The sequence below is a fragment of the Lepidochelys kempii genome, chromosome 24 (genome assembly GCF_965140285.1).
Source record: "Lepidochelys kempii isolate rLepKem1 chromosome 24, rLepKem1.hap1, whole genome shotgun sequence".
NCBI lineage: Eukaryota > Metazoa > Chordata > Testudines > Cheloniidae > Lepidochelys > Lepidochelys kempii.
This window is the reverse complement of record NC_136403.1, coordinates 3,630,123-3,892,685: the sequence shown is the minus strand read 5'-3', so window position 1 is coordinate 3,892,685 and position 262,563 is coordinate 3,630,123. Positions and strand designations below refer to the sequence as shown.

Sequence of the window (262,563 nt, the reverse complement as noted above, 5' to 3'; positions counted from 1 at the left end):
GCATAGACAAACTCTGTACCTGTGCCGACAGCAGGGTTGTTGGGTTTTTTTTAATCTTGCTATACAATTTTAGTGGAGACAAGGCTAGGCAGTTTTTACTGCCACCGTAGCAATGTGATACCTTCCTGGCCTGGCTGTGACCTCGCCTCGCTACACCGTAAAAGCCACAGAGCTGTGTCACCAGCAGGAGTTTGCAGAGAGAGAGCGAATGCCTTCAGAAAACACGGCCTGGGTCTCTCTGTGCATGTTTCACGCTGGGGGCGGGGGGTGAGCAGACAAACTACACTCAAGATTAGGAGGACGTGTGGCACCTTAGAGACTAACAAATTTATCTGAGCATTAGCTTTCTATGAGCTACAGCTCACTTCGTCGGATGCATTCAAGATTGTGAGGTGCGCTGCTGCTCCAGGCATGAGGTGGGGGGGTGGATAGACAGGAGCTTCGCTCTCTTGCAGGGGAATTTAAGCACTTCTGGATCTGTGATTGCTGTTCCGGCAGGGCGTAAAGGCTCTGTTCATGGCTTGGGGCACCGGCCTGCTGAGCGTCACAGCCACAGAAAGCACAGACGCTGGGCTTGCCCCAGAGAGCTGAGATCTCAGGCTGCTTTCCTGTCGCTCAAACGTTGCCATTTGGAAGGAGGAACCTCAGCTGCTGGCTGCCAACAGCCAAATAAAGGGGAAAGGGATCCTTCCAGTGGGGTGCTAGCTGCAGGAATGGGGCATCCTGGGTTCCCAGCTCCTGCCACTCACCGTGGGCAAGTCACTTCCCTGCTCCGTGCCTCAGTTTCCCCATCTGCAAAGCAGGATAATGACACGTTCCTTTATAATGTGCTGAGCATAATGGGGGAGGGGGAGAAGGGTCAGGAAGGGATCTGCCCCTTGAACAGGCTGCCAGCTACACGTACGATCTCCCCAGCCCTCCTCCTGCCTGGCCTTCGTCCCACAACAGGGTGTTACCATGGCGTTGGCTGTATCTGGTACGTGGGCCACCCCGTGCCACCAGAGCAGCAAGAGCTATTGAGAGCTGGGGGGAAACCGTCTGAGACATTAATCTCAAGACAACTGCTGAGCTAGCCCTTGGGCTCAGAGGTTCCTTCTACCCCTTGGGGGCCCAGCCCCAGAGGGTTCCAGTGACCAGGGTCGCTGCCCCAGCGTCCCTCTGGGCTGGTTCTCCGAGGCTGCAGAAAAGCTGATCGGCCATGGCCTGCTCGGCCCTGGGACAGGCGGGGGTAACCCCTGGGGAGTGTGTGTGGGACAGGCCCCATTGTGAGCCCGAGCCGCGGAGGATGGACAGCTCCAGGGGATTGGGTGTTCAGCACACGCTGTTCGCTCCAGTGGGCCCTGGTGTGTTGGCCAAGGGGGTGGCCGTCACATAGGCACCAGCCCACCGGTGCCATGAATGTGTCTCCTTTGACAACTGCCCATTGGATGTAACTGCAGGGCTCTTAGCAGTGGGTGGTTGCGATGTAACAGCACTTAGTGCTCCCCGGCCCCCCAGGCCGGACGCAGCAAGAGACAGTCCCTGCCCTGAAGAGTTCACAGGCCGAATAGGCTGCTCTGCCACTGACTTCTTGGATGACCATGGGCAAGTCATTTATTTCTCTGGGCCTTGGTTCCCCATTTCCTCTGTCTTGTCTGTTGAGACTGAATTCTCCAGCCCAGGGAATCTCTTTCACTAGGTATTTATACAGCGCCTGGTACAAGGGGCCCCAGATCGCAGCTGTGTGGCGAAGGCCAATAACCATCCCCTCCCCGCCCCCCCTGGGGTGACTCAGAAGCACCTCCAGTGCGTGTGATCATAAAGGCTTGGGACGTGTTCCCTTGGCTTCCAGCCCCGCTCCCCTCCCTTCGCTTCCAATAAAAACGCCTTCGCTTCCCCAGGCCGCTAATGTTGTTACTTGCAATTGACGCGCGTCACGCTGGTTTGCAGCCTTGCTTCGTTGCGCCGGCCCCAGCCACCTCGCAGAGCCCTCTTGCAGAGGGGCAGGCGGCCAGCGGCCAGCTGTCAGTGGCATTCGGTTTTACTTTACTCTGCAACCTGAAAGGAGGCCCAGCCAGCAAGAACACATGTGCACCTTCATCGAATCAAACGCCTTATCGTATCCCCGGCAGCATCCCCATAATCACATCTGCGGGGTAATGCTGGCGCTAGCCTGCTGCCTTGCTAATGTTCGGGCCCTGGATCTGACTGTAATGGAGGTGAATTGATTTCATCTGGGCAATTAGTGACTGCAGCCTTGGTCACTGCAGGTACTTTGTTACCCACTGAGACCTAAGATAAGAAATGGGGACTGCAGCCTTGGCAGGGTCAGGACAGTGGCTTCGGGCACTGAACCAGGGCTTGAACTTTTCCAGATTGGTGGGGTTATGAGTGGGGAAACTGAGGCACAGAGCCAGGAGCAGGGGTTGGCCACACTCACCCAGCAAAGTGAGCGGCAAAGCCAAGAATTGGACCCAGGGCTGGTGGTACACACCCCTTTTGGTGCTACCATGAGCCAGCAGTGAATGTAAACAGAGCAAAGCCTATACTGAGGCAGGTCTAAACTCCTGGTCTCCTGACCCCAAACCCAGTGCCTGGCCCACTCAGCCACCCCTTTCGAGCCTTGTCCTGGGGCACAAGAACAAGGGGCCCTGCAATGCAATTAAAAGTGACCAATGCAAAGCTGCTAAAAGGAAATACCTTTTTCATGCAAAGCATGCTTAGCCTGTGGAACTACCAGCCACTGGAAGTTGTTGAAGCTTAGCAAGACCCAAAGAGTGGCCTGGCCATTTCTGTGGCTCACAAGCATAGCCAGTGCTGATACAGTGGGTGCTAACAAAAAAAATCAGCAGGGCTATTAAACCTCCTAGTTCAGGGTTTACCTGCCCCCTGACTATTAGAAACCAGAATGGCACCTCATGGTGTGGGTGGATTACCCCACAGCTGCCATGCAGGGTGCTTATGCCATCACAGGAGCAGCTGATGCTGGCCACTGTCAAAGCTGGGATCTTTGGCTAGCTGGGGCTGGGGCCTGAGCCACTCTGGCAAGCCCTATGAGCCCCTTTGGCGTGCAAACAGGGCACCACGTATCTGACCCCGCCCCGCCCAGGGTGGGAGCAGGGCATGAGCTTAGCGTGCGCTGCACAGTAAGGAAAGTTAATCTGCTTGCACTGAACTGTCTCACAGGAGGAATGCCTGCGTTTAGTTACTCCCTCTCGACTCCCATAAAACTCAGCTCAGGCCTGGCCACTTCTGGTCAACAAAGGAGGGGCGGGCGGGGGCTTAAAGCCAGCAGGCTGCCCAAATTCCAGTGGTGGGTAGTTTCCTTCTGCCTGTCTTTATAAATGCCCCCCTCTGCAGTTTGGACTGGCGCAGCTGCATGTCCCACCCGGACTGTTGCAGCCTGGCTGTGAAGTAGGCTGGCTGCATTTCAGTGCCGGGTGAGCGATCCCTGGGCAGGGTTGCTGGGTGCCATTCGCCAGCTGCCAGGCGTTGCTTCGCAGCGGGCGCATTGCTGTGTTGGGTAATTGTTCCCTGTGCAGTGTTGCTGGGTGCTGTCAAGCAGCAGCCACCTTCCACCTCAGGGGAAGCTGCATTTTAGCTGCCAGGGTGAGATCTTCAGGCAGCTCCGTTCCCCTGGCACCAAGTGAGCTGGGCCAGTCTACAGCAGGCCCGGGCTCCAAGCCGGAGCATTTCAGTTCCAGTTCCCAGAGCTACAAGTGTCCCCAACCAGTGAGCTGGAAACAGTCTTGATTTATCGCTGCTCAGTGCCCCGCTCTGCTGGAGGAGCCAGGTCTGCCCGATGTCTCACGGGTCATTCGTGGTGTAACACCCTGAAATCCAGGCAACCTGACCCCGCGTAACCTGACCGACGATGCTTAAGGGCGTTGGATTGGAACCAGCGCCCCTTTGAGGGGAAGGGCCTTCTACAGCCAGTCTGAACCAGATAGCAAGTACCCAAAATTGACACTGGAGGTGGGGGGTAATAGGTGGCTATGTGAGAAAAAGACTCAAAAATCGGGACTGTCCCTATAAAATCAGGACACCCCAGAACCAGCCAGCCCCCTCGTGCCCCTGTGCTCCGCGCGTCCACACACGTGGGGGTGGTGCTGAATCCAGTTCGCTCCCTTAGCCCCAGCTGTCTGTACCCAGTTTGCGGCACAAACGAAGCGCAGCCGGGGGCTGTTTGCTGCCTGGAGAGACCATCCCGGAAACTAGCCCCGTCCCCAGTGCCCTTCGCCGCGTCAGCTGGTCTCGGCTGGTCTCCCCCAGGCTCGCTGGGCTGAAATCAATCTTTAATCCATTAGCCCCCACCGCCCTCTCTGCTTGGCAAATAGGCACCGGGAAGCCATACGGAAAAGACGCCCCAGCCAGGCCCCCTTGGGAGTCAGAGTGCCCGTGGAAGGACAGCTGACCTGGAATGCGGGGAGACAGAGAGGATCCGGAGTGGTGGTGGTGGGGAATGAAGAGGAGTTAAGTAGGACAAAAAAACAGAGCAGCCCCCTCGGAGGCGTCGTGGGAGGCGGGTGCGGGGGACGAGCTAGCGCAGGGATCTGCCGGGGAGACAGAGCGCTGGGAGATGAAACGGGTGCCGAGGCAGTGGCCTGGAGGGCTGAGAGTCAGGCCCAGAGCGAAAGCAGAGAGGCGAGACAGAAATGGCTGGGGTAGCCCAGGCGGGAGGAGCTGCCTTGCGAGCACAGAAGGGAAAGAGCGATGACGTCTGCCCGGCTGGGCGATGCCATGACGCGCTGCCTGGTGGGGCGGGGGGCCCACACGCATCACAGACTTTAAGGAGGGAGGCAGACCCATGGCGGTGCTACAAGGGGTAGTAATTTGGCAACATAGCCTGAGACGGTGGTTTCTGTTCTGGAGATGCCTGGAAACCTGAGCTCGGGGCCCTGTGGTGCTGGGCGCTGCATGGGCAAGGGCAGCCCGCCTTGAGCCACTTACTGTACAAATTGACAAAGCCTGGGAGGGGAAACTGAGGCACAGAGTGGGGCAGCGACTTGCCCAAAGTCACCCAGCAGGTCAAAGGCAGAGCTGGGGATAGGTTTCCCACGTCCCAACCCAGCGCGCCACGTGCTAGGTATTTATTAATCAATCAGGTTGTGGGTTGTGGGCGTGTCCTAGGAGGCCAGTCGCGGCCCCCCGGTGCTAGGCACTGTACAGACACAGACCGAAGAGCAGGGACCTGCCCCAAAGAGCTGACAATCTGTCCCATGCTGCTTCCCCCCGCACCCCACCCCGGAGAATAAGCCAAAGGAAAAGGAGGCAGGACGTATCTGGCGGGGGTGGATTGGGAGCCCCATTGCTGGAGTGAATCCGAATGAGACTGCAACAGCCTCTTCTCTGGCCCCGGCAAACGTGATCTGGCCCGACTGGTCCCGTTCCGAATGCTGCTGAAAAGAGCGTGGTCCTAGCCCGGCGCTTTGCCCACGCCACCCCCTCTCTCTGCAGCCCTCCGCCGGCTGCCTCTTCTCCAGCACAGCCAGCACCAGCTACACGTCTTCAGGCTCAAGGCCCTTCAGGGTTTATCCCCACCTGGCCTAGCATCTCGCAGACACTACCGAGGTGTGGGATTCTGCTTCCCGTCAGTCCAGGATCCCAGCCTCCCTCCAGCGTTTTCAAACAACTTTGGTGCTTTTCCCCTGGCTGCTTCTGCGTGGGTCTCCAGAACCAGCCACAAAGCTGCCTCGTTCAGATCCCTCCCTCCTTTTCCAGGACCCCGACACAAACTTGCCCCCCTGCGCACCAGCCTGCCCACGATTGTTTCCTTGTGCTCTGTCCTCTGGGTTTCATCGTCCCTTTGCTAATTTACGGGACTCTCTTTATTTAACTGGAGTTTGCAACGTGATTAAAAGGTTGAGTTTCCCCAGCCCTGCGCCATCCTGTTTGTCAGGAAATTGCCTCTTTGGCCAGTACAGGAGCTTCTGGGTTCGTGCCGTTTCTGGCCTTTGTGCGCAGAGGAGAGAGGACAGGGCATGGCCTTCCGCACCACTTGGCTAGTCATTTTGCTGCAAACTTTCCCCCGGGCTGCGTCATTCCCCCTCAATCCCAAACCACAGCCCCTGCTGCCCCTCCCTGGCTACTCCATTCCCGAGCAGCTCTGCCGATAGCTCTCCATCCTGACCCACCGCCCCGCCGACATCAGTGCTGGACCAGAACTGCCAGTCAGGATCAGAGCCGTCCGAGCCTCTATCCTGCCTTTGCGCCCTTGTCTGCCCTGAGAAGGACATTGCTGATTTGCAGCCATGCCAGTGACTGCAGAAGCCCCTCTGTGTGCCACATACCGGCCCTTTTGCCCTGGCGTGCTCCCCCCCCACTCCGGGCATACAGGGGAAGGGCAGGCAGGTGGGTACAGAGGACTATTTTGTCCGGTGCACTGAGAAGCAGGCCCCATAAAGCCTATTCCAAGCTGTTTGCTGGATCTTCTCTCATTCCAGCAGGAGTGACCCCACCACGGCGTGGGCTGTGTGCTTCCTTCCACGGTGTGAAGTGCAAGGCTTTGCATCCGCACCGCGCCTGCCCTGGGATCCATATGCTGCTTGTGGTTTATTGCTTAAATAACACTTTCTCCCGCTAATGCGCGGCCGGGCCAGGAGCCGCAAGCACTGGAAGCAGAGCTGCCATAATCACTGCCTGGCTTCACAGGACCCCCATCAGCCTCCCCCCGCCACACACCGTCATGTGACGGCAGCCGGGGGTTTGATCCATGCTGGGGGCAGCGCGGAGGGCTGAATGCAGAAGCGCGGCCTCTCCAGTGAAGGGAAGAATCAGCCCCACTGAGTCTGCAGCACCTAGGGTTTTATAGTGTGCAGGAGTCCAAACGCTCCCACATCGGTGCGGCTACCTCTGGGGTGGGCCACGGCAGCCTGTTGAACAGCACATATTAACGCCACGCCAGCAGTTTGGTTCCCCCAGAGCTCACAAGAGAAATGTTTCTAGGATCAAATTGGTTGCGTAATTTTTAATTAGGGGAAGGCTCTTGCCTAAGTGAGCAATTGCTTTGGGGAACATGTGTCTAGGGTGCTGGGGATTCTGGGTAACAGGGGCGCCCCATGGGTATTCTCTTCTGATTTCCTCACCTTCAGGCACTAAGCAGAAACAGCAACATTATAATAGGTAGAAGGAAATGCCATTTTTTTTGTTTTGCCTGTGGAACTCCTTGCCACTAGGTGCCACTGGGGCTGAGAACATAGTGGGCTTTAAATGCAGGCCTGGGCATTGAGCTGGATAATGAGAATAACCAGATCTGTGACAGGGAGGATTTAAAGACTAGCCAAGAGTCTTGAAAGGGATAGAAACTCCCAGGCTTCAGGGCATCAGCCTAGCTCTAATTACTGGGGTCAGGAAGAAACCTTCCCCGTGGGCGCTGTGGTGAGGCAGATGACCCCACCACCCACCACCAGTCAAGAAGGGGTTAAAGAACTCCCCGTGGCCCCAATCAGCCCCACACCCGTTCACATCTGTGAGGCTGATCAGGGCTGGGGGTGATAAGGGCCCAGCCCAGCTGTGGGGATGCTCAGAAAAATGCGGAGCTAGAACTGGGGAATCTGTGCTGGAGAGCAGGGTGAGAGGCCTGCCGGGCTTATCCCTCTGAGGGCAGGTGATGGGCTGGTGTGTTTCTTTTGTTCACACACACACAGGCTAGCTCCTGGCCATGAAGGATGGCAGGAACTGAGACTTCCAGTGAGCTCTGAACCTTGCTTCTCCTTGAGGTCCTGAAACCACTGGACTAGGTTGTACCCCTGGAAGGGGGTGGACTTGCTAAGAGGCGTGGCTGGAGGGCTACACCCCAGGACTGGACCCTGGGACTGCCGTCAGCCAGGGAACGATGCGTGAGGTAAGTGAGGTATCCGCCTGCACCCCCACGGGGGTGACCTTGAGACATAACCTTCGAGCGCGAGTGACCCCAGAGCTGCCTTCTGGGGAGTTTCTTGCACCTTCCTCTGGAGCCGGGCTACGGGGCTAGACATAGAATTTCCACCTGGCTCTAAAAATGGGCTGCAGATTCCCAGCTGCTCGTGCCTGGACCCCGGCTTCCCAGGCTGTGATGCAGTCTGCCCCCCGAAGGGTTAAGAGTGCAGGAGTGCCCTGTTCCCTGAAGTGTTTAGAACAGATTGATTTATTTCCCGCCCCTGCCACAGAGCAAGGGGCTCCGGGGGGAGCAGTAATGGACTCTGACAATGAGGTAATTAACGGCTCTGCTCCCTGGAAAACTCGCTGCTGCCAGCCGAAGGCCTGGCCTCAACCGAAACCCTGGGCTCAGTGTCCCTGTGTGGGAAGAGCAGGGTGAGGAGAGCGGAGCTGGGAAGAGGAGAAGGGACAAGGGAGGTGTCTGGAGTCAGAGGGAGATGATGTTTTAGCACAGTGGGGTTATGAGCCTCTAATAACCCTCCCCCTGCCCCCCAATTCTCTGGGCCGGCCTCTCTGCCCCTCATACAGTTGTTCCAGGCAAGTGTGTGATGCTGCCTGATCAGAATGGCAGCACTGCACTTCACACCCATTTTGCACTCATGGAAATGAGATCAAATCGAGAACAAAAAGTGGTCTTGCAAAACCAAAAAATACTCTGTCAAATCTGTGGCCCCTTGGGACCTCATGACAGGAGTGGCGATAGAACTCAAAGCCTCCTGCCATGCCTCTGAGCTATAGGAGACTCCTCACTCCCTGTTAGCAGTACAGGGCCTATGACACATGCCATTGAGCAGCTCTTATTCCATCTATCCAAGGGCAACGCTGCATGTAGCCAGCTTGTTCCAACACAGTGCAGCTGGGCAGTCCGAAGTCTGACAACTTCCATTATTCCATCAAAACCAAAACACGTTCCACTCAGATAACAAACCTGGCGCGACGCATTAAGCCTGAGCTGAGATCAGTGGAAATATATATTTTTTTTTAATCCCCCGTGCCAGCAATTTCCTACCAGAGGTCATAAGCCATTGCAGGACTAAATGTAACCCAGCTGATTGGCACAGCAGAGATGCAATGCTAATGACTGTGTCTCCCAGCGCAGGAGGGCAATGGAAAAATCTCAGGCTGTTGGGATTTTTTCCCCCCCTTATGCAGGGAGCAGTCATAAGCTAGGTCTCCTGCCTTGGTGAGCTGGATGGACTAGGTGACCTTTTGAGGTCCCTTCCTGTCCTGCAGTTCTACGGGTCTAGAATGGGAGTGACTTTGATGTTCGCTGCAGGGTGCAAAGCAAGGAATAACAATTGTCTCCCCAAAAGGAGAGCGTGGTGTGTGTGACTCGCCCTGCTGCACCGCCAGGTAATAATCAGTTCTAGCTCTTACCTAGAGCTAGCTCTCTGTAGAGCTTAACATGTCTGAACCAAGGAGCTCCGCCTCATTCTCCCCATGGGACCGATGGGGATGCTACTGCTCTGCAGCGGTCTCCTGAATCCCAGTCCAGTGCTCTAACCACGAGTCCACGCTGTTTCCCTAGATGAAAAGCAGAACAGGTGAAAGGTGTGGCTGACAGAGAGTCTGATGCTCATTGATGCTGGGGTGGCTGTCAGCGTTCTGGCAGCTGTTTAAAGGGCCATGACTCTCATTTAAAGATGAATAGGCAGCAGGTTTAAAACAAACAAAAGGAAGTATTTCTTCACGCAACGCACAGTCAACCTGTGGAACTCCTTGCCAGAGGATGCTTTGAAGACCAAGACTATAACAGGGTTCAAAAAAGAACTAGATACATTCATAGAGGACAGGTCCATCAATGGCTATTAGCCAGGATGGGCAGGGATGGTGTCCTTGCCTCTGTTTGCCAGAAGCTGGGAATGGGCTACAGGGGATGGATCACTTGATGAGTCAGTGTTCTGTTCATTCCCTCTGGGGCACCTGGCACTGGCCACTGTCAGCATCCAGGACACTGTGTTAATGGACCCTTGGTCTGACCCAGTGTGGCCGTTCTTGTGTAACCCTAGAGCAGTGTGCAGAGCTGAAAATCTGCCCCTAAGTATTGGGGCATTTCTCCTACCTCCCCCCAGTTATACAGCCCAGCCCCTGTTGTCTGTCCCCATGTCCTGCTCTACCTGTCCCAGTTCCTCTCCCCACCCCCAGACCCCCATTGTTTACTGAGCTGCCTGCCTCGCCCCCAACTCAGCTGCCCCCTTCCCTGTTTAATTTTTAAACGTGTTGACATTCTGGCTGCAGCGATTAGGCTGCCCCAGAGAGACCGCCCTTGTCACCGCCTCTGCCAGGGAGCCAGATTTACAGCCCCCACCCCCCCGGCGAATATGGATCAATGCTAATTAAAGCAGAGACCTCTGGAGCGAGCGAGTGAGGGCAGCCGGCGTGCCAGCTGTGAAATACCTGGCGGCGTTTCTCGGGACACACCCGGGGCTCGCCGGAGGGGATCAGAACCGGGGTGTGCCTAGCCCACTACTGAGCACGGTGCACCATGGGGCCTTGCTCTGTGAGGGGCTTCTCTATGCCAAGAATAAACAGGAACGGTCGGTCTCCACCAGCTGCTTCAGAGAAGGGTGCTGTAACCCCTGCCGCAGGTGGTAACGGGCTCACCTGACCCCAGGGAATGTTCCCTCCTTACCCCCAGTGGCGATTGGTTCGTGCCCAAAAGCAACAGACTTCTAGGCCTTTTTAACGCCCCCCCCCCCCCCCGGAAGGGTATCAGTAGCCAGCTAAATAGCCAGTCCTTTTTTTAATTAACTTTGTGAAGCTCTTGGCCTCTGTGATATCTGGTGGCAAGGAGTTCCAAGGGCTGATGACCCCAGGCGTGGGGGAGGGGGATCAGTCCCTTAGATCAGTGCTCCCTTTTTGATCTCTCTCTCTGCTCTGCCGTCACCTACCCCTAAGCTCCTTACTTCTCTGCTCCTCACCCCACCCCACCTTGCTAGCCCCCTCCTCCCATCCTGTGATAGGGTATAAACCCCACCCGGGTGAATCCAGGGGACACAGGAGGCAGAGAGCTCAATCAGCCCACCCTGCTGCACCCAGAGGGTGGGTCAGGCTTGATTTGTTATAAGGCCCAGCAGGGTAGAAGCTGGGGCCGCCTTGGTGAGGGGAAGAAGAGACGGCAACAGGGGGGCCCAGGAAAGGAGTGGGTGGGGGCTCCCTCTCTAAAGCAAGGGCCTGATTGGAGGAGAGCTGGGGAAAGACAGGGGGTGGGCTTCTGTGGTGGGTTTTGAAATAGGGGCAGAGCTGCGGGGGGGGGGGGGGGCAGAGCTGGGGAACCCCAGGGTGAAGCGTTCATGCTTGCGGAGGGCAGAGGCTGCCGCTGGGATTTGGGTTTTTTGGGGGGAGGCTCTGGGGGAATGCTGGGAGCCCTGGCCCTGAAAGAAGGGTGACCCCAGAGAGGGAGGAAGATGGGGGCACAGTGGGCCAGGGAAGGGGGCTGTGCAAACAGGCAGGGTAGGAAGCAGCCCAGAAAGGAAGCATGGGCCCAGAGAGATGTTGCCCCCATCCTTACTAAAGAGTCCCTGGGCTGGATCCCAGAGGAGGGGGAGGGCTGGGTTTCCTCCTTCTGCCCCCCCCCGCCCCCCCAACCCCCGAGGAAGGTGGACAAAGACCCTGGAGAACAGGGGTGGCAGGACCAGTGAAGCTGGCCTGGATCAAGGACTCGCTGTGAGGCTGTTAGAGCAGCTGTCAGCAGGGGGCGCTAGGGGCCGTGGGGCACAGCGGGGGGGGGGTGAGTTCATACCAAAGTATTGCCTTAGGGGGCAAAGCTGCCCCTCATTTAAAGCCTGGTTTCAAGGGAGTTGGAGCCAGCTGTTCCGATGACCGAGCAGCTGCAGCCGCAGGGCCCCTCCTGCTCTCCCCACATGGTCCAGCCTAGAGAAAGGAGCAGTGGGGTCAACAGGGGTCAATTGGCTCATTTCTCCCCGCACCCCCCAGAGGTGATTCCTTCCTTCGGCATTGGGCATTCCCCATAGTCCTGGAATCTTCCCAGCGGTCCATAGCCTCTCGCTGCCTAGGAAGAGCCCAGTGCTGCCGGGAATCATCCCCGCCGGCCCCTCGGGCTCGCTCCTGGTGGAGGTTCTGCCCATAAATAAAGGCCTGGCTGTAATTCATGTAATATTCATAGAAGCAGTAACCGTGTCTGTTGCAGATGCTCCGTAATGCGCGTAGCGAGCGGCCTGTCCATCCCCATTAAATCGGCCTCACTTACTTTTAACAGCTGCGTTGCTTGGACAGGTGCCATTCTTGACGTGAATGGCAGCCCCCCCCCCCCCGTTAAAACTGAGGCTGTGGGCTGGGTGAGGGGCTCTGGCCTGCACTGCCTGGGTCAGACTGGATTGTAATGGTCCCTTCTGGCCTTACACACCCTGAGCTTGGGTGGTGGTTGGCATGTTCGCAGGCCAGCATGGGATCTGTGGCAGGGGGAATGGGCAAGGGTGGGGAGCTCCCAGCCTTCCGGCCTGGCTCTCTTGGGAGGAGCTCTTCCTTTGTCAGGCATTTTTTCCTCTCCAGTGAGGTTAGCCAATATAGAACGCTGTTTGCGTTGCCTACTTCCATGCTTTGCCACAGTGGGGAAACTGAGGCAAGGGGCAGGGGAAACAACCTGATATCGGGGTCATATAATGAGTCAGTGGCAGAGCTGAGAAGAGAACCAAGGAGTCCTGGTTCTGCCCTTCCCTCCCCCGCCCCCGCTCTAGCCACTAGTCTCCACTTCCCTCCCAGAGCTGGGCCACAAACCCTCTTCAGAGTCCATAACCTGGTGGGCAGTTCATTTGCCTCTCCCTAGCCAGCATGCTCTGCTCAGAGCTGGGCTGAGCACCAGTGCCAAAGCCAGGGGAGCCCATGGCTGTAGATGGTCTGAGTGGTTTTCTGTGGGGCTGATAAACCAGAATCGCAGGAAGCTTCACCTTCCCTCCCCTCCTGGGGGTTTGTCAGACTCCCTGCCCTGCAGGTCAAACCCCCTGTTTCCTCTTCTGGGCCGGATGAGGTCTGTCTTTCCCATTACGGCCTGACTTCCACAGCCCCGGTTGAGTGCTCCCACCGGGCAGCCCAGCGGATACAGGCAGGGGCTTTCAAACCCAGCGGACACCATTATTGCTTCTCTGAGCCCCTCCTGGGGGAGGTACGGGCGGGGGGCAGAGATTTCCTTTTCCCCAGGTTTGCTACCATTGCATTGCAGAGGACAGGACAGAAGGGGTGAGGCAGCTGGAGTATGGAGCGAGGGTTGAGGAACTCCCTCTGTATTGATAAGCATTGGAAGGAGGCTGGCCACCCTTAGAGGAAGAGGTTACACAGATGGTCACATCATTAGACCCGGGGTTCAAATCCCAGCAGGCTGGCTTAGTTCACCTGCTTTGGAAGGCTTGACCTGAGCTGCAGTTTGCTTGGCAGGGGAGATTGGCCCTTCGGGGGAGGCAGCAAGATCTAAGAATGGTTGTCAGGGAAAGACTCTTTCTACTTAGCGAACAATGCTGCAAGGTCTTGATTTTGTTTCGCGCCAGAGAAGAAAAATTCAGAAACCACAAAATCCGTCCTGAACTGGAAACCTCCTTTTCCAGCCAGGCTGCCTCAGAGCTTGGAGCCTCCCGCGATGGACCCAAGAGCGACAAACTGGAGTCTCCGGGATTTCTCGAGAGAGCCCCGGAGCCCAGCATGGCCTGGCTGGTTAGGGTACTCACCTGGCCGGTGGGAAAGCCAGGCTCAGGCTGGGTGCCTTTCCCACGAAGCTATCCTGGTGTTGAGGGGAGGGGATCTCCCTTTCTCCCACCTGGACCTGAGAAATCTTCCTGATTTGTCACAACCACTAACCCGTTTTGAGGAATCAGCATTTTTCTGGCCGCCCCCAACCACCAAAAAGAAAGTTTCACTGGAAAAATTCCCAGCCGGCTGTAGCTGGAGGCCCCTGAATGAACAGTAAAGATCCTGGGGCACTTCCAATAAAAGTTTGGTCCATTGTAACTGGTCAAAACTCCCACCATTGCTGGGAAATGTAATGGGTGCTGGTCTCCACCCCAGAGGGGGCTGCATTTCAAAAGCATAGCACAGGACCCCTCTCTAGCATGAGCTGGTAGCTAAGGCATCGGATAAGGCACTTAAGGGACCTAAGTCCTTATCCCTGCATTGCCACCGCATGTTGGCTCAGTCCCTGCCCAGCTCTGTGCCTCAGTTTCCCCTATCTGTGATGCAGGGGCTAGTGCTATTGATCTATGGCTGCTGAGTGCTAATGGGCAGCTTGTGGGATCCTTCTGGATTGAGAGGAAGATTTATTACTACACCCGGCCCATTTGCTCTGAGACTATTTATCCCCCAGCGACTACTGCTTTGTGCTCCCAGAGTCTCCAAGCACTTTACAAGCATTAATTAATGAAGCCTCACAAAGCCCTGCTGGGGGATAGTCTCCTCCCTCCATGTCACAGAGGGGAAACTGAGGCACTGGGGAGGGGAGGCTTGATTTTTGAAAATATCTGTCACTTGCGTGTTCGGTGCTGGGAATAGAACCCAGGACCTGGTTCCTGCTCCTATGCTTCAAGCACAAAGTCATCCTTTGTCTATCCAGCAAGGGCTGTTTCCCTGGGAAAAGCCTACACAGCGCTTAGCCTTTGGGCTAATGGTGGCCTCAGGCCAGCCTGACTCCTGGGTTCCCCTCCCGCTATGTTCAGAGTATTTACACAGCTGGTTCTGGCCAGGATGGTTCCAGCAACCACAGCTTCAGGCCAGTCAACGCTCCTCCACTTAGCGGCTGCAACCTCTGGTGAGCCGCTAAAGAACGGAAGCTGTCAGGAGCCCGGCAGCCTGTTTCTCTTCACACCTCTCTGGGCCATGGCTAGCCACACAACCAGGGATGGAGAGGGCACCCCAGTGGCTTACTGGCCCTTCTGCTGTAATGTAAGGAAAAAGGAATAACTTTTGCCAGGGAGCTGGAAGCACCATGATAATGAGTTGGGCTTCCTCAAATTGCTGTGAGGGAGTATTATACCTGTTTTGTAGATGGGGAAACTGAGGCACTGACAGGCAGGGTCTTGTCCAAAGCAGACCCATGAGAGTATCAGGACTACAAACAGAACCCAGGAGTCCAGACTCCCAGCCCCTGCCTGCTCTAACCACTAGATTGCAGCAGTTGAAAACCAAATGTTTTGAGGTTTCCAGCAGAAGCCAATATTGTCACAAACACTTTAATTTAGTGACAATCCAATGTTTTCCACCGAAAAAAGTTTGGAGGGAGGATTTTCAACCAGCCCTAATTTAACTAAATACTTTGGATGAACAGATTAAAAATGAAAAACATTTCCTTTGGGTTTTTAAAAACAGGGTGTGGGGGGAATTATTTTCAGATATTTGAAACCCACCCCCTACCTTACCTTGTCTCCACTGGAAGGGGCATAAAAAGGGGCACAACAGTCCCCCGGGGCCCCTTTTTTAACCTTCCTCTTTCCTACCTTTCCCAGTGGGGAAAGAAGTGGAGAAAAGATTCTGTTTGTTTGTTTTAAAAAAAGAGCAAGAAACAGAGAAAATCCCCCAAAAAAGAGCAAGAAACAGAGAAAATCCCCAAACCAACGAAGCTCTAAATGAATTTTTTTTCAAAATGAAACAAACTTGAATTCGAAAAGGGAGGCGAATTCTTGTTGCATTTCAAATGTCTTCAGTAAAAAAAAAAAGATTTGAAACATATATTGTTCCAATCCAACTGTTTGCAGGGGTGGGGAGAGGAAATGTTTGTTTCCACTGAAAAATAGATGGAAAAAGCTTTTTCGGATAAAGATTTCCCCCGCCCCCCTGCTCTGATTTCATCCGAGCCAAAGGATTTTGATTGTATCTGAACCAGTTCTCCTTTCCCTGGCGAGATGGGTTCAGGCGCAAGGCGTTAATTCCCTCTGCCTACCCAGCTGGTTCCACATGTGTATCCGCATCGCATCGATACTCTCCATGTGGCTCTTTGCAGCCATGTGCCCTGTGGTCTGGGCTAATGCACTTGGCGTGGAGGCCAAGAGAGGTATAAAATTATTAATGTCTCTGAATTTGAGGGGGGAATATTGATTGGCGCGTCAAAGAATTCAATATAGTTCACAGAGCGATGGGGCCGGTTATTTACACGCCTGCTCCTCCCCATTCTTGTCAATGGCTGTTTCCATAGCAGCCACTATTCCAGGACCCACGAAAAAAAAAGAAAAGAAGATACAACGGGATAATTGAGAACCCAAAGCAAAGAGAGAGGCTGCACCGAGAGGAGAGGTTAAATCTGAGTTTAAAGGGACACTGCTCTAAACAACCCCCCGCTGTGTCTGCGTCGAGTTGCTCCTGACGGGTTCTCTGTGGGAACTGAACCTTCTGCTCTGCCTCTGAAAAGCAGGCACCTATGCTGGGGGAGTTAAAGGACCAGCTCCACTAATATGGAGGCATTCAAACCTCCGTACAACCACTGGAGGGGGACAAAGCTACCTCGAATTCGCATCTGCTATGCCGGGGGGGGGACAGAACGGCCAGCGTCCCTGCTGGAATTGAGACTGGGATGGGTGGTGGGCTGGAGGAGTGTGTTCACAGCACCTCCAACTGGCTGTCACGCAGAGCAGCTAGCAGGCTTGTTGTGAGGCATCGGCACAGTGCGTCTATTGGCTTCACCCACCCCAAAGCATCCGAAAAAACAGGGTTTAAAAATAGTTGCAGGGGAGGGTTTGCCTGCTGAGTTTTGAGCCATTAGAATCATGATTTTAAGATATTTTTTTCCTCCACAACCATGAGTGCTACAAACCAATCTACTTAAATAGCTGACACCTCACCACATGACTCCAGGAGATGGGGATTTATGAGAGACTCATAAATTTTCAAGAGTGCTGATTTTTGTCCCTTCTACTGCCAGACCCTTTAAAATCTAGTGGTGCTTCCCAGCTAATGCTCTTTACCTTCAGTCACAGAGACTTGTGTCTTTAGATCCAGAGGGCCTGGGCTCCGTCTCCACAGATGACCCATCCAGGGATGTCCAGCCAGAGCCGGACATGTGCCCAGAAATAGCAGTCACCGATGTTCTCAAAAATTAATCCCTACGATTTGCTTCTATCTGCCGACATTGGGGAGAATGGTTTTTAATTCTGTTTAAGCTGCAAGCTCGTTGGCAGAATCTCCATCCAGGAGTATGAAAGGAATGGGTGCATGAAATTGCAAGCCCAATCGTGAGGATTTTTAATGAATTTGTAAATGTGGGGGCTGTACCCTATGATGGGAGAATTGCAAAAATAGCACTATATTTAGGAAGCAAAAAAAGTCATCCAGGAAGCTACAAACCCATTGGTTTGACCTCAGTTGTATGCAAGGTCTTAGATCAAATTTTGAAAGAGCGAGTAATTAAAGACATAGAGGTAACAGGTAATTGGGATAAAGTCCAACATGGTTCCACTAACCCGATCTCTTTCTTTGAGAAGATAACTGATTTTCTAGACAAAGGAAATGCAGTAGATCTAATCTACCTGGATTTCAGTAAAGCATTTGATGCAGTTGCACATGGGGAATTAGTTGTTAAACTGGAGAAGATGAGAGAATGAATATAAGAATCAAAAGGTGGGTAAGGAACTGGTTAAAGAGAGGCAACCGTGGGTCATGCTGAATGGTGAACTGTCAGGCTGGAGGTAGGTTACTGGTGGAGTTGCTTAGGGATTGGTCTTATTCATGTTTTCATTAATGACCTTGGCTCAGAAAGTGGGAGTGTGCTAATAAAATCTGTTCATGACATGAAGTTGGGAGGTATGGCCAATACCGAGGAGGATTGGAATATCCCACAACCTTCAGATGACCTTGAAAACAGGAGTAATAGAAATGGGATGAAATTTAATAGGGAAAAGTCATACATGTAGGGACTAACACCACGAAGTTTTGCTATAAGCTGGGGAGGAATCAGCTGGAAATGACAGAGGAGCAGAAAGACCTGGGTGTTGGTTGATCACAGGATAACTATGAGCCACCAAGGTGATGCAGCCGTGAAAAAGACTAATGCAGTCTTAGGATGCATCTACTGTTTCCAGTAGCGAGAGGGAAGTGTTACTACCATTGTACAAGGCACTGGTGGGAGCTCATCTGGAAGACTGTGCAGCTCTGGTCTCCCACGTTTAAGAAGGATGAATTCAAACTGGAGCAGGTGAAGAGAAGGGTGACTAGGATGATCCAAGGAATGGAAAACCTGACTCATGAGGGGAGACTCAAAGAGCTAGGCTTGTTTAGCCCGACCAAAAAAAAAAAAAATGCAGAGGGGAGATAAACAGCAGGGAGGGAGAGGGGTTATCTAAGTTACACCCTAATGTTGGCACAAGAACAAATGGATATAAACTGGCCATCAACAAGTTCAGGCTTCAAATTAGACCAAGGTTTCTAACCATCAGAGGAGTGAGGTTCTGGAACAGCCTCCCAAGGGCCAAAAAACCCAACTGGCTTCAAGACTGCATTTGATACGTTCATGGAGGGGTTGGGATGATGGGATGGCCTACAATGGCATGTAGCTGATCTGAGACTGCTAGGAGCAAATACCTCCAACGGCTGGAGAGGGGACACGAGATGGGACAGGCTCAGACTTATTACAGAGAATTCTTTCCCAGGTGTCTGGCTGGGTCTTGCCCACGTGCTCAGGGTCTCACTGATCAACATATGTGGGATCGGGGAGGTTCTCTGCCCCGGTCAGACTGGCAGAGACCCTGCGGGGTTTTCACCTTCCTCTGCAGCATGGGGCACGGGTCACTTGCAGGTTTAAACTAGTGTAAATGGTGGATTCTCTGTAACTTGAAGTCTTGAAACCATGATTTGAGAACTTCAGTGACTCAGCCAGAGGTGGGGTCTGTTACAGGAGTGGGTGGGTGAGGCCTGCGATGGGCAGGAGGTCAGACCAGATGATCACAATGGTCCCTTCTGGCCTTAAAATCTGCATCTCACATGCTGTCATGTCATCAGTATTACGGTAATAGCCAGCAGCCCCACTGTGCACAAACTGGGCCTGATCTTTGAGCCCTCTGCACCCAGGCCGACGCCTAAATGAAGTGGGTTTACAGGAGGGCTGAGCTGCCGGTGGTGTACGCTGCTGGCCCATGTTCATTAACTGTCCCAGGATCGGGCTCCGAGTCAGTTCCACTGTCCCTGAGCCAAGGAACAAAGACAAAAACAAGTTAAATCGGGAGATTTCAATAATTGAGGGCAAGGGTTTCAATTTTAAGCATTTTTTTAAACTTAGTGCTGCTTTCACAAGGACTGGTCACAAACTCTTATTTCTAACCTCCACCACCCCTCCCCACCCCCTGCAGAAAGCTGGGTTTCCAGCGGAATGAGCATTGGAGGAAAGTTTGAATTCTTTGGGTCAGAAACCCAAAGGTTTTCAGCCGAACACTTCAAAAAAGTTTTTCAGTTCTGGGGCCCCCAAATTGTTTGGCTTCTAATGGCCTTTTTTCCAATGAACCCCCACCCCAAATTTTCCACTGGGGTGAGGAAAAAAGAACCCCAAACCTGGCCCCACCTTTTCTAACCAGAGAACCGAGCCCGGGCTGTAAATGCTGCCATGCAACTGGAAGCTCAGAGCCGGGCTGATGCTACAAATGCACTTGACCAATTATCTCCCTCCCTGCTTCCCCACCCGGTTCTCGTTGCACTAAGTAGCTCAGTGGGGCGGGAGAGGCCTCTCTGCTCTAATGAGACGCAACTTAAGTGGTGCTTAACTGTCCCTGAACAATATTTCACTCCTGGCTTTGGGGGATGGGGAGGGAGAGAGCTCGATTTCTCTAAGGCCTCTCAGCTGGGCTCTGGTACAAACCACATGGTCCTTATTTAAGGTTTCCACTGGGCTTTTTCCTCCAGTTCTGGCCCCCAGCAGAGGAGAGCAAAGAGGTACCAATGTCTGAAGGCGGGATGCTCCCTGCTGGCTGCTGTTGGCTGAAGGGAGAGTTCCCGTTGCACAAGGAGGGTGGACGCAGCCGGCCTCGGGAACAGGGCTGCCCTCGGCTATGAAACCGTCGGCTGCCACCGCATGCAGGCGGGAGGCCATCTGTCCTTTTCCTTGAGGCCTAGATGGAAGGGTGGCCTTCTGGTGTCATGGATGGGCTGGAGCTCAGGAGATCTGGGGTCCAGGCTCTGCCCCAGCCTTCCTGTGTCGCCTTGGGCAAGTCTTTTAGTCCCTCTGAGCCTCAGTTTGTCCATCACGTAACATGGAGATGATTTGTCTGTTTGCACTGGGAGCTCTTTGGGGCAGGGTCTCTGTGTCTGGGCAGGGCCCGGATCTCAGTTGTGGCCTCTCGGCGCAACCATAAGACCAGTCCCTGGAATATGGCTGGGCCCGGCACCCCGAACACGTCTCCCCTGAGCATTCATGCAGCATCTGCCATCTCTCCCCTCTGCCACCTCATTCTGAGCCCCCTGCACATTCGCCTCCCGCTGGGAGTAGCATTTCCCGTTACCAAGAGCCCTCTGCGCTGGCTGAAGGGGTTTCTCAGGGGTCTTTCTGCTGCCAGAGGGGCCGCACAGAACCCCTTTGATGGCAAGGGAGCTGGGTGCAAAGCTCATGCCAGGGCCCCGCTGGTCGTCCAGGCATGGCGCAGGGCCCTTTGCTATGAGGGCAGCATGTTTCTGTGGCAAGAGCTGCCCGCAGCCTCCCTCCCCTGGGATTCTGGCTGAATCCAGCTCAGTGGCTCTCGGCCGCTGCCCGCTAGAGGCAGGAAGCCAAGGGCTCCTCTGCTTGACATCACCTCCTGCCGCTCTGAGGCTGAGGATAGCACCAGCCGGAGAAACCCAACCGCACTGGCCCCAGATCAATAGATTTGCTCATTCTTGCTGGGTTTCTCCAAATCATCTCTCACTGGTTGGTGGGGAGAGAGAAGCAGGTATGAGATGAATAAATGAACTTCAGCAAAGGACTGGTGATGAATCCTGCCTGCCTTGGGGCAAACGGCGCCCAGCCAGGCCCTCTTATCCCCCTGTCGAACAGGCAAGACGCTCCAGAGGGCAGAATCCAAGCCGGGGACCTCCATCGCTCTGCAGCGGCTAAAGGCGATTCCCAGCTAGAAAGGCAGAAGTCCCCTCCACCCAGGGGCACCCACCACGTGGCCATCTCCCTCTCTCCCCGGCGCAGCTGTACCGGACCCTGCATTCCCCAGAGGAGCTGGGTGGGTCCCAGGGAGCTGCGGGGGATTGATGGGTGCTCCACTGCTGGGCCATAGCAGCTGCTCGGGAAGGCTCTGAGGATGTGCGCCCCTAGCCGGAGACGCTGCCCTGGCAGGTGATCTGTGGGCTTTGTACAGCTGGGTCGGTACCTTCTGCTGTGGCCCTGAGTGGGGTGTGGGGGAAAAGAGGCTGGGAAGTGGGCTTTGGAGGCCGCTTGGTAACCGGTTCCCACTTAGGGTGACCCGACGTCCAGATTTCATAGGGACAGTCCTGATATTTGGGGCTTTTTCTTATATAGGCGCCTATTACCCCCCAGCCCCTGTCCCGATTTTTCACACTTGCTATCTGGTCAGCCTATTCCCACTGCTCCTGTCCAGCAAAGCCCCCGTGCCGTGGCCTACCCTGAAGGGGGAAGGGGCTGGGAGAGAGACAGTGCCACGGAGACCACAGCCCCCGTGAGACAGGCCCCGGCGTCTCCTTCCGGCACATGGGCCACGCCAGGGGCAGCCAAGACTGAAGGTGGGCATCGGCTGTGGAGTCCAGAGGGGAGCTTCCCTGGCATCCAGAGGCACTGCTGCGGGGGGTGTTCCCAGAAAGAGGCAAAGTTTGGATTCAGGCCCTCCCTGGAGCCCACGGGACCCTTCAGCTCTCAGGTCCTTCCTCCGGGCTGTCTACATCCAGAGGAGCCGTCTGCAAAACCCTGGGATCCTTCGGCCTGGCTGCGGCCTGTTTGGGCTGAACTCGCTCGCTGCTGGCCCGGGGCCAGATTTGAACGGCCGGCCTGAAGGAGTTGCGTGGGACGTGTCCTTCCCAGGAGCAGCGGCTCCATGCGGCGCTGGGCCCCTCGCCTGCTTTTCCGCAGTCCCTCAAGCTCCTCGTGCTCAGGAAGGAGTGTGGCAAAGCAATTGCTGCCTCCCCCCCGAGCCGGAGCCGGCCAGCATTTGGCTAATGCGGTTATTGGCAAGTGTGCAGGAAACGCAGGGCTGCAAAAACACGGCATCTTCTGCGGCAGCTTGTTTACTCCCCTGGGGCCTCAGGCTGCTGCTGGAAAAGTCCAGGGAAGCTAGACCGGGGCCCCAACCCAGGGCCTGATCTTCAGCCACACCCAGGGCTTGGTAGGCCACTCCGGCAGCTTAAATGGGCCTTCAGGTGGGTGGAAACGGCCCCTGAGAATTCCCCCCGCCCCGCCATGCAGGGTGTCAGCTGGTGTGGAACTGGCATAAGTCCCAGCCTCTGGTGCAGGAGGCAGATCAGGGCGGGGGCGGGATGACTGAAGCGCATGGCATTATGGGTATTCTGTGCATCCCAGGGGGCAGAGTGTCAGTTAGAGCAGCCCAAAGGCTGCTCTCGCAACAGGGGCTGGGCACTGCCCCAGAGTATCAGGAGGACGAAGGTGGCTTCCAGCCACCTTAACCCTGCCCCAAGAAGGGAGAGACTGAGAGTGGCCCCAGATCTGCAGGGGAGTCGGGCCCAGCCCAGTCCTAGGGAGGAGGCCGTCGGGGAAAGGGGTACAGGGAGAGGGCAAAACGGATGCCCTTGGTTTGCAGGAGGCCCAGGCAGAACAGCTGCCCCCAGCTGCTGGACTAGGGGCATGGGGATGGGGAGTATGGCCCTGGGGCATCATGGCCCACCAGGCATTCACTGCTTCCCTCCCAGTGGGCACCTGCCTCACCAGGGCCTAATGCCGGCCCTGCCCATGTCTGGATGCACCCATGCCGAGCCAGGGAGGCGATGGAGCATGCGTCTCTGCCTGGGGCAACCCACCAGCACCCTCAGCGGAGCGGCTGGGGCAGGCCGCGGGCCCCTTCTCTCATCCGTTGCACCAGGGTGAGTCGACATCCTCCCACTTGACGGAGCAGCCTTTGGCTGCGGGAGGAAATGGTGAGGAAATGGACAGCCAGGAACTGATTGGGCGGAGGAGGGGGGGGTCTCTTTAAACAGCTCCCCAAAGACTCCAAGACTCCACTCCCCCAGTTAATTTCCACCATTTAATAAAGGCCAAAGGATGATGAGTCAAAGTGATCAAACCAAACCTTTGGCACCCCTGGGAGCTTAGCCGGAGCCCTCTCCCCCCCCACCCCCAGGCCAGGGCCTGGGCCAGGAAGCGCCCCACTTGAGTCCATTCATCACAGGGCTCTCCAAAGAGCTATTTAGCCGGGCTCCTGGGTAACTGGCACTGATTTAAGGCATGCTGGGGACTGGGAGGGGGTGGGGGGTGGATGCTTTTCTAATGGAGCTCAGGCCGGGGAGGGGGGGTGGTGCGCCCCGCTGGAATGTGAAAATCATTATGAGTGATTAGAGTTATTAGTGTAAAGAGGAGAGGCAATTAACGGTGGCTTGACATCAATTGAAGCCGGCTAATGTACTTACTAGCTATGAATAGCTGAGAGCTTAGCAGGGGCCTGCTCTCGCCTCCATCCCGCCAGGGAGTCACTCCAGCCCACCGGCGTAAATGGAGCGATGCCCGTTTCCAGCAGCTGGGGCTCCGGGCCAGTACGGTGCCTGGTGGTGGGTGCAGGAGGAGAACCGGGGCTTGGGGCAGGTGATGTCTCCTTTCTTTGCACCTTGGGCCCCCTGCACCGTGGGGCACCATCAAAGCAAGCTCTGTCAGCTTCACTCCATCAATGCTGACCCACAGGTGGTCGGAATTCAGCTCCCCTACGTCCTTCAGAGCTCAAGAGTTTGGAGGAGAGGGTTGCCTTTGGGTTCAGCGGGGCCAGAACCCAAGAGATTCTGACGCTCCGCTCCAGAACGCTCTGTCAGAAATGGGCCAAAGCACAACCTGGATCCAAGCCCCCCGACGTCTGGCTGCTGGGAGTCTGTTTCTGCCCATTGGGAGAGATTCCACCCAGCTCCTGCTCTTGAGAAATACACCCCGATGGGGGATCGGCGGGGAAGCTGGCAGAGACGCAGAGCCCGGTCCCCCCAGTTTGCATTGGACGCTGCCACTCGCCTCCCGCTCATCCCAGGGACAGTGTGTGGCATCCGCTTTGCAGAGGGGGAACTGACTGCACCGGCTGCAAGGCCGCGGCGAACCGGGGAGCAGCCGCGGATCTGAGACCAAACCCTGAGCTGGTGGGAGACACCAGAGTGGCACTGAATTCAACAGAGCGGGGTTGGTTTGCAATGGACATACCCCCCTTCCACACACATCCCTTGTTTTCCACCAGACAAACCAGTTTGCAGAGCGGAAGACAGGCGGATGGACGCAGCCCACAAACCCTCTCTTGCAGACCCGTCAGCAAACACCAGATTTACATCATCTGTAGCAACATTGCTTCCAAAGAACACGTTCCCCGCGCGGCTGGGTTGGAATCCGGCAGGAGCATCGCCTGGGCCGGCCCACAATCCAGCAACACAAACCTGCCCCAGCCTGGCAAAGACTCTTCTTGCCCCAGTAAAGCCTATAGGGTACCCGGTGTGCAGTGGGAGCAAAGGAATTCTAGGGATCCCCGGTGGGGCCTGCCTGTTACTCTGCCCGACCGCTTTTGGAGCTCCAGAGGCAGGGTAGGAGGGTCATAAGAAGTGAATTGTCGGTGCCCGTGCTGTGGCGTGTCATTGCTGGGCTTTGGTTTTGTCTGCCCTGTGCCTTGAAATCGCCCCGGTTCTACCTGGGTGTAAAATGTGGCCCCCCAATTGGCATTTTCTGCTCTCAGCCTCGTGTTTCACGCTCGCTTTGCACCACGCACGTGGCACAGCAGGGGAGGAGCAGCCCACGCGAATTTCTGGGCCGGTCTGAGCTCGGTTGCACCACTAGAGTGAATCCGGGGTGACGCTGCTCATTGCAATGGAGACACCTTGGTCCTGATTGTCACTTTGGCTCTGGCCACGTGACAGGTGCCTTAGAGTGGGTGGGTGGAGCAGTTGCACCCACTTTTAAGGCCCCTTTGTGCAGCCAGAGCAGTGAAAAGGGGCCTTAGGGTATCTGAGAATCAGGCCCTCTGGATTGCACTGGTGCAGCTGGGATCAGGATCTGGCCCTCCCTCTATTTACCTAGTAGTTGCCTCTCGGAAAGTTGACTGCAGCTGTTCCGTACCTGGGCTGATCCCAGCTCTGCGGCCTCTCCTGTCTGTACACATGCAACCTTCCCAAGGCACCAAGATCTCGGTGGGACGTGAGGCAGGAGTTCACAGGAGCAGCCTCGCGGCTGGATGCTTCCCTCAGCCACTTGCCCCTGCAGAATGGGGTAGTTGCATGGGACTCATCTCGCAGTGTGTCCTAACGGGTAGAGCAGCAGAGTGGGGCCTGGGTTCTGTTTCCAGCTCTGCCACTAGCCAGCTGGGTGACCATGGGCCAGTCACTTCCCCGGGCCGGGCCTCAGTTTCCCCATCTGTAAAACGGGGACAATGACCCTGAGCGCCTGTGTAAAGTGCTTGGAGATCTACAGCTGAAAAGGGCTGGGCGAGAGCTGATTGTTGTCGTTCCGTTCGGCAAGTGGCTTCAATGAAGCTCTGAGAGAAGCGGCTCTTCGCACCAGCCGCCACGCTGCTCTGTGCATCACAGACCCTGACTGCCCCCTGGTGGGGCACTTTATAATTTCACAGAGAACCAGCGGCTCTCAAACTTTCCAGACGACTGTCCCCCTTGCAGGAGTCTGATTTGTCTTGTGTGCCCCCAAGTTTCACCTGTCTTAAAAACGACTTGCTTATAAAATCAGACATAAAACCACAGAAGTGTCGCAGGACACCGACAGTAAAAAGTTGCGTACTTTCTGATTTTTACCATATAATTATTAAAGAAATCAATTGGGATATAAATATTGTACTTACATTTCAGTGTGTCATATATAGAGCCGTCTAAACAAGTCATTGTCTGAAATTTTAGCTTGCACTGACTTCACTAGGGCTTTTTATGTAGCTTGTTGTAAAACTAGGCTAACACAGAACAAAAAGATGGTCTCTGCCCCAAAGAGCTTGCTGTCCGATGGCTGGACCGTTCTTATTACGAATATGGTCGCACCCAGAGGCCCCAGCCAAGCTCTATGGCTTTGACTAGGTGTCTACCTGTCATAGGTTCTTATATGGCTCCCGTCGCTGTAGTATGTGAGTGTCTCTCGATCTTTAATGTATCCGTCGCCTTTCGAATGGGGGTTGGGCTAGATGACCTCCTGAGGTCCCTTCCAACCCTGATATTCTATGATTCTATGAATTCCCAGCCAGCCGGGGAGCTTGGAGCCAACGGATCTGTCCCAAAATGGGTTTCTTTGGAGTCTTTGGAGAATTTTCATCTTGTTGAGACTTTCTATACTAATCACCTTCAATGTGAATAGACCATCCTCCCTCTATGAGATCAGCATCATCACTGCTGCTTGACAGGTGGGGAAACTGAGGCGCAGAGTGTGTGTGTGGGGGAGTAACTTGCCTTGGAGCATGCATCGAGTCAGCGTTCGATCCCAGGAGTGCTGACTCCCAGGCCTATGCTCAGACCACCCCTCTGTTTGCATGGAAGTCCTGACCACCCCTGCATCCCTCTCACTGCTTTGCAGTTTGCTGTCTGGGCCACCAGATGTTGCTGTTCAGCAGAGAGAAATATCTGCTGGGAATGCTGCCCCTTGCAAGCCGCCCTCCTTTGCTCCAAGCAAACCCGGATCATTGCGCTCCCCCTGCTCTCGCTGACCCCGCTCCAGCAGCGCTGCTCCCGATTTACACCAGTGTAAGGGGAGACTCAGAACCCAGAGTATCCTCAGCTCAGAGCCTCACTGGTATTTAGGTGCCTGTCTTCTATTGACAGCAACCTCTGAGGATGTGGACCCCCGACCCACGCAGGCTGGAGGAAAAGCCCCGGCTTGCTCCCCTGTCATCCACCACCTTGTCCAGTCATTTTACATTCATGCAAAGTGGGGAGGGGGAGCACACAGCTCCACCCGTCTGGCTTGGGAGCATTTACCACCCCCAGCACAAGGGCCCGAGCCTCCCTGTCACCTGTTTTGTGCCCCCTTGATGTTGCCACTGGGGTGAAAAGGGGCCTCAGTGTAAACTCAAATCAGGTGCAGGGCAATGGAGAATTGGACCCACTTTGTCCTGGTGTGCAGGATTTTACAAGGTGCATCGGGCCCTCTGTGTTTTTCGGCCTGGCTTTGACCAGGCGTGGGAGCAATTCTGCTGGGTTTGAGAACAAGGGGATCCGAATGCTTCTGCCCCAGCGTAAAAAAACCCATTTCTTTGGGCAACAGGTCCAGCGTGGAAATGGACGGGGAAGCCAGGCAGTTCATTTTAGAGCCTAGTGATTGCATGGTTTCATCCACATAGCTGTTTCCTCCCCCCCCACCCTCCGCAAAGTATTAATACATACTCTGGATTAATTAATAAGTAAAAAGTGATTTTATTAAATACAGAAAGTAAGATTTAAGTGGTTCCAAGTAGTAAGAGACAAAACAAAGTGAATTACCAAGCAAAATAAAATATAACCCACAAGTCTATGTCTAGTATGGTAATAAAACTGAACACAGATAAAAACCTCACCAGTTCCAGCAAGCTTCCTTTTACAGACTAGTCTTCTTCTAGTCTGGGTCCAGCAATTGCTCACACTTCCTGTAGTTACTGTCCTTTGTTCCAGTTTCTTTCAGATATCTTTGGGGGTGGAGAGGCTCTCTCTTTAGCCAGCTGAAGACAAAATGGAGGGGGTCTCCCAGGGGTTTAAATAGACTTTCTCTTGTGGGTGGAGATCCCCTCCTCTCTCCTATGCAAAGTCCAGCTCCAAGATGGATTTTTGGAGTCACATGTCCACGCATGACTCAGATTTTTACAGGTAGCAGCCATGGGTCACATGCTACCTTGAATGTCCTCAAGTAGACTTCTGATGTGGATTGGAGCCTTCCAAGATTCATTGTCCTTTAAGTGTTTCTTGACTGGGTACCTAATTTGCACATTCCTTTCTCCTGAAGCTGACCAAATGCTCTACTAAGGCTGCTTAGAAATCAAGCCAGTATTCATAACTACGAATACAAAAATGATACATGCATACAAATAGGATTAATATATTCAGTAGATCATAACCTCTACAGAGAGATGTTACATGGCATGTGTAGCATAAAACATATTCTAGTTATGTCATATATACATTCATAAGCATATCTCCATAAAGCCTTATGGGAGGCACCCTCACAGCGTTGATCATTGTAACAGTGGGGAGGTGTCTGCAGGTTTTGTATCTGTTGTTCTGGCCGGGAAGGTATGACTTCACCCACCCTGTCTCTCTAATATCCTGGGACCCATACGGCTATAACCAGGCTGCCTAGTGACGATAAGGCAGTTGTAGTCGTAGCTTTAACATGAGTGCGGGCGAAGGAAGCCCGAGGTTGCTCCCGAGTCTTTAGCTCGTGTGAAAGCTACGAACTGCCTCGTCTTCATTCGGGTTTCACCACGTGGGAGCCGACCCACCCTGTTCCCTAGTGAGGACGCAGCCCCGGGGGGCTGGATCCTGACCACAGAGCTCTGTGTGATGGGTTCTGGTTTAACGTTTGTTTTGCAGCTTCTATTTCACACACGCTGGTTCCTTGCCAAGGGAAAAGTGGTGTGTGTGCGTGTTTTTTTCTTCTTCTTCTTTCTTCCTCCAAGCCCAGCGCCCTTACTAGTTTCCTTGTCAAAACTTCCTGAGTTGGTTCCCAGCCCCTTTCCTGCTCCCTCCCCCTCACACTTAATGGCCCCTCCCCGCCACAGCCTCCTCTGACCCACAGACTCAGTGCCCACCCTGCCCCGAGCAGGAGACCAGACCCAAACCCAAAAGTGGGCTCGTTGCTTCTTTTTTTCCTGGAGAGGGAAATAAACTCTCCCTTGCCAATTTTTTTATTCCCCCCGCCCCAAATTCTTTCAGCTGCTTCCCACGGCCCATCTGCTCCCTGCTAGAGGATTTCTTGGGAGGCTGCCGTGAGAGAGACCTTGCCCAGGACAGAAGAAAGGTGAGTACGGTGGGGTTTACCCACAGCAGATTATTGGATGGCTACAGATCGGGGACTGTCAGGGCGCTGATCACTGGAATCCGAGCACCAAAAGCCGAGCCAGGTGTCCGAGTTACAGAGGTTGTTTACGAGAGATTTCAAGGGGCATTCTGGAGCAGCCTGCTTTGTACAGAGGGGCTTGGCCTCTAATGTTCGACCCCAGTTATCAGTTATTGGCGGGGGGCTCCTCGGAGCATCCAGGGCCCAGCGTCTAGGTAGCTCTGTCTTCCCAAGGGGTCTGAGGCTCGATTCCGGTCTCCGTGACGCTGGTGCAAATCTGCGGGGGGTGTCAAGAGTTGGGGCCAGATTCTGCTCTCAGTTAAATCGGTACAAACATGGAGTAATTCTACGGGAAACAATGGACATCGGTTCAGATTCTGTTCTCCGTTACAGTGACGTGAATCCAAAGTAACGGGGGGGGGGGGGGCGGTAGGGGGCAAAGGAGTCCAGCCCATGTTCTGCGGTCGGTGATCCCGGTGTAAATACAGAGTCACTCTGCTGGAGTCTGAATCGACACCATGCCAGGGAGGGCAGGATCGGCCCTGTGGTGCTGGAGCTGAGACCTGGCTGACAAGGGCTTGGCAGAGGCTGGTTTCTGTTCAGATGGACCCGGCGCGGGGGCCTGGAGCCAGGGCAGGTGGCTGGCATCTCTGCGGGGAAGGGGGGTCAGGCGAGTCGAGTCCAGCATGGCGTTCAAAGAGATGGACGCCCCCATCCCACCCTGCACCAGCCAGCAGCAGGAAGATTTCCTCCTCCCTGACCTAAGTCCTGGAAACAGCTGGGCAAGCCCCCAACCCGGCCATGGTACCTGTTTCTGCGAGCGGCCCGTCTGGGGAGAGAGGGGTGGTGGGAGCGAGGGGGGGGGTTGGAGCAGAGTGGGATGGGGGTCGGGGTGGAGTGGAAGTTGAATGGGGCATGGCAGGGCGGGATGGGATGGGATGGGATGGGATGGGGGAATAAGCCATGGAATGGGACAGGGACAGTGGGCTGGGCTGAGCTGGAGTACGGCGTGGGAGCTGGGCTGGATAGGTGTGGGGGGGATCTTGGGTAAAGACTAGGGGCTGGAGTAGGGTATGGGGGCTGGGCAGGCTGGCTGGGGTCGGTCTGGGGTAGATCTGGGATCTGGGGAAGGGTCTGGGGGCTGGAGTGGATCTGGGGCAGGTGCTGCAGGGATCTGGGGCCTGGGTGGATGTGGTAAAGAGTCTGGGGTGGATCTGAGGGTCTAGAGCGGATCTGGGGGCTGGGTGGATCTGGGGTAGGGCCTGGGGGCTGGGTGGACCTGAGGACTAAGTGGATCTGGAGCAGGGGCTGGGCTGGGATCAGGGCAGGGCAGGGATGGGGCAGGCCAGGTATGATCCCATCTAACCCCATCACAGCACAGGCTCCCCTTGTCCCGCCCTGAACAGCTTGGGTCCCAAGTTGGCCAGCTCCCAAGAGGGCTCTGGCTGGGGCTGTAGGGCCGGGTGTAGCCTCCCAGGGCCTGGCTGGGCCAGCGGTCTCCGGGCCAGCTTGCCATCCACTCAGCCCCGGGAGGAAGCACGTCAGTGCCGGTGACACTGCAGCGGAAACTGGAGGGGCAGAGATAGTGGCTCCTCTCCTTCCCGGGACAGAACGCCCTTAAAGGGACATCGCGAAGGGCTGGAGAGAGACACTGGGTCTCGGGACAGCCCCCTTCCCACCAAACCAGAAGGGACTTACACAAGGTCATAGAGAGAGTCAGCATGAGAAATGGGAACAGAACCCAGGAGTCCTGGCTCCTAGCCCTCCCTGCTCTAACCACTAGACCCCACTCCCCTCCTAGAGCTGGGGATAGAACCCAGGAGTCCTGGCTCCCAGCCCTCCCTGCTCTAACCACTAGATGCCATTCCTCTTCCAGGGCTGGACTAAAACCCCAGAGTCTGGACTCCCGGTTCCCTTCACTAACCACATCCCCCTCCTTCGCAAATGGTGACGTTTAACTTTGCGGGCCAGGGGACAGCCTGGTCCTTGTGGCATTTCACCCTGACCAAGGCAGTGTGATACCAAAGCGAAGGCGCCCTTGATGTGGTGAGGGGTGACATCCGTGGCCCACGCTGCATGCGGAGGGAAAGGTCACCATAGCTGTCATCCTGCCTCCTCCTGCAGAAGGGAACGTGCTGCGTCCTGGATGCTCAGCGGACGTGTCACCCCAGCGGGCTCCAGACACTCAACATCCACCCCTGTGCACTGGGAATAGGTCGGGCTGGGGGTCCTGGCATAGCGCGTCCCCTCCCGGGATCTCAAAGCATTTTATTTATGAGCTAATCCTTCAAACCTGCTCGGGAGGTGCAGGTGTCACTGTTACCCCCATTTTACAGATGGGAAAACTGAGGCACAGCGCAGGGAGGTGATTTTGCCCAGAGAGTCAGTGGCAGAACAGAACTCAGGAGTCCTGGCTCTCAGCCCTCTGCTCTCATCACTCGATTAAACTCCTTCCCAGAGCCGGGAATGGAATCTAGGAGCCCTGCTGCCCAGTCGCCTGCTCTCACCATTAGACCACACTTCCTCCAATAGCTGGGAGCAGAACCCAGGAGCAGTGGCTCCCCATTTCCTGCTCAACGCTCGGAGATGGGCTGGTGGTTAGAGCGGATGACAGAGATGGGCGGTCTGGGTTCTACATGACTTTGGGAAGGGAGTGTGGTCTAGTGGTTAGAGCAGGGGACTTGCGAGTCAGGACTCCTGGGTTCTATTCCCAGCTCTGCTCTTTGCCCTTGAGCCAGTCACTTCCCTGTCTCTGTGCCTCAGTTTCCCCATCAGAGCAGAACTGACCCCCCCCCTTCCCACCAGAGGGATCATGTTGAGGCTTTAATCATCACGCCCCACCCAGAACTGGAAATAAAACCCAGGAGTCCTGATACCCTCCCTCCCTGCGCTGTGACCACTAGACACCTCTCCCCTCCCAAAGCCATCAGTAGAACCCAGGCGTCCTGACTCCCAGGCCCCTGCGCTCAGCCCGCCTTTGGGGTAGCTGAGATGCAGCAGTGATGCGAGCTAACCTCCCCCTGCCGCACCAGCGGGCCGGAGCCGTGACACCACCTGGAGCATCCTTCTCCCAACCCCCTTGCTCTAACCATTAGGCACCGCTCTGCCCCGTGACTCGGCCTGCCCGGATGTCAGCGGGAGGGGTGGCAGCACAGGGGCTAGGGGGGAGGGTGCAGACCCCGCCGGGCAGGTGTGTGACTGCTCTGCTGACTGGAGCGTGGCTTAAAATAGCTGCAGAGGCTTTGAACCCCTCTGTGGCCCGGCCTGGCCCCACATTGCCTCCAGGGCTGGAGCTGCCTCCTTCTCCCAGCTCTGGGAGGGGAGTCGGGTCCAGTGGCTAGAGCAGGGAGGGAGCGGCTGGGAGGCAGGACACCTGGGTTCTGTGCCCAGCTGTGGGAGGGGAGTCGGGTCCAGTGGCTGGAGCAGGGAGGGAGGGGCTGGGAGGCAGGACGCCTGGGTTCTGTGCCCAGCTCTGGGAGGGGAGTGGGGCCCAATGGCTAGAGCAGGGAGGGAGGGGCTGGGAGGCAGGACGCCTGGGTTCTGTGCCCAGCTCTGGGAGGGGAGTTGGGTCCAGTGGCTGGAGCAGGGAGGGAGGGGCTGGGAGGCAGGACGCCTGGGTTCTGTGCCCAGCTCTGGGAGGGGAGTGGAGCCCAATGGCTAGAGCAGGGAGGGAGGGGCTGGGAGGCAGGACGCCTGGGTTCTGTGCCCAGCTCTGGGAGGGGAGTGGGGCCCAGTGGCTAGAGCAGGGAGGGAGGGGCTGGGAGGCAGGACGCCTGGGTTCTGTGCCCAGCTCTGGGAGGGGAGGGGGGCCCAATGGCTAGAGCAGGGAGGGAGGGGCTGGGAGGCAGGACGCCTGGGTTCTGTGCCCAGCTCTGGGAGGGGAGTGGGGCCCAATGGCTAGAGCAGGGAGGGAGGGGCTGGGAGGCAGGATGCCTGGGTTCTGTGCCCAGCTCTGGGAGGGGAGTCGGGTCCAGTGGCTGGAGCAGGGAGGGAGGGGCTGGGAGGCAGGACGCCTGGGTTCTGTGCCCAGCTCTGGGAGGGGAGGGGGGCCCAATGGCTGGAGCAGGGAGGGAGGGGCTGGGAGGCAGGATGCCTGGGTTCTGTGCCCAGCTCTGGGAGGGGAGTCGGGTCCAGTGGCTGGAGCAGGGAGGGAGGGGCTGGGAGGCAGGACGCCTGGGTTCTGTGCCCAGCTCTGGGAGGGGAGTGGGGCCCAGTGGCTGGAGCAGAACTGGCCCTGGAATCCGGACTGAAGGAATGTTGTGCTAGGGCAATGGACTCCGAGCAGGACGCCTGGGTTCTACACTCGGCTCTGGGGTGCAAAGTGAGCTGTGGACTTGGAGTGAGGCCCGGGCGGGGAGGGGGGAACGTGGCGCAGGGCTGGAGAGGGATGTGGCCTTCCACACTCCTGCAATCTGCTCCTTGCCCTGGGGCTGATGCGTGCAACCTCGGCCACCGCGCTTCCCCACATGTGCTGGCCCCTAGAGTGGCCACCCTGCGGCTGCACCCACCTCCCCCCCGGGCAGGTTCCCTGTGGAGCGGCTGAGCCCCTCCTAGAGGCCTTGGGGGTCCGTCTCGCCTCCGGGCTCGGCTGCACGCTTCGCCTGCAATGGAGGAAGCAAGGTCAAGCGACGGGTGCCGACGCCCCGTGGTGGGGGAAATGAGCGAGGGGAGGGGCTGGGTGACTCACCGCGGCCTTCCCCGGCGTGTGCGGAGAGGTGCTGACATCACCCTGGACTCCCCCCGGAGGATTGCGGAGCGTTGTTCACCCCTCTCGGGAGACAAAGCGCACTAATGCTTATTCCGGTGCCTGTGACCCACACGGTCCATCCCCTCGGCCAGGGCTTTTCCTTCATCACACATTGTTCCTTCATCACACACTGGCCCATCGTGTCTCTTCCATGACCAGATGCCTTGGGAGTTTGGGCAGGCAAGAACCTGATTAGGGAGATAGCTTCTATCCCCCTGCCCCTATTTGTGGAATATCTTGACTTCAGTAAGGCTTTCGATACTGTCTCTCTCATGACCTTATAAACAAGGTAGGGAAATACAACCTAGATGGAGCTACTGTAAGGTGGATGCATAACTGGCTGGAAAATCGTTCCCAGAGAGTAGTTCTCAGTAGTTCACAGTCAGGTTGGAAGGGCATAATGAGTGGGGTCCCGCAAGGATCAGTCCTGGGTCCGGTTCTGTTCAATATCTTCATCAATGATTTAGACAACAGCATAGAGACCTCGCTTACAAAGTTTGCGGATGATACCAAGCTGGGAGGGGTTGCAAGTGCTTTGGAGGATAGGATTAAAATTCAAAATGATCTGGAGAAATGGTCTGAAGTAAATAGGATGAAATTCAATAAGAACAAATGCAAAATACTCCACTTAGGAAGGAACAATCAGTTGCACACATACAAAATGGGAAATGACGGCCTCGGAAGGAGTACTGTGGAAAGGGATCCGGGGGTCATAGTGGATCACAAGCTAAATATGAGTCAACAGTGAAAACGCTGTTGGAAAAGAAGCAAACATCATTCTGGGCTGTATTAGCAGGAGTGCTGTAAGCAAGACACAAGACGTAATTCTTCTGCTCTACTCCGCTCTGATTAGGCCTCAACTGGAGTATTGTGCCCAGTTCTGGGTGTCACATTTCAGGAAAGATGTGGACAAATTGGAGAAAGTCCAGAGAAAAGCAACTGAAATGATCAAAGGTCTAGAAAACCTGACCTGTGAGGGAAGATTGGAAAAAACTGGTCTTGTTTAGTCTGGAGAAGAGAAGACTGAGGGGGGCATGAGAATAGTTTTCAAGTATGTAAAAGGTTGTTACAAGGAGGAGGGAGAAAATTGTTCTTCTCAACCTCTGAGGATTGGACCAGAAGCAACGGGCTTAAGTTGCAGCAAGGGCGGTTTAGGTTGGACATTAGGAAAAACTCCCTAACTGTCAGGGTGGTGAAGCACTGGAATAAATTGCCGAGGGAGGTTGTGGAATCTCCGTCATTGGAGATTTTTAAGAGGAGGTTGGACAAACCCCTGCCAGGAATGGTCTAGATAATACTTAGCCCTGCCATGAGTGCTGGAGACTGGACCAGATGACTCTCAAGGTCCCTTCCAGTCCTACGATTCTATGACTATTGACCTGGAGCAAATCTATTGCTTCTGTCCTGTTCCCCGTCTGGACAACGGAGATAGCACAGAGATCCTGCTTGCTCCCACCCATGTCTGTTTACACTCTGAGCTCTTTGGGTAAGGGCTGTCTTGCTCTGTGGCTGGGCAGCGCCTGGCACAAAGGGCCCCCGATCTCAGCTGGGGCAGGGGCTGTCTCTCGCTGTGCGTCTGTGCAGGGTCTGACACATGATGGGGTCCTGGTCTCAAGAGGGACCTTCCGTCTCCCCGTGTCTGGGCAGCGCCGGGCACAAAGGGGCCCCGATCTCAGCTGGGGCAGGGGCTGTCTCTCGCTGTGGGGCTGCAGCGAGCATCACGACGGGGCACCATTGTAGCTGGCTTTCTTAGCTGCGGCTCTGCCCCAAACAGGACTGACAAAGGATTCAGAGACTTTCCTTCTTAGCTCCCGTCAATACTAATGAAATATGTTCTAGTGATGCTCTTTATAATGGGGAATAGAAACCTATTCATCACGCCAGTAAACACAGTGGAGATAACGTTCGTCCGGTGCTCTGGGAACACACTAGACAATCAATAGACGCTTTTTTTGGTAAGTGAATTTCGTGCTGGACTTGACAGATGGGTGTTGCTGTGCCCACGCTGTAGGGAAACAGGCACTAGGCAGGTTCCCCAACCCCCCCGCTCCCCTCCCCCCGGCTCTGGGGATGGAACTCCTTCCTGAATGGCAGCACCCCTTATTCATGTCCTGAGCGCCCCCCGCCCAGTCCCAATCCACAGCCCCACGGCTACTCGTACCCTGAGTACTCTGCTATTGCCCTCCAGTGCCACCCCACAGACCCCCCCCGTTAATCAACCCCTGAGTTCCCCTTCCCATGCAGCTCTGCCGGTGTCCTTCAGTCCCACGCCGTGGCCCCCCTGCCTTTCCAGTGCTGGGCTCCCCACACACCCAGCTCTACCAATAGTTTTAGCCCTGACCCCCAGCCTCTGCTATTCCAGACCTGGCAATAGCCGCCTGCAACCCCGGGCGCGTCCCTGTCCGCTGCAGACAGCGCGGGAGCCTTGGTGCAGAATCGGCTGGGTCTGGGTGTCAGTTTCCACCAGTTTTTTAATGTTCTGTTTTTCACACGGTTGGATTTCGAATGCAGTGCTCTGGCTCTGGGGCGAGACAGGCCTCTTTCCAGTTACTCGTCTGGGGCCCGGGGAGTTGATTTCCCAGGAGGGGGGTCGTGCCTGGTGGTTTCAAAGTGTCACCATGCGTGGGGAGCGAAGCCAGACGGGCCTGGTTCAGGAATCTCTCTTGTGGTTCCCATTTGCCTTTAATGACTTTCCTGGCTCCTCTTGGTTGCCAGTCTGCCTGCCAGTCTTTCTTGCTTTTTTCCAGTGTTGTTGTGGTTATGTGGGTCCCAGGATATTAGAGACACCAGGTGGGGGCGGTCGTCTCTTTTCTTGGACCAGCTTCTGTGGGTGGAAGAAGGGACACGCTTTCGAGTTTCACAGAGCTCTTCTTCAGGTCTGGAGCAAGTATCCGGAGGGTGTCAGCTAAATACAAGGTGGGGCAGATTGTTGAGCATAAAGAAAAGGACAACTTGTGGCACCTTAGAGACTAACAGCATAAAGGTTTCACATATGCGCTAAGAGGCCACTTAAAATGCAGTTGGCCAATTAAGGATTAGCCAGTAGTAGGGTATGTTGCAAATTGTTGTGATGAGCCAGGAAACCACCCTGGTCTTTAGTCTCCAGTAGTTATGAATTTAAGCTCCCGGGCACCTTTTGTGCAGGTTTCCTTTGAGGACTAGGACTGAGGGTACGTCTACGCTGCAAAAACGCCCCTGCAGCAAAGAGGCTCAGAGCCTGGTCATGCAAATAGCAGTGTAGACATTCCCGCTGAGGCTGGGTGCCGAGACCCTCCCTCTCACCAGCGGTCAGAGCCCAAGCAGGACGTCTACACTGCTAGTTTTAGCCCTGCGGACCTGAGTCATTTGACCCAGGTTCTGAGGCTCCTGGCTGCACGGTTTTGTTTTATCTTTTTTTGCAGTGTAGCAGTACCCTGAGAGGTCAGATATGGAGTGATTGCTTTGTCGTCTAATCGATCTATCTTGCCTTTATCCTACGCTCATAATTGTTTCTGGGCACCTCGCGTGTCCTCTCCAATATACCGATAAGGCCCATTGATCCCTGTCCCTGTTGGAGTTTAGCTGCCTTTGCCCTGGGGAAGCGTAAAGTGACCATGCGATTTTTACGTCTCACCCTGAAGGTGCTGAGTGAGGCCCATGGTGGTTCTTGTTTCCTTGGGCAGTGAGTTCCACAAGTGCTGGCCTGCTGCTAGGAGAGATCTGATTTCCATGTGCTTCAGGGTGGGGTTGTAGAGTCCATCGTTTTGGGAATACTGATTTAGTGGGGGTCAGGACCAGTACCTGCCTGCTCCCCTCAGCCCCCTGAGATGGTGTGTTTGGTATGTGCATGTCAGAGTGATGTACTTGGTGGTGTGTGTGTGTGTGTGTGGGTCAGTGTCAGGAGGGTTATGGGATATGTTTGGTGTATGTGTGATGTGGTTGTGTTTGGTTTTCGTGTGACTGATGTTTTGGGATGTGTGTGTGGTGTCTCTGATGGGTGTGTGACATGTGTAAGGGTGTTGTGTAATATCAGTTTTGTGTGATGCGTGTTGTGGTTGTGTGATGTTTCTGGTGGGTGTATGATGTCAGCGTGTTGTGTGATGTTTCTGGTGGGTATGTGATGTGTATAAGGGTGTTGTGTGATGTGATGTGTGTGGTGGTTGTGTGATGACTCTGGTGTGTGTGTGATGTGTGTAAGGACATTGTGTGATGTCAGGGTGTTGTGTGATGTTTCTGGTGTGCGTGTGTGTGTGTGTGACATGCATAAGGGTGTTGTGTGATGTGTGTGGTAGTTGTGTGATGTCTCTGGGGAGTGCGTGATGTGTGTCAGGGCACTGTGTGATGTCAGGGCATTGTGTGATGTTTCTGGTGGGTGTGTGACATGTGTAAGGGCATTGTGTAATGGGATATGTTGCGATGTGTCTGGTGTGTGCATCTGCTTCCCCCTGGCTCTTCCCCGGCCATGCACCCCCCCTCTCCACTCAACCAAGGCCAACTCTTCCTGTCTTTCTTTGGCCAAGAGCCCTCCGGATCGGTCCCCAGTACAGAAAACATGCCCCTCGCTTCACCAGTGGTTGGGAGCAGGTGTCTGCATGTGGCTGTTGGCAGGGAGCCTGGCTGGACTCTTTGTCCGTAGGGTGTTTGTTGGGTGTGTGTCTGATGGGTGAGTGTGTTGGGTCTGAGGCTCGTTCTGGTGTGACTCTATTTGCACGGTGAGGTCCATCCCGTGAGTGGCGGTGTGTCTGTAAGGGGGGCACGCATCTGCTTATCGGCCAGGGGACTGCCTGGGTGTCTTATGTGTCCGCTACAGGGATGTGGGCTGCTGCGTGTGTTATGGTGTACCTAGAGCATCTGCAAAGTGTGTGGGGGGGAGGGGAGAGCCCCTGACCGCGAGGAGGAGTGTGTTTCCCTGCTTGCTCTGGCTCTTTTCCTGTCCCTCACCCAGAGGAAGCTCGCTTCTAGCTTCCGAACTCCCTCCCTGTCTGCGCGATAAACAGCAGCTCTGCTGGCCACTGGCCGGCTTGTTTCTGGAGAGATGGAGCCCCGCGAGAGGCTGAGAGCGCCAGGGAAAGCATGGGGCATTACACACTGACGGCCAGCTGGCTGGCATCGCTCATTTCTAGGGATCTGGGCCAGGCACCTCAGACCCCCCTCAGAAAACAAAGCTCCTTCTCTTGATTAGGAGTAGTCTATGGCAGCAGCTAGAGGGCACTGACTGAGATTGAGCGCCGGGGGCTAGACATACACAGAGCAAGAGACAGCCCCTGTCCCAAACTGCTCACCGTCTAGATAGGCCAGCTAGACAAAGGAGGGTTTATTACCTCCATAAACCCATAAAGTGGGGATAAGAGCCACTTGGAGACTGTGTGCCTCAGTTTCCCCACCTGTACAATGGGGATAATGGCACTGCCTGTTTCACAGGGGTGTTGTGAGAATAAATCCATTAAAGATTGAGACGCCCAGACACTACGGTAATAGGGGCCATGCATACACACACACAAACAGAGATAGACAGACAGACAGACACACACACACAATAAGATGTCATTATAGTGGCATGCATGATTCCACTTCTGATATGAATCTCTGTCCTTTTCAAGGTCCCCGCCTGCCCCTCCAAGAACTAAAAAAGAAACTGGAAGTTCCTGCAATAAAATCTGTCTCATATTTATTATTGCTAAAGTCGATCAGGCTAGAGAAGCAAAGAGATAGATTGCAAGTGCTTTTGGGGTATGGCCTGTCTCTTTATTCTGTGTTGGTGCAGCCCCTCACACCATGGTCTTGGTCTGTGACCGGGGCTCCTACGTGCTACTTTCCTCCTGGGCCTGGCTAGCAGAGTTGTTATTATTAACATATGGATCCATCGCCGGACACATTTTGATGACTCTTCAGATTTCCCTGCCAACAGCTCCAGATAATACTTTGTTTCTTATTATTCCATTTGGCTCCAAAAATTCTACATTCTCCCATTAATTCCAACTGTGCTTTTCAGAGGGGGCGGAATTTGGCAAGCACTTGGTTTCTTTTCTCCCTCGTGTTATAAGAAAAGGAAAGAAAGAGTGTGCTGTTTCTCGTGCAGTTGTTTTTGGATGGAGGGTGTGATGTCTGATCTTCCGAAAGAAGAATGCAATAAAGGAAGATCAAATATAACGAACATGGATTTGTAGGCGGGGCCTTTCAGCGTGAATGAGGCCGACAGTTTATAGGCGACGGGCTGCATTTATGACTGACGTGAGCAGGTGCCATGCATCTTACTGTCCTGGTGTTGATCCTCAGGGCTGTTACCCAACAGTTCTTGGGGGCTGGGGCATTCGACTAGAGAATCATTTCCAATTCTGGGGGAATTTAGGAAGGTAGAAAGGAATTAGCCGCACTGGAAAGGGGTGTATGTAGAACTGGTCAAAAAATTTCGGACAAAAGATATTTCCCATCGGCAAATACCATTTTGTTGAAAATCAAAACATGTCCATTTAGGTTTGGGGGGGAAAAATGAAACGAAGCGAACTTGTTGGATTGGAGCATTGCGAAATTTATTTTATTTGATATTATAAAATAAAAGCTGTCAAAATTGGGACAAACATTGCAACTGAATCCAAAGGGGATATTTCAACTGACCCCCCCCCCACCCTGCCCCGATAATATTGTTTTGCTGGAAATGTCAAAACATTTTGTTTTCATTCTGATTGGCAAAGTGTTCTCAGGGCTTTGGTGTCACAGCCCGGCTGAGAGATGCAAAGATTCTCTTAAAAAGAACAGGAGGACGTGTGGCACCTTGAGCATGAGCTTTCGGGAGCTACAGCTTTTGCTCAAATAAATGTGTTAGTCTCTAAGGTGCCACGAGTCCTCCTGTTCTTTTTGCGAATACAGCCGAACACGGCTGCTACTCTGAAAAAAGATTCTCGTGTGGCACTAGAGAGGAGACCTCGCCACTAGGCAGGGGACAGCGGGATGGGAATGGAACTGTGAATGTAGCCAGGAGGAAGCGACTGTAAATCCAGCTGCCTGGGTCAGGAAATCTCTGTTTCCTCCTCCCTAACACGTGTTTATCTGAGGGCCATAAAACACACAACCCTGTAAACACGAGGCTGCGGTTAACTTAAAGCATTAGGCAAAGAACATCAGCACAACCACCCTGTATGGTCCACATTAAGATTACAACAGGGATGAGTTGGACCCAGCAGCCCAGATTCCCAAGTGGTGTAAATCCACATAGCTCCGTTGATTGAGAGCTGAGAATAGAACCCAAGAGACTCTCCGTTGTTCTATCCACTAGCTCACACTCCTGCTAAGAGCTGGGAATAGAGTCTACATCTCCTGACCTCCTCTCCTTTCCCATCTCATCTAATGTCTAAGCCACCTCCTTCCCAAATCCAGGGACAGAACCCAGGAGTCCTGATTTCCAGACTCTCTGTGTGTGAGTATGAAACACCCTCACTAGGCATCAGATCCCTTTTACTACCCTGCGCTTTGGTAGCCCTTTTAAAAATCATCTCACTGCGAGAAACAGGTTGTGCATCGCTAAACTAAACAGAAAAATGGCAGCTCCAAGACACCAAACTGCAGTACATTTTAAAACCGTTGAAACTTGGTCCCATGAAGAGTCTGCCAGACACTTCAGAAAAAACTGGGGTCTTCTTTGCTTAACTCCTACTCTCCTGGTTCTTCTTCGGCAGCACACCGTAACGTATCTTCAAAGCCATATGAGGATGTGCCTGTGACACCCAGCAGAATAGCAGGTGTGTTCTCCTTGGTACCTGCAGTGTTCAATATCCCCATAGACAAGTTCAACCGGGACACACCTGACATTTTCAGAAGCTCAACAGGTGTCTTCTACTGGATGTACCTAGAACATCCAGCTCCACAAGTGTCTCCTACCTAGGTGTATCTAGAACATCCAGCTCCAAAGGGGCCTTCTACCTAGATGTACCTAGAACATCCAGCTCCACAAGTGTCTCCTACCTAGGTGTATCTAGAACATCCAGCTCCAAAGGGGCCTTCTACCTAGATGTACCTGGAACATCCAGCTCCACAGGTGTCTCCTACCTAGGTGTATCTAGAACATCCAGCTCCAAAGGGGCCTTCTACCTAGATGTACCTGGAACATCCAGCTCCACAGGTGTCTTCCCCTGGACGTACCTAGACCATCCAGCTCTGCAGGTGTTTCCTACCTAGATGTGTCTAGCACAGTCCATTCCAACAAGTACATTTGACAAACTTGTTGATCTCTGTCTCACACATACTCGCTTCCTGGCTGTCTCTTCAGTTATGGACTGTCCTGAAAGGGACGTTTTCCTGCAATTAAACCATCGTGTCAAATATATGAGTGAGCTCATGCTGAAAAGCAAACCACACACCAATTTCATGTAGCTGGGGAGTGGCTTTGTTTGAGACACAACAGCAGTTCTGATCAGGAACAACATGTGTTCCATCCTCTCTCTCCCTATCCTTTGTTCTGGGAACCAGCATCACAAGGCATGGAAAACACATCACTTTAAATAAATGCAAGGAGCGGCGTGCAGTCTAATGGCTAGGGAGCCAGGATGCCTGGGTTCTGCAGGGCTGCTGCTGACTCAATTTGCCTCTCTGTGGAACTAGGCTGATAACACAAGTGAGTCACGCGGCTCAGCCAATTAACACGGAGCTGCTTAGGTGGAAGGTGCTAGACTTGCAAACTACTAGACAGCCGAAGAAATGAATTGCTGTATTTAGAAGAATTCTCAGTGTGTGCCAGTTAATATCCGTAGGGTTTGTGCTTTTTGAGTATACGGTAAAGGCCAGCTTCTGCGCTCAGTTACACCAGTGTGATTCCCCACTAACTGAATGTTTTTACACGGGTGGAGACCAGAATCCGGCCCTGACAGTCTGTAAATGTCTAATTGGCTTTCTCATAACCCAAGGCTTTGGCTGAGCGGAGATGGCGGGGGTGGGGGTGGGGGCTAATGAAAACCATCTTCACGTGCAGACTTAAGTCCCATGCTTATTCCTGTGGTTTGGAGCTTGTCGCTTGAAGCTGAATTAATCAAGGCTGGTGCGGGACGCAGAGTGCAGACATTGCTGTACTGAGGCGTGGCGGCCCGGCAAAGCCTGTGACCTAGGCTCCAGTTTGGGAAACCACTCAAGCTCTTGGGGGTCGGAGCCTTTTTATTTGCTCTGCATTTGTACAGCACCTAGCGCCCTGGGATCCACGCACATTGTCACCATACCGCAGGCCTTTAACGATAAGATTGTGCTTCAGACCCACTGAAGTCAATGGACCTGATTCACCTCTCGACTGCTTCTTTACACCCCCCACTGGCAGTGTAAAGGGGTCGTGAAGTGGGTGCAGATGTAATTTATTTTATTTCATTAGTGTAAATGACCCAATGGGACTTAAGCATGTGCCTAAAGTTAGCCACATGCTTCCCTGCGTTATTATTATTACTTATTTGTATTGAGGTATTGCCCAGCAGCCTCTGTCCTGGACCAGGACCCTATGTGCCCGATGCTGTACAAACCCCAGACAAAGGCCTGCCCAGAAGAGCTGACAAATTCAGGGTTCCTCTGCATCAATGGAACCTTTGTTACCTCTCCCCTGATTTTAGCACCAGCCCTTCTTCGTGACTAGGGCCCTACCAAATTCACAGCCATGTAGAACATATCACAGACCGTGAAATCTGGTCTTTTGTGTGCTTTGACGCAATAATATACAGATTGCCCTGGGGAGACCAGCGTTTCTCAAATTGGGGGTCCTGACCCCAAAGGGAGTTGCGGGGGGGTGGTGTCGCAAGGTTATTTTAAGGGGGTTGTGGCATGGCCACCCTTACTTCCGCGCTGCCTTCAGAGCTGGGCGGTCGAAGAGCAGTGGCTGTAGGCCGAGCACCCGGCTCTGAAGGCAGCAGCCGCACAGAAGGAAGAGGGGCCATACCCCACCGTGCCTTCAGAGCCGGGATCCCAGTCAGCAGCCGCCACTCTCCGGCTGCCCAGCTCTGAAGGCAGGACCACCGCCAGCTGCAGCGCAGAAGTAAGGGTAGCCGTACTGCAACCTCCCCCCCCCCGCAATAACCTTGTGACCCCCCCCCCCACACACACACAGTGCCTTTTTGGGTCAGGACCCCTACAATTACAACACCCTGAAATTTCGGATTTAAATATGAAATTTACGATTTTTAAAATCCTAGGACTGTGAAATTGACCAAAATGGACTGTGAATTTGGTAAGGTCCTATTCATGAATTTCCATCTGCCGCTTTTCCACCTGTGAAACTGGTGCCTCAAGAAAGCCAGCAGCTCACAGATGTGCTGGGTTCAATGTTTGGTTGTCAGGTTTCAGCAGAAGTTTCTGAAGTCAAAGCCACTGGGTCAGATGCATGAGGGCCTCTGTCTTGCAGCTCAGGCATCAGCTGGGGGACCAGTCAGTGTTAAGCAGTGGGACTCAGTGAATTTCATCTTGGAATTCTGGATCACAATTCTCTCAAGTTTATTTTTATGTAAAATTAGTTGCCTAATTATTCCCCGTGTCGCTAACCCCCCAGGGTTCAACAAGTCACGAGTCCGGCACCTCGCAAGCATGAGATTTTAAATTCAGGGGGCCTTGGGGTTTATATTTTTTTCCTTCTGGTTTCTGAGCCTTTAAGGGTGCACTTGAACCATGTTTTCTGAGTGGTACTGTTAGCCCAGTGGTTAGAGCAGAGTACTTGGGTTCTGTGCCCAGCTCTGAGCGGGGAGTGTGGTGTAGTGGTTACAGCAGGGAACCGGACGCCGGGGCTCTGTCCCTAGCCCTGAGGGGGGAATGCGGTTTTGGGTGTATATTTACTGCAGAGTTAGCCTGGGTGATTAGCACCTGGGTTGCAGCCACCCGACAAAACCCTGCTGCTGAGTTACCTTGTCTTCACTGATTCCGCGTGTCCCCCGTCTATGCTGCTAGCACTTCTCGGGGCACATCCTGTGGTTCTTTGTGCTGCTGAGCTGGACTCTGATTTTATTTCCCTTGTGGCAGAACTTGTCTGTCTTTCTGGGAATATGGAGGGGGGGCAGGGGATTGTGGGAAGGTGCTGGAAGGCTCGGAGCGATGTAGCCTGCATTGGGTGACCAGCCTGAGTGAAAGCAGCGTCAGACCCAGTGTAGACCCAGCTAGCCTGGGCTGAGTGCCGCACAGATGCAGGTGAGAGGGTTTGTGTGGACGGAGGGGAGGGGAACACCCCTGCAAGAGCCTGGGTTAACGCTGCAGGGAAGACCTACGCCGAGCTTTTTAAAGCAGGGAACAGGGCGTCAGGACTCCTGGGTTCTATTCCCAGATCTGGCGGGCCGGGCAGTTTGATTAAGTGGTTGGGACAGGGCTTTGGGGGCCAGGACACCTGGGTTCTACCCCTGGCTCTGCCACTAGCCCAATCTCCCTCGTGGAGAAAGGGCTCCCCTTGTCCTGAGAGCTCCCTGTGCCAGATTCTGATCCCTTCTAGCTTTCCTCCCAGGCCAGGGGTTAAGCGGCAGCCCGAGTCCTCCTGGATCCCTTAGTCAGACCAATTACCCAAACACCAAACACCAGCTGAGCCTCCCGCAGCTCCTCAGCCATGCAGGTGTTCGGGTGCGTTCAGAAAAATCCAAACATCCCCCCCCACCCGCCCGAGAAGCCAGGCTCTGGCCCTGGGAGCTGCCTCCCCCGCAGCAGTAGCTGGGGGCTCTGGCCCAGGGCCTGGCTCCTGATTAGAACCAGGACCTTTGCTCTTCCCAAGTGAGTGCAGCAGTGGGGTCAGGGTGGTGGATGGATGCCCCAGCCGTGGAGACTTCGTCACCCCTTTTAGGGCGTCGGAAGCTGGGCGCCCCAAAATCATGAGGTGCTTTTGCACATCGTGGGGAACAGCGGTAGCACGTATAAAGCAGCTGTTCAGTCCTACGTCTCCAAGAACTTAACAGAGGTGGGTCAATATTGGGGCACTGCTCCCTCCCCTCGCTGCTCCACATGTATGGGTAGGGAAACCGAGGCACGAGGCGTGGAGAGGGGCTGAGCCTTGCCCCCAGTCGCCTAGGGAGTCGGTGCAGAGCTGGGAACAGAACCCAGGCGTCCTGAGCCGCGGCACTGAGCTCTGACCCATGTTGCCTGGGGCAATCCCAGCTCCTGTCTCGACCCAATGGGATCTGCTGTCCCAGGATGGCTGAGCCCTTGATTGCTGAGATGCTCCCCTTTCTGCACGGGGCCAAGCATTTAGCTCCTCGTCCTGTCAAGCGCTGGGATGAAAACGGATGCTGCAGAAACCCAGCCCCGGTGCCACACTGAGGAGAGACGCTGCCCGGGGCCAGGGGCGTCGCTGGGGTAAGCAGCAGCTGCTCGGCTGTCGCTCTATGCTGGAGCCAGCCGGAATTATGGTGCGGTTTTAACTTGTGGCACGAGATTTTGGCACAGCGAGGTCGGGAAGCCTGGGAAAATGCACTCGGGTTCCCAATAGGCCCCAGAGATTCACATCAGCTCAAATTCCCTCTCGCATCTTAAGCAGAGAGGTAGGGAGGAAGAGAGGGTAGATAGAGGGATGGATGAATAGATGACTATCTATGGAGATACATACGTAGATCGATAGGTGTGCGGTGTGCATGAGGATGAATGGATGACTGTGTCTGGCGATAGCTAGACAGAGAGAGAAGAAGGATATTTTCTGATCCATCCACTAATTCATATTCGTTCTTTAACTAGAAATCAAGGAAGCGGGCCCAAAGAAAGGTTAGATGGATAAATAGATACATAGGAAGACACTGATGGATAGGTGAAGGAGGAAGGTTCTTCTCTGCTGTACATACAAATTTACTCTCTTTTTTGTCAGCTAGCACGCAGCACAGGGAGGGGAAAGGAAAATAGATAAACAGACAGATGGAGAAGGGATGACTAGATGAGACCAGAGGAAGCGTTTTCTGCCCTCTCAGGAGAGTTGGGACGGCAACGCCCTGTCCTAGGGGTGATGCGCACCGTCCTGTGGGCCCTGACTGCTCCAGGATAGAGCAACGGCAGGTGGATTGCTAAACCCGCTGTCCGGATGCTGCCTGGTGCCGCCTTGTCCCCGGCGAGGGTCTCCCAGACCTGGTGTTGATGATCTCAGTCCACTGGGAACATAATAGGCTGGCGTGGGGGTGGGTGGGAAAGACCCAGGAGAAGGGGACATTTGCCAGACAACTGACAGCCTCCAGCCATCCCAGTAAAAGCTCTTGCAGATTATAAATGCTCCTGGCCCAGGCAACTCCCTTCGGAGGAACAACGCCTGTGGAAATACCTAGGGGCTCATTAAGAGCATTGGGAAAGCGCTTGCTGCGGGCCGGTTTCACAGCCCACGCTGCGGCGGGAAGATGTCGTTCCCGGGTCACGTGGACGTACCCACACGAGCTTGATCAGACGCGCCCAGAGCCTGCAAGCCCTGCTCGAGGTCAGTGAGGGGAGGGGTTGGCTTAAGTGGAAGTGGATAAAGCAGCGTCCTCAGGGGATGGAGTGAATTGTGGGCAAGCCCCCACTTATGTGGCAGTTTTTGTCTTGGCTGATGCAGTGGGAGCTGAACCAGGGCCCTCCAGAGCTAAACACCAGAGCGATTTCAGCTTGAGCTGGAGGAGAGCCAAGGCCATAGGGGGCTGTTACAGCCTCATTCTCTGTGGATTGGGCCAAGCAGGGACTGGGACCTGGACACACACTCAGCAGTGGGTTATGCTAGGAAAAGAGGGAAGCTGGCCCTGTTGTTAAGGCCCCAGCCCCAGACTTGGGAGATCTCAGTTCAAGTCCCATCTCTGCGACATGCTCCACCTGTGGCCCTGGGCCAGTCACTTCTGTGCGCACCTGTGTGTAAGAATCCTGTCTGGACTGGAAAAGTCTTCGGAGTCGGAGACCCCCTCTCCCTATGTCTATGTGCTGTGCCTAGGGCAGCGATCCCGGGGGCGGGGACCCCCAGGTGCTCCTCTGGTGTCGAGTCAAACCCAGGGCAACCCCAAGGTGGGGTTAGGGAAGCGTCTTCCCCACAAGTGGGGGGGTGCCTGCTGTGGGGCACGTGCTACGAAGATTGGCCCTAAATCGGGCTGGGTTAGCGTTCCACCCCCATGTGGGGTCAGGCCTGTTGGGGTCCACCCCCTATGAGCCTCATCTGACAACCCATTGAAGTGGTAGGTCGGGTGGGTTTTGAATCAGGCCCTCTATAAGCTAGACCAGTGGGAATGGCCCAGCGGCTCAGCGCACAGGGTTGAGTGGCTGTTTGTGATGCAGAGAATGGGAATGGGGGAAATCCCAGCAAATAGTGATTCCCTGGAAACAGGGAATAGAGTGTTTCGGCTGGAGAGAGCAGGGGCACGGGATGGCCGTGCTTCCACTTTGAGAGTCCGTCGGCTGGCTTTTGGCGAGTGTGACGGGGGCTGCATGGATGTGTCTGGTCATACGCGCTGGGTGTGCATGTGATGGGTCTGTTGTGTGCACACGGGTGGGTCTGAGGGGTGGCGAGTGTGGGAGCAGGTGTGTGTGAGGAGTGCATGGTGTGTCGGTGTGTCCATGTGAGTGTCGTGTGAGCGTCTCCAAGTGTCATGTGGGGGGGGTGTCTGTGTCTGATGTGTCATGTGTGCGCACGTGTGTGTGTGGGGGTGTCTGTGTCTGATATGTCATGTGTGCGCACGTGTGTGTGACGAATATGGCTACAGGGGCTGGATGGATGTGAGCAGTATATGGAGGGGCGGGGGCGTTGTCCGGGTGACATGTCCCTGTGCAGTGGATAACACACAGGTGCCGGGTGATGTGACAGGTGTGTGTTACGGGTGGAGTGTCTGTCAGGACGTTGATGGATGTTTGTGAGTCTGTGTGCACACGGGGTGCTTCAGCCTGTGTGTGTGTACAGCCTGTGTGCGTTCACGAGGAGGTGTGTGGGTGGATTGGGAGGGGCGAATGTGTGGACATTAGTGTGTGCGTATGGGTGAGTCATAGGGTGCCCTGGGCGAGAAAAACACACTTCCACGCAGGAAATGAATCAACACACAGATAAAAGGGCTGCAACTGACCAAAAACCATAAAGTGCAGAACACAAGCCCCTGGCAGGAGGACCCCCTGTGCCCTCCCCTGCTGCGAGCGAGGCCAGGATCTGATGGAGAGTCCTTGGTGGCAAAGGTTTCTTTGAACTGGGCCACTGTCCCGTCGCCGGACAGCTGGGCCGTGTGCCCGGCCCGCTCAGAAAGGCCCTGTGGTCGGGAGCCCATTTCAATGGTAACTTTGCCGCTGCTCTGCTGAAATGCCCCTCACTTTACGACTCTTTGTGTTGCCAGGATGGCAGATGGTCTTCATGTCTTTATTTATTAGGGGTATAACGGTAGCACCTTGCAGCCCCAGTCATGCACCGGGACCCCATGGTGCTAGGCCCTGTACGGACACAGGGCAAAAAGACAGGCTCCACCCCAAGGGCCGTGTGAAGGGGCTTTCCGTGTAAATGAGAACAAGGCTACTGGGCTCTATTCCCAGCTCTGCCATGTGACTTTGGGGAAGTCACTTTCTCGCTCTGTGCCTCGGTTTCCCCTCCCACCCATTGTCAATTCAGCCTGCAAGCTCTTTGGAGCAGGGACTGGGCCTCGCTCTGTCCGGGCAGCACCTGGCACAAGGAGGGGCTGAGCCTGGGGGGAGCTACTGTGACACCAAATGATCCCACTGCTGAGAAGGGGGCCAGTTGCAGGGGGTGGTTTTTTGCGGGGCGGGCTTTGGCCTGCTAGGAAACGGACTGAGACCCCTTGCCTCATCTCACGCAGGCTGCTGAACAGATCCTCAAAGACCTAATGCCCGGGCTCCCTAAATACCTCGGAGGGACAAAATGCTCATGTCTTTTGGGCCCTACCCACCTGACCCCAACTTGAACTGGTACCCCATATAGCTGATTTTACCCCAGCTGGGGATCTGTGCCAGCCGTCCCTTTGTCCTTCCAGCAGCGGTGCCGATGGCCGTGGCCGAGACAGGGAGAGGCAGGGGAGTGACATACCTGGCCCCACCACCTCGGTTCGCGGGGACTCAAGTGCATGTCCGGGGACCCAGATTTCCTTAATTGGTTGTACCCATTCTAGGCTGGCAGCTGGTGGGCTCAACAGGCAAAGGCCAGTGGGGTGGGGAAGGAGCTCTTTCAAAAAGAAACAGGGTGTTCCTGGCCCTGGGGGGACAGTTTCGTGGTGTCGAGATGTGGTTTGTTTGAAGCAAAGAGCATGAAAGGGCTGAAGGGAGACTGGCCGGCCGGCCGTGCAGCTCGTGGCCTCCCTGCTGGAGTTGGGACTGCAAATCACCCTTGTAGTTAGTAAATAACAGATCCTTGACCCTGTCCGTTCCCACGCTTCGCTCACGTACTTGTGGCCTCTGATGGTTCCCATTCGCTCTCCAGCTTGGATCCTTCCCCTTGTCCATTCCCATCCCTGGAGGGAAAGATTTCCCCCAGGCTAAAGAATGAGCAGTGGCAGAGTTGTAGGAATTATCTGGCTGAATCAGACCTCAGGTCTGCCTAGCATCCCGTCTCTGCCAGCAGCTGGCACCAGATGGCTCAGAAGAAGGAGCAGGGTTTCCAGTTCATGGCTAGAGAGGAAGGATGGTTCAGTGGTTAGGGTCCCTGATGAGGCAGGTGGGTCTCAGAGTCTGAGGGGGAACGTCTGCAGGGCGTTTCTAGCCCCATCACACAAGTCCGAGTCGGCTGACCTGGGTGCTGAGACTCGCTGCTGCATGATTTCATCCCGTAACAAGCAGCACACGGGGACGCTCTCATCCCAAGAACCGCTGCAAACCCTCTTAGGCCAGCTTAGCGATGAACAGGGCCAGGGACACCTTGATTCTTTTTGAAAGAGCTCCTTCCCCCACCCCACTGGCCATTGCCTGTTGAGCCCGCCAGCTGCCAGCCTAGAGTGGGTACAACCGATTAAGGGAATCTATGGCCTAGCAGACAGATTTAACCAGAGCTGAGCTTTGAACCAAGCATCCTGGGGGTTCTGGAATCAGTTAGAGCTATTGCAGGTACTGGAAAGGAGACGTGCTTCCTATGCTCTTTGGGTAGAGAGAGCGGAGCGCGTCTCAGGTGGACACAGACCATGCAGCGTGCAATGGAATACAAGGCAACAGCTGAGAAGAGTGGGGTTTGGTCGTGGGGAAAGTAAGATCTCATCATGCAAAGTGCTGAGGGCCCTCAACCCCTTTTGACTTCAGTAGGACTGGGCCCTGGCAGTGGAATCTAATCATATCTATCTATCTATCTATCTATCTATCTATCTATCTATCTATCCATCCCCATCCACCCCATCTATCTATCTATCTATCTATCTATCCATCCCCATCCACCCCATCTATCTATCTATCTATCTATCTATCTGTCTATCTCCATCCACTCCCTCTATCTATCTATCCCTGCATACCCCCCTCTATCTTTCTATCTCCATCCCTATCTCTCAATCTATGGTGTTATAGTGACCTTGGCTATGGGAATTGCTCGTCCCACCCACGCCAGCTCTGCTGAGATCCACATAATTAGCATCATGATCCCGAATGATTTCCCATCCCTTGCAAAGAACTGCCAAAGAAATGAACAAGCTAACAAACACCAGTCTTCCTCCCAGATCTTGGCTCCAACCCGACGTGCAGGCCGGGGGAATCTGTGTCTGACGTTACTCGCTCTCCCCAGGGATGTCTCCGCTCATGCTTGGCAACCTATCTTTTTAAGTAGGCTCTTGGTTATTTCTGATGACTTTTTTTTCTTCAAAGCTGGGGACTGGGGTCCATGGAGTTGCAGAGACTTTCCCAGGGTCCTACAGTAATGCCGTTCAAATGCAGCAACCCCCTAGATCCCAGTGGATCCTTTGCTGGAATCACCGGATCCCACTGGATTGTACCAAAATCCATGTAGTAACCAGGGTTCCTTTGGAGTGAATTAAGCTCTTCGGGGGCAGGGACTGTCATTGTTCTGTGCTTGTGTAGCCCCGAGCACCAAGGGGTTCGGGTCCAAGGGGTGCCGGGAGCTCCTCTAGCCGGGGAAGTGTTGTGTGCTACTGTAATATAGACAATAGATGGAGATGATGAAGAGTTTCTAACAGGCCCGAGGGAATTATCCCCCACTGAGATCCAGCTGGGGCAGGGAGTCCAGCGGTCACTGACACCCGCTGTCAGGCCCCTTTACGCCACCAGAGCGCTATAAAGGGGGCTTAGTGTCGATGAGAATCAGGCCTTTAGAAGAGAGTTTTCCAATCAGTTCAAAAGAGACGTAGCGTCCGGCTGCCAGTGAATGGGATCTGGGCCTGGCGCACCCTCTGGGCCCTTTGGAAATACCAGCCATAGATAAGGTATGCAGCTGTGGGGAGGTCTCTAGCAGGGAGATTGGGGATGAGCTGGGGGGTCTTTAGTGGGGGAGCGCGGGATTGAGGGGAACTTGGGGGGTCTCTATGGGGGGTACACCAGGGATTGGTGGGAAGCTGCGGGATGTCTCTGAGGGCTCCCGGGAATTGGTGGGAGCTGGGGGGATCGAGGGCAGCTGGGGTTCTCCAGTTGGGGAAGCGTCAGGCTCCTTTGAGGACAGGTCTGATTGAAAATGCTGATCGTCCGGAAGAAGGAATACAGACCTTTGGAGGAGGAGCTGCAAACAGCACGCAGGACAGGTGGATGGTACCAAGGGGATCTGGAAACATGGCCAGGAAATGACTAAATGAGATTCAGTTGAGGGCTGGGGTGACACAGCTAATCCAGCGTGGGGAAACCCGACTTTGAGGGCCAATGGCCAATGTCAATCAGTGCAGCTGCACTGAAGGCAATGGAGATGTGCCAGTTTACACCAGACCCTGCTAGCACACCGCCTTCCCAGGATTTGATCCAGGCTGCCGGGTGGATTGTCACCCCGCTGGGCCGGAGTCACTATGTTGCCACTGACCAGCTATAACCTCTAGGGCCCCTAGTGAGTGAGAATGTTCTTGGGGCTGCCGGGAAACCCCGAGTAACCTTAGGACAAACTGGCCCCCGGGGGCTGACATGTCAGCTGGTTTGACACCACATTCCCGCGATCGGCGACTCAAGGGACACGATTTCAGCGTCAAAGCTGGGTGCTTCAGAGTCCCTCTCTGGCGTGAATCCCAGAACCCTCTGGGCCTGATTCTCAGTGACGTTAAGGGCCCTCTAGGCCACCCTGGTAGTGTGTAGTGGCCTTAAAGTGGGTGGAAACAGCCACCTAACAATCTCACCCCCTTGCAGGGACCTGGGGTCAGCATGCAGCTGGCTTAAGAGCCCTGAGCCCCGCCTAGGGTGACCAGGCAGCAAGTGTGAAAAATCAGGCCAGGGGTGGGAGGTAATAGGAGCCTATATAAGAAAAAGACCCAAAAATCAGGACTGTCCCTATAAAATCGGGACATCTGGTCACCCTAGCCCCGCCCTGCTTCCAGCCACCAGTGCAGGGGAAAGTTCAGGCCTGAGGCTGGAGGAGCACACCACGCTGCAGCCACTTAGTGCGTCCCAGAATGTAAGTTAGAGCAGCCCTGAGGCTGCTCTAACTGACTTTGGGGCCTGCCTGGCCCCAGAATACAGGGAGCCCAATGGTGTCTTAAAACAATACCCCATCCCAAGCGCAGGGAGGCAGTAACTGGGAATCAGGCGGTTGGCGAATCTCAGCAAGGGGGGATCAGCTCCTTTTCCTCCCTGACCCCCTTAGCACCTCTAGGATGGGGAAAGCCAGGGCACTAGGGCTGGTCTGTGTGTGTCTGTCTGAGTGTGTGTGTGTGTACGCGAGGGCACCACTTTCCCACACTACCTCCAGCTGGTAACAGGGAAGCTCCAGGGGTCACTTCCTGTTTCCAGCTGGTTTAAATAAAACCCCACAGCAATGTGGAGGCCTTGCCGAGCCGAGATTAATGGGGAGGCTCGTTCTGTTCAGCTATACTGCCTGATGCAGTCCAGATGCATGCTTTGCGCGGCATGCTCCTGCCCTTAAAGGGCCAGCGAGCCATTCTGCTGCTGGGCCTCAGACCGCTCCCTCCGCATGCCGGGTGACCTGGGACCAGCGTCCACGTGTGTCACCGAGCCTTCAGAATGCTTGGGGTGCCCCACCGGAGCCTTGATCGGCCGCACCCTGCCTTCTGTCGCACTGGCTTAGAGCCCGCTGGTCCACCTGGTACCTGCCACAGCAGATCAGTGCTCTGGCTGGAGGGCACAGTAGGCCCACTTGCTGCCCCAGATTAGACCCCTGTGCTCAGCCCCACTCTGTGCCACGGTGGATCAAGACAGTGTAACTGGCTCGAGGAGCCATAGAAATAAATGCTGCCATAAGAACAGTGCCCGGCTGCCACTGCGAGGCATTCAGAGTAAACTACCTCAGCAGAATGGCAGAGGGTGGATATGGTTGATGGAGGGATAGGTGGATGGATAGTTACTGCGGATGGAAGAGGTGAGTATATGGATAGGTAGACATGTGCTGGAAATGGAAGGCTTGATAGATTAGATACATGATAGAAGGTACATGGGGGATGAATAGATTGATAGAGGAGGTGTATGGGGCTAGATAGGTAGGTATATAGATGTGTACGTATGGGGCTAGGTAGGTAGATAGAAGTGTAAGTATGGGGATAGGTAGAAAATTGTTTCCATCGGTACATTTTTGGGCAGATGAGAGCGGAAAGGACAGGACCTGACCTACACAAGCACATAGTAACTCCAGAAATGTCCTTTATTCTGTTCTTTATCAGCAGGTCTTGCAGACAACACAAGTGGGGATGGAGCAGTGGGAGAGAGGTCCAGGGGAGATATATAAGACCTAGACTAATTAAAGGTGTGGTTCCCTGTAGACTTGGGAAGGTTACTACAGGTTGATTGGAGCACCTGTAGTCAATTAAGTCCCTGTCAGGAACCTAATAAAACCCCCCTGCTCCCTGGTAGACCAGGGGAGAGGATTGGAGGGGGTGTAAAGTAAAGTAAAGTAAAGTAAAGTAAAGTAAAGTAAAGTAAAGTAAAGTAAAGTATTGAAAGACTAGAGAACTGAAGGAAGGGAGACTCCCTCCCCCAGCCTCAAGAACCAAGGGTAACCCTACTCAAGGGGTAAGAAACCTGCATGGGTTGGGAGGTGCTGGGGCTCAGAATGAGGAGCAAACCCAGACCCCTTCCCCCCGCTTCTCTCCTTTACCACCTGCAGTGGGCTGGTTCCCAGTCTTTGCTCTGTTCCAGAAGGCTGGGGCCTTTCCATTAACAGCCATTACGCTCCCTCTTTGGCCCCATCCCCTAGCTGGCTGAAGGAATAGCAGATCATATGCTAATTGCACTGGGGACTCCGTCTCTTGGGCGGAGGAGCTGTGGGCCAGTTGGCTTCCTAACCTGAAGCTAAAAGAAAAGGAGTACTTGTGGCACCTTAGAGACTAACCAATTTATTTGAGCATGAGCTTTCGTGAGCTACAGCTCACTTCATCAGATGTTGTCAGCTGAGTAAAATGGCATCCCTGGGGCAAAGCAAGGGGAGTGCCCCCGTCTGAGCTTTGCACGTGGCAAGCGGACAATAAGGGCCTGGAGAGGATTTGAATCTTTGCTGCGAGCCGTGCTGGCCTTGTGTCCCCTCTCGGGTTAACCTGCTCAGCCCTTGCGGGTGGTGGGGTGTCTAAGGAGACCCCTGAGTAGTACAGGAAGTGGGGCTCTTCCTCCACAGTTGAGACTGACCCTGAGTTTCGGGTAGTGGCTGGGGTGCTGTTTTGGGGATGAGATGTAGAACGGTAGAGAATCCCAATTCTCTTTTTATAAGCGCGGGTGGCAGACCTGATGTCCTGGCCAAATTCCAGTTGCCGTTGCACTTTCAGTTAGATCCTGGGTTCTTCTTCGCTTCCTGCCCTGCATTGTTGTGCAGCGTTGCTGTGCGCTGTTACGCAGCAGGTGTGTTCCACCCCAGCGGTGGCTGCATTTCAGTGCCGGGTCAGTGATTCTGTCCAGCGTCACCAATAAACAGCGGCCACGTTCCGTACTTTGGTGCTGGGTGGTCGCTGTAGGTATATCGACAGCAAAATCCTTCAGGATGTAGGGTGCCAGGCATGATGTATCCACAGGGAATCTGTTGCATTGATCGGGAAGGGAGGGGTACCGACCAGCCATCAGCGTGGTTGGAGCTGCTACCACCAGTACTATTGAGCAAGCCTCTTCTCTCTGCTGAATTAAAACGTTCCATCCATGCCAAGAAAGGGCGGGGGGGAGAAGTTTTAAACTGCACAAATCTGGTTGTGATTATTAAGCCACCAAGGGCGCTGCGGCCCTAGCTGCTGCATGCTCACCAGTCCAGCCCAACCCCTGGGAAGCCAGCAGTGAGTTCTGATCCAAGCCATCCTGTCAGCAATCCAGCCTGAGGGGTCAGCGCTCAGACGGGGGTGGTTCATCCCCACTTCCCCCACCTGCCTCACCTCGCCGTGTCCAGGAGGGAGGGAACTGGCTCGTTCCAAGCTGCTGCTGTTATGGAGGGGGTCCCACGACGGGGGTGGTCTATGGAAATGGGGCGGGAGAGATCATGAGTCATGTGCAGAGGGGAGCAAGCAGGAAGCAGCATCCTCTGGCCTCAATCAATTGCAGGTGCCTCCAGGGGCTGCGTCTTCAGTGGTTGGGAACGTTTTAAAGGCACCAAGCGGTGACTAGCTCTGCAAGTAGACCTATGGAAGGCAGCACAGCCTAGTGGCTAGGCTATTCTGCTGGCCACTGGGAGACCTGGGTTCTATTCCTCGCTCTGTCACTGACCTGCTGGATGACCTTGGGCAAATGATGTCATCGCTCTGTGGCTCAGTTTCCCTTCCCCACCCTTTATCTGTCTGGTGTCTCGTGCAAGCCCTTTGGGGCAGGTACAGTGTCTGTGCAGCGCCTGGCACAAGGGGGCCTTGATTTCAAGGTGCTGCTGTAATGCAGATAGTAATGAGGGGCCTAAGGCTGGAGGAATCTGGTCTGGTGTATTTCCTTTGTCATGCTTACCTATTGCCTGACCCAGAACCCCTGGATCCAAACACCCATCACACTTCGAGAGAGCTCGGGTCTGGATCCGCTCCCGTCCCCTCCAGATACCAGGAGCATTCGCAATCTGGATCTGAATTTTGCCGCTGGCCCCTGCTATCTCCAGGCAAAGCCACAGATTCAGCCCTACTCCCACCTAGCTTTGAGGCAGTTTGCATCTAGACCCCTCCCCACACAATCTAGACCCCTCTTCATTTTGGGGGTGTCTGAAAGCTGAATGCAGGCTGGATCTCGGTTTTGAAGCTGTCTCCGATCAGAGCTCTGGATCCAACCCCCTCAAACGCCAGACCAAGAGCATTTTGCTGCTCGGGGCCCATCAGGTCTCCTTGATCCCGAGGGTAAAAATGAAACACACTGGAGCTGTCCCACTTTTTCTGTCTCATCCTCCTCTCTCCTAACCCCAAACAGGACAGATTCCCCCCCTGCTCCCCACTCCCTTCCACCCGCCCCCCAGGGGATGATCTAGGGACAAAATCTGAACACCCCTGTCGCCGAGTGAGTGGGGGGCAGGATGGAGGAGGCAGGTTGGCGCTGGCGGTTCCCAGGGGCAGGGTCCCGCCCTGACTCCCTGCGTCATCCGGGAACGGTTCAGGCAAGCCAGCGGCTCCGGCCTGGGCCGGGGGTCGTGGCAGAGCAGAGAGATCAGCCCAGGGGGTTGGGACGGACGAACAAGGAGGGCGCAAGCGCAGCTGGAGGTCCCTGCGCAGGACGGGGCCCTGGTGGGGCAGTGGAAGGAGGGGAGAGGCCAGGAGGCCCCCAAAAGCGCCTGCCCCAGCCAAGTGCCGAACCCTCAGGGCGGCTGAGCTCCCTGCTCCGGCCAAAGGGAAGGGCTGGGAGGCCCTGGCACAGGAGCCAGGGTTGCGGGTGGATCCCTGCGGGTGGATCCCGCTCCCAGTCTTCTAACCCACCCTCCCCTTTGGGGGAGGGGGTGTGTGGGGCTGCTGACAGTGGGGCAGTCCTATCCCCTCCCATCCTGCGGCAGGAAATGCAGAGCGTGGTCTTTCTGCCTTCCCCCTGCTACAAGGAGAGGAGGAGATGGGGTGGGGTGGGGGGGCTTTTCTTTAAAGGGAAACACGCAGCTCGTTAGAGCGCCTGGGATCCACCATCATTAATGGACTGTGATTTCGTGGGTATGTTGAGCGGAGGAGCAGGGCCCCTCCGTGAGGACACTGTCCCCACACCTAGGCCTGGCTGTGCACCCGGGTTCTCCCAGCCGAGTCAACGGGGGACAGCCCCCTGGTGTGGGGGCAGCTGTACTGGTAGAAAGATGTTTATACTGGGATAGTAATTCCTGCACAGGAAAGGGAGTCAGCTATACTCAGCTAGCTATGCTGGTCCAAGGCTGCTTTATACTGGTTTAACTGCGTCCACACTAGAGGTTGTGCTGGTCTACATCGGGAAGCACAGGAAAGGTTGTCAGCTGCCAGCTCACCAGCAGGAGGAGCGCTGTCTGGCTCGGAGTCATCGTCGGTCCCAATACCAGTCACTAAAAGGCATCCCCACCTGAGGGCTGCCTACGTGCAATGAGTTTGGAGGGCCTCAGCCCGATTCCTAGCAGACAGGTGCCCACCGCACAAAACCATTATCGTGGCAGGCACCGACTGGGCATTGTTACGCACACGGGCACAATGTCTGCGGCACATAGCCCTTTCTACTGAGCTCAGCATGGCAGTATGAGGCCACTTGGGTACAGTAAGAAACCAGAGAGAGGTGGGAACAGACCCAGGGTTTGTCGGAGGAGCTTCTGTGGCCCCCGCCTTCATCACCGTATTATCTGGGCACCTTGGACCCTTTAATTTATCCTCACAATACCTCCGGGAGGCAGGGCAGTACTGTTAGCCCCATTGTCCTGATGGGGAAACTGAGCCACAGAGTGGCTAAGTAACTCACCCAAGGTCACACGGAGTCTGTATCAGTGTAGGGAATTGAACCCATGGCTCCTAAATCCTAGGATGGCTCCCTAACCACTGCTCTGAGCCATCTAGTCCAGGATTCTGTCTCTGATGCTGGCCAGCACCAGCTGCTTCAGAGGAAACCTTGCAGGAGGCAGCTATGGAAGAACTTACTTCCTGACCCCTATCAGGGAGACGTCGGCTCAGGCCCTGAAGCAGGAGGGTTTATAGAGCCCTTCCTGTCTAACTCGGCCTCAATTAGAGAAGTAACCTTCCCAAGCTCGATCTGAGGTCTTTCTTCTCCAAGCCATCTTTTCCTGCGGCCAGGCAAGACCAGCTCCGCGAGGAAGGGGCTGAGTGTCTATCGGACCTTGCGACTTAAAATCTGAGCTCAGCCTGTCAGAGCCAGATGGCTTCTTGATTTAAAATCTAAGCAAATCATTTTCTAATTATAGATTCCAGCCAGGGGCGGGCCTGCCCCTGGGGGCTCCGGATGGGCCCGGAGTTGTGTGGTGTTTGCACGGCCAGCCAAACACTCATCAGGGGATTTGGGAGCCCGCCCCCACTCCAGCTTTCTTTCTTTTTTTTTTTTCTTTTTAGAAAGCTTATGTGATTTATTCTAGTCTCTCGCCCTCCAGCCGGCCAAAGAATATCTCAGCCTATGCAGGAGCATCGCCCTGCCTTACGCAATCCGAGACAGCCTTGCTAGGGAGAGGCAGCCGTCCTGGTGGTGGAAGGAAGGCACTGGGAGACCAAACGTCTGGGTTCTCCCGCATCACCAGATCACTTGTAAAAATACGGGTAATGACATCTAATGTGGCTCAATTGGTTAAGGTTTACAAACCCCATTGAACTCCTAGTGTGAACAGGGCTGATGATTATTCTAAGATTATATATATTATAATGCATGATTCTTTTGCTCTCTTGGAACCCCATGAGTCTGTCTGTCCCACTGCAGCAAACTCATTTTCCCTTGCCTTTGAACCTGGGAGTCTCAGCCCAGCCCCCAACTCTCCCCCTGACCCCACTGCCCCAAAGCCTGGAGCTGGATTTCCGCAGTGTGTCACCCTCCACCGGGACTGCTTGGCTAGCCAAGCATTACCACCATTGTGCAGGTGGGGGAAACTGAGGCACAGAGGAGGGACGTGACTTGCTGGGGTGACGGAGCCAGGAATAGAACCCAGGAGTCCTGACTCCACAGATCACCACATGCCCCGCGGGGTCTCTGCTTCGCTGCAGAGCCGGTGCTTTGAATGTTCTGCGCCCAGCTCCTACAAGGCTTCGTGTGACCTGCCACTGTGCCAAGTCCAGCCTGATGCACCGGCGTATATAACAAATCAAGGCCCAGCACAGCTGTGAGGTAGCCTCATAATTGTGTGAGGGGAATGAGGCCAAAACGCAGACTGTCCAGCTGAGCTGCGTGTCTTACCCTCCTGTGCTGGGAGATGGGAGCGGTTCTGCAGTCGCGCTTGAGGTTTCCGTCAGAAATCAGGAGCAGAGCGAGGCAAAATGTTCCAACTGTGACCTCTTTTCCCGCGAAAAGCTCAGATTTGTCGACGCCAAAACATTCTGTGACTTCGCGTCTGTTTCATCGAATCGTTTCGTCAGGGAAAAGAAGAGCCGTTCTGGAAAAATCCAAACCTTTCGTTCTGAATATTTGTGCAAGGCAACATTCTGGGGTTTTTTCGGTTCAAAGCAGCTTGTCATTCAGCAAATGCCTTTCATTTTATTTTTTAAAAAATGAAGGGAAAAAACCAGGAGAAAATGCTCCGAATCGTAACAAAACTTTTTGTGAAAGCGGCGACGAGTCCTGGGGCCCCTTATAGACTCTCAGACGTATTGGAGCGTGAGCTTTCGTCCAACGCAGTGGGTATTCACTCATGAAAGCTCATGCTCCAGTGCGTCTGTGAGTCTATAAGGGGCCACAGAATCGTCGCCGCTTTCACAGATCCAGACTAACACTGCGACCCCCCCCACCCCCGATCCAAAACTTTTTGTGTGACCCAAAGTGAATTTTATTTTCCCCCGGGCTTCTTGATTCGCTGAAAATGTCAAACCAATTTCGGCTCCGCCTGAAACAAAATTTTTAAAAAACTTGTTCGGACTAGCCAGTGAGCCAAAAGCTCCAGGACTTGCCCAGCTCTAACCAGGACTGCGCTACCCCTGGCTGCTGCACGTGCATAGAATGAAACAGCTCCTGCCCCAAAGAGTTTGGCGTCTACATACCAGGTGGTATATATAGAGCAGCTTGAGCAGTAATTGCAGCTCAGGTAGCTGTATGCCTGCTAGCTTTGATTGAGCTCGCTTGCTAAAAATAGACCCGCCCGAGGCCCACACTTGGGTGGCCAGCCCGCACTGCCAAGCCCACAGGGCTGAGTTTCATAAGCTAGCGCGGACAGAGCAAGCTCACGCACGTCTGCCCAAGTGCACCTGCAGCGGCCGTGTAGACAGACCCTAAGGCAAGAGGCAACGAGCGGCGTCCGACTGAGCGGGGTGGGATGTAACGGCGAGCTCAGGCCCGACGGCACGGACCGAGCAGGCCTGCTTTCTTTCCAGCCAGGACGTGGTGTTCTTAAAAGTCTCGGGCTGACGCGGCACTTTGCTGTCTGCCCATGTGGAGGTGCCATCAGCCGGGGCGGGAGGGAAGCATCCTCCACACAACCTGCTTCCTGTTTTCACACCGCGCTTCCTGCTCCGAGCTCCCAGCTGCCTGGCGGGGAAGGGGCTGGCGTCGCACACGAAAAGCCAGCTAAGAAAAACGCCGGTCATACTGGGGAGATGGGCTTGGCCTTGTACTTTCGTCGGCCCCGGCGGCTTTCCCCTCCCGGTTTGGGGATTGTCAGTCTGGCTAGAATGGAAGGATGGGGCTTAGAGACCAGGGGATGCGAGGATGGTGAGAACCTACCTGGTGTGAACGCAATGCATTGGAACAAGGATGGCCCAATGAGCAGGGGACTGCAGCGGGGCTGAGGTTCTGGGATCTGTTTCCGGATCAGCCATGGATTCCCTGGGTGAGATCTTGGACCAGTCACTTAGGGCATATGTGTCAAGGTTGGTAGGTGTCCAACATCCCATTGCAGCAAGAAGGGAGGGGTCAGTACGTACTTTGGAGGGTCTGGTGTGATGGGGACCATGCGTGCAGGTCGGTTAAATATTCGGCGACGCTCGGATTTGATTTTTACCCTCAGCACAGACACGGGCTGACCACAAAGGTCACATCCAGATCTGAACTCCTCAAAGCTGGAGGAGGGGATGGGTGGCATCGCATGTCAATATGCGCAATCCAATTAATGTTGTAGTTAAAGAGGTTCTAACTAGTGGCCAGCCCCATTAACTTCAATGGCCTGCTACTGACTCACCATGGGGGGATTTACCCCTTTAGCCCAAGTGGTAGAAGCTTGTGCTTTTGGTGCCTTAGCTCTGAGTTCGATCCTTGCTATCGGCCAGGCTGTCCAGGTGGACGTGGTTACAGCTTGTTCTGTTTGGACCGGCAGCGTTGGTTTGGGTCCTTCTCTGGCTCGGTTTCAGGCCTGAATAAAACAAGATGTGCCCCCTTTCCAGGGGTGCAGAGCAACCTTGCATGATTCCCAAAGCTTCTGGCAACATCTGCAGGGCTAACACAGAGTGGATAACAACCTACTACTGCTACCAGCTAACAAAGTTTGTCCTTTAGCTCAAGGAGCAGAGCTTTTTGCTTTGGCCTCACTGCAAATCCCATAGCGTGGACAGCCACCTCTGTGACCCTCTTGATGGTTAGCAGCTACGAGATGCTGGCTGCGGCAACAACCTTCACCTGCTTGTAAACAGCAAAGCTGTAGGAGTCGGGCCGTGTGGCCGACTGACCCCATCCATGCTACAGCACCAGCCAGCCTTGTGCATCCTTCCTTCCTCGCTGTCAACTCCTCTTTGTTTCTCTCTCCTCCCACCAGGATGAAGCTGCACGCGGTCCTTCTGCTGGGGCTGCAGATGCACCTGGCAACTCCTCTCAACCCCAGCGACCCCAATGTTTGCAGCTATTGGGAAAGGTAAGGAGTGGGGGAGCCCCGGGGTGAAATGGGTGTGTGGTTCTGGGCCTTCCGCTCTGCCCCCCGAGACCTCTTGGTGGGGGTTCATCGCTGATCCTTGCAATGGAGCCTTTCTTCCTCGCTTGCTTTCTCTGTTGCTTTACCTTGCTCACACTTTTCTTTTCATCTCTATCTCTTTCTCTCGCCCTTTTTCTTCTTCTTATGTATTATTTGTATTGTGGTCGCACTTGGGAGCCCCAGTCAGGGATCGGGACTCCCCCTCCCCCCGGTGCTAGGTGCTGTATAGACACAGAACAAAAAGACTGTCTCTCTCCCAAGGAGCGTAATAGAAGACATGAGACAGAGACAGTCAGATAGGGAGTACAAGGAACCAGTTAACATGTTAACCCCTTTTGCTTGTGATCCCGTCAGCTTTGGTTACAGCTGTGAGGGTGTCTGGCCACCGGACCCTGTTCAGGGCTGGGTCCGTGTCTGTAAAGAACTCTGTAGCGACAATGCATGGTAATATCTGGAACACGGCAGGGTTGGCCTGACCAGCATTTACACTGTCAGTCCCAGAGCTGTGGTTATTAACCTGAGGGTGTCTCTGTATCTACTTGGAAAATAGCCTTTTGCCAGGGCCTGAGAAGCTCCAGGCTGTAATGATCCCTTAGTGCTTCTCGAGGTGCTGGTACCAGTGTTGCCAACCCCCAATCATTAGTCAGGACCCCCCCCCCAAATCATGAGTGGTGTAAATATCATGAGATTTTTTAAAATAATAATTTGTCTCCTGGTGTCTCAGCCTTTAGGGGTCACAATTTCGAGCTTTGCTCCACAACCATGATGGCTAGAAATAGCCTTAAAAAAAAAAATGAAAGCTGTGTTTCCCCCATAATCTCATGACTCCGGGAGCTGGGGCTTGATGAAAAGCACCAGGAGTTGGCAGACCTTGCTTCATTCCAGTCTGTCCCCAGGAAGAGGGCAGGTACCTTGTGCCTCCACTCCAAAGGCACTGGCTGCTGCCATGAGGATGCTGGGAGAGGGACTGGACCCCAGGTGTCCTGCATGGGAGGTGCAGAGCCCCTGTCACTGAGCCACGGCCCTGCCACAATGGGGAGAGTTGAATCAGCTATTTCCCTTGGCTGTCCTTGGGCTGCCACCAAAGTGGCTCTGTTTTTCCCCTGGCAGCTTCACCACGGCGACGAAGGAGTCCTACGCTCACCCCTATGCTCAGGCCTCCAAGGACTCGTGTGATGGAACCTGGAGTTTCCTCAAGCCGTGCACCCAGCACAAGTAAGGAGTGCCCCTCTGCCTAGGGGACGTGGCAAACGTCCTCTGAGCCATCACTCGCTGTCCCCAACAGTTCTCTGGGAATCCCACAGGCTTACCCCAGCACAGCCCCCCAACAGCAGGGTCCCACAAGCTGACCCCATTCCTAACAAGCAGCAGTGAGCTCCACTGTTTTGACCCTGCTACTAACAAGCATCAGTGAGTTCCAGAGGTTAAGGTTAGTCCGTTCTGATTTCGGTGAGCTCACCTGGAACCAGTCTGAAGCAGGGAGTCTCACAGGTTAACTCCAATATTATCTTGTTGCTGTTAGCTCTGCTGGTTAGGAACATGTGGCAGTGAGTTCCAAAGGTTATCACCAGTATTGGATACCAATGAACCCCTATTCTATCCTGGTAGCTGGGTAACCCAAACTCTGTCCATATCAGTCAGTGTCATATATAGCACGTGGCAGTAACCCTGACATGACCTCACCGCAGTAAGTTCTCTGGATGAGCCCTAGCACACTCCTGGGGCGGTGAGTTCCCCAGGTGTGGTTTGTTCTCTATAAATGTTCTGCATGTGGGGGGGTCACTCTGCTTTTTATTCTGTGTTGCACAGGATTGTGTACAAGACAGCGTACCGGCAGGCAGTGAAAATTGACTACCGGAAGAGGTACCGCTGTTGCCAGGGCTACTACGAGAGTGCAGATGTTTGTGTCCGTAAGTCTGTCCCTGACAGTCACTAATGGGCCCCAGGGGCGGAATGTGTGGCATTTGCGTCCCTCAGTCCAGTGCGAGACGATGCTTCTGCAGAAATCGAAGGGGTCTGGTGGGGTTATTCTGCCTGGTGGCCCGTAGTCAGAGCAGGGCGCAGGGCTCCTGGGTTCTATTTCCAGCTCTGCGACTGATTTGCTGTGTGATCCTGGGTGATGTTCCCTGCCCCCCAGCTCTGTGCCTCAGTTTCCCCATCTCTGAAATGGGGGTCATGGTTCATTTTTCTATCTGCTTAGCCCAGTTCTCATAGCCCCCTCGTTCCCCACTGTGTGTCCTGAAACACATCCCAGCTCCGCTGTGCTCTGAGAAATCACACCTTTGTAATGGATTCAAGAGCGTGGCCATCTGCCAGGACCCACCCCACAGGGGACGCACATTCTTTACAGCTCGTTGCTGTTTGTCCTGTCTTGCACTCTTTGATCCTCCCCCATCCTTCCGGCCCTCTCAGATTTCTCTCCAGGCCGCTGGGGTTTCTAGCCCTTCATGTGCAGGCTTAGTTGCCAGCTCTCCTGCAGACACATGGCTCCAGGCCACCTGGCTACCATGGGACCCTTCTTGGCCACTTTCAGCTGGCTCCGTGCTGGGAAGCCAGCATGCTCTGGGGCTGATTGAGGCCAGGCTGCCTGTCCTCTGGCAACTTTCCCTTGATCCCCGCAGACGGCCCCCCTCATCCCACCCCCTCACCCCAGCAGACTCAGACCAGACCATAAGTTGCTGCTGTGTTTCATCATCTTTGCATCCCTTCCGCCAAGCCGGGGGTGGGGGGGTGATTGACTCTGGGAGGAAGCAGTGGAAGGCTCCTCTGTGGACTGGTCACTGGAGGGGGTGCCCACACTTTCCTGCAGTGGGTTGCGCTGTGATTCAACTCACTGGTGTGGTCCCCTGCTCCAGGTCAGGGATTAGGGAGACTCGGGTGAGTGATCCCTGGTGCTGAGTGGCTATTAAACAGCTTCCGGGTTGTCTCCCACCCAGGGGGGTTGCATCTCAGTGCCGGGGGAGCAATAGCTGTGCAGTATTGCCGAGCACCCTGCAGGGGGCTGCATTACCTGTGTGATCTCTGGGCAACGTTGCTGAGTGCTGTTTTTCAGCTGCCATATTCCACCCCAGAGGTGGCTGCATTTCATTGCTGGGTGATACCAGTCTGTAGCATTTGGGGGTGAAATGCCAGGTTAGACATTGTTAAAACAAGATCTTGGAGCAGCCCAACTGAATCCTTCTGCCTGGTGCCCTCCCTGCAGCCAGTTGTACCAAGGAGTGCGTCCATGGGAGGTGCGTGGCTCCCGACCAGTGCCAGTGCGAACAGGGATGGAGGGGCACAGACTGCTCCAGCGGTGAGTACTACAGGCCCGGGCCCTCCACGGCGGTCTGGGTTTGGCGCACCGGAGCCATTGCCTTATGGCCGAAGGGGGTGGCTCTGCCCCCAGGAGCCTGGCCGGTGATTTGAGGGTGGGGGAGTTGTCACTTGCAGACACCATTAGGGAGTGTGAGCTGGCCGGCCGGAGGCAGCAGGCGCTGGGGTGACCGCTAGTCGATGTGGGGTTCTGGGGGTGGGCCCTGGCTTTGGACTGACAATGCGGAAAGTGGCAGAGGAGAGCTATGGTGTGAGGGAGAGGGGCAGAGTGGTGGGGGGTGGGGATGGAGTGAGGAATTGGGGTGTTACGGAATAAGCGAGGAGGGGTTATGGGGGAGAGGCTGAAGGGGGAAAGGGTACGGAGGGAGGGGGAGGGGACCAGGGGGTTTTGAGGGGGGAGGTGGTGGGTGGGCTAGGATTTAGGGGATACACATGAGGGGGAAGGCCAGCCATCAGCATGCCACGTGCTGGCGTGAGCCAGGCACTGTAGGTATTCGTGCTAAGGCAGGATCCCGCCTGGCCAGCCCTGGCCCCTCCTCAGCCCCTTGGCATCCTGGTCTGGGCCCAGGGCGTGTGGGGCCTCCGCTCCCCCCTCCACCTGCAGCCAAATTAAACCCAGACTCCAGCTGCTGAGCCGCCCTGTCCTTCCCCAGGGCCCAGGGGCCCGAGGCAATGGGTTCCCACGCACCAGGGGCGGCTCCCGGGAGCTGGGGGTCACTGGCTGCATAGGGAATGCTTGGGAGTGGGCCCTAGCCCATGGCCCAGACGGGAGGGGAGGGGGTTGCTCAGGGTACCCTCAGCGAGGGGCATCCAGCTGTGGGCAAAACCCCCACTGAGTCGCTGCATCCCTTTCTCTGTCTGCCATGGCTTGCTTTCTTTCCAGCTATTCATGCCACTCTTCCCAAACAGCAGCCCCCGAGCCCCTGCATCAGGGGGAATTGGAGGGGGCGCAGGACCAGGGGCCTTTTGCTAACAGCTGATGCCCAAGAGTTTAGAAAGCACCTAGCTTTTTTGTGGGGGGTAGGAGACTCAACTTGTAATGCCTTTAAAAGCGGCTGGATCTGGGGAAAGGGCCCCGCGCCCTCTGGCGGTCAGGTAGCTTTAAGGGGTCTTGTGTTGGGTGCCCCCCAAAATCGCCAGGGGTCTGAAATGATCCCAAGGGCTTGTCCAGTTAGACTTGGTGGCAGATAATCTTGAAATCTGAAGCATGGGGGTCTCACCCCACCCCTTGGCAAGACTGTTCTGATCCGTCTTCCTTAGGAAGATTTCCCTGGATTCAGAGTAAACCATCCCTGGTTAAATTCCCTCCCCTTAACCCGAGTGACCGCCCTTTGTCTCCTGCTGAATAATGCCACCACTTAAAACAATCAAGCAAATTTTTCCATGTGGCAGCTTCCGGACAAAATAACTAGGAAATGGTTTGAAAGACGCAATAACGATTAAGCCCTCATTAACTGAGCAATATGTTTAATGGAAAGCAGCAGGGTCTAATGGGTGAGAGTGGGCAGGACTGGGAGTCAGGACGCCTGGATTCTGTTCCCAGCTCTGGGAGGGGAGCTAGTGGTTAGAATAGCAGGGCCTGGGAATCGGGACTCCTGGGTTCTATTCCCAGCTCTGATGGGGGGTGGGCAGAGTGCTTAGAGCAGGCGACAGGAAGCCAGGACTCCTGAGCTCTATTTCTGGCTCTTGGGATGGCATGTCCCATCTATGTGCCTCAGTTTCCCTCCCTGTAAAATGGGGCTGAAACTCTGACCCTTCTTCCCAGGGCTATTGCAGGGCTTCATTCACCAGGGTCTAGGATGTGCTTAGAGATTGTCTGCAGAAGGGCAAAGGGGTTGTCAATGCTACAACAGTCCCTTCCTTCTTCCAGTGTGTGATGCCCGGTCCTGGGGGCCCCGCTGCGAGAACCCTTGCCAGTGCGGCGATGGGGGAGCTTGTGACCCCTTCACTGGAGCCTGTGTCTGCTCGCCCGGATACAAGGATCCCGTGTGCAAAGTCCCCTGTGACCCACGCACCTACGGGGAGGGCTGCCAGCTGGATTGCCCCTGCAAGAACGGGGCCAAGTGCCATCGAGAGACCGGGGCATGTCTGTGCCAGCCAGGATTCACAGGCGCCTAGTGAGTGCGGGGAATGGTTGGCTGGCCTCGGCAGTGGGAGGGTGGGAATGGGATCAGGGGGCCTTTCCTCTCTGGGGGGCGCCGGTTCCGACCCAGCCACAGGGTGGGATTTCTTTAGCCTCTGGCGAGAGAGAGAAGACTCTGGGTCCGTCCTCCTTCACCCCTTTCTCCCTGTCCTTCCAGCTGCGAGCTCCTGTGCCTCAATGGCTCGGACGGGCTGCGTTGCCCGGCTCACTGCCCCTGCCAGAACGGGGGCATCTGCCACCCCCCAAACACCACCCGCTGTGTCTGTCCTCCAGGATGGATGGTACGTATTTGGGGTGGGGGGGATTCAAACCCAGGCCCATCCAGCCTCTGGAGAGCAAAGGATCAGGCTGGGACAAACTGGGGGCAGAGGGGTCCTGCCCCACCTGTGCCCCGGCCCTCACACCCATGGGACCCGGCTGGGCTGGAGTGGGCCTTGAGCTGGCTCTGTGCATCGGCGTGAGGTGGAGCTGCCTCCGGCAAAGTCATGTTGCCGTGGGGTCTCCGGATGATCCGGCCCTGGCGGCGTGAGCCTCGCTCTCCATTCAGCCTCCTCGGGGCTGCGAGATGCCCCCAGCAGGGCGAGAAATGGGCTGTGAGCCTTTCCCGCTCCCACACGTGCTGCTGACCCGTGGCCGCATTCAGGCGTGGGGTGGTCTGGGGGGCACTGAGCAGGGACCATCCCTTCAATTTGCAGGGGACGGGGGAGATCAGACTCCATGCCGCGAGCATCCCACCCCGTCCCCTGGCTTTCCCAGAGAGGGCATTTCCCTGACGCTGCTGTTCCGTTGTCTGCAGGGCGCCATCTGCTCCGTCCCGTGCCCCCAAGGGTGGTACGGCTCAGGCTGCCTGGGGGGGTGCCAATGCCACAACAACGGGCTGTGCGACCCAGTCACCGGGCGTTGCCAGTGCGCGCTGGGCTACACCGGAGAGCGGTGAGTGGGGTCTGGCAGAGCAACTCCCTGCAGCGCTGGGGTGGGGGCCGTGCCATGGAAAGAACCACGTCCCTGTCGGGGGCTAGCAACTGGCATGGCTTAGAGGGAGATTCCTCAGTTGGTGAAGCCTAGCTAGAAACCTCAGTCACAAGCCGCCCCTCTGTGAATCACACACATTTTCCGGGTTTGTCTACACAGGGGAGTTAATCTGGATTAAGTTAGGGCAGGAATTTAAAGTGTTATCTGTAGCTATTCTGGAGTAATTCCCTGTGTGGACACTTTTATTCTGGATTAAGAGTAGAGCTGCTTGGCAAACTGATTTTTCATCCCGTAAAAACATGTCAAGGTTGTAACAAAAAAGCACCTGAAATTGGGATAAGAAGCCAACATTTCGACATTTTTTTTGCGAAACGAAATTCAACACAAACGTTTTGACCATTTTTTATTTTGTGCATAAAATAAGTCATATCAAATAAAGCACCTTTGGAAAGGAAATGTCATTCCAATATGAAAAATCAAAACTTTCCGTCCCAGAAATGTCAAAATGGGACACTTCAGTGTTTTCAAAATAATTTTTCCAGTTTGTTTTACAAAATGTTGTTGACATTGACACGATTTGGTGAAAGCAATGGGTTTTGTCAAAGGGGCGTTTTCTGACAGAAAGCTGCTTAGACGCAAAATTTTCGACCGCCTCAAAGTGAGGCCATGTGTCCACTCAGGGCGCAGAGCGACAGAGCTGCGCTGTTCAGCGCCCAAGTGTAGACACTTCCTGCAGCAATCCCTGTAGTCGGTCCACTTCTCCAAGCGGCGGTAGCTGGGCCATCGGATGAATCTTCCATTGATCTAGGTGTGTCTACACCCGGAGTGAGGTCAATTTAACTACAGCGGTCGGGGGGGGTGAATTTTGCACACCCCTGAGCGGTGTAGCTATGTTGACCTAACTTTTAAGTGTAGACCAGGTGTAAGAATGATTTTTCCAGCTGAACTTAATCCGTTTCCAAAGTGGATCAAGCCAACTCAGGCCTGGTCTACGCTACGGGGTTAGGTTGAATTTAGCAGCTTTAGGTCGATTTTAAAAGGCACTCTTATTCCGGAACAGAGTGTCCACACAGAGAGCTATTGCAGAATTTCTTTGTGTAGACAAACCCTCGTGCGCACACCTGCTACGCTTCTTCACATTTTTACTGGTATAATTTACCGAGGGCTGTGCGGGGATTCTCCATCCCGGGCGGCTGTTAAATCTAGATTGGCTGGAGTTCACACAGGAGTTCTCTGGCTTGTGCTACGCAGGGTGTTGGACTGGACGATCACAGGGGTCCCTTTTGCATAGTCTGAAGTCAATTAGCAAGGTGGGTTGTGGGTTTTTTGCCAAAACAGTGCTACTACTATGGACTTAGTTATACCAGTGTAAAGATGCCTTACCCTAGAATAGCTTATTTTAATTCCCAAACCAGAGTAAGCTTTATCAGTATAAACACCTTCATGCTGATGTAATTGCATCCATATTGGGAGTGTTGTACCTGGTTAACTGTACTGATCTAGTTAAAGCAGCGAAGTTTTTAAGTGTAGATAAGGCCTCACCCTCACACAGGCTCGGTGCCCGAATTACAGGTGAGCTTGGAGTGGGGCGGGCCCCTCACTACTTTGCTCCTGTCTGAGCCCCGGACTCCTCACTGCGGCCACTTGACATCCACTTCCCTCATAGCGGGGAATGCGTACTCCCCTCTGTCCCTGTCCCGCGCAGCCTCCCTCAGGGGCTTTCAAACACGCACATGCGCCAACGCCCTGTCCCTCACACCCTTCCATGTCAACCCACCCACGCACTGGCTCCTGGACTCGCACACTCTTGTGTTAACGTGTGTGCATGGGGCGGGGTTACAAGCTGGAGTGCGTGCCATCCTAGCACTTTGCAGTCCCCTAAAAGCAGTGTGGACTGATGGATCGAGCACTGGATTGGGACTTAGGAGACCTGGACCCTCCTTCTCAGTTACGCCAGGGCCCCTTTATGCGGCTCTGCCCATGTAAAGGGGCCTTAAAATGCTTGTCACTGAAATTTCCCCCGCTTTAAGGCTGTTTTGCGCTGCCAGCGTGGTGTAAAGGGCCTTACTGAGAATGAGGCTTCTGATTTTATCCCCAGCTCTGCCATGTGACTTTGGCATGTCCTCACCCCTCTCTGTGCCTCGGTTTCCCCTCCCACCCTTTGTCCTGTCTATTGAGAAGGAAGCTGTTTGGGACAGGGACTGTCTTTTGCTAAGTGTATATACAGTGCTTACTGCTATCGTAATGCTCATAATGTAATGCACCACATGAATGGCCACTGTTACCGTAATGCCTGCATATAATACTCCAAGCAATATGTTGACTGCCTGGCTGTGCTGATTTTTGGCTGGCTTACGGCACAGGAGGTGCCCTGCCAGCTGGGGGAGCGCCAGTTCAACGCTGGGGTGAGGGATGATCTCCCCAGCTGTGCTGCAGGGAAGTAAATAGCAGCTGGGCCAGGGTGAGGAGGGAAATCAGTCGGAGTTTCCCACATGGAAAGGAGAAGGAAACAAGGGGTTTTTCCAGCTTTTAAGCTGGTGTTCCAAACAATGGAGAGGAAAAAATAAACCCAGAATCAAACAGGAGTGACCAGCACTACATGGATCCCTAGGAAAGGGTTTTGTTGGTGTTTTAAAAGTCTTGTGATCTAGAGGTTAGATTAAGTGAGTGGGAATCCAGGATCCTGGGTTCTTTCCCTAGTACTGGGAGGGGATGTGGTCTATTAGAGCAAGGGGGACTAGGAATCAGAACTTCTGGGTTCTATTCCCTGATCAGGAAAGGAATGGGGTCTAGTGGTCAGAGCCAGGACTCTCCCATAGACTTAATGTGTGACCCTGGGCAAAGCACTTGTGCCTCAGTTTCCCCATTTTTAAAATGATGATCCTTTGGCAAAGGCTTTGAGCCCCTCCGCTGAGCGGCACTTTAGGACAGTCGTGTTGTTATTGCCTAAATAAACAGCCAGGCCTGGCTGGTAGAACCCCATCCCTGCCCTGCTCTGGGCTTGCACTGAAGGCTTCATTCACAGTCTTGGGCCTGGGGATTTTTGCACCAGCGCAAGCCCCTTGCAGCCCACGTGTGAGCCAGGGTTTACCCTGGTGCAGCTGGCCCGCACGAGGAGTGTGCGCCGATGCAACGACCGTGGTGCGCCCACCCCTGGTGCAGATATGGCCCCTGTAGGTTAAATCCAGCCGCTGAGCAATGAGACACAACCGGCTAAGATGGCCAGCTGCCGCCTGAAAGGCTGTTCAGGGTGTCCTCCCCGGGCGCCCCCAAGAGGCAGATAGGGGAATAGCTTCCTTGTGCAGCAGGCCCCATGCTGGGAGTGCCCTGCAGAGCAGCTGGTGGGAGGGTCCTCAACATTTTCCAGGGTCTTGCATGGAATGAGTTTGGCGGCCTCAGCCTACAGAGGACACCCGGATTGAGCAGGTGAGAGATACCAGCCTGCACAGGGACAGCGACCCCTGTCTGCTCACCCCAGCACCGGCTGGCTCTCCTCTCCTTGGCGTTGGACTTGCCCTGGGTCTGACCATGGGGGCATGTCCTTCTCTCCCCCCTCCCTCCCGCCCGTTCCCGAACAGGTGCCGGGAGGAGTGCCCCATCGGCAAATACGGCCAGGACTGCGGCCAGCCATGCGACTGTGCCAACGGGGGCCGCTGCTTCCATATCAACGGGGCTTGCCTGTGTGAGGCCGGCTTCCTCGGGACGCGCTGCGAGGAGCGCAAGTGTCTGGACGGCCTCTACGGCTTGGCCTGCCACCTGCCCTGCCTCTGCAGCCCCCAGCACAGCCAAAGGTAGGGGCGGGGAGGGACTCCGCCGGCAGCCACCTGAGCGGGCCCTCGCTCCAGCCGCTCATGCATGCGGGCGCCTGGAACATGCCAGCGCCTTAGGGGTTAATAGTGTACAGGGGAGGGGGAATACCGTCCCTATTTCCAGTCCTGTGGGTTTGCTGCCCTCTGCGGGGCATAAGGGGAATAACATGGCACCATCCTGCCAATGCCCCCCAGTGCTGGAATGCAGGATTCCCATCTGCAGGAGCAGCGGGGCAGGGGAATCACCCCCGGGATCCAGGCTCTGGGGGTGCAAAGGGCCCGGATTCAGAACATGCGTGCTCTACCCAGGAGCCACCCAGTGGGCGCACGCATGGGGTGTCCGGCTTGGGACACCCGCAACCCCTTGACACGGTGGCAATGCAGCTCTCAGGGAAAGGGCCAGCCCTGCAGGATTGGCACAAACCCGCCCCAGCTGCTTCGCGGGGGCGTTCTGATGGGCACGCGTTTCTCTCTCCCCCCGGGGCCCAGCTGCCACCCCATGAGCGGAGAATGCACCTGCAAACCGGGCTGGGCGGGCCTTCACTGCAACGAGACCTGCCCCCACGGATACTACGGGGCCAACTGCCAGGAGCCCTGCCTCTGTCTGAACGGAGGGACGTGTGATGGCACCACGGGGCTCTGCCACTGTGCCCCAGGGTACACGGTGAGTCGGGGGCCCAGACTGCCGAGACACCGGGAAACAAGGCGGTTAATGTCTTGGTAATTATGGGGGTTGCGAGAGGGCGAGTTGTCTAGTGGTTAGAGCAGAGGACTGGGTGTCAGGACTCCTGCTGGGTTCTATTCCGGACCCTGGGGGTGGGGGGGGGTTAGTGATTAGAGCAGGGATAACTTTGTGATGCTTAGGCGGTTGTCTTTGAAGCAACACAAAATATTACGGCTACTCGCCTCTGGGGGGGAGATCTGGACGCTGCCCCCCGCCCCCTCACTGTCTCCTTGTGTTTGCAGGGGGAGCATTGCTCCAGCTACTGCCCAGCCGACACCTACGGGGTGAACTGCTCCATGCACTGCACCTGCAAGAACGCCTTTGCCTGCTCCCCCATTGATGGCACCTGCGTCTGCAAAGAAGGTAGGGTGCAGGCGGGAGCCCCTGGGATTGCTCACGACGGAAGGCACGGCCCCGGCTCCCCTCCCCCCACCCCCGGGGGGCTCTAGCTGTGCCCCCAGACAGGGCTGGGAGGTGGGAGACCGTTCTCTGCAAGGGCTGTGGGAGCCCTTTTAAGTTCACTCGGGAAAGGCCTTGTGAATATCCCTCTCCGCCCCGGCTCCCTGGCTCTGGATGTGGGCGGGGGCCGGCTGGAACCAGCCCAGGTTACCCCTCCCCTGGCTTAACTCCCGGCACGAACCCTCTGCCAGGCTCGGGGTCTGGCGGGACGACCCAGGCCACTCCTTCCACGGGCGACCTCTTCCAGCGGGTGTGGTCCACACAGCCTGGAGACCCCGCCGGAGCCACGGCACCCAGCCGCGAGGTGGGGCGCCCAGATGTGAGTGGTGCCAGACACCCTCAGGCTGGAGCCATGGCTGAGAGCAGGTTCCTTCCAGGTTCCTTCGCTCTCCTCTAATACCTGGACACATCTGGCTGTGGGACAATATAGCCCCCATAGGGGCTATTGACTGGGCACGGCATTGCCCCCATGCTGCCCTACGTCTCCACCCGTTGAGCTGCCTGCATTTCCCAAGCGCTCCGATTCCAAGTTCCCGTCGATCCGCCTGCCAACCTCTCCGCCCTTCTCCTCCCCTCTGCAGGTTGGCACGGAGGGGATTGTTCCAGCCCTTGCCCCGCCGGCACCTGGGGTCTTGGGTGCAACGAGACCTGCCGGTGCGCCAACGGTGCCGCCTGCAGCCCTGTCAGCGGGCTGTGCTCCTGCGGTGCTGGCTGGCATGGCAGCAGGTGCCAGGAGCCATGCGCGGTATGTTCCCACCCCCTTGGACCAGCCGCTTCCCGCTCCCGGGAGCCTCTGCGCCCTTTATGGCCGTCCCAGCTGACATGGAAGGACCTGATCCTACGTCCATTGCTGCCCATTTCCATGATCTTTGCATCAAGCCCTGGGCCACCCCCCAGGTGCTGCCATGCACCCCGTGCAGAGCAAGGTCCAGCCAGCGGCTGGCAAGATGGGATGCCGGGTGCTTCTAACGGTGCCCGCTGCCCACTCGGTGCCCGCACGTGAGCCGGGATCTCGGCTGTCTGTGATTGTCCCACTGGACAAAATAATTGCAACCATGGGCTAACAAATTGATTGGGAAAGTCACTTGCGGGCCCAGCCTGGGAAAGGGGCTGGGTGATTTAATGGCGATGGAGAGGGGGCTGGTTTGGGAGTGGGGTTATGGATTAGACCATGTGCTTTTTGTGGAGCAGGGGAGGCTAGGGTTAGACCGTGGGCACCGGCGGGGCGGAGTGGGAATGGGTTAGATTGTGTGCACCAGCAGGGCGGGGGTGGAGGTCAGACCGGGGAGGGTTGTGGTGGGGTTGGACCCATGCCCCAGTGGGACGGGACCAGGAAGGGCTCTGGGTTAAAATCACCCACCCCAATCCCATCCCAGTGCCACTGACTCCGGTTGCATCCCCCTCTCGCTAACAGAACGGTGCCTACGGACCCGGCTGCAGCAGTCTCTGTGACTGCAGCCACGCGGACGGCTGCTCCCCCGTCACGGGACATTGCCACTGCCTGCCGGGATGGACAGGTGAGGGGGCCCGGTGGGAGGCAGGGATCTGGGGAGGGGACGGGAGGACTCTGTCTCTGTCCATGATGGCATCCAGGGAGCCCCTTGGCATCCCTGCCAGCTCAACACACAGCTCTTATGAGCATGGCTAGTTCAGAGAAGGAAGGGGGCGGTACTCTTCCAGGCTCCACCCACAACATAAGCTCCTCCCACAGGACTTGACACGCCTGAAGGAGGCACAGCTCACAGTGAATTGTGCAGAGGTCCAGGATATATCGGTGTGAGGTCCGTTCCCCTTTAGGGGGGCATGGCTGGACTCAGTGGGGCACCTCCTGGACCGAGGTCGAAATAAAGTGATGGTGCTTGCCCGATCGCCGCCCCCGCAGGGCACCAAAGAGAGCCAGACTGGCTCCTGCTCCGGTCTTAGCAAACTGCCCGGCAAGAACTCCTCCCTGAGGGGAAGGAGGGCAGTTCACACCTCTCCGAGCCCTCCTCCCTACAGGTTACACTTGGCTCAGGTTCGCGAGGTTTCCTTCGCAGCCAGATGGCAGGGACGCGTGGCCCAGCGGGAATTCCGGCAAGCTTTGGGGGAATAGCAGGACTCGAGCCATGCCAGCTGGTGCCAGCTGACGGGCCGGCCAGTTCAACTTAAGAACCTGCCCTCACTGGCATGAAGGGTTCGTGTGTGTGTGGACGAGACTCGAGTCAGGGGCTGCGCCGGAGTTATAAGGAGCTAACTGCAGTCTGAGTGATGGGAGCGCAGCCTCAAAGAGGGAAGTTTCTGGGTCAGCGCTGGGCTGGGAGACGCTGGGCTGGGAGACCGTAGGGCCTGCAGGGAGCTGTGCGGTGACTCACTCGACCGACAGGGAAGCTGTGGACAGTGACACTGGCATCCCTGACCACCTGGGATGCGAGAAGTTTTATTTCTCCACGCAGGTGACTGGGTTGGCGCTGGGACCTGTCTGCCCCCCCTCCCCAGCTGCCTGGTGAGGAGGGGTCCCCACTAAGAGCACCCTGTTCCTTTCCTTGCCACCCCAGGGCCCCGCTGCAACCTGGTCTGTGACGACGGCTTCTGGGGGCGGAACTGCAGCCAGCCTTGCGTCTGCAAGAACGGAGCTGCCTGCTCCTCGGAGGACGGGAGCTGCAGCTGCACGCCCGGGTACCGCGGCCCCGCCTGCCAGCGCCGTAAGTGCTGTGCCGACCGAGGATGACGCTTGGAGCCAGCGGGCTGGGGTGTGTGTGGGGGGGGGGGGGGGGTCAAGGGGGTCCTGCTTCTGCATTGCCCAGCCCTGGGGCAGCTGTCCTGTCCTGGCAGGGCGAGCGCCTGGCTCCGTCCAGTGCCAGAGCAGAGCAAAGTCCATTGCGCAAACCCCAGGGGGACCAGCCTGCGAGTTGGCACTGGCATCCTCCTTTCGAGCCTGCCCCCCCACCCACCCCAAGGGCTGGTTCGGGTGCAGTGGGCAGGGTCAGAGGCCATTGCACGGGCATCCCAGGCCCCCAGTGGAGCTGGCCAGGGTTCGGGGAGATGGATACATGTCGGGGGCAAACCCCCAATAAGAAATCCACATGAGAACACACCAGCCCGTGTGTCCCCGTGACCTGTTCCCTCTAGCGGGCAGCAAGGAGTTCTGTCTCCATGGGCCTGTCTGGGTCCATCTGCCGAGGCTGCGCATCAACGGGGTCGGTCAGCACTGATTGGGTGGCTTTGCCTGGTCCCTGTCAGGATCTGGGCTAAGACCCAGCAAACTCGTTTCACATGAGCAGCCGTCTGACCGGGCCGGGTTAGGGCTGGTACGTGACTCGCCTCCACACCCCTTCCATTTCTTCTTCCCTTGCCGCAGCCTGCCAGCCCGGGCGTTACGGCAAGAAGTGCGCAATGTCCTGCCGTTGCTCCAACCGCTCCACCTGCCACCTTGTGGATGGCTCCTGCGACTGCTTCCCCGGGTGGACAGGCAGCGACTGCTCACAGCGTGAGTCACATCCACTGCCGGGGGGCGCCCCAACTCACGGGCAGCACAGGTCAACGGGGAATAAGTTGCGGGTGGGTAGCCACTTGTAGGGGTTATAGGGAATCTGGACACAATAGGGTCACCAGGACTATGATCTGGGGGGCCTGGAGGCTCTGTCAGCCCCCAAAATTTAGGCCTCTGCCATTTGAGCTAACGGAGATCTCGTTCAGCCAGTAGCAGAAGTAGGACTCTTATCCTTTCTTTGGGCAGCCACCAGGGGGCGACGGGATCTCACACACATACACTCAGTAGCTCGTTTGGGGAGAGCAGCTTCCAGAGCCAGGTGCGTAGTGGGACTGACGGACGTCTCCTCTCCTCCGCAGCCTGCCCGCCCGGCACGTGGGGAGAGGCCTGCAGCCATACCTGCCGGTGCCCAAACGGAGGCCAGTGCAACACCGTGGATGGGACCTGCTCTTGTCCGGCCGGCTTGACCGGCAGACGCTGCTCGGAAGGTACGGACTGTGCCGGGCGGGGGCCCGGGCATCACACTTCTCCTTTCCCATACAGACCTCACCCGCTTGGTTTCTTCTCTGTAGGCTGCCCCCTGGGGCGCTATGGGGAGAACTGTGCCCAGGCATGCCAGTGCCAGGACGAGGCTCAGTGTGATCCAGTGACCGGGAGATGTCTGTGCCCCTCTGGGTACACCGGCACCCACTGTGAAACCAGTAAGCCGCGGAGCCCGCCCTGGCCGAGCCAGAGGAAAACCCCGGGGAATGTACAGGGTTGTATGACGGCCCCAAGACTGCATTGGGGAGCCACCTGCAGCGCCCACTGCTGGCAGAGGGGAGCATTGCACCCACACAGGACTTCTGGGCGGGTCTTGAGGGAAGTGGATTGACAAGTTTTTTGACACAACCCCCCTCCTCCCCCCGGCTTTTTGGGTTAAAACAGAAATTTCCCCGGGGAATGTCCGATTCTGGTTAAATTTTCTGGGCTTTCGTTGGAAGAACAGAAATCTGGAAAAAAAATTGGGTTTTTGGCAACTGAACCTCCCCTAAAATGTTGGCCAAAACTCCAAATATTTTCCACTTTGTTTCTGACTGTTGACACTCAAAAAATTATAACTTTTCAGCCACAGAGTTTTGGGTTTTAAGGTTTTGGATGAAAACCCGGAAACTTGGAAGAAAAAAATTTTGACCAAAACATTTTGTTTGTCGTTCATCGAAACGTTTTGCTGGAACACCGATTATTTCCCAACCAGCTCTAATATTGGGTTATATGGACCATTGGTCTCCTCCAGCAGTCAGGAGGGGGGATGCGGAGCTGTATGGCTCCAAGCCGCTCCCTGGGACTGGCCTGCCCCTTCCTCTTGCCCAGAGCCATCCTGTGTAAATGCCCCTGCCTCCCAGTCCCCTTCCCCCCACGGATTCTAACCTTGGCCCTTGTGCGCCCCTGGCAGAGTGTCCCCCCGGCACCTTTGGACCCAGGTGCCTCCAGGTCTGCGAGTGTCTCCACAACTCCACCTGCCACCACGTGACAGGGAGCTGCCAGTGTGAGCCGGGCAGGAGCGGGGCCCAGTGTGAGAAATGTGAGTGAGACCAGGCAGGGGGCTGGGAGCCAGGACGCCTGGGTTCTGTCCCCAGCTCCGGGAGGGGAGCAGGGTCTAGTAGTTAGAGCGGGAGGGCGGGGCTGGGAGCTAGGACTCCTGGGTTCTGTCCCCAGATCTGGGCAGAAGATCTAATTATTCCTCTGGGCGTGCAGGGAGCCCCGAGCACCCCTTCACCATGGTGCCAGCGGTGCCGATGGGGTACAGCTCCCTGGGGGCGATCATTGGCATCATCGTCCTGGTGATCCTGCTTCTGGCGCTGCTGGCGTTTTTCCTGTGCTACCGGCACTGGCAGAAGGGCAAAGCGAACAGGCACCTGGCCGTGGCCTACACCACGGGGCGGACGGACAGCTCGGAGTACGCGGTGCCAGGTGAGGGCGTGGCGCGCTCAGTAACGGGGGCTCTGCTCTCGCAGTCACCCCCCTGCTCCCGCTAGCACGGCACCTCCGAGGACACTAAGCTCGGAGTCCCCCAGCCCGCTCTCGGGGAAAGTCTCCCACCTAAGTACCGATCCCAGCCGCCCTGGGCTTCGCGAGGGGAATCCAGCCGGAGCCCGGCACAGGATGGGGACAGGCACCCGGCGCTGCGCAGCCCCTGGGGACAGCTAGTGGACAGGACTCCCAGAGACTTCGGCCTAACTCTGTCTGTCCCTTTGTGTCTGTCCAGACGTCCCACCCAGCTACACCCATTACTACTCCAATCCAAGCTACCACACCCTGTCGCGGTGCGTGCCGACCTCCCCCGCCCCCAACAGCCAGGACAGGGCGAGCTCCCTCAAGGTAAGCCCCAGCCCTCAGGGTGACACTACTCCGGGGAAGTTCCCAGCCTTTTTTGTTCTCTGGAGCCTCGAGGCACGGAGCCCCTTGGGGACGGGCAGAGAGGAGACAGCTTGTCTGTAGCGTCTCTCCGGGGCTAGGCTGGGCTGGGAATTTGCCGCAAAAATAGTTGCACCTCTGACCCCCTCCCCACGCCCCTGCCCCAGCCCTGATCCCTCTCCTGCCCTCCGAACCCCTTGGTCCCAGCCTGGAGCACCCTCCTGCACCCCCAGCCCAGAGTCTGCACCCCCAGCCGGAACCTGAACCCCTTTCCGCGCCCCAGCCCCGAGCCCCCTCCCACACCCTGTACTCCTCATTTCTGGCCCCAACCCCCAGTTTTGTGAGCATTCAGGGCCCACCATACAATTTCCATACCCAGATGTGGCCCTTGGGCCAAAGAGTTTGCCCACCCCATGCGCTAAGCCATCAGGTTGGTGGCCCCCCAGCAGCGCCCCGGATGCTGGGTGCCCCAAGTCTGTGCAAATCCCTTTTTCTGGCCTGTGTTTCCCAGCCTGTGCTGGTTCAGAGAGCCAGACAGACCCTCTAGTAACTGCTGAACCGTCTCTTCTCCAGTCCAGAGCCAGGTGCTGGGCCCGAGCTGAGGGCCCATCTGGTTGGATAAGCACAGCTGGGTGCAGACCAGTCCTGTAGTCTGAACCCCAGGGGTGTCCAAACAACTAAGGGATGAGAACAGGCCAAATGTAGAGACCAACCCTTTATACTGGGTGCTGTATCTCTGGAACCCGTGGGTCAAATGACCCCAAATTTGCCCCACTCGCCCCACCCCAGGGTGCCATGGGGCACAGCAGGTTTCGAGACCATCTGAGTATGTGCAGGGATTTTAGAGTGCTTCGAAACATCCGCTCTTAATGCGAGTGCTTGTCTCAATCTGAACTCTGGGCCACTCCAGAATGAAGGGGTTCTTCATGGACACACACAGACCCTGTGGTTCCCAAAATCCTGGCCTGGCAAAGGGGCGGCTGGCTGCCTGTCTCTGCCGAGCTGGACCCCGTGGGCAGGGGGTGGTAGGACGCTGCTGATTTCCACCCCTTATTTCGTCCACAGGTGCCCTGCAGCCAGCACTTCTCCAGCATAAAGACCGTGGCCTACGGGCCGGACTGTAACGCCTCGCTGCCTGCCGACTGGAAGCACTACGGGGCGCCAGGGCTGAAGCATCGCGAGCGGGGTAAGGTGGGAGGCGAAGGCTCACCAGCTCTGAGCAGGGCTGGGCTTTAGGAGACGGTGTGGGGAGAGGAAGTGGGGTCTATGGGTCAGGACAGGGTGGGGCCATGGCTTCTACTCCCAGTGCTGGAAGGTGAGTGGGGTTGGGAGATGGGGGAGCTCAGGACTCCTGGGTTCTTTTCCCATCTCTAGGAAGGGAGTGATGCCTAGTAGTTAGAGAAGGAGACTGGGAAGTGGGGGGTGGGGCTCAGTACTCCTGGGTTCTAGTCTTGGCTCAGGAAGGGGAGTGGTGCCTAGAAGTTAGGGAAGGAGCTGCAGGGGGGGCCCTTCAGGACTCCTGGGTTCTGTTGGCTCTGGGAGTGGAGCGAGCTCTCTGGATTAGAGCAGGAGAAGGGGAGCTGGGACTCCTGGGTCCATTTCAGCTCAAACGGCCAGTCTTGGTCGGAGCCCTATAAATTTCATCCCCAAACCAGGGCAAAACTGCCCTCCCCACCCCCAAGCTGGTGGGGAGAAAAGCAGCCAGGGCCCTTGTGGGGGACCTTCCCTGGATGCTGCATGGGGAGACCCTTCCTTGGCTGGGAGCTGCCTTCATCTAGTTTCTAGTCAGTGTCCCCATTTCTCACGACCTCCCCCCGTCTCTGCTGTGGGGGCGGACACAGACCCCAGCCTCGTGAAGGGAGCCCCCCTTGTAGCTAAAGGAGGGCCGTGCAGGCTGGGGAGCTAGGGGGAACCCCCGGGGTCTGACTGTGTCCAGCAGCCTCACGGTCTCCCTCCGTGTGCAGGGGGCGGCCCCATGGACCGCAGCTACAGTTACAGCAACAGCCTGGGGAAGTACTACGGCAATGGTGAGCACAGCGGCTCCCTCTGGGGGGGAGGGGCTTCCAGGGGCCCCGGCGCACAGGAGAGGGGGTCCTGCGGGCTTCTCGATCGTAGAATATCAGGGTTGGAAGGGACCTCAGGAGGTCATCTAGTCCAACCCCCTGCTCAAAGCAGGACCAATCCCCAATTTTTACCCCAGATCCCTAAATGGCCCCCTCAAGGATTGAACTCACAACCCTGGGTTTAGCAGGCCAATGCTCAAACCACTGAGCTCTCCCTCCCGCAGATGCTCTCGGCTCAGGCCGATGGCCTCATTTTCCTGGGGTGGGGTCTGGGAGGAGCGGGAGGGGGAGGAGTCGTGCTTACTGCAGCCCTGACCCCCATGTTGCAGTGCGGCACTAGGGGGTGCTGTGGGAGTGGGGCAGGGAGCTCAACAGGGTGCGAGGAAGCTGGGCTGGCTTTGGAGAAGCTCTGTGTATCCCCAGAGCAGCTCCAGCCTGGACAAGCTCCCCTGCACATGCTGCCCAGGTGGGACGCCCTGGGGGCAAGAGGGGAGCTTGGTGCGTAGGGCCCCATCCAGCCCTAGGCCTCTTTGCTGAGGCTGCCGACGAGGGGCCCAGTTAGCACTGATTGCGGCCCATGTGCCTGGAGCTAGACAGGCCCAGCAAACTCGTCTCCTCCAGGCTAAACTGGTGTCCCAGCCCCCCGGCTTCTCCCACTTCCTGTATTCACCCACCCTCCCTTTGCCATCCTTCCACCCACCCTCCAGACTACATCAAGGAGGAGGCTCTACGCGCCAGCAACAGCTCGCTGAACAGTGAGAACCCCTACGCCACCATCAAGGACCTACCCGAGCTCATGGCCAAGCCCTCAGAGGGCAGCTACATGGAGATGAAGTCCCCTGTGAAGCGAGAAATGTCCTACGCTGAGATCGGGCTCTTTGAGGAGCCAGCTGCCGGCTCCAGGGCAGAAGGTAGAGTTCGGCACCGCGACGGACTGCGGGACCCCTCCAGTCCCGTTCACTCTGCAGTGATGCCAGAGACTGAATGGCACATGGGAAGGGGGTACTTGTCCACTGCCAGGCTTTTGCATTTCAGAGGCCACCCTCATCGAGATCGGGGCCCCATCGTGCTAGGCGCTGCACAAACCCACAAAGTGAGAGCCTGTCCCTGCCCCAAAGAGCTCACGGTTTAAAATAGATGCAGCATGGGAGAAAGGAAGGGTCCTTATCTCCATTTTACAGATGGGGAGTCAAGGCCCAGACCAGTAAAGTGACTGGCCCGGGGTCACTCAGGGAGTCTGTGGCAGAGTTTGGAATCGATCCCTGATCTCCCAAGTCCTTAACCACAAGCCCGTCCTGAGACACTTTCACAGATGCCTTTGGTAATGCCCTTGTCTTTCCTCTTCTCCTCCTTCTAGAGAGTTGCCCCCCGGGGGCAGAAGGTGTCTCTCCAGCAGCCCCCAGCGTCGCCCCCAACCACTACGACTCCCCCAAGAACAGTCACATCCCCAGTCACTATGACATGCCACCGGTCCGGCACTACCCCCCATCCCCGCCACTCCGGAGGCAGGACCGGTGAGGAGCCACAGGGCGCTGTCTCTCTCTGTTCGTCCATCCTCCCCATCCTCTCTGTCCACCCTTCCCAGGGAAAGTTGGAGGACTAGCTCCGAATCCCAGCAGGTGGAGAGCCATGGCAGGACCGTGGATGGCCATTTACCAGCACCCCCCGGATTCACCCACAGCCTCTGTCTTTGCTTGTACAATGCAACAGCTGCTAAGGACTAGGGAAGGGGGGAGTCAGACCCCTTGACCCAGCCGCTTGGGGTTGAATATAGCTCATCGCCTTCCCCCAGGTGAGGATTCAGAGTCTGTGACGTTCACATAGAATCATAGACTTTAAGATCAGAAGGGACCATTTTGATTGTCTAGTCTGACCTCCTGCACAACGCAGGCCACAGAATCTCACCCACCCACATCTGGATCCTGAGCCTCCCCCATGCAGCAGGGATGTGGATCTTGGTGGGGTGGTGTTGGAATGGGGGCACATTGCAAAATCGTGTTGCTCCTGCCTCAGCTGCGGCATCCCACTTGCCCCACCATGTTCACCCCACCCCCCCTCGGTGTTTGTCTTCAGGGTGGGGTCCCCCGTCAAGCCATCGGCAGGCGTGTTCTGCCCCAAGGGCACGGCTTTGCACTAGGGGGAGGACTGATCTGAGGAGAAGCCTGCCTCGGTGGAGCTGATGTGAACGGGACACCACAGTGCTGGGGCGCGGAACGGCAGATGTTCCAGTGAGCCCCCACAAAGGGACTGATAACCCAGCAGGGCAGCTGCAGACACTGGACCACTGCGCCCTGCTGACACAGACTAAACACCCCAAGACCAGCCCTGCTGCAGCCCCAGGAGAGACATGGCTGGGAAGTGAGACGCTACCGAATTCGGCTCCCAATCCGGATTCCAGCCTGTGGAGGGGGACTGGATCTGGGCTTTTGGCTCGGTCTCGCTTTGCATCTAGACTCAGCTTCCGAACAGCTGCCTCATTTCATCCCGCCACCAGCCCCACTGGATATGGGCCGTAGAGGATGTTTGCGCTGTTAGGGGAAGTTGGTAGCTCTGAATCCAAGCTTCCCCACCATTCAACCACCACCCACAACAGTCCTACCACTGTGAAGCTGCTGAGGGTTCAGCACACCCCTTCCCATCACGGCATACCACCCCCACCTTGTGCAATATACCGGCCTAAAGTGTCTCCCCCTTGCGGCCGGCCCCAGCAGCTGTAACAGCCTGCTACTTTACTTACCTGCAGCAATGGGAGCTCCTCCTTGGCTCAGGTGACAGAGGCCAGGGCTGAGCTCCAGGGCTGGAGTCTCTCTGCACATGGTCTTGGTTTATGACACCTCCAGGTAGAGCAGACTAGCCCAGCAGGCTCAACTTGGCCTAAGGGACATAGCTGGGTTTCCTTCCCTTTCTGCTCTGGGGGAGAGCTGGGATCTGTAGCCCAATTGATACAGCTCCAGTGTGCATGTAAATAAAGATGTTTGTGTTTTCTTTTTTAACTATGCAACTGTCTAGTTTTTGGCTCAGCCTCCACCCAACTGCTAACATCACTCCATAGGCTTATAGTCAGGGTACGGCCATGAGATTAAACAGGAGCTGGGGTGAGCAAAGACACTGAACTCCCAAATGTTACCCTTTGGGGAGGAGGGGATGCTCTTGCATGGGCTGCAGGGGGGCGTGAGAGGGATTATTATTTTGGTTCCAGTAACAACTAGAGGCCCTAACCAAAAGTGGAGACCCGTTTTGCTAGGCATTATAGGTAGAGACTGAGAGATAGTCCCTACCTCGAAGAGCTGACACTCCAAATAGACAAAGAAAAGATTATCTCCATTGCACAAATGGGGAAACTGAGGCACTGAGCAGTGCAGTGGCTTACCACGGCTCACATACCCTAGGAATAGAGCTCAGATCACCTGAGTCCACGTACGGTGCCTTAACCACAAGCCCATCCTGTGAACGTAGGGAAACCACCATGCTGAGCAGGGGAGGTAGCACATACGTTTTTCTCAGTGTGGTGATATCACTGCCTCTAAATCCTGCATTAAGTCCACCACTGATCTTTAAAGTGGTAAAAGGGAGACAGTCTTGCCCAGCAGGCAGAGCACAGAACCAGGACTCCTGGGGTCTACGTGTGCCTTCAGGTCTCTGTGCCTCAGTTTCCCCCATCTGTAAAATGGTGCTAACGGTGATGCTGACTGAGAGCCACGAAGGGAATTGTCCCAGATCACCCCGGCAGTTGCAATCCACGCTGTAAGCCTCTCTGGATTTCTTACTCGCGGTGGGGTGGGGTGGGGTGGGGGGCAGTTAAACCTGACTAGAAAATGGGAAGAAATTTACCCTTTTCTCTTGCCGCAGGAGGACAGAACAGCCCTGCCCTGGAGCCCCCCGCACCCCCACCCAGTGCGCACACCTACCACGGATTGTTACACCCGCGGATACTTTCCGCACCCAGGCGGGAGCACTGCACAAAGGGGAAAGCGCTGGAGCCCACCGCGCCAGGCAGGGGCTGGCGAGGAAGGGTGGGCAGGAGAGCAAGGCCACCTGTACAGCCCGGCTGGCCTGCTCAGCGGGGCCGGGCCTGCGGGGACTCCCAGGCTCAAAGGGCCGGGGGCTGCACGGGGGGGGGAACCAGGCAGCAAATGCGAACAATGGGGAGGGGGGGTGGTGGGGGTGTGTGTGTGGGGGGGTAATAGGAGCCCATATAAGAAAGAGACCCACAAATCGGGGACTGTCCCTGTAAAATCAGGACATCTGGTCACCCTATGGGGCACCCCCACCCCCGATTTCCACAGCCCCCCCCCACCTCTATCGCCACGGGGGGGGGGGGGATCCCGTTTCTAGGGGGCTGGGATAACCCGGCGTGGGCACGCAGCGCCGTGACCCCCCCCCCAACCTCCAGCCGGACGTCACCCACACGCGGGGGTTTCCGTGGTGACCCCAGTTTTAAGGGTGACAGGACACCCCCCCCCGTTTCCATGGGAACGGGGCTGGCCGTGCCCAGGTTCGGGGATGGGGGGGGGTCATGGGGACGCCCCTGCTCCACCAGTCACACAGGGGTTTCCATGGTGACCTGGACCCCCCCCCCCAGTGTCATGGCAACGGTGACCCCCCCCCCCCTTTGGGGGTTGGCGGGGGTTCCCGGGGGCGCTGCCCCGGCCCCCGCAGCAGCGTCCTGTAGCCCCGCCCCGCCCGCTCCGGGCCCCGCCCCCGCGTTGCCATGGGGACCCGCGCGGGGCCCGGCAGGGGAGGCCCCAAGCGGAGCCGCCGCCGCCCCGGCTCAGGTGGGGCGAGGCGGACCCCCCCCCCCCCCGAGGCAAGGGCCCCCGCCCCCGCTTCCCACCGCAGCTAGGGACCCCCCCGGCCAGGCCCCCGTACACACCCCGCAGCCAGGGACACCCCCCCCTCCAGCCAGGGCCCCCCCTCCAGCCAGGGCCCCCCCCTCCAGTCAGGGCCCCCCCCCTCCAGCCAGGGGAGCCCCCCCCTCCAGCCAGGCCCACATACACTCCCCGCAGCCAGGGACATTCCCCCCAGCCAGCCCCCCTCCGCAGCCAGGGACACCCCCCCCTCCAGCCAGGGGAGCCCCCCCTCCAGTCAGGGCCCCCCCCCTCCAGTCAGGGCCCCCCCCTCCAGCCAGGGGAGCCCCCCCCTCCAGCCAGGCCCACATACACTCCCCGCAGCCAGGGACATTCCCCCCAGCCAGCCCCTTCCCCGCAGCCAGGGACACCCCCCCCTCCAGTCAGGGCCCCCCCTCCAGTCAGGGCCCCCCCCTCCAGCCAGGGGAGCCCCCCCCTCCAGCTAGGCCCACATACACTCCCCGCAGCCAGGGACATTCCCCCCAGCCAGCCCCTCCCCCGCAGCCAGGGACACCCCCCCCTCCAGCCAGGGGAGCCCCCCCCCCTCCAGCCAGGCCCACATACACTCCCCGCAGCCAGCCCCCCCCCCCAGGCTAGGCCCCTCCCTCCCCCCCAACCTGGAGAGTCCCCTGCTAGGCCCCCTGACCCGCCCCCCCCAAACCGAGCTGGGACTCCCCCGCCCCCCCCCCAACAAACGCCTCCCGTAGCCCACCACCTGCAGCAGCAGCTCTCGCCCTGTATCTCTGGGGGCAGGTGCCAATGCCACGCCCCCGCCCCGACGTGCCACGGATCCTCCCTTTGCCCGCCCGCTCCGAGCCCCATCCCTTCCCAGTGCCGTAGCCCCCTGGCCAGGGGGTGGGGTTTCTTGCCCCGGGGAGCAAAGGAATGAAGGAGCAGAAATATAAATTGTGGGGAGACACAAAAGCCCATTGGGGCGAAAGGGCAGCGCTCTTGGCTCTGACCACGTGTTACCAGCTGAGCCCATCTTGTTTTCCTCCAGTGCCCTGAAGAGCGTAACTATGGGGAAGAAAGGGGACCGGGGGGCCAAGGATAAAGTGGCTGGCGTGAGCCTTGAGGAGGAAGGAAAGAACGCGGCTAAAAGGACTGACCAACATGGTGAAGGTGATGACCCCCGATTGCTCTGTTCCCTGGCAAGGACGCCACCCAGGGGTTCAATCTAACTGGCTGAGTCGGGCAGTGGGTCCTGCTCATATAATGCCAGGGCCAGGAAATCTGGCCCTTATTCAGGTGTCTACCTGGGAGCTGGGTTCTTTTGGAAAATCTGGCCCTAGCGGACTTTGGCCTTGACCCTGTAACGACCTAGGCGATGCTTAAACTGTAGGCATGTGGGTCCTCCCATTGAAGCTAACTGAATTCCCCTTGCAATGTTCTTCACTTCTTGTGGTTGTTGCTGTTAAAACACAGCCACTTCAGTGCTCGCTGAGGAGTCTCTGCGACTAGCTTGCGTGGCTGAAGTAAGATGCTTTGAGATGCTGTTAGCACAAAAGCTGCTCTGGAGTGTCTGTGGTGTGGATGGAGTGACTCCTGCCCTGCTCTTTCCCCAGAAGAATACCAGTGCACCGGCCTCCTGGAGCAGGATTTCAATGAGCTGTGCTCCCGCGCCGGACTCACCAAAATCCCCAAGGTCACAGTTAGGCTGCAATCTGTCTGTAACCTCTTCCTGCCAGGTGAGTGGAGCCTCCGGGGATTCCCGGTGAGGCAAAGGGTGGGAGTATTGTTCACCCCAGCTGTGAATTCATCCCACATGAGCTAGGAGAGAAGAGTCGGCACTTAGGAGGGCAGTGGAAGGGGTTCTGTACCAGCAAGGGGCCCCACACCACATTGCCCTGTGGCTCCCTTGACCCTGCACTGAAGTCTTTACAAGACTTGTAACGGTCTCCCCAGCTGGCTTAGTACAGGCAGGCCTGCTCTATGCCAGCCCCCATCATGGCAGTTTAGCCAATAGCCAGAGCACGTTGTGTTCTAGCCACCCTATGGGCATGGCTTAGGGCTAGGACACGCTGTGCTCTGGCTATTCTCTGATAGGTTGCTAAGGGGCAAATGCCTGAGACAGATGAGAGCAGCCACCCTTGTAACCTCCTTCCTGCACTTGGTGCACCAGCCTTCAGGCTAAGCCCCGTGCCCTCCCTGCTTGCAAGCAGCCTTGAACAATGAAGCGTGATGTCCAGAGGAGGGGGTTTCCCCGGGAGCCTTTCCTAGATGGTTCTGCAAGGCGGAAAGACTATTTGCTGAGAACAGGGCTCAAGACTTGCAGGATTCAGTGTTTTCTTAATGGCCCAGCTCCTAGAGTTCTCTGCTTTCTGGAGAAGCTCTGCATTCACTTAAAGAACAAGGCCTTTCCAGCCCTTGGTGTTGCAGAGAAAAGCTGGGAAACGTAACTTCTAGAAGTTCAGATGCCAGAAGGCAAAGAAATAAGAGGCCCAGCTTATCAGTGGGTCGTGCACTTCATTGTTCGTGCAGGCTGAGCTCTGTGCTCTCCAGCTTGCTAACTACAAGTGGACTCCAGGTTTGAGTTGGGGGGACCTGGCTACAGTTGGGGTGAGTGGCCTGGCTGAGGGAGCTGGCCAAGTTGGAGGCAAAGCACTGGGGAAATCGGAGCTAAAACAGCTTTCACCTAGGGGATGCTGGCCGTTTCTGCTGGTGGAGGATGCATCTGGGATATGAGCTGCAGAGGACTGTCGCAAGGAGATTGTGCGTGTCCGTTTCAATCCCACCCATTTCAGGGGCAGGAAGCTCTAGTTAAATAGTTTGGGAAGGCAATGTAGCCCCAGATGGGTTTAACATGTCTCCCAGCTTCCCCAGCCCTAGTGAAGGCAGAGTGTAGTGAAGAGAGGCTCATGCAGCTAGAAGGGGATGGTCTCTCCATGGTGGGGCAGCGTGGAGTGATTGACACAGGGCAGCGGCCTGCATGAGCCTTCACCTGGCGCTGCAGAAGTCTCCCTCGGGCTTGGTGCCCTTGCCTCCGAGTGACAGATTGGCCCCCTGCCTGGCAGAGGAAAGCGACACACTGGCCGAGAAGGAGGTCCCAGCCAACCTCACCCAGATCCAGAGCAAGTACGCCTACTTCCAGCCCTGCATCCAGACCGAGCTGGAGCATGACGACCCCAAGAGCACCCGTGAGATCTTCCTGCGAGGTGAGGAGCTCAGCTCACTCCGAATAGCCCCGCTCAGCACTGTAAAACAGGAAGGGGGAGGTGGGGGAGACTGATTCAAACCAGGCGCTGGCCGTATTTCGGGGCACTGCCCCCGTCTCCTCTCTCATCAAAGGCTTTCTGAAAGTCCAAATAAACTCTATCCACTGGATCCCCCTTGTCCACGTGCTCGTTGACCCCCTCAAAGACTTCTAATAGATTGGTGAGGCATGATTGCCCTTCACAAGAGTCGTTTGTCTCTGTGTTTGTTAATTCTGTTTCCATAGTTGTAACCAATTTGCCTGGTACTGAAGTTAGGCTTGTAATTGCCACGATCGCCTCTGGAGCCTTTTAAAAAAAAACATAGGCCATACCAGAGCCCAGCCAGCTAGCCGTGCCATGTCGAACTGGCATCCAAGCTGGCCGGGGAGCCAAGGGGCATTTGAGGGCAGGGGTGAGGGATCGCATTCTGGCTGTTTTCTCTTCTGCGTAACCAGCTCCATCTGCTTTCTCTCTGGCAGGCTGGAAAATCGAAGAGAGAATGCTGGCTGTTTTCAGCAAGTGTCTGCCTGCCCTTGCCAACCTGCAGGCTGTTCAGTGAGTGAGGGGCTGGGCAGGGCCAGGAGCTGTTTGACTGAAAGGGCCCAGAGACGGGCAAGGAAATACAGCAGGATTTCAGTTCTCTGAACCCTCAGTATCCAAGCCTCCCTCTGACATAGAATCATAGAATATCAGGGTTGGAAGGGACCCCAGAAGGTCATCTAGTCCAACCCCCTGCTCAAAGCAGGACCAATTCCCAGTTAAATCATCCCAGCCAGGGCTTTGTCAAGCCTGACCTTAAAAACCTCTAAGGAAAGAGATTCTACCACCTCCCTAGGTAACGCATTCCAGTGTTTCACCACCCTCTTAGTGAAAAAGTTTTTCCTAATATCCAATCTAAACCTCCCCCACTGCAACTTGAGACCATTACTCCTCGTTCTGTCATCTGCTACCATTGAGAACAGTCTAGAGCCATCCTCTTTGGAACCCCCTTTTGCTGCCTCCCAGTGCATTGGCTCTTGCCTCTCTGAGATCCTGATCTTGGTGTCCTCCAAGTTGACTGGATAATTGGGATGCTGGAATTAGAATCAATCTGGGGCCCTGCTAGCTCTTTAAAACCAATAGCTAGTTTGGGGCCTCTGGAACGCCAGGACTCGGGTGCTGGGAAATGCCTGCATTCGCTTTTGAATAGCAGATATTGGTGAAGGGGTTTGAGCATAGGCCTCTGAGGCCTGGTTCTGCAGTTGACTCACTTTGTGACCTTGGGCAACTCCTCTGCCCTCCCCGTGCCTCAGTTTCCCCATCTGGGGACGAGAATGCTTTACGATCTCTCTTATTGAGTTAATGCTGCTGCTAAGGCTACCATGTCTCTCTTCTTTCAGCCTCTGGAAGGTCGGCCTGACGGATCTCTCGCTCCTCTCTCTGATCGCTATCCTACCAAACTGCCCCAATCTCAAGTAAGCGAGAGCTAAGCTGCGGGGATGGGGGCGCTCAGACAGTGCTGGAGGCAGCTGCTTCCCTCTTGGCTCCCATCTCGGAAAGGGGACCCCATTTCTTTTTCAATTTGATCGTAATGATCTTTGAAGGAGCCAGTGAGATGGGACCTGAAGGCAGTGCTTTGTGAAGCTCATTGATGATCCCATGGCACTCTGTACCAGAGCAGAACCGCCAACTCCACTGTCCTGCCCAAAGCCCTAGCGGGGTGGCTGCTGCCTACCTCAGATTTCCCCCTGCCTTTTCAGTGGTGTACAGCATTCTTCACTTTCCCTTCCAGGCTGTTATGTAGCGTTTCTTTGTCGCTGTGAAGCAGCTGCTGTGTTCCACTCCAGAGGTGGCTGCATGTCTGCAGGCCAAGTGACTTCTCTAGCACCTTGGTCAGTTTCTGCTTTTCCCTACAGGACACTAACGCTGGAGGGGAACCCGTTAGCAGAGGGGTCCTTCTACAGGCTGATCGGAGAGGAGAGCACGTGAGTTCCTTCCGAATCGAAGATCCAGGAGTCCTGGGGAGTGCATGCTAGTTAACCATACTTGGGGCAGATACAGCATTGGGCGAGGGAAGGGAAATTTCAGACCACTGCGTCTGCTCTGGGTGGGACCCTGGGGGATACTCCTGGGAGGGAGGTCCCAGTGGGGAGGAGGGCTGAGGATCACTGGGCGGGATGGGGTGCTTTGTCTCAGACTCTCATAAACAAAACCCTCAGCCCATCGGCAAGGTGCCCACACAGAGTCCAGCGCATGGTGTGCGGATTCCTTGCCTCCTACCCTTCCACCCCGCAGGCCGAGCGGGCCTGGGATTGCTCCTGCCTACTTCAAGGCTCTGTCCTGGAGAGTCCCCTCCCCACTCCCAGGGCGTCTCTTTCCCTTCCCAGGGAGCAGGACAGTCCAACCAGACCTGATTGGAAACTCTTACCAACACCCCTGCAGGCTGGCTCACGTGTCACTGAGAAACAACAACATGGGCAATGCCGACGCCAAGCTGATCGGCCAAGCCCTCTCCACGCTGAAGTCCTCCAACAAGAGCTTGGTCTCGCTGATCCTCAGCTTCAATCACATCTCAGACTTGGGAGCAGGCTACATCGCAGAGGTGAGGGGTGAGAGAGAAAGCGACTGGCTGTGTTGGGGCATGAACATCCGTAGAGCATCTGAAGGGGGAGTCTCTCCTGGGAACTTGTGCCAAGGGAGATCTGGGTACGTAGGGAGGGACAGAGACCTTGTGGTTAAGGCACTTCCCTGGAGGCCTGGCTTCAAATCCTAGCCTTGTCACTAGGTTATTTTTTAAACCAGTTTAAGTCCAATTGTCTCATGTAGATGGGAACAGGCAGCTGGGGGAGCCTTAATAGCTGAGGCTGTGAAGGGAAGCCGAAGAGATGGAACTTTACAGGCTGGAGCTTTGCGTGTTCTCCTGCCAATCCAGTCTAGCTGGATCCAGTACTCAAAATCCACCTGCTGCGTAGCTCTGGTGATCTCTCAGCAGGATGGGTTGGGCCAATGGAGAGACTGAAATCCCCTGTGACACAGGAACTGGGCCATTGGCAGGAGTTGGTGAAGGGAAGCCAGCCCAGCCGGATGGAGGGTTCAGGGCTGTCACTGCTCACAGCTGACGTTTTCTTTCCTTTCCTTGCATGTCTGCGTCCCACCGCCGCCCCCCGGGGTCTGTCCAGGGCTTGCGGTTGAATCGCTCTCTGCTGTGCCTGTCTCTGGCACACAATCAGATTGGAGACCAGGGAACACTCAAGCTCGCAGAGGTGCGTCCAGGAAAAGGCCTTTGCTCTTCAGTACAGGGGATGGATTTACCCTTTAAAAAATTCTTTGCCCGGCCCAGTGTCCACTGCTCCCTCCCTTTGCAGCTATTAGCCAGGCTGGGCAGGGAGGGTGTCCTTAGCCTCTGTTTGCCAGAAGCTGGGAGTGGGCAACAGGGGATAGATCACTTGATGAGTCCCTGTTCTGTTCATTCCCCCTGGGGCACCTGGCATTGGCCACTGTCGGAAGACAGGACACTGGGCTAGATGGACCTTTGGTCTGACCTTAGCTGGCCATTCTTATCAGGAACATCTAGTGGGGGTGGAGGGCTCTATGGAGGAGTCCGAGTTGTGGATCCAGAGCTCTCTCATCCAAGGGGTAGGGGTGGTGGCTCTTTAACTAAAGAGTTTTTCTCCCAGCCATTAAAAGGCCTTTGAGTTGAATGCATGTTAACAAAGAGAGTTTGAATCAGTCTGAATCAAAATCCAACCCTCTCTCAGCTAACCAGGCTTCCCTGGCACAGCACCTCCCATCTCCTGCATTCCCAGCTCTCCATAGTGGTTGCGAGGGAAAGAAACGAGCTGAATTTCTAATGAGTAAGACATCTTCATCCGTCACAAAAGAGCAGATGCGCAGCTCTTCTCCCCATCTGCAGCTCTCTAACGCAGGCCAGGCCTGACCTGCACCAGGCCCTGACCCGGCAGCGGGACGTTCCAGGGCTAATCCCTGCTGCCCTGCCCCGTTCCCATTTGATCGTCCTTCCCAGCCCCTTCCCCCCAGTATGAATGACCGAAAAGGGACGTACTAGCACATCCCTTTGAGGGAGCAGGACCTGAGCTCGGAAATTCGGGACCCGATCCCGAGGGACTGAGCATGCTCAGTGGGTACCGAGCACCTCTCGGCTCAGGCCGTTGTAACGTCTGCGAGCTTGGCTGTGGTCAGAGAAGTGACGGGGATTGAAGTGGTGCCTAGGCCCCGGGCTGCCCCCTCTGTGGGGCGGAAGAGGGGGAGTTAAGCTATTGTGACCAAGAGAGACTGAGCAACACTGACTCCCCCATTGCTTTGGGGCAGGTTCTGGGACCTTTCGCTTTAACTCACACCGAAGTCGTGGAAAGGAGGCGACTTTTACTGGAGAAGGAATCCCAGGAGCGGTCCCGGTCGGTAAGGTTCCTGCCAGGCCATGTGCGCCCACCTGAGGGCGACAGATCAATTCACCTCAGGGGCGGGAGGTGCTAGCGACTGACCTCTTTCCCACAGCGGCCGGCCAAACATTGCTATAAACTCAGAGCTCCATGAACCAGGTCGCTGAGGTAACAAGATTTACCCTGGAGCGTGCTGTATTCCCCTCTACTTTCTGAGCCACCTAGAGGATAACAGCCTACTACTGCTGCCACCTAGTGGCATCACTCCTTTAGCTCACATTGTAGAGGTCTGAGAGTCCCTGGTTCTAAGCCAGCTGACACCCCATGCTAGGAATTGCTACAGTTAGCGCTGCCTAGGGTCCTAAAGGTAGCAAATGTAGAGCAGCCTGTGGTGTCCGAATCTCTATTAAAATCCCTCTGGGTCTGGGTTCCAGCCTCTGAGACATGCTGATGCCAAAAGCAGTGAGCGTCCCTCCAGCCTCGTCAGCAACACCACCATCGACAAGCTGCAGTCAGCCAAACAGAGCAAGAGCGGGTCCAAGAAAAAGGTGAGGGGTGTGGGCTGAACCGAGTAGGACAGTTTCCACGCAGCCCTTCCCAGGGACTCCAGGCGTGTCCACCCTGCCTGGGAGCAAGGGGTTAATCCCACAGCGAGCAGCTCCCAAAGATCCGCTTCTTTGTAAGGATCAGGGGATCGCAGCGGTCAGGACTTGCGCATGGTAATGTTAAGGAAAAGGAGGGGGCTCGTGGAGCCAGGGAGTGACCCTCAGGACTCCTGGGTTCTCATTTCATTTCTGAAGCGGGAGTGTGAGCTCGTGGCTAGAGCAGAGACTTAGGGATCAGGACTCCTGGGTTCTTTTCCCAGCTCTGCCGCTGGGTTCATTTGGTGACCTTGGGCTTTCCTGTGCCTCCATCCTTCAAACAGGGTTCATGCGGGACTGGGGGTGTGCAAGGCTGGTGGTTTACATGCTTGGGCCAGAAGCGAAGTGGGGTCAAGCCTGATGGGGACTTTGCAAATAGCGACAGATATTAAAGAGATGCCGAGCCTGCCTGCCAGCGCCCCCTTCAGGCCTGTGCTTCTCCTTACAGGAGCCTTTGAAGAAAGAGGAGAAAGCTCAGGCCAACACTGCAGGTGGCGGTGGGGTCGTGGGCGGCTCAGCCTTTGTGCCCGCAAAGAAGGAGGATGCTAAACAAGCCAAGAAAAGTGAGTCGAAATTCTAACCCCCCCGTCCCTTGTGCAAGGGACCCCCAAAGATGGGCTAAGGAACTAGATGGTGAACTGTGCCAGAGTGGGGGGTGGCCGGAGGCGATGACCCTCTCTGAGCCGGGCGCCTGGCCAGTTGGTTCCAAGGCAGGGCCCATGGGAGGGCCCCCCATGGCTCAGCTTGCAGCTCTCTGCGTGGCAGAGGCTCGGTCAGGTTTGTGAGTGTTTCACCCAGCTCTAGGTGTGTCCCTCCCTCTAGTGGTTTCCACCCCGGAGCAAAAAGTTGTTCGAGGCAAAGGAACCAAATCGGGCGCCAAGGAGAAGCGCAGTCTGCTGCCGGAGTTGGAGGTGAGGGAGCCCTGGCCAACCACGGGGTACAATGCTTGGCATCTCCTCCAGGGACTGCTATACACAGTGCTCCCTGCTGCCCGTAGGCCAGGCTCAAGGCACTGGGTTAGTGGGGCAGAAGCCTGGCTCTGGGCTAAGATCCGGAGTTGAGTTCCTGGTCACCTCCAGAGCTAGTGTCTCAGTTACAGCCCGAGCTGCGTTATGGGCCTTGGTGGCCTGGGAACTTGGGCCGGGTCACTGACCCTTCAGCTGGAGCTGCTGTGATGGCTCTTGGTTCAGTTCCGGCACAGGTTGTTCCATTCTGCCCCTGCCAGGGGGGATACAGTGGGCTTCACTCCCACTCCTGCCCGGCTGGGCATGGTGCAAACGACTGCCCCGTTCCGCCCCCGAGGTGGCTGACTTGCGTTGGGATAAAAAGATGTGGAACCATTGGCTCAGCATGAAAGCTGGGGATTTTCAAAGGGGCTTGGAGGAGTAAGGAGCCTGCTGCCCAGGGAAAATCAAGGAGATCTGTACTCCCAACTCCCTTAGGCACCTAAGAGGATTCCAGCCAAAACGTCCTATCTCCTGCCCCACATCAGACCCAGCAATGGGCTGATCCCTGCTCCCCATCATCTCCTGGGCAGTGCCAATGCAGCGGGGGGCCCTGCCGAGCTGCTCCCAGGGGCAGCTCTGGGACCTGCCTGAAGGTGAAACGTTCTCTGTGCCCAGGTGGTGGAGCCCACCGAGATCGTGAACCCACTGCTGGAACAGGCCGAGCACCGCGACGGGAAGGTCTTCCTGCCAGGCAACCGTGTGCTCATCAACTTAAACCTCACCTGTACGTTGGCCCGGGGCTGGCTGGAAACCCACCATCTTGCCTGGCAGGGCAAGCGTCCCCCGTGTTGTCCTTGGCCAACAAGCTGGGCTGGGAGCTGTGGCAGTGGGTGGGAGATGCAGCAGCCTCTGCCAGACTTGCGTGTGCCCTTCCTTCTGAGTGGGGCCTGCAGCCCCTGGTGCTGGGCCAGGCCCTATCCACAGAGCTCCTTCAGTACCACCCGCCCTTCTCCACTTCCGTCCATGCGGCCCAGCCTGGTCACTCACCTCGGTGCCGCGTAGCTCCTGGGCTCCCTCTGTGGCCTGATCCCCAGCAGAGGCAGGAGACGCTCATGCTTCTAGAGCCAGGTGCCGATCCTCTGCCCCACAGCAGCTGGGTCAGTGTCTTCAATGGGCGCAGGCCCTGGCTGAGGTCCCAGGGAGTGGCCCAGGCAAACCCCACCCTAGGCCCCAGAGGAGATGGGGTTTAAACTAGCCACTGATCCGCATCTTCCCTCCCCAAGGGAACCAGATCACAGAGCAGGGCCTGAAAGCGTTCCTGGCAGCCATGGAGAGCCAGCAGCAGGCCAGCAAGTCCACGGCTGGGGTCAAGTCGCAGACAGGCCTGCTGCGGCTGTCTCTGGGGGTGAGTACCACGCTCCTGCATGGCGGTGGGAGGGAGCTGGATCCAGCCCCAGGGCCCTTGTTCATTCATGACTGTGCCGCCGTGTGGGCCGGGGCTTACAGCTGTAGGTAGAGCATTCCCCACGAGCGGCGGGGCTGGAATGGGAGCAGAAGCGAGTCCCCCCCTTTACTCACCCACCCCCCTTTCCGCCCTTTCAGAAAAACCGCTTCCCTCCTGACAGCAAGACCTTTGCCAAGCTCCAGGAGCTGATGCTGCCGCGCGACCCCACCTACAGCCAGCTGTCCAAGGCGCCGGATGAGGAGCTGGCTGTGCCCAGCTAGGGGTGGAGGGGCAAAAGCCTCCACTTGCTCGAGAGCAGAAGAGTCCCACGGACCTGGAGAGCGCTGGGGCAGCCTTGTGTGGGATTTCTGATCCCCTCCGCCTCTGACCCAGCCCAGCCTGTAACCGTTCCCGCCTCCCATTAAATAGTTTTGACACAGCCTGCTCTGGGGTGGAGCATTAACTTCAAGGGGTGGGGGGCTGGGGCCCTCTACACCCACTGGAATTCAGGCTCTTTTTCCACAGCCAGGGCCCCTTCCTCACGCAGGAGGGCTCCATCCACGCAGGGGCTGTGGCAACAGGGAGGAAGCTCTGAGGGAAGGCCTACCTGGGTCTCCAGGGTCAGAGGCAGTGACCCCATAACTGAATGGTCCCAAGAGCGCTGTGCTGGCTGGAGCGCTGAGCCCCCGTCCTCCCCCAGGACACTTGCTAACCTCTCCTCTCCCGCTTTCCCAGCCCGAGGCCCTGCAGGGCATGTTGCAGCGCCCACACCAGGGGAACCGGTGCTGGGAGCAGAAGGGAGCACGGGCGGGCTCCCAGGGCCTGTCCTCACTTGCACGGCTACTGCTCAGTGTAGACACGGCCCAGCGAATCCACCTCCCTGAGAGGTGCTGGCTGCACGGGCCTGAGTGCAGCTGCCCCAAGTCACTCTGGGCTATGGATTTTTCACCCCGAAGTGATGGAGCCGGGCCAATCAAGTCATGTCAACTAGCCCTGAGACATCCCCGCCGGGGGACTGGGAGAGCTGGGGGTTAAGGACACGCCAGCCATTTTGCTGATTTAACGCGGGGGCCTGATTCCACTCCCAGCAGCAGCATTGGTCAGGGCGGGGCCCACAACCCACCGCGCCCCGTTCTCTGCTCCAGCCATGACACTCGTACCCCGGCAGCATCGCCGTGTGGCATCGCCGTGGAGAACAGCTGCCAGGGCTACAGGCAGAACCTGGCTGGCAGAACTAACAGGCCAGCGAAGAGGGGGGCTGGGAAGAGATGGCCCAGTCTCCCATGCTGCAGTGGGTGAAAGCAGGCACTGCTGTGCAGCGAGACCCCCCCGGGGAAGGATCACACGCATGCCAGCGAGAGAAGAATATTTCACTTTTCTTTAAAAAAAAAATCTTTACCAGTAAAGGGAAGAAAATAAAACGGATTATACATCATGGAACAGCCAACAGTCAGTCCTCTAGCTTGAGGGGGGCAGGCCTGGGGCCTGGCCTCTGACAATGCAGCAGCAGCCTGCAAGTAGACAAAAGCCGATTGCGAAGTGGGTGGGGTCTTACCCTGGGCCCTCCCAGCTCCTCTCTCCAGCCACAGCAGCTGGTCAGTGCTGCGCTGTGCTCACCATTAGGGGCGATCGTATCCAGCGGGCTGGGCTCATCCAGCCCCCAGGAGCACAGCAGAGCCGACCCCTCCAGCCGGCTGACTGTCTCCAAGCAGCGCAGGGATTTTGCCACGGCAGGCATGGCTGTGGGGTGTCCCGTTTTCCCAGCCCGCTGCCCGCCCTGGGATCCAGCCATTCCAGTGGAGCGATGTGCGTTTTCCAGACAGCCCCGACAGAAAAGCCGGCCTGAAGCAGGGGGCAACGCATCTGCCGGAGGGAGAAAGGCCAGCTAATGCCAGCAGCACACGCTGTGGCTTCCCGGGGCCGGGGGAGGCCCAGAGGGGACACCTAGTGGTAAGAGGACTGGGCCGCTGGGAATCCCATTTCCCCAGGCAGGGCAGGGCAGGGCAGCGGGATAGTGGTAATGGCCGTTGCATTGCAGGGTCACGGGATACAGTCCAGTTATTTACAAGAACCCAATGCACATACATACATATTTATATCTGATCAGCAGAGAGGGCGGGCCGGGACCCACTGCGTGGGCTCCTCAGCACGGAGAGAAACAAAAAGTGCATTTCGACAGACTATATTCCAGCTCTCGTGTACAGGGACGATGCTTGCCCGTGGGGGGCACAGAGATGGAGACAGCGGTGGGGGCCCGGCCTGCCAGCGGCAGGCAGCATGCAGGGTGACGGGCACTTGCTCTCCAGGCAAAGGGCCGCCCAGCCCCATGGCTGGGATGAGACACCGAGATCAGCCAAAACTAACATGCGCTTCCCCACGGGATTCCAGTTCTGCTCCGAGCTTCCAGTCGCAGCCCCCATGGGCCTGTTTCAACATTCAGGCTGCCCTGCCTCCCAGGGGGCTTTCCCCAGTTTGGGTGGGTCCAGGGGGTGCCCTGCCGCTCCAGCTTCCCAGCCATCTTTGGGGAGTTCTCCTTCCTTGCAGGGCATTGGTGCAGAGGGGTTCCTCTGAGGGGGCTCGGCAGCCTGAAAGAGATGCAGAGAAGCAGCATTGAGAGGGATGGTCAGCAAAGCTCCAGGCTGCCAACCCGCCCCCTGGTGCCTGCTGGGTCGGCAATAGTTTTCCTGGGCTACAGCTGGGGAAACTGAGGTACAGGGGGATGGGAAGGGATTTGGCAAGTAGGAAGGCATGGGACCAGGTCATCATAAGAACGGCCATACGGGGTCAAACCAAAGGTCCATCTAGCCCAGTATCCTGTCTTCTGATAGTGGCCAATGCAGGTGCCCCGGAGGGAATGAACAGAACAGGGAATCATAGAATATCAGGGTTGGAAGGGACCTCAGGAGGTCATCTAGTTCAACCCCCTGCTCAAAACAGGGCCAATCCCCAATTTCTGCCCCAGATCCCTAAATGGCCCCCTCAAGGATCGAACTCACAACCCAGGCCAATGCTCAAACCACTGAGCTCTCCGTCCCCCCAATCATCAAGTGATCCATTCTGTCGCCCATTCCCAGCATCTGGCAAACAGAGGCTAGGGACACCATCCCTGCCCATCCTAGCTAATAGCCCTTGATGGAGCTAGCCTCCATGAACTTATCTAGTTCTTTTTTCAACCCTGTTATAGTCTTGGCCTTCACAACATCCTCTGGCAAAGAGTTCCACAGGTTGACTGTGCGTTGCATGAAGAAATACTTCCTTTTGTTTGTTTTAAACCTGCTGCCCATTCATTTCATTGGGTGCCCCTAGCTCTTGTGTTAGGAGAAGGAGTGAATAACTCTTTCTGATTTACTTTCTCCACACCAGTCATGATTTTATAGACCTCTGTCATGTCCCCCCTTAGCTGTCTCTTCCAAGCTGAAAAGTCCCAGTCTTATTAATCTCTCCTCATACAGAAGCCGTTCCATACCCCTAATCATTTTTGTTGCCCTTTTCTGAACCTTTTCCAATTCCAATATATCTTTTTTGAGGTGGGGCATCCACATCTACCCAGAGTATTCAAGGTGTGGGCGTACCATGGATTAATATAGAGGCAATATGATATTTTCTGTCTTATTATCTATCCCTTTCTTAATGATTCTCAGAATTCTGTTGGCTTTTTTGACGGCCGCTGCACAATGGATGTTTTCAGAGAACTACCCACAACGACTCTTTTTTGAGTGGTAACAGCTAATTTAGACCCCATCATTTTGTAGTTGGGATGATGTTTTCCAATGTGCATTACTTTGCACTTATCAACACTGAATTTCATCTGCCATTTTGTTGCCACTTCTGAGAGATCCTTTTATAGTTTGTAGTTTTGAGAGATCCCTTTGTAGCTCTTCGCAGTCTGCCTGGGTCTTAACTATCTTGAGTAGTTTTGTATCATCTGCAAATTTTGCCACCTCACTATTTACCCCTTTTTCCAGACCATTTATGAATATGTGGAACAGGACTGGGCCCAGTACAGACTCCTGGGGGACTCCATTATTTACCTCTCTCCATTCTGAAAACTGACCATTTATTCCTGCCCTTTGTTTCCTATCTTTTAACCAGTTAATAATCAATGAGAGGATCTTCCCTCTTCTCCTATGACTGCTTACTTTGCTTAAGAGCCTTTGGTGAGGGACCTTGTCAAAGGCTTTCTGAAAATCTAAGTGCACTCTATGCACTGGATCTCCCTTGTCCCCATGCTTGTTGACCCCCTCAAACAATTATAGTAGATTAGGAGGCATGATTTCCCTTTACAAAAACCATGATGACTCTTCCCCAACAAATTATGATCATCTCTGTGTCTGACAATTCTGTTCTTTACTATAGTTTCAACCAGTTTGCCCGGTACTGAAGTCAGGCTAACTGTTCCTCAAATTCTTTTTTGGCCTTCCTAATTGTATTTTTACACTTTACTTGCCAGAGTCTATGCTCCTTTCTATTTTCCTCATTATGATTTAACTTCCACTTTTTAAAGGATGCCTTTCTGTCTCTAACGTCTTCTTTTACTTTGTTGTTTAGCCACGGTGGCACTTTTTTGGTTCTCTTACTATGTTTTTTAATTTGGGGTATGCATTTAAGTTGAGCGTCTATTATGGTGTCTTTAAAAAGTTTCCATCCAGCTTGCAGGGATTTCACTTTTGACACTGTACCTTTAATTTCTGTTTAACTAACTTCCTCGTTTTTGTGTTGTCCCCCTTTCTGAAATTAAATGCTACAGTGTTGGGCTGCTGTGGTGTTTTCCCTGCCACAGGGATGTAAAATTTAATTATATTACAGTCACAATTACCAAGGGGTCCAGCTAGATTCATCTCTTGGACCAGATCCTGTGCTCCACTTAGGATTAAATCAAGAATTGCCTCTCCCCTTGTGCGTTCCAGGACCGGCTCCTCCAAGAAGCAGTCATTTAAGGTGTCAAGAAACTTTATTTCTGCATCCCGTCCTGAGGTCACATGTACCCAGGCAGTATGCGGATAGTTGAAATCCCCCTTTATTGTTGAGTTTTTTATTTTAATAGCCTCTCTAATCTCCCTGTTAATTTCTCAGGCACTATCACCATCCTGGTCAGGTGGTCGGTAAGAGATCCCTACTGCCAGAGCACGGAATTACTGTCCACAGAGATTCTGCGGTACAGTTTGGTTCAGTGAAGATTTTTACATCATTTGATTCTCCGCTTTCTTTCACATCTAGTGCCGCTCCCCCACCAGTTCTGTCCTTCTCATGTTTTGTACCCTGGTATTACTGTGTCCCATCAATTATCCTCATTCCACCAGGTTTCTGTGATGCCCGTTATATCAATATCCCCATTTAATAGGAGGCACTCTCGTTCATCCATCTTATTATTTAGACCTCTAGCATTTGCTGGGTCCTGGCCCTGCAGCTGGCTCCAAGGAAAGTGAGTGGCCCAGAACCGAGCAAGGGGAAGCATGACTATGGGAACCAGGTGCAGTGGGGGCGGCTCCAAGTCCGGGCAAGGGTTTCGGGGCACGTTCAACAGGGCTTGCGAGGTCCCTTCCACTTACCGGACTCGCTGGCTGCCGGTGCCCGCAGCCTCGCCGGGCAGGGGAGGGGCAGCAATCGCTGGCAGGGCTGGGCGGGCATTCCAGCCACCGGCCCATCTCCAGCGTGGTGACCCCGACTGGGGTGGTCTCGGCCGATGAACCTCTTCCCAGAGACCGCAGCAACTCGCGATGGGCCATCTCCACGTCCTGAAGGAACCAAGCGGGGGAGAAACAAGCTGGTGGGAATGGGGGGGGCCCCCGGCCTGACTTGGTGTCAGACCTCTGCACATCCCAGGCGCGCATCAGCCGTCTCACCTGGCCCCCCACCTGCTAGGACGACACCTGCAGGCTCCTCGCTTGGCCAAGGCCCCTCGCACTGCCTGGCCCAGGCAGCGGCTCCAAGTCTCACCCACAGGCAGAGCCCTAGGTGCTCCCGGAGCTGCGTAACAGCCTTGGTCCCGTCCCCCCCCCGACAGCTCCCCACCTCCCCCTCACCTTTAGCCTGGTGAGTTTCAGCGTGAGCTGTTCTATCGTCCGGAAGATCATGTCCACGTCCTGGATCACCAGGCTGGGGGCGGGGGGTGGGGCCCCATCCAGGCTGCCGGGGCCCGGCGTGCTGTCCTGGTCGTGCTGCCGGGAGCCGAGGGCGAGGCGGGGCGGGCTGGGGGGCTGCTCTGCGAGGCTCGCTGGTGGCGTGGGGGCAGGGGGCTCAGTGGAGGACTCTGCGGGGCCAGAGGGCATGCTGACGTAGAAGTAATTCCCTGCGTTACAGGGGAGGGGGTAGAAAAGCTGCTTACCCTGTGAGCCCAGTGCCCAGGGCACTCTGAGCTCCCTGTAGAAACCTACAGGGCTAAAATGTGCAAAATCAGGGCCTGGTTCAAAGCCCACTGACATCACTGAGTCCTCCTCATTAGCCCTGTCTGCTTTCAGTTCTTAAAGTCCCAAGTCCTGGTTTCAGAACAGACGGTGCCTAAACTGGGAGGCAACATGGCCTAGTGTATAGAGCCCTGGGCCGGAACTCAGGAGTTCTAACCCCAGCTCTGCCATGGGCCTGCTGGGTGACCTCATGGCTGCGTGTCACCTCATGACCGTGTGCCTCAGTTTCCCCATCAGTGGGACTGAGGCCCTAAGTCGGGCGCTTCTGAAAATTCCACCCTTTGACGAGTGCCCTGATATGCCAGAGGGGGAATACGCCCAGCAGCGCTGGAAAATCAGCCCCCTAATCTGTTACTACCTCGATGTTGATTTAGGTGCGTCACTTTCCACACCCAGGTTTGAAAAATTCAGCCAGGATTCAGGTAGCGAATCCAGCTCCCTCTCCCGTAGCTGCATCCAGACAGATTCCCGGAGTCCCAGGCCAGAGGGGACCATTGTGACCCCCTCCTCCGACCTCCTGCGTAGCCCAGGCCAGAGACCTGCCCCCAGATAACGCCCAGAGCAGAGCTTTTAGAAGAGCCTCCCATCCTGAATCAAAACCGGTCAGTAACGGAGAATCCACAACCCTCGGTCAATTGCTCCAGCTGTTAAAAATTGATGCCTTATTTCCAAACTGAATTTCTCTCGCTTCAACTTCCGGCCATGGCTCATGTCAGACCCCCTCTCTGCGAGACCGCGCAGCCCATTATTAAATATTTGTTCCCTGTGCAGGTGCCTGTAGACTGCCATCAAGCCTCCCCTTAGCCTTCTCTTTGTTCAGTCAAACAGAGCCACGTCCTGGATTAAATAGTGTAGGGCCAAGAACTGATCCCTGTGGGACCCGACTGGAAACGGAGCCGCTCCGTGAGAGTTCTCCAGTTACATTTGGAGACCTATCAATGAGCCGGTTTTTAATCCATTTAATGAACATCATCCTAGCTTTTCAATCCAAACATCAAGCGGCACCAAGTCAAAGGCCGTCCCGGAGTCATAGTCTATTACTTTGAGCAGGGACTCATCGGAGGCAGGGAAGCTGGTGGTCCAGCCCTGGGTACGTGCAGGGAGACATTTTCATACAGTTGGGCGGCGTTTGGCCTTGACCTGCCACCTACGAGTCAGTTACTACAGTCGCCTCTCAGGCAAACAACTCCTGATGAAACCAGGACGGGACCAGGCCATAAAGGACCGGCCCAGTTGCAAAGCAGGAGCCCTGCCTGATACTCTAATCCACAAAACACACTTCCTCCTGGAGCTGGGGATGGAACCCAGGAGTCCTGCCTTCCAGCCGCCCCTGGTCTGGCCAGCAGCCTCTCCCCTGCTTCCTCTCTTAGTCAATCTGCAATTCCCTTTCCTCGCCTTCTTGGGGACAATAGGGAAAAGGGTTTGGTTTTTTTCTTTACCATCTACATTAGCTGCGCCTCCTTCATGCAACTCAGTTTCTGATTGGCTGCTGTCTGCCAAGGGCGTGGCATCCTTAGTGCCCTCCACCTCAGCTGTGCAGAGACACCAGGGAAAAGAGCAGGGGGGGAAGAAGAGAAAATGTCGAGGGGAGGAGAGAGGGGGAGAGAGAAATTGATTGATTGAAGGACTCAGAACCCAATCACCGGCTGTGCCCAGCGAAGCGGCTAGTGCAGGATGCCCAGACAGAGAGAGGAGAGGGTTTGCAGCAGTCCGAGGGTGGCAGATCTCATGCAAATCACTGGGCTCGCCAGGCTGGCAGGGATGTAGTGACAGGAGGAGAGCGGCCGCCCTAGGAGCCAGTCACTGACGCGGCTGATTTCACAGCCCCCGGGCCCCAGGAGACAGGGCTGGACCGCACCCCCCTGGGATCGCAGCTGATACACAAGGGTTAACAAGGGACTGATGGATGTTTTAATCAATAGCGCAAGGATCGTTAGAGTCCAAGCGGTCAGGAGCTGGCACGTACCCCCCCCAGGGCTCGCTCACTTACCAGCCCTTCCCCGAACACCGCCACCCCCCGCTGGGCAGAGGGGAGGTGACCGACTGCCCTCGGCTGCCGGAGAGGAGCCCGCTGGATTCCAGGCGGCTCTGCCCCAGCAGATGGCCATGCAAAGCGGCTGTTATCCTAGTAGCCAAACACCACGGAGAAGGGGCTGGGGGGGACAGCAGGGAACAGCCCTAGAAGCCTGGAGAGGAGCCCCCCCCCAAGGCCCCGCCTTCCCCCTACCTTTCCGGACCACTTTGTAGCCGACCTGCCCCTCCGCAGCCGGGGGCCTCTCCACTTCCTGGGACACCTCCCGACCACCATCCGAACTCCAGCCCGTCTCCTCCACGTCCCCCGCGCTCGGCCGGCTTTCCGGCTCCAGCTCTGTCCTGCCGCTGGGCGAGTGGCCTGTGAGACCAGCCCTGTCCGTGGTGGGGCCGCCCCGCCCCGCATGCTCCATCGACTGCTCCTGGCCGCCTGAGTCCTGGCTGGACAGCACCGAGTCCCAGGACTGCCCAGCTCCTCCAGTCACCGAGGGTGTGGGGGTCAGGTCGTCCTCAGGCTCCGGGTCCCGGCAGGGCAGCAGGCTGCACAGGATCAGATGCCGCAGGTTCTCCACTAGGAGGGGGAGAGAAGACGAGCACGTTGGGCCGGGCCCTGGCAGGGAATCCCCCACCCGGAGGGCTGGATGCAGGCTGGCTTCGGCGCCTACGCGTGCACCTCCTCACTCAGCCACAGGGGGCGCTGCAGAGCAATGCTGGGCACTCCCCCAGCGAGAACCAAGTGCCTGGTCCGATTCTCGGTCTCCCAGGGCACCCGTGGAAGGGGCGTGTCTGGAAACAGCTGGCCCGATGGGGTACAAGAGCACCACGGGGCAGAGAAACCCTCCTCCCTTCGTTTGGGAGAGTGAAGGGGCTGGTAGGACTAGCTAGAACTGGGCACAGGGCAAACCCCACCTCCAGCTCAGGTGTGGGTGTGTCTGTGTGTGTAATAAGAGATGGGGACGGCTCAAACCCAGGTTCTGGTTAAGAGAAGCAGCTGCCCTCCTCCCTCCCCAGGGATGGGCCCCCATAGGCAGCATCACGACCCAGCCTTCACTCACCATCCTCCAGGGCCGATTCGGCCAGCCCCTCTGTCAACACAAGCCCTGGGAGGGACAGGTGCATGCTGGGTCCTGGTCCCTCGGACGCCCCAGCTTCATCTAACTCCGCAGAGCTCTGTGCCGGCACGGGGGACGCCCGTGCCGCCTCCCCGTCTTCCTCCTCCTCGCTGCCTTCGGCTTCCGGCTCCTCCGGCAGCACTGGATGCTTCCCCTTGCCCAGGAAGTCGGTGGGATTCTCATCCGCTGGGCCGGGACGAGAGGTCACAGAGGGGCATTTGGATTAGGCAGTGGCGAAGAGACAGGACCAGAAAGGGCTGGGGGTGGGGAGAGTGGCTGGGGGCTGGACCCCTGCACATCACCAGGAGATCAGAGCGGGCCGAGCGTGCAGCGGGAACAGGGGTCCTGGAGTGGGGCCATTCAGACACCTAGATCCTCGCACAGGAGGTTCCCGTTATCACCCCACATGCTGCATCGACACCAGAAGCCGCAGGGACGCACCTACCCATGCGCCCCCTACATATGGGCTGCTGTTCCGGGCTGTCAGAGCTCCCTGGCAGAGGGAATGGGGGGCACCCCGGCTGGGAGGGGAGCTCACCTGAAGAGACGTCTTCCACTTCTGCCCCGGAGTTGTCGGCTTGGGAGAGGATTGGGGAGACGTCAGGGTCTTGTAGGACCAGGCTGATGGGAAGAAGAGCTGAGTTAGACAGGCAGTGGCAGGGTACGCCAAGCGGCTGGGGGCCAAAGAGAGGGCCTAGGCAGGACCGTGGAGCAAGGCTCACTTGGTTGGAGGGCTCACTTCATCCACAGGATCGGGCCCTTAATTACCAATGGCTCCGAGCCACCAGCCGCTCTAGCCGCAGGGAGGGACTCAGCCCTGTAGAGGCCGGTGCCTCCAGACACGTGGCCCCTGGGCTGATCTCCCAGGGCAGCCAGCCAGCCTCAGTGGGAATCAAACCCGGGTCCCTTGAGAACTAAAAGGCAGCGTGAGATTCACAGAGCTCTACTCATGGCCTGGCCACTGGAGCGGGATAGTGAGCCAGCCCGGGGCTGGGGTTGAGTCTGATCTGTGCCCGGGTCAGCGAGGGCAGGCCTTAGCGAGAAATCCCCAACTGCTCCAAGCAGGAATGGAGAGCTGGCCCTGCCCCCACCCCCAGCCCCTTCCCTGCTGCCCCCCAGCTTCAGCTTCCGGACCAGACCCCAGGACCCAGCTGTGGCTGCTTAAAGGTCCTGAGGCCAGGATGTCCCCATTTCCCTCCCTGCTCCTGGCAGCGAGGCTCCCGGGGTGGCGCTGCTCACCTGGACGGGGCCGGCCTGTGGATGGGCAGCTCCCGGGCCCTGCGTTTGGGGGGGGAGGCGGCGTTCCTCATGGCGCTCTCCACCGCCTCCTCCAGGAGCTCCATCCACCTGCAGGCCGAGGAGAGGGGGCATTACGGCCCCGCCACCCACCGGCTGCTGCCTGCTCCGAGACCAGACACCAGGGCTTCGCCCCCCGCAGAGCCCCACCCACTCACGCAGAAGGGACTGCACCAAGGGGAGGGCGCCCTAACCCCCAGCTCTGCCGGTGCCCCTCACTCCCAACCCGCAGCCCCCGGCTCTCCCCCAGCTCTGCCGACGCCCCTCACTCCCAACCCGCAGCCCCCCAGTACCCCAGCCCCGGGCTCTCCCCCAGCTCTGCCGACGCCCCTCACTCCCAACCCGCAGCCCCCCAGTACCCCAGCCCCGGGCTCCCCCCCAGCTCTGCCGACGCCCCTCACTCCCAACCCGCAGCCCCCCAGTACCCCAGCCCCGGGCTCCCCCCCAGCTCTGCCGACGCCCCTCACTCCCAACCCGCAGCCCCCCAGTACCCCAGCCCCGGACTCTCCCCCAGCTCTGCCGACGCCCCTCACTCCCAACCCGCAGCCCCGGGCTCTCCCCCAGCTCTGCCGACGCCCCTCACTCCCAACCCGCAGCCCCGGGCTCCCCCCCAGCTCTGCCGACGCCCCTCACTCCCAACCCGCAGCCCCGGACTCTCCCCCAGCTCTGCCGACGCCCCTCACTCCCAACCCGCAGCCCCCCAGTACCCCAGCCCCGGGCTCTCCCCCAGCTCTGCCGACGCCCCTCACTCCCAACCCGCAGCCCCCCAGTACCCCAGCCCCGGACTCTCCCCCAGCTCTGCCGACGCCCCTCACTCCCAACCCGCAGCCCCGGGCTCTCCCCCAGCTCTGCCGACGCCCCTCACTCCCAACCCGCAGCCCCGGGCTCCCCCCAGCTCTGCCGGTGCCCCTCACTCCCAACCCGCAGCCCCGGGCTCCCCCCCAGCTCTGCCGACGCCCCTCACTCCCAACCCGCAGCCCCGGACTCTCCCCCAGCTCTGCCGACGCCCCTCACTCCCAACCCGCAGCCCCCCAGTACCCCAGCCCCGGGCTCTCCCCCAGCTCTGCCGACGCCCCTCACTCCCAACCCGCAGCCCCCCAGTACCCCAGCCCCGGGCTCCCCCCCAGCTCTGCCGACGCCCCTCACTCCCAACCCGCAGCCCCCCGGTACCCCAGCCCCGGGCTCTCCCCCAGCTCTGCCGACGCCCCTCACTCCCAACCCGCAGCCCCGGGCTCTCCCCAAGCTCTGCCGACGCCCCTCACTCCCAACCCGCAGCCCCCCAGTACCCCAGCCCCGGGCTCCCCCCCAGCTCTGCCGACGCCCCTCACTCCCAACCCGCAGCCCCCTACTACCCCAGCCCCGGGCTCTCCCCCAGCTCTGCCGACGCCCCTCACTCCCAACCCGCAGCCCCCTACTACCCCAGCCCCGGGCTCTCCCCCAGCTCTGCCGACGCCCCTCACTCCCAACCCGCAGCCCCCTACTACCCCAGCCCCGGGCTCTCCCCAAGCTCTGCCGACGCCCCTCACTCCCAACCCGCAGCCCCCCAGTACCCCAGCCCCGGGCTCCCCCCCAGCTCTGCCGACGCCCCTCACTCCCAACCCGCAGCCCCGGGCTCTCCCCCAGCTCTGCCGACGCCCCTCACTCCCAACCCGCAGCCCCCCAGTACCCCAGCCCCGGGCTCCCCCCCAGCTCTGCCGACGCCCCTCACTCCCAACCCGCAGCCCCCCAGTACCCCAGCCCCGGGCTCTCCCCCAGCTCTGCCGACGCCCCTCACTCCCAACCCGCAGCCCCCCAGTACCCCAGCCCCGGGCTCTCCCCCAGCTCTGCCGACGCCCCTCACTCCCAACCCGCAGCCCCCCAGTACCCCAGCCCCGGGCTCCCCCCCAGCTCTGCCGGTGCCCCTCACTCCCAACCCGCAGCCCCCCAGTACCCCAGCCCCGGGCTCCCCCCCAGCTCTGCCGGTGCCCCTCACTCCCAACCCGCAGCCCCCGGCTCTCCCCCAGCTCTGCCGACGCCCCTCACTCCCAACCCGCAGCCCCCCAGTACCCCAGCCCCGGGCTCTCCCCCAGCTCTGCCGGTGCCCCTCACTCCCAACCCGCAGCCCCCTACTACCCCAGCCCCGGGCTCTCCCCCAGCTCTGCCGACGCCCCTCACTCCCAACCCGCAGCCCCCCAGTACCCCAGCCCCGGGCTCCCCCCCAGCTCTGCCGACGCCCCTCACTCCCAACCCGCAGCCCCGGGCTCCCCCCCAGCTCTGCCGGTGCCCCTCACTTCCAACCCGCAGCCCCCCAGTACCGGGCTCTCCCCCAGCTCTGCCGGTGCCCCTCACTCCCAACCCGCAGCCCCCCAGTACCCCAGCCCCGGGCTCCCCCCCAGCTCTGCCGGCGCCCCTCACTCCCAACCCGCAGCCCCCCAGTACCCCAGCCCCGGGCTCCCCCCCAGCTCTGCCGACGCCCCTCACTCCCAACCCGCAGCCCCCCAGTACCCCAGCCCCGGGCTCCCCCCCAGCTCTGCCGACGCCCCTCACTCCCAACCCGCAGCCCCCGGCTCTCCCCCAGCTCTGCCGACGCCCCTCACTCCCAACCCGCAGCCCCCCAGTACCCCAGCCCCGGGCTGTCCCCCAGCTCTGCCGACACCCCTCACTCCCAACCCGCAGCCCCCTACTACCCCAGCCCCGGGCTCCCCCCCAGCTCTGCCGACGCCCCTCACTCCCAACCCGCAGCCCCCCAGTACCCCAGCCCCGGGCTCTCCCCCAGCTCTGCCGACGCCCCTCACTCCCAACCCGCAGCCCCCGGCTCTCCCCCAGCTCTGCCGGTGCCCCTCACTCCCAACCCGCAGCCCCCCAGTACCCCAGCCCCGGGCTACCCCCCCAGCTCTGCCGACGCCCCTCACTCCCAACCCGCAGCCCCCCAGTACCCCAGCCCCGGGCTCCCCCCAGCTCTGCCGACGCCCCTCACTCCCAACCCGCAGCCCCCCAGTACCCCAGCCCCGGGCTCTCCCCCAGCTCTGCCGACGCCCCTCACTCCCAACCCGCAGCCCCGGACTCTCCCCCAGCTCTGCCGACGCCCCTCACTCCCAACCCGCAGCCCCGGACTCTCCCCCAGCTCTGCCGACGCCCCTCACTCCCAACCCGCAGCCCCCCAGTACCCCAGCCCCGGGCTCCCCCCCAGCTCTGCCGACGCCCCTCACTTCCAACCCGCAGCCCCCCAGTACCCCAGCCCCGGGCTCTCCCCCAGCTCTGCCGACGCCCCTCACTCCCAACCCGCAGCCCCCCAGTACCCCAGCCCCGGGCTCCCCCCCAGCTCTGCCGACGCCCCTCACTTCCAACCCGCAGCCCCCCAGTACCCCAGCCCCGGGCTCTCCCCCAGCTCTGCCGACGCCCCTCACTCCCAACCCGCAGCCCCCCAGTACCCCAGCCCCGGGCTCCCCCCCAGCTCTGCCGACGCCCCTCACTCCCAACCCGCAGCCCCCCAGTACCCCAGCCCCGGGCTCTCCCCCAGCTCTGCCGGTGCCCCTCACTCCCAACCCGCAGCCCCCCAGTACCCCAGCCCCGGGCTCTCCCCCAGCTCTGCCGACGCCCCTCACTCCCAACCCGCAGCCCCCCAGTACCCCAGCCCCGGGCTCTCCCCCAGCTCTGCCGGTGCCCCTCACTCCCAACCCGCAGCCCCCCAGTACCCCAGCCCCGGGCTCTCCCCCAGCTCTGCCGGTGCCCCTCACTCCCAACCCGCAGCCCCCCAGTACCCCAGCCCCGGGCTCTCCCCCAGCTCTGCCGGTGCCCCTCACTCCCAACCCGCAGCCCCCCAGTACCCCAGCCCCGGGCTCCCCCCCAGCTCTGCCGACGCCCCTCACTCCCAACCCGCAGCCCCGGACTCTCCCCCAGCTCTGCCGACGCCCCTCACTCCCAACCCGCAGCCCCCCAGTACCCCAGCCCCGGCTCTCCCCCAGCTCTGCCGACGCCCCTCACTCCCAACCCGCAGCCCCGGGCTCTCCCCCAGCTCTGCCGGTGCCCCTCACTCCCAACCCGCAGCCCCCCAGTACCCCAGCCCCGGGCTCTCCCCCAGCTCTGCCGACGCCCCTCACTTCCAACCCGCAGCCCCCCAGTACCCCAGCCCCGGGCTCTCCCCCAGCTCTGCCGACGCCCCTCACTTCCAACCCGCAGCCCCCCAGTACCCCAGCCCCGGGCTCTCCCCCAGCTCTGCCGGTGCCCCTCACTCCCAACCCGCAGCCCCCCGGTACCCCAGCCCCGGGCTCTCCCCCAGCTCTGCCGACGCCCCTCACTTCCAACCCGCAGCCCCCCAGTACCCCAGCCCCGGGCTCTCCCCCAGCTCTGCCGACGCCCCTCACTTCCAACCCGCAGCCCCCCAGTACCCCAGCCCCGGGCTCTCCCCCAGCTCTGCCGGTGCCCCTCACTCCCAACCCGCAGCCCCCCGGTACCCCAGCCCCGGGCTCTCCCCCAGCTCTGCCGACGCCCCTCACTCCCAACCCGCAGCCCCCCAGTACCCCAGCCCCGGACTCTCCCCCAGCTCTGCCGACGCCCCTCACTCCCAACCCGCAGCCCCCCAGTACCCCAGCCCCGGGCTCTCCCCCAGCTCTGCCGACACCCCTCACTCCCAACCCGCAGCCCCCTACTACCCCAGCCCCGGGCTCCCCCCCAGCTCTGCCGACGCCCCTCACTCCCAACCCGCAGCCCCCAAGTACCCCAGTCCCGGGCTCTCCCCCAGCTCTGCCGACGCCCCTCACTCCCAACCCGCAGCCCCCTACTACCCCAGCCCCGGGCTCTCCCCCAGCTCTGCCGACGCCCCTCACTCCCAACCCGCAGCCCCGGGCTCTCCCCCAGCTCTGCCGACGCCCCTCACTCCCAACCCGCAGCCCCGGACTCTCCCCCAGCTCTGCCGACGCCCCTCACTCCCAACCCGCAGCCCCCCAGTACCCCAGCCCCGGGCTCTCCCCCAGCTCTGCCGACGCCCCTCACTCCCAACCCGCAGCCCCCTACTACCCCAGCCCCGGGCTCTCCCCCAGCTCTGCCGACGCCCCTCACTCCCAACCCGCAGCCCCCCAGTACCCCAGCCCCGGGCTCCCCCCCAGCTCTGCCGACGCCCCTCACTCCCAACCCGCAGCCCCGGGCTCTCCCCCAGCTCTGCCGACGCCCCTCACTCCCAACCCGCAGCCCCCTACTACCTCAGCCCCGGGCTCCCCCCCAGCTCTGCCGACGCCCCTCACTCCCAACCCGCAGCCCCGGACTCTCCCCCAGCTCTGCCGACGCCCCTCACTCCCAACCCGCAGCCCCCCAGTACCCCAGCCCCGGGCTCCCCCCCAGCTCTGCCGACGCCCCTCACTCCCAACCCGCAGCCCCGGGCTCTCCCCAAGCTCTGCCGACGCCCCTCACTCCCAACCCGCAGCCCCCCAGTACCCCAGCCCCGGGCTCCCCCCCAGCTCTGCCGACGCCCCTCACTCCCAACCCGCAGCCCCCCAGTACCCCAGCCCCGGGCTCTCCCCCAGCTCTGCCGACGCCCCTCACTCCCAACCCGCAGCCCCCTACTACCCCAGCCCCGGGCTCCCCCCCAGCTCTGCCGACGCCCCTCACTCCCAACCCGCAGCCCCCCAGTACCCCAGCCCCGGGCTCTCCCCCAGCTCTGCCGACGCCCCTCACTCCCAACCCGCAGCCCCGGACTCTCCCCCAGCTCTGCCGACGCCCCTCACTCCCAACCCGCAGCCCCCCAGTACCCCAGCCCCGGACTCTCCCCCAGCTCTGCCGACGCCCCTCACTCCCAACCCGCAGCCCCCTACTACCCCAGCCCCGGGCTCCCCCCCAGCTCTGCCGACGCCCCTCACTCCCAACCCGCAGCCCCGGGCTCTCCCCCAGCTCTGCCGACGCCCCTCACTCCCAACCCGCAGCCCCCCAGTACCCCAGCCCCGGGCTCTCCCCCAGCTCTGCCGACGCCCCTCACTCCCAACCCGCAGCCCCCTACTACCCCAGCCCCGGGCTCCCCCCCAGCTCTGCCGACACCCCTCACTCCCAACCCGCAGCCCCCTACTACCCCAGCCCCGGGCTCTCCCCCAGCTCTGCCGACGCCCCTCACTCCCAACCCGCAGCCCCCTACTACCCCAGCCCCGGGCTCCCCCCACTCCCGACCTGCAGCCCCAGGACATGCCTTGGCGCGTGGGCTCCTCTCATCCCCCCAACGCCCCCAGGAACGTCGCGCGGCCCCTCCCCCCCCCGTCCTTACACCCTTACGTGTTTTTCTCCGAGGGCGTCAGCGCCACGAGCTCGTAGATCTGGGGCCCCAGCTCCGAGGTGCAGATGATGAAGAGGGCTCGTTTGTCTGCAGACAGAGGGGAGAGGGACGCTATGGGGGACATTCGGGCCCCACAGGCAACCGGCGCATGGAACGGAACACAGTCCCGTCCCGTCCCGTCCCGTCCCCCCCCGGGGCTCTGCTTCGGAGCTGTTCCCACCACCACGCCCCCACCGAGGGGGGAAGACGAGATTCTCCCTCCCTATCAATGCCCGTGCCAGCCGCCCGCCTGGGCAGAGCGCCCCCGGGCCTCTCCCGCTCCCTACCTGTGGCCACAGAGCGGATGAGCATGGAGTTGAGCTTCAGGACAGGGCTGAAGGTCTGCTTCGTGTCCGAGGAGCCCAGCGCTGTCTTGCTGTGAAATTTCAGCACCAGCTTCTCGTCCTGCTTCTGCAGCAGCACCAGGAGGTCCTCGAGCAGCAGCACATGCAGATCTGCACGGGCCAGACGCAGCCCCCAGGGGGTGAGGGGGTGTCAAGCTCAGCCGTGTCTCAAAGGCCTCGGTTCTCTCCCATCACACCCCCGGCCACCCAGCTCCTCTGTTTCCCCCTCTACGGTGAATCGGGAGCCAGGCTGCTCCATGGTGACCTGTCTGGCGTGAGCACTAAGGGACAGGCCAGATCCACCCCTAGGCGGGGATTTGCAAACCTGCTTTGGCCCCAGACTCTCATTGGAAGTTAAAAGAACTCAGGCACCTAACTCCCATGGTCTCCTTTGCCCAGCCTCAGAGAACAGGGACTAACTGGCTCAGTAGTGCCCTCTGCAGGGCTGATGGGGAGGAAGCAACACACAGGCCTGAAGACAAGTCACCCCCACTTTAGATCCTCAGGCCCTGTCCTGCCCTGCTGCGTCACCCCACCCCCCGGCTCTCTGGGGGCCAGTGGGGAAGATGGAAAGCTCACCCCTGCTGGGGAAGAACGGCAACAGCCCAAGAGGGAGACGCCGGTTAAGACGTGCGATCGGGGCTCCCTCTAGTGGAAGGTCCCCAGCGGATAAAAGCCTGGTAATGCTAGCAGCTAATAGAGTTGCCCCCTGCAGCTCCTTGGAGACCAGGGTCCTGGGGGGCTCTCAGGGGTGGGGGTTTTGGACTGAAGGCAGAGGGACGTGTCAGCCATGGGCCCTGCTGGAAGGTACATACCCAAAGTCTTCTCCTTGCTGATGCGCCAGCTCAAAGCCCCCTCGTGGATCATGCACCGGGAGGTGAGGTCGAGGTTCTGGGGGTGGGGAAGGCACGGTTAGTTTCTGGCTCTCCCTGGATGGGGACGGGGGGAAATCAGGACAGAGTCCCCTCCTGCCCCCGCGACCACCACCACCACCACTCCCAGCCGGGTGGTACCTTGAACTCGGCTGCCAGGGGGTTGCTGGTCCGCTCCAGAGACGTGGCATCCAGGCGCTTCTGGTAGGTCTCCAGCCGGTGCCGGTTCTCCGCCCGCTTCACCGCCTCGTTCACGTACCTGAGGATCTCCCGGCACTGGTCACGGGCACGGCACAGCTTCTCGTGCTCCGGGGTCCCGCCTGCGGGCGGAGAGAGGGCGTCAGGAGCGGGAGGCGGTGCTGGAGGTTCTGGTCTCTCTCTCTCTCCCCAGGGCGAAACGCCCGTGGATTTCGAGGGCAGTGGCGCCCCACCTAATGGAGCCATTCTGGGGGAGACAGGGCTATGGGAACTGCCGTGTCGGCTCCCAGGCCCCAGCTAGTCCCACCCTGGGCCGAAGCCCACCTGGGCCACGAGCAAAGGCTGCTGCTGAGTTCAGTGGGCTAAAGACCCCTGCCTGCCTGCCGAACAGGTGCATGGCAAGCATCAGCAAGGCAAGCTCCCGCCACTGCCCTGCCCCATGGGGCCCAGCCACAGCCCAGCCCATGCACGGCCCCTCTGCTGGGCGTGGAGGGGACGTGGCCGCGCCGTCAGGCCCCCCTGTACCGTCCGTGTGCTTGAGGATGTTCTCCAGCAGCAGCGGGTACTTGGTCAGGCGCTGCATCTCGGAGATGATCAGGTCCTTGAGCTGCAGGCGTCGGCACTGCGGGTTGCTCTCAGCTTCCTGGGACGGAGGGAGAGAGACCGCTGCAGCCACCACATGTCGGGGGGACACGCGGCTGGGGAGAACCACGCCGTGGGCAGAAGCCCAGAGTTCCAGCCGGGGGGCTGGGGGAGAAGAGGTCAGTGGAGCTCACGGTACCTGCATGAAGATCTGGAAGCGGGTCTCCTTGCGCTGCTTGGTTTTGATCAGCTCCAGGGCGATGGACTGGTATGAGCAGAAACCAGCCGCCACCTGCTGGATTTCTTCCCGCGCCGGCCCGTCGAACTGGGGGCGGGGAAAGACAAAGGACCAGAGCTGAGCTGTCAGCCCCTCTGAAGAGAGTTGCTCAGCAGTGTGACCCCTCAGCACCACCCGGGACCCTCTCGCCCCAGAGACCCAGGGGCCGAACGAGCCCAGGATCTCGTCTCTGACGGTGGCCAGCACTAGCTGCTTCAGCGGAAGGCATAAGTTGTTCGCATGAGCTGTAGTAACTCTGGATATTCTTGCTATCCCTAGAAATGTCCAGTACCTCTCTGAACCCTGCTAAGTTCTTGGCCTCAACACCATCCAGTGGCAGGAAGTTCCACAGGTTAATCACATAGCAAATGAAAAAGTCTTTCCTTTTATCGGTTTTGAATGTGCCATCTGTTCATTTCATTGCGCAGCCCCTTGGTCTCCTGCATCAGGAGACAGGAAGACCCCCCAAACCCACCATCCCGGTAGTTCTCCCGGCCCTACCCGAGAAAGCATGAGATCCCCGATCTCTTTGATGATTGGTCCTTCTTCTCGGAGCTTCTTCATGGATTCAGACAGAGAATCTGAACAAGGACGGGAAGGGGGAACGGGGACAAGTAAAGGGGGAGTGAGGGAAAGGAGAAAGAAATTAAATACGTCCTCTTCTAATGAGGAGTGGCAGCATCCACCTTCCCCAGGAGATCTGCTGACCTACATTCCACATAGAACGTTCATACATTTTAGATGTAACCGACCGCCATACACCCGACACCGTACAGCCAGCCTCTCTCGTCACGTCCCTGTGAGCTCCTCACCCCTAAATCCTTTCCAACAGCCCTTCTGGCGCATGTCTCCTATGCTCAGCCGCCAGCGGATACCCCTAGGAGCAGTGGCCATTCCTGGAACAAGCTGCCTCCATTCTCAGCAGCAGGTGCACAATTACAGAGAGGCATGAACAGGCCCATCTCAGTCATTTACTACCAAGAGGCTGCAGCTACCTTGGCTTGTACATTTAACGTGTCTGCCCCAGATAGCCACACGCAGCCCTCCTATTGTCTGGTACTGGAGCCAGCCTGGAGAGCTGACTGTAGAGACAACAGGGAGCATCTACACAGCCAGCAGAAGAAAGTCCGAGCGGCCAGGTCGACAGACTCGGGATCGTGGTCCGGTGCTAAAACTGGCGGTGTTGACGTCAGGCTCTGAAGACCATGGGGTGAGCCGGAGCCATAGCATGGCTATTTTTAGCCCCATGAGCCCGAGTCTGCAGAGCCGTGTAGATGCCCCTCTAGAGTCCCAGAGTTCAAGGCCAGAAGAGACCAGCAGAGCAGTTAGTCTGACTGCCTGTGGATCACCGCACACCAGGCCAGCAAACAGACGGAGATCAAAGCGTCACAGCCCCCGAGGGGAGACCATGCTCAATCCCCTTCGGGACCGGCCGCTGGCAGTGAAAATGAGACAGCAACAGAAGCGTTAACGTGGGACACTCGGGATTCAAATAGCTGTTCTCTCCGCAAACCCCAGGGGGTGGCAGCAGGCTGCACCAAGTGGGTCCATGGGCCACCTTAAGGAGACAGGCATTGGGGATTCCTAGCCCTAGGGGGTGAAGGAGACCCCAGGGAATTCAGTCTCTTACTGTGGATGTCGATCAGGTCCGGGAGGTTGGGAAAGAGCAGCCCCAGCTCCTCCCGTGACAGCAAGCTCTCCCTCTTCAGCCGCTGGTAGAAGAGGACGTCCAGAACTCGGAGGATCCGCAGGTGAGACGCCTCCGTGGCAAAGAGCTCTGCTCCCAGGTGGGAGAGAGGGAGGGGTTCAGAGACAGGCCAGCTCTCAGCTCCAGCAACCCGCCAAGGTAGTCGGGGCCCCACACTTTAAGCAAAGCCACCAAATGTACCAGCTCTGTCCTTCCCCAGATCTACCCCGGCACCCGCACACAGGGCCTGCCATTCCCACCAGGGACCAGTCCCTCCCGCGGGGGTGCTGTCACCACAGCCCCTAGGGAACAGGAGCAGCAGGATTCCTCACCGTTGATCACCTCCTGGCGGTCTATCTCCCTGTGGCTCAGGTAAGCCATAACGTCCCGGCCGACTGTATGCTGCCAGTTCTGAGAGTCCGGTTCCGGCTCCAGGTCCGACAGCTGGCCCAGGTCATCCTCCAGCAGGTGGGGGAGGAAGGAGTCGGTGCCGAAGCCCAGATTGGGGGACTCGATGCTCCTGGGAGGATATTGGATGGGCGGTTGGGGGGAAGGTTACTCCCTGTAGCTGTGCATGGACCCCATGCGGTGTCCCTACCGCACTCCCAACCCAGCCGACATGCAGCCAGCTTCTGCTTGCAGCTCGAACCTGGGACCTTCACCCCGAAGAGCAGAAACCGCTAATGCTTGAGCTAAAGGGCTCACCCAGGGCTGACCCAGCCACTGGGGACGGGGGGAGAGAGGGGTCCACAGACTCTCCTTCACCCCCAACCCCATTGTCCTAACCCGTACAGTCATTTGGAAGTCAGACACAGGCGGGAGAACTGGCTCAAACTGGGGCGTTTCAGGGGATTCCAGGCAGCTTGGCTGTACCACGAAACCCAGCTCCCCCACCCCGGCCCTGGAGCATGCAGAGCTCGGGGTCACTCACCTGCACCCCATCTTGGGCGTGTAGGGAGGAGTGGGGTTTTCCAGGGACCTGGGGACGCAATTGAAAATTGCACTCAATCCTCGAGCAATGGTATCCCGGTGACCTTTGCCCTCCCACACTGCTGCATCACAGCTTACTGCACGCCAGCTGCTGTTGCGGATCAGCCCGAGGCTGCCAAGAGGGGCTGGCTGGGATTTGGGGGGGGGGGGCACAATTCCCTAGGCTCCCTCTGAAAATCACAGGCACAAAGACAGCCTGGGGAGCAAACTTCTGCAGGATTGGGGCCTTCAAGTGCGAGTCACTAGGGGTGGAACCTGGCCTCTATCAACCAGGTAAAAAACTTTCCGAGGGGGGTGGGGGTGGGTGGCGGTTTCCTCAGGACCAGCTGACAGTCCTGGGGGGTGCGGCGCAGGGGGTTCAGCCACTTTTTAAAATGGGATCTAGACCCCTAAATCTCTCCGACCATTTCGGGAGCTTCCCCCTCTCCATTGCTGGATAAACTCTGCGATGGAACCCCAGCTGGCTCACCTGCCCGCCCGCCCACCCACCCACCCGGCTTTCAGCCCTTCCCCGGGCGGCTGGGCTTTCTCGTTCCAGCGTCATATGAACATAAGAACGGCCCTACTGGGTCAGACCAAAGCTCCATCCAGCCCAGTATCCTGTCTTCTGACAGTGGCCAATGCCAGGTGCCCCAGAGGGAGTGAACCTAACAGGTAGGGATCAAGTGATCTCTCTCGATTAAAACAGCAGCTTTGTTTTCAAACCTGAGCGGCGACACTTTTGGCTGGGAGCTCATGAGAGTTCAGCTCCCAAATCCCACTGGAAATCGGGCCCCTTTGAAACTGCCAATAGAAACAGATGAGAGGCACCATACGGAGGCCTTTGTCCCCCTGCCCACGGGCTTGGGACTCTGACCTCGTGGACAGGCTGGAAGCTGAAGACGACGCCGATTGGTGAAGCCGCGTGGCCTCTGCTGCAGCGTCCATGTCCACGTCACTCCGAGACCGTGGCACGTTCTCCGCCTTGCGCGATTTCTTCATCTCCTCCCGCCCTTTCAGGCTCTCCGACCGGCCCAGCTTGACCTCAGACCTGGAACTGCACAAGGGAGCGAGGTTGGCGAGACGCGAGAGCCACCTGGATTTCACACCGGCTGGAAGAGCTGAGAACGCACACGCGTGTGGGGAAGCAAGCTAGAACCTGTCTCATTAATCTAGAGCCCCAGGCCCAGCAGGGAGCTAGAATCTGTCTCATTAATCTAGAACCCCCCCGCCCCCACAGCAGCCCTACCTGTCCGAGTCCAGCAGCTCTTCAGGGAAGCTGCCGGTGGAGAGGCGCTGCGTGCCAGGCTCCTGGGACTCACAATGCTGGTTGTTTTCAAAGTGCTGGATGATGTTCCTCACATTGCCAGGTTTGACTGGTGGGACGGGGGAGTCGGGGACAGGAGGACAGACGGACAGACATGAGACATAGGTACTGACGGCTGATGGCTAAATCGTTAATCCACAGCCCATTGCATAGCCCCCTAGGGGCTAAATATATCCTAGCAGCAGTGAGCCCGGCCTCAGCAGTTTGACCCTCTTGGGTCTGGCTAGTCTCCTAGGGTCTGGAGATGCCTGGTGTGGGGTGGGCGCTTCTGGGGTTCTGGGAGGCAGGGCAGCTCCCCTGTCTCTACCATGAGCCCCCAGCTACCACCCCCTACCTCTGCACAGACGGCGCATGAAAAACCGCCAGCTGGAGGTGCTCGGCAACAGGGTCTGAAATCAGTGCGGCCCCGTAGTGACTGCAAAGCTGAAATACATCTGGGTGGCCTGGCACTAAACCAGTGACTTGATTATGGGGAGTTTTCAGGACACCCCTGGTTTGGGAGGGTCCCCCCAAAAACTCATCCGTCTCCCAATGTTCGACTGGGTTTCCCTGCAGAACCAGCCTACTCAGTGGACAGGCTGCAGAGTAAATCACATAGCAAGAGGAAGCTGAGCAGGTCATCTACACAGGAAACTTGCACCGATTTGGTCCACCTGGTGCAGATCCGTGTGTGGACGCTCTGATTTCGGTTTAGCTTCAACTCGTTCCCATCCAAATTAAGAGCATCCACTCAGCCTCTCACACCGGGGCATCTCCTCCAGGCCAGGTTGTCGCCTGGGGATCCTAGCACTGCTGGTGGCTACTATGCAGGGGCTTACAAAGCAGAACAGATCTACAACCTAGAGTACTATAACCTAGTGGCAGGTGCGCGGCATATGAAATCAGGGCAGGAGGGAGCGTGGGGTGGGTTACCCCGAAAGCCTGGAGGTGTCTTAGACACCCACTTCTCTCCATATCGCACCTGATGTTATCCATTGCAGACTCTGTTCCCCCCCTCCCCGGCTTAAAAGGTTCTCCAGAGTCCAGTCCTGACAATGTGCAAACGTTAACAGCCTTGTTATCTAATAGAGAGAGAGAGAGCTTCTTCCCTGAGCCAATCTGCTGCCTCCCTCTAGGAATGCAGATGACATTTATATGGCACTCATGTCCTACGGCATCCAGGCACTTAGCTAGACAGGTGCCTTCCATCCCAAAAGGTCCCATCCCACTATACAAGCATTGGCCTGAACCTTCCCTGCAGCACGGCCCCTTTGCATGGCCGTTCAGTGAAAAGGGGCCTTGAAGTGGAGATAAGTTAGTTATACCCACTGCTTGGGCAGCAAAGAAATGGCTTATACGGGCCACCTGGGACTGAGATTTCAGGCCCTAAGATGAAACTGATCCCTACACAGTGGCCTGTTTTGAGTTGGACCTTCCGCCCAGGGAGCATTTCAGCCTACGTTTCTCTCGCAGTTTGTAACAGCTTCGGGGCAGAAGGAGAACGACCTGTCTACTGGAAACCGCAGGGAGAGTTTAAGATCTAACTGGCCCAATCTGAATCTGGCCACAGCACGGTGTGAAAAAACCTCACTCTGCAAATGCTCACGTCTCGCATGCAGCTGGGCCTCTTCTGCAGGCATAGCGCACCCTAGTGCCAGGACAGGGTCTTGAGATCGGTCCTAAGGCAGGAAGTGCGCCCCCTACTGGACCAGCCACCCCACCCCGCAGCACAGCGCCCCCTAACATGAGCCTGGGGCACAGGAAGCAGCACTGCCTCTGAAAGGAGAGTGCCGACTAGGTACCACTGTCCATTCAATTCCTGAATGGACAAGAGGAAAAGGAGAAGAGGGCAGAAAACCAGGCAGCCTCAAAGGCACAGGAAAACAAATCACCCAGGAGCGAAGGAAACAAAGGCCTTGAGCCTTAGAGCAGAAGGATTTTGACGTACGAACGAACCAGCTCCCAGTGAAGTCAAGGGAAAGACTCCCATCACCACCTTTCTATCAGTCGATCTCAAAGAACTTTAGAAAACAGGCCAGTACATGAACACCTCATTTGCCTAATGGGGAAACTGAGGCACAAAGTAGGGCCATGACTTGCCCCAGGTCCCCCAACATGCCAGTGGCAAAGCTGGAACTAGAAACCAGGTATTTTGAGTCCCAGTACGGTGCTCTGTCCACTAAGCCTCCCCTCCCCAGCCCCGCCCAAACGCCAGCGATGCCCGCCCGCCCCTGATGCTGCAGTGCAATGAGGTGGGAGACCTTTGGGGAAAGCCTCGCGTTAAAAAATTAAACAAACAAAGCTGAACACAAAAGAAAAGAAAAGGCCTTTTACCTTCCACAGGGGACAAAGGGACATGAAATGCTGAAAGGAAAAAACAATGAGATGTCAAATCAATCCTGCATTTCAACAAGGAAGGAGGTCAGAAGGGTGTGTGAGCTGCACAATGAGAACTCAAAGGAGGAAATGGAAAGCAAAGGCAGTGAAGAGACACACAAACACTTCTCCCGTGCTCCCCAAAGGGAACACGCACACGGCTCTGACTGTATGGACAGTGCTGTATCTGTGCATGGTGCTTGTAACATGCATGCTCAGAACTGCACATACAACCTTTGGAAGAAGTTTTTAGGATGGTCTCAGCCCAGCTCCTTTTTCGCAGGAGCAATTTTGCACCCCCCACAAACCACATCAGCTTTCTGAACAACCCACCCCCCCGCTGCACCCCCCTTCCCATATAACTACCGGCCAAAATCGAACCATGTCTGGTGGGATTTTCCAACGCACCCAGCGCCGGGCGATTTCTGCTCCCCTTGAAAGCCCCCACTGATTCCCCCGGAGTAGCTCCCTTTTGAAAACCCCCGCCCATGGGCGCTCAGCAGTTTGAAGGGATGGGTTTTCAGTGGCAGACACACGTGGGTGAGCATGCGATTTCTGTAGGGGCTGCTTTGACGAGCGGAAACCGCACCCACAAGCACGGGCAGGTGTGTGTGAGATTTAATTAGAGAGTTGTGGGTTGTCTACCCCAGGAGCTATCCCTAACTCCACACGGTGCAGGCACGGTCAGTCTGGAACAGCTGTTACCAAATCGCTCTCTCCTAGGGCAGACACAGTTTATACAGGCACGAACGTGGCTTGTGCCGGAACAGCTTAGATTGGTTCTCCAAGCAAAATAAGCTACGGGGGCAAAAGCACTTGTGTGCTCGCATGACCACATCTACAAAATTTAAAAGAATAGACCGGGCCTGAGAGTCAAAAAGAAGAGAGAGCTCACGTGAGAGTTCCTGCTGGGATACAGCGGAGAGGGGGAGAAGGGTTGAAGACACATGGAGAGACTCCTCAGGCATCACCTACATCGGGATTTGACGCAAAGTCCGAGCGGAAGAAAGTTTTACACTAATGAAGTGCAGCCTAGCTGGACAGCAGCGTAAGTGGCCCTGGTGCATGTCACGTCTAGGGCAGAGGTTGACACTCATGCAGCCGTGCCCCTGGTTCAAGTCCCGGCATGGACAACGCCTTACACTTCCCAAAACGTTGATTCTCAGGCAGCCAGCCAGATGAGATGACTGCCTCCGGGACGGGGAAATGGCTACTCCATCGTACCCAGGAGTGGCGCCCCCTACTGGCTCGGGCACTTCACTCGAGAGTCTCAAAGAACCCAGCTCCCCATCGGGCATCTCCTGTAGTACTTGTGACCCACAGCGCCCCCAACACAACCCAGTACTCACTACTCTGGGAGGAGCTTTTGGGCTTCCCGATGTACTTCAGGATGGGATTGCGTTTCTTATCCTCCATCGCGTCTTTGTCCTTCTTCGTGCTGCTGCTCTGCTGAGACACACGCGGTGAGAGTTGGGGAAAAGGTCTTTGCAAAGGAGGCAAGTTAACTCCCAGGGCAACATGAGCTAAATCAGCAGCTGCATTGAATTTGCAAGGAAGGAAACTGAGGCACGGTGGGGCCAGGGCTGGGAGATGGGGTTCCAATCCCCACTGACTCGCCCCGGGGTCCTGAACAAGTCACTCTGTGCTACAGTTCTCCCCACATCTGTGCAATGGGGGTCAATTACACTGGCCCACTTTTCTCAAGGGTACAGTACTTGATACCTTTCTGCTACATGTCTACCAGGATGCTGCACCTGCAGCAACTTCAAACTTCCCAGGAACAGCATGGACAGAACTCTGATCCGCCTGCTCTGAAAGTCCAAGCCTCTATTACTGGAGCGAATGGAGAATCTACATTTGTTGTTAGAAGTATAGGGCCTATGACACAGTGGAACAGTTCCGATTCAAACCAGGAGGGGGCAGCAGTATGTAAACAAACCAGCCAGTTTATTACAGTACAACACAATTCACTTTGTTTATACCGATGGGTACGCATTCCTGCGTGCCTAAATTCACCAGCAATACCTCACTCAGCCTTGTCTTCACCCTCCAATTAGAGAGGGCAAGCAGCTGCCAGTCACATTTAGCTTGTGTGAGGCGCTTTCGTTAGTTCCCACACAAATGGAGGCAAGGCTCTGGCGTCAGCCTGACTTTGCACAAGGTCTGCTACACAAACCACCCCCACTCCCATCCCAGAGTGAAACACCAGGCACCGGGACCAAACGGCGGGAGGGAGAGAGACAGTGGAAAGGGGGTGGGAGGAAGGGAGATGGAGGTGAAGAGATACTGGGAGGCTGCTCTGGGCAGCAGAGGAGGTGGCTCTTGCACCAACAGATTGTGCAAAGGGACAGAGCGGAAGGTATGGCGAGAGGAGGCCAGGAGACACAAGAGACCCGATTCTCCCCCACCCTGGGGCTCTGTGTGGTCGTGTACACCGGTGCAAAGTGCCGTCAAATCAGAAAAAAGGCCACGTTTTGTGCCCACCTTGTCCAGGTGCAAGCGACGGGGCATCCCGCCCAAGGGCTGTGGCTGGAAGGTAATTCTGAGCTGGCTCCTCAAGGGAGCCTTTGGAGTTCACCTCCCCAGGGATGGGGACTAGGTGCTCACACACATTTCTGCAGGGGACCTGGGGCTCGGGGAGGCCGTGGAGAAAAGAACTGCACTAGGCCAGGCATGAGGAGCTGACAGCACTGGGAAGAATCCGTTCAGAAAAGGGAACGTGGCCAATGCCCCACTCACCTTCTTGGCCTTGGGGAAAAAGGGCAGCCACTTGTCCTTGTCTGGGAAGGCCTGGGACTTCTCACTGGTGCTGGCTGGCCGGGCCTCCCGCATCCGGATTCCTGTGTGGCTCATGTAGGTGCTGAGGGCAAAGGCCATGGGGGAGCTGGAAGAGAGGAAAACACAGACACGCTGCAGATCATCCAGGACAAAACACCAGCACCGGCGCGTCAGGCGACTGGCCTAGTCTGGCCACTGCAGGGATAACTGGCCGGAAAAGAGCCGGCGAGAGGCTCAAAGCCACCGCAAGGCGTGGACGGGAGTATCCGCCCACAGCGCTCCAGAGAGGTGCGGGGAGCCCTGGAATTCCCACTGTCCAACGCTCCCAAAGCACCGGGGCCTTCCCAAGGAGAGCACCTGCAGCACTGTGAGGGCGGCTGGCGCTTTGCTGACAGATGTTAGAACCCCTGGGCCCTCACCCGGCAATCCTGGCTCGCCTGGGCAACCCTTATTCCGACGAGCAGGTGCAATCAACAGGAATAGCCGGGGGGAGTCGAGATTGCAGGGTCAGGCCTGGAGTGGTTTCACATACTTTACAAACATGGACTGATCCTCATGACAGCCCCTGTCTGCTCTGTCCTCATTTTACTGCTGGGGAAACTGAGGCACGGGGCAGGGCAATGACTTGCCCACGGTCACACCCCGCACCAGTGGCAGCCCAAAGGGAACTGTCTGTCCAGGCGCAAAGGAGACAGACATCCCAAAGGGTGCCACAATGGTCTCATACGACACTCAGCATCTTGCCGGCCAGCCCCCGAGTCTCCTTAGTCAGGGGAAAGGGGCAAGTCAGGTTACAGCTTGACTCCTGCATGACTTGCCAACTCAGGAGAAAGGCTCTTTGCCGCAAGACAAGCACACTCAGGACAGCTGGATCGTGGAGGGTTCTCACTGCACCAAAGGCCCCTTCAGATGGGCAGCTGGAGCCGAAGCCTGTTGCCACACTCCAGCTTCTCCTGCCGTAGCTCTGGTTGAGAGATCCAGTCACCAGCAAACGGCTCCGAGCAGCAAGGGAAGGAGCCCCCCCGCCTCCTAGTCACTTCAGCTCACGGATTGGACAGACGGGCTTGTGGCTAAAGCACCGGCCCCCCAGTTCTATCCCTGGCTCTTCCAGGGACACCCTGCATGACCCTGAGCAAGTCCTTAGCCGTGCCTCAGTTTCCCCATCTATCAACTGCCCTACCTTCCCCCTGCCCCAACCCAGGAGAGTTTCATTAATGTTTGCAACGCACCCCAAGATCCACCCTGTGTCCAGCACCGAAGGAGCTGGGCCTGGGGACCTTTTCTCCTGGAATTGCTTTCCAGGACATTGCGCTGTGGAATGGCTTTATTAAACAGAGAGCAGGTGCCCACCCAGCTCCAAGGCCAACTCACTTATGGGGCACGGAAGGACCCCAAGCATGAAACCCTCACTGCCGGTGTGATATCAGCAATGTCTCCCTAGCTCTGCGGAGCTCCCTGGGGGCTGTTTTTCCACAGAGCGGGGACGGTGGGGTGGGGGCGATGCAGAGGAGACCTCAGTGTGCATTTGGGGTGGGGAACCAGTTCTAGGGACAAATTTCTTCTTCCTGCTGCGACGCCGGGGCCAGTCCATGCCTTCTGCGATAGCAGGGGGCCGCTCTGCGGGACACTAGGACCCAGACAGACGCTCCCCAGCTGCCTCCACATGGGCCACTCATCCAGCGGATGACAAGTTTGTGCCACCGTTGCCTTGGCGTTGGGAGGGGAAACAGTGATCTAGCAATGAGAGGACCCCCTCCCAAGCAATGCCCCACGTCCCCTCCCTCAGCTCTCCAGAACCCCACCCCCACAGCCACATCTGTATGGCACCATCACATCTGGATGCACACGACTGCTGGGTGCCAGGCCGACACTCACCTCCTGTCCTCTTCGTATTTCGACCTAGAGCAGGGAAAGAGGGAAGGGGTGTGAGAAACCAGGCCACCTCCGTAAACCACCATTAATCTGCCTGATCTGAGCCCAGGAGAAGGATCTGAGCCCAGGAGAAGGGACGATGTCTCAGACCTAGCCCTTCACGGCCATGACTCAAAGCAGCCGCACTAAAGGCGCATGGCCAGATCCTTTGGCGGTGTAAATCAGCAGAGCTCCTTTGACTGCAATGGGGATACAGCAATTTACACCTGAGAACCCCCCTACCCCACCCCCATATAGGGTCAATACTGCTCCAACCAGCACTGGCAAGAGGGGACAGGCCAGGGTGTAACAGATCAGGCCCCCGCAGCCCCACGTCTGCTCCTTCCCCCTGTCCCCGCACACCAGGAGCCCATTCCTTCCACCGCCCCACACACTCAGAGCCTGCTCCTTTCACCTGCGCCCCCACCACCACAGAGTCCTAACTGGACTTCAGTGGTAAAGCCATAGTGCCCAGAAGCTCGCAGGAGCGGCCCTGGGATTAATGTACCAGGCGGAGCTGGGTTCCGCTCCCGCTCCCACAGTTGCACCCCGCTGCCGGAGCCGCTCCCGATCTCTGCTGGTGTCAGTGGGCCCAGATCCAGGCTCGGTCTGGATCGCACGCCCGACGGGGACCCGCTTGGCACTCACAGTATGTCGCCCAGCTGAGCAAGCTGCTTCTCAGCCACCTGCCGCTCCTTCTGGGGATCTCCGTCCAAATCCAGCAGGTCGTTTTCTCCATACAGGCTTCCCAGCCCCATGGTGCGCTTCGTCCTGTGGACAGACAGAGGGCCACAGGTCAGCCCCATGAGCCTCTGTGGGACAGGCAATCACCCCATCGAAGAGCTGCCCAAGATGAGGGTAAGCGAGACGCGTGGGCCTGGCCATGGAGCAGAGGCAGTGCGAGGGCCTTACCTGTAGTCCTGGATCTGCTCCTGGATCTCGGGCATCGCCGCGCCCTGAGCCTCGGAGAAGGCGCTTCGGACGTCCTCCCCATTCCGCAGGCGAGACTCTGGAGCCGCGGACGGGAGACAAGAGGAAAGCGCGCTCGTTATCAGCCGCGCTCGGCAGGGGGGGCACGGATGGCCCGGGGCACCCGCAGCATCAGGCGCTGACATGACGTGTTCCAGCTGAGGACCTCACCAGGCCTGCCAGTCAGGCAGCTGATTTCAGGGGTGCATGCCCCAGCAGCAACGGTGGGTGCTCAGCACCCCCACTAGCAGCCTCCAAGTTAAGGCCTTGTCTACCCTGGGACTTCTCCACCTGGATTCCTACCTGCAGGGGAGCTGCACCATTGCAAACCCGAATGCTCCGGGGCAGCCCCATTGTACCCCTCGATTAGCAACAGCACAGCTCACCAGGGTTCCAAGCAGGAGAAAGCCACCCTGGCGCAAAAAGCAACTCTGTCTGTTTGCATTGGGGCAGCTACACCTGGGTGCTGGAGTTGGGGGCAAATCCAGGCCTGAGCCACCCAACCCTGCCTGCAAGACAGGTATGGTAAGACAGACAGGCAGCATGGCCCGGTGGAAAGGGACTTGGGAACCCTGGCTTTTCTTGCCAGCTCTGCCACTGGCCTGCTAGGTCACCTTGGGCAAGTCACTGCCTCGCTCTGTGCCTCAGTTTCCCCTTCCGCCCTCTATCTAGTTCAATTTTAAGCTCTTCAGGGCAGGGACTCTCACTCCCTTTGGTCATGCACAGTGGGGCCCTGATCTCAGCTGGGACCCATTAGGCACAGCCGTAAGTCTAATTAATAGTAATGTCCTCAGCCCTGTTTTACAGATGCTGTAACTGAGGCTCATACAAGGGAAGCGACTTCCCCAAGTGAGCCAGGAAAAGAACCCAGGAGTCCTGACTCCAACTCGAACCACACGGCGATGTTTCCTCCCTAATGCAGTGCAATATGAAGGGGGGAGCAAGGTCTCTCCCACGCAGACAGTCCTTCCTCAGGGAGGTTCAGAGCATGTAAAGAGTTCTGCACTCTAATAAAAGGGAATCTTTGATTTAAAGCAGCCGGTGGTCCCTGATGCCGAGATCTAATGCTGCTGCAGACACTGTCCTGCTTCAGCATTGCCTCAGAGGTCACATACAAGCGCACTTACCGATTTCAGCTAGTAACTGCTCAGACACCTTTATTCTCAGAGGCTAGGAGGGAAAAAACAATGCAATTAGGTCTCCAGTAATTATTATTATTATAGGTGTGCCAGGTCGGAGGATAGGCACGGGGGGAGTGCTAATAAAGCCTGCATGCGCTTTGCTCAGCAGCTTCTGTATTTAAAAGACCAGAGCTCAGAATTTCACACCAACTTAAACAACCCGATTAAAGCGTCACCTCTTGGCACTCAACTAACGAGTCCCTGTAAAGCACTATATTTTCTACCACCATGCCTATTAAGCAACAAGGGGAAAAAATCACTTCTCTCGGAAAAGGCAACAGCCAAAACCACCCATCCCAATTAAAGCAGGCTGCCGGGCCTTGTCTGTATTGGCTTTTCCTCCCGCTGCGTAGCTACACGGGTGGCAAACATCGGCGCAGACACTGTTTACAACAATGCAACACAGTTTGCACCAGGGTAATGCAAAGCACATCTTCTCTGGAGTTTGCCTCAGTGCAGCTATGCTGGTGGCAAAAAACCCAGGGGGCACAAGGCCTTGGTTAAAAGTTTTCCACACTGGGAGGCTGAATACATGGAAAGTTAGATCGCGAAGCCACACTTTAACGGTCTTCTCCTATGGGAGGAAAGCCCCATACTCGCTGGCAATGCAGCCAAGTTCCCACACTCACCGCGGTCTTCTCCAAGAAGATGTTCCAGATCTCCTTCCCCAACGCCCGGGAATCCTTGGAGTTCATTTGCTGGCAAACTTCTGCGCACAAATAGAAGAGCTGGAAGGATGGGGGAGAGAGAAGAAAAAGAACCAGAGATGAAGAAGGAAGGAGAAACACTTAATAAAGCAGCAGCGAATCCCTCCAGGAAACAGGACAGACTGTAGGAGACCTCTACAAGGGCAGATTGTGCCCTGTGCTGGGGGGAGGAATCGGAGTCCTGGGACGGCATTTCCACCTCTCACGCCTGCGTAAGTCCATTGACTTCAACAGTACACACCAGCACGACAGCAGGGGTCGGACCCAGCACTGCCTTAGCCCCACCAGTGTATGTATCTGTCGGGCCTTTGGGGCTCCTGGGCAGGACTAAGCGCAAGTAGCTACAGTCAGGACTTCATGGGCAGTCAGCAAACAACACGGACCCCAGAAAATGGAGTGGGCGTGGTAAGAAATGCACTGCCTTACGCTGGAGTGCTGCCCTCTTGGATCCAGGGAAGAGCGAAAGGATAGGACCTGGTCCGAAGCCGGTGGCCATCAGTGCGTGATTTCAGTGGGCTTTGGATGAGGGTTAGACAGAGGGTGGGAAATGCCCAAAATCCCCCATCACTCCACTATATCTGCACTCCCGAGATCAAGTCAGTAGCCACCCCCAGTGCTGCAGGATGCTTCTGCTCCTGCGGCGAAGCCAGGGTCTCCGCACCCCCACCCCACAGACAGGCAGTTGCAGTAGCTGATGAGGGCGTGTTTCGCTCTTACCAGGGGGCTTGGATCTGCCTGGGAGAAGATGTAGCGCAGGAAGACGCCCAGGTGAGCTGGTCGGGATTTGAGCTTCCCCAGGTCCTGGAAGAGGGTGTCACACTGTGGGGGGAGGGCAGGGAAAAAGCCATTCAAGCTGGGAAGAGCAAAGGGCAAGGAACAGGCTCCCCATTCAGCTAAGGCCTTGATGAAACTGGCGTTTGCCTCCTTCCAACCACTGGGGTCGCTGCAGCAGCTACTCCCCAGGGCAGGCAGGGGAGCGGCTATTAGCCAGCACAGCCAATCCAGCTCCGGAGTCAGACTCCACCCTTGCAGCTCTGCCTGCTTGCACAGTGCAGCTACCTGGCACCGGGGCAAACCCTCAGGCTAGGCTAGGCCTAAGATAGCCAGACCCGGCCAGCAGAACAAGGGTTCCCTGTATGCTGCCTTCTACCCACTGGCCCTTGTCATCAGCTCCACAAGACGTGTGCAAAGTGAATAGGACACAGCATGGAGTGGGGCAAAGGTTTGGTGGGCGCAGGGGCTGGGAAGCCCCTAGCAAACAATGCGCTTGGCCCCGAGCACGTGCCAATATCATCCCAGATCTGGAGTGGACATCTGTAACCGCACTGCCCTACCTGCGGCTTCCAGCAGCTGGAGCATGCTCCTGCTGGTAAAGCCAGGAGGTAAGATCTGGGGACACACTCGACTGCACTCCCACTGAGAGCTCCAACTCCCAGCCCCCCCTGCTCTGACCACTAGACCCCACTCCCCTCCTAGAGCTGGGGACAGAACCCAGGAGTCCCAACCCCTACTCCCCGGCACAGCTGCTGCGGTTGCTGGTGACACCAACAGGGTAAATACAAAGATGGAGGGATGCCTTGGGAGCTGTTACCTCATTGTTGAAATACCCCGGATCGTAATCTTCCTCTGGCCCGATGATGAGAGGCCTCGGCATCCGGTCCGAACCCTGAGGAGACAGGGCCAGGCTGGGACACGGCCACCCCAACAGTAGCCACAGCTAACAGCCCCGATTCGGCCTTCAGTAACTCTAGGCTCCCCCTTCAATGGGGGGCTTCACTGGGGCCCCCTTCGCTCTCAGCTACTACGTGGCTGGCACCTCACGAAACAAGCAGTCAGGACCTCAGTTTGTCTCTCATCCCACAGACATGGCCAGCCGTAGCACTCTGGGGTCAGCACTGACCCCAGGGGGAGAGCGTCCCCACGGAGCCCCACACCTCACTCCCTGCAGCACACTGTGTCATGGGGTCAGCACTGACTCCAGGGGGAGAGCGTCCCCACGGAGCCCTGCGCCCCACTCCCTGCAGCACACTGTGTCATGGGGTCAGCACTGACCCCAGGGGGAGAGCGTCCCCACGGAGCCCTGCGCCCCACTCCCTGCAGCACACTGTGTCATGGGGTCAGCACTGACCCCAGGGGGAGAGCGTCCCCACGGAGCCCTGCGCCCCACTCCCTGCAGCACACTGTGTCATGGGGTCAGCACTGACCCCAGGGGGAGAGCGTCCCCACGGAGCCCTGCGCCCCACTCCCTGCAGCACACTGTGTCATGGGGTCAGCACTGACCCCAGGGGGAGAGCGTCCCCACCGAGCCCTGCGCCCCACTCCCTGCAGCACACTGTGTCATGGGGTCAGCACTGACCCTAGGGGGAGAGCGTCCCCACCGAGCCCTGCGCCCCACTCCCTGCAGCACACTGTGTCATGGGGTCAGCACTGACCCTAGGGGGAGAGCGTCCCCACCGAGCCCTGCGCCCCACTCCCTGCAGCACACTGTGTCATGGGGTCAGCACTGACCCCAGGGGGAGAGCGTCCCCACGGAGCCCTGCGCCCCACTCCCTGCAGCACACTGTGTCATGGGGTCAGCAGTGACCCTAGGGGGAGAGCGTCCCCACGGAGCCCTGCGCCCCACTCCCTGCAGCACACTGTGTCATGGGGTCAGCACTGACCCCAGGGGGAGAGCGTCCCCACGGAGCCCCGCGCCCCACTCCCTGCAGCACACTGTGTCATGGGGTCAGCACTGACCCCAGGGGGAGAGCGCCCCCACGGAGCCCTGCGCCCCACTCCCTGCAGCACACTGTGTCATGGGGTCAGCACTGACCCCAGGGGGAGAGCGTCCCCCATTAAGTTACTCACCCCGCTCTCTGCTGCAGTTTGGGTGCTGATCAGACCCACCCCGATGAGATCACAGCCCAAGGCAGAACTGGCTACAGCCTGTCGCTGTCAATCGGACTCAACTCCACAGAGCTGGACAAGGGAGCGGGCGCAGGCCCAGCCACTCTGCCCGGGACAGCTCGCCCCAGCCTCACCTGCTCCACGACGGGCAGAAAGGGCGTGTCCGAGCCTTGGCGGCAATGGTGGTGGAACATCTTGGAGGTGATGACCGGGGAGGTGCGCGGGCTGTCGAGGCCGGGGTCGGAGAGAACGGAGTTCCGGTTCAGAGAGATCTGCTCAAGACAGCAATCATCTTACGACATTAGCAACCGAGAAGGGGGCAGCCGGGGAAACCCCCAGGGACAAAAGCAGTGCCAGGCCAGCTCAGGCTGAGAGTACCAGGCTGTGTTGACTCACGTGCCTCCCAGGTCCAAGGGACCAGTGGCCAAGGGACCAGTGGCCACATCAAAGACCAAGGCCAACATCTAAACCGATCCTACAGCATGCCCAAATGCGAGGGAGGGTTGAACCAAATTAACAAATCAATTTCTAAACCAGTGTAATTAGATCGGTGTGCACACCTGACACCCGCTCCCAGGCTCAACTTCCGGCCTTCCCCCACGCTGCCCCCTGACGCCTCCACTCTTCTCAGTAGTAACCTGCAGACACCTCCCTCCCCTGCGTCTGGCCGGTCTTATTGACACTGCAAATTCCTGGGGCTAAGTTGGGTACTCTTACCCATGCTCTGGGAAGCACCATGTCAATCTGTGGCTCTATATAAAGTCCCAGACCAAAAAAGACTAAGGGGGGAAATTTCCTACTTAGGACAAGATTCTTAAAGGCGTTTCGACACTTATGGGGATTTTCAAAAGGGTCTAAGCCTGCAACACCCACTGAGAGTCCCTCTAGGCACCTAAATAGTTTTAAAACTCTGGCCCTGGGACATTCTGGACAGCGGTACCCTCTGTATTGAGGGAGGAGAAGGCTGAGAGGATGGATCAATAACTGAACGGGAAGAGACTTCACAGGGATGTTGCAATGATCCTAAACCCTGACCCTTAGAAACCCCAAGACATTTAGAGTGACGGCTGTACTTACAAGATATCCAACATGCTAAGGTACGAAACCTTCACTCTGCCTGCAGGGACCCCCCTTGCAATAACACCAGGATCCTGATTTGGGGTCTGGGATTCCCAGAGTCGATTAGACTGATTTTAAATGATGTCTGATTTTTCCAACCCCCTGCACTTAGTGAGTGCTGGAGGTTTGGGGGACAGAAGCTACTTTTCCAACAAAGCACAGAGGTCGACTCTCTGCTCTACACGCAAAATGGACCTGGCCCTTGGCTCGGGAACAGTGAGCAGCACCTCCCTGATGCCCTTCTGTGCAGCCCTCACCTCGCTCACCGAAGGGAACCGCTCGGTGCCCGAATCCAAACCACTGTCGCCGTCCTGAGAGTCCAGAGAGAGGCGACCTGGGAACGGAGGAGACACGCAGATGGAGGCCAAATTAAACCCCACAAGAGGATCAATGGCAAAGGAGACACTGAGCGATGGGAGAGGGGGCAGAGCAGTCCTCAGTCTAGACCTGTGGACCCACCTCCCCACATTCCCTTTGCCATCTCCTCTCCTCTGATGACAGAAGGGGTAGATCTGTGGGCTGGCTGAGATCCCGCAAGAGAATCAGACTGAGAATGCTTAAGGCAGGTTCATGCAACCCCAATTTTGGCCTCTGATAAGGGAAGAGAAGCTCTGGTCTTTACCGGGGGTTACAACTCGTTAGAATCCCGGACAAGGGCCAGAGGCAAAGGAAAGCAGAAAGCCACATGCAAATGTGACTAGTCCTACAGGCTTCGAGACCGGAGCTCTGCTGGGCACAAGATGGGAAAGCAACGCTGGGCAGCAAAGGAGGAGAAAGAGGGGGAGCCACACGGGATGTGTAGAGTGTGAAAAGGCAAAGAGCAGCGGACTAGAGCGAGGCAGGAGATGGTTTTTCTATCCCACAAAAATTTGCAATTAAAAAAATAAATTTCCCCATTCCAAATTGGGCCCAAAAGTTGAAATCTCTAACATTTCCGCAAATATCAAAATAAAATAAAATTCAGCGCGGGTCAGTCGACACCTTTTCTTCCAATAATTCTGAAACATCTCATTTCGATTTCAACCTTTTAAAAAAATGATTTTACGACAAATTAACTGAAATTTCAAAACAAAAACGTTGTTTCAAAGTGGAAAATGGAACCTTTCGTTTTGAATCCCATCTCCCACCCCCCAAAACCAGGAAATTGGCTGAAACCAACCCTTTCCCACGAACTGTTACGGTTTCAACAAGTTTACATTTTCCGGTGAAAACACGTTTTGAGGAAACCTTCCCGCCCGGCTCTCCAGTGGACACTAGCAGAGGGATAACCCTGGGGCGGAGGAGAACAGGGATATGTGCAGCGTTTATCTACACCGAGCCAGGTGGCCGTCACAGGGATGCTGGCTGCAAACACTCGTGTCTCTTTACAACACATCCCATACAGCAATGCGGTTGGGCAGAACTAAAGTGGCCCTGCACCGGTGCATTCTGGGAGTCCGGGAGTCCCTCTCCTATAGCACGCAGCAGTGTGACTGTTGGGAACAAAGACTTCTGGGTAATTTCCCAATGCGAGGAACTCCTGAACGGGGACAGTTACAATGCTCGTAGCTTCCCATCTGCGCCGGAGAGATGCTATCACAGCCGAGCCGAAGCCCTCATCGCACCCAGTGCAAGCAAAGCTTGTCAAATGCCTGGGATAGCTACAGCGTCCGGAGACAAGGAGCTGCAAGCTGAAGTCGCCCAGACCAATCGTCTGTTGCGAGGGCGGACGGATGGTAGCAGCAGGTATGCACAGCTGCATGTCAACAACAGCACGACTCACCTTCTGTCCCCTGGAGACTGGCTGAGCCGGAGTTGCAGCACGGCCGCCCCAAATCCTACAATTGAAGGATACGGAGGGGTCAGTGTTGTTAGCCCTGCTTTACAGGTGGGGAAACTAAGGCACGGAAAGGGCCAAGAGTCTGGTCTATCAAGGGGGCAGACCAGCTGCCTTGAATTTCAAGAGGGGCTCTCAGCACCTCCAGGGCTATGAAGCTGTCACACAGAGTCTGTGGCAGAGCTGGGAAGGGTACCCCAGAATAGGTCACGCGGGGGGGTGTGTGCGGGGGTGTTCAACCAGTTCATGCACACACAGCGCCGCACTTCCTCACTAGCCCTGCTGAACTGGTTTCAAGCCTTCACCTAACCCATTTCACCCTCTAGGTACCTACCCCCACAGTTCACGGCTCAGCCCCCAGGGGCAGTGCATTCTGGGAGATTTCACACTGCAGGAGGGCACGCCTCAGCTTGTCCATCTCCACCACGGGACTAAACCCAGTTCAGGCTTCCCCTGGCACCAACTTCTGAGGAGGGGGGAGTGTCAGGGAGGAGAGGGGGGGAGTCACATGACATTTAGAACCAGGAAGTAAGGATTCCTCTTGCATACCACCGAGCTGCTTGTTTCCTGTCGGATCTTGAGCTGCAACTGGCTGACCCTTCTGCGCGCCCCCTCGATCTGTTCCTCCAGCGTGGTGGCGGGGTTCCGGCTGTACACCTCGCAGAACCGCTGAGCAGGGAGACAAGAAGGGGGATGAGGTTACAGCCAGCCACACTGAGGGGAACCGGCATGGGGTGCAGAGCACGGAGCGGGGGCTACAAAACAAAATAAGGCGGGGGAGGGAGGGATGGCTCTGATCAATACCCTGGTGTAGCTTCGGTGTAACCGCACCTGCTGCTACAGGGCATCAGCTGGTGGCCAGGGGGACGAGGAAGAAAATACACCTCTCGTCCCCCAAAGATTGTACAATTGGCCTCACACTTTACTGTGGGGCGGGGAAGGTTCCTCTTCCTTGGAAACACCAGTCACGCCATGGACGGAGGCAGGAGCCTGGATTACATGGAACGGAGGTCTGAGCCGCACGGCAGGAAGGAGAACCAGGAGATTAGTTGGAACAATTGTCTTCTCTGCTACAGGCAAGATATCAGAGGAGACGGCCCACTGGTTTGATCCGACATGAAAGATTGGACTGGAAGGAGCAATAGTCCGCTCCAGGATAAGCAAAGAGGCCTAGCAGCATACTAGACAGGGCGAAGGTCTGCTCCAGTGTGGCTCACCATAGGAAGGAGACAGCCAATGCACCGTACCTGTAACTCTGCCTCCTCCTGTCTCAGCATGTTGCGGAGGATCTGAGTCGCATGCTTTTGAACTTCTGGGTCCTGCGATTTGGAACAGACGTGGGCAGAGTGAGGGGACGGACAGAGCTTTGCTTTCATCTCCCCATCTTTCCCCCCCCCCAAGCCCCCTCGAGTGGAGCAGCGCTGGAGAGACGCAGCAGACTGAGGACCCCGCTTTCCCATCCCCCCAGGAGATCCAGGACAAACCACCCACAGGAGCGCCGCTCCATCTGGTTACCTGCAACGGTTTGGGTCCTGTGATGCGCTGTGGTGGAGGCAGCGGTGGCGGGGAAGGTGGCGGGGGGCACAGGGGTGCAATCCCAGGCGCCCCCGATATGCTCACGTCTTGCTGAGGACTGGAGAGCACCACTGAGGGAGGAGGAGACCCCAGGAGGGTCAGCGCAACGTAGGCACCGGCTGGAGAAGAAAAGGAGCATGGGTGGAGAGAGAGACCCACTTTATAACTAGCCAGTGGATGAGGATTTAAAATGGGGGGATCACGGCATCTAGAAGACACCTGATCATTGCCTCCCCCCACCCCAACCCCAAATCCACAACGCAGGAGTCTGAAACAGATGGAGCTGCAACCGAAGCTGATCTTAAGGGTACGTCTGCACTGAAAATGCAACAGTTGCACTGCTGTACACTCACGACAGTGACGAGAGGGCTTCTCCCCTCGGCGTAGGTAATCCCCCTCTCCGAGAGGCAGTAGCGAGGTGGCTGGAAGAATTCTTCCATCAACCTAGTGCTGTCCACACCGGGGGTTAGGCTGACGGAGCTACGTCTCTCGGGGGTGGATTTTTCACACCTCTGCGAGACACAGGTGTTCAGTGTAGACCAACCCTTAGATTAAAACGGTGGGTGATTTTCCCTCCTACCCTCAGCATTAGGGTTAATTCAGGTCACAGACGCTAGCCCACTGCACCCTATACAGGGCAGGAGGACAGTACACCACCAGCCTTAGGAGCATTCGTAAAGCGTACCCAGGAGGCAGCCAAGGCACATACTAATCCCTAGTTTTTATCTTGTGCTCTTCATCCATACACCTCAAAGAGCTGTACAAAGGGGGTCAGTATCATTATCGCCATTTCACACACGGGGAAACTGAGGCACAGAGCCCAAGGCTGCCCAGGTGTACAGGCCCCCATCAGCAAGGTGGTGTGAAGACTCAGGGTCCTGGTTTGAGTCCTCACCAAGCCCAGAGAGTACCAGGGTCTAAAACACCTTCCACCTCCTCCAGCTTGCTAGGAATCTCCTCCCACTCTCCCAGACAAGGACCCATGCATCCATCACCTCCCAGGTGGAGTACTGTTATCTGTATCTGAAGACAACGGCCACGCTCCAGCTGGTGCAGAATGCAGCTGCCCACCTTCCCCCGGCTTAGGCCACCGTGAACACATCTCAGTCTGTTCCCGATGCCAGTTTAAGGCTTCGGTCCTAATCGTCAAAAGCAACTGGTCAAGCCCCAGCGACGTTCGAAGACTGAACTTCAATCTGTGACCCATGGCGACAACGATGCAGATCACAAAACGCAAGACAATGGGCACGAGACCAAGGGTCAAAGCATTCCCGGGGGAGGAGACTTTGCTATGAAATGGACGTCCAGAGGAGACGGAGCAAATCCAGAGTCAGACCGCCTTTAGGGGATGCCGAAAAACCTTCCTCTTCCATAGCGAGGATGACACCACCTTGCCCCCCCCACCCCGTACCTACAAACCCTGAAACAAACCAGCCAACACAACCAAAACCCCACCCTAGTCAAAGCGTTTACCTCTCCACAGGAGAAGAGCCAGACACCCCATGAAGTCCACTGGAGACTTCACTACTGGCTATTTGCCCAGCCGCTATGGTGACGGGCAGCCATATAAAACCCTGATGCAGACAGATGGATAAATAGAGAGCACTGTAACGCAGGGTGGGGATGACCAAATCGGCAAGGGAAGGGTTAAACTGTTCTTGGAAGTCCCTTCAGGAAAGGGATGGGAAGTGACGTTCTCCAAAACAGCTCCTCCTGCAATAACCATAATGGGAAGCCGCAGAGATCTGGCTGCGCCCACCGCTCTATTGACTGCTCCAGCTCGCAAATGACTCCCCTTCCCAACGCCGTTGGTCAGCGAGGCTCGCCAATCAGCACATTTTACATCAAGCACTTTTTAAACATGGGATTGTTGGCGTTTTCCACCCGGGAGACCAGACGCCCCAGTTTGTGCATGGAACAGGCACAGCGGTGACAGCAAGCTTCCCCACACCAGAGCACCTCAGCCCCATCCTGGAGAATCCCCTGCCTCTCCGGCGGAGAAGAGAGCTCAGTGAGCCTGCTCATTTGGTCTCTCCGCTCTGCTCTTAGCCTCAGGGCCCCCTAACCCTTTCCACAATACGCCATCCCAAAACTCTCCGCCACTAGAGACCGGGGCTGGCCTATAACCAGCGACCTAGCGGGAAAAGGCCCCATTCACCCCTTCTACCTACTCACATTTGATGAGCTTCACCACCTCGAGATGGGAGCTGTTTGTCACCATTGTGCCGTTCACCTGCAAGAGGAGACAGACAGCCTCAGACCCGCAGCCCCAGCGCTGGCCCACAGAGCGAAGCACTAGGGAACACCCCCGGGAAGCCTCGGCTTGGGGTTTGCTGCTCACCTTGACGATCCGGTCACCCTCTTGCACCCCGGCCTTCATGGCCGCTCCTCCTGTAATGCAACAGGCAGAGGAAGGGAGTTACAGTAAATAACAATGTGCAGCCCCAGCAACATGAAAACATCCACAGTGCTCGCACCACAAGGCGCCAGGGGATTCAACACATTCCCTGCAACAGCATAAGTAGACGTTAGGGTCCAAAATCTAGGTTTTCCCTCCTCCTGTGTGGAGCTCTGTTTTATTCTATTCCATGTAGGTTCTTATATCGACCTCATCACTAATATCCAAGTGTCTTCCAGTAGTGCATTAAGCAACGTGACTACCATCTGCCATGTGTTTGTTCTCCTTTAGGGCTTCTGTCTAGGCAAGGGGATCTGTCCACACAAATCCAATTGCAGGATTGGGGCCTAAGCATCGGTAAAAGTAGCTTTATTATTTAAGCTCTTCCCCTGCCAATCCCCCCTTCTTTAATGCAACTGTTAAAAGTTTAAATACACTGAAAAATTCTCTGTTGCTAAAGCGAAGAGGAAATGTTTCCATGAGGTTCAATTCCAAACGGCAAGACTAGCAAATAAAAAAAAGGCAAAGAAGGAAAGTAAATTAAAGATTCTTTCAGCTTTAATGATCTCTCATTAAAGGCAACGCAAGTCAGAACGGAGGGGCATGTCTCTTTGCAGCACTGCACCCAGGATGGTCCTTTACCCCAGCACAAAGCGGGCGTGACTGCCCAGGACAGGGCACTAGAGAACCCGACTCACTTTGCACTAGTGTAAGTGACTGCAGAAGTAACAGGGCAGTGGGGAATCAGGCACACTGGCTGTCCTTTATTAAAATATTTGGGACTTGTCATAGGATTCATGCAAATGGAATCTATGCCCATCCAAAGTCCTGTTGAAGTCACTGGAGTCGATGCAGCGGGTCTCTCCATGCAGATCCCATTGCAGGATAAGGGGTTTGATTTTTATCTGTGTCCCTTTAAATCTGTAGGACTTTTCCTCCTTTATCTATCTGAATTTTTCCTGGTCTGAGTGTTAGTCTATTTTTTAGTGGGGGGGAGGGGGAGGCATCAGTTTGTAATAAGAGCAGCTCGCTGTCTATTGAAATCGTTGCTTCTAGCCCTGCCTCCCCTCAAAACCATCAGACAGCAAAAAGCTAAAGCACCTCTGCACCACAAAGCGCAGAGCAAAAGTTGCTGAATGTGTGTTTGCTGAGGGCTAGAAGGGGAATTCCCTGCGCCCATAGTCAGCAACCAGCTGCGATTATGTAACCTGCCGCTGTCCGGAGAGCAGAGACGGCACAACATGGGAACTTGGCTGTTGCTCTCGGGAGCCGCTTTTGGGTTAATTCCCACCTCTGGGTGCCCAAGCTGGTCAGAATCAAGACTCCCATCTAGACACATACATACCCCAATCCCCCACCACCATCCCAACCATGCTCTCACACAGCTTAATTCTTCTTCATCCTCCAGAACTGCTCTCTCTCTTGATCCAACAGGCTTTGCAAAGAAGGATCCCCCTGTTCCCTGGGGCCAGAGAGGAGCTGGGGGCCAAGTGAACTAGGGGAGTCCCATTCATACACAAATATCCGCGGCCCCCAAGAGGGGGGCACAGGGTAGCTGCTCACCTGGCCGGACAGACTGCACCAGGACGATCCGGTCCCCGCTGACAGTGAAGCCAAAGCCATGCTGATCCTGCTGGATGATGACACAGCGTTGGACCAAACCTTCAGCGGGGTGGGGGGAAAAAACAAATGAGGCATGAGAGGCCGGAGTTTAAATCCAGGCTCTAGGCTAGTTGTGGCTCCAATTCCAGACGGCCCATGGCTACTGTTCGTTCCCCGAGGCCAGGGGAAGACTAAGGCCCAGAAAACAGAATGCAAACAAACAAAACCCCACTCCCCTGAAATTAATTATTTGTTAACAAAATCCCATGACTTTTAATGTCAAACTCATAATTTGGGCGGGGCTTGAGAACACATTTTTGAACACGATGCTGGAGATCACAAGCAGAGATGTTCCTACCACACAGAGAGCCCAGGAGAGGGGAGTAGGATGGGTAATAAAGCAAAGCTCTATGCACCAGGACTCATGGGTTCTAGATTTCAGTGGCTCCATTCCCTTTTAAGGCTGCAGTGATGTTTTATCCAGGGATGGTATACCCTGGTACCAGCTGCCTTTCAGTCCCTAGATACCATGCTGGCTGCTGCTATATACGACACCTGGATAGATAGCCTAGACAGGACCTAATGGATCTTTTCTATCTCTAGCTTCTATGGTTCCTTTCCACCACCCTGAAAGCCAGAGATGCAATTATGCTCATTGTCGCTGTTAGGAATGCAGATGTTGTTAGTGATCATCAAGTGATGCAGCTTCTGTTGTTCATTGCAGTGCATGTAATGCTGACATCATTCTTGAGTGTCTGAGGTCCGGTTCAGAAAAATGAACAGGGCCTGAGTCTCCTTTCCACCGTGTTTCCACCTGTGCCATGCGAGTGTACAAAAGACTCCGGATTCTCCACTCACATTACACCAGTGATCCTGTTAGACACTCACTTTGCACAGGTATAAGTGACAACATGAAGTCGGGGCAGGGGAAACATCAGGCCTGATTTTGCACAAATGCAACTAATGACACAAAGGTGTGGGGAGGGAGTAAGAAATTGGACCCAGTTTTGCACAAGTGACAGAGATGCCACAAAGTCAGGGGCTCGTGTGTGTGCGCATGGGCGGGTGTGGGCGTGTGTGCAAATCAAATCAGTTCCTATCATCTGTACTCACAGTGGTCTTTGGAGAAGAAGGAAGTAACTTACAAACATGCAGTCTCGAAGTGGGAAACACACCAACGTGAAGCATGTGAATAAACTCACTTTCTGCGGTTCTGTGGGCTCCATCCCACACCCATGGGGTTCAATATGGAAGCAGGACTGGACCTATTTACCTAATCTCATAGGGCAGATAAATACTGTTGCAACTGAGCCCACAAACAGGAATTTCTGTCTGCCATATTCATCATCCCCCCACGGCCACAGCCGTGAGACTGTCTGGGCCCCTAGTCTCATTCTCACTTTTACAGTGCTCTGGCAGCGTAAAGGAAACGTAAAGTGGGTGTAACTCATCTGCACTCGTTTTGAGGTCCTTTATACTGCCAGCATGGTGTACAGGGACCTTAAGGTAACAGACTCAGACAACAGGTTTCCCACAAACAGAATGGTCAGTTCATCTGGCTACACTTTCTTTTGGTTCCTGTATTAAACAACCCGCTGTTCCCAAATTCTACCCCCTTTACCACACTCCTTTTTGTTCCCTTCAATTAATCCAGCCTTTTGAGGCCTCACTCATCAATGGTAGATTATTATATCCCCTCCCCCAAACTGCCATAGGATCCAAACGCCTCCCGAGCTTTTAGCCTCCAAATACCCCATTAGAGAGGAACGCATCAGAGCCATTTTATAGATCAGGGAAACGGAGGCCGCTTGAGTGACTCACCTGGAGTCGCACAGAAAGAGAATGCCGATTGAAAAGTCCCACGTCCCAGCCCAGTGCCTTAGCCACCAAGTGATCCTTCCTCTAGGCCAGCGGCTCTCAACCTTTCCAGACGACTGTCCCCCTTTTCAAGAGTCTGATTTGTCCTGAGTACCCCCAAGTTTCACCTCACTTTAAAATGACTTGCTTAAAAAACCAGACATAAAAAACCAGAAGTGTCACAGCTCACTAGTACTGACAAATTGCGGACTTTCTCATTTTTACCATCTAATTATAAGATAAATCAATTGGAATATAAATATTGTGCTTACCTTTCAGCGCACAGCACATAGAGCCATCTAAACAAGTCATTGTCTGTATGAAATTTTAGTTGGTACTGACTTCGCTAGGGCTTTTTATGTAGCCCCTTGTAAAACTAGGCAAATATCTAGATGAGTTGATGTACCCCTGGAAGACCTCTGCGTACCCCCAGGGGTATGCGTACTGCTGGTTGAGAACCACTGCTCTAGGCAGACAGCCATTCCCTCTCCAAGATCAGCACCTGGCGTTGGCACCAGACAGCCCTGCATCACCTCGCGCTTTTGCATTGGCCGATTCTTGCACTCGGTGCATGCTCTGCAGTTATACCCCAAGCACTGTGGCCCGGGGGCTAATCGAGGATCACGGCCTGCAAGCTTTGCTCCAGCACTGCAGAAGCATTTCAGGGCAAGGGCCTGGCCCCATGTCACCGCTGCTCTCGTATGCATGGCTCTGTTCTAAGGATTTTCCTCTCCCCTTTTTAGGGTACAGGGACCAACCTGATGCAGCAGGAGTGAGGGCTAGACTGCAACTCACAGTGCAGGAGGGGGACTGCCCCTCCAGTGGGAACTGGGGTGGCACATTTCAAAGCAGGGAGGGTGCTGCAACACGCTTTCCATGTCCACACCTAGCCACAAGGCCACTCTTCTGTTTTCACTGGTTGGGCAACTGGAATCGTAAACAGAACCATCGTCATCATCCCGCTAGCTCTAACCTCGCACTTTCCATCCACAGATCTCAAAGTGCTTCACAAGGGAGGGGAGTGTCATTATCCCCATTTTACAGATTGGGAAACGGAGGCACAGGGAGGGCAGCAACTTGGCAGGCAATCAGTGGCAGAGATATTAATAGATTCCTGGGGTCCCAACTCTCATTTCCCAATTCTACCCTAGACGAAAGGTGTAAGTAGCCCCATATGAAGGCCTAGATGGGAGGAGTAATTATCGCAGACCTGGAAAAGATCATTTTATCCCCCATGTCTCCCCCCCATGGCGGTAAAGGGCAGGTGAGCCATTCAAACCCACAAAGACCAGAACAGCTGATGGCTCATGAGGACACCCCTACCCCCCAATGTCATTCCCAGCCTGCCCTGCCCCAACTCCAAAGCTTACTCAGGATCCAATGTCTCTTTCTAGAAAATGATGCCCTCTGGCTCAATCAGCCGTTACGGGTCCAGTCCAGGAATCACCAGGTGAAACTGTCTAGCCTAGGTGCTGCAAGAGGCCCGACTCGATGTTCCTTCTGGACTTATAATCTCTGAGTCTGATAACAGGGGCTTCACGCTGCACAGAGACACGCATGCCAAAGCCTCCGGCCATCTGCATCATGATCTTCCAGCCAGCTTTACCTGTGTGCCTGACGGTCCCATGGTCAGGGTGCTCGCCTGGGACGTGGGTGACCTGGGTTCTGTTCTCTGCTCTGCTGCTGCAGCCTTGGGCAAGTGACTTCCCGTCTGTGGGCCTCAGAGCTCCTTGTGCGCCCAGAGGGCGGACAAGCCCTGCCCACCTCCCGGGGGGGATCAAGACCATCACAACTGGGAGGTGTTGGGAGGCAATGGGGGGGCCAGAGACGTAGCCAAGACAGCCAGATGGTACAGCCCCGAGCCTGCTGTCATAGCAACTCAGAGTGGGGAGGAAAGAAGGAAAAGCTACCTGGAGTTTCAGTGCAGTCAGACGGCTGGCGGCGGTGCCCGGGAGACCTGCGTCCTGGAGCCGAATCGCCCAGTGAAGACAGGCTGCTTAACCTGAAGGGAATGAGACAGACACAGTCATGGAGGAACAAGACTTATCCTTCCACTTACAAGACGCCTCCCTCTAAGGACATAGCAAGCCCCAGCAGTAGTCAGAGCAGCTCTCAGGGCAAGCGATCGCTGGTTCCCGCAGGGCCAGGACAGGAGCTGAAGAATGCTTCTCCCCACTGCCAAAAGCGGCCTCCAGCAGAGAGAGCCAGAGTCCCAGGGAGGGCGCTACACCGTGTAACCCGCGGGTCTGCTAACCCTGGAGGGACGGGCAGGGAGAGGGGATGGTTTGGTTTCCACAGAACATGACGAACAACAGAGAGATGCGCTCATGCAAACCACACGCACAGCACAGGAGGTCAGCGTCAGAGCTTACCAGGCTGCAATGGGGCTGATGGAAGAAGAGAACATGAAGCAGCGAGGAACGAATGAGAGAGACAATGGACAGTTACTTTCTCTTTTTTTAAAAATTTTTTTTTTTGGGGTGCTCTTGCTATTCCAGGCAGTTCTGTGATGGGGGAGGGGGCTGGATTGAGAGCCCTGCAGGCCAAAGCTGCTTTCTGCGCATGGAAGAGGTACAACAATAGCACTGGCTCTGCAAGCTTCCCAGGCCTCTCCTACCCAGGCGGGACCGGCTGACCGTGGGGTGAGAAGGGAGCTCCGAATCCACGGCCCATTCGGTCCTGGCCAGCTCTCTCTGCCTAATGCTGTGGTGGGTCGGCATGCTGCGGACATACCGACCCAGCAGGAGCTGGACTGAGTCCCAACAAATTCTTCATGCAAGCCGCTAGGCAGCCAGCACACGGGGGCGACCTGCAGCCGTGACTCACGGCGAAGGGTGGAGTTCACTCCAGTTACCTACCCTTGCGCAGATGCCTCTCTAGCTAGCCAGGCTCGAGGGAGAGCAACCACACGGGAGAACACGCAGGCTGCAGGGAGCAGCGCTATATTGAGCTGTAGCCTGCCCCCTCCCCCCCGCAGCCAATTTGAGTTAATAGCACCGCGGTACTCGAGTGAGGGGGTTGTGCGTGTGGACAGGATTTGAGATTGGCGCAACACCTGAATTAACTGCAGCGAAAGCAAGACCTTAGTACCTACTGCCCCCAGCGTGGGGCCAGACTGGAGCCAGGATCCTATAAGGGAAAGGCCGCATATCCCATTCTTGCCACCCCGCACCTCCCAAGACAGCCATTTCCCCCAAATCTGGTATTGGAACCAGGGCCCTATAGGGGAAAGGCCCCATATCTGATTTCCTGATCTTCTAGAGCCTGGTGGCATAGTGGAGACAGCACCCTACAGGATCCTATGGGGGAAGGCCCCATATTCCATTCCCCAATATCCCCGGGGCCAGCCAGTTCTCCTGATCTGATGCCACATTAGTACCAGGACACAAGAGGTGAAAAACCCCGTTTTATCTTCCCTGGCCCCCTTGAGCCAGCCAGGTTGGGGGGTCATTGGGTTTTTTTTTGTGGACAATATAAAATGGCAGAAGAAAGGCCACGAGGACATTTACATGAGAGCTGAGTGACACCATCTCCACCTTCACTTTGCACGCAGGGGCTTCGACAAAGCGAGTGCATCGCCAAGTATGCGATTCTGTCAGCCCGCCCCCAGCCCCATCTTACCTGGGCAGGTGAGAGTGCTTTTTACTGGCTGGCCTGTTGCCCAGGAGGGAAGACAGAAATTGACACCAAAGACAAGGACGGTGGTAAAGATGGCGCATGGTCCAGAGGACAGCATTGGGAGTGCGTGGGGAGGGGGAGAGGAGACAAATAGAGAAAAGAGACAGAGGTGTAATGGATGACGCAGCTGTAAACATACTCAGCACTCAGGAGAGGGGACGGACAGACAGGAAGAGGCAGATGCGCGGCTAGCCTTAGGCTTCAGAGCCAGAGCTGCTGCTTCAAAGTGCTTTTTACCCACCAGCCAGAGTCTGCCGACCTGGGCTGGGAGGGGCTGCAGACATACCCTCAGTGACCCAACAGGACTCCTTCCAGGAGCGGAAGGGGAGCTCCCCCTCTGTAGCCAATTCAGCTCTTGACCTCTGCATTCAAGCTGACAGTGCCAAGGGGGATGCCAAAATGTGTCCACTAGGAGCCAAGTCCCACCAAAATCGTTTCCTGCAGGGCATTCAACAGCCAGAGGGGTACAGCTACCTTCAGAGCCTCACACAGGCCCTGGTACTGCAAAGACTCAGGCAAGTGCTTAAATTTTATGCATTAGAGTCACTTGTAGAAAGCGAAGTAGGTGCTTCTGTCTTTGCAAGATCGGGGCCAAATTCCCTCTGACTCCCTTCCCCACGCATCTGCATACTGATCACCTTCTCAGCAGCTGATCCTTCCCTCCCAAGCCCCAAGAGCGACGCCCCTTCCCTCTCCCACCCCTTGCCCAACCCATCTAGTCCGCTCCAGGGTAGGACAATTTAAAAAGGAGCAAGACTGTTATGGCGGACTCAGGCAGCGACAGCTCCAGAAAAGGGCGCTGAGTGGTCTCCGTTACGACCCCGCTTTCGGGCTGGAGTTTTCCAGCCTCGGGGTCTGGCTCAGAGTGAACATAATCAGAAAGTTTGGACCAGATTCCTTCGACTGCTTTGTGCACAGAGGAGGAGGATAAGGAAATGCAAGCTGTACTCACTGGGACAAAACATCTTCACCTTTGGGTACGATACGCGACTGGACTGTAACAGAACACGTGTGACCCTGGAACGGGACACTGCATCGGGAGCACACCCTTGCAATGGGGTGCGATGGGGGGGGAGCGGGGGTGATGGTGCAGGAGAGGACACCATGGGTCCCATGAGCACACATGAGCAGGGGGACGAGGTGGGGCCGGTGACAGGTTCCACAAGTGCCCACCTGCACAGCGGGGGTAGGGGGCAAACTACAGGTCCAGTCTGAACTTTGGTGGCTTCCCCAAGCACTTATCCACGCAGCCTCAGGCCTTGATCCCGCTGCCAAGCCCCTGCACCGCTGTCAGGGAGGGGCGCTGCCCGCGAGTGCGAGCAAGAGCAGAGACGCAAGCCACAGCACTAAGTGGATCTCTCCAAGTGCCGCGGAGCCATCTGCGTGCCTGCTCCCTTGGGGCCTGATCCAAAGCCCACCGAGAGGATCCCACCGACGTCAGTCTGCTCTGGACCAGAAAGACAGCGGATGGGAGAGCTGCGTCTGAGAGAGGCAGTCATGGCGTGTCTACCAGGTCGGCACCTGAAGGGCGCCTGCAGGTGGCACGGTGCTAGGTGCTGTACGGACATCCAATAAGCATCAGAGATCCCCAAAGAGCTTACAGTCTAAAACCCTACATACGGAAGGGCCTAACCCTGCCAATCAAGCTGCCCACCTGCTGCTTAGCAGGGGTAACAGAACGGCTGCAGCGCTCCCATCAGGACACGCCCTGGGTTTTCCCCGCATCCCACTAACCGTTTTAGATGCTTTTGAGACTCTCCTCCCTAAGCTCCTAAATCCTTTGGGCGCCCTTCTGAAAATGCGCACCGCCTCCGTGCGTTGCACGGCACGCTAACGGGCACACACCCACCCACACGCACACCTTCCATGAGGCAGGATCAAGCCCGTTCTCCCGCACGCATACCTTTATCGAATAAGCAACACCACCACCAAACACGCATGAGTCAGACTGCAACCATCTCACTGAGGCAGGCAGCAAATTCCTTCCTTTCTCGCCAGGCTAAGTCCACACTTAAAAATGAAAGCCAGAAAAGGGGGAAGGGCTGGGGAAGAACTAATGAAACTCGGTAGGTCTGGACGCTGCTGCAGAGTTCTCAGCTCCTCCCTAGAAAACACACAGCCTAGGTAAATCCAACGAGGCCTGATGCTCAGCCGCTCAATTCTTGTGCGTGGGCAGTGAGTGGCAGAGAGGTCAGGGCGGGGCGTGAAGATGCCTGCAAGCCACCTTTGCTCTCCCTGGAGGCCAGAACCATGCAGGGGTCTGCCTGGCTCATGTTGTGAAAAGCAGCCGCAGGGCCACGCGAACTTGCTCTTTGCTTCTACTACCGTCGCTGGGAAGCTGAGAAGAGCAACAGTGCAGCACGCTCTGGCCACTTCCCCGATCGGCCCCCCCAGGGACTGGGCACAGGTCCGGAGCAGAGCTCGCATGCCGGCTCCACACGGGCTGTGCAAGGGGCCGGCATGTGCGGGACTCTCAGGGAGCCAGTTCTGCCCACTTGAAAGCCCCTGTACATTGCTAGGGCAGCCTACAGGGACCAAAACGTAACTAAGAGCCAGGCACACCGTATGTATATTTTAATACATGCACACAGAGATTTGGCTCCTGGGCTCTGTACTCTGCAAGGCCAAAGCAAGGACTGGCATTATAATGCTCTTTGGGACGTGTGCACAGACACATGAAAACAAGAAGCCACTGCCAAGTTTTGTGCCAGATTGGTGGAGCAAATCCCCAGGATCCATCCCCCTGCAGCCTGCTCACACCGCGCCTCAAGTCGACACGACTGTTAAACTCCATTTCCAATTTGGCACGGTCTTGAACATTTTTTTTTGGCCCAGACAAAATACAAAGGCCCAACCTTTAAACTTTTGCTCATGATCAGCAGCAGATGGAATCCGGCTGCCGTCCGCAGAGTGTGCTAACTGCATGCAGAAGGCACCAAGTATGCACGGGAAAAACTATTTCTGCTTCGGCAGCAGTTGTAGGGCAGTAAAACGTTCCATTGGGGAAAAAGGGGAGGAGAACTACAGAGAGGTTCATACCGGGAAGAGGAGGAGAATGTGACCTACTGCTCTGGAGTAGGTGGGAAGAAGCATCCTCTGCTTACAGATGAAGGGACGGAGACCAATCTACGATATTTCCATGGCGCCTGTTCCCACGGCATGTAATGCTGGGGTAAATCTCAACTGAACATGCTTGTACCTCCCAAATATGAAGTTACACCTGGCATCGTCTCGGAGGAGTCACAGCCGTGATAAGAAAGCAAAGCCACCTGGCAACATTCCTGCATGAGTGGATGGCACACTCCCAGGACTGTCAAGGTGAAGGGCCCACTGATCAAAGCACAAGTAAAGAGAAACACTGAAGGGGGCGGGGGGGGGGGGCCTGGGCTGGTCAGCGGTGCTGGTCCGACAGCTCCCAAGCAATGTCTTCTGTGCATCTATAACGCATGGACAGCGCAAACAGCAGTACACGCACAGGCCTGGTCTAGGCTAGAGAAGTTACTAAACAAGAGGCCCTAACCACTGACCTAGACCTGAGTTCTAGTCCCAGGTCTGCCACTGACCTGCTGCGTGACCTTGGGTAAGTCACTTCCTCTCTCAGTTTCCTCTCCCACCCTTTGTCTGTCTCATCGGTTGAGATTGTAAATTCATCGGTGCAGGGGCGAAGCGCATGCAATGCACAGCTGGGCTTGACAGGCTCTACTGTAATAAAGCTGTTTGATCTGGCTAAACTGGTGCAAACCCCGACTGCAGATGAACTCGAGTCAGTTTAACCCTGGCTTAAAAGAAGAATCAGTTCAGCTTGCTTCAGTTAAACCATCGCAACGCATTTAGTGTAGACAAAGCCACAGCACCCTGGCTCTGGAGAAAGCGTCCCAGCCCTCACGGCGCACTCTGTGCTGGGTCTCTCTGCCAGCCAGGGAGCCCAGTTAGTGCCCAGCGTGATGCAGACACTGGAGTGAGATTCACCCAATGAAACCACCAGCTGATGAGAATGGCTCCACGTCCAGTCGAGAGGGTACCAGAATAGAGTCAGGGCTCCTAGGAGCTACTTCTGGCTTTTCTTCATTTCAGTTTATTCAACTAGTTCAGTTCAATGCCTACAGGTGGATAAAAATGGATTTTTAAAAAAAACAAATTTTTAAAAAATTGTAATTGAATTTTTGACGTTATTTAAATAAGAAGTTTTTTCTTTTTAAAAATAAACCCATTTAAAATAAAATCTGAATGTAATACCAAATATGTTAAGGCCTTAACTTTTCAGAATCTCATAAAACATTTAAGTAAAAATATAAATATGCTGGATCCCTGAGTCTCTATCCAAAACTTTAAGTTAAAGGCTGCTTTTCTATATAAAGAAAGAATTAAGGCGGGGGGGGGGGTAACATCGAACTTTTGAGGTCAAGCTTTATGGCACAATGCATCAAGTACTGTACCAAGGGCTTGTTTGCTATAATAAAAATAAATGTTATATGCTGCTCTGTGTATATATAAGTAAATTCAGGTTACCAGCAGGCTTGACACAAACCATGAACAAAACATTAATTATCTAGTGAATAAGCAATAGATCATTCGGCATTTTCTAAGATACTAAAAATATACAATTAAATTAATAAGAACCTAAACCATTTAAGCCATATAATTGCTTTAATAAATGCCTAGTTATAATGTGCCCCCTTAGGGAGCAAAAACGTTATATCAAATCTAGTGTAAAAGCTCTATTTCTTCGTAAATCAACATGTTTTAATGGTTATATCAACCAGTGAGAATGCACCATTCTTTAGAAAATAACTGAAGTACAAAATGGAGAAGTTGATTAAAATCAATTATTTAAACCAAGGCTTTCCACTTGGTGATTTAAATCAATCCACCCTGAATGACTAGTTCATTCAAAGTTAAGAAACCAGTTGGGAGTTGAAAAGACAGGAAAGCTTGTTTTCCTCTTCCAATCTATGAATAAAAACTAGTTGTGAGAGGATGAGATCTATGAGCTCTAAAATCTTGAAGGACAAGGTGACCAAAAACAATCAGTTCAATTCATTAACTTGCAGATAGTTTAGCTACATAGACAGATAAGCAGTCTAATAAATCAATTAGTTTTAAATGCAAAACATGTTTTGATAAACCTTTTTTCCCTCGTATATCCAGCACATTTAAGGTAGTTTTATTTAACACAAAAAATTTAAAATGCTATTTTTGTGCACTTTAAATCAATTTAAACCAAACAGAGCTTGACACAAATCACAAGCAAAAAATTAATCTAGTAAAATCAGAAATGCGTCATTCACCATTTTCCAATGTAAGAAAAAATGTACATATAAGAATCTGAATAAATGTAAGTTAAGCTACATACTTGCTTAAGTAAGCGTGACTAGAAAGAGCATAAACTCCCGGTTAGCAAAAAGTACCACCGGGTTTAGTGTAGAGTCTTTATTTAGTTGCCAATCAATGTTTTAATGGTTACCAACCAATGAGAATCGTCTTTTCTTTAAGACAATAACTAAAGTGCAAAGACAAAACCTGATTGAAATCAATTATTTAAACCAAGGTTTCCTGTTTGTTGATTTAAATCATTATTAAAATTGGTGTTTTAAATCACCGTTGATTTAACTCAATTAATCCTGGTGTTGTTTTACAGAATTTGGTGAACTGGGAGTGGTGGTGGGGGGAGAAAAAAAATGGCAAAATTTGCTAAATGATCCAAAATTATTTAGGTCAGTCAAGACCAGAGGAGACGATTGCTAGGAACTTCAGAGGGATTGAACCAAACTGGGCAAACAAGCAACAGGATGGCAGATGAAATTCAATGGGAACAAACTGCTAAGTAATTTGTAGTGTCAGCAGTGAAGTTGGAAACAGAACCAGGACCCAACTCAGCCCCCTGCTCTAGCTGCTAGTGAGAGTTCTGGGTCAGCTTTTCACTTCCCTATTTCTTATGAATTCTTCAGCTAGTAGCTTAACCCTGAAAATCCACTTGGGGCTCTCCTGCAAGCCAAAAGCAACCCCAGCGATACCCACGCCTTTGCCAGAAGCCTCTCCCTCTTTGCCAAACGTGCTATCACTTGCATCTGAGAACAGCAAGATCTGCGTAGGTCCAGGTGGGCCAACTTCCCCCTCCTCTATGCATCCAGCATCAGACCGCGCGCTCTCTCAGGCTATCTGGAGAGGTGGTTGAGGCTAGGGAGTGAATGGAAACAGGGAAGAAGCTAAGTGACTGGAGCAGCCATAGGAAGCAGAAGAGACACTTGTATTTTCCAAGAAAAGTTAGCTAAGTCAAGCAGCTCCTGGGCCACCATGTGCAAGGGCAGGTGGAATAAAGGTGCAAAGCTATACGTGGTTTTCATTTCTATTTAAATGCCCAAGTTCGATTTTAAGAGAGAACAAGGGGAGAGCCAGGCACAGTTACAGAGAGACTCATGTAAGTGTCACTTCTGAAGCTCCTTCCTCCAATTCATCTGGAGTAGTTCCTACCCCCCAATACTAGCTCCCCCCGCGCTTCTCCCTCCAACCTTGGGCATCTCGTCGCCAGCTCCCCATGGGACCCTCCCTTCAGGCCTGGCCCCCTCCTGAACAAAGAATGTCAATGGTATTGTCTGCCACTGTCCTGCCATGGGCCTTGGGCAAGCTGTTTCACCGCCGTGCCTCAGTTTCTCCATCTGAAAAGTGGGGGTAATGATACTGACCTCCTTTGTAAAGCACACTGAAAGCTATGCATGAAAAGCTGCATAAGACCCATGAAACTGTGTAAGCCAACTAGCGAGACTCTTTCATTGGCCCAGGCCGCTGCAGTATCCTGAACAGCCCAGAGATGCCTCGGACGCGTTTGTCCACATGGATTTAACAGACCCAATGAAACACAGATCCAGATCTAAGCAAAGGCCTCCCGACTTCTAGGACATTGAAGTTCGAATTTACCATTTCACTGCTGCACCCGCCTCCTCCAGTTCTACTCCGTAGACTGTCCAAACACTGACTGAGAATAAAGACAATCAAATAATTCATGGCAAATAATTTGATCCATTTCATTTTTGGCTGTCCAAGAGGTGGCAATATTATCCAGTTTATTGGTTACTGGAAACTGATTAGTTACTTCCTGAAACATCTCTGAGACTGCAGGTCAAGGGTTGGGCATTTGACCTATCCAAAAATAACTGGTCAACTGACTGGCCAAATAATGTCAAAAATGGTCACATATTTTAAAGCACTATTAGATCAGTAACAACAGGTTTTAAAAAAGGAGTAAGTTTTTATGGTCTCCAGCAGAATGACCCTTAGATAGCTACTTACGTCTAATGAAAAAAAAAAAAAAAGCTGTTGAAATGAGTTATTTCAACTCAGAAAAGTGCAAAAATTTGAAATGAAGTTCAAAAAAAAAAAGGATAATTATTATTCTTACCTATTTAGCAATGTTCAGTCAGCATTTAACGGTGAACGTTATCCATGTTACAAAAGAAAAGCAAAATGATACAAACACATAGCACCTATAAAAGCAAAGTCATTTTTAAATGCACTTATCTGAGGCAGGCAGCAGGCCAGATCTCCAAGCAGCTTAAGGGTTGTGCATCTCTTCTCATTGTGTTGGGGGAGGAGGTTTAATGACTGTGAACCCTCCTTCCCCCTCCCCACTCCCTTCCGTTAGTCGGTTAGACTGTAAGCTCTTTGAGGAAGGGACCTTGTCCTTAAGTTGTTTAATGTGCTTTGTAAACCGCCATGTGGGTTGATGGCCAGGTATACAAATAAAGAGATTTTTATATATATACACACGTTTCTTGTTGAAGATTCCAGCCACTGTTCAATGTTCAATTAGTTCACCTTTTTTCCCCATCAGGCGGCATTAACCTGTCGCAGCGTGATCAAGATATTTAAGAAGGCCTGATGACAGATGGCACCATGATGCAATCAAAAACGTAAGCTGCCGCCTACATCAGGACATTCTTGCTGGAATATTTGACGTTGGTCAAATAATAGGTGTCAATTGACCCGTCATCTGAGATTATTGGACCGGTCAATTGACCGGCTTGCCAAACCTATCCAGCTTTGAGTTTGCTGAGAGTATTTAAAATCCCCATGATGCTGATTAGTTACCCAAGTCATAGGGTATTGTGCCTATTGGCCGACCGGATGATTTATGCAACCAACCACCAAGGCAACCCTCAAAATTTAATAAAATTCTAATATAAGGTTCAAAATTCATTTTCAGCAAAAACCAGAGCTAAAAGTTCAACTTGTGAGAGCATCCATGCTTGAGCACTCAAATGCATGCAGAAAAGGAACACACAGGACCTGATCCAAAAACTAGTAAGTCAATCGGAGCCTTTTCAGTGATTTCAATGGGCACTGGGCCTAGTCTACAGTTAAAACTTAGATCAACCTAGCTAAAAAATTTCACACCCCTGCGCACAATAGTTAGGTCGCCCTTACTCCTGGTGCTAGATCAACGGAAGGATTCTTCCGTCAACCTTGTTACCACCTCTTGGAGACGGAAACGCTGATGGAAGAACCCTTTCTGTCAACACAGGAAGTGTCTATGCTACGGAAATACAGCAGCACTGTAGAGGCAGGAGAACAGACATACCCTGGGTCTGCCCCAAAGGACAGGATACATATTTATGCAGCAAGATAAAGTTTTTCTGCTTCAGGGAATCGGTCAACTACTGAGACCTTGTCTACACACAAAAAAGGTTGTACGGGTTTAACTACAGCAATATGACCCTCTTTATGGGGATGCAGTTATACTGGTACAAAGATCCTTATACCAGTACAGCTTATTCCTATGTGGGAAAGAGAATAAATTATGCCAGTATGAGGCATCTTTATACCAACAGAACTGTATTCATACTAAGAATTGTACTAGTGTAAGTCTTCCAATACAAAAAAAAGTCACACCGCCAAACAGCACAGTTACACTGGTACAAAAACCGTGCATAGCCGAGGCCTAATTTGATGGAGGTCTGAAAGACATTTTGGGGAGGTTATTACATGACTGTCCACCTTCCTCCAAAGCAGCAGGTACTGGCCACTGTCAGAGATAATATCCTGGCAACATGGACCATGGGTCCCATCCAGTCTGGCAATTCTTGCATTCCTAAATGGTCCAACAAAGAGGGCTGAATCTAAATTCACATGAGTAGCTATGAATCTCTCCCCGCAACAAACTATTCCACCTTCAAGCGCCACTTGATACGGAGGGAGGTTCACTAAATAGGCCCCGTAATAAAACCACGTTGCCATCAGTTGTTGCCACCACCACCACCTCCTGTCACCAATCACACCTAACGGGATTACGCAAGTGTGAGGGGTTGGATCACAGAAACCCCCTGGGGCTGCCACCTGATGTGCCAAGACTACGTCTGCTCCTGCTTTCCTGCCCTGCCAGCATAGGACACCAGCACCCTGCCTGTTTTGAGCCAGACCCGCTAGCCTGCTGCAAACCCAGACCCAGGTCCGAACCATGTTCCCTAACAGCCGTAGGCTTAACTGAAAGCAGCTTACAGAAGTGTGCCTGTCTTTAACACTCAGATGCCCAACTCCCAATGGGGTCCAAACCCTAAATAAATCTGTTTTACCCTGTATAAAGCTTATAGAGGGTAAACTCATAAATTGTTCGCCCTCTATAACACTGATAGAGAGATATGCACAGCTGTTTGCCCCCCCATTCCCCCGCCCAAATATTAATACATACTCTGGGTTAATGAATAAGTAAAAAGTGATTTTATTAAATACAGAAAGTAGGATGTAAGTGGTTCCAAGTAGTAACAGACAGAACAAAGTGAATTACCAAGCAAAATAAAATAAAACACGCCAATCTAAGTCTAGTACAGTAATAAAAACTGAATACAGATAAAATCTCACCCTTAAAGATGTTTCAATAAGTTTCTTTCACAGACTGGAGCTGGACACCTTCCTAGTCTGGGCACAATCCTTTCCCCGGTACAGCCCTTGTTCCAGCTCAGATGGTAGCTAGGGGATTCCCCATGATGGCTGCCCCCCTTGTTCTGTTCCACCCACTTATATATCTTTTGCATAAGGCGGGAATCCTTTGTCCCTCTGGGTTCCCACCCTTCCGTCTCAGTGGAAAAGCACCAGGTTAAAGATGGATTCCAGTTCAGGTGACATGATCACATGTCCTGTGAGACTCCAAGCCTTCATTCCTCAGAGCCTGACTCACAGGAAGGCCTGCCTGCAAACAGAGCCATCCACAGTCAATTGTCCTGGTTATTGGGAGCCATCAAGATTCCAAACCACCATTAATGGCCCACACTTTGCATAACTACAGTAGGCCCTCTGAGTTAGATTTCATATTTCTCGTTTCAGATACAAGAGTGATACATTTCTACAAATAGGATAACCACACTCAGTAGATTATAAGCTTTATAATGATACCTTACAAGAGACCTTACGCATGAAGCATATTTTAGTTACATTATATTCACACTCTCTCTATAGAGTGTGTCACACCCTCCTCCTGAACTTACTGCCAGGGACTTGGACACTGACCATGACGGAGGCAGTATACCTAAAATTCCTCTTTGGGCTCCCCTCTGGGGAAGACACTCCTGTGTCCCCCAAAAGGGAAAGAGACCCTGATCCAGCTGCGGGCTCACAGCTACCAGCAATGACAGACCCTTCACTGGCCAGCAAAATCCCCCCCGCCCCCCTCCACTTCACTCAAGTTGGGCTTGCTTCCAGCTACACAGGCCTTGGGGTTTGTTCCCACTGCAGCAGTCGCCAGGACCCCAACTTCCAGCTCCAGGACACATGTCTCTGTGCACCTCTTCCACTCCATTACAGCCCATTCATGCTTCTGGGTCTCGATTTGCTTTGTCTTTTAAGTCCAGGGTTTGCTGGTGAGCAGCCTTCTTGTTTTCCAGAGCAGCCTTTTCCCGGGCAAACTGCACATCAATTTCCATTTGTCTTCCCGTTAGGCCATCACTCGAGCTGGGATACCACAGAGAACCCCCTCCTGCCAGAACAGGCACCCCTCCACTCCTGTCTTGCTAAGTTAAGACACTCCAGTCAGCTTCAGCACAGACACAGAGGTTGGGCCATATCCATCTGCAGTTCACTGACACTGAGATGCACTCAGCTCAGGGGCTTCTTAGTTAACAGAGACTTTCCCAGTGCCCAGTGTTCAGCCTTTGTGGGCAATTTGCAACCTGTGCAGTTTTAGCTTCTTCTGATCTTCCCTCTAACTTATTTCGCTTCCTTTTCTGTCCCTACTTCCCTTACCCAAAATAAGCAAACAGAAAATAACAAATCAGTAACCACTTTGTCTATTCTCCAGCCACCACAATTAAGACTCACTTACAAATCACTACCAGTATCTCAAAGCAATCAGCTGTGCACAGATCCTGCCGACTACGCCACTGTGATGGGTTGGATCACAGAAACTGCCTGGGAGCTACCACCTGATGTGCCCAGACTACTTCTGCTCTTGCTTTCCTGCCCTGCCAGCTTAGGACTCCAGCACCCTTATCTGTATTCAGTTTTTATTACTGTACTGGACTTAGACTGGCGTGTTTTATTTTATTTTTCTAGTTTCAGATACAAGAGTGATGCATTTATACAAATAGGATGACCACACTCAGTAAATTATAAGCTTTGTAATGATACCTTACAAGAGACCTTTTGCATGAAGCATATTTTAGTTACATTATATTCACACTCTCTATATGGATGCATCACAGCAAGGTCACACTTGCGTACCAGAGCCCCAAGCATCACAGAGCAAGTCGAACAGCAACTGGCAGACCTGGGAGACAAACAGCAGAACCAAAAGTATCATAATCTGGGCAGAGCTGAGAAACTCTGGCTCTGGTTGGAGTGGCAGGGCTTGCTGGAGGTGAGAAAACTAGTGCAAGCCCCAGAGCACTGGAAGACAGCGTGACACCTAGAGTGGGATCTCCAACAGAACCATGCCAAGCATGGACTGATATGGCAGGAGAACTACAAAGGCACACAAGCAGGACTTGGTCAAAGTGTACTGAAGACATGCTCCATCAATGGAAACACTCCTTTGTTGCTGTAGCATAGATGTGTCCTCGTTCCTAAGTGGGCTCTGACAGACGAGCTATTTGGGCAAGACGCTTTTCCTCTGAGCCTCAGTCCTATCCCCCTGCATTTTCCACCCCTTGTATACTAGGAGGAGGATAGTAAGACATCCCCCTTTCCCACGGCGATCGTGAGGATCAATTAACATTGGGGCAGCAGTCCCAGGATGCCCTACGGCCGAATGTCCTTATTAAGCATAAAGTAACAGGGAAAGTTTGGGTTTTATTCCAAATTAAAAGAAGAAAAAAAGAAAACATTAAGTTCAGAGGGAAGCCAAATCGGGCATATTATCAAGGCAGGGGGGAGGGGGGAGAGAAGAGCCACAACGCTGGCTTAGGAAGACGCCACAAGCTAAATACAAAACCACAGGAACAGCCAGTTCTCACCTCTTTGTGCCTTTGTGCATTGTCAGTCACAAAAAAAAAACAAAAAAACCATAGCTAATCAAGAAACTCCCCAATCCCCCTCACTCCTAGGCACTAGGAGTACACGTAGAATCCAGCAGGTACATTAGCAATAAGCTCCAAACAATAGGGGTTTTTCAAAGCAATTCCACCCCCTCCTTACCCCTACCCCATCCTGAGGGATGGAAAGTCATAGTCCATTGAAGCATAAACTCTGCTGCTGAAGCAGATTTCCAAGACGACATGGCTCCTTGAAACCATAATTATAGGCGAGTTCGACGCAGGGAGGGTAATTCCATCCCCGTTCCATTGGATCAGCATTCCCCTGCCCCTCTCTATGCCCTCCTCCCGCACCCCCGGTGGCCAAGTCAGAGCGCAGTGAGTACTCCTAATTGAAACTTCCATCCGCTGCCTAGCGCACGCAGCTGGCTAGCAGCCTCCCCTCCCCTCCCAGCACTGGCCATTCTAGCAGTGAAGAGAGCCCGCCCCGCCCCGGGCCCTGAGGCGTATGGAGTCAGAGGGAAGGAGGCGAGAGGTGTCCACTGAGAGGGGGGTGCTGATGGTCGAGGTGTCGGCTGTGCCAAGCTGCCCAACTCGTTCAGAGCAATTTGATCCTGTGAGGCACTCTGGACGACTCTGCGCCATTTTGACAATGCCGGGGGGGGCGGGGGCAGGAGGGAAATCCCAGGGCCTTCTCTCAGGCCTCATGGCCACGCTGCAAAAGGTGCATGCTTTGCAGAGAAGAGATGGGGGGTGGGGGGGGGGGTGGGAATGCAGCAGCAGAGATGTCACTTGATCCAATAAGCAAATGACCCGTAGGCAGGGATCCTCAGTCACACAGCAGCACTGTTACGCTCCTCTGGCTGTGCATGGCACCCCGGTGTAAATGCCAATCACACACGTCTATTGCAAGCTCCTTGGGTGGGGACTGGATTTTTTTTTCTGTGTTTGTACAACGCTTGGCACCAGGGGGGTCTGGCCCCCAAACTATCCCTATTACTTTATGCTTAACAAGGTGTTACCACGATGCAAATAAATAATAATGTTCTTCTAAGACACCTGGGTTCTGTTCCCAGCGCTGGCTCTAGTCTAGACGATGGGCAACTCACTTCACCTCTCAGCTCCTCACTACACATCTCTGATGTGAGCACCATTCATCTCATGCCAGGAAAGAGGCAGGAACCCTGTGGAAGTAGAAGTATGTGGGCTCACGTGACTAAAGACTGTATCAGGAGGTATACACACAAGAGGGCCAAATTAAGGGTGCACAGGTAAAAGGCACACTCCTGATACCAGGGTGACCCTCCTGCCAAAATTCAGGTCCCTGTTACAAAGCTCGGAGGGACTAGAGCCTTTCAGCGAAACGGCTGTCAGAATTTAATAGAGGGAGTAATATATTGTTTTGGCCAACCTCCTTCTCGGAAAAAGCTGGAAGATTTTTGCTTCACCTTTTCAGAAAAGCTGACACCCCCCAAGGAAAATTGCAGCCTGAATGGCAAAGTTAAAAAGCAACTGAAATCAGGGACGTATGAAGAGTATCAGGTGACTTTAACTGCAGGCAGCATTACCACAGCTGGCCATAACACTGCTCCAGGCTGGAGAAGGGAAGCAATTCCTCCCTCTACGGTCTTACCCTCCCTTGCTAGCCAGAGGTACAATGGCAGAATTTTAAGAGACAGCAGCTTGGTACCCAAAGCGTAGGCACCTGTTAGAACGAGGCTCAAGGAGGATGTCTTTAGTGCGGCCTGGACCTTTAAAACTATTCTGCCACCTTAAGGGCAGAACTATGAGCCTGCCAGATGCAGCAGATAAGCCGTCGCTCAGATACCACAATGTAAGAATCTAAACAGAATCCGAAAAGCCCCTGGGTTCTACCGAAAAGCCCCTGGGTTCTACCCCCAGCACTGGGAAAGGCAGGGGTAACAGGGAGCTGGCAGCCGGGGGCTTCTATTCTCAGTGATAATGATACTGACCCACCTTTGTGAAGCGCTTTGAGATCCTGGGATAAAAAGCCCCAGTGCAAGTGCAATGTAGAATATTTTTTTAGGCAGCCAATGTAAAGAGCACAGGGGTCACTACTGACCTACAGCAGCAGCTACAAATTGAGCTGCAGAGAAACAGGCAGAATACCATTAAAGTCAAGGTGGGATTGTTAATATGGTTCATGTCACACACTCGACTTGGTTTTAAAAAAAGCAAACTTATGCAGACTTTTCCATCCTATTACTCAGGCCCAGAGTCTGGGGCCGATCCTGCATGGTCACCAGGAGTTGAGGGTCTGGCTTATTGTAACTCATGGACACAGGCCTTTTAAAAAAAGGCACAGTCAGATTTTCAAGTGTGCCGCACTCTGACCACTTAGTCTGGTGCAGATGGGAGCAGAGCTCTCAAAGATCCATCCCTTAGAGCTCATTCTCAGGGAGCAGCCAGGAAACATGTACTGACTGGTCCACGGAGGAAACAAGATGCATCCCCCCAGGCTGTACTTGGGTTCAGTACTACAGTAAGTTGCAGGGGGGCCGACACCTCTCCTAGAAGCTGATGTGTCCCTGAATGATTTGCAAATGGCTGAACCAGAGAGCTGCCTGTTCAAGTGTCAGTAAAAATTGGGAAAGACGGGAGCTAGGCTGCCTAAAAGGAGTAACGCTGCAGCCCCTTTGTTACCATTCCGACTCCTGTCCTACCTCTTAGCACGCAGCCCATTATGACTGCCATGGAACAAAGGCCGTGTCAAACACAAGGAGTAAAGAGCTCCAAAAGCATCCAGCGCTGGCCTTGCGCTGCTCTCGTTAACTCAACAGGAGTTTCACCAAAGGGAGCAGAGTTAGGCCAATGCTAAGCACCCCGTGGGTGGGACTTTCAAAGGCGCAAGGCAGCGCTGTTGGACCTCTGCATGGCCTGGCTTTGAGGGACGTCGGCTTATTAGTATTTGTATCGTAGTAGCAGCTAGAGGCCGCAGCCAGGGTCGTGGCCCCATCATGCCAGGTGCTGTACTTATGTACAGCAAGAGACAGGCTTTGCCCCCAAAAAGCTTACAATCTAAATTAGACAAGACAAAGGGAACAGTATTATCCCCACATGCACAGTGGGGATCTGTGGCACAGATAGGGGAAGTGACGTGTTCAAAGTTACACAGGGAGCCTGTGGCTGGACTGGGAATAGAAGCCAGGACTCCCAAATGCGAGGCCAAAGCTTCAGCCACAAGGCTGCGTCAACTCCAAGCGGCCTGACCCATCTCCCCATGCTGCCTCGCTCCTCTCCCTTCCAAGGGCTCATTCACTGGTTTTCTGTTGCACTCCAGCGTCAGAAGGTGAACGTCCTGGGACGGGTATCTCGCACCTGTACTGCATAGCCCATCTCACCAATAATACAGTCTCAGCTCGGCTGTTGGCGGATGCTTTCCCTCGTTACCCCAGGGTGGAAGAGAATGGGTCTCCCTCTGGGGGATGCATGCGATGTTTTACTGTAAAGCGCAAGGGTTTATTGCCTGCCCCATTGGATACCCTCAGACACACACGCCCCTAAAGAAGAAAATAATTGCTGCTTCCTACAGACACAGCCTAGATACTTGAGAGTCACGTGTCTCAACTGTGTCAGATTCCCCACCCTCAAAAGCAAACACACCAGCCCTAAAGATCTGGCATCGCCCCCCCCCCCACATACACACAAGTGCGCCCATGGGGTGGGGCTCCCCTCTTGTCAGGAAAGTCTCTACCAATAGAGATCAGCAGCCTGGATGAACAGCTGCTGACAGTCAGGCACAGGCGTGACATGATTACAGAGCCAACACTACTATGGAGAAGCTGAGCAAGGCGAGATTATTCCACAGGCCTGGCCCAGGTGACTCCTGGCCAATCAGATGATGCTGTTGTAACTGGGGTAGGGCGGGACGGGTTGCTCTTGTTACAGTGGCCCTGATGCAATGTCTTAGGCTGTGACATTGGGGAACAAGGTGGGAGGGAAGCAGATTTTAACTCTCTTCTGCTCTAGGATAGTTATCTCTTGCTAACAACAGGTGTCGCAATGGGTGCGGCTGAAAACAGGGCACAGCCAAGGACAAACCGTGCTCAGCAGAAGCCACACAAAACACAAAAGCCACATCTAAATGAGAAAGTTGCACCAGCTTAACCGAAAGGTGAGGTTTTTAAACCGGGCAAACCTTTGTGTGGCCTTGCTTACTCCATTTTAAGATTAGCCACTTTGTGATTAGCTTAAACCGGCTCCTAACTGACAAAGTCAATCAAAATAAGCCTGTTTTAAACCAAATCAAGGTGTCCAAATAGCCTTTTGCACCACTGTGACGAAGACCTAGTCAACACACAGATTTTATGCCAGGATAACTATTTTGGTTAGGGCTGTGATTTTTTTTTAGACATGATCGTTCAACCCCTGCTGTGGATGCAGTTTACCAGCACAAAAGGAACTTAAACCAGTATGGCTTATTCCTCTTCCTGTATAGGATTAGTATACCAGTATAAACATCTTTAAACCGGTATGACTGCAGCCACAGTAAGGGATATGGGTGTACAGCTTTATACAGGTGTCATCAAAGCAAAGCAAAATGTAGTGTGCTCTACACTTAACACTCATACCGGCAACACGACATCGGTTAGGGGAGTGATTACTCCTTTTCTCAGCACCAGTACTGACCAGGCCTTAGAGTGCTATGTGCAACCTTGTCTACACTAGATGAGTTTGCTGGCATAGCTATCTGGCAAAGCCTCCTAGTGTAGATGTGGCTGATACCTGCATAAAAATGCTGCATAGCTTACACAGTTGTTGTTGTCTTGTCCCGATAATAGGATTGGGCCGTGAAGTTCAAACATGGGCTTGGCAACTCTTACGGAGTCCTCTGAAAGGGCTCGATCAAAAGTATCCCAGCCGAATAGCATCACTTTCCTTCCATTATTACATTCAAAAGCATGGACGAAAGTTACATACAGCCCGCTCCCGACACAGCTTGCAGCGTTGCTATATTTCGGTTGATTTTCATTCCTGCAGTGTGCCCTGTCCGCAGTCTCATGGATAATGGATGTTATTTTCCCAAGATGCTTTGATATCGACCGGTGGATCTTATCTTTCAACCATTTATTTCAGTTAAGATACTCCTTGACAGGGCATCAGCATCCTCACTCCTTCTTGAGTTTCTGACCTGCCAACTTTTTAGCTATCTGACCCCTTTATAAACCAACGTGCGATGGAATCCACTGAAAAGTCAATTTATTGCCTTGCTCTCAGCTATAAATTGCATTGTTGAACCCAGTAAAGACCATCCCCACATCAGTGAGGTACGGGGGTATTCCCAGCAGAAATCTCTGGCCCACGGGGCTCTGGCAACCACATTCCCACCATGAAATTGCTTACACCGTTTCCCTGAAAGACATTAGCTGTCGTGGGAAAAATCTTTTTTATGGTGGGATAAGTGCATCTACGTTAGGGCTTATTCTGGCATAGCTGCATCAGTTTAAAAGAAAACTACATGCCTACACCGGTGTAAGCCCTTGCACAGGCGCACTGATATGGACCTAAAAGTGTTTTTGCCACTACAGCTTATGTTTCTCAGGGAAGTGGCATAAACTATGACAAGTGAAGCATTTTTATGCCGGCATAAACTGCAGCTACACTAGGATGGCTTGCCGGTAGACTTATGCCAGTGTAACTATGCCAGCAAAACTTTTCTAGCGCAGGCAAGGCACAAAAATGAAACCCTGGCGCACGAAGAGGCTTTGAGATTCCTTCAAGATCAACTGGATCATGCAAGTATGAGGCCATAGTTTTCAGAGGGGAACTTACTGCCTAACGCAAACTGGCATCCTCTGAAGTCACTTACGGACACACCCGCACCATCTCTGTGTTATACTTGCATCTGGGCATCATACAATCTTCCCTTATTAGTTGTATAATTAAGGCTTCTTGTTTGAGGTTTTTTATTTTTCCTGGTTTTAGAGAGAGTTATTTTTAGGCAAATTACAGTTCAGTTTTTCAGAAATAAAGATGTTTTTCATCAATGATTCTTAAGAAAGAAAACGATTTGCTTTGAATGAAATGAAGAGTGTTTGGAGTTCTCTGACGTCCTGCCCTCCAAAGAATCTGGTGCTAGAATAGGGAACTGAGAGCCAGGACTCCTGGGTTCCATTTCTGCCACTGACTCACACTGTGACTTTGGGCTAGTCACGTTCTCTCTGTGAGCCTCAGTTTTCATATCTGTGAAATAGGGATCATTAACCTACTTAATTAAAACAAGTTATAAAGGTTCAGAATTATAAATGCATTATATGTTACCTACTCTGCCCATAGAGTTAGATGGAGCTACAGGTTTCTAACATCCTTCACCAACAGCCTATCACCCAGATTATAATTACTACACGCGTTTAACTGATTTGCCCATCACCATGATATCTGGGCGCGTTACAAGGCTTTAAGGAGTGACATTCAAGATTCCCTTAAGAAAGGCCAAACCACATGTGCCTTCAGATTTACTAGGCAGCTGGGAAACAAAGATTTTATCAGTTGGGAAAGGGCGTGGCAAAGAAACACCTACTGCAGCTTCCTGGAGATGCCCAAGAGAGCTCTGCCTATAGCACCCACAAGCTTCCCTCTTGGAAGGAAGAAAATGTGTGGGTGTGCATGAGTTTGTCCACCCACTGATGTCAGTGGGTTGCCCCAAGGTGAGTGAGTGCGGAATCAGGCCAGGGCCAAGCCCCAGCACCTCTGGGCTTGGCGGTTCATAGCCCTAGCAGCTTTGGGCTCGCTGCGTCAGTTATGAAAGTAAATCTTTGCTTGAGCCCCGGCACCACTTTAATTACAAATTAAGCACTGAGCCATGGGTCAGAGATGGCAAGGTGATCCTTAATATAGCCCGTTTCTAGACCCCTCCAGGCCTTATGTACAGTAGACAGTCCCTTGAATTTGCACCAGCCAGTGCAGCAACGCAAACATAAATTCAACTCACGTCAGCATCCCACCACCCACAACTGGATCAGCCAGAGCTTCCAGGCCACTTCCGCAGATACCCCCAGGTAGAGCCTGTTGCAATAACCCATCAGAGGGGTCACAGCAAATGACATCTGACTTCTTCCAGCTTTCCTCCAGCAGTCTAGACTCCAGATTATGAATGAGTGTTGCTAACAGCAGGGCCGGATTCTGCAAGGTAGAGGTCAGCAGGATTTGACAACAGTAGGAAAGGAGGGCCTACAGCACCTTGAAAGGTATTGGCCAAAGCAAGAACAGAGACAGATTTCTCATTGGTACCACGAATCCTTAACTCCACCTTCTTTCCTTATTTCCCCTTTGGCCCGTCCAAGGTGTGGGACTCCGAACAGCTCCCTACCTCTCCACATTAGAGGACAGCCTCTTCTGATCACAGCCAACTGCAAAGCCAGAGCATGCCCAGAACCTTGTGTTAGAGCAGACTTTAAAAAACGAGAGGGGGGAAAAAAAAAAACACCTAAGGCAAAGAAAACGCATTCGTCTCAGGAGCCAGAGCGGAACAAATGCTGCAATTAAAAGATTAAGAGAGAAACAGGATCAAATCCTTAAAGTGGGTCAGTCTCCAGCTGGGGCTTGGCAAACACGCAGTTTGAGAAGCTGGGATATTTTAAGTCTCCAAATGGTCCCTGGCCCCCAGAACCACCTCCTCGGAAGAGAAAGCATTTTACAAATGGGCCAAAATAAGCCTGTTTTAAACCAAATCACAGTGTCCACATGCCCTTTTGCAAACCTTTGACTAAGCCCTGGTCTACACACGGATTTATGCCAGGATAAGTATTTCTGCTAGGGCTGCAATTTTTTTTTTTTTTTAAACCAACGTAATCCCTGGCGTGGACACAGGAGCAAGTCAGCCTGTAAAATGTTCTCGTCTGTAAGTTACGGGAAGGTTGATCAGGACTGATCATAGGAACAAAAATGAAAGCTGCCGTTTAGGAAGAAATAGCTGTCATTTTGGGATCGGGCCTTACAACGGACTCACTGCTCCCATTGTGTATTGTCCCAACCCAGATCAGAGACTGGGCTACGACATTATAGTTGTTGGCACCAGCCCCACCTGTTAACAAGGCAGACGTCTCCCCTTATAAGATCCTGTTTTCTGTGGCTTATAACTTTGTCAAACTTCAACCACTCAGGCTGTGTCTCGGCCTCAGGCTGACTTTTCGGGGGGGATTTTCAGCGAGAATGGTTAAGCTGTTTCCAAGAATGGGGCTCGGGAAAAATACCCCTTCTTTCGCCAGTGCTAAAAATGCTGGCCACTTTTTCTTTGAACAGGTCGAGCACACCAATGCTTTGAAGCAGTGGCTGGACCTTTGTGTCAGGGATAAAAAGAAAAGGAGTACTTGTGGCACCTTAGAGACTAACCAATTTATTTGAGCATGAGCTTTCGTGAGCTACAGCTCACTTCATCGGATGTCAGGGATGTGTCTTTTCAGTCCCCTTGAAAATCCTCCCCATTTGGCCCAGTTATAAATCTTCATAAAAACTGCAATTTTCACATGCTCAATAGAACTTGGGAGATTTTCACAGCTACAATATCTGGATAGTCTGTCTTCACTGTGCATGCGCCATCCAATCTTGGCTCCCAAACCTGACTGGACGTCTTTAATTACATGATCACATATTATTTTTTCCACAACACCCCAGTTAATTCATTGCACAGACTGGCCCAGCTCTGGGGGTTAATCAGGGTTGGGTAGTGAAGGAGGCTGTTGTCTGTAAGACCCCTGCCTCATATGTTGCAGAAGTTGGAAGTGAACAAGGCAGGGCATTCCAGCAAGAGAAAATTTAGTCTCATGGCTAAGGGAGTTGACTTTCAATGGGACTTACGCGCAGCATGGTTGGAGGATGTCAGAAACTCAGGCAGACGTTAGGGGTCTATTGCAGGAGAGGGTTGGTGAGATTCTGTGGCCTGCACCATGCAGGAGGTCAAACTAGATGATCATGACGATCCTTTCTGGCCTTAACATCCATGAGTCTATGTCATTTAGGTGCTTTTGTAAATTTTCCCCCCGTCTTCTACAGCACATTTGTACAGAAACCAAGGCTACAAGGCCCCAATCTCAGCTGTGGTCTGTAGGCGCTCCCAGACTGCATAGCCCACCTTTCTGCCAGGCCATTTGGAAAAACCAAGGATGGAGAAAATGATGGGTTTGGATGTGGAGTTTTATCTCATGGGCTTGTTTCATGGCCTCTCTGTAAAACCGTTAAGGGATGATGCACAGGGGAGTTTTATAATTATCTGTCTGGTTCTTAGTTTCAGTACAAACAGAGGTAGGTTTACATTTTGGTAAAGCAATGCCGTAAATTTAAAGAAGGGTGTGGGGGAATAAAATTGCATTTGGGAGCTTTTTTTTCTTTTACCTACAATAGTTACACCACATATTTAGGAGTCCCTGTAACCAGACGCGGAAGGATTAGATTTTTACTGGTAAAGGTCAATTTCGCCCGTACACACACAAATCAGTGCAAAAATATTTTCATTGATAATCATTCAAATTTACAGACTGGCAACATAAGAAAACTGCTGCTTGAGAACTTATTAGAGTTTGATTTAAGAAAAATATTTTGTACCTTCTGACAGGTGATGTTGACAGTTTGTGTTTTAATGGTCATAAAGCTTTTGCTTTTCGAATCTCAATGTCTAGTGTCATTATATTATTGCCTGACCCTTCAATTGTCTAACCCCCGTCCCCACCCCGACATCTCCCCCGACTTAGCTACCGCCTCTTGTGGAGGTAGATTTCTTATGCCAACGGAGAGCTCTCTGTGGTCGGCACAGAGCGTCTTCACCAGATGTGCTACACAGCGCATCAGTGTGGTTGCACCCATATAGTGCTTCCCATGTAGACTAGCCCTAAATTTATTTTAGGGCATTCAATGGTATTTTCGCTCTAGTCCATCAAGGCACTTAAGCACGTTCTTAACCTTAGCTTGTGATTAGTCCCATTGACTTCAGTAGGACTGCAGTATTAGGGTCCTTTATACCTATATAAGAATGAGCTATTTCGGTACAAGGCACCTTTATAATCGATAAAACTGTGTCCACACTAGGGCTGGTTTAACAATACCCTTATAACGAAAACCGCACTTGTGTTTCAACGAGGCCTAAAATCAGTGCTATAAAATATCTCTGTTTATTAACTTTAAGTATCCAAAAAAATAAATAAATTAAAAACCACCTTCTATGCTGAAGTTTACAAAGCCACCAAGGGGTCATGGAGGCTCGATTCCTAGTCTTTTTTAATAATCCCGTCAGCCATTTGGAAAATGTGTTGAGCACGTGGCAGGACTGGGCCCAGAGAATGCAATGAACTTTAAAGAGATGTATTGCTGGGCGCAACTAGTTAATATACCTTCCCTAGAGTTCAGAATTATTTCGTCTGAAATTTAACAATCACTCACCTTCTTTCCCCCACCACCAGTCTGAGGGCTTGTTTACACACAGACATTGCACCAGTTCAACTAAAAATCTGTTTAAAAACTGATTTAGTTCAGACACTGCAAGCCACTAGGTGGACAGACTGGTTAAAAACTAGTTAGAAAGTTTGGGGTGTGCCCTGTGAATTCAACAAGCGAAACCAATGTAAATGAGGCTTACAATCCATTTAAGAGCATCCTCACCCAAAGCTGCCTCTTGAAGCCAACTGAGTTATGTTATGCGCAGTACCTAGCACATTGAGACTCTGATCAGAGCCTCTGTTATCACCCACCATGCCTGTAACATATGTTGCATCCCCATACAGAAGAGTGCTCCAGGTTCTAGTCCGGCAAGTTTCTCAAAAGGTGGCTGCAGCCTAAGACTGGAGGAGCAGGTTGAAAGCCATAGGTGAGGTTCTGAACGGAGGCTTTCTGGATCAAGAGCTGCATAGCCTCTGCTTTCCAGAGGTCATGAAAGATGAGAGAGCAGGCGCCCAGGAGGCAGAAATAAGCGATAAAGGCATAAACAAGTATTTATGCCATAATTAGGTAAAGTTTGCAAAGCACTTTGAACCTGAAAGATCCCATGTAAATGCGAAATATCATTATTACAGCAAAGGAAGCCAAGTAAGATTAACAGTAACCCTGAGCGCTTTCTATCCGCAAAGCTCAGCACAAGTTACAAAAAATGGGTAAATGTCATTATTCCCACCCCGCCCCCCGCCCCAAGTTCACACAGATAGGGAAACTGCGGCACAGAAATGGAGCGCCACTTGGTCGAACTGCGTGAGCAGGGACCACACGGATAGTTCGTCCGCAGCAGGCTCGTGCAGGGTGGATTCACAAGCCAGCTTGTCGCAAACTAAACGTTCATGCAGACGAGCCCTAAGCGCATCCATGCACTAGTTTCACTAAATCCGTTTAAAACACCCCTCGAGGCATTGTTACACACCGTTTTTATACTGATAAAACCATACACTGAAGGGGGTGATTTTTCTGCTGATACAGTGTTACTGGCACAAGCCCTAGGACGGATGAAGTTACACTAGTGGTACAATGTGTGTGTGTAGACATGGGCTTACGTCAAGCTAGAGCAATTTGGCATGTAGATGAGTTCCAGAGGAGAAATCAAGCCCCAGAGCGATGCAGAGGGGCTTAGGAAATGACAGAAAGAGGTCCCAGCCCTAGAGAGCTTACAATCACCTTTACACTGTTTATTACTTCAATTTGTTTAACCCCTTGCTTAAGTTTTTCTGTTCAACACCAAGGGTATATCCACACTCGGGAGACGATCCAAGCACAGCGATGCCGACACCACCCTGCAGTGCAGATGTAACCTACACCAACGGAAGGGATTTTCCATCGGTGCAGGAGCACCACCTCCCCGAACACAGCTCGCTATGTTGATGGAAGCACAATCCTGTTGACATAACTGCATCTACACTGGGGGTTAGGTCGGCACTGCTACATCGGTCAAGGGTGTGGTTTTTTCATATCCCGATCAATAAAGCTATTTCAACCTAACTTTTAAGTGTAGGCCAAGCCTCAGGCCATATCTACAATGATCATCATTTACTCCCCACCCAACCATCCCCCAGCTCTCCCACTAACGATGTATTTACTCAGCCAGCTTCTGTCCTGGGGCAAGATCAAGGATTTCAGCCTCCACAGATTTTGACTTAGCATCTTCTCCACCATGGCAGTCACACAACATACATACTTCAAGCTGCATTATTCAAGAAGCATTACAGCTGGGGTTAGATGTTTGGCTGTGTGTGTTCTCCCTATGTGCTGCCCCAGCTCTGTGCAGACAGCCAGACCTCGAGCGAATCACCCAATGACCACAAGATCTGTTAAGGGATGAAGGCACCAGGCCAGGTTTATTGTCGACAAAGGACAATACTAGCACCTGGCAGACTCTACGAGGATACTAAGACATGTATGCCCATGACAATGGATGCAGCTCAGCGAATGGTGGGACTTTTCATTCCTACTGCAACCGTCACCTAGCTCCAGCCAATTTTGTAATAGATACGCACAAGGGGACACAGTTAAGGTTGAGCAACAGCAGCTGTCAACTTTGCAGTTACACCCCTCCCCGCTTGCTCCTAGAACCTGACCCATGAGGGCAGAACTGAAGTCAAGGGGGATCTGTTTGGGCAGAGGGGGTCTGCTCACACAAACCCTGCATTCATTTAAGTTACTTGCATGGCCCTGTATTTCAGCGTGAAGCATCCATACCAGACGAGCGCACTATGAAGTCTGAAGGAATCTAAACCTTCCAGTCCAATCACTGATACTTCACTATTTGAAAACTAAAAATGGAACTAGAAAGAGAGAGAGATGCCTCGATTTATTTATGTTTAAGAGAGACTATGTCTAGGCCCAGGAAAGAGATGAACAAACTTACAGCAATATTTATCCCCACCATGTTAACACCTTTCAGCAGGATTTCAGAGCATTTTACAAAAAGCGGGTGAAGAATTAGGATCTTTATGGTGCCATTAGCATGCATGAGGCTTTTACAGGCCACTCAGAACAATACGGCCTTTACCCCAAAGAAATTCACAGTCTAAATTACACTGGAAAATGCAACAGTGACACAGCAGCCTATGGCAAGGAAGCAGAGGTGCTGGAACCAAACTGTAAACCCTGTATATAATGGAAACCACTTCAAGCCAGGGGGTGCGGGCAGCACTCCCCGCACCCTTAGTTCCAGCACTTATGCAAGGAGGTGACAGTACCACTCTCAGTGGATGTTCTTATTCCACACAGAGCGACTTGTTGCATATATTTCCTTGTTGGTACTAAGGAATTTTTCATCTCTAGGTGGGGGAAACTGAGGCACGGATCTTTGACATGACTTGCCTCAAGTCACACAATGAAGCAGTAGCAGAGATGGTAGTAGTTTCCCATTCATAGGCCAGAAGGGACCCTTTCGGTGTTTCTCAAATGTGGCCACCAGGGTTTTTTCTTGCGGCCACAGCCTCCTGGGCTGTGATGGGGGCAGGGGGACGCAAAGCAGTGGCCCTTCCCCCAGCAGCAGTTGGGCCCTGCTTCCCTCTGGATACACAAACACTGGAGGTGCAGGCAGCTGGTGAATTCCCCGCTTTCCCGGGCATAGGGGAGGCAGGCTTCAATCATGGGGCTTTGGGCTCTGTCCATGCAGTGGCAAGCTCTGGTTCAGCCTCCAGCTCCAGGCTCACCACCCCCTCCCCTCACCCCATTGTCCCGGAGCCCCACTGCCTCCCTGCCCAACTCCCCATCCACGGCTTCATTTGTCCCAGGGCTTGCCAGGGCTGAGTAAGTCTTCTGTGAAAAGTGATATTAACAAACATACAAATATCACTTTTCACAGCAGAAGAGTTACCAGCTAGCAAGGCATGGTGGGTGTGGGGGAAAGTGCAACCAAAAAAGCAAAAGAAACAACAACAAAAAGACAAGAACAAGTGAAGCACCTTATTTGTGTATCTATTCTGTTTATGTCCAGTAAAGAATAGAGGCAACTGCAAATTATTTTTATTCTTGAGTCTGAAAAAACCCTACATAAATAAATTACAATGATTTGGACGTGTATATGTGCGTATTTATTTGTTTTTCCTAAAGTTAATTAAATAATTTACGAAAAATTGTCAGCACAGCCACCAGCCAGAGTTGGTGGCCGCACTCTGAGGCCACCAAAAAATTTGTTGTGAGAACCCTTGTCTTACATCATCTAGCCTGTCCTCCCATATATCCTGGCGTGGCAGAATGCGGTTGTTGTTTTTTTTTAAATAATTTCAATAGATAATATAGATGGTTATTTTAAAGCATTTTTTTTATCAATTTTAAATGTTCACAGTTGCAGGAAATTGTGGGGGGAGGTCAGAGAACTATTTAATGACAGTAGATGCGGAGATTCAAAAAATTAAAGCTTTATAACCATTAAAACACAAACTGTCAACATCATGTCAAAATACACAAAGCCAATATCCTTAAATTAAACCCTAATTGTGTCTCAAGGAGCATTTTTCTTACTGTGCCTCGCTGTAAATTTAAATTATGGACAGAAATATCTTTTCATCAGCCTGTGCGTGCGCGCACGGTGAAATCGACATTTACTGATAAAAATCGAATCCTTCCAAGCTGATATATATATCACAGGCCCTTAAACTCTACCCAGTTACTCGTGTCTTGAGCCCAACAGCTGTGTTTGGCTAAAGCATCTCTTCCAGAAAGGCATCCAGTCTTGATATGAAGACATCAAGAGACTAAGAATCCACCACCTCCCTTGGCAGTTTGTTCCAATGGTCGCTCACCCTCCATGTTCAAAATGTGTGCCTTATTTCTAATTGGAATTTGTCTGGCCTCAGCTGCCAACTGTTGGTTTTTGTTCTGCCTTTCTCCACTGGACTAAAGAACCCTTTAGTACGCAGGACTTTCTCCCTGAGAAGGTCCTTTTCCAGTCTTCTGGAATTTCCCTGGCATTCCACAATTGATTAAAAATTAACATCAGGGGCGCAGAGATCTTCACAACCAGCTCTTTAAGGACTCTTGGGTGCAAGTGATCCCAGCCTGCTGATTTGAAATGTTGTTCAACATCCCCCTTGGTTACTAATGGACCGGAAAGAGCTTAGTCATCCCTCATGCAATACAATTTTATCATCCCGCATCTTTCCAATTATGAAACAGGAATATTTCCTGAATGTTTCTGAGTCATCATCAAACAATTTTACCATCTCCACCTGGTAATGGGCCTACACTACTCCTAGGATTTCTTTTGTTCCTAATATACTTTAAAAACTCCTTTGTATTGTCCATAGCTCTAACAGCCAGGAGCCCGGGCTCCCAGCCCTCTGTTCTAACCACTAGACAAGTCTGCCTCGAAATTGGCAGTATCAGCTCTTTGACAAAAAATGGAGTGGAAAGTTTACCTAGTTTCACCCCAGCTTCTGTATCTGATGGTGAAATGATAAGCCCAGGGTTTATAGTAAGAATGAGTTAAACACCACCAATTCCATCACACCACCTCTAATGGTAGGGTCCAACTTTCCATCACCCTGCATTGTGTGGGGTCAATTACAGAGCTGTAGCATTTCACACCTACTTTGCCCTGGTGGAAAAGACTACACATAGTGCAGGGCAGTGGCAAAACAGGCCTTGGGAGATTTTGTGTGTGTGTGTGTGTATTATTCCCCCTCACAAACACATGAAATTCAATAAAGACAAGTGCAAAGTACTACACTTAAGAAGGAAAAAAATCAAATGTATGACTGCAAAAGGGGGAACGTCTGGCCAGAGAGTAGTAATGCTTAAAAAAAAAAAAAATGATCCAGAGTTACAGCAGATCACAAACTGAATATGAATCAACAGTGTGATGCAGCTGCAAAAAGCCTAATTAACAGGAGTGCTGTATGTAAGACTCAGGAGGTCACTGTCCTTTTCTACTAGGTGCCGATGAGACCTCCGTTGGAGTATTGCATCCAGTTCTAAGTGTCACACTTTAGGAAAGATGTGGACAAACTGGAGACAGTCTGGAGGAGAGCAGCAAAAATGATAGGTCACGTTTTCTAAACCTTTTATATGGAAAGGTTAAAAAAAACTGGCATGTTTAGTCTTGAGAAAAGAAGACTGAAGGGGGACCTGAAAGTCTTCAAATATGTTAAGGGCTGTGATAGAGAGGACAGTGATCAATGGCTCTCCATGGCTACTGGAGGTAGGACAAGAAGTAGAGGGCTTAATCTGCAACAAGGGAGATGTTGGTTAAACATTAAGAAAATTTTTCTAGCCCTAAGAGTGGTTAAGCTCTGAAGCAGGCTTCCAAGGCAGGCTGTGGAATCTCCATCATTGGAGGTTTTTAAGAGAAGGAAACCCCTTTTAGGGCTGGCCTAGGTTTACTTGGTCCTTCCTCAGAGCAGGTGGCTGGACTAGATGACATCTTGAGGGAATCATCGCAATGTAGGGCTGGAAGGGACCTCAGCAGATGTAGGCCACTGCTATTAAAAAGCCGTGTTGATTCAGTTCAGCCAGGCCCTCTCTCGCTGGTTACCGATGTGCTCTGCATTTAAAACAGGGAAGGCCTATTCAAAAATAAGATGCCATGACTCCAAACTGACGCCACGACCCCAAACCAATGCTCCTCCTTTTATCACGAGCATAATCGCGTATTACACTCCATGGCCCAGGAATATTAATTCTATAAGGAAGCAACTCCCTTTAGAGGAACAGCACACCTCAGGGTCAAGCCCTAAAGCAGGGGTACGACCCTATAACTTTCCAGAAACGACACAGAAGAGCCATCAACCCCCACCCCCATTCACTCTCCACCTCAAAGATGCCAGTGCAATTATTTGCTGGGTCCTCCACTGCACAAAGACACAGTTGGGTATCAGTTTCCACAGGACAGTGTGGTAATGGGAGCAGGTTCACACCACACTGCTACAATGCCCGTGTTAAAAGAGACCAGCTGAGACCAAGTTGCAGATGCACTGACACAGATACTGTGGTGATTGGTGCCTCAAGCCTCATCTACACAGGGAAATAAACCATCATAATTCCAGTATAATTTAGCTGTTCTGGAGCCACTCTCTGTGTGGACACACTTATTCTGGAATAAAAGTCACTTTCACTCTGGAACAGTGTGTCCACAGAGAGAGCTGTTCTGGAATAGAGAGGCCAGTCAGCTTCCACCATGTAGACAAGACAAGGGCTTAGATAAAAGCAGCGGAGGACAATCTGGCTATTAAAAACAAAAAGGGCTAGAAAATGTTAAGCCCAGTATTTGCACTTATACAGCACAAGTTAAGAGTAACCATGTCTCATGCTTCAGGGCATGAGCTGACTGCAATAGAGAGAAAAATCAGGAAGTAATCCTCGCCTCAAGGCCAGATTGGACAGGTGCCTTAACCAACAGCCTCACACGCCTAAAAATTAGACAGAGCAAAGGGGATGTTCCTACACTGTCAGGAAACCAACTTCTGTCAGCATAAGCTGTATCTGCAAGACGGGGCTATCGTCTCCACAGTGTAGACATACCCTATTTATTTTTAGTCTTCCGGATGGTTTTTTCGGTTTATTAGAAATTTACATGAAGAAAGTGTTTTTTTCCCAGCAAATACCTGCCCTCCATCCCCAGTCCATCCCCACCACCACCCACACACTCTCTCTCAGCATGGAAACAAGAACCTTGCAGCAGGAGAATGCAACCAGCATCTGTCTGGTTTGTTTATTTTGAAGAGTGAGAATTTAGGGCTGATAAAAGTGGCCAGAACGACCGATCTGGAGGCAGAAATGCTCTCTCTCTCTCTCTCTATTTATCCGCAAACCAGTCCTATCCTCCCTCCCCGCGTGCCTCAACCCCAACCTGGAAAGACTCCTGAGACTGGACTCCCTCCTGCATGTAGTTCACTCACCCTTGTGGAGGTTTTCAACAAGGATGCCCAGTTACTGCCAGCGTAGTGATGGGCTTGTGTGGATACTGGGAAGGAGGCAGAGACCCACCAAACATTCCGCACAGGGGGCTGCTAACCAGCCATCAGATCACCACAGCTTTTGTTCACCACTCACCTGGGCTACAGTCAGATCAGCCACCCAGAGGTTAAAGTCCCCATAGCCCAGTAACCACCAACAGCAAACTTGGATAGAACTCAGGTCTCCTGGGTTCCATTCCCACCTCTGACAGGGCACATGGCCCAGGGGTTAAAGAGGTGTGTACTTTTTACAGGAGATCTCCAGTGGACTGCTGGATCGGGGTAACTGGGCGGTGTGTTCCCCAGTATCAACTGTACACCTGCTGTGAAAAATGCCACATTCCAACTGCAGAATAATCAACAGCTGCCCTGTTGGTACATTTCTACTTGCATCTTCTAGGCTATGAAGGCAAGGTTTTCCAACCAAAGCCAAGAGTGGATGCAGTGGCATGTGTTGACATAGTCAGAGTTGATGGTGCCTAGATTCCACTGTGATGGGCACATTCGAAGTGTCCAGATCAGGTCCTCAGGCAGGCCTGGATGGAAGTTCAGGCCTGCAAGAGATCTTCCCAGTTGGCGCAACATCACAGAATCCAGCCACTTCAACAAACAGAGCTGAGGAGCTGTTCAAGTGAGTGTCAAGTCTTCTAAGGCCATATTTACAATGCCCCGTCCCAGCTTCTTCCACAAGAAGGGGGAAAGGAAACCTTGTTCTCTGCAGAAAGCACGCCGAGAGGGAACAGCTTCCACGCTAGAGCTTGCTGGTATGAATGAAGCAGGCTCATTCTTACAAGACAATGCTGTGCCAATGTCACATCCATGTGGCCGTCGCCCAGAAGCGGGACTGTAACACAGACGATAAAGAGCCGGCTAACTAGGGATTCCAGCGGGTGACGCGAGGCCAACGCCAGCAGAACAGGGAAACTGCTCACTGCAATTTGATATCCCAAGCATCTCTCCATGCCATGCCGTGAACAATCTGCCTCTGTCCCTCAGTTACTCACAGAAGTTATTTCATTTTTCGGGCACAATGTGCTGAGACAGAAGGCTCATTCTAACGGGCTGCCAATACGGGGTCCTCCCTACTGTGCATGCCAGGGTCCGGAAGCTGGCACTCCAATCAGCTGCAGCAGGAACAAACTCTGGTCTATTCTGACCCAGTGCATTAAAGCCAACAGGAGTAAAATAAAAAACAGACCACCAAGACTTAGGGCCCATGTCTCTGCCATTAGACCCAAAGGACAAGAATAACCATGTAATGCATAGCTTCAACCTCGGAGGCACTAAATATGGCTGCAGAGCCGGATTTATTTCGTACCCTGGCTGAAGCCTCATGCCTATTGTAGGAAGTTGGTATTGAAACCATGACAGGCAAGGAAATTCCCAGGCCCAGGGCATCAAACTCTGCCACTTTCCATCCAAGGACCTTTACCAACTGGTCCCCATGACCCTGCTGCGAGGCATCGATATCCCCAAAACCAAGGCATGGAGAGGCACATGTGCCACCACGTTAGAGATGGGATTTGATGCAAGCAGCACTCAGATCACTAGGCCACACCAGGAGAGAGAAATAAGATGATCCGTAGGGGAGAAATACAACTTTGCTGATGGAGCGGCAGTGTGGCCTAGGGGACTGAGCCCTGGCTCAGGATCCAGGAGACCTGGGTCTGTTCCAGACTCTGCCAGTGGCCTGCTGGGTGACCTTGGGCAAGTCACGTCCTCTCTCTGTGCCTCGGTTTCCCCAGCTGTTAAATGAGGATGGCGATACTGACATTTGTAAAGTGCTTTGAGATCTGCTGATGAACTGCACTATATAATCGCTAGGGTAATATCAGGTTTCAGAGTAACAGCCGTGTTAGTCTGTATTCGCAAAAAGAAAAGGAGGACTTGTGGCACCTTAGAGACTAACCAATTTATTTGAGCATGAGCTTTCGTGAGCTACAGCTCACTTTTTGGTTAGTCTCTAAGGTGCCACAAGTACTCCTTTTCTTTTTAGGGTAATATCATCATCCCAGTACTAACTGTGGCCTGGAGAAGAAACAGAAACTTACACGTATTTAAAAGGTAAAAGGTTCTGCAGAGTACAGAATAGAGGGCCCAAATCAGAGGCCAAACAAAGGAACTACCTGCCACCAGAAAGGTTATTTAGCAAGCAAAGCCCATAATAGGGCCTTTGTCTTCCACTGAGCAGGCCTCTCTGGTCCCGATAAAGCCTCACTGACCTATCCAAACCTGAAATACCATCCCATTCCAATAGCCCTGCTGCTGGGATTCCTGATCAAATTCACACACATGCAATTATTCTTTCCTGGTCTTTAATGAGATTCTGAGCAGGGCTTTGCCAGCTCAGCACAGCACCAATACCTGTATGTACCAAAATCTAGCAACAAAATGCAGCCACCTCTGGGGTGGAGGACAGCAATTCACTGGTAGAGAGCACGACAGAGGCAGTGGGCAGGACCAATCCCATTCTCCTACAAAAGAATCACCTTTGCATCCCTCTGTCACGCACTAACACCTGGGCGTGTGGGGGAAAGAGTCCAGATCTAGTTTTATTAACGTCTCCTATGCTATAGCCAGCGGGGAGCTGAATTCCTCGACCTTGTAAGGATGAAGAGCTGAGAGGACCCAGGCACGGATTTGAACCCATGATTCCATGGAGACGGATGCGTAGCTTGCTGAGCCACCCCCTCCAACACTTGTCTGGTACAGACAGTTAATCTGATTTGCTGCGCTGGAGCAGAAGTGGGCCGCTTCCTGTGGAGATTTAACTAGTAAAATTGCAGAGCGCTTTGCGGACATTGCAGCCGATTATTTTGCTTTCATTAGCTTGCGAGGAACTGAAACCTGCAGAGGATAAAAGGGCAGAAATCCTTCCCTCCTCCGACTAACAGCCCATCACCATGGCCACACAGTACAGCTGCATTTCAGCCCTATACCTCCCCAACTGAGATGCGGAGAAATTGCAAACTCATCGGGGCATAAAGGTTCCTGACAAGCTCCAGTTACGTGACAAGCAAAAGGTATTCGAACAGCAGAGGAATAAACCTTGTTATTTCTCCTTTCTATTTTTGGCTGCACTTTCCCTTCCCTGTTTAGGGTAGTATATTTTGTAACTCTACAACACGAACTCCAGTCTCAAGGCAGCATTACCTAGCGGTTTTCACAGGACTCCTGGGTTCGAGTCCCAGCTCAGGACTCCTGGGTTCTACTTCCAGTTCAAAGAAGGAGTGTGAACGAGCGACTAAGGCTCAAGGTTTCTGTTTCTAGCTGGGTTCTGTTTGTGAGCCTCACTATATGGCGTGGAGCCAAGGGGTTTCCTCATTTCTCTGATCACCACCACCCAAGGATTGTTAACCCAAACCGACCTTTGAAAAGTGCTTTGAGATCCCTGGACGAGAAACTGTGCAAGGGCTCAGAATTATCACGTGATACGGCCACCCCGGGCTCCAAGGGAGAAGGCTTACCCCAGACACCCGCGCTACCAATGCCTCGCTTGCCACCCGCACCAGCCCACACCTGCAGGGCACAGAAGGCATCACGCCCCCCTCGCCACCAGTGCCCTACTGGCACTGAGAAGGATGGGCCATTAGCCAGGATGGGCAGGGATGCCACACCGTCCTCTGAGTGTCCCTAGCCTCTGTTTGCTGGGAGTTGTTGACAGGGGATGAATCACTCAATGATTGCGGGTTCTGTTCACTCCGTCTGAAGCACCTGGCATTGGCCGCTGTTGGAAAGACAGGCTACAAGGCTAGATGGACCATTGGTCTGACCCAGTATGAGAAACAGGCAGCCTCTTTGTAATCACTCTCCTTTAACTCCCTAGGCACACTGTGCCCCTGTGCGCCCCAGCTAGGCACAACACACACCTGTAAATGTTCTGTTTGTACAGCGCCTAGCACACTGGGGTCCTGGTCCACACCTAGGGCTCCCAAGCACAAGAGTAGTACAAACAACCACCAGCAAGGCGCTTGCTATCCCAGCGCAGGCAGGAGATGCCGGAGGAAGGACTAGAAAACGGCTTCTTAGGCAGGTGGCCATCCAGCTGAGCTAGAGGGGCGTCTCCACTCGCTCACTTCAGTAGGCGCTCCGCCCTTGGGTGCTACACTGACATTGCACTTTTCATGTCAGCTGCGCAGAACTGGAACCGGAGCCGCTTGCGGGACGGAGGGTGGAAGCCCAGCAGCCTCCAGGCTGCCACGCAACTGGAAGAAGAGACATTAACAAGGTCTGCAACATCCCCTGCTCAGCAGACAGCACAGAGGTTTTTATGGTCCTGGATAGAGAGTCCTACAGAGCAAACTATGGTGCGCCCAGGTAGCTAAATAGAGTTGTCTCCAACCTGCAACCCTGTGCCTGATCCACAGGGGACAGGAGTCTGTTACAACCCCTCCTAGAGCGCCGTCACTCTTTGGCTCAAGCTGTAGCAGCTCTGGAGGCCCCGGATTCAATCCCTGGTGTGTCGGCCATCACATAAGCAGGGTCTCTTCCAGGATTCAAACCGCTGCGGGCCTCGGAGGCTTGGGTTGAGCTTCTTTTGATCAGAGGAAGAATGTAACCCGTGTTACATCAGCAGGGACAAACCAAACAAATGAACCTTCCCGGGGACCGATACAAATGCTAGGAATGTCTGATAGCCTCCTGTGTCCTGGAGTGAAAACCTCAGACCACCTGCTACCCACAGCTACTGGGAAGGGTTTTGGGATTCCCACCGGGGTGCTGTCCGTGCTCTTCTCTCAGAAGCCTCTGGCCATTGGGTCCTCTGCTGTTGGGGAAAAAAAGGAAGCCCGACGCATGCCCCGATGTCAGAGCTTGCTGACTAGGGAGCAAAGGGCAGCAGCGGAAACTGGAATATGGGTGCAGAAGCCATCAGGGAGAAGTAAAAAGGACTGGAATGGCGTCTGCTAGGTATCCACTATTTTCTCCTACCATCCATACAAGAAGGATGTGGATAAATTGGAGAGAGTCCAGCGAAGGGCAACAAAAATGATTAGGGGTCTAGAACACATGACTTATGAGGAGAGGCTGAGGGAGCTGGGCTTGTTTAGCCTGCAGAAGAGAAGAATGAGGGGGGATTTGATAGCTGCTTTCAACTACCTGAAAGGGGGTTCCAAAGAGGATGGCTCTAGACTGTTCTCAATGGTAGCAGATGACAGAACGAGGAGTAATGGTCTCAAGTTGCAGTGGGGGAGGTTTAGATTGGATATTAGGAAAAACTTTTTCACTAAGAGGGTGGTGAAACACTGGAATGCGTTACCTAGGGAGGTGGTAGAATCTCCTTCCTTAGAGGTTTTTAAGGTCAGGCTTGACAAAGCCCTGGCTGGGATGATTTAACTGGGAATTGGTCCTGCTTCGAGCAGGGGGTTGGACTAGATGACCTTCAGGGGTCCCTTCCAACCCTGATATTCTATGATTCTATGATCCCCGACTCCCCCAGCATCTTGGCTCCGGTGGGGACTGAGGGAGAGGGAGGCTCCCACTATTCTACTCCATTTTGGGGTCCTTTGTCCTCTCCCCCATAAACAGCTGCAGGGTGTTTTCCTGCAGCCCACAGCCTCCCACACACCCCTCAGCAGCCGCACGAAGTCAGCAGGACTTTTGGGGGTGTGGCCGCTGCCCACTGGGTCCCAATCCCAGCTCTGCATCCTACCGCTTTCCTGACAATCACACAGCTCCTTCGGAAAGCTCCCAGCATCAGCAGAGGCCCGGGGGTGGCCTGCGTGCAGACTCAGACAGCCCTGCCTGGGTCCGCGGCTGTAAGGCTATATCGTCATAACCAGGAGGGCTACAAGCTCCAACGACAGCTGAAATCCTGCAGACACAGAGTTCAGGGCCCACCGCGGCCAAGAAAGATTTTAATTTCCAGGTGGTTTAGGTGCTTCACACTTTCAGCTTAGCACCCCCAGCCAGCCCCCTGGCTTGCCCACAGTATTACCTGACCCTGGGGGTGGGGCCTCACCTCTGGCAGTGATTTCATTTGCCTACAGAAACTTGACTACTGTGGCAATGAGAGCAAGAGAAATATCTTTAAGTAAATGAATCACCAGGCCCTAACTTATCAGGGTTTAATAACTACCTAATCAAAATCTGTATTTGTTCTAATACAGGGAGTAGCTGAGATTGAACGGACAGAGAAAGACCATTGCTGTTTGCACAGCCAACACTCCTCAGGGAAAACTGAAGCTACCAGCCCAAAGCCAGTTGCTACCAGAGGCAGGTGTCAGAGACACAGTACCACAGCGTGCCGAAATACAAGCCACTTCGAATCCTAGCAGGGACGGCGCTGCAGGTACCGCAAAGGTCCTGTGGAACTTTTCATAATAAGGGGTTCGTTCCTCGCCCCTCCCCATTGGCTGTTGACATCCTCCACCCTAGGGGTGGATGCATTTCAGAGTGAAGCCATCTCCCAACACTCCAAACCCTGGGGTCTAGTCTACACTTAGAAGTTAGATCGACCTAGCTACGGCCGTCACGGATTCGGAAAGTTCACATTCCTGACCGCCCCAGTTAAGCAGATCTAACCCCCAGTGTGGATGCGGCTACATTGACAGAAGAATTCTTCTGTCGACCTAGCTACCACCGACCGGGGGCGGGTGGGGTAGGTTACCTACATCGACCGAAAACCCCTTCTGGCCCTGTAGGAAGCATCTACACGACAGCAGTTTAGCTGTAGCACCTTGAGTGTAGACGTGACTTTAACTAGCTGGAGTAGTGCTTGCTACTGAGTGAGACTACTTGCAGTAGTAAACAGTACACCTGCTAGGAAGAGCATGCAGGCCTAGCCTGCAACTTCTAAAGCACAGTGGGGTTCCTCAGAGGATGAAAAGTGTTAGTTTTAAAAATGCACCATATTATTCGTTATTATTAACTTATAGAAAACACGTGAGAGATTAAACTCCATGGATCAGCTCCTGCTTGGGTGGCATTTAGAAATCTGAGTGTGTGTGGATGATAAAAATCCTCTGAGCAGCACAGAAAGGGATAGGACCAAAAAACTAAATAAATAAAAATAGAACCCCAGGCATGCAGAATGCACTAAAATACCGGCTTTATCTCATGTCTTTCCACACGGGAGGATATTAAACCAATGACAGCAGTGAAAGGAGAATACTGCATTCCAGGAAAGAATCAGTGCAGTGTTTTCTGCATGGACTTTTGTTTTGGGAAGAGGTGGGGGAGTAATCCCCCATGCACTTCTCTCCCCTCTGTTTCAATCCAATGGCCTTCCCCAGCCCCCAGCAAGCATGGCACTGTCCCAATCCATTACCACCACCCCACTGCAGCAACTAACCTCACTGCCTACACCCCACTTGCCGCCTGGCATATCCACATTCTCCAACATCACTTGGCAGATTGCAACAACCTTACTCCAGGCACCAGAGACCACACTAAAGGGGTCACATCTGCAGTCAAGACTCCCATTAACTTCCAGTGGGGGCCTTGCCTGCGTGAGGACTGCAGGATCAAGTACTGACATGGTGCATGAGAGGGGGAGGGAATTTCCTCTTCCAGGGGAGCTTATCTAGGTAATTTACCAAGTGGCCACACAGTCTGCAGAGGAACCTGGGTACCATACATGTAATAACGCCCATCCTAGACTAGGCCCAGCCACAGCCCACTGCAGTCTGCATAGGGATGGAAACAGAGGAAGCTGGAGGATCAGTGGGGGAGGGGGGTGACCCAGACAGGGAGCAACTCGCACACTGAGAATAAAATTATTTAAAAGCATTTTTATGTAGAAAAACCACACACACAATTCCTCCTGTGGACAAACAAAACAGGGCATTCCCCAGCCTGCAAATTCTCACAACCCACATACCAATTCTCTCTCTCTCTCTCTCTCTCACACACACACACACACACAAAAACACCCCATACACAATTTGTGTAGCACCACTAGTAGCCCCCAACAACTCCCCCCATTTGCATCACACTCAAACTAGCAAAGTAGCCAGTTTCCTCAATTCAAAACAAGCCCTGCCCAGAAAAATGAACCAAAATCCCAAAGTAGCATCACTAAATTTGATATTCAATCACGAGCATTAAGAGGACAAAAAAATAAATAACCCAACAAACACATACCTGTCTAGTGCAGTCTGCGGAAGCCTCACACTCATGATTCTTCTCGTCTCCTTCGCTGATCCAAAAATCCAGGGTCCTCTGCTTTCTTTGCTGCTTTTATAATTTTAAAATCGCACCCTCCCGGAAAAAAAAAAATTCCAGAAGAGGAAAACAGACCAAGATCCTGGAAGCTGCAGGTCCATCTTGAGCTGGAGTCGGAACATGGTCTCTTTTTTTTTCCTTTTCTTTTTTTTAATTTTTCCCCTCCTGTTTTCTTCTAAAAAAACCTAAAAAATGCACTTGCCTTTATATTACGCCCAAAAATAGTCTTTTCAAGGTTACAGATGCTGTCGAAGAAAATTAAAAGGAAACAAAGCAGTTTTTCTTCAAAATATTAAAGTCTTAACTGCAAAACACAGATAAAAAACATCCTTATAATCCAGTTTTAACAGCTGTTCTTCTGCTTGCAGGGCAGAGACCAAAAAAAAAAAAATTAAAATAAAATCCCTCGCCTAATACTTGAAAAATTGTAGCAGAAAAAAAAATACCAGAAGCTCAAATTCTCCAACAAATTGGCACTTCTTTTAGGGTAACAGCTCGGTCTTTCCTTACTATCTTTGAAAAATAAATAATCAATAAAAAATCATACAATAATATGTACACTATTTCTGAGTCCAGTTCAACACTTAAAAAAAATTAAATAAAAAAGATTTCCTAATTTTTTAAACCCCCAAACTGCATTTTAAGGTTCTTAAAACTTGACACAAATTGGTTTCTTCCTTAAAAACAAAACAAAACAGAACAAACCCAGAAGATAAAATACCAGCTCATGCAAACCCAGCTTCCGAAAGCAAAAAATCCACAGGCTCCCTGAAAATAAATAGCAATTCTTGTTTGGTTCCTCAAAAGACTCCCCAATTTCCACCTTTCCAGGCCTAGTGACCCCTTTCTTGAACTCTGCCTCTGAACCCCAATATCCTTTTCCTTGCAGCCTAAAATGAATCACTCCCTGCAAACTCCCCCTCTCCACGAAATGGAGAGTCTTTCCTTCTTTATTTCTCTTCCTCCCCTTCCCTCATCCGCTTCTCTGCCTCTCTCTCTTCCTCTGTCTGAGTCTTTCAGTGGGAAGAAGAAGAAGAAAAAAGGGAAAAAACAAACCACAACACTGCACCAATTCTTGTTAGGAGCTTGCTGGCAAATCTGGTTTGAAAGGTCCCTGTATATCTCTCCCTCCCGCCTCCTGTTTTCTTCCTTCTCTCACTGCATTAAGTGGCAGGGAAGCGGGGGGGAGAAACCCAAGTAAAGAGCCTGTCCCCTTCTGGTTGAATTATGCTTGCTGGTCTCTGTGCATCCCAGCTGGGGGAAGGGGGGTTCTCCACCCCCTTTCTCCTCTTTCCCCTTCTCCCTCTCTGGCTCTTTGCTGCCCGGCTCCTGCGCTCCTCCAGCCCCTGGAAATGGCAGGGGGGGCGAATCCGGGCCCCTGGGGGCCAAAGCCCCTTCTCCCTGGGCTGCTGGGGTGGGATCCTGCCCAGGGAGCGGCCTAGCTGCAGCTCTCAATCCCCAGCCTTTCCCAGCCCTGCCTCCCCTCCTCTCTGGAGCCCTGCCTCCCCCCGGCTCCCGTGGCTCCCTCCCTCTCCCAGAGGAAAAGGAAGGGGGGGGGGGAGGCCACCCCAGGAGGGGAGGGGAGGGGAGGAAGGAGGGAAGGTGACAGGGGGCAGGGAGGAGGGGGCAGCCGCAGCCTTTTCCCCTGCCCTGCTGGGGCCAGCTCAGGCTGCGGCGGGAGGAGGGAGGGGAGCTGCCTGGGATCCCTGCCCCCCCCCAGCTAATCCCTCCTCCTGCTGCTGAGCAGCCCCCCCTTCCCCCGGGGTCCCTTCCCCGCCTGCCACAGGGATCCCCCCCATTCACAGCCCCCCCTTCCCCCGGGACCCCCTTCCCCGCCTGCCACAGGGATCCCCCCCATTCACAGCCCCCCCTTCCCCGCCTGCCACAGGGATCCCCCATTCACAGCCCCCCCTTCCCCCGGGACCCCCTTCCCTGCCTGCCACAGGGATCCCCCCCATTCACAGCCCCCCCATCCCCCGGGACCCCCTTCCCTGCCTGCCACAGGGATCCCCCCCATTCACAGCCCCCCCTTCCCCCGGGACCCCCTTCCCCACCTGCCACAGGGACCCCCCATTCACAGCCCCCCCCTTCCCCCGGGACCCCCTTCCCCGCCTGCCACAGGGATCCCCCCCATTCACAGCCCCCCCTTCCCCCGGGACCCCCTTCCCCGCCTGCCACAGGGATCCCCCCCATTCACAGCCCCCCCTTCCCCGCCTGCCACAGGGATCCCCCCATTCACAGCCCCCCCTTCCCCCGGGACCCGCTTCCCCGCCTGCCACAGGGATCCCCCCCATTCACAGCCCCCCCTTCCCCGCCTGCCACAGGGATCCCCCCCATTCACAGCCCCCCCTTCCCCCGGGACCCCCTTCCCCGCCTGCCACAGGGATCCCCCCCATTCACAGCCCCCCCTTCCCCGCCTGCCACAGGGATCCCCCTCCATTCACAGCCCCCCCCTTCCCCCGGGACCCCCTTCCCCGCCTGCCACAGGGATCCCCCCCATTCACAGCCCCCCCTTCCCCCGGGACCCCCTTCCCCGCCTGCCACAGGGATCCCCCCCATTCACAGCCCCCCCTTCCCCCGGGACCCCCTTCCCTGCCTGCCACAGGGATCCCCCCCATTCACAGCCCCCCCCTTCCCCGCCTGCCACAGGGATCCCCCCATTCACAGCCCCCCCTTCCCCGCCTGCCACAGGGATCCCCCCATTCACAGCCCCCCCTTCCCCGCCTGCCACAGGGATCCCCCCCATTCACAGCCCCCCCTTCCCCGCCTGCCACAGGGATCCCCCCATTCACAGCCCCCCCTTCCCCGCCTGCCACAGGGATCCCCCCATTCACAGCCCCCCCTTCCCCCGGGACCCGCTTCCCCGCCAGCCACAGGGATCCCCCCCATTCACAGCCCCCCCTTCCCCGCCTGCCACAGGGATCGCCCCCATTCCCAGCCCCCCCTTCCCCGGGGTCCCCTTCCCCGCCTGCCACAGGGATCCCCCCGTTCACAGCCCCCCCTTCCCCCGGGACCCCCTTCCCTGCCTGCCACAGGGATCCCCCACCTTCCCAGCCCCCCCTTCCCCGCCTGCCACAGGGATCCCCCACCTTCCCAGCCCCCCCTTCCCCGCCTGCCACAGGGATCCCCCACCTTCCCAGCCCCCCCTTCCCCGCCTGCCACAGGGATCGCCCCCATTCACAGCCCCCCCTTCCCCGCCTGTCACAGGGATCCCCCCCATTCACAGCCCCCCCTTCCCCGCCTGCCACAGGGATCGCCCCCATTCACAGCCCCCCCTTCCCCGCCTGTCACAGGGATCCCCCATTCACAGCCCCCCCTTCCCCCGGGACCCCCTTCCCCGCCTGCCACAGGGATCCCCCCCATTCACAGCCCCCCCTTCCCCCGGGACCCCCTTCCCCGCCTGCCACAGGGATCCCCCACCTTCCCAGCCCCCCCTTCCCCGCCTGCCACAGGGATCCCCCCCCATTCCCAGCCCCCCGTTCCCCGGGGTCCCCTTCCCCGCCTGCCACAGGGATCCCCCCATTCACAGCCCCCCCTTCCCCCGGGACCCCCTTCCCCGCCTGCCACAGGGACCCCCCATTCACAGCCCCCCCTTCCCCCGGGACCCCCTTCCCTGCCTGCCACAGGGATCCCCCCCATTCACAGCCCCCCCTTCCCCCGGGACCCCCTTCCCTGCCTGCCACAGGGATCCCCCCATTCACAGCCCCCCCTTCCCCGCCTGCCACAGGGATCCCCCTCCATTCACAGCCCCCCCTTCCCCCGGGACCCCCTTCCCCGCCTGCCACAGGGACCCCCCATTCACAGCCCCCCCTTCCCCCGGGACCCCCTTCCCCGCCTGCCACAGGGATCCCCCCCATTCACAGCCCCCCCTTCCCCCGGGACCCCCTTCCCTGCCTGCCACAAGGATCCCCCCATTCACAGCCCCCCCTTCCCCCGGGACCCCCTTCCCCGCCTGCCACAGGGATCCCCCCCATTCACAGCCCCCCCTTCCCCGCCTGCCACAGGGATCCCCCCCATTCACAGCCCCCCCTTCCCCGCCTGCCACAGGGATCCCCCCATTCACAGCCCCCCCCTTCCCCCGGGACCCCCTTCCCCGCCTGCCACAGGGATCCCCCACCTTCACAGCCCCCCCTTCCCCGCCTGCCACAGGGATCCCCCCCATTCACAGCCCCCCCTTCCCCGCCTGCTATAGGGATCCCCCCATTCACAGCCCCCCCTTCCCCGCCTGCTACAGGGATCCCCCCCATTCCCAGCCCCCGCTTCCCCGGGGTCCCCTTCCCCGCCTGCCACAGGGATCCCCCCATTCACAGCCCCCCCCTTCCCCGCCTGCCACAGGGATCCCCCCATTCACAGCCCCCCCTTCCCCGCCTGCTACAGGGATCCCCCCCATTCACAGCAGCCCCTTCCCCGCCTACTACAGGGATCCCCCCATTCACAGCCCCCCCTTCCCCGCCTGCCACAGGGATCCCCCCATTCACAGCCCCCCCCTTCCCCCGGTGTCCCTTCCCCGCCTGCCACAGGGATCCCCCACCTTCACAGCCCCCCCTTCCCCCGGGACCCCCTTCCCCGCCTGCTACAGGGATCCCCCACCTTCACAGCCCCCCCTTCCCCCGGGACCCCCTTCCCTGCCTGCTACAGGGATCCCCCCATTCACAGCCCCCCCTTCCCCCGGCACCCCCTTCCCTGCCTGCCACAGGGATCCCCCCCCATTCACAGCCCCCCCCTTCCCTGCCTGCCACAGGGATCCCCCCCATTCACAGCCCCCCCTTCCCCCGGTGTCCCCTTCCCCGCCTGCCACAGGGATCCCCCCCATTCACAGCCCCCCCTTCCCCCAGTGTCCCTTCCCCGCCTGCCACAGGGATCCCCACCAGTCACAGCCCCCCCTTCCCCCGGTGTCCCTTCCCCGCCTGCCACAGGGATCCCCCCCATTCACAGCCCCCCCTTCCCCGCCTGCCACAGGGATCCCCCCATTCACAGCCCCCCCTTCCCCCGGGACCCCCTTCCCCGCCTGCCACAGGGATCCCCCCCATTCACAGCCCCCCTTCCCCGCCTGCTACAGGGATCCCCCCCCATTCACAGCCCCCCCTTCCCCGGGGTCCCCTTCCCCGCCTGCCACAGGGATCCCCCCGTTCACAGCCCCCCCTTCCCCCGGGACCCCCTTCCCTGCCTGCCACAGGGATCCCCCCCATTCACAGCCCCCCCTTCCCCGCCTGCCACAGGGATCCCCCCATTCACAGCCCCCCCTTCCCCGCCTGCCACAGGGATCCCCCCTTCCCCCGGGACCCCCTTCCCCGCCTGCCACAGGGATCCCCCCCATTCACAGCCCCCCCTTCCCCGCCTGCCACAGGGATCCCCCATTCACAGCCCCCCCTTCCCCCGGGACCCCCTTCCCTGCCTGCCACAGGGATCCCCCCCATTCACAGCCCCCCCTTCCCCCGGGACCCCCTTCCCTGCCTGCCACAGGGATCCCCCCCATTCACAGCCCCCCCCTTCCCCCGGGACCCCCTTCCCCGCCTGCCACAGGGATCCCCCCCATTCACAGCCCCCCCTTCCCCGCCTGCCACAGGGACCCCCCATTCACAACCCCCCCTTCCCCTGGGACCCCCTTCCCTGCCTGCCACAGAGATCCCCCCCATTCACAGCCCCCCCTTCCCCCGGGACCCCCTTCCCCACCTGCCACAGGGACCCCCCATTCACAGCCCCCCCCTTCCCCCGGGACCCCCTTCCCCGCCTGCCACAGGGATCCCCCCCATTCACAGCCCCCCCTTCCCCCGGGACCCCCTTCCCCGCCTGCCACAGGGATCCCCCCCATTCACAGCCCCCCCTTCCCCCGGGACCCCCTTCCCCGCCTGCCACAGGGATCCCCCCCATTCACAGCCCCCCCTTCCCCGCCTGCCACAGGGATCCCCCCATTCACAGCCCCCCCTTCCCCCGGGACCCGCTTCCCCGCCTGCCACAGGGATCCCCCCCATTCACAGCCCCCCCTTCCCCGCCTGCCACAGGGATCCCCCCCATTCACAGCCCCCCCTTCCCCCGGGACCCCCTTCCCCGCCTGCCACAGGGATCCCCCCCATTCACAGCCCCCCCTTCCCCGCCTGCCACAGGGATCCCCCTCCATTCACAGCCCCCCCCTTCCCCCGGGACCCCCTTCCCCGCCTGCCACAGGGATCCCCCCCATTCACAGCCCCCCCTTCCCCCGGGACCCCCTTCCCTGCCTGCCACAGGGATCCCCCCCATTCACAGCCCCCCCTTCCCCCGGGACCCCCTTCCCTGCCTGCCACAGGGATCCCTCCCATTCACAGCCCCCCCTTCCCCGCCTGCCACAGGGATCCCCCCATTCACAGCCCCCCCTTCCCCGCCTGCCACAGGGATCCCCACCATTCACAGCCCCCCCTTCCCCGCCTGCCACAGGGATCCCCCCATTCACAGCCCCCCCTTCCCCGCCTGCCACAGGGATCCCCCCATTCACAGCCCCCCCTTCCCCCGGGACCCCCTTCCCCGCCTGCCACAGGGATCCCCCCCATTCACAGCCCCCCCTTCCCCCGGGACCCCCTTCCCCGCCTGCCACAGGGATCCCCCCCATTCACAGCCCCCCCTTCCCCGCCTGCCACAGGTATCCCCCTCCATTCACAGCCCCCCCTTCCCCCGGTGTCCCTTCCCCGCCTGCCACAGGGATCCCCCCCATTCACAGCCCCCCCTTCCCCGCCTGCCACAGGGATCCCCCCATTCACAGCCCCCCCCTTCCCCCGGGACCCCCTTCCCCGCCTGCCACAGGGATCCCCCACCTTCACAGCCCCCCCTTCCCCGCCTGCCACAGGGATCCCCCCCATTCACAGGCCCCCCTTCCCCGCCTGCTATAGGGATCCCCCCATTCACAGCCCCCCCTTCCCTGCCTGCTACAGGGATCCCCCCCATTCCCAGCCCCCACTTCCCCGGGGTCCCCTTCCCCGCCTGCCACAGGGATCCCCCACTTTCACAGCCCCCCCTTCAGCGCCTGACACAGGGATCCCCCCATTCACAGCCCCCCCTTCCCCGCCTGCCACAGGGATCCCCCCATTCACAGCCCCCCCTTCCCCGCCTGCTACAGGAATCCCCCCCATTCACAGCAGCCCCTTCCCGGCCTGCTACAGGGATCCCCCCCATTCACAGCCCCCCTTCCCCCAGTGTCCCTTCCCCGCCTGCCACAGGGATCCCCCCATTCACAGCCCCCCCTTCCCCCCCTGCCACAGGGATCCCCCCATTCACAGCCCCCCCTTCCCCCGGTGTCCCTTCCCCGCCTGCCACAGGGATCCCCCACCTTCACAGCGCCCCCTTCCCCCGGGACCCCCTTCCCCGCCTGCCACAGGGATCCCCCCCATTCACAGCCCCCCCTTCCCCCGGGACCCCCTTCCCTGCCTCCTACAGGGATCCCCCCCCTTCACAGCCCCCCCTTCCCCCGGGACCCCCTTCCCTGCCTGCCACAGGGATCCCCCCCATTCACAGCCCCCCCTTCCCCCGGGACCCCCTTCCCCGCCTGCCACAGGGATCCCCCCCATTCACAGCCCCCCCTTCCCCGCCTGCCACAGGGATCCCCCTCCATTCACAGCCCCCCCCTTCCCCCGGGACCCCCTTCCCCGCCTGCCACAGGGATCCCCCCCATTCACAGCCCCCCCTTCCCCCGGGACCCCCTTCCCTGCCTGCCACAGGGATCCCCCCCATTCACAGCCCCCCCTTCCCCCGGGACCCCCTTCCCTGCCTGCCACAGGGATCCCTCCCATTCACAGCCCCCCCTTCCCCGCCTGCCACAGGGATCCCCCCATTCACAGCCCCCCCTTCCCCGCCTGCCACAGGGATCCCCCCCATTCACAGCCCCCCCTTCCCCGCCTGCCACAGGGATCCCCCCATTCACAGCCCCCCCTTCCCCGCCTGCCACAGGGATCCCCCCATTCACAGCCCCCCCTTCCCCCGGGACCCCCTTCCCCGCCTGCCACAGGGATCCCCCCCATTCACAGCCCCCCCTTCCCCCGGGACCCCCTTCCCCGCCTGCCACAGGGATCCCCCCCATTCACAGCCCCCCCTTCCCCGCCTGCCACAGGTATCCCCCTCCATTCACAGCCCCCCCTTCCCCCGGTGTCCCTTCCCCGCCTGCCACAGGGATCCCCCCCATTCACAGCCCCCCCTTCCCCGCCTGCCACAGGGATCCCCCCATTCACAGCCCCCCCCTTCCCCCGGGACCCCCTTCCCCGCCTGCCACAGGGATCCCCCACCTTCACAGCCCCCCCTTCCCCGCCTGCCACAGGGATCCCCCCCATTCACAGGCCCCCCTTCCCCGCCTGCTATAGGGATCCCCCCATTCACAGCCCCCCCTTCCCTGCCTGCTACAGGGATCCCCCCCATTCCCAGCCCCCACTTCCCCGGGGTCCCCTTCCCCGCCTGCCACAGGGATCCCCCACTTTCACAGCCCCCCCTTCAGCGCCTGACACAGGGATCCCCCCATTCACAGCCCCCCCTTCCCCGCCTGCCACAGGGATCCCCCCATTCACAGCCCCCCCTTCCCCGCCTGCTACAGGAATCCCCCCCATTCACAGCAGCCCCTTCCCGGCCTGCTACAGGGATCCCCCCCATTCACAGCCCCCCTTCCCCCAGTGTCCCTTCCCCGCCTGCCACAGGGATCCCCCCATTCACAGCCCCCCCTTCCCCCCCTGCCACAGGGATCCCCCCATTCACAGCCCCCCCTTCCCCCGGTGTCCCTTCCCCGCCTGCCACAGGGATCCCCCACCTTCACAGCGCCCCCTTCCCCCGGGACCCCCTTCCCCGCCTGCCACAGGGATCCCCCCCATTCACAGCCCCCCCTTCCCCCGGGACCCCCTTCCCTGCCTGCTACAGGGATCCCCCCCCTTCACAGCCCCCCCTTCCCCCGGGACCCCCTTCCCTGCCTGCCACAGGGATCCCCCCCATTCACAGCCCCCCCCTTCCCTGCCTGCCACAGGGATCCCCCCCATTCACAGCCCCCCCTTCCCCCGGTGTCCCCTTCCCCGCCTGCCACAGGGATCCCCCCCATTCACAGCCCCCCCTTCCCCCAGTGTCCCTTCCCCGCCTGCCACAGGGATCCCCACCAGTCACAGCCCCCCCTTCCCCACCTGCCACAGGGATCCCCCCCATTCACAGCCCCCCCTTCCCTGCCTGCCACAGGGATCCCCCCATTCACAGCCCCCCCTTCCCCCGGGACCCGCTTCCCCGCCTGCCCCTGAGGTGCCAGAGGGATCCCCCACCTTCACAGCCCCCCCTTCCCCCGGGGTCCCCTTCCCTCCCTGCCAAAAGGATCCCCCACCTTCACAGTCTCCCCTTCCCCTGGTGTCCCCTTCCCCGCCTGCCACAGGGATCCCCCACCTTCACAGCCCCCCCTTCCTCCGGGGCCCCCTTCCCTGCCTGTCCCTGGGGTGCCACAGGGATCCCCCACCTTCACAGCCCCCCCTTCCCCTGGTGTCCCCTTCCCCGCCTGCCACAGGGATCCCCCACCTTCACAGCCCCCCCTTCCCCCAGGGTCCCCTTCCCTGCCTGCCAGAAGGATCCCCCACCTTCACAGTCCCCCCTTCCCCCGGTGTCCCCTTCCCCACCTGCCAGAGGGATCCCCCACCTTCACAGCCCCCCCTTCCCCCAGGGTCCCTTCCCCACCTACCCCTGCGGTGCCAGAGGGATCCCCCACCTTCACATCCCCCCCTTCTCCCGGGGCCCTCTTCCCTGCCTGTCCCTGGGGTGCCAGAGTGATCCCCCACCTTCACAGCCCCCCTTCCCCCGGGGTCCCCTTCCCCACCTGCCAGAGGGATCCCCCACCTTCACAGCCCCCCCTTCCCCCAGGGTCCCCTTCCCCGCCTGCCCCTGCGGTGCCAGAGGATCCCACACCTTCACAGCCCCCCTTTCCCCGGGGTCCTCTTCCCCGCCTGCCCCTGAGGTGCCAGAGTGACCCCCACCTTCACAGCCCCCCCTTACCCCGGGGCCCCCTTCCTCACCTGCCCCTGGGGTGCCAGAGGGATCCGCCACCTTCACAGCTCCCCCTTCTCCTGGGGCCCTCTTCCCTGCCTGTCCCTGGGGTGCCAGAGGGATCCCCACCTTCACAGCCCCCCCTTTCCCCGGGGTCCCTTCCCCACCTACCCCTGGGGTCCCCAACCTTCCTGCCCCAGGGTGCCAAAGGGATCCCCCACCTTCACAGCCCCCCTTCCCCTCCTGCCCCTGGGGTCCCCTTCCCCACCTGCCCCTGGGGTGCCAGATGGATCCCCCATCGTCACAGCCCCCCTTCCCCGCCTGCCCCTGCCTGCCAGAGGGATCCCCCACCTTCACAGCCCCCCCTTCCCCCGGGGTCCCTTCCCCGCCTGCCCCTGAGGTGCCAGAGGGATTCCCCACCTTCACAGCCCCCCCTTCCCCTGGTGTCCCCTTCCCCGCCTGCCACAGGGATCCCCCACCTTCACAGCCCCCCCTTCCCCTGGTGTCCCCTTCCCCGCCTGCCACAGGGATCCCCCACCTTCACAGCCCCCCCTTCCCCTGGTGTCCCCTTCCCCGCCTGCCACAGGGATCCCCCACCTTCACAGTCCCCCCTTCCCCCGGGGTCCCCTTCCCTGCCTGCCAGAGGGATCCCCCACCTTCACAGCCCCCCCTTCCCTCGGGGTCCCTTCCCTGCCTGCCCCTGAGGTGCCAGAGGGATCCCCCACCTTCACAGCCCCCCCTTCCCCCGGGGTCCCCTTCCCTGCCTGCCAGAAGAATCCCCCACCTTCACAGCCCCCCCTTCCCCCGGTGTCCCCTTCCCCGCCTGCCAGAGGGATCCCCCACCTTCACAGCCCCCCTTCCCCTGGTGTCCCCTTCCCCGCCTGCCACAGGGATCCCCCAACTTCACAGCCCCCCTTCCTCCGGAGCCCCCTTCCCTGCCTGCCCCTGGGGTGCCAGAGGGATCCCCCACCTTCACAGCCCCCCCTTCCCCTGGTGTCCCCTTCCCCGCCTGCCACAGGGATCCCCCACCTTCACAGCCCCCCCTTCCCCGGGGTCCCCTTCCCCGCCTGCCCCTGGGGTGCCAGAGGGATCCCCCACCTTCACAGCCCCCCCTTCCCCTGGTGTCCCCTTCCCCGCCTGCCACAGGGATCCCCCACCTTCACAGTCCCCCCTTCCCCCGGGGTCCCCTTCCCTGCCTGCCAGAAGAATCCCCCACCTTCACAGCCCCCCCTTTCCCCGGTGTCCCCTTCCCCGCCTGCCAGAGGGATCCCCCACCTTCACAGCCCCCCCTTCCCTCGGGGTCCCTTCCCTGCCTGTCCCTGGGGTGCCACAGGGATCCCCGACCTTCACAGCCCCCCTTCCCCTGGTGTCCCCTTCCCCGCCTGCCACAGGGATCCCCCACCTTCACAGCTCCCCCTTCCCCCAGGGTCCCCTTCCCTGCCTGCCAGAAGGATCCCCCACCTTCACAGTCCCCCCTTCCCCTGGTGTCCCCTTCCCTGCCTGCCACAGGGATCCCCCACCTTCACAGCCCCCCCTTCCCCCGGGGTCCCTTCCCTGCCTGCCCCTGAGGTGCCAGAGGGATCCCCCACCTTCACAGCCCCCCCTTCCCCTGGTGTCCCCTTCCCCGCCTGCCACAGGGATCCCCCACCTTCACAGCCCCCCCTTCCCCTGGGGTCCCCTTCCCCGCCTGCCCCTGGGGTGCCAGAGGGATCCCCCACCTTCACAGCCCCCCCCTTCCCCTGGTGTCCCCTTCCCCGCCTGCCACAGGGATCCCCCAACTTCACAGCCCCCCTTCCTCCAGAGCCCCCTTCCCTGCCTGCCCCTGGGGTGCCAGAGGGATCCCCCACCTTCACAGCCCCCCTTCCCCTGGGGTCCCCTACTCTGCCTGCCCCTGGGGGTGCTAGAGGGGTCCCCACCCTCACAGACCCCCCTACCCCTGGGGTCCCGTACCTTCTGGTCCCTGGGGTGCCAGGGGTGTCCCCCACCTTCACAGCCCCTCTTCCCCTGGGGGTCCCCTATCCCTCTTCCCCTGGGGGTATCAGAGAGGGGTTCATATTCACACTCCTCCCTCTTCCCCCCCCCCTTTGCTCATGAGGACGCTGGGGAGGAGAGCAGGAAACAGCCTTACTGGGGTACGGTGGGGTGAGGGGGTTACCCCGAGGGTGAGAGTGCTGGGAAGGGCTGAGCTGATCCCCCTTGATTGCCGCTGGGAAGGTGGGCAGGAGAGAGTGAAAATGAAAGTGACATCTGGACAATTCTCCCTGGGAAACTTTCCCCTCCCCTACCCCACTCCCCTCTCTGGGGGTGTCACCCACCTTGGCTGGACGGGGAGGTTCAGCTGTTTACTCCACGCCCACATTTGGTCTCTGTCTTGGACACCTCGTAATTATCAGCGCGGGTGTCGCGCCCCTCGTGTAGACACACCGCCCGGGGGGGCTGCCAGCGTGCGGCACCCTGGGGACACAGGAGCCCCCAGTTTGCCCCTCGAGGAAGAGAATTCAGCACTGAGGGGGGCGGACTCTTCCTTACCCTGGAGCAGCCCCGTTTACATCAGAGCAAAGTAAGCGTGAAGCGCAACTACCGGGATGCAGCATTTTTCACACACCCCCTCCCGTTTACACGGATGTAAGCGCACCCCACAAATCGTGGGGCAGAGGAGAGCCCAGTCTCCAGCTGGGCTCCCCCAAAAAACTTGAGGCAGCCAAAATCTGTGGCTGCTTTCAAAAATGTCAGCCTTACATGGTCTGTGCCTCAGTTTCCCCCACTCCACGAGACGGGAGGACCATACTCACCAGCCTTATGCTCGCACCCCCCTTTCCCCCCGGCTTCGGTAAGCAGCACCCTCCTAGCTCCCTGCACTTCCTAGCTCCTCCACTAAGAGGCGCCATTCCTGGTTCAATTCCCCTTAACCCCGGGGCTTAACTTTGTGACAGCTGGGAGGTGTTTAACCCCTTCACACCCACCTTTCTTGCCATGACACTCCCACTACGCCCCAACCCTCCCTTGGGGGTGAGAAGAATTAACCCACAACACCCCTTAAAGTTGCTTTGAGCCGGTTGGAAAAGGGTCTAAACCATTCTCCATCAGAAAATGCCATTTCGACACAACCCAAATGTCCCAAAGGCTGATCGACCAATAAAGTCATTTTAAAACAAAAAAGGGACAAAGGACATTTTGAAAATGTTGAAAACCACTGGAACCAAACCACCTCTGATTTGTTGTTTCCGAACCACTTTTGTTTTCCTGTATAAATCAAAAGTACATTTTGAAATGAAAAGCATTAAAAAGGAGTGTTTCAAATACAACTGAAAAAAATTCCCATGGTTTCAAAACTTTTTGGGGGGGATGGGAGGGGGGAGGAATTTAACTTTTGTGAAAATTTCAGAATTCCGGCTTGGGGATGGAAGCTTTTTAAAAATAAAAAAATCTCAGTTTTCACAAGCTGGAAAATCCATTTTCTGAGCAACTCTGTGAGAAGCGACCAGGGTGCTGTCAGGCCCAGGAAGTTTGGGGTGGGGGGCAGGGGGGAAGCGGGATCTTCAGAGGACATGGAGGAGGTCTTCAGGATCTTCTGAGCAACTCAGTTCTTCTGGCACTCTAGGTGTGCATGGCCCCAACCGACCTCCATCCCTGGCGGTCCAGAGTTGTTGCTAGAGCATGCACCCCAGCCAGCCAGCAGGGGGCAGCCCCCCAAGCAGGAGGAAGTCTGCCGATGGGATGGCACAGGCCTGCGGATGCTTGGAAGGCCAGAGATTCTTCCCCGGTGCCTTCTCTGCAACCTCCCTCCCACTTTCTTGCCCAGGTACAAGCTAAGGCAGAGCTAAAGCAAGGACTACGGAGGCCTTGACGTTTTTCACTGGCTTTCTATTAAGATTTAAATCGTGAAGCCATTTCTGCTCAGCAAGCAACAGGCAGAGCCAAAGCCTCAGGGTTAGATCAGTGCCAGCTGCATCACTGTAGCACCTAAGGCCCCATGGTGCTCGGGGCTGTACATACCCAGAGCAAGACAATCCCTGCCCCAAGAGCCGGCAGTCCAAAGAGTGGAGATAAAGGAAGGTTGTGTTAGAGGAGGGGCTGGGGTGCAGAGGGATTAAGTGAGTCACGGATTGACTCTAGGTCTCCTGATTTGCAGGCCAGCTCCTTATGCACCCGACCACCCTTTGTGTACGCGCTTTGGTCAGAGATTTGTGGATCCTTGCAAGGCTGGTGACCTTTTGGTGCTTTTCTTAAAGCCCCAGCTCCTGGAGTCATGTGCCAACAGAGGCACCTCAGTCAGGGGTGCCCTCAGGGAGGTCTCACGTACACCAGGCCTCAGCTCCTCTCTCTCCGCCTCCCCCTCAGTTCAGCAGCCTGTTGACCTTTTCACCACAGGGCAAAAGAAGCTGCAGGTGGGGAAGCTGCCTCCTGTCCTCCCTAAAAGGCCCAGTCGAGAGCCTCAAGTCAGTGCCAGTTCCTCGTCACACGCCCCATTGCCTGCACTGTCCTAGCCAGGCTGCTTCCTTCTAGAAATACCCTCCCACACTGGAAGAGGGTTTTCCTGCTGCCCCTCACTGCACATAGCTCCAGCCGGACCCTTCTCTCAGGCGAGCAAGGAGCACCTGTTCCCAGCTCTTGGTTTCTGTATCCCCTGCTACAGCAGCCTCAACTCCTCTAGCTGAGCAAGCAGGCTGCCTCTTATAGGAAGCATGTCACCTGATCCAACCACAGCCCTAACTGGGGATAGGTGAGGTTGAGCCCACCTTCCCCTTAAAGGGCCAGCATGCCCAGCAACGAAGGGCTGCGGCCCCAAGGAAATAAGCAGCGGCAGGGCAAGTCAGCCACAAAGCCCTATGGTCAGGGTGTACCATTAGTGTCCTTGCATCTTCCTCTGAAGCTGGCCCCTGCCGGAGAGAGGATGATGTTGACCCGGGTCTGATCGGTTCGAGGATTCGTGTGTCCTTCTGGAACGTGAACGGGTGCAGTTTGGTCTAATCAGATATGTACGTCTCTCGCAGCCTCTGCTGTTGAGACACGCTCTCTCTCAGGCTGGAGCTCTGGGCTGGATGCAGGGATCACTGGGTGAAATCCTCCGGCCTGTGCTCTGCGGGAGCTCAGCTAGTTGAGCAGAACGGTTCCCTCCTGGCTTGAAATCTACAACTCTGTGAACGTTATTATTTGTATTGTGGTACAGGGCGCCCCGGTCCTGGCCCAGAGCCTCAGGGCCCTAGGCGCAGCACAAACATCGATCAAAGGTGGTCTCCACTCCACAGAGCTTCCCAGGGATCCTGTCCGGCCTCTGGACAGTCTCTACGTAAAAGAATAAATGGACACAAATCAGATGTCAAGAATTATAACATTCATAAACCACTCGGAGAACACTTCAATCTCTCTGGTCACGCAATCACAGACATGAAGGTCGCTATCTTAAAACAAAAAAACTTCAAATCCAGACTCCAGCGAGAAACTGCTGAATTGGAATTCATTTGCAAATTGGATACTATTAATTTAGGCTTAAATAGAGACTGGGAGTGGCTAAGTCATTATGCAAGATAGCCTATTTCCCCTTGTTTTTTCCTACCCCCCCCCCCCCCCCAGATGTTCTGGTTTAACTTGGATTTAAACTTGAAGAGTGGTCAGTTTGCATGAGCTATTACCAGCAGGAGAGTGAGTTTGTGTTTGTATGGGGGTGGGGGGTGTGTGAGAAAACCTGGATTTGTGCTGGAAATGGCCCACCTTGATTATCATGCACATTGTAGGGAGAGTGGTCACTTTGGATGAGCTATTACCAGCAGGATAGTGAGTTTGTGTGTGGTTTTTGGGAGGGGGGTGAGGGGGTGAGAGAACCTGGATTTGTGCAGGAAATGGCCCAACTTGATTATCATGCACATTGTGTAAAGAGTTGTCACTTTGGATGGGCTATCACCAGCAGGAGAGTGAATTTGTGTGGGGGGGTGGAGGGTGAGAAAACCTGGATTTGTGCTGGAAATGGCCCAACCTGATGATCACTTTAGATAAGCTATTACCAGCAGGACAGTGGGGTGGGAGGAGGTATTGTTTCAAATTCTCTGTGTGTATATAAAGTCTGCTGCAGTTTCCACAGTATGCATCCGATGAAGTGAGCTGTAGCTCACGAAAGCTCATGCTCAAATAAATTGGTTAGTCTCTAAGGTGCCACAAGTCCTCCTTTTCTTTTTGCGAATACAGACTAACACGGCTGTTACTCTGAAAACTGTGAATATAGTAACGCTCGCAGATCAGCCCATGGGGCAGGGCACTGCACACACACAGGAGGCAACAGGGCATGTCGTTATCCCTTCTGTCTTTAGCAGAGTCAAGAGGCTTCCAATAAACCCGGGCTCGGCTGTGTCAGGATGCTGCAGCTGCCAGCGGGGGGCCCCCAAAGACCAGTGCACCCCATCACTCCTTCTCAAACCCACTCTGGTGTTCAGTAAGTGCCAACCTAGCTGTGAACTGACCTGCCCTCCTGTGATGGGCATTATGGCAGGTTCCCAGCCAGAATGGGGTTCTATGGCATTGGAGGCTGCCCCGGGCACAGGTATATGGCGGATGGGCCTTTACTCTGGAATACGGTCACTATTTTCCTGTAAGTGACGGGCGCTTGGCTGTCCATGTGTCCAAGGTCACTGTTCATGAGCTCTTACGTTCTGAAAGTGAAAGGAAAATAAGTCTTTTTTTTCCCCCCCAAGGGAGACGCAGCAGGGTCCAGTGGTTAGAGCACTGGCCCCGGGTTCTATTCCTGGCCCCGCCCTCACTTAGATTTGGGCCTCGTTGTGCAGGGTGCTGCACGTGCACATGGCAAGAGACATTCCCTGCCCCAAAGAGGCTAAAGAAACCAACTGGGACAGTGTTGCCCAGGGGACAGAGCACTGGGCTGGAAATCACTCAAGAGACCTGGATTCTATTCCTGGCTCAGGCACTGGCCTGCTGGGTGACTTAGAGCAAGTCACTGCCCCGCCCCGTGCCTCAGTTTCCCCATCTGTACAATGGGGCTAATGGGGCTGCCCCCTCCTTTGTAAAGTGCTTTGCGATCTACTGATGAAAAGTGCTAGATAAGAGCAAGGGATTATTAAACAAAGGGTGGAAGGGGAAACTGAGGCCCAGAGAAAGGCAGGGACGTACCCAAGGCTGCATAGCAGATCTGGGTCTAGACCCTACATTTTCCATGTGGGAAAGCTATGTCACCGAGGCCCCAAGTGTTCTGCCTGGTGTCTCCAAAGCTTTAGTTGAGGGGAGGGGAGGCTTTGTCTATTAACCCCACTGTAATAATGCCAGGTGAGCAGGAGGTGAATCGGCGATGACCCAGGCTGGTCACTAGGGGTCACTAGTGCCACACAGACCCTTGAGTCAATCATTAGCAGGCGGCTTTGAGAGGCCACAGTGTAACAGAAATACCTTTGGCGGGGCCCCTGCAAGCCAGGCCTCCCTGAGATTGCACCGTTCACCACCGTCTTGCACACCTGGGGGGGGGGCTCCCCTCCCGCATGGCAAAGAATGCCAATCAGAGACGAAGCAATGGAGGTGATGGGAAATAGCCTAGCCCCGAGATCCACGCCAGCTGCGCTTGCTTGTCTCATATTCTCGCTCCCACCAGCTGTTTAGCACGCCGGGGCCCGGGGAAGGCTGGTGTTGTGGGTCGGGAACTGGTGTCGGGCGCCGGAGAGCTGCATTCAGTTCTTGGCCCTGCTCACGGCCTACGTGACCTAGAGCAAGTCCCTTCATCTTTGCCCAGCTGGGCAATTCTCTCTAGGCCTGCCTTCTCTATTAGATTATGACCTTTCGGGAGCAGGGACCGGTTCTCCTAGGTCTATGTACCGCACCTAGCACGAAGGGACCCTGATCACCTTGGTTCGGGATGGTCTAGCTCAGGGGGTCTCAAATTGGGGGTTGTGCCCCCTCGGGGGGGGTCACAAGGTTATTATGTGGGGGCGGGGGGTCGCGAGCTGTCAGCCTCCACCCCAAATCCTGCTTTGCCTCCAGCATTTATAATAGTGTTGAATATAAAAAACGTGCTTTTAATTTATAAGGGGCGTCGCACTCAGAAGCTTGCTCTGTGAAAGGGGCCACTCACACAAAAGTTTGGTCTAGCTGCTACCACATGACAAAGAATAATAAGAACCAGGGGTCAACTTTTTTAGATGTGGCCGCTAGACCAGGCCTGTGCTTTTCCACATGTCAATTTCTCGATGTGCAATATTTCACCGCTCAGATGTCAAGCGCGGCAAAGCCTTCGCACTGCTATGTCTTCTTTCCCCCTGCACCTGGATTTCCAGGCACGGCCATCGCCTGTCCACACAAATATAACCGGTTTCAGAGTAGCAGCCGTGTTAGTCTGTATCCGCAAAAAGAACAGGAGGACTTGTGACACCTTAGAGACTAACCAATTTATTTGAGCATGAGCTTTCGTGAGCTACAGCTCACTTCATCGGATGCATTCAGTGGAAAATACAGTGGGGAGATTTATAAACACAGAGAACATGAAACAATGGGTGTGACCAGGTGTTACCAGGTTCCATCGGATGTATGCATCTGATGAAGTGAGCTGTAGCTCACGAAAGCTTATGCTCAAATAAACTGGTTAGTCTCTAAGGTGCCACAAGGACTCCTGTTCTTTTTACAAATATAACCATCATTGTGATCATCTGATCGCACCTCCTGCATAACACAGGCCATAGGGCTTCCTTGAATTAATTCCTGCGCCATGTCCAATTGCTGTGGTGAACTAGTGTCGGTCTTTTCAAAGAACATCCCGTTTTGGATGACTGTGGCTTAGGTTGATGTCTAGCTAGGACCTATGTGATATAAAACATGCCACCTACTGGCACATAGGAATAAGTGGCTCTGGCCACCAGGAACATGGGGTGAGCATTTTCTGTCAAGAATTTGGACAAGCAGCACCCTTTCCAACCCTCCAGATGACAAGGTGGATTTCGTTCTAACTTAGCCCCCTTCAGATGGGGATTTGGGGAAACAACCGAGAGATTCTGGTCTACCAACAATCTTTATTCACCGGGTTTGGTTTCATCTTTTATACAGACGGGGTGAGACTAGACAGGCCGTGCACGTTTATTTCACTGACAAACTGTGCCGTGGGGCGTGAGGGTATTGCCGGACAGGGGGAGCGGGGAAGACGTCAGGGCGATGTGGCACAGGGACTTGTATATACAGACAAATCGGGCTGGGCTGGTGGTGAACCTCCAGGCTCCAGCCGAAGAGAATGCACCTGTTCTGATGCTGGAAGGAGCAGCCTATCCAGGTAGAAGATCCCTGCCGAGCTGCTCCATGCCCAGCACCTCCAGAGTACACCTGTTGTGCTGAATGGTCTGGGACCCCCCAGGCAGAACACCCTGCCTCAGCGCTGGACGGCCCCTGACCTTCCCCTGATTTCAGCAGGGCGCGAATGCAGCGCAGCCCAAGACCAGAGTTGAGATCTGGCAGACGAGGAGTTAAGAGGGAACCCAACAGCAGGGCAAAGGGGACCAACAACTAGGCACTTAGCAAACACTCCACACAAATGTTTGAACAAGAGGGAGGAAAGTCGAGAGGAAAGACACCCCCCCCCCTCTGGTTTCCAGAGTGTCGCCAGGCAAAGGGAACTGGGGCCTGAGCAATTCAGAACGTGTCCCCAGCATGGGTGGGGCGGTGGCTGGGGAGTACCAGAAGAAAAAAGGGGTAGAATAACCCTGTGGGGGAAACTGAGTGTTTAATGGGAAATACTGAGTCACTTTCAACCTCCCCATGCGGACCCAGTGCAGGGCTTTCCCCCCTCCAGGAGCTGGATGATGCATGAAGTTGATGAGACAGATACAGCCCAAGCTCACAGGCCTTATTCTTTTGCTGACACGGGTGGCTCGTGTTTTTGATCCAGACGTCCCACGTGGGATCCCTGGGGATGAGCCAGCAGCAGCGGTACTGGAGCCAGTCAATATTTTCCCTTCTCAAGGTTTTTTCCGACAGAAACCAAGTTTTTAGTCAAAGCAGAGATTTCTGCGGGTGACGTCTTGGGCTAAACTGAGTGCGGGGGTTGTTGAAAATTTGAAATTTTTTGGCTGAAATTTTCCTGTTGCCAAACACTGAACAATCTGTTTGTTCTTTTTTTCCCCACCTAAACCTTTGGAAGAAAAAAATGGCAAGGAAAATGAGAACTTTGTCGTGTTCCTCAGGGGTTCCCCTGGGATTCCAAACCTGTTTGCACATCAGCTCCGGTCGCCACCCCGACACACGCCGAGCGCTTCAAAGCGAATGAAGAGCTGGGGTCTGGCACCGGATGGGCCGTCCCGGAGAGAGGGTGTCTGATCACAAAGAGTGGCCGGGCTGGGCTGGACCCAGGTTTAGTTGTGAAGCAGAGCAGAGGCTGGGGAAGTTTGAGGTATGAATGAAGCATGTCTCAGGCTACCGGAGTGGGGCACTGAGACCAGGCGAGAAAGACAGAGGGCTCTGCACACTCGGGGCACCTACCTCCCTGGCTCTGCCTCAGGGAGTTGTGGGTGGAGGGGTTATTGGTGGGTGAATGAGGATGAGTCACTGGCAGACCCTGGTGGCTGGTTTTCTGGGGGCCCAGCCAGCACCCCACTGGAAATCAACCTCCTCAGCCCTGAGACAGGGCGAGTGGCGGGTTGCGGAGAGCCGGCTGGTCGAGGGAGCTTCTGGTCTGCTAGCTGGAATGGCAGGGTCCCCTGGGACAGTGGAATCAGGGCTGGAGGAGAAGAGCTGACATCCCCTCAACTCTTGCCCACCTGCCTTAGGTAGGATCCAGGGAGCAGCCAGCTTTAAAGCCAGGCAAGCAGGGGATGCTGGGTGGGTGGAGGCCTTGTAACTCGGGGGGGTAATGCAGACCTTCACCTCCCCCACTGGGCTCCAGACTGCCGGCGCCCTTGGCCTGAGGCCGGCCCTCAAGCTCCAGCTCCGGTTTCACACCCAGGCAGCTCTCTGCAGAGGAGGCCTCTGCTTCCTCCCTAGGCTGGGAGAGGTCCAGCGGGAACCCCAGCCTCCCTCCGGCCATTGCGCTCCCGTGGCCCCGCGTGGCACCCAATGGGAGCCCGGGGAACGCTCTCCCCTGCAGCCTAATGGCTGGGAAGCTGACACCCTTCCGGAGGGCTTCTGATCTGGGGGGTCCCAATGGGCTGTGTGGGTGGGCCCTCTCCTCCAGGGGCAGCACCGACCGGCCGTGCTGGAAGACGTGGCTGGGGAAGCGCCACCAGTCGGGGGAGCTGGGCTGGGGGTACTGGGGAGGGGGGCAGAGCTGCCAGCTGGAGTGGGGGCCGAGGCCGGAGTGCGGGATCGTTGGCAGGAAGGCGCCCAGGCGGGGGAACTTGTCTTGCACTCCCCCACAGCAGCAGAAGCCGAACAGGCAGGGAGAGGGGAGCGAGCTGAACTCTGGGGACAGGAACAGAGACAGGGAGCAAAGTGAGACCGGACCAAAGCCGACACCAGCCAGCTGCCCCCCACCGCGCATCCCAAGGCAGCCCCCACGTCACGGAGCCCAAGCTCACTGGCAGCGCTGGAGATGGAACCCAGGAGTCCTGAGTCCCCACACGCAGTGCCCAAGCCCCTAGGCCCCGCTACCTCCTTGAAAACGAGACCTCAATAGCTGGGCCTTCTGTGTGCGTGCTGGGGGTGGGGGGCTGAGCACACACTGGGCACTGGGCTGGGAGTCAGGACACCTGGATTCTTCCCGGGCTCTGCCACTGCCCTGCCAGGTGACCTTGGGCAAGTCACGCCACTGGTGTGTGCCTCAGTTTCCCCTCCTACCCTTGTTTATTCAGACTGCGAGCTCTTTGGAGCAAGGACTGTTTCTCCCTGTCTGCAGCGCCCGGAACAATGGGGCCCGGATCTGGCCCTAGGTGCTGTTATAATACAGCTCACGCTGGAGCTGTGGCAAAGGGGCTCTGGGGCGGGAACACCCCTGGTTCAGAGTGGCCCTGTGTCCTGTGCTCTGCCAGGGGCCCTGGACGGGGAGGGGGCCTGGGCAGGGCAGATCCAGACGGTTCTGTGTCCCTGCAAAGCCCCGCAGGGGTCACTGAAGCTGGGTCGCACCTTCCTCCCCCAGCCTGGCTCCAGAGCACCCAGGCGGGGTCTGCAGTCCAGGCTGCTGGGGATTAACCCTTCGAAAACCAGGCAGCTCTCTGTGCAGGTGACCCCTGCAAGGCAGCTGTGGCTGCCCAAAGTTTTCCAGAAACAGGCAGGTAGGGGGTTGAGCAGTGGGGGAAGGGCTTTTTGAGGCTTTTGCCCTTCCTGAGCCCCTCCCTGTTGGCAGGACATCCTCCCCCCACCCCTCCCATTTTAGGGACCTGCAGCAGGTAGCGGGAGTGTGCGGAGGGTGGGGGAGGGACATTTGGATCCAGATTCAAATCCCCCCAAATTCAGGGGTGTTTGGATCCAGCTGGTCAGAGACCCTGGGGCAGACATGCCCCTGCGGGGCCCGCAGGGCTGGACTCAGCATTGCCCGGCACCATCATGCAGCCAGTGCCAGGAGCTGCCAGACGCTGCTGCTCGGACTGGTGAGAGGCTGGATCCTCTCACCCACGGTCCGGCTCGGACGCGAGCTGGGCCCTTCTTTCTCCCTTGCTGTGTTAACGGCAGCCACCCACTGATCTGGGACACTCACACACAAACACCAGTGCACTCACACACATGCGTGCGGGTACCGCCTTGAGGTCTCCTGAAAAGCTCCTCTCTGACCCTGCCCTGTGCTGCTGTCCCCCTTGTTGCCCCCTCCCTGTCACAGACACACATGGCACTTACGGGGCCCGCTGGCAGTCCCTTTCTTGTTCCCTGGGCTCGCCATGTCCAGCGGGTCCCTGAGGCCTCTGTGGAAGGTCAGCTGGTCGGCCAAGGCCTGGCGGGCGAAGATCATGTTCTGCAGGAGCTGGAGGGGGAATGAGCTTTGCAGTGGGGACCCCCATACTTAGGGTCCTAACAATGAGCCTGGGGTCCCTGGGGCAGCTGGGACTGACACTCACCCGCCCCCACCCACGGGGCAGTCTGGGACCCCATCCCAGCCCCGTGCATGGGGCACCCTGGGACCTGCCCCCACCCAAGGGGCAGTCTGGGACCCCATCCCAGCCCCATGCACGGGGCACTCTGTGACCTGCCCCCACCCACGGGGCAGTCTGTGACCCCATCCCAGCCCCGTGCACGGGGCACCCTGGGACCTGCCCCCACCCACGGGGCAATCTGGGACCTGCCCCCACCCACGGGGCAGTCTGGGACCTGCCCCCACCCACGGGGCACCCTGGGACCTGCCCCCACCCACGGGGCAGTCTGGGACCTGCCCCCACCCACGGGGCACCCTGGGACCTGCCCCCACCCACGGGGCACCCTGGGACCTGCCCCCACCCACGGGGCACCCTGGGACCTGCCCCCACCCACGGGGCAATCTGTGACCTGCCCCCACCCACGGGGCACCCTGGGACCTGCCCCCACCCACGGGGCAATCTGTGACCTGCCCCCACCCACGGGGCACCCTGGGACCTGCCCCCACCCACGGGGCACCCTGGGACCTGCCCCCACCCACGGGGCACCCTGGGACCCCATCCCAGCCCCGTGCCCTGTGGTTACCTCGCTCTGCAGGCCGGCGGAGACCCCGGGCGGGCGGCACGCGCTGGCGGGCGGGGAAGGACAGTGCGCGTCCCGCAGCGGGGGATTGAGGAAGGTGAGTTTGCTGAAGTTAAACTTGTAGGTGAACCTCTTTCCCCTGGTCTTGTGCAGGATGCGCTTGTGGTAATAATACCTGGGGGCGGGGGAGGGAAAAGCCTGAGAGGTTAGAGCAGCGGGGGACGGACGGACGGACGGACGTGTCACTAAACAGACAAGCACCAGGAAGCCGAGAGAAGATCCAGGAACAGAGACAAGAGAGAAGAGAAGAGAAGAGAAGAGAAGAGAAGAGAAGAGAAGAGAAGAGAAGAGAAGAGAAGAGACGAGACGAGACGAGACGAGACGAGACGAGACGAGACGAGACGAGACGAGACGAGAAGAGAAGAGAAGAGAAGAGAAGAGAAGAGAAGAGACGAGACGAGACGAGACGAGACGAGACGAGAAGAGAAGAGAAGAGAAGAGAAGAGACGAGACGAGACGAGAAGAGAAGAGAAGAGAAGAGAAGAGAAGAGAAGAGAAGAGACGAGACGAGACGAGACGAGACGAGAAGAGAAGAGAAGAGAAGAGAAGAGACGAGACGAGACGAGACGAGACGAGACGAGACGAGAAGAGAAGAGAAGAGAAGAGAAGAGAAGAGAAGAGAAGAGAAGAGACGAGACGAGACGAGACGAGAAGAGAAGAGAAGAGAAGAGAAGAGAAGAGAAGAGAAGAGACGAGACGAGACGAGACGAGAAGAGAAGAGAAGAGAAGAGAAGAGAAGAGAAGAGGGACTATCTTTCCCTAGAAAAATAAAAGAGATATAAGCTCTTTCTCTCACTCTTTCTGTCCCCTTACTCTCTCTTTTCCATCATCCTTTTTTTTTTTTTCCTGCTCCAAAGGGTCGGGGATGGATCTGGGTGTCCCTCTGAGTCCATCCAAGGTACAGCCAGACTGAAACAAGTTTCCCCTCCTCCTTTAAATCCATGTCTGGGTTTCACAGGTCACCTCTTATCTGTGTGCTAGGCCTGGGGCCTGAACTCCCCTAAAAGCAGGAGAATTCAGATCCCGGCCTGGATCAGGTCCATGGCTAGCAGGCGTCAGTTTGCCCTGATTCCTCACGGTGGGACGAGGCAGGACTCAGCAGCGAGGACTATAATGAGGCTGCTGGACACAGACAGACCCCGTGGTTCCCTCTAGCTCGGGGACTGAGCTACCTAGTGTCCCTGAATCCTGGATGGATCAAAGCGGTGCTGGAATGGGCTGCTCTCTGCCTCTCCACCAAATACCCAGTCTCTCCTTTGATCGATAAGACCCCTAGTCTCTGCCCTGGGTCGAGACGGGTTCCCGTGCTCCCCGCCCCACGTGGCCCCTTCTCCGCACCTGAGGGCCCGGCTCAGCTTGTCGTAGTTCATTTGCGGTTTGCATTTCCTCCTGCCCCACAGACGCGCAACCTCGTCAGGGTCCTTGATCACAAACTCCCCATACTCGCCCTGCTGCCAGGCGATGACATGGCGGAATTCCTCCTTCTGCAGCAGCTCCAGGATGAAGTGCCAGAGCTGGATCTGACGGGAGCCGGGGCTGGATTCTGCCTTGTAGGCCCAGTCTGGGAAAGCCAGCCCTGCAGAGCAAGTGAGAGCATAGTCATACCCCAGCTGTGCTGCCCTCAGCCTCCCCACAACTCCCAGGGGACTTCCTGGCTTCAAGTATTACACAGCATTGCTGTGTGGCTGTTAAACAGCTGCCATGTTCCACCCCAGAGGTGGCTGCATTTCAGTGCTGGGCAAGTGAGCCCTGTGCAGTGTAGGGTTGCCAGGCATCTGGTTTTCGACTGGAACGCCCACTGCCGACTGGGCACCGTTAAAAGTCCGGTCGGTGGGGCAGCGGGGGCCCAGGGCTAAGGCAGGCTCCCTGCCTGCTCTGGCTCTGTGCAGCTCCCAGAAGTGGCTGCCAGGTCCCTGCGGCCCCAAGGCACATGGTGGGCCAGGGAGGTGCCGCGTGCTGCCCCCGCCCCGAGGGAACCACGACCAATGGGAGCTGCGGGGGTGGCGCCTATGGGTGCGAGGGCCGCCCATGTGCCTTGGGGGGCAGCACGCGGCACCTCCCTGGCCGCCCATGTGCCTAGGGGCCGCAGGGACCTGGCGGCCACTTCCTGGGAGCCACGGTAAGCGCCGCCTGAACCCGCACTCCGAATCCCCTCCTGCACCCCAACCCCCTGCCCCAGCCCAGAGTCTCCTCCCACACCCAAACTCCCTCCTGAAGCCTGCACTCCTCCACACACGCCCCAACCCCCTGCCCCTCCTGCACCCCAAAGCCCTCATCCCCAGCCACACCCCAGAGCCCACACCCCCAGCTGGAGCCCTCACCACCCTCCTGCACCTCAACTCCCTGCCCCAGCCCAGTGAAAGTGAGTGAGGGTGGGGCAGAGCGAGCGACGAAGGAAGTGGGGATGGAGCCTCAGAGAAGGGGTGGGGCAGGGCTGTTCGGGTTTTGTGCAATTAGAAAGTTGCCAACCTAAGTGCAGCATTGCTGTGAGGATGTCAAACAGCTGCTGAGTTCCATCCCAGAGGTGGCTGCATTTCAGTGCTGGGAGAGTGATCCCCATATGTATAGTCTGTAAAGAGCTCTGGGAGGAAAGTTGCTGCATAAAGGTACCAGACTGTGGTACCTCCAGGGGGATGTAGGTGCTCAGCACCTCTCAGGGCTGGGCCCCTCACTCCCTAACTTAGCTTCACCCTGTGTAGCATTGCAAGGACTTGGACCGGCTCCACAGGAGGAAAGGAAGACGCTCTTTCCTCTCTCCCCTTGGAGTTCCACGCGGCATGGTTTGTATTCTCACCTGAGATCCAGTAGGAGCTGGGGACCCCCTCAGACACGCAGCCACAGTGCATCTTACAGACCTGGGGACGCACAAAATCAAAGCCACCATGGCAGTGAAATGGAACATGGGCTCAGACCGCAGGGCACAATATGGTCTGATTACCATTGGAGGCCGTGTTGGGAGTCAGGACTCCTGGGTTCCATTCCCAGCTCTGCCACAGACTTGCTGCATGGTCTTAGGCAAGTCACTTCGCTGCCTTATGCCTCAGTTTCCCCCCTCTTTGCAAGGGGGACTATTACCTAACTCACAGGTGTATTTGACATCAGGGCTAAGAGGAAAGGGGTCTCCACACTCATTCATACGCAGCTACAGTCTGGCTCCCTCAGGGATCTCTCCTCTTGTTTCTTGCAGAACACGTACTGTCGGGTGGCACACGACATTTGCATAAATCAAGGAAATAAACACAGGGTGCATGTGTTGTGGTTGCTGGGAGCCCTTGGCCAAAGGCCCTTGGGAGTGTCAAGAAACCTGCCACCATGCCTCAGGCTGGGGTGTTCTCTCCAGCTGCCCCTCCTAAACCCAGAGCTACAGCTCGCAAGCCCTGGCCCGTGGAGGATGTGGGAAGAGTCACTCCAGGACAGGACATTCTTGTTCTGCTGAGTGTGTGTGTCTGTCCCTGCAAATAGCACCTAGATGTCAACCAAGTCAGGACCCCCGTCCAGCAACAACCCCTCCACAGCTCCCGCTACTGGGCCATATGGATACGCTCTATTATTATTTGCCCCGTGGGGCCATAACCATAGAGTGGGGCCCAACAAACCTCCACCAGCAACAACCAAAAGACAGTCCTTGCCCCGAGGATTTTGCAGGCTGAAGAATAAAAAGTGTCTAACAATCTCAAAAATAACATTTTAAAAATCAAGATAATAATCTAAGGGCCAGGGTAGGGTACAGTATATAACCCGATCATCTACATCATAGCAGCCAGTGAAGACACAACGATCATTAAGGACGCTCTCCAGTATAAAGTTACGAGGCGTCATGTTTCTTTAGACTTAAAGGGCCTGATTCTTGTTCACACTAAGGCTCCTTTATTCAGTTCCGGCCAGGCCAAGGCTGTAACGTCGCTATAGCTATAATTTACTCTCACTTTAAGGCCCCTAAACATTGCCAGAGTGGCAGGCAAACAAGAATGAAGCCCAGATTATTGCTCCCGCTAACAATACACAGAACTCTCGGTGGAACTGGGCGAAGCTCAGTTCAGGATCGGCCCCGTAGGACCCGATTCTTTCTCATACTCAGACAGGCCCCCTTCCGTGGGCGCTGTGGTCCTCCTGCAGCGACTGCCGAAAGGGGCCAGAGTGTAAATAGGAATTAGGGCCTACAGCACATTGCCCCTCCAAAGTACTTTCCAAACACGAACTGATTCAGCGTCATGATCAAGGAGGTCAGGCCGGCTCTTGCTCAGAGCTTGGAGTTGGGCATCCGGATGCAATGTGACATGAAGACCCGCTGAAATATATTTGCCAAAGTCGAAAGGGCAGGAGCTAGTGGATGAAAGTGAACAAGGAACGCAGGAGAGGGACCAATATAACCCGTGGGTCATAACAAATGTGAGAAGGAGAAACCCGAAGCATTGGTCAGCACTGGGAGTGAGAGACTCGAGGCTGAGGGAAACGGGGGCAGAGAGATTGCCGAGGGGGATGTGTGGTGAGAGAGAGAGAGGCAGTTTTGGAGAGGGGGCTGGAAGGAACAATCCTGCACTGACCCTCATTTGGACACACTTGACTGGACATAGCAAGCTTTTCCCATCACTTCTGTACCTCAGACGAAGAGCTGTGTAACTTCACCACAGACAGATGCCACCTCCACTTCTTGCCAGACAGCCGTGAGAGAGTGTATTTCCTCCTCTTGATTGCTCCTTCTGCTGATTTCCCTTTGAGGAGCGTAGAAAGGCTGGATATGGAGCCAGCCAAAGCCCCTTCTGCACCCTAAAGACCCAGCCTAGACCCACGCGCTATAGGGCATGTCGTTCCTTTCTGCCTTTGCACCTCACGTCTCCTTGACCAACATCCAGAAAACCATGTCTATTGTCTACATCTCTAGAAGACCTGTCCTCTGCTCTCTTGTCTCCAGGAGACTTCTACACTTCATTGTCTACAGATTCTTCAGCGGTTCTGGACCTCTCACTCCTGACTTCTCCAGGGCATCACTGCAAACTGTGAGTGGGGATGCATTGATTTGTTACTTGGGCCCAATATTTCTGAAGCAGAAGGAAGAATTATATAACAAATGCCTGGCTGGAAAATTAAATCAAAGGACCTTCACTTTTCCCCAAGATCTAGGTCTCCAATTTGGGCAAATATCTCAGTCACTCTGCTGTGATTGTAAGAGAAATTCCCTGCCCCCTCCCCCCACACCCCTTCCATTAGGGTTGTTACTTAAGAAAAATGCAATTTTTTTAATTGAGAAAACTCCTTTGTTGGTTATGATTTATAACTATTTTCTGAGCGTCTTAACACATTTCAGGATTTCAAACATCATAGGGTGATAAGCAAAAAACCCCATTCACCCAAAATTCCCTAGGTAAACTGCTGGCTCAGAAAGAAAGAAATTGACTAAGGGTTGAAAGTGGCCCCCTTGAAAATCACAGCCTTGAAAACTAGAAATCTTGGGAGCTCTCAGATCTAGTCTTCACCTACCTTGCCGCTGAGATGTGGATCTCTGGGGATTTTTTTCAGCTAGAAACTACTGCATGCAGTTAGAAATGAATGAGAAAGAGAGAGACACTGAGAGTTTTAGGAAGATTCATCTTTATATATAAAGGAGGGGGAAGGGTTAATTTTAAATCTTCTTACCCCACTCCTAGGGAAAAGAGGGAGCGAGAGCTCCTACTCCTGAGGCTGGAAGGATTTGGAATTTTCCTGCTGGGTTTTCCATCGGCCCATAGTAAAACTGCAGTTAGTCCTCTGCACCCTGCTTTTTAAATTGTGAATAAGGAAACAGACAAGCAGCAAGGTTGTGGCTGAACGTACCTGCAGTGTCCTCCTGGACAAAGTCACCCACAGGGAGATGCAGGAAAAGGAAGGGCTCGGGCTTGTAACCAGCCAAGAGCGACTCTTCTTTTTATTTTTGCAATACGAGAATTTAAGAAATTCATGGTTCAGTTGAGATAAAGGGCAAGCCCCTCAGCTGGTGTGAATCGGCATAGGACCCTTGAGGTCAACGGAGAAACTTGGAGTTTCACTCACTGAGGTTCTGGCCCTACGACTTAAAGAAGGCAGGTTCTGCACGAAGAGAAGAGTCGGGATTGGTGAATTTCACATCTTTCAACCCCCCTAGGAAACGCTCTAAAAAGAAGAAACCCCCCTATCATTTTATCCCCAATCAACAGAGAGCCGAAGAAAGGCCTGACTGTACCCACTTATCCACATGAGAAATGGGACTTGTGTGAATAAAGCTACTCACACACATAATTGTGTGTGGATTCTCTGCAACGACTGCCTTTCCAGGACCCACTGATCCCATGAAAATAATATTCAAATCCAGTTTGGTTAGCTTTTTTTTTTACAAACAGCTGTTTCATAACCCCTTTCCACAAAAGCCATCGCCACTAGAGAAAAGAATCCATAGGATGAAATGCATTTAATATTAGTTCTCTTTTTTAAACTGTGGGGGTTTTTTTCTTCCTGAACTTTCCCTTATTTTCCAGAAACGTCTAAACTGGCTAATTTGAGAATAAAAACAAAACAAAAACCAAACAAACAGAACCCCAAAACTCTGCAAATTATTTGGGAATGTTACTGGCATGGGCAACAGGCCATTTTGAAAAAAAAAACCCACAGTGTTAAAGCAAATAATAGAGAGAAAAGTAGCTTTAAAGGGAAAATAGGGTGAAAAGGAAACAGGAAGCCAAAAAGCATCAAAATCTGGAGAGAAGAAACATATTTTGCATTGTCAGGATCCCAGGGAGAAAAAATCCAGGGTGGAAAACGATTAGCCCCATGGTGTGCCTTTGGGTCGCACAGAGCAAATGGCTGCTCAGGAGCAGACTGGCAGAGACTTGGGCCCAGTAACGGGCCTTTCTAATATCAGTGGGAGTCTTTCCACTGACTTCCACAGGCGCCTGTTCAGAACACACACGCACAAAGGCCCGATCCTGCAAACACACCACTTTGGTCAGTTGTTCCACCACGGTTTTCATCTAATGCAGTTTATTATAAAAACAAACGAACAAGCAAAAACAACAGATTTCTTCCATCATGGGAGGACTTGCGGGGAAGAAGGTGCCCACATTCATAGATATTGGTGTCGGAATGGTCCCGAGGTAGGTGACGGAATCTGCATTTGGCAGATTCTAACCAGGCAGCTGGTTTTGTATGCAACGCATAAACAATAACTTTGATGACGGCTCCAGGCATTGCTGAAATCAATGGCGATTTCCTACTGATTTCAGCAGGCTTTGGATCAGGCCCATGGTGCAGAACCTGATTTGATAAAAATCACATTCTCTCTATATTCAGATCCAAAATGTCACTGAGGAGAAGATGATTGCGACTAAACTCCCGTCTGTTAAATGGAAACATCCAGTGTGATTTAATATTCACTCACATTAAAAACAACAACAGAAAATCATTACAATGGGGCGGGAGGGAGAGTGCAGTTCCCTGGTCAAAGTTCTCCACTTCCTACTACCACCAACTCAAGGTGAAATTTATCAAGTCCATCTTTTCCCTTATTCCAGAACCTGCCTTTATTTTGGGCCAGATACTCACCTAGTGTCCTCAACTCTGCTTTTGCATTTTCCTTTTATTATATTTTCTGGACATTACAGTCAAATAAAGACAATTCTCTCTGCTTGGCTTAAAGCAGAAGTGCAAACAGGCCACTGAGGATAACAGATCGGAAGGGGAAGGGGAAGATATTAAAGACACCTCTGTTATTTGATTGGCATTTAAGTTTATGAATAATGATTTTATTGTTTCTTTTCCAGCTTTCTTTCTTTTTCCCCATCTTTCTCTTTTGTTTTTCTTTCTTTCTTTGCTTCTTTATCTTGTTTTCATTATTTAGGGCTGGGGGCGGGGATGTTTGGATGTTTGGATTTTTGGATTTTACGTCTCTTTGAAAAGTAAAATCCTGTTTAACAGATGCATAGAAATGAAATCCTCGTTGGTTTGTCTGTTTTCAATAGAGACCTTTCTTTATAGTTTGCTTTCCTTTCCGCAAAGCCCGCCATATCAATACGCGGCAGTGTTTTTCTTTTCACAAGTCGAGTGTTCGTAGGTCCTGATCCTGAAAAAGCTTAAGCCACGAGCAGTCTCGCTCACGTGAAATAATCCCACTGGGCCCGGTTCCGAGTGACACTGCTCTGCTAGCGCAAAAGGGTGGGTAAAGGGACCTTAGCGTCACTCAGAACTGGGCCCATAGAGGGAGGGAGACGTGGGGGCAGGGGGCAGGGAGAATGGACTCACATGGCAGGAGTTATGAAGAGGAGGAGAGGAGGAAGAACAGACATGAGTGGAGGGAGGAAAGCGAGACAAGGGCTGATTCTGATCTCACGCTTGTGTTACCCCAGGCTCAATCTGCTAGCTGTAGTGAAGTGCCTCCTGATTTACATCACAGGGAGATCAGAGTCAGGAACGCCTGTGGAGGGCGGCTGGCCAGTGCTCTGGAGGGGCAGGGAGTTGCTAAGTGTTGCATCGTAGAGAGTTATTCCCCCCCGCCCCCTGCCCACACTACCCCCGGCAGGATGCAGCGTAACTGCTCCCCCGGATTATTCCGACCACAGTCAGGCCCTGACCCCGCAGGCTCGTAACTTTAAGTGTCTGAAGCAGCTTGGATAGAATTATACCAGGGTGACAGATCAGAACGTGGCTCAGCGTGTGTGGGGAAAGCCCCCAAACTGGCACTGGGTAAGCAGCATATATCTGTCCCTAGCACTCCACATACTGCCTAGTGGCTAGAGCGGAGTCGGGAAAATGAGGGGCTAGGACTCCTGGGTTCTAGCCCCAGGTCTGGGAGGGGAGTGGAGTCTATTGGTTAGAGCAGCAACGCCTGGGAGGGAGGACTCCTGGGTTCTGCCCCTGGCTCTGCCACAGCCTGGGCTTGTTGACCCAGTCACCTCACCTCTCTGTGCTGACAGACAGCGCCTGGTGTTTTCAGGCTGCACCCCCTAGCTTGGTTTCCGGGGGCTCTGTACCAGCTCACCCTGCCCAGCCCAGGGCAGGAGGGGAGGATGAAACGCCGGGGAAGAAGCAGACGCCCATGAGGGGAGATGAACGAGACAGGGTGCGGCTGGGAGAGTGTTTCATGCTTGTTGGTGCGAAACAAACCAGCCTGGATCTTTGAAGCAAGACTTGGCTGGGTTCCTGCCCCTTTATCTCTCCCAAATCCCCCTCCAATCGCCTTAGCTGGCCCTGCGCAGCCATCCCAGGGCGTTTCAGCCTCCTCCTCCTTAGCGGAGAGCTGGTGGGGGGGAAGAGGGTCAAGGGCCTGTTTGTTTAAAAGCGTCTAATGCTATTAAAGCAAGCCGATTAGGGGACATTGGAACAGTCCGGAGCCAGGGAGGGGGGAGCAGGGCTTGGGCAGATGGCTTCCTTCCCAGGAGGGAGCCGTGAATGCAGGGGCCAGATCTTCTCTCACAGGTGAACCTAGCCCTGGGGAAAGGGGCTGGCGTGACAGCTCTGTCCTCAGAAGAGACACTCCGGGGAGGAGCAGCGACAGGACACACACACACACCAGCCTCCATTTAACGGAGTTGTTTTCTGCTACTGGCCTGAGCAGGGGGCTGAGAGCCCGGACACCGGGGTTCCCTTTCCAGCTTTTCAGCGAGCGTGTCTAGCAGGCGGTGCAAGGGACGTGAGTTCTAATCCTAGCTTTGTCAGTACCAGATGCTGCCGGTTCTCAGGTATTAGGCACTGAGGGCCTGATTCTCATTTGTACTCTGCCCCCTTTATACCACTCTGGCAGCGAAAAGGGGCCTCAGTGTAACTGACACTAGGCTATCTGTACTGATGCGCTCGGTACAACTGTGATTTGATAGATAGACTGACAGAGTTTAAACAATCCCTTCCCCGCACCTCAGTTTCCCTATCTGCAACATGGGTCTGATGATAAGAACACCTAGTGCTTTCCATCCGTAGATCTCAAAGCACTTTCCAAAGGCGGTCGGTATCACTATCCCCAGGTTGCAGACGGGGACATTGAGGCACAGAGCGGGGAACTGACTTGCCCATGTGCATCCAGCAGGCCCATGGCAGAGCGAGGAACAGAACCCAGGTCTGCTGAGTCCCACCTCCCTCATTTGAACCCCCTAGATAACACTCGCTGAAAAGCTGGGTATGGGACCCAGGAGTCTGGACACCCCGTCTCCACTGCTCTAACCACTTCCCTGCTCTGCCTGTCTAGTTTGCCTCTTTGAGGGAGTGCCTCTTTAACCCCCTCCTTGGCTTCTCACTGCCTTTCATTGGGGCGCGCTTAGAACCGACAGTTGGATCCTCAACTCTTGTATATCAGTTCACACCAGCAGAGGATCTGCCCCCGCACCCCAGCCTGCAGGCCTGATTCTGATCTCACTCCGGTGTCAGGCCGGTGTAGCTCCATTGGAGTCAGAGGTGTAGCCATGGAGGGAGTGGGAGGAGAATCAGGCTCCGGGTCTCGCTCAGCTCTCCCACCCCCACTTAAGTCTTTCTTCCGACCCCAGGTGCTGATTCTCCTCATTTGCTGGTCTGGGTCTCTCGGGGAAGTGGTATTTAAAAGGCTTTTGTAACACTGTCAAACAGAAACCTTAAACGAGGAGTGGGGGCCAGATTCAAAAGGATGAAGGTCACTCAAAGTAAAAGCCCTGGAAACTGGCAGGCCAGACAAGGCTCAGAGCATCCCAGCTGGGATAGGGTCTGGGCCACAGGAGCCAGGAGCAAATCCCGGGGGCAAAGCTTAGGACCAGAACCAGCCCCCAAGGCGAGTGAGTAGCTGAGTCTGGCTGTCTCCATCGCAGTCTTTCCCGCTGCTCCTTTCTCTCTCCACCACCCACCATGGTTAGGTTGTGAACAGGCAGCTCAGGCCGACTATGATAGCGTAACACACAGCCACAAAGCTGGGAAGGACAGAGAGCCCCTGGCGCATGGACCGGCAGCCTGGTACAGAGGTGAGGGTGACAGGCTGGGCGTCGGGAGACCTAGATTTTATTCCTGGCTCTGAGCTGCTGGGTGACCTTTGGCAGTTCACTCCCTGTCTCCTCTAGTTCGCCCAGAAGCTCTTTGGGGGCAGGGATTCTCCCTCACTGCGTGTGTGCAGTGCCCAGCACGATGGGGCCCAAATCCTGCTCAAGGCGTCACTGCCGTACAGAACAACGCGTCTCCCCTTAGAAGCAGCCGCTTCTTCTGAGTGCTCCCTGCTGGCACATACTCCCCTGCTGGCTAGAAAGGGAGGGAAATGTTAATGAGCAGGCGGTTCAGGGGGCTGGATGCCAGTCACATTGCTGTGCCTCAGTTTCCCCACGTGCATGTCTAGAGCCTGTGTCTCATTTACATGGCCCTGGCTGCGTGAAGGGGACTTGCTGTAATCCAGACTCAGGCCTCTACACACATAGATGGACACAGGCCTATATATAAACACATGCCCACGCAGACCGGCATGATGCCCGCTTGCACTTCAAGTGCCTGGCAAGCTGCCCTCTCAGTGGAGAGCAGCACCCAACCTCCCCAGCTACAGATGTGAGCCCCAGCGTACAAGTCGGCACCTCCTTATTCGTGTTCCCAGAGAGAACTAGCCTCCCCCTGCTGAACTCGAAACCCTTGAGCGAGGCTGGCAGCTAAGAACAGAGCACTCTTCACAGTCACACCGGCTGAGCAGAGGCAAGGAGGCTGGCTCAGCTCCAGCCCAACCAGCGATTGACTCTGGGATGAATCGGATGCTTTGATGCTAGAAAAGCCCTATAAAAGTAATGTTTTAAAAGGCCTCCCTCACGCTGCTGCTCGCTGTTGCACTAGGGGTTGGGGGAGCATTTAAGCCAGGCTTCTGGTCCTGAGCAATCCTGGCCTGCCTTAAAGGGGCCAGTGCACCGGGTTACACTATATAGTGGAGCCGATGCACTGGATACAGCAAAAAAGAGCAAGGGCGGGGGTCATTGCCCTCCCTGGGCCGTAACACTCGCCACACACAACCCAACCCCATGCAAAGCTCGTCCGGATTTCAGTTTTGTTGCAGGATTCGCAACAGCTCTGGAGAGAACCCAGGGCTGATTGAGGAGTGCTGCCATTTTCCTCTCTCCATGTAAACCCAGGGGCTGCGTGGCCCTTTCGACTCAGAGGCCCACTTGGATTGTGGGGTGCAGATCCAGAAGCACAAACCCCACGCGGAAGACAGCAAAATAAATGGTTACGTGGCTCCTGCTGCTGCCCGCAGGGCCCCATGGGAGTAGGTGCTGAGCATGCAAGTCAGAAGGGACAGTGCCCGCACTGTTTGCCACCCTGCTTTGCGCTGGTGTCACGGACAGCGCCAGGTGCAGGGCGACGGAGGATTGGGCCCTTGCGCATTCTCTCTCTCTGGCTCCGCTTAGGATTCACACTAAGAAGGGGACTTGGATTTGGGATGGAATATTAGCCGCCTTTATCCTCCAAGCCCCGACCTAATCCTAGAAGCTCTTTGGGGTTTTCCGTCTCTGGGTAAATCCCCCTCAGCACTGATGGACAATCCTGGCTGGTATCAGAGGGAATAATCCAGTCAGTAGCACAGCCCATCTGGGGTAATCCCACTCCGCTCCCTCTGCCACTTTCCCCACCGGCAGCCCCTTCCCGGGCCTCCAGCTGTGGGAAGCAAAGCTCAGGCATGAAGAGCATCTTGTTGTTCCAGTTTTTGAATCATGATGCTTAGCACTTTTTGCAGCCCAGGACAGTCCCGATGCATCCTCCCCACCTACATGCTCGTAGAGGGCTGACTGCCAAAAGCTGCTGGGAGTGCATTTGTTACGGGCTTAGAGATATGAAAGCAGTAAATAAAATTGCCCTGAGCTGAGACAGGTCAGGGGGATGCTGTACCCTGATGAATATATCCGCCTCCTAGTGAGAGACTGAATGGGCCCAAACTGGAATGACTGGGTCAGATCCACAGGTGTAAGTATGACTTCTATATCTGGGATGGGGGGCCTCCAGTTCAGCCAATGGGGCTGCACGTGGGGGGGCGGAATTTCCCACCTGCCTCAGGCTTGCAGTTTGGGGGGAAATGTCCCCCCCTACTCCCCAAACTATGCCCATGGTCAGATTCTCAGTTGATGCAAATCATCTCGCTCCATTGAAGTCAATTTATGCTGATTGACACCAGTTAAGGATCTGGCCCATGGATCCCAGTCCTCCTCCATTCCTTGGCACATTGGGGGTTCAGCTCAACAAGACCACCCCCCAGCTCTACACAGGATGGGTTTTGAGAGAGGTCTGCGGCTGGCACTGGGGTGGGGGCAAGATGCATCTTGCTACAGCTGCCCAGCGGTACCATCCCATGAGCACGCTGGTTCCCCTGCTCTGTGGATGCTGCTAAATCCTCTCCAGCTAGAGACGCGTTTCTCCCCAGGGCTCGTGAAGACTCTTCTAATCTGAAGAGCATGTTATTATTGCCTGTGGGATGTACCACCCGGAAGGTAATTTCACAACCTTTCCCTGGGGAGGAGACCCCTCCGACCCCCACACCTCAAGGACAGGCCATGCTCCCTCCCTTCTCAAATGGTACAAGTCCTGCACCGTGCCGGTCTCACTGCAAGAAGCAGCACGCCGAAGAAGTTAGTTCGCCAAACAGGGCTGTCGCCTTGGTCTCTGGTTACACGAAAATGGTTTTAAATGGGGGAAAGAAATGAACACAAGCAGTCCTGGGGGTGATCACAAGCCCAGGGTTGGCGGGAACCCTACGGTTACAATATTGACAGCCCATCAGCCCCTGTGCACCGAAGGAGCGGGTTTCATTCCTGGTAGAGTTAAAGTTCTGTCCCGTCTGCGAACGCCATCAAAAGGTGGAAACCCTCAGGTGAGAATAAAAGGTGTGATGGGAAGCAATGGCCCACGTGCATCCAACAGCACAGAGCCACCTGCTCCCAGGGGAAGTTCTGCTGGGCTATACGGAAGGATGGGAGAGGGTCGGAGTGGCAGCAGATTTCAGAGGACAGCAAGGATCTAAGAACTGGGTGACTGGAAATCCGAAGTGATGACAAAGATCTGGAGATACCTACAAGGGAGAAAATTCTCTTTATTAAAGACCTCCCCCCCGAATGGGTTGCTGCTCTCTTACCTTTCCGAGCCACCTGGATCCCTCTTGGTCTCTCTTCCCCGCTCGCTCTGTCTGTCGCACACGACTTGTGCATTTCATCACATGCCGCGTTAGGGTTACTTAAAATGAAAACCCAGCACTCCACACTCCCAGGAGGGCGTCCGCGGTTGCAAAGACAATCGCGTTAACCCTCGCAGGTCTCCAGCTGCCGACCGCTGCATGCTGCGGGAGATGGCAGCCCCAGGTCTCGTCTCCTCCTTGCGCGGGCTCCCCGGTTGGGAGAGGAAGCTCGGTGAACGTGGTTCGTTTCTCCCCACCCCCTACCCCATTCCCAGGCAGAAATTCTACGGCCATTATCTGCAGCCGGTGCTGGGAGCTGTTCTCCGCAGCGACCCCTGCTGGGAGCGATGGGTGGCAGAGACACCAGGCTGTGGTCTCTCCTGCCATAGGCAATGAGCAAAGCAAATGCCCATGCTAATAAGAGGTGGCAGTCTCTGGGAAGGGAGCAAAGGGCCCAGCAAGAAAAGGGGGAAAGAGTTCCCTCACTCTTCGGAGGGGGAGTAACTAACCGGAAGGGGCTGGGATTGGATCTCGCTTAGCTGCTGAAGGACACCTACTAGAGACCTTGGCTGGAGCTTTCCAGGGCCCAGCTAGGGGTGGGGAAGCCCAACAAGATGGAATATGGAACCTGAGTGCTCCAAAAAGGCACAACACCCAGTTACCTGCCTACCGTGGAGCTGCTAGAGGAGGGCGCCAATATCTGGAGGTCTCCACGGAGATCAGGGCTTGTTGTGCTGGGCATGGCGCAGAAAACGGAGGACAGGCCCCGCAGCGAAGAGCGTACAGTCTAAATAGCCAAGACAGACAAGCAGCAGGAGAGGAAGCAGAAAGCAACTTAAGCAGAGCCAGGCACAGGACCCGATCTCTGGGCAACTGGTCTTGCACCCGGACCATGGGGTCACGTGGCCGGAGGGCTGGCAGTTGAGACAGGACGCACTGAAGGCGCCCGGTGGCACATCCCACCAGCTGAAGCTTCTGTTCCACGCGTTCTCTAGAGGGAGCGTTCAGAGACACCTTATTGCCCCACTGCTGGGGGAGTAGAGATTGGTATTGGCCATTGGGCAAGCAGGAGTGGGACAGCAGCAGCCGCCTTTGGCCATTGCAACACAGGGTGCGTTGGCATGTGTTACTTAGCTCCTCTAGGTAACGCGGGCACAGCCCGGCAGCCCTGTGCTGCTAACAACTCCCGCTTCTCACCTCCAGATGTTCTCGTCCTGGGCCCAGTTCGGCTATGCCTCCTGCTTCCAGCTCGTGTTGTTGGTGCCGGGCTGCTGCCACCTTCCGGCGCCTGCGACGAGGGCAGCTCTCTAGAGGATGCCTGGGGTGCCGCACGTCTTGCTTCTCCACTCACGTAATGGGCGGTCTTGGGGCTAAGGCACTGAGCTAGCGACCTGGGTTCAACTCCTGCCTCTGCCACAGACTCTGTAGGACGGGGACAATAATCCTTCTAACTTGCCTAATTAAACAGACCGGTCCAGACCGGGACCATGGGCCTGATATGGACTGAGCCCTCAGGACTCAGAATCATGAGAGCACTGGGGAGGTCTCCAATGGTGGGAAAGACCCAGTGAGTTGCCAGAACTAGGGTTTTTCATCCCAGCCTGTTCTGAAACAGGGAAGGATGTCTCAGAGATGCAGCCAAGCCGTTCTCCTCCAAAATCACTAGCTCAGATCCAGCCCAGGATTGAAAATCAAGACTCAATGGCACCTGTGTGAAATGAGTCAGTGGGGCTCAGTCCACTTCTAAGGGGAGAGGTGTCTACGCTACAGGAAATCATCATTACTCAGGGCCTTATTCACGCACCCTGTTGACAGCCGGAGGACTGGACACCCTCAAGTTGCAGTCTCTCTCGGTACTGATACAACCTGCAGGTACTGCAGTGCCTGTGTACATCACAACCTTTAATGCATTCACCCTCCCGACACCCTGTCCGGTTGGCCAGGGCTGTTATTCCTATTTGACCAACGGGAAACTGCCACAAAGAGGCTAAGTGAGTTGCCCAAGGTCAGATAAGAAATCTGTGGCTGAACGGGGACTTTTTGAACTCACCCCTTTGAAGCACATCCCAAGCACTGCCCCAGGTAGGAAGGAAATGCATGAAGGAAGTTTGGCCTTCTGCTATCCCTGCTCTGCGCAGCGTTAGCTCTCCTAGCTCCAGTCAAGAACTTTTTTAAAAAGAAACAATCCCCAACAGAGAGTTTGAGGAAGAGCAGCTAATGGCTTGCTTGGCTCTCCGCATCTCTGCAACCTGACGCTCAGGGGAACGCGGGGTTTGCCCAAAGGGAAGGTTGGCCCACAAGGGATCCCTTGGTCTCTCTGCAGCATTTGGCATGGCAATCTCTGCTCAGCACTTCAGGGCTGCCTAGCACAAGGCCCCGGCTCCACTGGGATTTTAGCCACTTGCACAAACCCGGCACAGCCGTGACTTGCACCCGTGCCGTGTGACTGACACGGGTGCAGTTCTGTGTCGGTTTCAATCATGCCATGCTGGTGCACGCTGTGTCAGCACTCGGCCTTCGCACCAGAGGCTAAAACACCAGTTGCATGAGGCTGAAGTGATGCCGTTGGCGGAAACACAGCCAGGCTGTGACTCTGAGGAAGAAGCCAGGATGGGTCAGGTTGCTGGGTCTGAAACTCCCTTGCCCTGAGCCTGTCAGCAGTGTAACCGGGTTCAAAAGGAGAAGTTCATGGAGGATAGGTCCGTCAATGGCGATTAGCCAAGTTGGTCAGAGAGGAAACCTCTGGTGTCCCTAAACCTCCGACTCCCAGAAGCCAGGATTGGATGACAGTGGATGGATCACTCGCTAAATGCTCTGTTCTGTTCGTTCCCTCTGAAGCACCTGGCACTGGCTACTGTGGGAAGACAGGACACTGGGCTAGATGATGTGACCCAGGACACCGATCTGACCCAGCATGGCTGTTCTTTGGTGCAGTCATTTACACCAGTGCAAAGTGGGTGTAAAATCAGAAGGGCAGCATTTTGCGCCCACTTTGCACTAGTGTAAATGACTGCACAAGGTGCAGGGCAAAGGAGAAGTGGAACCTCTGGGTAGGTCTACACTGCCATTAGGCATCTGCGGCTGGCCTGTGTCAGCTGATTCAGGTATGCAGGGCTTGGGCTCTGGGGCTGTTTAACTGTGGAGGAGTCGTTCAGGCTCGGGCTGGAGCCCAGGCTCTAGGACCCTATTAGGGTGGGGATCTCTCTCTGGTAGGGCTCATGCTATTGACCAAACCTCCTGAACTCAGCCCAGCCATCCTCTTCACATTCCACATATCGCCAGGGATATTCCACATATGTCCCATTCTTTGTTCACTTACATAGAGAGAAGAGATCAATAGATGTCCCCTCTGCAAATCAATGCACTGCTTTGCCTCGTTCTTTGCTTTAACTCCAGACAGGCAATGAGAAGCGATGAGGCCTTTTAATTCACTACCTCCTGCCCCACAGACCTGGGAGTTGATGAAGATTGGAAGAGAGGGCTGGGGAATTAAAAGCGCGGCTATTTGCTGGTTAAATCCACCGGCGCTCACATGATGGAAATGGGATAAATGCACTGGGCTGATGGATGTGGAATGTGTGTGCTGGGGATGCGGTGTGTGACTGTGTTTGAGTGAGCAAGTTAAGTAAGAGAAGTGTGTGTCAGAGAGAGAGAGAGATACAGGAGCAGTATGCGTGAGAGAGGGCGTCTGACTGAGACCCAGTGGTATGGGTGTGTTTGTGGAGAGAGGGTGTATGTTATAGTTCTTGTCTAAACTAAGATCTAAAAGTAGGAAGCTAGATCAAGTTACCTAGCTTGATCAAATTAACACCTTCTAAATCTTGCAACAAAGCTTGTTCCCAGCTCTGTCCCCATATCTATTCAAGGGACACCATCATAGGACCTAATCACATCAGCCCCACTATCAGAGGCTTGTTCACCTGCACATCCACCAATGTGATATATGCCATCATGTGCCAGCAATGCCCCTCTGCCGTGTACATTGGCCAAACTGGACAGTCTCCTTGCAAAAGAATAAATGGACGTAAATCAGACGTCAAGAATTATAACCTTCAAAAACAAGTTGGGGAACACGTCAACCTCCCTGGACACTCAATTACAGAACTAAAAGTTGCAATTATTCAACCAAAAAAACTTCATAAACAGACTCCAAAGAGAAACTGCAGAACTGGAATTAATTTGCAAACTGGACACCATTAAATTAGGCTTGAATAAAGACTGGGAGTGGATGAGCCATTACACAAACTAAAAACTATTTCCCCATGCTAATTTCTCCCCTACTGTTACTCACACCTTCTTGTCAACTATTTGAAATGGGCCAGCCTGATTAGCACTACAAAAGTTTTTTTTCTCCTGCTGATAATAGCTCACCTTAATTGATTAGTCTCGTTAGAGTTGGGTTGGCAACCCCCATTTTTTCATGTTCTCTGTATATTATATCTTCCTACTGTATTTTCCACTGCATGCATCTGATGAAGTGAGCTGTAGCCCATGAAAGCTTATGCTCAAATAAATGTTAATCTCTAAGGTGCCACAAGTCCTCCTCGTTTTTTGCTGATACAGACTAACACAGCTGTTACTCTAAATCTCTACTGGAGACCAAGCAATTACACTTTAGAACATGAGTTAAAGCCTCGGTCACTCAGTCTAATGCCAAACACCTTTAAATCCAAGGGTTTGTCTACATTTAAAAAATTAATTCAGATTAGAGGTAGAAGATGAATTTAAAATGCACTAGCTATTCCGGAATAACTCTACGTGTTATTCTTACTGGAGTCGGAGTGCCTTGTTCCTCTTTAGCTTAATCCAGCACTCTTACTTCAGAATAAGCGTTTCCACACATGGAGTTACTTCAGAATTGCTACTCCAGAATAACCCGATGAGTAGCCAAGCACCTAGTCTAGATAAGACCAAAAGATAAATTGTGTGTTGAGTGAGTGAGAGTCACTGTGGTGTGCGTGAGCACAAGCTATGCAGTTGTGACTGTTTCGTTTGAGAAAAAGTATAACACATGAACAAAAGTGAGACTGCATGCCTGGTGAAAGCAGGAGACATGCACAGGAGTGAACCAAAGAAGTGGCCAATAGCACAGAGCCCTAATTCTTCTCTAGCTCCCTCTCAGGCAAGCAGGCAGGATGAAAGAGCGGGATCACTTGGAAGGGTCAGGGGGTACAGAGAGAGGGAGAGATACCAGCGTGGCTCACAAAACCATAACCATATTTTGTGGGAATTTTTCAACCCCCGCTCCCCCCGTTTTTCAGGATTTTAAAAAAAAAAAGTCAAAATTTTGAAATTTTAGACTTTTTGATCGGCAGAACATTTAGCCCAGCTGTATTGCTGGTCTGAAAATCTGATATTTTTCAACTAAATTCAGTGTCAAAAGGTTTGGGTGTTTTGATTGAGAATTCAATTTTCAACACAAATTTGTCTCAAAAACTTGCAATTTCCAGAAAGGTTGAGTGTCTCTCTCACTCTTCCTCTCATACACACACACCCTTGTGTTAATGTTCAGATGCTAAGCTGTATCCACCTTGTTCTTTCTGACGTTCGTCAGGCCCAGACATCATGGACCCTGAAGGTTAATTAGGTAAAGGGATGCATGATCCCTTCTGCCTACATGCCACAAAGTTGCTGGACTTTTTTTCCTTACCTGGTCCAAAATATCACCCGGGTGGGGCTGAGGTGAGACTCCAAATGGGATCAACTGAGTGTGAGGTGTGTTGGAATTCATCAGGGCAAATTATATTTGTAATCTGGACTGATCATTTCCCCTCACTAACACACAGATGTATACACACAGCCCCAAACAAATGCAGAACCCCGCCCCCCCCCCAGCTACAAATTCATAAACACACCACCACATGGACACACTCCCAACCACACACAAATGCAGAGCCACATTCACAGCTACAGATTCATAGAAACACAACCACAAGGACACACTCACAACCCCACACAGATGCAGAACCCCACACACAGCGACAAATTCATAGACACAACCACACAGACGCAGGGCCACATTTACAATCACATGCACACACAAACACAAATCCATTAAGAAATGAAGCCAAACCCACACTCAGGTGACACACACACATGCCCCTACAGTGTAGAGCATTGGGTGGAGTCTGGAATCATTTATTTACCATCCTGGAGCCTGTCTGGGTGGCCGACAGGGTGCATCTCCGATCCAGCGGTGCCTACCCATTGCAACACCCTGAGCCATGCTGGTGCCTTGCCAGGAGCCCCAGGGCTGCGCTGGTTTTGCCAGTTACACAAAAAACTGAAAATAATACACCAGCCATCTGGGTATTTGTCCAGACTCGAATCTCCCTGGAGAGATTGACAGAAGGGAGTTGTTTACTGAGCTCACCAATGGGAACCTGGATGCAACCATCTAGTCTAACAGCAACAACAATGCTGAGCTCCTGATTCTCATCAAGAGATCTCCAAGTGCTTTACAAACTCAGGAGTGTTATCCTCCCCCGGGAGAGCAGACAGGGAAAGGGCCTTAGCCAACATCACAGAGCAAGGCAATGGCAGAGCAGGGAAAGGAACCTAGGACTGGACTCCCCGTCCCACCGCACTGCATCTCCACTGCACAGTTAACGCAATTCGCTGGCACTCAAGTTGCTTCTCTTATGCTAGCCTCAGACGAGCAGCCATGCTGCAAAACCACACCCAAGAGGATGCAACGCCCTGCCTCCGCACGGGCACTATTCTCACTCACGGGCGGCTCGAAGATTTCACTGGGCACTGATTCAACCTCAGGCAATATCTCTGGGGACCATATTGTATTAAGATGACGGATCACTGTGGCCAGTGATTGTATGCCACTCCAGCGGGCAGGGTTACTCCAGCTATCCCAGGAACCAAAAAGAGGTGGGGCAGTGATTCAAATGAAGCACATCGGGTTGTAAACACCTCCAGAGAGGTACCGCCCACTGGGGAGGCTGGCATAGACTGGTTCAAACTGAGTTTTTCAGAGACCCTGAGACAAGGAAGAGGCTTTATTAATAGAAGGAGGCTGGGACAGGTTTGAACCGATTTGGGGCCTGCTTTCCAGTCCAGCAAATGGACAGGACCTTTTTCCTTTGCGGATGGGCTGGAAAGACTGTGTCCTACGAGGGCCCCATGAGACTGAGCAGTGACCTCTGGTACAGGAACTTTTATTGTTTTGATGTGTGTTCTCCGGGATGCTTTTGCCTTCAAAAGAAAGGCGCTTGCTTAGGAAGAGCTGGGTGGTAACTTGCGACCGCTGGCAGTTACGCTGTTCACAGCCTTCAGGGAGAAAGCAAAGTGCAGATGCTGGCTTTTAGGAAGACTAGCCTGCTGGGAATATCACAGGGTAAGGCCGGGAACTGTGCAGCCTTAGAACCCCGGTCAGCAGAGCGTGGGACAAGGGTCACTGCTCAGGCCTGGAGAGCTGACTGAGCCCTCCTGGAGTGGACCATGAAGGGGGAAAAATACAGAAGCAGTTATCCTGGAAGCGTGACAGGTGCATCCCTTGGTTCTTAGCCCCGCGCTAAGCTGAGCCGCTCGGTGAATATTTTCACAATGTATTGGGAGAGCAATTGTCTGCCCTCTCTGAGTACCATGGGTGGAGTTCACAATAGATCCCACGCCCCTCTTAGAGCTGGGAATAAAACCCAGGCATCCAGACTCCCAGACCCCACAATTAGACCCTTCAGAGCACAGAACAGAACCCAGAAAGCCCGGGTCCCAGCCTGATACCCCAGGCACTGGTCTATGTTGCCCCAGTGCCCATTGAACTGCCAGTCGATTGGTTTGGTCTCCTCGCCCTGCAGCGTGACTGTACTTGGCCTTTGGACTGTGCAGAAGCTTGTGCCCAGTCTAGGGCAGCCAGGGGAGCAGCCAATGCTTTGACACTGAGTAGCAGACAAACAAGGACGTTCCCTACCCAGGTCCTCATGGACTAATTGCAACTCACCAGACAGGAATCAGAGCCTTGCAAGGCAGAAGTGGCTGGCGCATACTAAGATATCACCACTCCCCAGCCTGGCCCAGGGGGAGGACGTGAAGGATGCCGATAAGTGGCTCCTCGCCTCTTTCAGTGAGCCTGGGTGGCTCGGGAGATGACACCATCCCCGCAGCGGCTCTGGGGATCAATATGCCATTTCTCGTCAGTTAAGTTTCCCCCGATGGGCGAGATCACAAATTAAAACAAGAAGAATCATAGAACATCAGGGTTGGAAGAGGCCTCAGGAGGTCATCTAGTCCAACCCCCTGCTCAAAGCAGGGCCCATCCCCAATTTTTGGCCCTGATGCCTAAATGGCCCCCTCAAGGATTGAACTCACAACCCTGGGTTGAGCAGGCCAGTGCTCAAATCGCTGAGCTCTCCCCGCCCCCCGAAGACATGGTCGGGGAGGAAAGCAGAAGAAACAAGAGGCTGCAGCGTAGCCACAGCTTCAGCAGGTGGGTTGTGTGGGAAGAACAGCGCTAACAGAGGACTAGTAAGAAAATCACCTGCCCAATTCAAAGCTCATCCTCATGTGAGCATAGAAAAGCCCTGACTTTTGTGGTAGGTAGCCGGAGCTGGGGAGGTTCAGAAGAATGGGGAGGGGGGGAACGGAAGGGGTTGAGAAGAGAGGAGGAAATAAACTGATGAAAAGAAGGAAGAGTGATGGGAGAAAGAAGAAATAAAAAAGGAAAAAATTGGAAAAATGAACGAGCAGAACGAAAAAAGATGGACATGAAAAATAGAAGAAAAGAAGGCAACGGGAAGAAAGAAAAGGAAGGGGGAATAAATGTAAAGCAGGAAAAGAAAGGAGGGAATGAAGAAAAAAGACAAGACAACAGGTTAAAAGATGGGGGCGGAATGAAAACGCCGAAATAAAGAAAGGGAAGGAGGAAGGAAAGGTGAACTAAAGAAAGAGGGAGTGGGAAAGAGAAAGGGGTGAAGAAATGAAAGGAGGAGGGGGAAAAGAACGGAAAAAGGAAGCAAACATCCCAGGCGGGGAGGAAGAAATAAAGGAAGGAATGAAACTGGGCCTGAGAGGAAGGGCTGGGAAGGAGCCAGAAAGGAGAGAGCAGCGCCGCTCGCTCTGGTTACAGAAACCTCCTCATGTCCCATTAGCGGCAATGAGAGGTGACAGCTGTGGGTCGATATCAATCGTGGCAAACAGACTCCAAGTAATAAACCCATTTCGCTCACATCTCTACCCCATCTCCCTGTGACCGCTGCGTCTGACCCCCGGCCCAGCACCGCCATCTCTGCCAGACACAGCGCGCCCGGCCCCCCAGCAAAGTGCCCACCGCCTCCCAGCCCCCACAGAACCTCCCACCGACACCCTGGCCCCCAGCGCCCAGGGGCCCAAGTCGGCTCTCCTCTCCCCTGCTGGACCCCCGTCAGCTCCCCCTCACACCCCCCCAACCCTGAACACACTGGCCTTCATAGTCACCTCCCCCAACTCCCACAGCCCCTCGGAGTTGGCTCCAGCCCTCCCGTCGGTACCCTGACCCCATCCCACTGGGCTCCATGTCACAGCCCTGCTCCCCACAAGGTCCCTCGGGGTCAGCTCCAGCCCTCACCCCCACATCCCCGCCCCATCACCTCTCCACCCCGCCCCCTGTGCCACTGTTCTCAGGTCCCTCTGTCCCTGACCCTCCGAGTCAGCCCCAGCCCTGCCATGGGCGTCCCAACCTCCCCTCTACACACTTTCCTTCCCTTCCTCTCCCGGGCGTGCTGGCCTCCTCGCCAACCTGGGCAACACTCCTTCCTTCTCCCCTCTCGCCCAGGGCAGGTGTCCCAGAGCAGGTACTCCCAGCCCTCTCTCCTACACGGCTGCTTCTTTGCACCCACAGGGACTCGAGGCTGGTAAAAAGCCCATCCGGGCCTGAGCTTTGCACATTTCACATTGCCGGTGGCTTTGTTGTTGGCGCACTGCCCCCTTTCAGCCCTATGGACGCTGCTGTCTGCGGAGACATGCAGCCATTTTGTTCGGCTGGGTTCGGTGCAGGCTGTTACGGCTGCGAGGAAGGGTGGCGCAGCGGTTAGGCCCTCGCCTAAGGCTGGGGAGATTACAGTGCAATTCCCTACTTTGCCACAGGTGACCTGGGACCCGTTGCTTAGTTCTGTGCCTCGGTTTCCCCATCTGTGACCTGGGGACAACTGCCCGCCCACACAGGAGTGGTGTGAGGATAAATGCATGTACACACAGTGAGTGAGCCCTTAGAGGAGCTCAGGCCCCTAGTGGAGTTGTCTACACCTGTGCCAGGTGACAGGCTGACGTAATAGCTCTTTATACTCCCTTGACACTGTAGAAGACTCCATTCTCCCCTAGAGACTCCATTCTCCTTTACACCAAGGCCACGGTGTGCTGTTCCGGCAGCAGCCGGGGGCTGTGAAATAGGTGTAAACGCCACAGCAGGCCCCTCGGTGTCGATGAGAGCCAGGCCCTGGGAATCCAACTCTTCGCTCTCGTTTTTACCCATTCCTGGACGCTGCTCTGGCAGTAATTTACGACGACACTCACCTAGGGCACCTTCAAGCTGCCGGGCAGTGCGAATAGCTCACCCCAACCCGAGAGTAAGGGCCACCCTGGCTCCAAAGCTTGAGCTGTGAAAAGAAAATAGCCAGAGCAGCTAGTCCCTGCCCCCACTGAGCTACAGGAATCCGCTGAATTGTCTGCACCTTGGACTGCTGGTGCATTTAAGGATTATGGTACCTGAGCTAGGAATGGGGCTGGAGGGGTTTTTAATGACCTTGCGTAAGACTGGCTTATATAAGAGGTTTTGATTGGATGAAAGGGGTTTGGGGTGGAGGGTTTTTTTTGGTACCTGTAAAATAGGGCTGCTTGAATGTCAGTGTGATTGTGTTCACACTGTCCCAGAGCTTTGAGCCTTCTAGCCCAATCAGGAGTGACACCTAAACCCAAACATAAGACCGAACCCTGACCAGCCCCTGACCCAGCTGGACAGATCTTGTTATTACTTATCTGGGTCCGGCCCCAGGGGCGATGGTGGTAGCTCTTTGGAAAGGCAGATAGTCAATTAGGCCGGTAGGTAGATACTGCAGATGGAAGGAGAGATAAGAGTCTGTTGTCGGAAGGATAGATAAAGACACTCTGTGGATGGGAGGGTAACTAGCAAGGTAGATCCTACAGGAGGCAGGGGCGGAGGTTGCGTCCTGATTCAATGGGTGCACTATACTAAACTGCCTAGGGGGCACCAAACACCAGCATGCTCTGTCCTGGCACCACAACCCTGATCACAGCCCAGCAAGGAGGGGAGGCCCTCCGGGGGCAAGTGTGCACTGGAAAGCGACCCCCTCCCCCCACACTCACCCCACAGTGGCGACTGGGTCCAGCTTCCCCACTCCACTTTTGTTTGGCCCGGTCACAACGGAAGGGTGTCCAGATCAATTCTAATATGGGGCCAGATCACACTGGTTAATCTGAATCTGCTTTTTGTGGGTGCCAGTACATCCATGGACGGCAGCTAAAGCTGCCCCTGGTAGGATGGACGGATAGATTCGGTAGCTAGAACAAGAGATTGAAAACGTGGAAGAGAGAGAGATCCAGCCAGAAGGATAAAAGCTGGTCATGTCTCTGTGGCTTTATCTCATCCAGGGAAATCTGAACTAAACATTGGGCTTGATTCTCATTTACCCAAAAGCTGTCGTACCCACCTCCAGCATCAGAAAGGAGCCTTAAGGCGGGTGCGCCTGTAATTTTTCACTCACAGAGCAGCGTGCATCCATGATTGCGTCACTGACCAGGGATGTCTGGCGTCTGAATTTTGTTAGACTTGGTCTCCCAACAGACATTGGTGCTGGAATAACGACGCTGGGGAGGGGTGTCACTTTCAGACATTTATCCTGGTACAAAGTTATCCTGCTCTAAAGGCACCGACCCCTCGGTGAGGTCTTCCCCACCCCCTTTCACAGAGCGGGATCTGAGGCACAAAGATGCTAAGAGATTTGCCCAAGATCATCTTTGGTGAAGCAGGGAACCGAACCCTACTTCTCTGAGCCCCATGCTGGCACCCTGCTGCACCATCCTACCTGCTACAGGTGTAACAGTGATTGTCCCCCCGAGAGAGACAGGCAGGACTTTTCTATCACAGGGCAGCTTTCCTGCTACCTCCCTCACCCTTGCCTGTCTTCCCCTGTCTGCTGCATGGGGAGGGGGCGATGGGGAGCCCGGTGTGTTTGGGCAGGCTAATGAAAGGCGGGTAAAGTTTCCCCTCTTGGGGGAGATCTCTAAATTAATAGCAGGGATGCTGGCTCTTCGCCCTCGCCGGGCAGGATCGATCTGTGGTTAGACATTCACACTCTCGAGCCCTGCCATCCTCCACTCCGGAAGCTGCCTCCTCCCGCTCCCAGCCCTCTTTAAACAGGACACATGCAGGGGCCAGGTGGCTCTTTGCTGGCTCATGCGTCAGCCCTATGTTTAGCAGGCAGACAATTCACAGGCCTTGATCTCAAACTCATGCCAATAGGTGTGGGACGGTTAGAGGGGGAAGGTTACTGCCTGAATTACCCCTGCAGCTGGGCAGCTGTAGAGGTCATTCGAAAGTGCCAGCCCACCACCTGCCCACAGACGCCGGGGCAATTCCAAGTGCCTGTCTGAGGGAGGATGGCTCAGTGGCTGGGGCACTAACTTATGAGATGGGGGATGTGGGCTCACTTCCTTGCTCCGCCCCAGACTTCCTGCACGACTCTGGGGGAGTGACTTAGGTGCTCTGTACCTCCGTTTCCCCACCTGTAAGATGGGGAGGATAGTACTGCCCTGCCTCGCCTCGGGACTAAGATGGTAAATATATCAGAGATCAGGAGGTGCTTAGAGACTATGCTAACGGGGGGCAGATAAGGACCTTCGACAGACTGATAATCACCCCAGCCGAGCAGCACCAGAGAGGGATTACAGGTAGATCTAGTCAAGTTTTCCATTCCCACCTTTTCCCTAAGGAAAACTGCTCTTTTGATGGATCAAGTTTCCATGTAAACTGTCTATTTCCGATTATGTTGGTTAGGTTTCTGTCGGAGAAAAAACCCCGAAACTTGCAACATTTTTTTGCCATACTGCCTCCAAAAAGCAACATTTTTTAGTTTTCAACGAAAGCTAAAAATATCCAAAGAAAAATATTAACACGCATGAAAGTCACTGTGAGTTCACCACATTTGTATGGGTACTGGGATATGGGGGTGGGGCAGGAATCCCAAACAACTCTCACTGTCAAGTCCCAACCTGCTTCCCCATCCCTGTGGGATTTGGGAGGGGGAAGAAGATCTCGTGACTCATCACTCAGAGGCCCTGCAGCCTTGTTATATATTTGGGAATAATTCCCCCACCTCTGCAGACCAAGTCAATAGGGAAAGCATAGCGCCACCCAATCATTTATTTTCAAAACACTGCAAAGTTAATCCAATAAATTCTTCACTGAATAGGACCTGCTCTGACCCAACCCCCTTGTGTCTGCAGAACTCCAGCTGCCGGCAAAGATACCACAGATAATTAGCAGCTCCAAAGAGACCGTGTAAACATCAGGAATTGCAATGCTGCATTACAATTATCTACATCGCAGGCGCACCTGGCAGCCCATCATGGACCAGGACCCCACAGGGGTAGGTGGAGTACAAAAAGAAAACAAAAAGATTGCAAGCTCTTTGGGGCATGGGCTAAATACCCATTTTAGCTCCACCAAGCCCAGTATCTTGCCTGCACCAGCACCAGCTACCCCAAGGGAAGGCACAAAAAACCCAGCCGTAGTCCTACAACTGAAAATCTCCATGCCCCATCACGAGTCCCCTGAGTCACCCAGCCCCTGGTGCCATTCCTCTTTTAACATGAGATTAATGAGGCAGCCTGGGAAAGACAATTCCCCAGTAAACACGAACGCTGATGGCAACAATAACCCCTGGATGACATAAGAAATGAGTGAAAGGGAGGCAGCATAATTCTTTTGACTTCAGAGAGAAACCAGCCTGGCCACGGCGGCTCACTGCCCTGAGTGAGATGGGTGCCATGCAGGGGTACCAGCAGACAGATACATGCACCGGGCAGCACCAATGCTTATCTCGCAGGGCAACGTTCCTTAGGGGAACCGTCAGCCTGGGTGCCTTTTGCAGCTGGGCTTTTAACAACTCCTCCCGAGTACATACCTCCCCCGTTTAACTCCACCTGCTAGATTAGCGATTGTTCTGTTCATGGCATACAAACAGAAGTTAGATTAAAAACACAAAATACTTTTTCGGGAAGGTTGCAACGTAACACTGCTTTAAACACACAGGAACCAAAAAACAGAGACAAGACAGAGGTGCACAACTCACCCTAGTCTCCATAGACTCACCACTGCTAGACCCAGATTGCATGGCTCCCTACAGAGCCCCAGAGCTTGCAAGCAGGACGAGGGAAAACTCCAGAGCATTTAAAAGTGAGGGCGTACAATTTTAGCAGTTTTCAATACACCACAGTGATCAGTGCTTACACAGCAGGTCACTTGCCTCCAGTGGACTACATCTGTATTATGGTAGGACCTAGAGGTTGCAAACAGGAACAGGGCCCCATTGTGCAGAACTCTGTCTGAAGTTGCCAGGTGTTACAGGTGCTGAAGTCTTGTAGGATCAGGCCCCTCAAACATTTGGCCTCCTTTAGTCCGACCAAGGACCTGTACTTTGTTCCTGCCTCCAAAGTTCTCCTTGAAGTTAGAAAGGGCTCAGTGCACTAAGGATGCATGATCAGGCCACAAATTTCCAACTTCTTTCTTGTTTGATGCCCACAAATCCACTTGCCTGGCTTACATACTCCTTGCAAACCAGCTTCTTGAGTTTGTGAGAAGACTATTACGAACAATCCAGCTGCTCTGGCCAACAAAACGTTTGCATAAATTACGTTTGGCTGCCTGCGCCTTTCTGAACAACGGAAGAGAACGGGATTGTCTTGGCCAACTTCCAGTTTGGACATGGAAAATCTCTCCTGGTGTTTCTAGAGCTGGCATTTTCTAGGCTCTTAAATCCAGGATTAAGGGACCACTCTCCCAGCTCTTTCTTCCACGGGGTTGAACTTCAACCATCGTTTGAGGTGGAAGTAATCTACAGGCTAAGGAACATCTTGGAGCTCTTCTGTTTGACGAAGGCACAAAGGTCTTGGTCTTAGCGCAACAGAGCTGATCCAACGCCCGCTGAAGCTAATGGAAAGACTCCCATTAATTTCCATGGGCTTTAGATCAGGTCTGGAAAGGTGGTGAGATGCAACCCCAATTCCTACACTTCCGGTCCCACATTGTGGCATAACGTTGCTGCACTTGTTTAAAGGCTCCAGGAAACAAAAATTGGATTTGTGCTTTTTTTTTTCCTTCTTTTTTTTGGTCTGTTTATGCTGCTGGTTTATAAAGACCAAAGAGGTTTTCAATAAAGTGAAATGGAATAGAGGGTTTTAACGTTAGAAATTCAGGTCTTGTCTTCTCAATTTTCCTGAAAGACTGAGTGACTGGAGAAATAAATATACCATCTTTACTAAGTTACTGCATCTATATGTACCAGTAGCTACCCCAGTATGAATCCCTGTTAAGTTGACAGAGAAGCTAGACAACAACCTAAATACTCTTGCTGGAAGTTTGCAACGTAACACAACTTTACTTCTTTGAATTTAGAATGGCTACACGCAAGAACCCGAAAACAGAGAGGGGGAAAACAGGCTGCACCGAGGGCAAATAGGTACAATTCACCTCACCTGGCGCAAGACTAGTTCTCTGCAGACGGACTCGAATGGCATGCTTGACTACAACACCCCCTATCCCGAAAGCATATCCAGGGAACACCCTCTCCCCCCCCACCCCACTCAATTCCAAACAGTCCTTAAAACGCTGCAATCCCCAGTGCTGATACACTGCCCTACAGTAAGACCCTGTCAGCCCCATTTCATGCCACTGCAGCACTAGTCTAACTCCATCAATAGAATTACCCTGGAGCAAACCTCCCTTGTCTAAACAAGCCCATGCTAAGATCAGGCCACCACAACTACCAGCGTAGTACGAGGAGTGATTGAGAGGGGAAAAAAAAAAAATTCCATCCAGATGTAGAAATTCTGGCCCCACTTCTCCATCACCTTGTGTCCTTTGCAGTCCTCTACCCCAGCGCAGAGCGGGTATGCAACGCTACCCTGCTGTGATTGCACCAGGTAATGAAGAATCATGCCCTATATGCAGTTTTTGTGAGCACCTACAGAAATCAGGAGCCTGACAACTAGTTGGCAGGAAAGATCTGTTAGAGATCCACAGCCCTTCGCCGCAGGGCAGTGCTGCAAGTCCAACACCAGCTCTCTAGTCCTCTGAGGAGACCTCAAGGGAAGTAAAGGAGGGGAGATAGAAATAACAGGAATATCAAACAAGAAAACAAATCTTCCAGTTCCTGGCCTGGGACTCAGGATACCTGGGTTCTTTTCTTGGCTCTGCTGTATAACCTTGGGGCAAGTCACTTCTCTCTGTTCCTCAATTCCCCATCTATACAATGATAACCACCCTTCCTTGGCTATTTACAGTCAGAATTCTTTGGGGGAAGGGGATGACTCTTGTCTCTCACTTGGTCTGTGCAGCACTCAGCCCAATGGGGCCTGGGATTTCCATTGGGGCTCTGTATAGGCACTGGGGGTTGAGCTAGTGGGTCCAATTGCAGGATCGCGACTCTGATTAGTACAGTTCTGTTAGAATCATTTCGGCGGATTTTTATCTCAGCAGCTTCCCTTTAAAGGTCCAGACAGGATTTCCAAGGACTTACTTCAGATTTACACCAGGACGATCAGACTCTGCCTCCAAATGTGTTGTAAGAGATAACCAAGGCTGCAGAAGAGGATGTCCGGAGACCACCATGATACCTTTATTTCCTAGGGCACTATCACACTGGAATGATCATTAGCTCTCATATTCAGAGCCGCGAGAGCAGCAACACGTACGGCCCTACATGAAACTCTCAGTGTATTTTGGAAGGGTCTGTCTCGGCACGCCAGGTGTCATCTTTTGGCCCGATGAAATGAATGCTGGTTAAGGCTATCAAAGCTTCATCGTCCTCTCACCCCATCTCTCTTTAATCTGAGGCATCCAGGAGGTCTATGACAGAGGAGAGTTAAAAAACAGAGCGAGTGCATCGTGGGGAGGGGAGAGAGAGAAGGCAATGCAGTGTTCAAATGAGAACTGAGATAAAGCAATTACCTGATCAATACGGGTGAAATTGAGTAATCTAACAGATCAATACCGCCATCTGCTCTCCCCCATGCCCTCCATTGCCAAGCGGGGGGGGCTAACAGCTTTTGGGCTGCTTTGCAATGACACTCCGGCTTTGACAGAGTGAGGCGGAGGAGCAGGTGGAAGGGGGGTTTATTTGGTGAACCCAAATCACTACCCATAACATGTATGGGGAAAAAACCCTTTACGTGGTTTCCGTATCATTATCCCGATTTTGCAAAGGGGGAAGATGAGGTGCAGAGGCAGGTGTGGAACCCAGGTGTCCTTTCTCCCACAGTCTTCTGCTCTCACCATTAGATATCACTCCCCCAGAATCAGGAACAGACCCCAGGAATCCCGATCCCCAGTCTTCCCCCCCCCCATAGCAGGGAATAGAACTCAGGGATCCAGATTCCCAGACCCCTGTGCTCACCCCTAGACCATGCTCTCTGAACCACAAACAGGACCAGGATTTCACCCAGATTCCCCTGAAGTCGCTACTAGACAACACTCCCCTATTAGAGCTGAGACAAGAACCCAGGAGCCCTGACTCTCACCCTGTTCCAAACTCACCATGACTTCCTTTGCCCCACCCCACCCAGTCAACTTTTAGACCACCATGCTAAGCCAAAGAAGGTGCATCTTTCGCCTAAACTCCTGGAGCAACTGCTTGAGTAAGCAAGCTACTTAATGCACTAAGTTTGAATTCCTGGCTTTTGGCTGTGCTAATATTTGGAAAGGAGGGATGAGCACCAGGCTGGAAAAATCTTTGTTGGTTTAAAATTCCTCGGCTAACCTCAGTGAAGGGAAAGAGGCTCTTAAATCAGCAGTGTGGTCACCTTGAGGCTCATGAGAACAGCTGGGAGAGCTGGCTAGAAAAGGACAATCATTCCCCACTCCCCGAAAATTTTTAAAAATGAAGACAGTTTATTTTGTCAAACTATCCCCTTTTCAATGGAAAAAGGGAACCAAACAATGTTAGAAAACAGTTTTTGGTGTAAACATTTCAGATTGTTTTTTTAAAATGTTTTTTCATTTAAAAGGTGGGAAATTTGGTAAAAAAAAAGTGAAAGTTTTCTGTCAAAACTCAACGATGATGGAAAACTTTTAGCCAGCTCTAACCGCCAACCAGATCTCTGGGGGAGCAGGCTGAGCCCGAGAACCTCGTACTGCAATCAAGGAATTAGAGAGGGGAAAATTAACTTCCGGGGGGGGGGGGAGGAGGCCTGATTCAGAGAGGTTCTAAGCACCCAATGCTCTCCACATTACGGGTCACTACATGCGTTGCTAAAGCGCCCATCACCATAATAGAAACCTACATCACAAGTTTTCACGCACAAAGAAAGCTCCTGGAGAGAATGCAGTTCTCCACCTCCCCGCGGACTTTTCTGTTGGAAAGAATGTCGTAAAAGATTTTGAAAAAAATTAGGATAACACCACACCGCCCTGCCTCACTGGGTGGGGCTGGGGAGAGAGGGGTTGTGAAGATTGTGAGGTGCCCAGACACTATAATAATGGAGGCCACTTTAGGTCCCATATGCAAGGCAGAGAGATTTAAACTACAAACATTTAGACCTAGATTCAGATTTTAAACACCCAGGGCAGTTTGGATGCAGAGCTTTAGCTCCCTTTGCACACCAGTTTAAGATAAATGGCAGGAAATCAGAGTTATGTAAGGGACCAATTCGACCCCACACATTTTAAACAGAACGTACCATTTCACAGCTTTCACGAGCAACACTCACCATATTGATCTAATTTCCCACATGCACGTAACATAAACTTACAAGGGTTGCCCTTAAACCCTAAATGACAATTGGAGCCAAGTGTGTCTACATTAGGAAATTGACCAGTCAAGCTAATTATTCTGCTACAGCTCTGCTGGCCAATTTCCCCATGTAGACAAGCTCTTACATTGATGCTTTTTTCAGCAGGCTGCCCGTGGAAAGGAGGCTTGAAGTGGGTGCAAATCAGTTACACTAACATTACGGCCCCTTTGCACCACTAGAGCGGTCTTAGTTCAAAGAAAGATCAGGCCCTTTGTCTCATTGTGTACCACTGCAATCTTTGTCTATTTCATTGCGTTTCAGTCCTAAAGAACAGGGATTCATACACAACTCAGTGCTATTACTGGAAACACTTAAGTGTTTCAAATATGCATTCTGTTTATATTTGACAGACAGCAAATGCTATTAAGGTTACAAAAACTAATTGATTAGTATAAACCTTTGAGGATTAGCCAGAAAACAGATAGGGACTGCTCACAGCACTATCAAACCCTAATACATATGTCCTTGTAATTAATGGGTATTTAACATGCAATTCCTATTAACGTGCATTTAAAAAACTGAATGTAAGGCCTTTGCCAAACCACGTGCAGGCAACAGAAGGACAGGCCAACTGACACTGCCGGGAATTTCTTTGCTTCTTAAGAGAAAATTTTGCATGGGGGCAACTGGTAAAGGCTGGATTTTAATGACCTGAAATGCAGCATTACCGTTCTATTTGTACTGAAGCAATTTACAAGAGAATTATAAAAGGGGCATTGAAATGTGATCACAGAAAAGCACAGTTCTGTGCTGTACGCACAGGGCCAGGAACTCCCAACGTCTAATCCCCTTCTGACACAGATCTCCTCTATGACCATGAACAAGTCACTGGGCTTGATTCAGTAACACTACCAGGCTCTCTGACATTACGCTGGCAGTGCATCACCCTCCCCCCCTCTACTGCAAGGCCACTTTCCATGGCTAACGCTTTAAAGATGCGATTTTTAAGCCAGTTTAAGTTTACTTTAAACAAGCTTGAGCTGAGACCACTGCCCATTGCACCAACCTGTATTGTCTGTTTCCTTGTGCTCCGTCTGTATCAATTTGTTGTCTCTCACACATAGATTACAAGTCCTTTAGGGGGCGCAGATGATCCTTCTGTTCGTGTATGTACAGAGCCTAGCACAATGGGGTTCTGGTGCACAATGGAGGTTGCTAGGCACCACTGCAATACAAAAAGCTTGCTGCAAGTTCCTTTGTGGACACTTATTTAGGTTGAAATTGGATTTGTGTTTAAAGTCTATTAGGAGCTTCTTTAAGCTAAATCAAAATAAGCCTTCAAATGACAGGCATTGGATGGAACAGAAAGTGTGTGCTGGAGATACTAAAACTATGAGTGGGTTAAATCTTGGCCCTATCATACTCTGTCTGCACCAGCCATTCCTTGACCGCATCACACCTGTTGGAGAAAGCCTGTACTCCACAGCTGTCTGTACCAACGTCCAACATTTGCACTAGTCTTATCTGGGGGGTGAAAAGGCTTCTGCTATTGACCATACAACATCAGGTTCCCCATGGTGGTAGGCTAAAGCCTATTTCATCAGGAGAATCTCACATCAGTATCATCACTGAGCCATTAAAGCCTCCTCCTGTAACCAAGGAGAGCTTTCCATGGATTCTGGCTGCTGGGATCATTGCTTGCCGCTGGCACAGTCTTAGGCTTAAAAGACACATTTCATCCTTTTACCTGCCAACATTGCAGTTATCAAGCTCCACCACAGCACATCACTCGTATTCATGTCAGGAAATCTCACCAGGCAAAATTTCAGATAGTCAAATGACACAGTTAAGATAGAGTCCACAGCACAGTTACAGGAATGAAGGGAAAATGCTTGACCATATTACTACCACCTCAGTGACACAGCTAGTTAGGGCCCGGCGTAGTCTGAAGAATACCCCACCTCTTAACAAAAGAGCAGCCTAATGGCCATACTGGGTCAAACCAAAGGTCCATCTAGCTCAGTATCCTTTCTTCTGACAGTGGCCAATGCCAGGTGCCCCAGAGGGAATGAACAGAACAGGGAATCATAAGGTGATCCACCCCGTCACCCACTCCCAGCTTCTGGCAAACAGAGGCTAGAGACACCATCCCTGCCCATCCTGGCTAATAGCCATTGATGGACCTATCCAGTTCTTTTTTGAACCCTGTTGTAGTCTTGGCCTTCACAACATCCTCTGGCAAAGAGTTCCATGGGTTGACTGTGTGTTGGGTGAAGAAATACTTCCTTTTGTTTGTTTTAAATCTGCTGCCTATTCATTTCATTGGGTGCCCCTAGTTCTTGTGTTATGAGTAGTAAACAACACTTCCTTATTTACTTTCTCCACACCAGTCATGATTTTATAGACCTCTATCATATCCCGCCCGTCTCTTTTCCAAGCTGAAAAGTCCCAGTCTTATTAATCTCTCCTCATACGGAAGCTGTTCCATACCCCTAATCATTTTTGTTGCCCTTTTCTGAACCTTTTCCAGTTCCAGTATATCTTTTTTGAGATGGGCCGACCACATCTGCATGCAGTATTCAAGATGTGGGTGTACCATGGATTTATATAGAGACAATATGATATTTTCTGCCTTATTCTCTCTCCCTTTCTTAATGACTCCCAACATTGTTTTCCTTTTTGACTGCCGCTGCACATTGAATGGTTGTCTTCCATTACATGGGCTGCATGTCTACTTCTTCAGTAGGTTTTTAACAGCTGCTGATCTATCCCAACGCTATGTCGGTCAGTGTTATTCAAAGGGCAGGGTTAAAATGGCGAACAAAAAATACCCTGTATATTGGAAGGGTTGGACAAAGGTGCTAAAGATGGGCATAAGAACACAATGTGTTTAAACTCGAGGATAATTACGACAACACGATGGGAAGACTGCACTCAAGATGAATTCCTGCGATGCAGGCAGCTGCCTTTAGCACCTCTTCAGCCTTGCTCAGAGAGCGAGCAGGTTACAATAGGACACTGGCAACGAACTGCACAATTCCAAAGTCAGAGGAGTTCCAGGAGACGAATGGCGCCAAAACTTAACTCACTACACGCATTCCGAGAGGAGCCTTCACCTGTAAGGTCTGGACAGTAGCCAGTCCCTGGAAATTCAGGTTTGCATTTGCTCACCCGTTAGAGATGGGGGAGCCGAAACACGCCACTGAGGTCACACATTTGAATTCTCTGGAGAGGGGGAAGGCAGATACAGGGCAAACTCATTCTGTGAGCACCTCCTGCTGGAGGACATGAGGAGCAGCATCGATACGAACAGCCAGAATGCACTGTGCATCTCCACGGAAACGACCAACACAAAGGAATGTTCAGAACGACCTGGAAAAAACATACAACGTGCTGGTGTCGACTGTGAGGACCAGGACGCAATGCAGGGCAAACCAGAGGAAGAAAATGAAGCAGAGCACGAAGCTGTCGGATTACGAACCTGCGCACATATGAAGGAGAGACTAGTCACAGTGACAGACAGAAGAGGAGGGATACTCAAGGGTTTAAGGGACCAAGGACATGGTTACTGACAGTGCACTGTGGAGAAGAAAATAATGATCTCCATTAGCAGGAGGGGAGGGTGGTTAGAGAAATGCATGAGACAAGACTCTGAATGCAAGTGGCATTTAAGGAAACCTGTGAAAATGGTCCTTGACTAAGGCACAGGACTGGTAACCAGGACACCTGGGTATTACTCCTGGCTCTGCCACACAACCATGGTCAAGTCACTCCCCCTTTTGTGTCTCAGTTTCACCAGTCCTAAAATGCAGAGAGTCACACTGACCTTCTGTAAGAGATCTTTTCCTCTGCAGATCTTGAAGTGCTATAGAACAGCTAGGCCTCAGAATGCAGAGTTCGGTTTTGTGGTTAAAGCAATCGACTTGGAAGATCTGGATTCAGTTTTCAGTTCTGCTGAGGACTTCTTGCAAGACAACAGTTGAATCACTTAATCTATTTGTTTCCCACCTTGTAAAAGGTGGATGATTCTTCCCCATCTCTCACCATGCATGTGAGCATCCATGCATTAGCGTGTCTGAGGCATGAGGATACTCCGCTAATGGGCACCATATAGACAGACAATCTGGCAAAGCACAAATAAACTAAAAAAACCTTGTTGACTTATTTAAAAGGTTTATTTAACTTTTTAATTTGAGGTAAAATACTTTTTTTCTTTCAACTTCCATAACAAAATACAGAGCTATCAGATACCCCTGGAAAAAAATATGTATATTACACATATATTTCTATAACATTACATCATATATATATATAATATATATATGCAAACTTTTTTGAAGACTTTATAGAAAGTGGGACAGCTAAAGGCACTGCACAATGGAGTATTTAAAGACTACTTTACATTTTTATGTACATATACACACACTTAATTCTGCTTTCAGTGGACAGATAGCTCAAGCTAACAGAGTCAGATGTGTATGCATCCATACTAATCCCTGCTGAATCAACTCTAATAAAGTCAAAGAACATGCCTCGCGAAAAGTGAATTTTTTTAAAAAAAACAACTTTCTATCAGTAAATACTTTTTCTCCTTAAAAACACTCTAAAATTTAACAGGTTTTTTTTTAAACAAACAATCTGATTAAAAATATTTCAAACCAAGAGAAGAAATTCTTTTTAAAACCCACCAGGAACCATAAGAGGAAAAAAAAGAAAAAAGTTACTTTAAAAAATAAACACATAATTATAGAATAAATAAAAAAACAAGACAACCAAGCAATGGGTTTAACCTGTCTTGTAGATGAAGACAGTGACAGTTTGTCACTAGGGTTTTAATGCTTCTAGAGGAGGCTGTTCCTTTCTCTTCACCCACACACTACTGTAGAGAGGTTAAATTCCCTATGTGGAGAGGGGCAGTATTAGCCAAATACCACCCCCAACTAGTATAGCCTTGCAAAATCCAACTCACCCTTCCCTGGGGGATGTGAGGAATAATTTTCATTATTGAGCAGACTGACCCCAGGGCTTGACAATTTTGCAACACTGAGGGGAGATGCTTGGCTAACATTCCCAACCCCACGCTTTGCCCTGACAATTCTCTCCCACAAGCCTCAGATTACTGCTGGTTGTCTCATTAAAGTTCCTTTCCTACAGATTCTCTATGGCTAAACAAAGCAAAAACGGTTTAAAACATTAACATGCTCTTGATTAGTTAATACAGGTGGACGCTGAGATTTCAACCATTTAAACTTTAAAAGTTTAAATATTTGGCACACTGGAATATATATATATTTTATTTAAAATGTATTTATAAGCTTCCTCCTTTAAGCTGCTGCTAGGCAATGTTAAGTCTGGTCAGGAGGAACACCTCTGCAAAAAGGTGCCTTCCTGAGCCAGCTGGGGAACAGGGTAACGCTGCCTAATGGGCTTTGCCGCCCCCTTCTCCAAAGCTGAATACATCACGCCAACGCTGATGTACCCAGCGTTCACTGGTCCATTGTCCTGAGAACCTGAGTCCTTTATCCCTGAACTTGGAGATCCCAGTTTGCAGTGCAATGACAATCGACCCTCCCACCCCCAACCCAAACCGATTGCAAACTTTTAAAGCCAAATGACATTTTAAATGTAGTTTTAACTTTCATTTGGAAAAAGAAGCGCGAAACAGGTGATTTTATTCCCCCCTCAAATGGGAGCAGCATCCATTGATTGTGGCACTTGGGTATGACGGGGCTGAAGATATGCATTACTGATTTGAAAGGCCTCGAGTTTTTATTCCTGAGTTCATACTGACATCTGCTGGCCCGCTCTTCGGGAAAGGGATGTTCCGAAAGCTGGGGATGCCTTTCCCTTTCCCCCCGTGCTCAGTTCCAAATTTGGAGGTAAACCTAGACGCTAGAAAGGCAACCCTGTGGGGTAATGGTTACTGCCAAGAACTGGGAGCCAGGAAGTCCATGGGTTCTAAACCACAGCTGAACCAGCCACCCAGCACAGATCGGGCAGCTGGGAGCGAAGCAGGAACTGCACCACGGCACAGATGCTGCAACGAAGCGGAGCTGCCCCAGCAAAGAGATCACAACCCCTTCCCCGCCCCCTGATTTACACGCATTTCTGCCAGTGCCTCTCAGGCAGTAGTTACCAAGCAGAGCAGTTCGTCTAAGAATGCTCCTTGTACTATGTACACTACTTCGCTTAGGCAGGGCCTTCTGGCCAGGTTTTCAACTCACTGGCTCCAAGCTGAGCAGGCAAACTGCCCTCTTAACCATGTAGACCAGGTTTATATTTGCCTAATAGCGTATGCAAGTAATACTCTGCTCACACATACTGGCTATGCCCCTCACAACAGTTGCTAAGCTCTCTATTAAAGTAGCTTGCTGTTTTCCTAGACTTGCATGAATAAACGACAACACTGTAGATACGACTTTATCCCTGCCAAGATCAATCGTTCAAGTTCCTTTCAAGGAATCATTAGAAATTAGTCCCAATGCAACAGGAAAGAATCACATTCCTTGGTGTAATCTGAAGCCCACGCCAATTAGTCTAATGAGAAACATAGCTATCCAGGGAACCAGCAGTTTTATCGCAAATAATGTGGCAAGGTCTGAGTAGCCACCACCACCACTCACCAAACTGCTGTCATGCTCTATAGCACCAGCTTGCCCTCTAAAATTCACCTCTGAACTTTTCTTGCCCCCACCGGAACATTGTCTTCAATGCCGCCCTGCCCTGTTCCTCTCCCTGTCCCTCCGCGCAATCCTTTATATCCACACCCATCGCAGTCAATCTAAACAACGTTTTCCTCCCAATGGTATTAAAAGTGAGACAGACCCCAATACCAAATGGAAACCCAACCTTGGTCAGGAAGATCCAGCTGTTATACAAGCTTCTTCTGTCAACAGACCCTGATCACATAAAGTGTATCTATGTACTTAAGGCATGACTCAAAGTGATAGGGGAACCAAACAATAAAGGGAGTAGATTTAACAAAGCTCTCATTCCTTTTCCATGAACTCACCACAATCAAATTAGAGGGTTAATCTTCCAAGCACTTCCCCACCCATTCTATTAGAAAGAAGAAGAAAAAACCTAGGGTACATTTTAATGCATTCTATTAAAGGCATTAGGTTATTTTTCCCACTCCACTACTCCCTTCCCTGAAAGATTTTACAATTGCTCATGGCTTTTTCAATATTTCAAGAAGGCTGAAAGAACGACCATCGCGTCTTCAAGTCCTAATGAGAGTTGTTTGTCAGACATACAGCTTGACTCAAAAAGCACTGACTACTGCATTTTCAGCAGCTTCCTCCTACTGACGCCAAGCTGGTTTGGTTTTTTGTGTTTGTCTTCCTGCAATCTCTGTTTCAATTTAAAGACAGTGCAACACTCCCGTCCGCCAAACCCGCTGAAAAGAGCAACAGCTCGTGACGCCGACCAAAAAGAAAAAAATAAAGAATAGCATCGCCGATTTAACTGTTTCGGAAATCTTTTTCCACTGCCGCACCCGACGCCATAAAAAGAAACTATATTCAGATTCCTGCTTCTATAAATACTAGAGAATATAAAGTAGATTATGTCTGGAGTTCATAAGCCTCACTGGAGACTGGCTTGGTCTTTCTGGAGTTTGCGCCAAGGTCTCAACCTCACGCACAGAAGAGGTTAGCGCCTCCCTCTCCTAACCAGGACAAGCAGAGTCTCACCTGCGATTCAACAAATTAAAACAAAACAAAAAACCAAAGTCCTAGTCCCTAGAATTATCAAACCATTCTAGTCCCCCGCCCCCGCCCCCTCTGCAATGTTGCTACATAAATACATGGATTCTAGTACAAATGGACTGTAGCGCTTTCCAGTTAGCTCCTAGGTGTCTGATGCAGCTGTGGCTGTCACTGCCTTGGGTGGCGGGACGAGGTGTGAGGCACCCAACACACCGTTCCAGTGCAGCTTCCCGTTCTGGTGCTCCTCTGGGGCTTCAGCCTGCCGGTCACCGTTCCAACGACGTTTTAGACGCAGTTTTGGTGGCATCAGGGCATCCTCTCTCTTTTCCTGCACCCCAGTGTCTCCCACTGGCTCTCTGGATGGCTTCTCTCCACCTCCTTCCCCTTGCCCCTGGGATTCTTCAGTGGGGAAGTTTATTCGGGTGGGTACTGGTGGCACTGAGGGCCAGGACGGGGCAGCTGGCCTGGCAAATACAGCAACTCTCTCTCCTTCCAGGCTGGTGTTTGGCATTACCATGCCAGGCCCTTCCTCCTCCTCCTCATTTTTGTCCTTTCCTTTGGCTGGTGGCTCTTCGCTCTCAAGCTCCTTGTCCACTATGGGCTCAACCTTAACCCTGGGTGAAGCCGGAGCTAGCTGGGGGGCAGTCACCTCTTCAGAGCTTTCCAGTCTCTCTCTGTTCTTACGCCCCACAGGTGGAGGCTGAAGCTTGATCGGGAACTGGGGCTGCTCTTCGGGATGCATCTGGCACTGTAGTGGTGGGACCATGAGCCCCGGATAGCGGGGGAAAGTCCGCGGGCTCAGGTGGTAGTTGAAGACCGAGCAGGCTTGTGAATGCAGGTAGTGTTTCATTTCCTCGGGGTTGAAAGAGAAGCAGCTGCTACCTGTGAAGGGGCTGAGACCTGGCGAGGGGCTGTAGGAGAAGAGGGTCGGAGTCAGAGACAACGCAGGCGAGATTGGGACATTTAAGACCCCACCGCGCCCTGGAAGAGGAGACACGGCAAAAGGACTGTGAGGATCCGGGTAGATCCCAGGCCTCGTGAAGAGAGGCAGCATGATCTCCGGCTTGCGCTTCTGATTATTGATGCTCCCAGCACCCACTGCATTCCGAGAAGCCATGAGATCCACGCCACGCCGCCAGTCTGAGGAGACATCCTCCAACTCCGGCACATCAGGCTTCCTGTCACCGCTGTCATTCAGAGGCTCCTGGCTGGATGGTCCAAGGGATCCACTGGAGAACCGGCTGGGCTGGGCATCCTCGGTGGGAGAGTGGCTGTCCAAGGGTGGGAAATGGAAGCGGGACGAAGCGGTGGGGACGGGTGGGGCACTCTGTGGGACGACACCTGGTGTAAGGGAGAAAACGAGAAAGGAGTATTAGGAACCCACATGGCCAGGGAGGAAAGTGTCACGTGTAAGAGCTTCATGGCTGGGGCTGTACCTGGAGATGCTTAAAAAGTAACACAAAAGCACCACAGATTCTATGCAGCGTAATAGGTGATTGGCTGGAAGCAGCCTTAGAAACCTGCTCTCTATTCCCCTCATCTCCCTGCCAAATACCTTAATCACCTCTGCCCACCTCAAAATCTTGCCACCCTTGGAGGTGAATCGTCGCCTTTGGTGCCTGAAGCATCCTTCCTGCCTCTCTCAGCTTGAGAGAGAGACAAGGTGGGTGAGGTAATATCGTTTATTGGACCAACTTCTGCTGGTGAGAGACAAGTTTTGCAGCTTACACAGAACTCTTCTTCGGGTTCTCAGCACTGTCAACTAATCGGTGATTTTCAGATCCAAACATGTTTCCCCTGCCCCTTCTGTCTCTCTCGAGGTCTCCTTCTCTCTCCTGTTTAATTGAGAGGCTTTTTGAGGAGGAAGTGTGCATGACAGACATTATGCAATACAGCTTTATTGAAGCCACTACACACACTGCTGATAAAGCTCCAATTCTCACAAGGGAACTTCAAAATCCACCCGTTCGTGCTTTTCCAGAATGGAAGAGATTTGATCTCAGACAACTTCCCCAGTAATATTGCCACTCAAATAGGTCCCTTGTGCGCGCTGTTTCAGACACTCCCACCTGAAGGCTTAAGAAGAACCTTGTGCTTAAAATTTACTATTGCTCACAGGAGCCTGATTAATGCAGTTTTGTGCCTGTTCTCACCTTAGACACAGAGACCCGAGCACCTCTACCCAATAAAGCGCACACAACAGAGAGGAAAGAGGAGAAATCAGATTCCAGTGCCCCAAACAGGTTTAATATCCCAACCCCCACCCCCAGCCAGGAGGAAAGAAAACAGGTTGTAATTAGACAGATGCATTCCAATTCTTCAAACTTTTTTTTTTTTTAAATGCATGCCCCAGGGACAGGAGGGAGTGTCGGCAAACAGAAGCAGTAGTGAGCAATATTGGGGTGGAACTGCTCAGACTTGTTGCTGTAGTAATTATAGATCTGCAGTGCAGCTTCACACTACATTTTATATCCCTCATGCTTGAGTTCAGAGCACCTGGAAAATACATTTCTCCCCTACATACAACTCTTCTCACATGGGGGAAGCAACTCTACTTCATTGTCGATTTCTACTTCTCCATTGCCTCCTACCCCTAGGGGGGATGCTTTCTGAAAGGACAGGCTCTTTGAAACCACAATTCTGGACTTTCATGGTGGAGGCTGCCCAGTGCGATTTTAGAGTCAAATGATGAGTTAGATGCACAGTAGTTGCACTGCCAGGATCTATCTAGGTATTTATGAAGTGTCCCAGTCATCACGGTAGCTAAGCACAAAGTACAACAGTAAGGTTAACAAACATCCCTCTCAGACTATCATCCCCGGGCTTGAATAGCTGCCATCACTCAGTCTCCACAAACACTATTCCCCTTTCCTTTGTTAGGTTGATCTTCAGCCATTCACCAGGCCCTCTTGATGAGGTGAGCCCTGCATGGCGCTCTGAACATGGCTAGGCGAGGGTCCTTTCTGATCCACCTCCTTGCAGCATTGAGTTCTGCAGTTTAGGCCCCAAACGTAATGGCTCCCAGAAGTGTCCCACTGATCATGTTCAACATGATCTGCCCTGGTGAGAGTGGGGGCTGTTTAAATATGCAGATGCCATTCTACACCCACCAACGGTGCACACATCCTTCAACATTAGAATGTGTTCTTTCCTGGGGTTGTGTGCTCCCTATGATTCCAGGGTTAGCCCTCAATCATATGAAGCAGGTCATGGGATCTTAGATTCCACCGCACAACCCACCAGAGTGGAACTCAAGATGGATGGACCCTCTGACAGCATAACTGCAGCATTACTGCTGGCATTAGCCCAAACCCTGGTGTGGAACTTATACTCAGGAATGACTGACTCAACGACAAGAGACTCAATGCCCCAAACATCCTAATGGCCAACACCGATGCTTCCTGTCTAAGCACCTTGTGGCTACCCTGTTAAACCATTGTGGATTTGGGTCACCACAAGAGTTCAGGAGCTCCCGTGACTCACAAGCCAGTCAAAACTCACCTCTGAAAGCTGCTCTAATCTGCACTTGCTGGTAAATGCCCCTGAAAGCCAGAGCAATTTAGCCAAGAATTGTTCTGCTTGACATAAAAGGGGCAGGAACACAGCAATCAAAGGCTGCTGTCAGCATAAGAGCTGGTTTAACTGCTCTTCAGTAGAGCAGGGAGCTTTTTATCACTGTCTTTAGGCTGTGAACTTTTTGATAACATTTACATGTACCCAGTCCCGGAGACCTCTGGACATCGTAACAGGAAAGGTCACATTTATACGGCACCATAAACGTACAGGGTGCTTTGCAAGCACGTAGGACAAGGTCCCTGCGATAGAACCGAAACCCTCTACTATCAGAAGGACAAGACACTCAAATAAAACTGCAAGCGAACTGCAAACCCCCAACAACCAATAAAGACAACCAAACAAGCAAGCTTACATAGAAAGCCTGTATGCCTCAGGCTTGCCTTGAAGGCTGCCATGAAAGGGCAAACAGAGGGGAAGTGCACTCCAGTTTAAGTATCATCATAGTACTGACATTCCCACCATATTAGCTCTGATTGCTTGGGAGACGCCAGCCTGGACAAATTAGAGATTGTGGAAGGAATCTGTACAGATCGCTGGGAGTGATTTTAGCTGCCTCCCTGCACTACAGGCATGTCACAGCATAAGCTCAGCATTCCATATGCTGCCAATCAACGCACATTGATTAGGATTTGATAGGAACCCCATTTCCAGCTTACCATTGGGCCGTATGTTAATAAATGGATAGTTAGGCATCACCAGCTTGTTGAAGTTGAACTTGTAGGTAAACCTTTTGCCTTTTGTCTTGTGAAGAATCCTCTTGTTATAATAATATCTGTCAAAGAAAAAATTAAAAAATTATCAAGAGCTCTGCCAGTCAGATGCAATACAGCTTAATGTCTATTGCTTAAGCCACTCTAAGGCCTGCCTTCCTTCTACTATGTCCAAGTTTCAACTGTCTACAAAGAAATAAAGCTACTCAGAGAAGAAGAGTAAAATTAAGCACATGAAAATTGAGGCTGTTGTCAGGAAAAGTTTCCAAAGAATAATTCCTAGCTCGTCTATAGCTCTTTTCAGCCATTGGTCTCAAAGCACTTTGTGAAGGTTAGTATCATTATCCACTTTTTACAGATGAGGAAACAAAGTGACTTGCCCAAGGTCACCCAGCAGGCTAGTGGCAGAGCTGGGAATAAGACCATAGGTCCCACTGCAGTGCTCTCCCTACTAGGCCTCCCAACGTAGGGCTTCCTAGACTGTGGTTTCCAGAGGACTTGCTGGCAGCCCAGAGAGCTGGCCGGGCACATGGTATTGGCTCGTCATTTCCAACAGCTAAATTCCATTAAAGATAGCTACGTATGTTACTTTTCTGTGGCTACTATTCCACGTAAGCAGTAGCAGTAGTTGGAGATGCCACAGGGATGTTAAAGGACTGAGAATGGGAAGGAACGTGTCCGTAAGAGAGTCTGCATTCCAGTAAAGCTCACATTCTGAAAGCATCTGGGAGTGTGATTCGCAGGTGGCATAGCCATGCGCTAGTTCACCTCAAGGTAGCACGCTAAAACTTGTAGCGTAGCCACGGTAGTGGCGATCGACTGTGGGTTAGCCAAGCCAAGCTCGCACCTACGGGGTTAAGTGGGTTTGCACTCAGAACTGCTGTCTGGGCTACCATGGCTACATGACTGTTTTTAGCATGCTAGCTCGAGGAGAGCTAGTGCATGGCAACGCAAACTGGGCATCAAAATCCTAGCTCATAGCATAGACTTAACCAGTACACCGAAATACTACACACGATTCACCCCCACACCCCTTGCTATTTAAAATCTTGGTTGTCGGCACTTCATGTTTGCACAGATGGCAAGAAATCAAGCGGCTGGAGTACAGGGAGGGAGTGGGAAGACAAAGGTTTCCTACTTGAGGTGGCTGCTTGAGCCAGCGCTGCTGATTAATCTCACTTCAGTGAAGTTCTGAGTGTGATCGAGGAACCAAGACATGGCTGGATCAGGCAGGTGGAGTTTTTTCCACTCCCATACATCAATTGCAGCGTTGGTGTTATTCAATTTATTGTTTCCTTCCTGTTCCATTATGTGTCTGTTTTGTTTGCTGCCTTGTTTATCTTTGCCTGCCCTGCCCAGGAGGGATCAGAGGGCACATGACAGCGAGGCCCATATTATTAGCAAGGTTGGTAACTCCGCAACTTCTCAGAACGGAGCCCAGTGTCATTTTTATAATGACAGCTCTGCCCAGGCTACATCTCCCCAGCCAACAGGCCTGGGCCCATTTTGAGGTGCCTCCCCCTTCAAACTACACAGCAGAGATTGAAAAGCTCTTGAAGGGGGTAAATAAAACTGGTACGTGTTCTGGTGAAGGCTACACAGCGGGAAAGATTTCAAGAACTAGAATGGACGTGGGCAAGGAGAAAAGGTAACAGAACTTTACGAATAGATCCAGAAGTGCATAGTAAAAACTGATCAACCCCCGTCACCCTGCCCACCACCACCACACGACAGTATTGGCCATACGCTACCCTCTGTCTGATGCACACTCCTATGATGTCAGCAGCTCTTAGCAGGTTAGGGCTGAACTCTAATGCAGTGCAGCTGAATGTACTGCTGCAGCAGGTGCAGAACACTACTGACGGAGGCCAAGAATTATTATTTGTATTTTTGTAGCACGTAGGGGTCCGAGTCATAGACCAGGATCCCACTGCATTGTGACTTTTGTTTATAGATACAACCACCAGGATAAAGATAAGGGAAATACAACTGTTGTAAAACAACTGATTGCAGGATCAAGAAGGAACCTTAATCCCATGTCTTCACCCTCTAATTCTGTACAAGTAGGAACTGGTCTTAAAGAAGGGAGTTGCTTTCTTGGAAATTTTATCACTGATGGAATAAGCCAATATTTTTCCTGCAACACATATATTACTCAAGCAGGCATCAGAACCGGAGGAAGAGAAGAGACAGGAAAGCTCCCAAGTAGTAAATTCCTGATTACAATGATCTTCAAGTTATAAATGCAAATTTATGTCATTACACCCCACAGTCAGGTAGAGGACAAATCTGCTGTTATGTCACAACCCTCTGGCAACCTTGTGGTTATTTCCTCCCCATGTTTGTCTAACCTTTTCCAAATACAACCGTATCAACTACCCAGATGGTCCCATAATTCTCCAAAGTTTAGGGGCAATTGAGCTGGGGAGGTTGAGTCAATTTCCACGATCAACTTTGTACATGAATCAGCCACATCTTCTAGCTATCCTTTCCCTGTCAACCCCATTCTGAATATTTCACCCTCATCAACAATTGTTTTCAAGGATCCTTCCATTCACCTGAGGGCCCGGCTCAGCTTGTCGTAGTTCATTTGTGGTTTGCATTTCCTCCTGCCCCACAGACGTGCCACTTCATCTGGATCCTTGATCACAAACTCCCCATACTCGCCCTGCTGCCAAGCAATTACATGGCGGAATTCCTCCTTCTGCAGCAGCTCCAGGATAAAGTGCCAGAGCTGGATCTGACGGGAGCCAGGGCTCGATTCAGTTTTGTATGCCCACTCTGGGAAGTGATAGCCTTGAAGAGAACCCAAAGCAACAGAGTGAAATAATTAAAAGTCATTAAAACAAAAAAACACACAGCAAACTTGAGCTAGGAACAGAGCTCAGCGAGTGTAAGGTCTTTAAAGCAGTGGCTGCCTTTCACTGCATCTAGCAGAATGGTGCTGTGATTTTGGTTACCGTCTCTACACGCTACTATAGTATAAATAATAGGACTCGAACTCAAGGGTCCTGTCCACCAGTTCCCTTGCTGTAACTATACTGCCTCCCTAGAGTGGAAAATGTGAAAAATCAACATTGTGAAACTAAACAGAAGACCTAAAGATAAAAAAGACATTAGAAGAACCAGAAAGAATGGAAAGGGATCTTTACACACCAGACATCTTGGCCACATTTTTAAACGTAGGTGTCTAAAATCAGGCACCTAAATCCATATTTAGGCTTCTAAACGAGAGGCCTGATTTTTAGAGGTTTTGAGTACCCACAATTTTCATCAAATCCAGTCAGCTGCCCAGCCTCTAAGAGAAAATCTTAGTCTACACCACTTTCAGCCATGCTGACAGGTGCTTATGAATGACTGTCAAGTTTAACTGTGCCAGAACAGTTTTCCAGCATAACTATTGTTGTCACAAACCCTGCATGCAAAACATCTAGAGGAAAATGTATTCAAGTCTTAACCCAGTTACTGCTCTGCGTGATTCCAAATCCAAAACTCACAGGACCTCACCTATAATATCAAACAGCTCTGTAATTAGATTCGCAAAAAGAAAAGGAGTACTTGTGGCACCTTAGAGACTAACAAATTTATTTGAGCATAAGATGCATCCTATGACGTGAGCTGTAGCTCACGAAAGCTTATGCTCAAATAAATTTGTTAGTCTCTAAGGTGCCACAAGTACTCCTTTTCTTTTTGCAAATACAGACTAACACGGCTGCTACTCTGAAACCTGTAATTAAGTTAACGTTGATGGCCTGGTCCCCATGCACACACAGCTCTGACAAAGGGGTCTTTACAATTTCAGAACCACGTACAGGGTTCTCAGTGTAAATAAGAATCAGGCTTTTAAGAGTTCTCATTGTGCAGCATCTCACATTATATACACTTCCTTACCTCCTGCTCCTTCTGGCTTATCCACAATGCTGCAGCCTGCTTTCATTTTCTCCCTCCTGCTGACTGTGAAATAAAAGGAAATAAGCAACAACTATATCAATATGCAATTATTACCCACAGGACTTTGAATCTTGTTCCTTCCTGTATAAAGCTCCTTTAGACAAAGTAGCCACCCCCAACCGATAATATTCCCAACTCCAAGAGATGGTACCCAGGATTTCATTGCTATTAGCAGCCGTAATTACTAGTACCTGACTTAAAACCACAACATGTAAACATAGAATTTAATAGCTGCTTCCCTCCTGACCTGCCATTGAAATGTAAAAAAGAAACACTACAGCAAGACGGGACCATGAGACAGACAAAACAAGCCAAACAGTTTGTCTTCTGTTACTAGACAGGCCTGAGTGCCAAAATACACAAGCTCCTGAGCTCACCCAGATGTACCAGCGAGAGGGGAAAAATATCCAAACATCTGAATGCCACTCAAGAGCGGACATCTGATTTTGATTTTTTTAGGTCAATTATCCCTGTGTTAAGAACTACCTGCATGTGCTTTGCCTGATCACGCAGAGCGAAGCCAAGATATAGGCATGTTCCCAAGAATATTCTGAGTTACAGGAAGTAAACACATAAGATCCTTCTACCCATGGCGTTATTCAAGCAGAAAGACATCAAAAAGCACTGCAATTGTCCAGTCGTGGGGGGGGGAGGAAGCGGGGGGTGAAGAAGGGGAAGAGGGGAGAGAGACAGAGAGAGAGAATGTGCACCTCTATACAAGTTGAAAGATAAGTGGGGGCCAGAACTAGCCCTAGATCTGTCTACACAGTCCCTTGTGAACAGTATCCATCACCAAGACAGTGGAAACTAAATCCAGTTTAAACCTTGTTTCAGCTCAGAAATGGGTCTGTCAGCAAGTGCTTATGATCAGCCCTTCTTAGGGATGACTGAACATTTGGTTAAAGATTTATACTTCTTCAATGAAGTTTCCTGTTAAGGTCTATGTTTACAAATGGTAAAGCTAAGGAAAGTAGGGGAATGGAGGTAGGTGAGAATAGTGTGTTGCCCTCTAAAAAAGGAATAATCAGTAGGTTTCTTTTTTCCACAATATGTTGGTTTTTTAAAACATTGTTCCCTATAGTTTAAATTTCCAGTAGGGTAAATAATGACTGGAATTGGCAGGGTTACAGAATTCATCAGTATTTAATTTATGAGCATAACCCTGTTTGCTGGGGGTTATTATGGGTGCAACACCATTGGGGGGGGAGGTATCCTATATCCTAATAGTTGAACAACAACGTTTAATTTCTTTGGAACCTTCCTTTGGGGACCTCAAAACATTTATATTAATGCACCCAAGCCTCTCCACCACCACCGTGGGTGGGGCAGGACAATTTAAAGTAGATTTCCTTCCCCCCCCCACCGCAGTGTTTAAACACTCAAGTTATAGGGAGTCAGTCATTAATGAGACAAAACCAAGAGCCCTAACAAACCAGGATTAGAGCAGGCAATTTCTCCTAACAGAGCAGGAGCTGATAAGGGCCAATAAATGGATTAACCAGCCCAGCACTAACAATACCTCCCCCCTCCAGACCCCAGCACCCTTCTCCTCAAGCTCACCACACCCCTCTCCCCAGGCAAGCGCCTTTGATGGGCCCACACCTTCCTTCTCCCTCATGCCCCTAGAAATTTCCAGCACCCTTCTCTTTGGTGGCTTGCCAAACCCCACCACAGCGAGCCACCCCAAAATACCCCCGGCCAGCTCCTAGGGGCCCCCTTCGAAACTGACCTTGCCCCGCAGCCCCCCAAATAACCCCACGACCCCATCCCCGCCCAGAAACACAACCCTCCCCCCCCCCGTGGGCACCACAGACCTTCACCGCCCCCACTGCACCCTTCTCCAGCCTCCCACCCCCCTCTCTATCCCCAGAGAGCACCCCCGTCCTTCCTTATATAGCCCCCCCGCCCCCCAGAAATCCTTCCCCGCGGAGCCTCAGCCCCCTCGTACCTCCAGAGACCCCCCCACCCCCTGCCCCTTAAATACGCCCCTCACCCCCCCTCCCATTAGCCCCAGGGACCCCCTCCGCTAAGGTCCACGTATATTTCCCACCCCCGTCAACCCCAAGCCCCCTCCCCCCACTAACCCGCAGCCCCTGAGACCCCGCCCCCTGCCCCCCGTAAATACGGTATTCCCCTCCCCCCCACACCGGTCCCAGACACCCCCCCCCCCGCCGCCGCCGCCGCCGCCTAGGCCCGAGGAGCGGCTGAGGCGGCGGCCCAGGCTGGGGCCGGGAGGCGGCTCCGCGGCCGCCCGGGGTCGGGGGAAGCGCGCCCCGCCCGCCCCGGCCTCACCTCAGTGCCCGGGCGGCGGCTCTGGGCGGCGGAGTCTGCGCCCGTCCGAGTGTCTGGCTCGCTCGCTCCTGCGCCTGCTGCCTCCCCCTCGCCACCCAGCCCAGCAGCCACCGGAACCGGAACCAGCGCCACCCACACGCTTCCGGGACTGGGCGCCCCCACGCGCTTCCGCCCCGCAGTGGCGTCACCGCGCAGGCAGCGGGCCTCACCTGCCCCGCCGTGCACGCACGCACGCACGCCCAACCAACCGCCATCCGCCTACCTCTCCAACGAGTGCCCGGAGGGGGCAAACTACCCCAGAGAGCGAAGTGGGACCAGAATGGGAGGGGGAGGAGAGAAGGAGAGGGGAATGGAGGAGGGTTAGAGGGGAGGGGGAGATAAGGGAGGGGGGATGAAAAGGGGAGGGGGAATGGGGGGGGACTATAGAGAGGGGATGGGGTGATAAGAGGAGGGGGGAATGGAGGAAGGTTAGAGGGGAGGGGGAGATAAGGGAGGGGGGATGAAAAGGGGAGGGGGAATGGGGGGGACTATAGAGAGGGGATGGGGTGATAAGAGGAGGGGGGAATGGAGGAGGGTTAGAGGGGAGGGGGAGATAAGGGAGGGGGGATGAAAAGGGGAGGGGGAATGGGGGGGACTATAGAGAGGGGATGGGGTGATAAGAGGAGGGGGGAATGGAGGAGGGTTAGAGGGGAGGGGGAGATAAGGGAGGGGGGATGAAAAGGGGAGGGGGAATGGGGGGGACTATAGAGAGGGGATGGGGTGATAAGAGGAGGGGGGAATGGAGGAGGGTTAGAGGGGGAGGGGGACGGGGACATAAGGGAGGGCAAAGGAGAATAAAGGGGGAGAGGAGGGGGACTATAGAGAGGGGATGGGGTGATAAGAGGAGGGGGGAATGGAGGAGGAGGGTTAGAGGGGGAGGGGGACGTAAGGGATAGGGAGGGAGAATAAAGGGGGGAGGGGAGGGAGGGGGAATATAGAGAGGAGATGGTGCTGATAAGGGGAGGGGGGAATGGAGCAGGGTTGGAGGGGGAGGGGAAGATGGGGGAGGGTGAATCAAGATGGGTAATGGGGGAGAGGAGGGATGGGAGGAAGGGGGTAGGGCAGGGGAATTTGGGGCATGGGAGGGATGAGAGGGATGGGGTTGGGAGGGGCGGAGATAAAGGAGGGAGGTTTGGGGGTTGGGATGGGGAGGGAGGAGGAAGGGGTGAGTTGGGTGGGGGAAGGGAGAAGTTGTGGGATGGGGGCATTGGGGGGGAAGGAGGGGTACTGAATACTCCAATAACACTCTCTGCAGAAGAGCTTTAATTTAGTATACGTTTTAGGGTTTTTTTTTCATGAATTCGCCCTGTGCTGACACCCCCAGTCCCAGCCTGGCCATGTCACTCTGACAGCAGAAGGTTCGGAGCTGTTTTTCTCCAAACTGATTTGCCCAGCAGTAGAAAATGCAGAGAGACCTTTCCGCTCACATTATTCCAATGGCCACTTTTCAAACTCTCCCCTCTGGGCCAAAGTCGGCACCAGTTTCCCGTCGCAGCACAGAGGCCGGCGTTGAGCCAAAGGGATGTTGTGCTGGCCCTGAAAGTAATCCCGGCATGTAACAGAACCTCATGTCTGTTCTGCGGGCTCTAATCCCAGCAATGCACTGGG

At 54.6% G+C, this 262,563-nt stretch overlaps 5 protein-coding genes and 1 long non-coding RNA gene across 22 annotated transcripts; 2 read left to right on the top strand and 4 right to left on the bottom strand.

The window, feature by feature from the left end:
• Positions 1–28,495: 28,495 nt before the first annotated feature.
• On the top strand, positions 28,496–84,927 carry PEAR1 (platelet endothelial aggregation receptor 1). 5 transcript variants are annotated; one of them, XM_073322955.2, is made up of 25 exons: positions 28,496–28,533; positions 28,828–28,912; positions 62,431–62,526; positions 63,694–63,798; positions 64,393–64,493; positions 65,786–65,878; positions 67,769–68,015; positions 68,199–68,322; positions 68,838–68,974; positions 72,592–72,804; positions 73,312–73,486; positions 73,789–73,909; positions 74,587–74,750; positions 75,420–75,522; positions 76,540–76,686; positions 77,343–77,471; positions 77,834–77,962; positions 78,047–78,175; positions 78,910–79,038; positions 79,212–79,427; positions 79,723–79,835; positions 80,937–81,057; positions 81,836–81,898; positions 82,642–82,845; positions 83,292–84,927. In XM_073322955.2, exons 3-25 carry the CDS (start codon positions 62,432–62,434, stop codon positions 83,450–83,452), a joined length of 3,219 nt encoding a protein of 1,072 aa, XP_073179056.1. In that variant the 5' UTR covers positions 28,496–28,533; positions 28,828–28,912; position 62,431; the 3' UTR covers positions 83,453–84,927. The 5 variants fall into 5 exon arrangements, 3 of the variants coding, with proteins under 3 accessions (XP_073179056.1, XP_073179058.1, XP_073179057.1); XM_073322957.2 differs by lacking the exons at positions 28,496–28,533; positions 78,910–79,038 and having other exon boundaries at positions 28,702–28,912; XM_073322956.2 differs by lacking the exons at positions 28,496–28,533; positions 81,836–81,898 and having other exon boundaries at positions 28,702–28,912.
• Positions 84,928–86,642: 1,715 nt separating this feature from the next.
• LRRC71 (leucine rich repeat containing 71) lies at positions 86,643–98,813 on the top strand. 2 transcript variants are annotated; one of them, XM_073323612.2, is made up of 16 exons: positions 86,643–86,709; positions 87,782–87,903; positions 88,347–88,469; positions 89,796–89,936; positions 90,455–90,530; positions 91,355–91,429; positions 91,871–91,939; positions 92,397–92,556; positions 93,134–93,217; positions 94,284–94,373; positions 94,789–94,902; positions 95,444–95,558; positions 95,818–95,906; positions 96,618–96,726; positions 97,226–97,347; positions 98,122–98,813. In XM_073323612.2, exons 2-16 carry the CDS (start codon positions 87,801–87,803, stop codon positions 98,419–98,421), a joined length of 1,770 nt encoding a protein of 589 aa, XP_073179713.2. In that variant the 5' UTR covers positions 86,643–86,709; positions 87,782–87,800; the 3' UTR covers positions 98,422–98,813. The 2 variants fall into 2 exon arrangements, with proteins under 2 accessions (XP_073179713.2, XP_073179712.2); XM_073323611.2 differs by having other exon boundaries at positions 97,545–98,129.
• On the bottom strand, positions 98,751–187,739 carry ARHGEF11 (Rho guanine nucleotide exchange factor 11). Of its 12 annotated transcripts, none has more exons than XM_073323600.2 (43): positions 185,984–187,739; positions 147,535–147,567; positions 146,286–146,300; positions 145,824–145,915; positions 142,018–142,116; positions 140,398–140,447; positions 140,232–140,289; positions 137,997–138,175; positions 137,729–137,800; positions 137,031–137,150; positions 136,428–136,482; positions 134,923–134,999; positions 133,681–133,818; positions 132,252–132,326; positions 131,378–131,479; positions 130,583–130,681; positions 129,900–129,942; positions 128,716–128,812; positions 128,452–128,574; positions 127,768–127,791; positions 125,854–125,998; positions 124,464–124,563; positions 123,073–123,102; positions 120,682–120,808; positions 120,310–120,489; positions 119,395–119,442; positions 118,796–118,983; positions 118,407–118,553; positions 117,278–117,357; positions 116,699–116,824; positions 116,443–116,560; positions 115,861–116,039; positions 115,663–115,738; positions 114,791–114,958; positions 114,464–114,551; positions 108,173–108,280; positions 107,472–107,554; positions 106,877–107,119; positions 106,018–106,392; positions 105,230–105,322; positions 103,410–103,675; positions 102,936–103,121; positions 98,751–99,971 (listed from the first exon to the last, which is right to left on the bottom strand). In XM_073323600.2, exons 1-43 carry the CDS (start codon positions 186,016–186,018, stop codon positions 99,816–99,818), a joined length of 4,896 nt encoding a protein of 1,631 aa, XP_073179701.2. In that variant the 5' UTR covers positions 186,019–187,739; the 3' UTR covers positions 98,751–99,815. The 12 variants fall into 12 exon arrangements, with proteins under 12 accessions (XP_073179701.2, XP_073179710.2, XP_073179711.2 ...); XM_073323609.2 differs by having other exon boundaries at positions 124,464–124,560; XM_073323610.2 differs by lacking the exon at positions 123,073–123,102 and having other exon boundaries at positions 124,464–124,560.
• A 19,023-nt stretch (positions 187,740–206,762) lies between these two features.
• ETV3L (ETS variant transcription factor 3 like) lies at positions 206,763–212,493 on the bottom strand. Its single transcript, XM_073323269.2, has 5 exons — positions 212,433–212,493; positions 210,977–211,214; positions 209,582–209,753; positions 208,766–208,889; positions 206,763–207,397 (listed from the first exon to the last, which is right to left on the bottom strand). Exons 1-5 carry the CDS (start codon positions 212,482–212,484, stop codon positions 206,763–206,765), a joined length of 1,221 nt encoding a protein of 406 aa, XP_073179370.2. The 5' UTR covers positions 212,485–212,493.
• A 10,777-nt stretch (positions 212,494–223,270) lies between these two features.
• Positions 223,271–225,089, bottom strand: LOC140902802 (uncharacterized). The gene is made up of 3 exons (XR_012156116.1): positions 224,925–225,089; positions 224,398–224,514; positions 223,271–223,625 (listed from the first exon to the last, which is right to left on the bottom strand). It is a non-coding gene; the product is annotated as an uncharacterized LOC140902802 (long non-coding RNA).
• A 24,600-nt stretch (positions 225,090–249,689) lies between these two features.
• On the bottom strand, positions 249,690–261,071 carry ETV3 (ETS variant transcription factor 3). Its single transcript, XM_073322474.2, has 5 exons — positions 260,917–261,071; positions 258,565–258,627; positions 257,232–257,469; positions 254,620–254,735; positions 249,690–251,728 (listed from the first exon to the last, which is right to left on the bottom strand). The coding sequence occupies exons 2-5, from the start codon at positions 258,608–258,610 to the stop codon at positions 250,530–250,532; spliced, it is 1,599 nt and encodes a 532-aa protein (XP_073178575.1). The 5' UTR covers positions 258,611–258,627; positions 260,917–261,071; the 3' UTR covers positions 249,690–250,529.
• Between the last annotated feature and the right edge of the window lie 1,492 nt (positions 261,072–262,563).

Excerpts from the sequence above, each read along its gene's own strand:
- LRRC71 (XM_073323612.2), top strand. The coding sequence starts at position 87,801 with ATGGGGAAGAAAGGGGACCGGGGGGCCAAGGATAAAGTGGCTGGCGTG. Across the intron at positions 89,937-90,454 it reads CCGTGAGATCTTCCTGCGAG|GCTGGAAAATCGAAGAGAGA; the intron begins GTGAGGAGCTCA and ends TCTCTCTGGCAG. Across the intron at positions 94,903-95,443 it reads AGAGCGGGTCCAAGAAAAAG|GAGCCTTTGAAGAAAGAGGA; the intron begins GTGAGGGGTGTG and ends TTCTCCTTACAG.
- ETV3 (XM_073322474.2), bottom strand. The coding sequence starts at position 258,610 with ATGAAAGCAGGCTGCAGCATTGTGGATAAGCCAGAAGGAGCAGGAG. Across the intron at positions 257,470-258,564 it reads TAAGCCAGAAGGAGCAGGAG|GCTATCACTTCCCAGAGTGG; the intron begins GTAAGGAAGTGT and ends GTTCTCTTCAAG. Across the intron at positions 254,736-257,231 it reads AAGCTGAGCCGGGCCCTCAG|ATATTATTATAACAAGAGGA; the intron begins GTGAATGGAAGG and ends TTTCTTTGACAG.
- PEAR1 (XM_073322955.2), top strand. The coding sequence starts at position 62,432 with ATGAAGCTGCACGCGGTCCTTCTGCTGGGGCTGCAGATGCACCTGGCA. Across the intron at positions 75,523-76,539 it reads CTGCCTGCCGGGATGGACAG|GGCCCCGCTGCAACCTGGTC; the intron begins GTGAGGGGGCCC and ends TTGCCACCCCAG. Across the intron at positions 78,176-78,909 it reads CGGCACCCACTGTGAAACCA|AGTGTCCCCCCGGCACCTTT; the intron begins GTAAGCCGCGGA and ends CGCCCCTGGCAG.
- ARHGEF11 (XM_073323598.2), bottom strand. The coding sequence starts at position 145,700 with ATGGTCTTGATCCCCCCCGGGAGGTGGGCAGGGCTTGTCCGCCCTCTG. Across the intron at positions 136,483-137,030 it reads AGGAAACAAGCAGCTCGGTG|GATTTGGGGCGGCCGTGCTG; the intron begins GTATGCAAGAGG and ends CTTCAATTGTAG. Across the intron at positions 128,813-129,899 it reads GCAGTTACTAGCTGAAATCG|AGTCTCGCCTGCGGAATGGG; the intron begins GTAAGTGCGCTT and ends CCGCGGCTCCAG.
- ETV3L (XM_073323269.2), bottom strand. The coding sequence starts at position 212,484 with ATGCACTGTGGCTGCGTGTCTGAGGGGGTCCCCAGCTCCTACTGGATC. Across the intron at positions 211,215-212,432 it reads CAGCTCCTACTGGATCTCAG|GGCTGGCTTTCCCAGACTGG; the intron begins GTGAGAATACAA and ends CTTGCTCTGCAG. Across the intron at positions 209,754-210,976 it reads AAGCTGAGCCGGGCCCTCAG|GTATTATTACCACAAGCGCA; the intron begins GTGCGGAGAAGG and ends CCCCGCCCCCAG.